At 43.5% G+C, this 288,358-nt stretch overlaps 2 protein-coding genes across 12 annotated transcripts in view; both read left to right on the forward strand.

Annotated features, from left to right (window-relative positions):
• The window catches only part of CAPS2 (calcyphosine 2), a 52,566-nt gene extending 44,963 nt beyond the window's left edge, over positions 1–7,603 (forward strand). For all 5 annotated transcript variants that reach the window (XM_075012705.1, XM_075012714.1, XM_075012731.1 and 2 more), the window contains 2 exons: positions 493–589; positions 5,356–7,603. In XM_075012705.1, the coding sequence (XP_074868806.1) occupies positions 493–589; positions 5,356–5,531 (273 nt within the window). In that variant the 3' untranslated portion in view covers positions 5,532–7,603. The remainder of the gene's footprint in view (positions 1–492; positions 590–5,355) is intronic.
• A 31,938-nt stretch (positions 7,604–39,541) lies between these two features.
• On the forward strand, positions 39,542–221,285 carry KCNC2 (potassium voltage-gated channel subfamily C member 2). 7 transcript variants are annotated; one of them, XM_074984026.1, is made up of 4 exons: positions 39,542–40,186; positions 206,318–207,245; positions 209,918–210,085; positions 221,004–221,285. In XM_074984026.1, exons 1-4 carry the CDS (start codon positions 39,542–39,544, stop codon positions 221,111–221,113), a joined length of 1,851 nt encoding a protein of 616 aa, XP_074840127.1. In that variant the 3' UTR covers positions 221,114–221,285. The 7 variants fall into 7 exon arrangements, with proteins under 7 accessions (XP_074840127.1, XP_074840130.1, XP_074840129.1 ...); XM_074984029.1 differs by lacking the exon at positions 221,004–221,285 and adding an exon at positions 219,887–219,948; XM_074984028.1 differs by lacking the exon at positions 221,004–221,285 and adding an exon at positions 219,052–219,188 and having other exon boundaries at positions 206,318–207,251; positions 209,978–210,085.
• The last annotated feature ends 67,073 nt before the right edge of the window (positions 221,286–288,358 follow it).

Below are 288,358 nucleotides of genomic sequence, written 5' to 3' on the forward strand. Positions count from 1 at the left end.
TGGCTACATCTGTGATAAGTGGTCATCTGGCTAAATAAAATCATGCTGGATTACAGATGTTGCCAGATGAGACTCTCAGACTAGAGGGGTTCAACCAGCAGTAGTGTCAATGCAGTACAGTTATGAGAGGTTTAACTAAGTTCTTTTTTTGCCTCATATCAGTGTTTGCCAATTAAGAAGTGATTGTGGAATCTTTACTATTGTTGCAAGGTACAGAAAGAACACAGCTTGATTTCAGAATTTAGATTGAAAAAAAAGTTTAAATTTTATTCAGAAGTCAGAGAATGAAGGTAACTATGGAATCTCACAATGTTTTGAGTCAGTTTTCCGAATACATTGCAGACTGAAAGTGCTCATATTAAATATGTAAATATGTCGCTTGACATCCAGATCAATTATATTGGACATAAAATATATGATGGAATTAAATGTGTTCATATAAAAATTTCTGCTAACTCTTCTGTACCACATTTTCTCTTTATCTTCATTTAGGCTTATATGAAACTTGATTTCAACAAAACTGGCCGAGTGCCTATGGTAGACATCAGGAAGTGTTATTGCGCCAAGAAACACTCTCGAGTGTTGTCAGGTAATTCAAGTAAAAAGAAATATTTTTAATTAGCTAGCTGATCTTACTTGTTAGCAGAGATGCAGTACCTGTGAATTGTTGCTGTTTTTGTAAGATGGGTTTCCTAGTGACTTGGATTTGAGGCTGTTAATTAGGATTATTTTGTTTTCTGGCCAAAACACTTAACCACACCTTTCTTAACAAGTGTTTGTCTACTACCTAATCATCCCTTCAATTCAGGGAGGTGGACTAGATAATTTATTGAGGCCCCTTTCAGTCCTGCATTTCTTCGATCCTATGGTCATCTATAATTTCTCTGTTTTATTAACTGACCAGGGAATTATAGTCTGTCAGACTGCCTTTGACTTCTGGAAAGATACTGGACCAAATCATCAATCAATTTATAAGCACCCACTGGGTAACTGAGTTATAAGAAATAGCAAGTTTGGATTTCTTAAAAAAATCATGCCAAATCAACCTAATCTTCTTCCTTGACAGGTAGCTCCTCAGCAGAGCAGGGCTGGGGCCCGAACTGTGGGACAGTGCAGGACTTCGCCTGAGCCCCTCAGCAGCGCAGAACTAGGGCTGAAGCCCAATGGCAGCCCAGGGGCTGGGGCGGGAGCTGCAGTAGCCCCCTGGCTGCACGGGGCTGGAGCCAGAGCCTGGGCTGCAGCCTCCCTGCAGAGTGGGGGCCACCGCAGCCTGGGGGTGGGGCCAGAGCCTGTTGCAGCCCCCTGGCTGCATGGGGTTGGGGATGGAGCTGAGGCTGGACCAGAGCCCCCCAACAGTGCAGGGCCAGGGTTGAGCTGGAGCCCCTGGGCAGGAAGCCAGAGCCTGAACTACCCAGGACACTAGCAACAGCAGCTGGGCAAGAAGCCCAGCTGGGCTGTGGGGGAGACAAAGTAAGGTGCCTGTAAGCAAGCGCTTGGGGGCTGGTGGCAGGGGACCTCCCCTGGTCCAGCAAATTCTCTTGTTTGGAACTGCTCAGGTCCCAACAGTGCTGGACAAAGGTGATGCAACTTGTACAAAATGGTATGGCTAAAAAGGTGCTAGTATTTGTAGTGGATCACAAATTAAATGTGAGTCAACACTGTGATGCAGTGCTAAAAAAGACTACTGTATTCTGGGGTGTCGTATTGAGTCCTGGGAGCTAATTTTCCCACTTTACTCAGTAGCATTGAGGCTTCATCTGGAGTACTGTGTCCAGTTCTGGGAGTCACGCTTCAGGAAGTGTGGGTAATGTATGATACCGCAGTAGAGAGAGAGTGCTGTGGAAGCTTTAGTGCAAGACAGCAGAGTCCACAGGGACACTTCGCACATGGCAGGCTTGTGCGGAGAATTATACATCAGCTTGCTGTATGCTGAATTGCCAAAGAGACAAGCTCTAAATGTATCCAGAATATAAACTACCTCCTGAATAAATATTTTTCTGGAGTTTGGAGTTCAGTAATCCTTTACAATCATTTGAGGTATTCTTACTGTTCGAAACCCATTTTCTTTTCAGAGCTACAAAACAGAAGTTGCAATGCTTAAATCTAATGTTGAAGTAAAAAGATTTTAAACCATAGGAGAAATCCAGTTTTGAGATCACATTTCCACATTACAGATTAGCAGTGGATTCTTTTAATCAGTAATATTTCCTAATTTCTTGACTATTCTGCACATTTTTATAAGACTAGCCTAGTCTATCCCTCTCCCGATTGTATCTAAAACTCAGAATAAACCCCCACCCTCACAAAAATCAGTGAGTTTTCTTTTTGTTTTTTGTCTATAACTGAGTTGTTTCCAAAATGCTTTAAAGCCTGGCATAGTCTCATATATTAAGGTTATTCTGTTGCCTCCTATCATAGCACTATTGGGTAGAATTGCTCAGTCCCATTTACGGAAGAGACATGAAATTTTTCCAAGGGATTACTTTGAGACTTAGGGATCTTAAGATTGATAGAATAAATTCAAGCTGCATGAAAAAAAAATCAGCATTTGAGGAACTTAGTCTATTGCTTCCAAAAGAAATGTTCAGACTTCTTTGTTCAAATTATGTCACAGATCTAAAAATTTGATGTATTAAAAAGGGGACTATCTAACAGAAGTAGAGAAGTGATCTTGCCACTGTACATATCATTGGTAGGACCACTGCTGGAAACCTCTCCATTTCAGATGTCTATAGTTCAAGAAGGATGTGAAGATACTGGAGAGAGTTCAAAAGAAGGCCATAAAAATGACCCAAAGACTGAAAAATAAGCCTTACAATGGGAGGCCTAAGGCGCTCTACTTATTTATCTTACTGAGAAAATTAGAAGTGACTTGATCACAGAGACTTGACTGTCTGATAGTGAGGGGCTTCTCAACCTTGCTAATAAAAGCATAGCAAGAACCAGTGTTTGGTAGCTGAAATTAAAAATTCAACCTTGAACTATGAGGCAGTTTCGTAGCAGTGAAGGTATTTGCCCATTGGTAAGGCTTATTTGAGTGGAAAGTTTAGGGGAGGAATTCACCATTGTTTGAAGTGCTTAAAACAAATTTAGAGATCTTTCTAAAACTTACATCTTAATCCAGCTTCTGGGACCAATTCTGTGACTGGCATATGCACAGGTTGAATGGTCATGTGGCAGTCCCTTCTGCCCTTGAAACCTGTGAATTCTTCTGTTTATCCCATTCCTTCGTGGGCTATGAGGAGAACAGATTTTCCTACGTTGACTTCATCATGCTCATAACAGTGGCAGCTCTGCACTGAGATAATGACTAATCAAATCTTATGCTTCAGATGCTTGCCTGAAGGGATTAGGAAGCAGTGCTTTTCCCTGAAGCACAATTGACCAGATTTATTCTGAGGGAGTTTTCTCCTTTCCATTGAATTGTCACAGCCTGGCCACAGTTGGAGATGGAACAGCGTTCTGAGGCGATGTAGAGAAATTTCTTTCTTAAATGCTTGTCTAGTGTGTCTCGATCGCATGCTCATGGTGGATTTGGGGATGGGAAGCTATTTCCCTGCCAATCTGACTTGTGGGGACCTTTTTTTTTTTTTGGGCCTTCCTCCACAGAAAAGGGTGTGAATTGGCTACAGGTCAACATGGCATATCTGCTTTTTATTGCAGAAGCCTTTGGTGGCTGCAGATCTGGGGATGGAAAGAAATTTTCTTCTGCAGAAGCCTGTTAGTGGTTCACTACAGGGAATTTGTCAGGAATGAATCTTCCAGAGGATTCTCTTGAATTAGAAAATGGCCTCGGGAAAAGTGAAGCATGCCATAATTTATAGTAATGGGGACAGATTCTGTGCAGTTTAGGGATCCAGGAGCCTGTAGTAAAGGGAGGGCCCTCTTTCATATCCAGCAGCCCCAGGACCGGAAAGTTGAGGGATATTCAAATATTCTGGATAATAGAGAGGTATACCTAGCAATGCATAGCTCTAAAGAAAAACAAGATTAGATCTTAAGAAACAAACAAAAATGTGTGCAGAGTACTGTATTTACCTACGGTAGTATTGTACACTGTGAACTGATACTGTATTTGCTGTATTTATTTCTGTTTACTTTCACTATACTGTACTTATGGAAAATGTAACTAAAATTTGCTTATGATTAAAATGATGGCTATATGAGAGTTCCAAATGATAGAATGTTGGATATGAAAGAGTTTACTGTACCTTTTTGTTATCACCTGGTACGGCAGACTGATATACCTAAAACTAATAGGAAACGGACCACTCTGAAGCACCTGCAGGAAGAGAAGGTGAGCTCTGTATGAGGGCTGGAGAGAGGTGGCATCTTTGAAGAGAGAGGGTTGTTATTAAGAATAATTTTGAGATGCACTTCCGTAGACTGACACTCAGTCACTCTCCTACAAAGTAATTTCTACTATTAGGTTGCATAGTAGATTATTTTTCCATTTAACATGGTTGATTGTAAGGTGGTGCTTTTGAGTATATTTTTCCTTCTTGCTCCTAAAAGGAAGTAATCCAAGAAAGCTATGGGGCAATACTGGCATTTAGAATGTATCATGATATATGTCTTAAGATTCTTGAATGTCTGAGAAATTGTGTAGTTATGGGGAATTGCTGACTGGCCTTGTGGTTAAACCATAGAGACTCGGGATGAAATTGTGGTTCCACTGAAATCAGTGGAGCCATAATTTCACTTCACTGGTGGTAACACATTCAGATTGTAGCTTTAGAGTTATAAATATGTTACTTCTTTCCTATGCTAAAAGTAATTTGAGATGTGGTCTTGATCAAGAAGACGTTGCTTTGTTATAGTCCCCAAATGTATTTAGAATGCACACATTATTTCCTAAGATGTTTCTAGAGAGCTGAATTTGTATTGCACTAAACACATTCACTTAATTACAAAGGTTAAAATTTCAGTAACTCAGAAGTGTGCTATACACTGTATCATTCTATTTTGGAGTCCTCTGAAGAAAAATAATTGAGAGCTCACTATCCATTTAAGTTTGCTTTGGACTGGTGTGTTGAGGAGGTGGTGGTGGTGGTGGTGATGATGATAAAGGGAATGAGATGTCCTATGTTACAAAAATGCGACAGTTCTGATAGCCTAAACAAAGTGAAAACAAGTCTCCACTATAGTTAATTAAATTCTGGTTAAAAATAAAGAGAGCAGCTATAAAGAGAGCAGCCATTTCTTCTAATAAAAACGTTTTAAAATAAAAGCTTTGTAGTGTGCTAAAGGAAAAAAATCTTCACAAGCACAATTTTTAGAAAAATTAATTTTTCCTTAATTGTATCAAATAATATATATTGAGAATGTGTTTAATGGCAAATCATATTTTCACAGGTGATGCCACTGAGGAAGAAATTAAATCTTCATTTCTAGAAACACTAGAGGATGCTTGTAGTAATCCCAGTGAGGTGTCATATTGTGAGTTTGAAGATTACTATGAAGGATTAAGTATTGGAATCATGGATGATGAAGATTTTATTAATATTTTAAGGAATGCTTGGGGTATTTAGAACTGAAGAATATACACAATGTGAAAAAATTATTTCAAATGAGGTCTAAATTAAGTGAGAATTTATTTTCCATATGAGTTACTTTTTGAACACATGCTTCAAATTTGTTTTAATAGTCTGAAAATACCTGAGAGTCAATTTTCAGAATATCTAAGTTATACATAAAGCTCCCTTTGAACATTTATTTTATGTAAATTTTTTGTTGTATTAAACTATAAAGTTTGTAATAGCTTTATATACTTCCATGTGGAAGTTGGATCATTTATCTCATTAAAATACTGTAGCTTATTTTATAAAGCACAATCTAGAATACAAATTTAGGTGAGAAATCACATGCAAGAAAAAATTAAAATGCAACGTAAGTACCAGTTGTATGATGTATTGTTGAGAAGTTTTAGATTTGACTATATTATATATGAATACAGTGTTTTTTTCCTCTAAAATGTATGGCTTACCAAAGAGGACATTTGTTTTATGAAATCCACAGGGACAGATTCTGCTTGTCTCTTACGTTGATGAGAAGGATGCAAGTCATTCCTCTCCACAATACTAAAAATGCATAGAAAATTAAGAAAAGTACATAACTCAGTAATGTTCTGATTTTCAGAACAACATACAGCCTGGTCTAAATATATTTATTGATCTTTATCAGACATAATAGACTGAACCACAGATTCTCCAAAGATATGAATGAGATGCTTTTGATTAGAGTTTGAATTTTTTGGGCATACTTGCTGTTAAATTGCAGTAATGCGTTCCAGGGCCTGTATTGTGCTTTTGGCCTTACAACCTTTTGCTGGATTGCTTTTTCAAACAAATAATAGATTTATATTTTTGTAAATGTGCGGCTTGCATCCATTCTGCTGCTATGATCATTATTTTTGGCTGAACCTTAACTGTAAACACCTCTGTCCAAATTGATGCTTTTTTTCTCTCTCTTTTTAACTTTCCTAAGAAAGCATCATTCTTAACTACAGAAATTAAATTTTTAATACACACTCTGTTCAAATTATCTTTACTACTGTAAATACTTTATCAGTTGTGCCTTTTAATAAAGTATATATTGTGCATCCTAATGTATTGTTTTAAGAAAGGAAAAATGTCTTGTTGATTTTGTTTTTAATTATATTATAATATTCTTGGTGAAAGATATCTTTAACAGGAGGGCCAGGTTAGAATCAGTTTATGCATGTTCATTCTTGTGCTGTTAACATGTAGTTTGCTTTGCATTTGTCTGACGGCATTTTAGTTTATGATTTGTCTTGTGTTCTATGGAAAATACTAGTTTCCTCTGTGAGACAAAACTGTTGCTCACAGGAATTTAAAGATTACCTTGAACTTTATTAGACTTCAGTCAGGCTCTTTGTCAAGCTGGTTTGTTTTACTTTTTCCTTTGCCTATTTTGAAGTCATGCCACCTTGCTTTCTGATTGCTAGTTTCTTGTAGCCCTTACTCATTTTGAATCTTTGCTCATTTTTAACATCTCTTCCTGCTGTATTACTATTTTAAGTGTACCTTTCTGATTGCGTATTCTTAATGTTCTATTTCTGATTTTTGTTCATTGTAACCATTTCCTATTTAACCATATCTCATGTAGCTTAATGTTAACCTCTTATAACTCTTATGTAATTGCCCCTCTCCTTCATTTGCTCTCTCTAATAAAGTTGTCAATTTTCCTTTTACATTACCTGTTGTCATCCTGCAAGAATTTAGTCACCATTTTGGCTCCAGGGGAGGGTTTGTTTGTGTTCTTTTGGTCTGTCATAAAGCTGTATCCATGAGTGCTATTAAAGAAAGAAAAGTTCCCCGAATGCTTGCCTTGATGTCAGATTTCCTCAGGGGGTTGATAAAATGTGTGCTTCTCCACTTCTGCTAGAATCGACCCTCCCTGCAGAGATATTGTAGACTATCTGGGATGTAATTGTTGGTGCTGGGGAGAAGAGGTGGACATGATGCCCTTGCTGATTATCATGTGTGTCTGTCCTAGAGGCACTGCGCGAAAGCACTTGTTTATTGATCTTTTAAAGAAATAATCTGTCCCATTAAACTCGTTGACTTTCATACAATTAATAGCAGAGATTTGTCAACCAACTGATCGTGCATGTGTGTCAGTGATTTAGAAATTAAATATGGTTCTACATCTTTAAAGGTAGTAAGCCCAAAATGTTGCTCTTGGTAAACAGCAAAATACTAGAAGGAAATTAATATCAGCTAGCTCCCAGAAGAAGAAATGTAATTTCTCATAGAGTGATTTTCCTGGTTACCTAATTCCACCAATTTGCTAAAACATATCAGGCCATCCTTTGCATGTGGATTATGAAATATTTGGGCAAAATTGTCTTCTCGTGTTAAAAGCATGTGGGACTATTTTGCGAGGAAATCTATGATGCTGGCTTGTCTCATTATCCTGCCCAAATGGGAAGGGAAGGTATTGCCCCAGAAAGCTGTCCCCTGCTTGGTAAGTCCCTGGCATGACAACTATCTCTACAGAAGCCATATGGCTCATGTCGCTTGCAGTTTATGTCTTTGTCTTGTTCTTGTCACTGTCTGCTCTTTGTCACATAAATCTGACACTTTAAAGATGAACGTAATTCCATAATTATTTTGTCCACATTTTTTTCTTTAGCTCCAATAGTCATCCACTAGAAATACTAAGGGCCAGATTTTTGAAAGTATTTAGGACACTTTAAGTTTTTCTTTGAGTGCTTGTTTATACCCCTTACATTGTAGGTGTTTGTGCTAACCATATGCACTACAGCTGGAAGTTTTCCCCATGTGGTATCCATAAGGGACTGGCTGTGGTGCCACTGGAGTGGCAGATTTATGGCTCACTCCACCCTTAGTTCCTTCTTATCACCAGTAACAGTGTTGCAACTTTTTACTCCAGCAAGCGTCTTGTTCTCAATCCATTTATACAGATGTTCCCTGTAGTTAGTTTATTAGTAATTTCTCTGGGTGCAGTTAGTGTATTAGGCCTGGATGGGATTTAGCTTTGGGACAAGCATTCCCTAATCCCCAGGCTTTTAACCCTTTGATCACTGTAAGAAACCAGAGCCTATCTGTGATCCTCATAGCAGCTGTCTCAAGTGTCTACGGGAGGCCCATGTCATGACAAGTGTATCAGCAAGGGTTCCAAAACTCAGACTTAAAAAAGAGGGGGATGTATGTCTCAGGGCTTGTCTTATGGAATTGGTGCTGGCACCAGCACCCGAGCCATCCACATCAGAATCTGCTCCGAACACCTTGGCATTGGTGCAGAATGCTTCACTAGTGCCATCTTTGGACCACATGGATCTCCCTCCCTGGAACTGGCCAGAAAGCAAACAAAGGCCAAGAGGGGATGATCTCGTACATCCTGTAAAGGGAAGGAGTGGGCCAGAGGGGAGAGAAGACCCGATAGGGGCAGCTCCTCAGCACCACTCAACTCAGCTTGAATGGATTAGCTGATTCCAGGCTGCACCTGGCACCCTGGACAGCAACACAGGCCTTAGGCACCTGGGCATGCTGTTGACACCAGAGGCCCTGCCAGGTGCAATTCAAGACATCCTAGTATTATCGGTTCTGCCCACAAGGGCGTTGGTGGTTCCCCACGCTCAGGGTAAACTGGCCCTGGGGCACTTTCAGTGGTCCCCATCAGTGCAGCACCTCTGCTCACTTCAGTGTGTCCCACTAGTGTTCACCCACACACAGCTATTGCGCTTCAGATATGGAAAGACCAGACAGATGGTGCCCATGTCAGTCTCTCCATACAGGGCCACCACTCGCAGAGCTAATCATGTATATTGCTGGTGACCGGGTGCAAGGATCCGGGCTGGGGATATCCACTCTAGCAGTGGCATTGCCTGTTGCATCATGGCTCCAGTGCCAGTGATCTGCCCCTTGATACCCTTACATTCCCTGGGGGCCTGACAAAGGCTCAGGTTGTTGTCGGGGGGCCTCTGATAAACTAGCAACAGTCTCCTGGCCATCTGATGTGTACACATGGAAAAAGTTAGAGGGAATGAATTTTATTATGTGCACCAAGATTGAGGTAATGTGCAGATGTGCACCATCAGTAGACACCAAAATCTAGTTCACAATATGTAGTTTACAAGATTACCCTAGGGATAATTACTCCAGCACAAGAAGTTAGGCATTTCAGAACTCCCTATGCACAGAATTCGATTTAAGCATGAGAGGACTAAAAATCATGAAATGCACAGACCAGTCAAAAAGCTAAAATAAGACATTTTGAAAGAAACAAAAATAGCAACGACACAAGTAGGGAGGTGGGAGGTTGCAAGGTGAGTGTGAAGGACAGTATGTCTGTGAGAGTGACACACAGTGTGTGAGAGTGACAGGGATTCACATTTCTCTTTAAACCTCTGAGCATGTTCAGACACAGGAGCAGCTGCCAGCAGGCTCCCTTCAACTCCTTCCCTTCCATCTCAAGCCCTGTTGTGTCCTTCATCTCTTTGAAATGGGGTGCAGGGATGGCAAGGAAGAGGGCTCCCTGACATCAGTGCTCTCCTCCTTTGCTTTCCCCATTTTTCACAGCAAGGAAGAGGCTCCCGGAGGGCAGGCCCAAGAGAGAGGGCAGGAGAAGTATAGCAGGGGAGGGTGGGGCAAGAGGCAGCTGAAGTGCTGTTACCTGTTAGCCTCCTGGCCAAACCAGTCAGGATCACCTGTCAGAGGCTCCAAGATCTATCAATAGATCCCAGCCTGATCTAGAGGAACACTCAGACTCCTTATTGTGTGTTCTGTGCTTGGCCAGGCTCCCAGGCACATAGCAGCATGTATTTACATCAGACATTAGCTCAGTTTTCAGAAACCAGAGTTTGTTAAAGTTAGATGCTACAGCAGCATTCTGACACAACCCCCTTGCTACATTTATCACCCTATCTGAAAATTATTTCAATCATCTTCCATTCAGCGTGTCTTCAGCATCAGAACAGTTCAGTACGTTTCCAAAGAAAATAAGATTATATCCAGGTTAAGTCAGCATCCTTTTCCATTCAGATGATATCTTATTATGTCATCATCATCATCATCATCATCAATAACCTTGGGCTCAGCACCTGTTGGTGTCTGATGCCTCTCTCACTATTTCCTTTTATCTTCTCCTGTCCAGTGCATAGTGGTTTAGTTTCTGTAGACTGGCTCCGCACCAATCTACTATATCATCTATCCATTCTCTGTGGGGTCTGCCTCTGCTATTCAAACTGTCCATTATGTCAAATACTAAGGTCTTGATTTTTCATTCATCGTTCATTCTGCAAATATGTCCAAATAGTTGTAGCTTCTGTTTTATACCCTTCTGCAGCAGGTTCTCTTTCGTCTGTATCTTCCTATATAATTCCTCATTGATGACCTTCTGCATCTATCCTATTCTCAGAATCTTTCTATAAGAACTCCTTTCAAACGCCAATATTCTTCTCTTCGAATCTTCCATTATCACCCATGTCTCACATCCATACAACGTGCTGCTGAATACACGTTTTCAAGATGCTCAGCTTCATTCTTAAGCTAATTGCTTTGCTTTTCCAGATCTTATCCATCACCTTCAAACTCGTTCTTGCTTTTGCTATTCTAGTTGCTATTGCCTTTTTACAGTTTAGATCATACGTTATGTTGCTCCCCAGGTATGTGAACTTCTCTACATTTTCTAGTTCAATACCATTGACACTGATCTTCCTTCTTATTTCCAAATAACTTTGTTTTTGTTTTATCAATGTTCATAATCAGTCCATACCATTTCCCTTCTTCATTTGACACCTTCACCGTTTTCACTAGCTTTTCCTCATCTTCCTCAATGATAACTATATAATCTGCAAATCTCAAGTTGTTAATTCTTTTCCCATGCACAGATATCCCTTCTACCTCTTCCTTGATCTTGTCCATTGCTCTCTCCAGCTGTGCGATGAAGATACTTGGCGATATTGGATCTCCTTGTCTCGTACCTCTACTTCTTTTAAACCAAGTTCCAACTCCCCGCATGTTCTCACCACTGCCTCCACATTGTCATTTATATCCTTCAACAACTGTATCAGTCTACTGGAGTTATCTTAGGATGTGGCGGAAAAAAATGAACATGAGAGATTACATGCTGTTTTCAAATGCTTCCAATAAGCTGTCCTCAACTAATTTTGTGAATCTCTTTCCAAGTTTAGCTAATACAACAAAACTCTTAAGAGATCTTCTTTGTGGTCACAATATGTGCATCAGGGTAGCCTGCAACTGAACACTTTTGCCATAATAAAGGAACTACTGCCATCTCAATCTGTTTTAGCACAATATTTGGTAAAATATCCAATTGCAGTGTCAAGAGACATGTCTTCTTATGGGTTAGGAGCAGTTCACACACAAGACCAGACAGAATGGACCTGCAGCTGAACTGAATTCACATCACAAAGCCTCACCGAATCCAAGCAACAGTCTGTTCTGAACAGGAAATTCTAGTAGTCACTTGGTCCCGTGAATGGCTCTCAACTGTGCATGTCTTGAATTTTAGCAGAGACCACAAACCTTTAAAGGTGTTATTTGGTTCAAAAGTACTAAATGATGTTCCACCTAGGATACAAAGAGTTTGACTGTGCAATAGTCTTTCAATTTTGAACGTATACCAGGGAAAGCCCTCATAGTCACAGACTTTCTATCTACAGTCCCATTTGAGCAGCCATGAACAGAAGAGAAAGCTTTACAGTCAGAGTCAAATCTGCATTGGCTGTTTGTGTGTGCTGGCTGATTTCAGCAACTTAGGGATGAACACTTTTGATAGGAGCTTCTGCAGGTGCTGCCTGGTGGAGGCAAAACTCCTAAAGCCTCTCTAAGCATGGCATTTCTCTGACTTTACCAGCTGTACATCCATACAGCTGTTGCTATCTTGGCACCGAAGATATTAGGATTGGCAGATAGCTCCTTTCATTACAACAGAAGTTTTACGTTGCAGGGGTTTGTGAGACTTCCTCCTCAACCTTTCCTCTCCAGTTGTCTTTACTGATTATTCACACTTCTGCAGTTGTGCTTTTGAGTTGCACTGAAATTGCTTAATTTAGGTGCAAAACTATAAACCAAAAACGTTTCCATTCTCCCATGGAAGCCTGGATTCATTCCCTGTGCCTTTTTGTTGTATTCTCTGTTTGGGAGGGAAAACATTAGCCAATCCCCCCATTCCCCTCAACCTCTCATCTCCTTTTTTGGGAGGAGAAGGGTTTTGGCCCATTGTCTTCCCCCCCCACTCTTGGGTCCCGCGGAAGTGGGTGCTGGCCTGTTCCACATGTCCTCTGCCTTTGCGAATTTTGGCTAAGAGACCAATTTTACTTAGGAAACTGAAACTTCACTGTGATAGTCCAGACTGCACCACCCATCGACTTTGGAAGCCCCAGATCATTACAGAAAACTCTGAGTTAAAACAAGTGGAAGCAAGAAAAGCTGACTGAGACATACCTAGTTGCAATATAAGCTTTTGTTACAACCTCTGCTAATTAAGTGAATTGTAATACTTTCTATATCTCTAATTTTGGGATGATATTGTTTTTCATTATGTGAATTAAATCCAGTCAAGCTGATAAAATGATTTTTGGCTTAAAAAATCATTTCCTGTGACTGTATTTGCATTGGTGATAACAATGACTGCAGTTGGCATTCATGAATTCTGCAATTATTTCTGCTTTTAGGGCCAGCTAGAAATTATTGGATCCTAACCCCTCCTCAAATATTTCAGGACCAAATGGAATAGCAACTGAGATTTGTTAGCTTTAAGCTTGAAGTGCTGACCTAGCATTGCAGGACTTCATCCAGTGTTCTCATGATAAGAGGATTTAAGGTACTTGAATGTCAAACCAATGCTTCAATTTCACTCTTTTTAAAATAGAGTTTTGGAAAGGGCTGATAAAGCAAGACAGTTTATGCCAAATTATGTTATGATACTGTGCTTTTCATGACTTCAATAGGCTTGAAGGACAGGGGTCTGTTAGCATTACATAGTTGCAAAGTGACCTTATCAGCACCTAGTGAAGATTGGGACTTTAAAAATAAAATAAAAACCACTGGACACACATCTTCCTTTGCTGGCAATGGGCAATTTCCTCCACTTACATCTCTTTTTCCCATACTGCCTATTCTTTGAGTGATGGTAGAGGGGGAGATATTGAAAAGATTGCCCCTTTGTGTACACTTCACTAGAGCCAAGGACAACCAAAGACCTTGTGTTCCAGGTTTGCTTCTTGCTTTACCTTCTAGGAGGCCAAAATATCCCCAAATGGGGGCAGAGGGGAAGTGAGGGGATAGACAGCTTTCGTCTCCTCTTCCTCAATAGCCAGCAGATCTGATGAGAAGCAGAGGTGAAAAAAGTACCCCATAAGTCACTTGAGTAGAAGTACAGCTGCTTTGGGGTTTGGCAGGGGGAATGTTCTTCAGTACAAGTCACCAGTGTCCCTCTGGAAAACTGCGTGAGTAAAAGCGTGCGCACACACATGCACGCACACACACACATCACATCTTTATTGTACTAAAGTATCTAGATGTGAAAGCAGCTGCACTATTACACACGTAACCTTTGGGGAACTTTTTCCACCTCTGATCAGGAGCAACAAAGGGAATATAGAGCAGCAATGGTGCAGCCTCCATGCTATGGCAGCACATCTATTGGCGTAGTTTCCCTCCCTAGGGTGGTGTGGCTCTGCATTGCTACACAACACAGGGCAGTTTTGAAAGTACACTGGTCAGGTTTTTAGCTGTGTGCTCCTACTTGTTTGTTTATTAGCTTTTAGCACTAGGTGAAGGAAGAATCTGTTTTTTGAAACCCCTCCAAGAAGTCCCAAGGATACCCTAATCCACTAGAACTGCAATCAAACTTATTTCATTTATAAGCAAAATGTGGGGTAGTAAATTCAAAGACATTTGTTGTTGTCAATATGTTGTACTGGATGCTAAATCCAATTTAGGATATGGTTCAGTAGACTCAATTAAAATATGAATTTTAAAATGCTTTACCAAAATATAAATTAATTTGAGAACCAGGTTCTTTTATTGGGCATTATATTTAAATGTATCTCTTTTTATGTAAAAAGTCAATTTGGCGTGATGTATTTGTTTATCAGGCCTGTTTTTCAGGCCAGTTTTCTATCAGGTGGTTTTTTTTGGTGCATTTGATGCCATATGGACTATCTCTTCTCCTTCTGTCACTGAATGATATTTCTGTGAGGTTATTGCATGATGTGGTACAAAGGCCACTAAGCCACCTCCATTTACAAGTTACCTCACTATTGTTCTAAAAGTATGGGGCATGCTATACAGTTAACCACCGAAATGCATGACTTTGGGTTGCATTAACGTGAGTTAAGCACAATTGGAAGCCACTCTGTGGCTGGCTGCCTGCCTGGCTCCCCCAGCTGGGGGAAGCAGGGCAGGTGGCCACAGTGGCATGACTTTTCCCCAGTTTCCCCCAGCTGGGAGAAGCTGCACTGCAGCTGTCTGCCCACAGTGATGTGCTGGTCAGTTTTCTGGCTCCCACCAGTCCCTGTCTCCCCTCCACTCCCTGGCATAAGTTGGTGGTCTACTGTGCTATTGCAGAATCATGTCATTCTACTAAAACAAAAATCACTGAGAAATCTGATTTGTAGTCTGCTTTCAAGATGTAGGATTTTTATTATTTCTTGCTGCTGTGTTTTTTTCCTGCTTTCACTTTAATGAGGTTTTCTGTGAGATGTAGAACTTCAAGAGTTCTTATTCAATGAGAGACAGAGAAGGAACTTGTTAGGAGATGGGGATTTTCTTCCAGTCCTCTGTTATAGTTAAATAACTGATAGTTTCCCTGCCCTGTACAATGCTTTTTCCCCACAGTAAATTAATATCCTGTAACAGTGCCTCAAATTACATAACACCTTTCATCTAGAAGGACCGGCAAACCAAGTGCTTTGCATGCTAGTAAGGTTCGTTAACTCATTAGTATTTCTTTTTGGTTTAATTCCATTTGTCTCGCCAAAAATAAAAGGAATATTAAAAAGGTAGTCTCATTTATTCCTAATAATCATGAACATGAAAGTTTTCTGCATTTCTTTTTTACTTTGAGGACAGTCTTTTGAAAACTTCTTGTACTAGCCTGCACTCTTAGATTTTACAGAATATTGGATTGAAATAGATAATAAAGACCATGCATTTATAAGTCATCCCTATGAACACCTGACACAAGGAAGTAAAAAGTTATGACTTAAAAAGAAAACCAGAATCATAACAGCATTGCAACTGTCAGTTTATTCTCGGAGTTTTAATCACAAATTCAGCCTAATTTCCACCACCACCTAGAGGTATCTAAGTATAACAGGTGAAAAATATTGGGAAAAATCTAAGCAGTAGAACAAAAATTGTCATACGAGGAAATATTAATCTAAAATCATAAAGATGCCAGTAAGGAAGGTGATAGTCTTTTGCTGTTTTAATAAATTTGTTTATTAACTCCACATTGTGAGACTGAATTAATTGCTGGCAATGGAAGACACAATTATGTTTTCCATCTAGAACGAGTTTGTCATAGTAGCATCCTTCAGTCTATGTAGACTGTGGAATGTGCCCTTCGTAGTTCCATTTGGCATCCTCATTTGCAGCATCGGCTGTGACTGTGAAGACCCACACGAGAGTGACAGTCCTTGCTGCATCTGTTGCATATGTAATGGGTGTCTGGCAGGTCCTTGCTGTGCTTTCTGTGGGCTTGCTTCTCCTTTGCTAGCTGTCTGATCCTCAACTCACCCCTCTGAAGGCCCTTGTATAGTTCCTGCCTCCATCTGCTGCAATCATCTGCCAGCTCCTCTCAGCTGTCTGGCTTGATGTTTACTTCCCTGATGTCTCTCTTGCAAACATCTTTGTAGCGCAGCTGGGGGCGTCCGGGAGGTCTTTTGTCAGAGGCTAGCTTGCCATACTGGATGTCTTTTGGGATCCTTCCATCATTCATCCTGTGGACGTGGCCAAGCCAGCGGAGCCGCCGCTGCGTGAAGCGGGTGTGCAAAGTTGGGATTCCAGCTTGCTCAAGGACAGTAGTGTTGGACACTCTGTCCTGCCACGATATTCCAAGGATGCGCCTGAGGCAGCGCAAGTGGAAGACGTTCAGCCTCTTTTCCTGGCGGGTGTACAGGGTCCAAATCTCGCTGCCGTAAAGGAGGGTGCTGAGGATGCAGGCTCTGTAGGCTTGCATTTTGGTGTGAGTGTACAGCTTGTTGTTATTCCACACTCTCTCGCTGAGTCTGGACAGAGTTGTGGCTGCTTTACTGATCCTCCTATTTAGCTCAGTCTCCAAGGACAGGGTGTCAGTGATGGTGGACCCGAGGTAAACGAACTCGTGGACGACCTCTAACGTATAGTTGTCAATGCTGATTGATGGAGAATCAGCAACGTCCTGAGCAAGTACATTTGTCTTCTTTAGGCTGATGGAGAGCCCAAAGTCCTTGCATGCTTTGGAGAACCGATTCAGCAGCTTCTGAAGCTGGTCTTCTGTGTGTGACACGACAGCAGCGTCATCTGCGAACAGCATATCTTTGATGAGGACTTCCCGCACCTTAGATTTAGCTTTCAGCCTAGCAAGATTAAACAGCTTCCCATCAGATCTTGTGTGCAAAAAGATGCCCTCTGTTGAAGATCCAAAGGCGTGTTTAAGGAGGAGTGCGAAGAAGATCCCAAACAATGTTGGAGTAAGGATGCATCCTTGTTTGACGCACTCCTGATGCTGAAAGCATCCGATAATGTGCCATCGTATTGGACGGTTCCTCTCATGTCTTCGTGGAAAGACTGGATCATCTTGAGTAACCGTGGCGGACATCCTATCTTGTGGAGCAGTTTGAACAGTCCATCCCTGCTGACCAAGTCGAAGGCCTTGGTTAGGTCGATGAAGGCTATATAGAGTGGCTTCCTCTGCTCCCTGCGTTTCTTCTGCAGCTGCCTCAGAGAGAAGACCATGTCGACGGTAGATCTCTCTGCGCGGAATCCGCGCTGTGATTCAGGATACACCCTCTCAGCAACCTTCTGGAGTCTGCCGAGGATGAAGTGAGTGAACAGTTTACCAGTGATGCTTAGGAGAGAGATCCCACGGTAATTGTTGCAGTCGCTTCTGTCTCCTTTGTTCTTATACCAGGTTATGATGTTAGCGTCGTGCATGTCCTGTGGAACCTCACCCTCTCTCCAACATAGGCACAGTAGCTCATGTAGGGGTTCCAGGAGAGTGTCTGTGGCACACTTGATTACCTCTGGTGGTATACCATCCTGGCCAGGGGCCTTTCTTACTGCTATGTTGTCGATGGCTTTCTTCAGTTCATCCACAGTTGGTTCCTGGTCCAGTCCGTCCATTACTGGTAGGAGTTTGGCGGCATCGAGAGCTGAGTCGACCACAATGTTCTTGTGTGAGTACCGCTCGGAGCAGTACTCGACCCAGCGCTCCATCTGTTTGGCTTTGTCAGTGATGACTTCACCAGATTTGGATTTCAGAGGTGCCATCTTGTTCTGGGTGGGTCCTAATGCCTTCTTGATGCTCTCGTACATTCCCCTGAGGTTACCAAAGTCAGCACTGGTCTGGATGCTGCTGCATAGCTCGAGCCAGTAGTTGTTGGCACAGCGCCTGGCTGTCTGCTGTACTGTTTTTCTGGCTGCTCTTAGCACTTGCAGGGTATTCTGGCTTGGCGAACGTTTGTACTCCAGGAGCGCAGCGTGCTTTTTTTCGATGGCTGGAATCATCTCATCAGAGTTAGCTTCGAACCAGTCATTTGTGTTTCTAGCTCTTCTTCCAAACACCGACAAGGCCGTGTTGTACATTGTATCCCTCAGATGCTGCCATCTGGATGTCACATTGGCATCCCGAGGGTTGCTGCGCAGATTCTCCTCGAGGTTCGCTCTGAACTTTTCAGCTCTCTCTGAGTTAGCCGTCTTTCTGGCATCGATGCAGGGCCTTCCAGTTGGTTTAGAGCAGTGCAGCTTCTTGGGAATCACCTTGAGTTTGGAGCAAACTAACGAGTGATCTGTGTCGCAGTCAGCAGTATGATAGCTGCGTGTCAGAAGGACGTTTTTGAGATTATCACATCTAGCGATGACCACGTCTACCTGATGCCAGTGTTTTGAGCGTGGGTGTCTCCATAACACTCTGTGCTGTGGCTTGGTTTGGAAAAATGTGTTTGTGATGCACAGCTTGTGGTACGTGCAAAGTTCGAGAAGACGCTGACCATTTTCATTCATTTTTCCCACACCAAGTGGCCTAAGCAGGAAGGCCACGAGTCACTCCAACTCTCGCATTGAAGTCACCCAGAATGTACAGTTGTTCACGAGCAGGTATTTGCGCTATGGCAGCACTAAGCACGTCATAAAACTTGTCTTTTACTGCCGGTGCGGCATACAGGGTTGGGGCATAAGCGCTGATCAGGTGGACAGGACCGGCGTGAGTTTGAAGTATGACCTGAAGGAGTCTTTCTGATCCACGCATGACTAATTCCACCTTTTGTAGAAGGGTGTTTCTGATGGCGAAGCCAACACTGTGCTCCCTGGCTTCTTCTCGGGATTTACCGTGCCAGGAAAAGGTGTAGTCCTTTTCCTTTAGAGATACCGAATCTGCGAGATGTGTCTCTTGCAGAGCAGCAATGTCAACTTGGTGCCTCTTCAGTTCCGCATTGGTGACAGCGGTCTTTTGGGTGTCGCTGATGTCCTGAAAATCTTCAGTCAGACCTGTCAGCATGGTCTGCACATTCCAGCAAGCAAGCTTAAACCTTTGATGGTTTCCTTTTCTTGTTGATTTTCATATTGGTTTGCCTGGTGCTCAGCTTTCAGGTCACTTGTCAGGTTTGGAAACCTTAAGCCTCACGCACCCAGTGAGGCAGGTGAACTGTGGTGGGATAGTACCCTATTGGCTGGGGGCTGCCCAGCTTGAGGCAGGCAGTGACTGTCCAGTGAGATGCGACGATCTCTTCCACCATCGGAGGCAACCCCTGGCGCTCGTTCTCTACGCCAGTCGAGCAAGAGCTTATAACCAGTATCTGTTACCTCCTGCTGGCAAGCGACCAGGGAACATGCGACCGGGTGCGTGCGAACAGGGTGGTTGCTAACAGGAGGGAGTTTTGAGAGGGGCTCTCCTGGGGAAGGAGGGAGCAAACTACAGCACCTTTGGGTAAGTGGTTCTCTGGAGTGTGTGGGTGCCTGGGTTTGGGGGTTCTGGGCCTGGATTTGTCTGTTTATTTGGTGTTTGGAGTGTTGAGCTGTCTGTTTGTTTGTTTGTTTGAAAGGCCATGTGCTCAGGCTGCGTGCCGATCGGCTGAGCAGTAGTCAGAGGAGGGGCTTTCTCAGGTAGGCCAGAGCTCTAAAGCCCTGCTGGCAAGCGACCAGGGAGAATGCGAACAGGGTGGTTGCTAACAGGAGGGAGTTTTGAGAGGGGAATTTAGAGGGAGCTAGTTACTTCTTCAGGTGAAAGAGGCAGCATCATCCCCAACTGCTGGCTGGAGCTGAGGGACCCGCTGCAGCATGAGGAGCGGGGTTGTGGGGGGCAAGATCGAGGGATGTCAGTGGTGGGCAAGTAGGTTGAGGGCGTCTGGTATGGCTGTGAGGATGGCAGCACCCACGGAGGCTGCTTGCGGCGTGCTGGCTCAGATTGCATGACTTCCAGGCCCAGTCCTGCGCTCCCTGCATGCACGTGCCGCACCAGATCCGTGGGGCTCCAGGGACAGCTGTAGCCAGATGAAGAGTTGGTAGCTTTGGCTGGGACCGGGGGTGCAGCTGGGCTGCGAGATTGGCACCTTCCTGGAGGATGTGGGGCTGCAGCAGCGTGTGGCCGGGTGCGGAGAGGCCAGGGGAAGGGGGACCTGGGAGCAATGAGAACTGATAGGGGCCAGTGTGGTTCAGTTAGGAGACATGGGAGTAGTTGGGGGAAAAGGGGACAGGGAGGGAGGATTTGGGGGTGATGGTAGCCGATGAGAGGCAGAGGGGTGGGGAGGAGGGTCCTGGGGAGGCGAGGAGGTTGTCACGGGGAGCTTTGGGGACATGTGTCGCCATGGAGGTGCAAGAGGTAGTGGGATCGTTACCCACATTCTCCATGCCCCACTGCCTTGTGGGTTATCCTGGGAAGGAGCAAGGCTAAGGGAGTAAACCCTGACAGAAAATCCGGAGGGGAGTCCTAAGGCAGTTCTGTGCCAACTTCTGGCATTGACCCGGCAACTCCTGCAGCTGAGCTGGTACCAGATGTAGAGGTTATCCTCTCCTTTGGACTATATCAGTAAAGCCCAGAGGGGAACACTGGCATCTGGGCAGCCCAGAGTCCCAATAATTGCCCAAGCTTGCGCCTGGAGAGGTACTCCAGCATCGCTAACAGCGTTGAACCAACACGGGAAATTTGTCATAAATGCTCAAACAAAATCCCGTGTGTATTTTAGAATGTAGTGTAGCTAGGGAAATAATGGGGTAACTAGAACTTAAGTACTGATTCTCCTAAACTATACTAAGAACCTAAATTAGTACATTTTAAAAATTATTTGATAATAAGCTTGATAAATGGTCACATTTTTTTGCAGCATTTAATGCAGTATTCCAACTAATTGTGGTACAGGATGCACGCCCTAGTTCCAGCACCCTCCTGACCTGAGTGGTGCAGGACCAGGGGAGGTCAATGTCTCTTGCTGACCTCCTGCTCCCTGGCTATCCTCCCAGCTGTGAGCTCTCAGTCCCAGCCACATCCCAGCTACAGGGCCACCAGCTCCCCTGTGGGAGCTCCCTGGCTCCTGCTGGGCCACCGGCTTCCAAGGCTGCCAGTCTCTCGGCCCGGCAGATGCTCAGTTGCTGGCTGCCTGGGCCTCTGGCTCCTCATTGAGGTCTCCCTGGCTCTTGCTGAGCCACTGGCTCCGTGTCCATGGCTGATGCCAGGCCCTCCGGCTCCCTGCAGGGGCTCCCTTTCTGACGTCAGGCTGACAGCTCCACAGTGGGGATTCTCTGGCTTCAGCTGGGCCACCAGCTCCCCAGTCCTGGAAGGGGCTCTCTACATCCCCAGCAGGGTCTTCCCAACTGGGTCCCTACCTCCCTTTGCTGGTCCCAGCTCCCTGGCCACTTCTGGTCCTCCTTTCACCAGCCTGGTGGGATTCCCAGTTAGCCCTTGATCCCAGCTGCTGGGGCTCACTGGTCCTGCAACGTCCATGGTCCTGTCAGACCACAGATGGTGCTCGACCACAGAGTACCAGATTTCAGAGGAGCAACCTGTACAGCTAAATTTTAAGTGGAAGCTTTATTTTCATTTTGGGTCAATAATTTTTTTAGCTCTTACAATAGAGAGAGTGCACATTGCAGTTTCACTTTCATATAATCCTGGTTTCATTCTGCCTCCCTCAATTTTTTTTTCTTTTAGTAACAATCCAACTACTTTTTATTTTATTGTTATAATGTCTTAATGTAGGCTCTAGTAACTTCGGTCAAGGATCAGGATCCACTTGTGCTACATTCTAATTACAGTAACAGTGGTAGTCCCTGCCTCAGAAAACTTAAAATCTCAGTATCAGAGAGGACACAACTGGTGGAAGAAATAGACAAACAGGGATTTTTGAGGATCGTTATGTCCTACAGCAAAAAGGTTAGCATAAGAAGCAGAAATCTCATCTTGCCTCTTACCTAAGTAATATCAGTCAGTGGTGAGTCCCTATGTTTTTTTAATGGGAAGAAGGATTCTTTCGAAGATGGGGTTTACTTTCGCAAAAGCCGTGTCTACACAGGTTTTCTTCTTTCGAAAGAAGCACTTTCGAAATAAGAATATACAAATGAGGTGTCAAATATGCAAGTTTGTACCTCATTTACATTTTCGATTTACCTCATTTCGAAAGAGGAATGCAAGTGTACACGGAGCCTAGGAGAAAAAAACAAGAGTGAATACTTGAGCCAGTTAAGATAAGAGTGAGAAAACCCAGGAACTCACTACACTACAAAATTAGGTCAAATGTAGTGAGGTTGACTCAGGATCTGATTTTACAAAGTCAAAGATGCATGTCCTCACTGGGCACATGGGCTGTGTCTACACTATCCCAAAACTTTGAAATGGCCCTGCAAATGGCCATTTTGAAGTTTACTAATGAAGTGCTGAAATACATATTCAGCACCTTATTAGAATGCTGGCAGCCATGGCACTTCGAAATTGACACAGCTTGCCTCTGTGTGGCTCATCCAGACGGGGCTCCTTTTGAAAGGACCCTGACAACTTCGCAATCCCCTTATTCTTAACATCAGATAGGAATAAGGGGATTACAAAGATGCCGGGGTCCTTTCGAAAAGGATCCCTGTCTGGATGAGCCATGCAGCGGTGAGCTGTGTCAATTAGCATGGCCATTGCGAAGTTTTGGGCTAGTGTAGACATAGCCATGATGTTGACAGAATGCATCCCCAATACCATGGCTACCTTCATCTCTTAATAGCAATACATTCTGGGTAGCCATCCCACTGTTCCTGCTGCCCATCTGAATTCTGGCTTAGGATCCCAATGCCTAAAAACATTGTCATGGATGGTTCTGGGTACATGTCATCAATCTCCCACAATTCACTTATCTCGTCCCTCCGTCCCTGTTTGGAAGCAACAGCAAACGTGCTTCTTGCCCATTTTTTCCTGATGATCCATGCAGTAACCATAGCAGTGGAATCATGGATCACCTTCAGCTGCACACTGCTATGGCCAGCATTGCAAATACATCACACATTATACAGTGGTTTGTCCAGACCCTAGCCAAGCGCCACCAACGTGAAGAAGAATGTGAGGAGGCCACATGAATGAATTGAGTGGAGCAATTGCCACATGCTGATGGTGGTCCTGCAGGTTGACATGGAGGAAACAAGCACAGACTGTGAATCCATGTATTTATTCAGGTATGGTGAAGTTACCAGTGGCTGCAAAACTTTTGCATGCAAAAGGCCACTTTCATGGAACTTTCCAAAATGCTTTTCCCCTCCTCTGAAGCACAGCAGTACCAGAATGAGACTCGCTATGATGGTTGAGAAGTGAGTGGCAATAGGCCTGTGGAAACTTGCTCTGTCAGACAGCTATGGGTCAGTCAAGAATCATTTCAGAGTGGGTAGATCTACAGTGGGGGGCTGCTGTGGTCCAGGTAGCCAGGAAAATCAACACCCTTCTGTTAGGGGTTGATAGCGATTCTGGGGAACGTGCAATACATAGTAGGTATCTTTGTCACAATGGGGTTCCTGAACTGTGGTTGGGTGGTGGATGGAACTCATAGCCCTATCTTGGCACCAGACCACCTTGCCAAAGAGCACATAAACTGCAAGGGATACTTCTCACTGGTATTTCAGGCACTGGTGGATCACAAGGGCCATTTCACTGACCACAGCTTGGGATGGTCAGGAAAGGTTCATGATGCACACATTTTTAGGAACTCTGGTCTCTTCAGAAAGTTGTAAGATGGAAGTTTCTTCAAAGACTGGAAAATTACCATTTGAGACATTGAAACGCCAGTAGTTATCCTTAAAGACCCAGCCTACCTCTTGCTTCCCTGGTGCATGAAGCTGTACACAGATAGCCTGGACAGCAAGAAAAAGCAGTCCAATATAGGCTTAGCAAATTCAACATAGTGGTAGATTGTGCCTTTGCCTATTTAAAGGGATATGGGCGCAATTTATTGGATCAGTTAGACTTCAGTGAAAGCAATAGTCCCACTCTTAATGCTGCTTAATATCTGTGAAACTAAATGGGAAAAGTTTCTGGCTGAGTTGGGGTGTGGTCAAGGCAAGATTGCCTTGTGGTTAATTATGAGCAGACAGACACCAGGGCAATAAGGAGAGCACATAAAAGAGAGGCTTTAAAAACCAGCTTCATGAATGACCAGACAATGATGTGATAGTTACGTATGCTGCTGTTATCAAGCTGCCCCTTGTTGTAGCTGTACTACCCTGTAGACCAAACTTTTCCTATAGCTGTCACAAAGAATAAAGACCCTGTTGTTCTGAAATAATACATTTTTATTTATTGAACACAGATATAGTAGGAAAAGTATGCTACAGACAGGTGCGTGTGTGCAAGCATGCATGGCTAGTGCTACACTCACCCCTAGTGCTGGCAGCTTGATGCAAATAAGCAGGCTCAAAAATGCAAAATGGACATTCATTTGCATATTTGAGCAGCTCATTTGTATATTTATGGAAGAAAACAAGCAGTGAAGACATGGTTCTGCTGGCCAAACCCCCTTTATTGGCCAACCCTTGTCCCTGATTTTTTTCCCAGGAGAAGGGGGTGGCAACAGTGGTTTTTGCCAGCAGAACCATACCTTCATTGCTTATTTTCTGCCATGAGTGTAAAAATGAGCCACTCAAATATATGAAATGAGCTGCCATTTTGAATTTTTGAGACTGCTTATCTGCATCAAGCTGCCAGCACTAGGGGTGAATGTAGCGCTAGCCCATGTCTTATTACAGTTCCCTTGTGCACATAAAGCTGTGGGAATGACAATCTTCTGCTCTAGAAGTCATCCTTGGGAGGTTGAGTTAAAGGCTTCCCAAGCTGCCTTTTCCCTCCTCCCCTGCACATTCTAGGATGTTTGGGAGAGGAGGTTCTGGAACTTGGTGAGGAGGGCAAGTGGTTTATAACAGGGTGCAGAAGGACTACTCTTCCTACAACTCTACCAGTCATTTCATCAGCTCTGTTTGCTGTGCCATGAGCCTCAGCATCTCATCCTACATCTTACACTCATGTTCCCTGCATGCTTTCATGTCCTCCTGTTCAGTGCAGATGATCTCTATCAGTGTTTGCCTCCATGCATTCAGCTGAGCCTTATCAACTCATTAAAATTTTTCTCTCCTGTATGTCTTTTTCTGTGATAGTCTAAATGCAGGAGAAGTAGGGGAGCAGATAACCAACTGATTCTTCCAGCTGGGTTGGGAGAAAAAAACAAAGGTATACTTTAGGGAAGATACGTTGTGAAAAACAGGTTAACTCTTTTAGAATGAATGAAGCACTGCGTCTCACGAAATACATGTTATGTACAAGGGTGAATTTTTCATTTTAAACTGAACACCTACCAGTGAGGTATAACACATGGCAAAGTACTGGGTAGCTGAACTCAGTTTGCTGGCGGGCATGGTAAGCAGCACAGTCAGCATTCTCTTTTGTTTCTGCTTTGAAAACATGTGAAAGGGGCCTTGCAAACTACAGCCCTCATTGTTTAAGCATTTGCATAGGGGAGGTGTGTCTGTGAGCCTTTCCCCCTGCCTCCACACATCATGGTTGCAAACTGCAGTCTTCCTGTACTACATTGACCTGAAGAGGGTGAGGTAGAGCAGCAGGTGTGCATGTAGGGATTCATAGTCAGCTTGTGGTCACCCCTCCCATCATGGCTGTTCTCCTGGATGATCCCTTTGAGCTAATCACAACCAGGGCAGCAAACCTGGGGTCAGTCGTGATTGGTTAAGGATGAGCAAACCCAGCTGGATTGCATCAGTGCTATCAGTTATGGAACTTCCTTTTCATGCAAGTTACCATGTGTAATACCAGTCTTCTCCAAATCAGAGAGTATTTTGGGGAGTAAATGCTAATGAATGTGGCCAGAAGCCTGGATCTTATACTACTATGAGTTGTGCTGCAGTGATGACCAATGACTTCGTGGTGGCTTGTCGTGGTACTATGGAGGATGGAATAAGGCAGCCCTCCCTATAAACCTGAGAAGGAATGAGGAGTACCCTAGTGAAAGCTTTGTAGAGATGTGCAGGGGGCACTCCTGCTCCATTTTCAAACATGTAAACAAACTTTTTCAGGGAGCAAGTAATACACAAACCTTAACGTGATTAATAGAGTGTCCTGCCAAGTTAAAGTGCTTATCACTTCGCAACAAACCTCATTGCCACCTATGTTCACATAGCTACACTAGAGACATCATCACTGGTGTTAAAACACTAACCATATCAGTCACACCACTGGGGCTCATATTCCTGCAATTCCACTGACATGATATATGCCATCATGCACCAGCAATGCCTCTCTGCCATGTACATTGGGCAAACTGGACAGTTCCTACACCAAAAGATGAATGGACACAAATTAGACAGTAGGAATTTGAATGAAAACAGCTGGTAAATGAGTACTTTAATTTGGCATGCAATCCATTAATTACTTTAATGTTTGTGTATTACTATAAAAAGATTTTAACACCAGATTATAAAGGGAGACATCTGAATTGGAATTCATTTATAAGTTTGATACCTGTCAATGGGGACTCAACAAAGTTTTCAATTATCTTATGCATTACAAGGACAATTTCGGCACCTTTTACATTTGCAGAGATGGCAGACATCCCACTTAATTAACACTTCCCAGAGGTTTCTCTCTCCCTCTCCTTCTTAACCCCCTTACTTCTTATGTTTCACTAATACCTCAGTTTTCTCATCTGTTCTGCTCCAAAAACTGAAAAAGTGGGTCTGTCCCATGGAAGCTCATTACTTAATAAATAGTAGTGTTAGTCTTTGAGGTGCTACAGGACTGCTTGCTTTGTTTTGTGACAATACAGATTAACACGGCTGTCCTGCTGAGACCATACTCAGAGAGTAGTTATCAATGGATCACAATCATGCTAGAAGAGAATAACAAGTGGTGTTCCGTATGGATCAGTTTGGGGACCAGTTCTGTTCATCAATCATTTAGATAATGGCATAGAGAATATGCTTATAAAGTTTGCAGGTGATACCAAGCTGGGAGGGGTTGCAAATGCTTTGAAGGATAGCATTATAATTCAGAATGATCTGGACAAATGGTAGAAATGGTCTGAAGTAAATGGGATGAAATTCAATAAGGACAAATGCAAAGTACTCTATTTAGAAAGGAATGATGAGTTTCACATATAGAAAATGAGAAATGACTGGCCAGGAGGAAGTACTGCAGAAAGTGATCTAGGGGTCATAGTGGACCACAAGCTAAATATGAGTCAAGAATGTGACACTGTTGCAAAAAAAGCAAACATTCTGGGACATATTAAGAGGAGTGTTGTAAGCAAAACATGAGAAGTAATACTCTCCACTAATTAGGCTGCAACTCGTGTACTCTGTCCGGTACTGGCTATTGCATTTCAGGAAAGATGTGGACAAATTGGAGAAGATCCAGAGAATATCAACAAAATAATTAAAGGTCAGAAAACATGACCTATGAGGGAAGATTGAAAGAACTATATCAGTTTAGTCTAGAAAAGAGAAGAATGAGAGTGGGGAGGGGGAGATAATAGCTGTCGAGTATCTAAAAGATTGTTACAAGGAGGAGGGAGAAAAATGATTCTCCTTAACCTCGGGTGAGAGGACAAGAAGTAATGGACTTAAATTGCCAAGGAAAGTTTAAGCTTAACATTAGGAAAAACTTCCTAACTGTCAAAGTGGTAAACATTGGAAGAAACCTATGAAGGTTACAAAATCTTCATCACTGGAGATTTTTAAGATCATATTAGACAAAAATCTATCAGGGATCATCTAGATGGTGCTTAGTCCTGCCATGAGTCCACAAGATGGGACTTGACGACCTCTTGAGGTGCCTTCCAGTTCTAGTATTCTATGATTCTATGAAATAGGGGGTAGAATTGATATTTCTGGACCCCAGAAACCTGTATAAAGTCTCTCCCAGCACTGGACAAGGTATTCTGAGTACAGCGAGTGGAAAAGCTGTCCTGAGGAAACCCAGAAAATGTCAATTTGAAATGTTTCGTCATTTCTGAAAATTGATGTTTTTCAGCCAAAACTCTTTGAAGTTGCGACTCAAATTCACAAATAGCTCCAGTGCCTCCAAAAAAAATCAATTTTCCACTAAACTTGCTGTTCACCAAAAAAGTTTCACCCAACTCTACTCACAACCCACATTCCTCATTAGCTATCCCAGTAACCACCTGTACACATTGAACAGGTGACAGCATGGACTTCTGTGACACCCTGCAGAAGTCAGAAGAACAATTGGACAGAAGACCAGTTGCCCACAATTACATGTGTGAGCTCTCTCAAAAAGGAAATGAAGTAACTCTGTTCATCACTACTAGGGTTTAAAAACATGTCAACAAAAACTTCTCAGTGGTGTCAAATGCTTCTGAAAGTTCTCAAAGAATTAGCATGGATATATTTCTGAGGACTCAAGAAACTAACTTGCCCTGCCATAGCCATCTTGGGCTATGTCTACATGGCCAAGTTCTCAAAATAACAGCAGTTATTTCAAAATAACTTTGACAATGTCTAAACAATGCACATACTATTTTGAAATAAATTTGAAATAATGGGCGTTATTTTAATTTCAGTAAACCTCATTTCCTGAGGAATAATGCCTATTTTGAAATAGGCCATAATGCGCTCCAATGGCACTATTTTGAAATGGCACTATGGACAAGAAATGCTATTTTGGTATAGCTGAGTGCTACTTTGACATGCATTTTGTGTTTGGTTGTGATATTTCAAAATATCTTATTTTGGTATAGGCCTGTCATGTAGATGTAGCCTTGGTGACCGTTCTCTGTAAGTCAAGATGGGATAACAGTCAGTATGTAGCCAGACTGTCTCTGTCAAGTGCTAGTTTTGTAACCAGTGGCCTTAGAACAAATCCTGCCCTCCTATGTGGAAACACGCAATTCCAACCAACAATAGAATCAATACTTCCCATTAACCTCCACTAATCAAGAGAGACAAGGGTCCATGTCACAGGTTATTGTAGGAAACCACCCCAGCACCTCAGTGAGGAACACTGAAGCAAAAGCAAAGACTCAATATTTGTCTTCTTGAGACCACTGCTCTGTTTCCATGGCAATAGACAGCTCAGTCAGAACTTGGGCAAGTTTGCAAGGTAATGTGAAAAATCTGAAAGAAACACTTGACTATAACTGAATGGAAGCAGCCAAAATTCATCAATCTTAAATACACTGAGAACAATTCCACAGTATAAGCATTTGCAAACCCTATAAAGAAATCATTCTTTGCTTCCTGCACTGCCATGGCAAATGATCTTAAATCTGCCAGTCTTCGTGAGGTTCTGCATGAGATTTTTGCCACATGCACTCCACATCTTCCTTTTTGTTTCATTATTGGAGATCATATTTAAGCCATCATCTTTAAGTCTGTGAGGCTGAGGGCAAAAATGGCATAAGCGTTGTCTAATTGCCTTATCTACAGTAGACAACAGATGATTATATTTACTCTTACCTAAATAGTGGTAGATTGGTCAAATCTCTCAGAAGATGCCTGGAAGATCATTGGTACAATCATTCTCTTAAGGCAAACAATTAAAACAGACCCTTTCCCCTATTAGGATAGATGTGCACAATCCACAAAGTAGTGGAGCCAAAAGATGAAAAAATCTATTGGAAGGCTGTAAAACTTCTTGAGTCACAGACAGACAAAAGAGAGGAGCCTGTCCTAATTATCTGCACCTCTTTCTATGAATTTGCACTATGAATTTGTTTGAATTTTGTGGACCATGTCAGCTATTCCATCACTTATAAATAAGCTGGTTATAAATAATGTAGAAATTAATCTTTATCCTGAAGATCCCACATCATCTGCATTGGAATATGAAATCTGTCCTTTAATCCATAAGGACTCGAGAAAGAGATACAACTCTTTTGGCCTCATTGACTACTTGTTCAACAACTGAGTGTTGGTATTTTGCAGTGGAATGGCCCTAGGGTAGTGGGTGGCCTTAGGATAGTGGCTGGCATAATAAAACTAAAGTGTAATGGTGTTCCCTTGTGCTCTTCTCTAAGGAGCAAATTGTGTCTAACTCATTTTATTCAAATAGGCATTAATCTGGTCCTGGGAAACTAAAGGCCTTTTTAAGTTTCTTTCCAGGGCTACCCATTGACACACCAAGAAGAGGATGCAGAAATTAGCTGTCTCCTTCTACAGTAGACCCTTGACTTACATGGGGGTTTGCATTCTCACAACCCTTGCATAACTCAAATTTCCTGCACAAAGCACAGGCCCTGGTCAGTTTCATGGTGCCAGGGAGTGGAAGGGAGCCAGGGACCAGGCTTATGTCTCCCTTCCACGTGGGAGTTGGGAAACTGACCAGCACAACCTGGATCCCCTTCTGAGGGCGGGAGCCAGGAAACTGACCAGCACATTGCTGGTCAGTTTCCTGGCTCCCTGTCAGTCTGGTAGCCAGATGTGGCTTCTCCCAGCTGTGGGAAGAGAAGGAGAAGCCACAGCACCACAGCTGTCTCTCTCCCTGTCTTCCTCCAGCTGGGAGAAGTAGTGTCTGGTAGGCAGCTGCAGCGTGGCTTCTCCCAGACTGGGGAAACAGGGAGACGCCGCAGCAGCGTGGCTGTCTTTCTGTCTGGCTTTCTCCAGCTGGAAGAAGCTGTGCTGGGCAGACAGCTGTGGCACAGCTTCTCCCAGCTGTGGGAAACTGGGGAGAAGCCAGGCCGCCTTCGGCTGCCCGCCCAGCTTCCCCCATCTGGGGGAGGCTGGTGGCATGGCTGTCTGTCCGCCTCTCCCCATCTGGGGGAAGATAAGTGTAACTTGACATTGCACATTTCAGGGGTTTACTGTATACTTCTTGGTAATAAAATGAGAGTAGATGACTTAGGATGTTGTTCACCCCTACTGTCCAACATAAGCAAGGCTGATCCCTGCTCTGACACACTGAGTGCAGAGGGTAGGAGCCCACAAGAGATCTTAAAATACCTTGTCTCTATAGGCTTTTGCTCAAAAGCTTCCCAAGATCACAGATTCCCTGATCATGGGAGGTAGCTGCAACCACCGAAGTGAGAAAACCCAGGAAGACATACTTGGGATGTCTCCCTGTGAGGTAACCCCAAGGTCTTTGCCCTCCCTTAGGTGAGATCTTGAAAACAGAAATTAAGCTGCAGTCTGACACAGACCCTTCTCTAGGACACAAGAATAAAATGATTTATTAATCAAGGTGATTTATTAACAACAAAAGACTTATGAGATAAAGCATACTAGGTGTTACAGAGCAACTTAAAAAAGGTAGGTTAAAGCACAGAAGTTACTCCTCTGGGATCCAGTTGAAAAGTTACAGCATACAGGGAGGTACATCAGCCATCTGAAAAAGTCCCGCACCAAAGCCAAAACAAAAAAAGTTACCTGATTACATCTGACTAAACATTTCCTTTCTATTTTCATATCTGTATGCCCAGATCTCCTTGTGGTCCAGATATTTACTGAATTCTTTAAACCTGCTCAGAATTAAACATCTCTATATCTCTCTTCTCCCACTACACAAAAGAAACTGTTCAGCAAGTAACTGCTTCAATTAAAAAATCCCCCTCTCTCTTCCCTTTGGTTCAGCTGGCTGCTTGCCAACAGAGAACTCACGCTCTCTGGGTTTAAACCTTTACAGGCATTCAGTCATGACACAGGGAAGTTCAGGAGCTAGTATTAGTATCTCTTTTGAAAGAGATCACAGTGCTAGTAACTAATAATGAACCTTCAACAATTTGGATAATTTGATCTACCCATTAGAACACACTTTCTTTTGTTGCTTAAAGGCTCATATGACATGGCTTGAACATTGTATTTATTATGGTTTGTATTACAGTAGTGCTTAGTGACCTACCTGAGATTGTCCTTACGGTGCATGCTATACAAACAAAATAAAAATGTTTATACCTCCAAAGAGCTTCAGCTGAAAGGAATGAGAATGCACATGGTGTGGAGTGTAAACACAGGCACAGAAAGAGAGCGTGTGTGCTGCTATTTGTAAATACTGTTCTTCAAATTTCCTGTCCCTTCATCATTCTTGTGTCTGGTCATGGCATCTGAACAAGATGGAGGGGCAAGTAGAGTCTACCTAGATTCAGAGCTAACTAAATGTAGATGATTGTTCATAGGTCCTCTTGCAGGACATGGCCATCTGGCCAGGCATTCCCTACTTTCCATCTCTGACCTTCAAGTTTTCTGACATGAAAGGGGAAGTCAAATGATCAGTCTGTATTAGAAGTCATGGAAGTCTGGCACACAAGTGCTGACTCCGGGTTGGAGACAATAACTGTCTGATTTTGAAATCCCTCAGGATATCTCAGTGTATATGATTAGATCTAAGGCATATTTTCTTATAATTCCTGTTGTAGAAATATGAAGAGCTGCTGCCAAGAACTGAGTCCATTAATTTTCAACAGTGCTCTTGACCTGGCCTCAAGAATGGGTACCAAGCTCAGGAAAGCAGTCCCTCACATTATAATTAATCCTGTTATAGTTGATTCAGTAAGCTATAAGGGGTTTGTATAGAGGCATGTAGCCATTCAGAACACGGGTCCAAGTCAATGCTGCTTTTCAAACATTAGCAATGATTTGGATGGGGGGGATAGGAATAAAAAATAGATGAAGGCAATCTGTCCCTGTTAAAGGACAGTTTTGTTCCAAGGAAGAACCCTTTTAAGAACAGGCATTCTGGGACTACTAGTAGTGGTTATGGTGTGGATCACAAGACCAAGCTGGAAATAGGGACTAGGTGACTGAATCACAGGACTTATTCAAGAGTACCCTTAACTTGGTCAAAAGGAACCTAGAGAGAGATCTTGACGGATGCTATTCTGTGGTTGAACCAGGATGATGTGCTAGGAGCCTGCCAGGATTCAAGCAAGAATGAGCTTGAGCCGAGGGACATAGACTAAGAAAGAGTTAAAGCAGATATTTCTAGAAAGTCCTAAAATCTGGAGTGGGACTTGGCACTTCCTACTCAAAGGGAACTGGGGAGCCAAGAGACAGCTGAAGCCCTAATCAAGGGTTAAGTGATGAGCGCTGGAAAAGGAATGGATTAAGCTTATAATGGCTAAAAACTCCATGTATGTATGTGTTGTGACAGGGTCCATGTATCTTCTGGGCTCCAGTCCCACAGCATGGGGCCCAGGGCCTGGTTGCCTCTGACAGGGGGCAGGCTTTGGTTGCAAGGCCCAAAGCAGAGCAGGTAAGGGCCCTGCCTGGTTCCAATAGGCTCAGTCTCCAGTCCCCTCAGCCTTTGGCTGAGCCTTCAGGAGCAACTGTCCACCTCTACATTCCGGGGGTGGGGGTTGTAGTGAATAGCCAACATCAACCCACTCTCAACCTCCCACCTTGTTTGTCTTAATCTCGAATACACACCCTACTGAAGGGAAGGTCTTTATAAAAGGCAGTTTCAAGTGGGACCAGCTGGCCCTAAGTGATTTAGGGCAGCCACTTCTCCAGCTGCTCTCACCCTGTCTGATTGCCAGAGCTGTTTCAAGCTGTTTTTCCTCTTGGATGTTGCTCCCCTGGCTTCACCCTGTCACAATATGTATGTATTTTGTGAAGGCTTAATAAATCAGTCCCTAAAAGGGGGAATATTTTAAATTTCTTTGGGGCCCATGAGTTAACTGGAGAACCAAGAGGGAAAACAGGACAGGGTGGTGCTTTGAGCTTGTATCCTGAAACAACTACAGTTTGCTGGGTGAAGTTCTCAAAAAAAATCATTGTGCAGTTCAGGAATGAAAGTTCAAAAATCACAGATGTTGTGCAAGTAAGTGCTGCACCCCAGAATTTATGCAAAGCAAAACTGTACACACCCTGCTGCTGAAGCTATGTCATATCTCACCCCCAATGTCCCAGCATACTTTTTCTTCTGAAAAGAAGAATTGAAATATAAAAACCTTCATTAATTTTACATACCACCATTAATTTTCAAAAAGTCAGGAAATACCAAATGTAAGGTTTAACTAATGCATGTTTTGTAGTATTTTGGATTATTAATTAGGTTAGCTTGAGTAGCGAGATGAGGACTGAGAGTATTTATGTTCATTCTTCTGTGTCGCACTACTCCAGTGATATTCAAACTTTTGTTCTTTTAATTTTCCTTCTGAAAATGTACTAAGTTTCTGGTCAAAACTCAATATATAAAAGAGGCTTTTCCAGTTTCTACATAATTCACTGAGAGAAATTTTACAAAGAATTAAAATTTTAGTGGAGGATCAGATTACATGAATTAGAGAACAATTTCACAGTCTCTTTCAAAATGTTTCATTGGTTTTACTCAGCCCTAATTAACATTGTGTCTTCATCACCCTTATAAAACCTATTTTTATCAGTGCTATGGATTAATCAAACCCATTTTGCATTTAACTCTTATATTTAAAATCCAAAAGCATATCCACATTTATTTTTCTGTAATGAAAATTCCCTAGTTTCCCTTCTGCCTTTGCACAATTTAATCACTGTATGATTCCCAGCAATGTAATTTTGCACCCCTTTGCTTAATTTTATTCTTCTTATATTTACTGTACATGAGTCACTCTAAGAACAGATTTTGGCCCTTAAACTTAGTTCAAAGTATCTTCAGATATAATGTTAATTGTTTAGAATCTCAGTTTATAGTAACAGCAATATTGATTTATGAGCTCATGAATTCAGCAATAGCTATAAGAGATCAAATATGCAATTATACATAATTGAGTGATATATACACAGAAATAATCATGAGAAACAGAGAGGGGAAGAAATACCTCAAAACTTGTTTGAAACTCAAAGATTAAACCTGGGTTTAAAATCATTAATGGTATCCACTGCATCATTGTTTAAACTGATTTAAAATTACATCTTTGATTACAGCATGGTAATTTTCAACTGTTACTACATTGTCTGTCATTTTTCCTGTTTTCTACAGCAACTGGGAAATTGGACAAAGGCTGCTTTGCATTAGAAAATGTAATAGGAATAGGACTTTGTGGCTCCATGTGAAATATTTTCCTCTTTTCCACAGATCATAATTTCAGATAAGGATACCTTTTTTCTTTTCTCCTGTTTGCCCTTTCTTGTATTGATTCACAGTTGGTAGTTCTACTGAGTCTGCATCATGATATCTTAAGTTTGCAATCAGAATCCTCTTCTGTTAAATGGAACTCTGATTTGGCTTCCAATTTCCAGAGAGCAGACTTTCAAGTACAATTTTATGACTTTGTCAACTTTTTCTGTAAGATAATGCAGAATCTGCTTTCCTTTCAAAATATCTGCCCTAAAGGGAGTTTTTAATACTTTGCTGTGATTCATTCAGTTCCTGCAAGCAATCCCGAATTTCCAGATCTTCAACTGCAGAAACACTTTTTCCAATTAATATTTAACATTAATCTATATGGCTGTTGATATGAGTGGAAATGTTTTTTCTGTTTTGGTTACATTTTTATTGTTAAGAATTACTTTGGCCCTATATCTGAAGCTATTGTATGCCTAATAGTTACACACTCCCACTTCTATGGGAATTTTAAGGGCACAAAAATGCAGGATTCAGCCTCTGTCACATTTTACAGGAGAAAGTTAAATGCAATAATTTGAGCAGAGAGTAAATCTGCTCGTCTTGCCAGTGAGGAAAAAGCTGATGATAGAATATTTCTTTATTTATTCCATTATGCCGTTACTGTTCTCTTCTTCTGGGCTTGGAAATCAAACCTCTGTTAAAATTACATTTTGTATTTTGTTGTGAAATCTACTGTAGGGTGAAAGTCCCAAGTTCCTGATGCATATTATGGTTTCTGTTAAGAACCCTCACTTTTATGCTCAAATTTCATAGTCTGGTATAAGTCCTAACTAACTCATAACATGTATCATGGTTCACAAATACATCTAGTGTGAGAAGGAACTTGAAAGCAAGGCCATAGCTTTCTCATAGTCTGGAGGAAGAGATAATAACCACAGCAACTGTGTTCCAAGGCCAAGTCCAGAGGCTTTGAGACAAGCCTGAGCTGCCAAGGATGAGATACCCTCCCCCGCACTCAGTGTTCTCTACCAGACATTTCCCTAGTTCACTAACCAGGATCCTGGATACAAGAACAATGTGTTACAAATAAGTGATGTTTGTTATGTACTCTCATTGTTTTATTTTAACTCTTTCAGATATGGACCTGTGGATCATACCCAATCGAAGAAAAGCATCATTACTCCCATAGATACATAAGAGATACTGGAATCAATGTATATGCTGTATAAACAGATGATTAAAGAAAAAAACACCTGTCTATTGTCTAAAACGTTGCATGTAAATTATGGGTGAATTCATCATGTAAACTTTTAGATTATTGGCTTATTGTTCTCATCATGTTTTGCTGCCAGCACCTATCCAGGGGCTTGGGACTTCTCACCCCATCGTTTCTCACCACCCATTGGTATCCTATATAATCACTTGTAACCTATTGCTTCACAGTGCTTCATTGAGCCTAAACTGACAAAGTGGCACTCCACAAGTGCTGTGCATAATAAACCCTCCTGCTTGATTTTACACGGTGTCCAGATTTTATTTCTAAATCTACTACTTGCTAAGAAGGAATGATACCAGAAAGAAATTAATTATAGTTAGTAACTGGTGAACTGTACAATATTTTTGACTTGACTAAAGCTTTACATTCTCATGTAGGCTGATCTTTTCCTACTCTGAAGTCCTTTCTATTTTTCTCATTTAATAAAACAAGTTAAAATATATTACCCTATGCTGTAGCAAAGCCAATGGAAATAAACTGGAGGATTAGAAACATCAGAAGTTTGGTTTGAGGGTTACTCTCCCTGGCTTCTGTCGAAGAGACGGTTGTTCTATGACTAGACCCTGCATATGAGATTGCAGGCATTCTAGTGGATCAATGGAAGCTCTGTTCTTGGTGCCCCAGCAGTTGGTCCCATCTCAGGGTTTCCCATGTGTTGGGAAGTGGCAGACCAGCAGAACTATATTACAGTTGTAGGCTGCATCCAGCAGATCAGTGTAGGCTTTCTCACCTCTATTTACCTGCTTCCATGTCAAACAAGAAAGCCTTTTTTCACTGCAGACGTGAAGTCATGTCTGTGCTTTCTAGCACATGCAGGTCTGTTTTCTTATGGTCTGTTCATGAAAGGCTGATTTTGAAAGGTCTAAACTGCAAATTTCCCTACAAAAATAACACGTTTACAACACATATGGCTGAGGTTTAAGATTGCAACAACCAGTTTTCAGTCGTGCTCCATCGGGTTTACAACCACATACAGAATACAGATTTTGGTGTTTTGGTCCTGTAATCAAATAGTTGTCTGCTTTTGGCAAGGATGGGTGTGTTCTCAGTTTACAGCACCTCCAGTAGAGCCTTCCTGGGGGTGCCCAAGTGACGCACCAGAGCCCTCTGCTGACGAGGAAGGAAACCTTCTATTGAGGAGCGTTCTCACTCCTCTCCCAGTCTTCTGCAGGGGGATGAGATTTCTCTCTTTCTTGATCGCCCACAGCGCGCTTGAAAACAAGCACCGGTGGGGAGAGAGGCAGGGCGTAGAAACCTGATGACCTCTCAGGGGTTCTGCCAGGGTTGCCAGGTGGTGTTGGTGGGCCCGATCACCTTACTGGGATGATTTCCGGGGCTTCGCTCTAAGCTCCCTGGTCCAACCCCTCCCTTTAGCGTGACAAGATGCGGCTGTGGGCACCCGACCGCCCGAAGAGGGACAGCCGCAGGTGCATGCTTGGGCTGATCTGTAGGGGCCTCCGGTGAGGAGGACGGTTCCAGCCCCTGCTGCAGCCGCTGCGCACCGCGTGCGCTCCTCCAGCCGCGCAAGGGGAGGCGCCCTGGGCCCAGCCAGGTCTCCCGCTGTGCTGGCCAGCTACTCGCTGCGGTCACCTGTAGCCAGGTGCCGCGTTCCTGGCCCCGACCCGATGGGGAACTCCTGCCAGCTCCGCTTCCTCCCTGCCGCGTCCTTAAGGGAAGAGCTCAGTGTCACTGGAGCGGAGGTGGCGGTGCCCTTCCCGGGGAAACGCGGCACTGCTCTTTCCCGCCGTCTCCCCAGCCCCGCACCCGCGGAGAGGTCGGCGCGGGAGGGAGTTTGCCGCGGAGCGGTGCTGAAGGGACAGCTCCGCGCCACCGCTTTAGGGGCGGGGCCGCGCTGGCCAGGCAAACCTGCGGTGCAGCCTCCCCGCCAAATCAGCCTCCCCCAGCAGCCGCTCGGCTCACAGCAGCGCCCACCCGCGAGGTGCTGTGCCCAGCCACCCCCCCTCGGCTTTGCTTCCCCCCCTGTGATGGCTCCTCTCCGCTGCGATGTCGCTGCGAGCGCCTGCACCCTGCAGGATGGGGGAGGCGCGAGCCGCTAGCGGGCGGCGGGGGCTGCTGTCTGAGCTTCCCCGGCTCAGCCCCAGGGAGGGCGGAATCGCCACCTGAACGAACATGGGGAGAAAAACAACAAGTAGTTCTCGCCTGCCAGATCCACACACAGATCGGCGGCGGAGCCGGCGGCAGCTGAGAAGAAAACAACGTCTGCCAGCTGAAGAGGAGCCTCTCTCGCTCGTCTCATTAAGGTAGCTGAGAAGCCGGCGGGCGGGGGGCGGGGGGAGCGGGGAATACCGTGGGAAAAATCCACGCCCGCCCGGCGGAGACGCCGTCTGGTCGTCCTCGGTATGAACGTACGGGTCAAATCCGGGGGGAGGGTCGCGACTGGAGAGTAGCAGCCGGAGCTGCCCGCCAACTGCCCCTGGCAGGGTGCGCCTCCTGGCCGGGCTCTTCCCAGCCTTGCCTTGTCTCCGGACAGACCAAAGCCCCAGTGGCACACAAGGCGGACCCGAGGGGTAGTTGAACAGCTGGCGTGTGTTCCCAGAGCTTCACCCGGCAGGAGGGACGGGGGTGGGGGAGTGACTGCTCCCTACCAAGGAGAAGCAGCGTCCTCCGGCTTCCCTCTGCGTGTACCTGGGGAAGGAAGGGGCAGGGGGAGAGTCCAGCTGACGGGGGCGGGGAGCTGCCTGAACGGGGCAGCGCGCTGGGTTCGCTAAGGGGCCAGCCACAGGACGACGAGGGCTGTTTCGGGGTCGTTTACAGCCCAACTGTCCCGTGGCTGGGAGGGAGAGAAGCGGCGGCTGCTCGTGTTGGGGTGCGGGGGGGGTAGTGGGGAAGCAAGGCGGAGACCAGGGCTGAGTGGGGAAGGCAGGGCCGAGGGCAGGGGGTGGCCCAGGCGGTGGGCAGAGGAGACCCGAGCAGGGTGAAGGGTAGGGAAGAGGCGGGCTGCAAGGGAGCAGCAGGCGGAGAGTGATCTCAGGAGCACCGGGCTCCCTCTCGCCCCCCTTCCCCTCCCCCCACACCGCGCCTGCTGACGGCTCCGTCTGTCTGTCCCTCAGTCATGTCTGACCCAGAGAGATGGGGAAGCTCGAAGACAACGAGAGGGTGATCCTCAACGTGGGGGGCGCCAGGCACGAGACCTACCGGAGCACGCTGAAGACCCTGCCGGGGACCCGGCTGGCCCTGCTCGCCTGCGAGCCCCAGAGCGAGTCCTCGGGCGGGGAAGAGCCGCCCCCGCCGCCCCCCAGCCTGCCCCCGCAGCTGCCGGGCGGCTGCCCCGAGGCCGGCAGGGGCTGCAGCCCGCGCAGCAGCGGCGGCCCCAGCGAGTTCTTCTTCGACCGGCACCCCGGGGTCTTCGCCTATGTGCTCAACTACTACCGCACGGGCAAGCTGCACTGCCCGGCCGACGTGTGCGGGCCGCTCTTCGAGGAGGAGCTGGCCTTCTGGGGCATCGACGAGACCGACGTGGAGCCCTGCTGCTGGATGACCTACCGCCAGCACCGCGACGCCGAGGAGGCGCTCGACATCTTCGAGACCCCCGACCTCCTCACCGGGGAGCCGCCGCTCGACGGCGACGACGACGACCTGGCCGCCAAGAGGCTGGGCATCGAGGACGTGGGGGCGGCGGCCGGGCCCCCTGACGGCGCGGGCGGGCGCTGGAGGCGGCTGCAGCCCCGGATGTGGGCGCTCTTCGAGGACCCCTACTCGTCCCGGGCCGCCAGGGTGAGAGACCGCCCCCGCCCACAGCCCCGGGGGGGCCGGCCTGAGGGGCGACCCCGCCTCCGCTCCTGCCCCGGGTGTGGGGGTGTGTGTGACGCCCCTCGGCTGCTGTCCCCCCACGTGTGGGGGTGCGTGTGACCCCCCTCTGCTCCTGTCCCCCCGTGTGTGGGGGTGTGTGTGACTCCCCCTGCTCCTGCCCCCCCCGTGTGTGGGTGTGTGTGTGAACCCCCCTGCTCCTGCCCCCCCGTGTGTGGGGGTGTGTGTGAACCCCCCCCTCGGGTCTTGTCCCCCCGTGTGGGGGTGTGTGTGACCCCCCTCCACTCCAGCCCCCCGTGTGTGTGGGGTGTGTGACTCCCCTCCACCCTTGTCCCCCGTGTGTGGGGGGGAGTTATTCTGCCTCAGCTCCTGCTCCCCCAGGGGAAGACCTACCGGAGCCCCTGCTCTCAAGTGTGTGGGAGGCCTGACCTCCCTCAGCCTGTAGCCCTAAAGGTGACTTGCCTTAACCTCTCCCCCATTGATGACCTGTATTAGCTCCTCCCCTGTGTGTTTGTGCAGGGGGAGTGACCCCACCTCAGCTCTTGCCTCTGGGGGTGATTGATTCAGCCTCTGATCCAACCTTTGTGCCCTCCGACCCCCTGCCTGGGTGAGCCTGCCCCAGTTCCTGGCTCCCTTGGGGTGACTGATTCAGCCCCTGATCCAGCTCCTGAGCCCTGTGTGTGTGTGTGTGTGTGTGTGAGAGAGAGAGAGAGCACGTGCTGGTGATCCTGACTCAGCCCCTGGGTGTGCATGTGGGGGTGACCCTAACTCAGTCCTCCTGGTCTCCTTGGATTTGCTTGCACCTGGAAAGAGTAATCCCGTCTGTCCTTTTGGTCCCCCTACAGGTGTGCATATGGGAGAGAGAACCCTGGTTCAGGCCCTGGTCTTCTGGGGTGGGGTGAGAATGAGTGGACCCTGACTCAGTCACTGGACTCCTGAGGGGGTTTTGTGCATGAAGATACAACCGACTCCTGGGGTGTATATCTGTGTATGTTGGAATGTATGTGACCCTAAATCTGTCCTTGTCCTCTGGAGGGTTTACCATGGGGATGAGTTGACCAAGGACTGTACACAGATCCCCACCAGAGTAGCAGGATCAGGATCCTGCTAGAGAGTGACTGACTGACTCTCCTCTATCCCACTCAGGCTTTGATTTTGGGGGTGACACTGTATTAACAGGGAAGTGGGGGTGACTTGCTCATTGTGATCTGTGAGGATGTCCTTAGTTTTCTCCTTGCTTTCGTGTCTGGATATGAGTTTAATGTGTGTGACAGAGGGTCATCCTGATTCACTGTAGCACTCAGATTAGTCCTTGATTTCTCAATAATGTGACTAAGGTGACTGAATGATGAATAAGGTGACCCTTATTCATTCTGTGATTTGAGGCATAAATCTGAGGCAGTAAGTGATTTTATTAAGTTATCCTGATTTAGACTGGAGGCTAGGGTTTTGCCACAGATTATGTTCTGGTTTTGAGGATGATCCTGATTTTAGTCCGGTTTCTCTTTTTTATTCAATGGCCATGTGGATTCATAGTCTGACCCATGGCTTTGGGTTTAATTAAATCTCTGGAGTTGCTTCTGGTATGGAAATCAGGTGAGTTTTTTGCAGAAGAAGAAATGGAGGTTTTTCCAGGTTAAATATTTTTAACCTTGCCCCTTCCACCACAACTCCCTTCATATAAATTCTTTCTTTTATGTTTGTTGTAACTACAAGTGATTTTGATTTCTACAACTGGAATGCATGTTTTGTAACATGTAACGGCATTTCTTCTGAAAGGTTCATAGTTGGGCCTCATCTTGCAAACACATATGTTAAGCTTTACTGTGGGAGTCATCCCATTGACTTCAGTAGGATTATTCAGCTGACTAAAATGTAGTATGTGAAGTTACTTGGTTAATGCCGTCTCACTCAAATGGGAATAGGATCTGGTCTGAAGTGGGAGAAGAACCTGTCCAGACAATAGGTGCATTTCTCCCAATTGCTCTGGAGCTCCCCAATCACTCTTTTTCTTCACTGAGCAGCAGTTCACTTTTTTTGTGTCACTGGCTTCAAATAATACTGAAATAAACTGTAAAAGAAGATTAATTATAATGGAATAAATACCTGCCATTGCTTACTAATGGGACATACACATTCGTAACATCTCAGCAATGTTATTTTAGAAGTAGAATGTGGTCTAAATGTCACACTAATACCAGTCTTCATTAAAATACCATGGAAAACATCTTCAGAATATTTATTACTTACATTTTTGATCATTGAATCTGGGTGGGTTTTTTTCTTTGTTTGTTTGTTTTGTTTTGGAGCTTTTCCAACATTCTTTTCCAGAAAGATGCCAATTATGAAGTAAAGATTAAATGGAAGACACCAAGAGAAACATGGAAAGGAAAATGCTGGCTGTTGTAATCTAGTAATATTAATGTTATAGAAGAGACTGCATTTACTTCTCTGTAGATTTAGAAATTAGTTTTGAAATATTGATTTCTGACTAGCTGCTTAATACTGTAGTGAATAAGCCCATGAGTTAGGTTATAACTATATTACCTTAATTCAATATTTTGCTTTTCCTCAAAGCTGCTTTTGTTTCTTCTAGGAAGGCCACTTTGTGAATTGCTATTGACATTCAGAGCAGGAAATAATTTTGTATTTAACACCCAATGAACAATTTCACATAATCACCCCACGCCCCCAGGACTTTGGGGACCACAGATAAGACACACCTCAGCCCTCTGTATTCTCTGCATTTGGCTCACAATAGTCTAGTCTCATGTGGGCTGTAGTACTTTGATCTAATTTCCAAAGCTGGATTTAGTATGTGGGTGCTGGGTGGTGTTGGTGGCCTGTGATACACAGGAGGCCAGACGAAATGATCAGTTGGTTACTTCTGGTCTTAAATGATAATTCTCTGGGTACATCTAGATTGAAAACAAAAACAACAAGATAGTCTTGTGGCAAAGAGTCTCAGAGCCTGGGTCGACTGAGGTCAAAGGACTAGTGCCAAGAGCTGAAAGTAGCAGTGTACATGGTCCCCCTTGTGCTGGAGTCTGGGCTTTGAAACTAGGCAGGAATATCTACTCTAATATTTTTAGCCAGTGTGAATCCCATGAGTTTGAGTCAGTGGATCTGGGCTGGCTGTGTAGACAAATTATAAGAGTCTAAGTGATGGCGACCTTACTATGGTACTGGAGTGCTATTGCCAATTCAGAAATAAAGATAGCTTTCTGTCTATTCTGATAAATGAAGTAATAGTTTGTGTAAACTCAAATAAATAATGTGTAAATCTATAAACATTTTGGGTGAAATCTTGGCTCCAGCGAAGGCAGCTGCAAAACTACCATTGACTTCAGTGGTGTCAGGATTTCACACTTTGCATTGTAGTGCAGTTTATTGGCTCGTGAATTACTTATCTCAGTTGATAGACATACATAATGTTAAATGTTCCTAATCACTTGTTTTTAGGATTACTGACCTGTTTAATTTGAGCGATTTCATTTTTATGAAATACAACATACAAAAATTAGCATTTTATTTATTTTGATTAACAGAGTAGCACTTTATGTTTATGATGTGTGATTTCTAACCTGTGATCTCTAAAAGTAGAAACTTATTGAAAATCAGATATAAGTTGTCATGGTAACCTGTTGTGTTTGTGTGTGTGCGTGTGTGTGTGTGTGTGTGTGTGTGTGTGTGTGTGTGTGAGAGAGAGAGAGAAAGACATTCGAGTAAGCCCATCAAATGATGTTATGTAAACAGTGGAAGTATCTAGTTTCTTGACGAAAGATGCACTTGTCTTTATTGTTGAATAAAAGATCTTCAACTTTAACTGTATTCAGCTTTCATATTCAGAGAGTAAGAGAGATTTAGTATCTATTTTACAAATATTCTGTTTAGTGGCCAAAGAATGACTTCTTTAAAAACTTATCATGTGTCCAAAATAGTGGTGTTGAAGTTTTGATTTTTTAAAAAAAAAAAACAAAGATAAGATCCAAATAACTTGTTTTGCAAGGTAGGGAATGATCACTATCATTCTAGGTACTACACAGATATAAAACGTGATATTTTTAAATGTGATTATACACAACTTTTATTGCAAAATTTCAAGATCTCACAAGTAGCATGCACAACTTTTCTTACTGTGGTTGTCTTTTTAAATGTTTTTGTTTCACTCCAGACTTAAGAAATAGATAAATCATTCATAAAACAGCAATTGTTATGTCACATAAAAAGACACTATGATATGTTACTACCATAGAAGGGCCCAGTTTTTTAACACATCCGTGCTTTAGTTTCCCCATCAGTGAGACAGATTGTATCCCCATCAAGTGTGCTACGTGGCTTAATTAATCCATATTTGTAAATCACTTTGACATCCTTAGGAGACAATTACTACACAAGTGTAAAGCATTAATTGTGGTCAAGAAGAGCAAATTTCAAAGATGAATCTGAAAAATTTAAAAGGAAATAGCTCAGTCAAAATTAAGTGCTGGGTTTGAAGGAGTTCAAGCAGAACAAGCTTTGGGACCCAGAAAGCTTTGTTATTGGACATTCTCAGCCTTAGCAGAGACCTACATATGTCAGGGCTAATTACGGATTTCATGTTTAAAATCAAATACATTTTCTAGTTCATTTTGTTTTGAAAGATACCCTTGACTATGTGATACAATTTAGCTATATCATCAGGATTTGTCACTGATTTTTTAGAAAGATTCTGTACTATTTATAATCTCCAGTATGGGCTTTCAAATCTGGTTTTAGGGTCTAAAAACAGTGGCCACATGCTCCTCATTTTTTGAGAAATCTGTGAGTTCATTCAAAGCTGTTAGGGCAGTGGCTGCAAAATGGAGTTGATGAGCAGTGTGACAATCAATATGGCTTATTTAACTAAAGATGGTACAACATGTAAGACCCTTTACATTCTAATCCTAACCGTCTGTTGTTGTGGTCAACTCAGATAACCTCCCGTGCCTTAGTTTCCTGATTTCTATAATAGATACAATAATATTTTCCTGGCTCATGGTAGGGAGGGTTATGACAGCAAATTAGGTATTGCTTATGAAGTACGTATATTCATGGGTACGTAAAAACCTGTGAGGATCTTTGCAACCTTTAAGGCCATCTGAACAACTGTCTCTTGAAGAATTTTAAAATAAACTGATGTAGCTGCCAGCACTCTTGATGAAGTGAGATGGTAGTCCTGAAAATCCCACACTGTAGTATAAAATTAGTTAGTTAAAAGCAGTGGTTTTTTTGTGCCAGTACTTGCTGGTACTTGCCAGTACTTGCTGGTACTGAGTACTGGCACCTTGGCAGCCCCAGCAGTTTGGGGTGGAGGTGGGTGAGGTGGGGGAAAGCTGGCTGAGTATCAGCTCCTTTTTTTTTTTTTGACAAAACAAACAGTAGTTAAAAGTCAAAGACTTATTTCATGAAGGCTCAAAGACACTCCAAAATCCTCAAGCATTGTGATATGAGTCCAGTAGTCAGGGATCAGCTATGTTGAGGATAATGGGAGAGGGAGACATGTATTGTTTTGTAGACTCACTTCAAAATGTTAAATGTAAGGTATTTAAGAAGCCTTTTTATTAGCATCATCACTGCAGGAATATTTTGATTCTTTGATTAACTGGCCTCACTTTTGCGTGGGGTCTAATCTATAATAGAGTAACTGAATATCCTTAGAAATTGTGCTCGTTATCCTTAGGGTTATACTGTTAATGATGTATGAAGCTTTTAAGCAATTATTTTGGAAGTAAAATTGCTGGGCTAATCTGACTGAAACATGGCAAGAGGATAAGGTAGTATAACAGAGTAAACAAGAAAATGTTCAACTAGATTATTTCATTCACAAAGTAATAAGAGGGGAGGGCTTATCTGTTTTCTTAAAAGGCAGAAATATTCTAATATCAAATTATTGATTTCTTCTACAACTGCAACAAATATACTTTCAGATGTTACTTCTGAGATCTTATGAGTCACATAGCCCCCTTCCACCTGTAAATGACTACAAAAATATTCTAAGGAAATAAAAAGTATAAAAAACTGAGAGAGGGTTTTTTTTTTTTTGGTAATTCTGGTAAGCAAAATGCTAGTTTTATTTGTTTAGTGGGAAAACAATACATTAGATTGCATAAGCTAGACATAACCATTCTGTTTGAAATATCTTGTCTGTAGGGACAGCTGTTGCTTTAAAGCAACATGAACAATTGTACTTAATGGCAACAGTGCAATATAGCAATATTACAGAAATTCACATCCAGTCAACAGTTTACTGTACCCCATGGGATGATTAAATAATATTGTGAATGACTTTTACTAGTGACTTTTTGGAATACCGCTACCACACTACGTCAATAGCGTGAATATGGTTACCAGAAGGCTTGGCTGACAAATTGTTGCTTACCTGTAGTACTTTAAAGACTAACAGAATAATTTATTAGGTGATTTATTAGAGTGTTACAGGACTGATTTTTTGTTCTGTGAAGATACAGACTGACGTGGCTACCTCTCTGTGACTGTTACCTGTTTAACAACTGCTTATTTGGCTTACCTTAAATTTGGGTGGAATTTGTTTGTTTGTACCTTCACAACACTAAGGTAAAATACAAGAGATTTCTGCTTGCTTAACTTCTGCCTTTTTTTACAGCTGTTCTGCCTGCTGCTGCTCTTGTTTCCATGGAAACAAGCCAGTTCCTGGCTTCTTGTTTCCATTGCAAACCTTTTCTCTCTGCAACTTATTTATCTTAGGGAAGCATTTTGCCATGGCTATGATATAAATGCCATACAGATGATCTGTCCTGTCATTTCAGAAACAGAAGATTTTATATCTGTGTGTGTGTGTGTGTGTGTGTGTGTGTGTGTGTGTGTAGCCAAATTCAAGTCTCAGTTACTCTGTAATAATCTGAAGAAAATCCAGTGAAATCAATGGATTTGTGAATTTATATTGGTATAAGTGAAATTGAAGTTAACTGAAAATATATGCACTTGCATGTATCACTATAGATAGTACTGTGTGAGATTCATTTTCCCTTCGCTAAACTATCAGAAAAATTGTGTCCTTTTATTTTTTTTGAAGTTACTATATAAAGGATAACTTCTTGTATTTTGACCTTGGAAAATATAACAGAATCATGGTTACTTTGAAAAAGAATGTACATTTAGATGGAATGGCTGAAGTACATTAAAACAGGAGGAAGACTTCCCCAGTTTTGGTGGTTATATTATGTGCTGGCATAGTGAGGCATCATTGTATGGTCACAGCCTGAGAAGAATGGAAACACAAAAAGAAATATATCTCACAAAGGTCTGTGCTTGTAAGCTGCCCCATAGCCAGCTAAAAAGAAGTTTGTGTGGGTATGTGTTTTTGAAGAGTGAGGAACTCAGCAGATGCACCTCCCTGGTGCTACCTTTCCCAACTGCAACCAGATGGAATATCTGTATTGATGCATAATACAGAAAGGCAAGAGCTCAGACAATTCTGAAATCCCTAATGCAGTTTCCTGCATTTAGATGATCTTAAGATATTGCCAGAGATTCTTGCATAACATTTCTCCGTCCAGGGCTGTCCATAAACTACATAACATTTTGGGGGTGATTTTTCAAAACTCACCCACCACTTGTACCTCTTTGTAAAAACGAAAACAAACACACACATTAAGGACTCACTCACTGCCTAATGTGTTATGTAATTTCTGGACAACCCAAGGTTCCCTTCCTCACCCACTAAAGAGAGGAGAGGGATCACTTGTTGTGACGTCCTCTTCCTCAAAGTCTTCCACTTACTCTTTTTCCCCAAGAAGGGGTGGAGGGAGCAAAGAGGAAGAAGGGCAGGTCTATACTTGGGGAGAAAGTGGACTTAAGATATGTAACTCCAGCTATGTGAATAGCATAGCTGGATTCCCACGTACCTTAGGCCAAATTTCTTCAGCGTCACCACAATGAGAAGTGGATAGGAGAAACTCTCCCATCGACTCCCCTTCGTCCTTGTGACCCCATGGAATACTGGGGTTGACAGGAGAATGAAAAGTGGTTGATTTAGCACATCCCTACAGGACATGCTAAATCAGTCCCTGGGAAACAATCTCCAGAATGTTGATCTCTGGTTAAATGTAGATAAGCCCTAAGAGATCTTTTAATAATATATATTCTTTTTGTAGAGCTTTATATATTTAAAGCACAGACACTTTAGAGAATAGCAACTTCTTCCTGGCCATCAAGCACTGTTGCTGCTTTCTTCATTGGTGGTGGTGGTTGGATGCCCTAGAAACTCCAGGTCTTGCTGTTCCCCACACTTCAGATTCCTCACATCAAGGAATGGAGAGGAAGAAAAACCCAGGTCATCTTTAGGTAGAAGAGGGATGTGCAAGGGACTGTTCTCTGTATTTTTAGCAGATGATGGGGAGATGCCTTTCCATGTCCTCTGTATTTAACTCCTCTTCATACCATGTGTCTGACAAGGAGATTTATATATTTGCTTATATATCCAATGCAGAATCATGTTTTCTTGGCCAATTTACTTTTTATTGGTAACAAAGACGTTACAAATAAACATGTATTTATGGTTATAACCTTTCACCTAATAGAGAACTACCATATGCAACTTAGGCGTTGGAGATTTATTATAGTAGCATAACTGCTCCACAAAACAGTGATCAAACTGGTACAAAAATGTTTTAAAAACAATATTAGTGGACTCTGATATGTGATTTTATGCTTATAGCTTACAGTTCAACATACTGTCCTCATTTCAACACCTGTTGGCTTCAGTGAGAGTTTGATTTGAGTAAGGACTGTTGCCTATAGTCCTTTCATGCTTCCAATAAAATTTTAGGTAACCAAAAATAAAGCTCTGAAATATTGTACAAACCTCTTAATATTAATGAACTTGATATAATGGATGTCAACAGACAAAACAGAAATTTCAGTGCAAAGATAACGTGGGTTATTTGCTTCATTGCCATGAAATTTAGTACAGAAGGCTATAATAACTATATGAGAATTCTGGTGGACGTAGCTCTACAGAAGGATAACATGAAGTCACTTGTGTTTCGTGCCACTTCCAGTTTCTTTCATTTAAGCATACTGCCAGTACTTGATAACCAAAAACAATTTTAAAAATAATACAATACTGCACTTTTCCCCCTTCAGTTAAAACTCTGTAACAATGAAAAGACAATGTCACTTCTTAACATAAAACCAAAGTTTCTGTTATTTGCCCTGGTTTTAGAGAAACTTTGACCCAAAAGATGATATTATGAATTATAATCAAATTGTCCAGCTATATACCATTATGATGTTTGACCATTCTGGGAAGTTGCTGTGCATCTGATCTTCAGACTGGCAGTTAATACCGTCTGGTCCTGGAGACTTGTTACTATTCAGCTTATCAATTAACTCCAAAACCTCCTCTAATGTCACTTCAATCTGAGTGAGTTCCTCAGATTTGTCACCTAAAAAGGCTGGCTCAGATTTAGGAACCTCTGTAACATCCTCAGCCGTGAAAACTGAAGCAAAGAAATCATTTAATCGCTCCGCAATGGCAATGTCTTCCTTGATCGCTCCTTTTATATCTTTATCGTCCAAGGGCCCCACTGCTTTTTTAGCGGGCTTCCTGCTTCTAATGTATTTAAAAAACATTTTACTATCGTTTTTTGAATTTTTGGCTAGCTGTTCCTCAAAATCTTTTTTGGCTTTTCTTATTACATTATGACACTTAATTTGGGAGTGTTTATGTTCCTTTCTATTTTCCTCACTAGGATTTGACTTCCACTTTTTAAAAGCTGCCCTTTTCTCTCTCACTGCCTTTTTAACATGGCTGTTTAGCCATGGTGGTTCTTTGTTAGGTCTCTTACTGTGTTTTTTTATTTGGGGTATACATTTAAGTTGGGCCTCTAGTATGGTGTCTTTAAACAGTTTCCATGCAGCTTCCAGGGATTTTAGTTTAGTTACTCTACCTTTTAGTTTCTGTTTAACTAGCTTCCTCATTTTAGTGTAATTCCCCTTTTTGAAATTAAATGCCAGAGTGTTTGACCGCTGCGGTGTTCTTCCCAACACAGGAATATTAAAAGTTATTATATTGTGGTCACTATTTCCAAGCGGTCCACTAACAGTTACCTCTTGGACCAGATCCTGCGTTCCAGTCAAGACTAGATCGAGAATTGACTCTCCCCTTGTGGGTTCCTGTACTAGCTGCTCCAAGAAGCAGTCATTTAAGGCATCAAGAAATTTAATCTCTGAATCCCGTCCTGAGGTGACATGCACCCAATCAATATGGGGATAATTGAAATCTCCTATTATTACTGTGTTTTTTATTTTGATAGCCTCTCTAATCTCCCTTAACATTTCAGCATCACTATCACTGTCCTGGTTAGGTGGTCGGTAATATATTCCTAATGCCATATTCATATTAGAGGAATGAATTGTTATCCATAATGATTCTATGGAACATTTTGATTCCTTTAGGATTTTTGCTTCATTTGATTCTATATTATCCTTCACATATAGTACCACTCCGCCACCCGCACGACCTTTTCTGTCTTTCCGATATAATTTATATCCCGGTATGATAGTGTCCCACTGATTGTCCTCATTCCACCATGTTTCTCAGATGCCTATTATGTCAACTTCCTCCTTTGATATGAGGTACTCCAGTTCACCCATCTTATTAGACAGACTCCTAGCATTTGTGTAAAAGCACGTTAAAAAACTACCACTATTTATATGTCCGCCTTTCACAGACGCGTTGGATTTTTTTATATGCGATTGTTTCACATCTGATCTTGCCCATATATTATTTCCCACGTTCCCTATCTGACTAACTTCTAGGGAATCCCTATCTATGGAGCCTCGTGTAAGAGAAGTCTCCGTCCGATCCAGGTGCTCCCCCGCACCAATCGGCTTTCCCCCACCTCTTAGTTTAAAAACTGCTCTACGACCTTTTTAATGTTTAATGCCAGCAGTCTGGATCCACCTTGATTTAGGTGGAGCCCATCGTTCCTGTATAGGCTCCCCCTACCCCAAAAGTGTCCCCAGTTCCTAATAAATCTAAACCCCTCTTCCCTACACATTGAAGTGACATTAGAGGAGGTTTTAGAGTTAATTGATAAGCTGAATAGTAACAAGTCTCCAGGACCAGACGGTATTCACCCAAGGGTTCTGAAAGAACTCAAATGTGAAATTGCGGAGTTATTAACAGTGGTTTGTAACCTATCCTTTAAATCCACTTTGGTACCAAATGACTGGAAGATGGCCAATATAACGCCAATATTTAAAAAAGGCTCTAGAGGAGACCCTGGCAATTATAGACCGATAAGTTTAACATCAGTACCAGGCAAATTAGTAGAAACACTAGTAAAGAATAAAATTGCAAGGCATGTAGAAGAGCACGAATTGTTGGGCAAAAGTCAGCATGGTTTCTGCAGAGGGAAGTCGTGTCTAACTAATCTATTAGAATTCTTTGACGGGGTTAATAAACATGCGGACAAGGGGCACCCAGTGGACATAATATACCTAGATTTCCAGAAAGCCTTTGACACGGTCCCACACCAAAGGCTTTTATGTAAATTAGGTGGTCATGGGATAGGAGGAAGGATCCTTTCATGGATCGGGAATTGGTTAAAAGACAGAAAACAAAGGGTGGGAATAAATGGTAAATTTTCACAATGGAGAAGGGTAACTAGTGGTGTTCCCCAGGGGTCAGTCCTGGGACCGATCCTGTTCAACTTGTTCATCAATGATCTAGAAAATGAGGTAAGCAGTGAGGTGGCAAAGTTTGCAGATGACACCAAGTTGTTCAGGACAGTCAAAAGCAAAAGGGATTGTGAAGAACTACAAAAAGATCTCAGCAAACTGAGTGATTGGGCAGCAAAATGGCAAATGAAATTTAATGTGGGTAAGTGTAAGGTAATGCATGTTGGAAAAAATAACCCAAATTACACGTACTACATGATGGGGTCAAATTTAGCTACGACAGATCAGGAAAGGGATCTTGGAGTTATAGTGGATAGTTCTCTGAAGACATCCACACAGTGTGCAGCGGCAGTTAGTAAGGCAAATAGGATGTTAGGAATTATTAAAAAAGGGATCGATAATAAGACAAAAGATATCATACTTCCCCTATATAAAACTGTGGTACGCCCACATCTTGAGTACTGCGTGCAGATGTGGTCTCCTCACCTCAAAAAAGATATATTGGCATTAGAAAAGGTTCAGAAAAGGGCAACTAAGATGATTAGGGGCTTGGAACGGGTCCCATATGGGGAGAGGCTAGAGAGACTGGGACTTTTCAGTTTGGAAAAGAGGCGATTGAGGGGCGATATGATAGAGGTATATAAAATCATGAATGGTGTGGAGAAAGTGAATATAGAAAAATTATTTACCTTTTCCCATAATACAAGAACTAGGGGACACCAAATGAAATTGATGGGTAGTAGGTTCAAAACTAATAAAAGGAAATTTTTCTTCACACAGCGCACAGTCAACCTGTGGAACTCCTTGCTCGAGGAGGCTGTGAAGGCCAGGACTCTATTAGGGTTTAAAAAAGAGCTTGATAAATTTTTGCAGGTTAGGTCCATAAATGGCTATTAGCCAGGGATAAAATATGGTGCCCTAGCCTTCAGAACAAGGGCAGGAGATGGATGGCAGGAGATAAATCACTTGATCATTGTTTTCTGTTCTCCTTCTCTGGGGCACCTGGCATTGGCCACCGTCAGCAGATGGGATGCTGGGCTGGATGGACCTTTGGTCTGACCCAGTATGGCCATTCTTATGTTCTTATGTTCTTATGTCTGTTCTTTTCACAGACACAGCCTTTTCCAGTCGGCCGGGATTCCAGATGACTCATACGTATACACTGCTTTGTTTCTAAGAATTAACATGGGGATTTTTCTTATTTTCTAATTTTTTTTTAGTGAAAACCTGTTCCTGGAGGTTTCTGGAGTAGAACTATATGCACATGTACACATATGTACATGTATAAAAGGATCATTTTATCACTGGCACCGTCTCATGGCCAAACATGGCAGCTCTCTTGTCACTGGAGTATCTCAGGGTATATCAGGATTTGGTCCTCCCCTGGTGTGCCCACAAGGCACCTGTTTTGCTCCCTTTTTAAACTCCTCCTTCAGCCTATGTATGACATGCAGGTGTTGCAGGGCAAAAGCGTTGGAGCTCAAAGTTGCTTCTTAACCTCTTCTTGTCCAGTGTGGGGTTTGTACACCAAACAGATGTATCTATAAGGCAAAACAATATTTTCAGATTAATGAGATTATGACATTTGCTGCTTAATTAATAAGAGGTAATCTGAGCAACCAGTGGTCAGACATTGAGATTAACAGAACTGAAACTGTTGTCATTTTAGTACATGGCTTCATTAGTACAGATTCCTCATTATTGCTCACTGTATTGTACATATTAGTATCCTGCATCTAGGTGGGTGGTTAGACTGGATGATCCTTTTGGTCCCTTTTCACCCTGTGAGTCTACGGTTCTAACTCATTGATAACGCTACCGGAAGAGTATTGTAGCCATCTGAGTAGTCACTCTTAGCATAGTCACAGAGAGGTAGCTGTGTTAGTCTGTATCTTCACAAAACAAAAAAGTAGTCCTTCAGCACTTTAAAGATTAACAAAATGATTTATTAGATGAGCTTTTGTGGGACAGACCCACTTCTTCAGATAATTTCCAGACCTAATAAATCATTTTGTTAGTCTTTAAAATGCTACAGGACTGCTTTTCTTTCAGCATAGTGAAGAATACTGTGTACTGAATGATAATGTGGTAATATTTGTTCTTAATATTGTGTACATTACATATTTCACAATAGAATTTTGCTTTAAAGAATTTAACTTCTTAGGAGCAATTCTCTGTCAGTAATGTAGTCTATAACATATTATTGATGTGTAGGATTGTTGAACAAGCTGCAGAGTATGTCCCTTACACTTTTTGCTGCTGGTTTAGTGCAGCACAAGTATAATGATGTACAGAGTACAGATAGTATAAGAAATAATTTCCTCTTTTGCTATTTAGTTCATATCCGAAGGAATTAATTGCACTTCATAAAAAAGCTGCCTTCAAACTGAAATGACTGTACTGAATAATAGTACAAGGACACACTAAGCCTGTGGATATGAATAAGGTGTGGGACTGAAAAAAAAAAGCAATGAAATATTGGGACTCAATGTACTGCTAAGAAAATTGTCCTTCAGAGATCTAGCTTTTGGAATGTATAATGTGGAAGTTAAGCATAGTGAGAAAAAAATGGCAAGAGAAACTCTATTCAGACATTTGTTAGTACAATGAAAAGAGGAATTGACAGGACTCCTAACAGTTTTGTAACACTGTCTTCATGTGTGGCCATCATTGCACTGAGACAGAATCTGCAGAATGGACAAAGAGTCGGGAGATGGAGATAGATGGAGGTGGAAGAACAGTTTCCTCTTAGCACATTTGTGTTAGCCTGCTTAATTTCTCAGAATAAAATGTGTACAAAACATATTAATCTCTTCTGGGTTGTTTGGTATAAGTTTAAGTGAAATCAAGTGTGTAATAACTAGTATTTAATATGATACCTGTTACTCACAAATTTTGCCTTTAAGGAGAGATGAACATTCTTAAAGAATGTATAAAATGTATTAAGTAAACAGGCATAGTAATATAAATTACCTCAAACTTTGCTTACTGTGCAATTACAACAGAAGTAATTTTAAGCTTCTAAGGCTACGTCTACACGTGCACCCAACTTCGAAATAGCTTATTTCGATGTTGCGACATCGAAATAGGCTATTTCGATGAATAACGTCTACACGTCCTCCAGGGCTGGCAACGTCGATGTTCAACTTCGACGTTGCTCAGCCCAACATCGAAATAGGCACAGCGAGGGAACGTCTACACGCCAAAGTAGCACACATCGAAATAAGGGAGCCAGGCACAGCTGCAGACAGGGTCACGGGGCGGACTCAACAGCAAGTCGCTCCCTTAAAGGGCCCCTCCCAGACACACTTTCATTAAACAGTGCAAGATACACAGAGCCAACAACTAGTTGCAGACCCTGTATATGCAGCACGGACCCCCAGCTGCAGCAGCAGCAGCCAGAAGCCCTGGGCTAAGGGCTGCTGCCCACGGTGACCACAGAGCCCCGCAAGGGCTGGAGAGACAGTATCTCTCAACCCCGCAGCTGATGGCCGCCATGGAGGACCCCGCTATTTCGATGTTGCGGGACGCGGATCGTCTACACGTCCCTACTTCGATGTTGAACGTCGAAGTAGGGCGCTATTCCCATCCCCTCATGGGGTTAGCGACTTCGACGTCTCGCCGCCTAACGTCGATTTCAACTTCGAAATAGCGCCCAACACGTGTAGACGTGACGGGCGCTATTTCGAAGTTACTGCCGCTACTTCGAAGTAGCGTGCACGTGTAGACGCAGCCTAAGGTTGCTATTAAAAGGCTATGAGAAGAATTCACCATTAGATATTCTGAAATAACATTAAAACACAATTATTTTTTTCCAGGGATTCTTATATTTTCTGTAGTGAGACTGAAAGAGGTTTAGAGAAAGAGGTGCTGATACACTGTGAAAAGGATGTCGGAAGACCCAGGATAGGGCAAGATAGGAAATGGTGCGGAAGTTAGTGAGAGGTCTGTGCAGTCAGGCATGAGTTGCTTATTTCAGGGTCCGTGGATTAGAACTGATATAGCTGGAGGGCCTGGGTTCCCCTATTAGTCCACCAAGGGAAGTGGAATGGAAACTTCCTAGCAAGGGATAAAGACTATTGAAACTGCCTGATGCTAGGTGTAGGGACTAGTGAGTTTGGAATCATACTGAAGGCCAAATTGATAAGATTATAAAAGTGAGACTATCAGTTTACCGTTGAAGGTGTGGGACTACAAATGACCCAGCTGGAGGGACTAGTCACAAGATGCAACAGACCACTTCCCAGCTGGAACTTCTGTCAGCTTGGGATGTAAAAGAAGTGCCTGCTACACCACGCTCAGCTGTATAGAAGTGCACCAGCTTGTGATTCACACTTCAACAGGAGAGGCAAAGGTTACTGTATGATCTTCCATTCACATTTAAGAGTTGGATTTTCACTGTGCTTTAGGTTCAAGAGAAAAGATCTCGCTTTGTTGTTTGATTTTCTGTCCAAATTTCATGGCATTACAAATTTCAAAGAGAACTTTGGGTTCAATCCTCAGCACTCTGGTTCTGGTCCAGAAAAATAGGTATACATAGGACTAGTCCCTTTGACTTTAATGGAGCTTCTTTGTGCTTGAAATTAAACATATGCTTAAGTGATTTGGTGGCTCAGGGTCTGAACGTTCAGCACCTCACATAAGTAAGACGTATAATTCCAGGTTTTTTTCGTTTTCTAAAATAGGAGTCTCAGTCCTCTCATTAGTGCTGTGCTGATCCTGCTCTACATTTCATATTGGACTTTTCAACTGAGGGGCGTGTGTGTGTGTAGATATATATATAGACTCCAAAAGCTCTCTCGAGTGAAATCTTTACTTCATTGGGGCTAGTAGATCATCTCTGGTGTTTAAATGAATATTTTATTAGGCACAAGGAAACACTGGGGGCTGACAGTCACCATGGGCTATAGCGTAAGGTGAGAGAGGGGCCTGGCTCTGCGCACTGGAATGGGCAGGGCCAAGGGCAGAAAGGGTGGGGCCTATGGCAGTTGCATCTTAGCCAACTGAGATCATGGTACAGCCTTCCCCACCAAGCCACTTGAAGTGGTGGAGCAGTGCTGCTGTGGCATTTCAAAGGGGTTCTGGGTCCTGTTGAAATGCTGGGCCCAGGGGCAACTTTCCCCTTTGCCCCCCCACCCCACCAGTGGGTCTGGAAGCAAAAGTTTAGTAGCTGATAGTATTTTATTCTAAACATTTCTGAGTGCCTATATTTCAGACAGCTTTCTCTCTAAATCAATGAGTTGGTGGAGACCAGGCTTTGGGGAAATGCAGTATATATTATAGATTTGTACTGGGCCTTCTGATAGCAGGAGAAAGAATTCCTTCATATCAACTGCTAAAACAGCCACACATCTGTCCTGCTTGCAAAAGAAGCAGTATTGTTTTCAGTTTAGGATGAAGCAAATGAAGCTAAGGTTTCAGTGACCAACAAATGTTCAACAAAGTAGGTTTGATGCATCTCCCAGGGGCTCTTTTGCACACTTGGCTTAATCTATTTCTTGACTCCCCCCACCTACCCCTCTGCTCTCTGATTTGCTCACCTTGATAATTTTTTTTCTGATTTGTCAACCTTGATTACTATTTTTGGTTCTCTATGCCTTAAATATTGAGTCTGTTCTGGTATGGCTATGGTCTGAAGAAGTGGGTCTGTCCCACAAAAGCTCACCTAATATATTATTTTGTTTGTCTTTAAAGTGCTACTTTACTGTTTTTGTGTTCTGAGAGAGATGTGTGTGCGTGTGTGTGTTGGCGGAGGGGGGCTTTATAAAAGCACCTCTTTCTATGTTGAATGAACTGATTGGATTTTGGGAAGCAGCTAATCCAGTCTACATTCTACAGATGATGAGCTGCAGCCCCCCAACATGGTCTGAGTTCTAATGCCTCATTGAAAATTGTGTTGCTTATAAATTTCCTCTTCTGAGGTACAAAATCTCAGCCACACTTCCTGAATCACCTCTCCTCTGAATATCAGCATCTGACCCAGCTGCTGAGCTGTTAAAGCCAACAGACTATATTTAATTTTTAACAATTCTGAATCACTGGTATAAAGCTTACTGAACTGTTACAGTTCAATGAGCAATAACTATTATAAATGTCTCTGTATTGTTAATGCTACCTTTTAATTTATTAGCACCGCATTAGTGACTTTTCTTTGTAAAGTCATTTAGCACACATCAGCTATTGATATGAAAGGCCAGTAAAATTTCAACAGAATTTTAAAATAAAACCATTAAAAAGTCTCAGACATTCATTAGAAGAAATGTTTGCATTAGTCTCTAGTTAAAGCACAGATTTAGTTAACTTTATATATTATGAGAACAGTGCATCTCTACAGTAGAACCCTGACAAATTCATATGAGAGAGAATCCTGCTCTTTGAAGTAACTTCTGATTTCCCTAAAATGTAAAGGGCTAACTTTTAAGCAAAGTGTGGCATAGTTTACTTATCTCCTGGTTTGTGTAGACATTGACTGTAGATGATTTACATTATGAACTGTATTTTGAATTAGTAATCATTGCAGGTCAATAGACATTGAAAGTTTTTTGCATTTACCAGTAATTTACAGTGTGACTGAGAATGTCTTGGCAATAGTGGATGGTGAAATAAAATAAGTCAGAAAAATATTTCATTGGAATACTCTTAGGCTACTTCTACACGAGAAGCATCAGTTGACAGGAGGGACTGTCAAAAGGGATGGCCTGGCAAAACTTCTTTTGACAGATTGTGTCTACACAAAAAAGCAGATCAAAACAGAGATCCACTCTGTCAACGGAGAGCAGCCAGATTATCTGGTCCTTTCTCAACAGAATGGCCGACCAGAAGCTCTGCAAACAGGGCTGGCTGGTAAACCAGAAGCCTTGTCTATCGACAGAAGGGCCCCTGAGCATCTACACAGCTGTTTTGTTGACAGGAAACTGTGGCGAAAGGTGTTACAGCTGAATAAAGAGCAGTATAATGCTGCTGGCAGATGTGCTAAGTTTTTTTTACAGTCGACAAAGCACATTTTGCATGTAGATGATCTGTGTTTTTTTCTGACAAAAGCTCAGTTGTGCCAGGAAAACGCTCTTATGTAGACATAGCCTTACTGTATTGCTAAGTAAGTTGCTAACATGAAAGAGTTTGCACAATACAAATGTATAAAATGTGACTCAGAGACAAAATGAAACTATGAGTCTCATTCAATTCCAAATGCAATTGTGTATTTATGTGTTCATATCCTCATCCATGGTACAGAAAGCTGTAAGTGAGATTTGCCCAGTTTCAGTTGTGGCTGAAGAAAGGAAATCTTTGCATGATCCACAGGTCTTCAATATGTCAGTGAAGCAGCTAGTTTTAGCCCCAGAGCTATAATAATGTAATAGTTTCCCTCACCTCCTTTTTGTACAGTCTGCACTTTGGACAGTGGGCACCCTCCCATCTCTAAACTTCTTCCATATTACTGGGAAGCACTTGTCTGTGGCACCCAGAGTGAATTTGTAACCACATCTGGGTTCTTAGCTTCCCCCACTCCTGCATATTGGAACCACGGCAGCTCTGCTGTTAAAGACTTTCATTGCTTGCAGAGGGAGGGGGAAAGATTTTATCCTTCTTATAATGAAAAAAATGCCATTAATTTAGTATAAATTTGAAAATGATACATTTGATTGCTATCTTCATTTGAGTATTCAGAAAATTTGACCCTGTGACAGGTTCCCTCATGGAGACCAGCAGAGCACATAATTACTGCCATTCTTTCTGCTAGCTTAATAACCATAATAAGGAATCCTGATTTTTTTAAAACATAATATATAAACACAAGGGCTAATATTTTCTGTCTTGGAAGCCTATGACTGGGCCCCTAAATAAATGATGCTGAACAACTTCAATTCCCTTTAAGTACAGTGGAAGCTACAGGTGTTCACCACATTGAATAAGATTATTAACAAGGCTTCTTCAATGCACTATCAGACCCCTGTGTCTATTGGAAATGTCGTTGTCTACAGGGGGTGGTCTGTATAGCCAAGGAGGTTGTAAATTGCAGAATCAGAACCTACATTAGAAAACTTGGCTCAAGATTTACTTTCTAATAAACCAGTATTAAAAGAGGATGGAAAAAGTTTACCCATTTGATAACACTCCCATAGTTACTACTGTCAGTGTCACAATGGATGCCACTCTGAGAATATTGTTATTAAACAATTCCATAACAAATTCATGCAGTGATCACCAACCAGTAGATCAGGATCTACTGATGGATTTTGGAACCTTTGATAGGTGGTCCTGACTAGTTTTGCTGGCAGGTTATCAAGTGCCTGCCCAGCAGCTACCCCTCCCCAGAATGCAGTGCTTCTCCTGTCCTATGCTTTGGAGATGCCTCTGTGAGCCTCCTGCTTGCTGTGCAGAGCAGGGGAGGCAGAGAAGAGTGACACTGATGTCAGGGAGTTCCCTCACACACTCCTGCATCCCATTTCCACAGAGAAGGGGACACGACAGAGCTCAAGATGGAGAGCGCCTGCTGGCAGCTGCTCCTATGTCTGAACATGCCAAAGGGCAGTGTGAATCTCTGTCACTCTCACACACTCTGAGTGTGTCATTCACACAGATATACTGTCTTTCACACTCACCTCTGAAACCAACACATACTTGTGTGGGGGGTGGTATTATTTTTGTATCTTTTAAAGTGTATTATTTAGGTTTTTTTATTGGTCTGTGCCTTTCATAATTTTTATTTCTCTCTTATGCTCAAATTTAATTCTTTGAGTAGTGCATTCTAAAATGCCTAACCTGTCATGGCTGGAGTAATTATCCAAATGGTAATTTAAAAATATAAATTAGGTTTGGCTTTTTACTGGTGGTGCATACGTGCACATTATCTTCATAATGGCGCACAAAACTAATTCTCTCTAATTTTCCCATCCATGTGTGGAACACTGGCCAGGATTTGGTAGAATCAGGAACAATCTCCTGGAGGCTCCTGCACCCAAATCAGGAGATCAGATGCTAACAATATGGCAGTGCAATGGGGCTAAGGCAGACTCCCCCTGCTCTGGCCCTATACAGCTCCCAGAAACAGATGACACATCCCATTGGCCAGGAACAGTGAACCACAGACAATGGGACGTGTGGAGACAGTGCCCATGGATGCAGGGCAGCTTGCTGAGCCACCTGCCGCTCCTTCCCAGCAACTGCTGCTAGACATGCCAGTCACATTTGCGAGTGGCACAGGGCTAGAGTGGGAGTGAGCCTGCCTTAGCTCAACTGCTCCAACACCTGGAAGCTGCCTGAGATAAGGGGAGCCCAGTCACAGTCTGCATCCTGAACTTGTGCCCCAACCATGAACTTCCTGCTCCCCAACCCCATGCCCTAGGCACAGCTCAGAGCCTCCTTCTATACGCTGAACCCCTGAGCCCCAGTCCAGAGCCCACATGCCCTCCTGAACCCTCACTCCCATGCCTCAGCCTTGTGGAAGTGAGTGAGGATGGGGGAAGGGAGGGAGGATGAAGTGGGCTGGGCACTACCTTGGAGAAGGGGCAGGAAGGGAGTCAGAGCAAGGGTATTTGGGTTTGAGGTAGATCTTGGATTGTACTTAAATACAATGTGTTCTTGGGCTTAAAAAGGGGGAGACCACTGAACTAGTTCTTTCTGGTAGTTACCTGGTAGAATTTATTGATCATCATCATCACCAATAACCATGTGTTCAGTGCCTGTTGGTGTCCAATGCTGCCACCACTATTTCCTGCTATCTTTTCCTGTCTAGAGTGGAGTGGCTTAGTTTCTGTAGACTACCTCTGCACCAATCTACTACACCATCTACCCATTCTCTGTATGGTCTGCCTCTCGTATTCAAGCTGTCCATTAGGGTGAATAGCAGGGTCTTGACTTTGCTTGTTATTCATTCAGCAACTATGCCTGAATAGCTGTAGCTTCCATTGTATAACCTTCTGCAGTAAGTTCTCTTTCAGCTGTATCTTCCTATATAATTCCTTATTGGTGACCTTCTGCATCCATCCTGTTCTCAGGCTCTTTCTATAACAACTCCTTTCAAATACCAGTATCCTTCTCTTTGAATCTTTCATTATCTCCCATGTCTCACATCTTTAAAACATGATGTTGAATACACATATTTTCAAGATGCTCAGCTTTGTTCCTAATCACTTTGCTTTTCTGGATCTTATCCATCACCTTCAACAGGAAAAGGTTGTGCAACAATGGACAAGATATTGCACTGATCTGGACAAAGCACAGCTGGACCCGAGTGTGCCAGAGAGACTGATGGAAGAACTGAAAGAGATATCAACACTGAGCATTGAGAGTAAGACTGATATTTGAAGGAGAAAGTAGAAAGAGCAGTGAAATGACTAAAGAACAAGAGCCCTGGAAATGATAAGATTACAGGAGAGATGATGAAATACAGTGGAGAAAGTATGATTCAGGAAATGCAGTCACTATGTAAAATAGCATGGAAAGGGAAAATAGCATGGAAAGGGAAAATAGCATGGGAAGGCGCCTAAGGAATACACAAGATCCATGCTAGGGACAATACACAAGAAAGGAAGTGTGTTGGAGTGCAAGAACAACAGAATGATTGCCCTAACAAGTCATCTCGGCAAGTGTTGATGATGATACTGATGGACAGACTGAGATCACAGATAGAAGAATATCTAGCAGATAAGCAAGCAGGATTCAGGAAAGACAGAAGTACCATACAGCAGATATTGGCTTTAAGATTGATGGCAGTGAAAGCACGACGAAAGAACAAGAACATAAATTGCTTCATTGATTTTCAGAAGGCATTTGACAGTATAGATCAGAAAGCGGGTTGGGCGGTGTTGAAGTCATATGGAGTGGATAGCAGACTGATACGGTTGTTGAAGGATATCAATGACAACATGGAGGCAGCGGTGAGAATGTGCAGAGAGTTGGGAAACTGGTTTAGAACATGGTTTCCCAAACTGGGGTGTGTGCCCCCCTTGTGGGGGGCTTGAAGAAATTCCGGGAGGAGTGCAAGGTGACCCAGCCCTCCCCCATCCTTTCCCCCACCCAAAGAAAGAGCCAGCCTTTGCTTCTGGCTCTCACCCCTGCCATTTTATGTGGGTGACCTGGTGCAGTTGGTATAAAAAGCAGGCAGCTGGTGAAGACTCACATACAAAGGTGAGTGAGTGTGGGTTGGGGGGGTGGAGGATGAGGATGGGGTTAGATGAGGGGCTGGGGGTGCCTCGCTTGGGTAAGGGGGATGTGGATGGGGATGAGGTAAGAGCTGGGCGCTGGTGGTGCCTGGCTTTGTGGGAGGACAAGGGCTCCAGTGGGCGGCTCACGGGGCTTGGGTGGCTGGCCAGCTTGCAGGATTCATGGGGCTTGGGTGGCTGGCCCCAGCACCACAGGGCTCAGGTGGCTCGGTCTGGCAGGTGGATGACTGGCCTGGGCAGTGTGAGGCTTGGGCCAGTGGCTCAGTGGCTGGCCTGCAGCTGGGGTGGGCAGCTGGTGGGTGAGCGGGTGGCTGGCTCCAGCGGTGTGGGGCTCAGGCAGGTGGCTCTGGCAGCGCAGGTCTCAGGCAGGTGGGGCAGCTGGCCCAGGACTCAGGCTGCTGGCCAGCTGGGGCTGCACCAGGCACCTGCAAGAGGCCAAGGAAAAATATTTAAAATGAAAAATAAGCACAAATAACATTTATGTCAAGGTTTTATGTTTATTGTAGATTACTAATTGAATTTTTTGTTAAAGTGGGGTTGCATGATGGTAAAAAGAGAGGCGGGGTGTAAAGGTTTCTCAGAAATCAAAAGGCGGGGCCTGACGCTGAAACATTTGGGAACCACTGGTTTAGAACAAGTAGAGGTATGAGACAAGGAGATCCAATGTTGCTGAGTATCTTCATCATGCACCTAGAGAGGGACTGCATCCACACCACACCATAATTTCAAAGGAGCTTATTTTGCAGTTCATCCTCAAAGTAACTAACTTTGGAAATGTGCATCTACACACACAAAAAAGATTGATTTCACCCTCTGCTGTATCAAAATAGGAGCCTGGCACTTCGAAAGGAAGCATCCATACACCCATGGCCCCTATTTTGAAATCAGAGGCCAGGCAATGCCACGGATGGGTCTCATGGCTGACAAGTCCTTCTGGGGCCTGCAGCCAGCCAGCTGCTTCTTTAAAGGGTCCTCCCAACATGTACACCTTGGACATGCTCAGGGCTGCCAGGGTGTACACAGCACAGCACACACTTTGCACAGAGCCGAGCCACTGTGGAGACCCTTATGGATCTTTAGCAGCTCCCAGAGGGAGATTTCCTCCAGGCTGTGGCCAGCCTGCTGGCAGTGCTGCTGGTGGCCATCCTCCAGCAGCACCACAGGGCCAGCTGCATAGGCCCCCTCCTGCAGGCCTCTGCCAGGGCAGTGGCTATGCCCCACCCCGGTGATCTGGCGATGCTGGTGCTTTCCAACCAGCAGTTACTGGTGGGACCACCTCGTGATGGGAGACTGGGATGACAACTGTTGGCTAAGCAACTTCCAGATGACCAGGCAGACCTTTGAGAAACTGCCACTTGCTCGCCCCAGCTCTCCAGCACTGGAACACCAGGATGCAGCTTGCATTCCCCCTGAGCAAGAGGGTAGCCGTTACCCTCTGGGACCTTGCCATTCCGGACAGCCACCACTCTGTTGGACATCAGTTCAGGGTGGGCAAGGCCACAACTGGGCTAATCCAGATTGAGGTAAGACAGGCTGGAGCCATGCATCCACTGGGGGGCTGGGGGGGGGTGCACCCAGCAAGGGGTGGCCTTACATGGGGCTGGGAAGGGTGGCCCTGTGCGGAGATGGGTACCACCTCGCCATGCACTCATGGACGCAGCTGTCTTGCACCCCATGGAGGCTGTCTGGGCAATCAACACCCTTCGTCTCCACCAGGTGGTCACCCAATGGGGACTGGACATCACCTTCACTGACTTTGCAGACTTGGGCTTCCCCAGCTGTTTCAGCATGCTGGACGGCATGCTCATTGCCATCTGGGCCCTGGAACACAGCACTGACACCCTTATAAACAGGAAGGGTACCATGCTGTGGTTCTACAGGTCCTTCTTGATGCCCAAGGCTGGTTCATGGACATATGTGTAGGATGATCAGGCTCGGCCCATGACGCCCAGGTGTTTTGAAACTCATGAATTGGCTGTTGAATGCAGGAGGGCACCTACCTCCCCCTGAGGGAGCTCCCAGTAGGAGACATCACCATGCCTCCCTGCATTGTGGCCAATGCTGCATACCGCCTGCACCTGTGGCTCCTGAGGCCCTGCACAGGACACACCGACCCATCCCAAGACATGTTCAATGCATGCCTGAACCAGGCCAGGAACACTGTTGAGCAGGTGTTTGGGCAGCTGAAGGGGCAGTTTAGATGACTTCTTACCAGGCTGGAGGTTAGCCTCCTGAATGTGTCTGTTGTGGTTGCAGCTTGCCATGCTCTCCACAATATTGTGGAGAGTAGAGGGGAGCCCTTCACCCAGGGCTGGGCCACCGAGCCTGCTGCCAGGTACAAGCAGCCATCCACAGCTCTGTGCCTCCAGGCGCACAGAGACAGGATGAATGTCAGGGAGTCCCTGTGGGAAGCCTTCACCCAGGGCTCACAGTAACCCTCCCACAGCCAACTCCCAACCACACCCCAGCCACACACCCTCACCTCTCAACCCCCTCACCACACAATAAGGACACAGGAGTAGGGGTAGAACTAAAATGTTAAATTTACTGTTGTAAATAAAACGTCATGTTTGTAAACCTGTAAACAAAATGAGTGCCTACAACCATGTGCAAGCAGGGAACTATATACAAGAAGGATGGGGTGGGGGCATTGGGGGAGGGAACCAATTTGGAGGAGGGAGACAGGGTGGGTGAGGACTCAGTTATCCACTGAGATGGAGGATCAGGAGCCATGGAAGCCATGGGACCCACTACCACCCCGGGTGGGGGAACCCCATTGGAGCTGGGTTGGGGCTGGGAAAATAGAAAGGTAGGGGCATTGTGGGGGTACGGCAGCCTCATGGTCAGCGGGTGCCATATGAGGGGGGATGGAGGATCCAGTGGGGAGGGAGGATGGGTGAACTGTGGGCCTGTGCAGGAGTGGCCACTGAGTGTCATGTGGGCATGTAGTCCCCAGCTGCCTGTAGCAGGGGGCAGGGTCCCCCTCCCCAGGCCCTGAGGGATACTGAATGCCCCGTACCTACCAGCTGGTACTTCCATGAACTCCAGTGATGCCCGCCTGGATGTGTCCCAGCTCAGTATCCCAGAGGGGATGGTGATGATGAGGGTCCCATTGCTGGAACCCTCATCCTCATTCGCAGCATCAGTCCCCTGGTCCCCCAGGCAGGTGCTGGTGGTGCCTGCTGGTCCTGACTCCTCCTGTGTGTCCGCCCCTGGCTCCTCCTTGGTCTCTGTGGGCAGGGGTGGGGCAGTGTCCAGGAGGTGCTCCAGGAATTGCACCTCCTTTGGCCCCAGGTGGCGGTGGAGTTCCTCATAATGAGGGCACCGCATGGGCCTTGTCTCCAGCTGGCTGGTGGTGTCCCGGGCTCTGCAGTAGGCCTGCTGCAGCTCCTTCACCTTTGTTCTTATGTGCTTCCCATTTCTGGTGGGGTGCCCCTGGCCAGCTGGTCCTGCACATCCACGTTTTGTCACCACACTCAGGTGGGGAGCAGAACCTCCTCCTGCCCCCACAGTATGAGGAGGTCCTTCACTTCCTTCTCCATCCAGGAGGGGCCCCTTTTGTGTTGGTGCTGGCTGGTCTGCTGGGACCTCTGTCTGGGCTTACCAGTGGGCTCTGTCAGGGCACAGGACTCATGGCTGGCTGGGGATGTCTGTTACGGTGATGTGGTCGGGGAGCAGTCGTACTAAAGGGATCTCATGCTCCTCCTGCTTGTAGCATGCTCTCAGCTTCCTGCCTGTGGTTGCTGAGTATCTACATCTCTACACATGGCTGGCAGTGACCATACAGCCCCATTTGGGCTGGCTGGAGTGTCTCTGGGCTCCTGCAGGCCACTGCCATGGTGGAGACGCTACTTCGAAGTAAAGGGATGTGGAGCATCCACACATGTCCTATTTCGGAGTTATATATTGAAAGAGGGCACTACTCCCATCTGTGGAATGGACTAAGGACTTCAAAGTTGGGCCCTCTTACTTTGACCGCCATTTCGAAGCAATGTATAACGTGTGTTGAAGCTCTGCACTTAATTTCAAAGTTAGCCCTAACTTTGAAATTGATTCGAAGTTCGTTGCTAGTGTAGACGCAGCCAGCGTGATGGACAAAATAAAAGAAGAGGTAGAGGGGATATTGGTGCACAGAAGATAACAACTTGAGGTTTGTGGATGATACAGCAATCACGGGAAGATGAAGAGAAGCTAGTGAGAATGGTGCAGGTGCTAAATGAGGAAGGGAAGCAGTAAGGACTGATTATAGAATCTGTTACTGAACAATATTCTGTCTATGGGTTTATAATTACATCCCTGTTGTAGAATACTATATTGTGTTTTGAAATAAAATCATAGGTTATTTTTCTGTGTAGTTTATTAAGAGCAATTTCTCTAGAATCCTTTGAAACGCTGTATCTATTTATTTTCATTTATTGTAGATACTGAAAAAGCATTTGTCCTGGGATGCAGCACACTGTGCTTCAGCAGCACGTTCAATGAGAGAAGTTCTAGTGTGAATGCCTTGCTCAGAAAGTTGAGTTAAAATAAAATGAAAACTCATGGTACATACTTATGGTGTCATAACATGTCATATCTGTTTGCAAAAAAAAAAGGAACAGCTGAAGCCTGTCATGTGCATTTGTCTTTTGTTGTGGGAATGCAGAACAGAGAAAACCAGAAAGACTTGAAAACCAGCATTTAACTTGTACACAAAAAGGGAGCGTGCAGGAATTACTTTTTGCAGTGATTTTAGCACCTACTGGCAGGGGTGTCTTGAGGCTGTGTTGGAGTGTAACAATGTCACCTATCAGAAAGCTGGAGAGGTGGAAACGATATGTTTGTGTGAAGCGACAGGATATTTTTAAAATACGCTTTCCTAGGGTAGAAATTGTATTAATTTTTTTAGGGGAAAAGTCAAAACACCTATTCTGCAGAGACTGTGTAGTTAATTTTAATTCACTGTGATTTCCTCTTCTCCTTTCACCACCCCTCAGGGTAGGCTTGTCTAGTTAGGTATGGGCAGTGAGACTGGGACAAGGTACTTGCCACAGAGGAAGAATGATCAGAGATAGGTGCTACTTAATTCCTTGTTTTATCATGGAACCCATAATGCCTTAATTCCTTATGTGTAAAATGGGGCAACTGTAATAGTGCTTCTGATAAAAAAAATTACATGATACCCACAGTAAAGAAGATTACATAAATACCTGAGATAAGGGAGCATGGGGGTTCAGTAGCAGGCTTTAGGTAGGGACATTTATCAAATGTATAGCATACAGTTTCTGCTCCAGGGGAAGTTTCAGACACTTCTCAAGGGAGATGGGGGAGTGTAATGTATTCATATGTGTTTTAAGGTTTAAGCATATAAAGATGAGATGCCTGGCAATTACATCAAAAGAACATTATTACTGTTGCAAAATCAAACACTCAAAAAGAAATTACCTACTTTGAATTCCTCATCCCATCTGTCCTCCATCTCTCCAAATATACCACCATCTTTGTCCAGCCAAGCCAAGGCTAGTTCTGTCACCACAACCTGGCTTCTTCTCAGAACTGGCTGGTTTTCCTCCTATCCATTTCCAAGAAGACTTAGGAGACACATGCTTTTTGATTTCTCAGATAGCTTTGTTGCCGAGATGTAACTATTTTTAGGGTGCCCATCCAGCCTGTATTTGGTGGGAAGGTCCCCTATTTGGGACACCAAAAAGGTGTCCCTACTTATCTGTTAAAAGGGACTAATTGTCCCATATTTGGGGCCTCCCTTGGCTGACCTTTTCTGCTGGTGCAGGCGCAGCTGCTGGCTGGAGAGCAGGTTGGTCACTTCCCCGAGCCCTGGGGAATCAGGGGGAGCATGGGCAGCTGCCGCATCCCTGCCACTTCCCTAGGGCTCCCGGAAAGTGTCGGTGGCTGCTGCCTCCTTCCCGGCTCCCCAGGGCTTGGTGGAAGTGGGAGGACCCACCCCTCCCCACCATATCTCGCTGTCCCATACTTGGGACAGCGAGATATGGTCACCCTAACTCTTTTGAAAAAGGCACAAAGCCAGCAAGGGCTATCCTAGGTGAAAAAAATAATGGCAGTAGTTGACTCTACATATCCGGAGAGTTCTGATCGATTACTGAAGGTCAGGTTGGTGATCTGACTGTACAGTTGTGTACTACTGTGTAATATGGCAACTATTTCTTTAGCAATATAGAAAAATGATTTGCATTAGCTAGCTGAGAGGAACAATTGAGTCACTGTAAAATTATATAAAAAACTTTTACAAGGAGTAAGTGGCACCTACTCAGCAGTTCTCAAATAATAAATATTTCACATAACATGCAAGTAACACTGTGAATTGCTGAGAGAGGCAAGGCACATACAACCCCTGTTAAAATGCAGTTTCTGTGCTGGAAAAATACTGAACAACATTTGGCAAATATTAGATGCTTGTGAGCTGAATAAATCACATAGCCTGGCAACAGAGTTTGTTCTAGAAGCTGGGCAATATATTTAATTAACTAAATCATCACTAGTGCTGTACAGGCAAAGGACTTCTTCACTCAGCTCATTCCTTTGGGCTCACTTGAATCCAGTTTCTGTGCCTGTAGCCTTGCCAGGGACAAATTATAGTTTTTGAGAATTCATTTTCATGCTTTTGAAGTTTGAACGTTTTAATCTTTAATATGTTTTCAGCGCTTTGCTAGAGGCAGCATATTTGATAAATTTTATACAATCCATATATGTAAAATTTCTTATTGTGTGAATGAAGCATGACAAAGTTGTTTTGTATTTGTGAGTTAGGCATCTGTAATAGTGACTATATAACCTAGATCAGCTTAAAAAATTATCACTTTTTTCTTTTCAAAGTTTTCAGACTCAGCAGCCTTACGAGTCTGACATGTCTCTTTGGAAAAACTCTAGTGTCATTCTTTCAGCACTTCTTATTTGTTATGCCATCCTCTAAATTGGTAAAGAATTTCCTAGAACGTACAAAGAATCCTGACAAAATGAACCACAGTGATGAATTGACAAACTAGCATACTAGAGATTTCTAGTGCTTTTAATAAATAGCTTTAATTAGGAAACTAAACTGAAAAATGTGGTAGGACTTGGAGGAAAGACAATGTTTGAGGGAAGAACTAATCAGGAACTGCTGAAGAAGACAGATGCCCTTGAAATGACAATTATTTAAGAAGAAAGACTAAAGGAGAGAAATGAAATGTGGACAGGTGAGAAGGGGTGGAGGAGGAGGAGGAGGAGAATAATTATGAAGACCAAAAAGTGTGAGAGAGGTTCAGAGGATTAGGGAACAGAATTGCCTTGAAATGTAGGTTGTGTTGATTATAGCTACTTCCTGATTTGTTTTACTCTGCTGCCTTGGGAAGACAAAAATACATGTTAACATTTTTGTAGGGTAAAATATTTGCATTTATTATAGACCTTGGGAATTCTTGAGCTATGAAGCATTTAGGGAGAGAAAAAAAATTAATGCCTTATTGGTCATAAGCATATGCATACAGATTACTGAACACTGAAAAAGCATTTTTCTGAAAAAAGTATTCGTTCACTGTAATATAGGCCTGATCTCAAACACACAGAAGTCAACAGAAAGACTCTCATTGATTTCAGTAAGCTTTAGATTGTCCTGTTTGTGTGCTTTTTCCCCATCCAGGCCTATTGTCAGACCCCTTCTGTGCTCATTAACTCTCAGAGTTTCTTTCCTGGGGTTTCTTTGCTAATCTTAATAGCCGGGTCCACACTGCAGAGTTCTGTCAACAAAAGAGGTCTTTTATTGACAAAACTAGGAAGCATTCACACTTCAAATGCATTCTTTCGAGCATTTGTCAACATGACATAATTTTCCCAGCAGAGTTTTGTCTTATCCTTATGAGGCATAGCACCTCTGTCACCAGATTCTGTTGACAAAAAAACAGTGTATACTCTTTGGGGGGCCTATGTTGACAGAGAGGCTTCCAGTTCCCTGGGCTGCCCTGTTCGTGGAGCTTCTGGCTGCTGTTCTGTCAACAGAGGGCTGGGCAGTCAGTCTGCTCTCTGTCAACAGAGGGCTTTGACAGGGTGAACCTGTGTTAGGTGTGGATGTGTTCTGTAGATAGAGGTTCTGTTGGGAAATATCTGTTGACAGTGACTTCTGTTGACAGAACTCTGTAGTGTAAACACAGCTACAACCTGTCTTTCCTTGGCTCTGTGTCCACACTTTAAGCCTAGCCAGTAATAGTTCTCCTCTGGCACAATAGCTCCTCATCAAACCTGGATCTCCTCCTCTTACAGCTCCTTCCTGCCACGGGTTCTCCTTTCCCCACCAGCTCAGTACTGCACCTCAGCTCCTCATTTGGTTTGAATCTTCTATGCACCGACTGGCTCACAGTCTCCCTGCGTAGCCAGTCTGAGTCTCTGTTCTGGTTATCAGTTTCATCTCACTGCAAAGTTCAGATACAGTTTCCCATTTCTGTATGCAGCTAGCGTCCAGTCCCAGGTTCCACCATGTCTTCCTCCCACCCTTCCAGTGTCCTTTTCCAAATGTACTCCCTTCCCACTCTGTACAAATCCAGCTCTTGTTGCTTTTGCTTTTGAATCAGGAAGCTTCCTTGTCCTCTATGTTCTGTGGTCCCACAAATAATAGTCACTAAGACCATGGGAGAAACGGCTTGCTTTCCGTTAAGGTGTCTGGACATAGCATGGTCTGCTGCAGTCCAGAATGGCAATGGGAAAGAGATTTTTCACTCAGCACTGGGCTGGACAATATTAAACAGAAGCTATCGTAGTTAGACATTTTAAAATCATCAACGCCAGATAACTTGCACCCAAGATTTTTAAAATAACCGGTTGAGAAGCTCGCTGGAACATTAATGCCTACTTTCAAGAAGTCTTGGAACACTGGGGAAGTTCCAGAAAACTGGAAGAAAGCTAATGTAACATTTTTCAAAAAAGGGCAACTGGGGATAATCCAGGTAATCAAAACCCTTTCAGCCTCTCATCAAGATAATGGAACGATTGATACTGGAGTTGATTATAAAGTATTGAAAGAGGATGATGTAATTAATGCAAATCCACATTTGCTCAGTGGTTTCAGCATGGCCTTGTAAACCCACGGTTGTGAGCTCCATCCCTGAAGAGGGGCAATTTAGGGTTCTGTGACAAAGAAAAAAGACCAGTGAGAGATAGCAATAGGTCCTGCTGTGAGGGCAGGGTACTGGAGTCAATGACCTCTGAAGGTCCCTTTCAGTTCTATGTGATAAGTGTATCTCTCTCTGTCTATATATATGTATATAAAACTGGTGCTGGAATCCTGTGACCTGTTGTGATGCCCAAAATTCAAGAATATTGATAACATGGAGAAGGTTCAAAGAAGACCCACAAGCATAATTAAAGGATTAGAAAATCAGCTAATTGTGATAGATTCAGAGAGTACATTGTAATTAGCTCAACAAGGGAAAGGGTAAGGGGAGATTTAATCATAGTCTGTATGTCTGTACTGCAGAGCCATTTCCTGAAATATCCTGCAGGGGGAATAGCTATTTAATAAAGGGCTCTTCAGTCTAGCTGAGACAAGTACAGCATGATCCAGTGGCTGTAGGTTAAGGCTGGACAATTCAGACTGGAAATAAGGTGTACATTTTTAACAAGAGTATCTAACCATTGGAACAATTTACCAATAGCTGTGATGGATTCTCCATCATGGGTACTTTCAGAATCAAGACTGGATGTTTTCCTAAAAGTTCTGCTCTCGCCTCTCAGCAGTATTTTGGGAACCTTCAGTGGCCAGTGTTATACAGGTGGGCATTCTGTGTAATCACAGCGGTCCCTTTTGGTCTTGGAATTTATGAATCTGTGTGCAGTGTGAACAGAATCTTCAAGGAATCTAGCTAGGAAAACTCCAGCAAGTCTCTCCTCAGCATGTGCAAACTGCAATTCGTCGAAGGCTTATAGGCTGGCCAAATTTGGACTGATTGTAACCAAAATGGCAAAAGGCACATCCGTGACTCAAAGACCACTACTTGCCAAAATTCAAATCCCTGTTCTAAAGTGTATGTGTCTGTGTGTATGTGGTGGCGGGAGGGCAAGGGTGGGGCAGAGGTGGAACAGGCATCACTAAAAAGGTCACCAGATTTTTTAACAGAAACAAAAATCCTCTTTCATGAAAACGCAGAATCTTTTTGGCTGAAATTTTCCTTAAAACAAAACCAAACCCCACCCATCCGGAAGCAGGTATCCAATGTGAAGAATTTCAGGCTAAGTGGTTAACATTTGGCAACTTTATAAGTAAATGAACATAGAGCTGTGTAACAGGAATTGTTGGGGAATTTTAACAATAGGTAGTCCTAATGATGGGTAGTAACAATACTTCTATATGGGTGGAGACTGCTTTTGGTGGGTGAGAAGCAGGGAGTAACTTCCCCCTCAAACCAGGACAACATGTTGAATAGTAACAGGGAGAAAACTGTGCTAGTCTATATATTATCAAAACAAAAAAGCAGTCAAGTGGCACTTTAAAGACTAGCAAAATAATGTATTAGGTGAGCTTTAATGGGACACACCCACTTCTTCAGACCATAGCCAGACCAGAGCAGACTAAATATTTAAGGCACGGAACCAAAAACAGTAATCAAGGTGGACAAATCAGAAAAAAATTATCAAGGTGAGCAAATCAGAGAGTAGAGGGGCAGAAGGGGAGAGGGGGGAGTCAAGAATTAGATTAAGCCAATTATGCAAACGAGCCCCTGTAGTGACCCAGAAAATTCCAGTCCCGCTTCAAGCCATGTGTTAATGTGTTGAATTTGAATATAAAAGAGAGTTCAGCAGCCTCTCTTTCAAGAGTGTTGTGAAAATTCCTCTTCAGTAACACGCAAACTCTTAAGTAATTAACAGAATGGCCCACTCCATTAAAATGACAGCTAACAGGTTTGTGGATCAGGAGTGTTTTTATGTCTGTTTTGTGCCCATTAACTCTTTGCCTAAGAAAGTTTGAAGTCTGTCCAATATACAAAGCATCTGGGCATTGTTGGCACATGATGGCATATATGATGTTATTTGAAGAACATGAGAATGTGCCCGTGATTCTGTGAATAACCTGGTTAGGCCCGTGATGGTATCTCCAGAAAAGATATGTGCGCAAAGCTGGCAGATTATGTGTCCACTGGTCACTATACTTACCTACACGCTTATAGGTGCACATAACTAGATGTTAGCCGGTGGCCGGGTAATGTGCGGTGAGGTACTCCCCTGGGTCCTAAGCAACCCAGTTTTTTACTGTTAGAGCAGGCAGCTCCTAGCACTTTCACCCATGGCCAGGCTGTAGTAACCAAACGGTTAAAGTTCTTTTTGTTGTGCCGGCTGTGTTGCAGTGACAAAAGGGTTAACAGGGTCAGGCTCAGAGCTTAACTAGTTACAAGTTTATTTAAGCTACAGTTATAAGCGTGCGGTTACAAAAGGCTATTGTTTACTTCTTATATGCTAGCAAAGTACAGGTGTTAACAAGTTACGTTACAATCCAATACAAAGATATCTGTTACCATCTAACACAATATCTTGATACAATGACATCAAGTTACAGAGCTCTAATTCTTTATCTGTGCACAAAAACGTCAGAGACCTAGCATGGGTGTATCTTACCCTCTCTGCGTCTCTCGATACCAGCGTAGCCAAGCTGGATCGGTCACTCAATTCCGCAGAAAGACGAATATGAGGTTGGGCGTCCCCAGTTGTGGACCTCAGGAGGCAATCACCTGACCCGACCAGCAGGTAGTTGGTGGAATGCACTCAAAGTTAGAGTTCTGCTGGACCCACCTTTTATACCCCTTTTGGGTTACGTATTCTCTTTCTTATCTATGGTGCCAGATCATACTGGTCTGTCTTTGTGACGCCAGTTTGTTACAAGGGCATTTCTTACTTAGTTTGCACTTGTAAGACAAGAGATAAGCAATTTAGGAGTACAGGACATTCTTTCTGTGCGGGTGGGGCACTTCCCCTTCTGGGATGGTTGTGTGTGTGTGCATCATATGGATCAATGCCAGCTGGGGTGATTTCTTGAGGGTCCCCCCCTCATGTTGACAGTCTGTCCTGTTAGCCTTCTAGCTGTACTTTCTGCTTCTCAGGGTCACGATAAGCTAGCATATCTGGGCCTCAATGAGGGCATCAAAGACTGTGCTGTCAGCAGCCATTTCCGTGCCCTGTGTGCTCCTCGGTGGGGGGGGGCAGCGAGCAAGCTGGCTTGTAAGGGGGAGACTTTGTCTGGCTACATTCCACCCCCTGATGCACCACACTACATCCCAGAACGCAAGGTGGTGGTGATGCCAGCACCTTTTGCCCTCCTTGGAGGAAGTCTAAAAGTACCCAATGATCCGATCAGTATGTGGGGAATCGCGGAACTGGCTAGGATCACTTGTCAGCTCCATGTATCGGATTTGCGTGGAGGAGATAGCCACATCAGTTAGTCTCCTAACGATGCACAGTGTTATGCAAAACACAACTACTATGATAAGAACAATCAAAATAGTGGTTACAATAGAATGCAGGAATGGAGTAAGAGAAAATTCTAATTGTTGAGCTAACCATTTTAACCATGAGATCTTTCCATTCTTAGTTACAGCATGGAAGATTTTAACTGCATCTTTGATGGCAGATACATCCTGTTTAATCTGTTCCGAGTGTTTACCTAAAAGCAGCAAGATTGGTTAATTACAGCACAAACTCCTCCTTGTTGGGCCAGGACTGCATACTTTGAGACCCACCCATCCCTTGCTGACACTTAAACAGAGAACAATTAGACAGGAAGGCAGATGGGAATTATGGTCTAATCCAGAAAGTTTAAACCAGTTACTTCTACCCACACCAGCTTGGCTGGGAGGACGGGACAGAAGGGCCCAGCCCAACCTTGGAGCTTCCTCGCACGCGATGGCTTCCACTCCGAGGAATTACAAGCAAGACACTCAGTTCCACAAAAGTTTAAACCGGTTACCTCTACCCACACCAGCTTGGCTAGGAGGATGGGACAGAAGGGCCCAGCCCAACCTTGGAGCTTCCTCGCACGCGATGGCTTCCACTCCGAGGAATTACAAGCAAGACATTCAGTTCCACCCTCCCAGCACCCGGGACGACAAGGTTGTCAGGGACTCAAATCCCAGCAAGCCTCATCCCGTTACAGGGTACAATAACAAAACCAGAACCAGAACTTCCAGATTCCTTATCCAAGTAGGAGTTCACCCTATCACAGCATGAACCCCAGGGGCTGCGGCGAAGGTAGGAGTGGACGTTGCTGTCATCAAAACAGACTGGTTCCCACCGGAAGATGTTGCTCTTGTCCCACCAATCATTCAGGTTCAGAGGGACAAACTTAATTCCCAATCTGGTAGAGGAGTTCAGCAGGGTACACATCCAGCAATCCGTGGCACCAGCGGTGGAGATGATGGACTGGATAGCATTCCTGAGGGGATGCTTAGGCGTGGCAAAGGTCAGCGAGGTTGTCAGGAAGATGACGAGGAGTTGAGGTGCCATGCTGTCATCTGGGTTGAAGGTAGCTACAACACAACTAGGCCTATAGCAATTACTAAGAGTCTATTAGTATTAATATGGCATCTAGCAGCATGCATATATTATATACATTAAAGTTCTTTGGTGTGTACTGATGTTACAGGTGGCCATTGCCTTGCTTCCTCCCAGGGAGGTGTGTATTTCAGGTGGTTCCTTCTTTTCTGGAGAGAAAACACAAGGTCAGCCGGTCTTGGATGTGATCCAAGCCTCGGTAATGGTTATTGGTTCCCTTTTAGAGTCTAAAGCAGTCTACACCCCCACCTTTGTATGAGTGCAGTACATGAGTCTGTGTTCCCAGACTAGGGTGTTTAATTACAACAGTATCTCCAGGATTAGATTTGGAGTCCTTGAGTGGCGCAGCCGAAGTTGAGGAATTTTCCCCTTTGGGGAAGAATCCTCTGCTGATTGGACTGCCCGTAGGGGTTTGCTCATTGTTTAGTCGCTGCACCACCTCATCCAGCCTGTTTTCCCAAGTGCCATCCGTGGGCTTCAAGTGGCTTTTTAACAGCCCATTCCAGTGCTCGACTATGCCGTTGGACTGGGGTCGGCAAGGGAGGTGGTAAGTCCACTCAATTCCATGCTTAGTAGCTTAGTAGCCCACTCTTGTACTACTTTGTTTTTAAAGTGTGAGCTGTTGTCAGACTGAATTTCTTGGGGTGCTGGGACAATTGCTGTTAAGCGGTTTAGTCCCATAATTGTGGACAGTCCTGTTGCCAATTGGGCAGGGTATGCAAAACCAATTCCTGAAACAACTTCCATTCCAGTCAAGAGGTACTTACACTAGAACCATCATTTACAGTCAAGCCCTTAGGTACAATCACATTTTCTCTGATCCGACTGACAGAGACCAAAAACTACAAGATCTTTACCAAATATTCATAAAGCTGAATTAACCACAGGAGAAATAAAAAAACAAACCGACAGGGCCAGACGAATACCCAGAGACCAGCTACTCCAAGATGGGCCCGAAAAAGCCAAGAACAGAACACCACTGGTCATCACCTACAGCCCCCGAACTCAAACCACTGCAACAAATTATTAAAGACCAACAACCTATCCTTAATCAGGATGCCACACTCCAGAAGGCCCTAGGTGACAGGCCTGTTCTCTCCTACAGACAACCTTCCAGCCTTATGAAGATTCTCACCAATAGCCACAGTCTATACTGCAGGAACACCAGTCCTGAAACTTTTCCTTGCAACAAAGCCCGCTACCACAGAATCATGGGCACATTCTCATGTTCCTCAACTAACATCATATATGCCATCATGTGCCAACAATGCCCAGATGCTTTGTATATTGGACAGACTTTAAACTCTCTTAGACAAAGAGTTAATGGGCACAAAACATACATAAAAACACTCCTGATCCACAAACCTGTTAGCTGTCATTTTAATGGAGTGGGCCATTCTCTTAGGCTACGTCTACACGTGCACCCAACTTCGAAATAGCTTATTTCGATGTTGCGACATCGAAATAGGCTATTTCGATGAATAACGTCTACACGTCCTCCAGGGCTGGCAACGTCGATGTTCAACTTCGACGTTGCTCAGCCCAACATCGAAATAGGCACAGCGAGGGAACGTCTACACGCCAAAGTAGCACACATCGAAATAAGGGAGCCAGGCACAGCTGCAGACAGGGTCACGGGGCGGACTCAACAGCAAGTCGCTCCCTTAAAGGGCCCCTCCCAGACACACTTTCATTAAACAGTGCAAGATACACAGAGCCAACAACTAGTTGCAGACCCTGTATATGCAGCACGGACCCCCAGCTGCAGCAGCAGCAGCCAGAAGCCCTGGGCTAAGGGCTGCTGCCCACGGTGACCACAGAGCCCCGCAAGGGCTGGAGAGAGAGTATCTCTCAACCCCCCAGCTGATGGCCGCCATGGAGGACCCCGCTATTTCGATGTTGCGGGACGCGGATCGTCTACACGTCCCTACTTCGATGTTGAACGTCGAAGTAGGGCGCTATTCCCATCCCCTCATGGGGTTAGCGACTTCGACGTCTCGCCGCCTAACGTCGATTTCAACTTCGAAATAGCGCCCAACACGTGTAGACGTGACGGGCGCTATTTCGAAGTTACTGCCGCTACTTCGAAGTAGCGTGCACGTGTAGACGCAGCCTTAATGATTTAAGAGTCTGCGTGTTAGTGAAGAGGAATTTTCACAACACTCGTGAAAGAGAGGCTGCTGAACTCTCTTTTATATTCAAATTCAACACATTAACACGTGGTTTGAACCAGGATTGGAATTTTCTGGGTCCCTATAGGGGCTCGTTTGCATACTTGGCTTAATCTAACTCTTGACTCCCTCCTCTCCCCTTCTGCCCCTCTACTCTCTGATTTGCTCACCTTGATAATTTTTTTTTCTGATTTGTCCACCTTGATTACTGTTTTTGGTTCTCTGTGCCTTAAATATTTAGTCTGTTCTGGTCTGGCTATGGTCTGAAGAAGTGGGTCTATCTCACGAGAGCTCACCTAATAAATATTTTATTAGTCTTTAAAGTGCTACTTGACCGCTTTTTTGTTTTGACAGGACAACATGTGGATGGCATGAAGGGTCTTATGCTCCTAAATGTGGGGGAAGGGCAAGAGATCAGCAGCCTGGGGTGGAGAGGGCAACCCAGGAGACTAGCAGAGGACCTGGCATTGGCAGCAGGGATCAGCCCCCTTTCTATACTCACTGACAGTAGTGGGAAGAGGAAACACCCAGCCCACTGTGCTCTTGTGGATCCCAGCTGCATCACGTGGTGGCAGGGAGCAGAGTGATGCAGCTGGGAGGTGGTGGAATGGAAAGGTCTGGGGCTGGGTCACTCTGCATCCTACTGATGCTGCCAGTGCAACCACCAACACCAGCACCAAGAGCCCCCACTGGTAACCTGGGTCATGTTGCTTGGAGGAGGGGACTTTGGGGAAGAGGTGGAGTGGTGGCAGGGTGTGGTGGGGGTGGAGCAGGGGTGGGAAGAGGCAGGGAGAGGTGGAGCAGAGGCATGGAGGGGGCAGAGCAGAGACAGTGGTTAGGGGAATGGGTTGGAGTGAAGGTGAGGCTGGAAGAGATTTGGTCTGGGGTGGAGTGGGCGTGGGAAGAGATGGGCTAGGGGTGGCACAGTAAGGAGTCACATGGGAGGCAGTCACGTGGTTGGCACTCCCCACCCCCTTGTACTCTCTCCATCAGTTGCTACTGTCCAACACAAAACTGAGACCCTCCCTTTTAGTATCTCTCAAATTAATGGACAAAGAACTTCATCAGTTCCATTTTATGTGCCTGACTTTTTTTGCTTACCCTTGTAAAGCTACAGAGCTCTAGACAGCACAGTGTGCTGATGATATCTTGCCAGTCTAAAAAATCTGGCTGAAGAGAACAGAGACTTGGAAATATCTTTAAACACAGAGGGTTTTTACCTTGCATACCAAGAGGGGCTCTTCAGCAGAGAAAAAGGTGATGCCGAGAACTGTTGGGTTGGTGATGTGTGTGCTCACCATAAGTACTTCCACCAACCTAAGAAGGGCAGTGTGTGGAGCTGAATGCTGGTGGCTCCCTACAAGGAATCTGGTGGCCTCCTGGGCTATTCTCCTACTGGCAAACAGCTGGGAGCAGAATTTAGTGCCCCCAGATGACCTGGGGAGCAGGAGCAGGTAGTTTTTTGTTGCCTGGCTTTCTTGTCAATATCATGTGACAGTGACCAGGCGGCCAAAAGCTGCAGATATCGGGGCACAGTACCTAAACAGACATTGCTTTGCTGTAATGACACTGACAGAAACTTTATTCCTTTCCTGGAGGTCTTATTGGCTACGTCTACACGTGCACCCAACTTCGAAATAGCTTATTTCGATGTTGCGACATCGAAATAGTCTATTTCGATGAATAACGTCTACACGTCCTCCAGGGCTGGCAACGTCGATGTTCAACTTCGACGTTGCTCAGCCCAACATCGAAATAGGCACAGCGAGGGAACGTCTACACGCCAAAGTAGCACACATCGAAATAAGGGAGCCAGGCACAGCTGCAGACAGGGTCACAGGGCGGACTCAACAGCAAGTCGCTCCCTTAAAGGGCCCCTCCCAGACACACTTTCATTAAACAGTGCAAGATACACAGAGCCAACAACTAGTTGCAGACCCTGTATATGCAGCACGGACCCCCAGCTGCAGCAGCAGCAGCCAGAAGCCCTGGGCTAAGGGCTGCTGCCCACGGTGACCACAGAGCCCCGCAAGGGCTGGAGAGAGAGTATCTCTCAACCCCCCAGCTGATGGCCGCCATGGAGGACCCCGCTATTTCGATGTTGCGGGATGCGGATCGTCTACACGTCCCTACTTCGATGTTGAACGTCGAAGTAGGGCGCTATTCCCATCCGCTCATGGGGTTAGCGACTTCGACGTCTCGCCGCCTAACGTCGATTTCAACTTCGAAATAGCGCCCAACACGTGTAGACGTGACGGGCGCTATTTCGAAGTTACTGCCGCTACTTCGAAGTAGCGTGCACGTGTAGACGCAGCCATTATGTCAGTGTAGTAGGGCTTTTACGTCACTGAGACCAAGCCTGTGGTGTAGTCACTGACATAATAAGGTTGACATAAGCTGCCTTATATTGACCTAAAAGTAGTGTAGATTAGCTCCAAGTTAAACACTTTTGGTTAAAAAGTAATGTATTATATTTCTGTGTACTATGATACCCAGAAAGAGCTGGGAATGTATTACTGATGACCTGGGTATGTTCAGCTGATAGGTCAGTTTAGTTTTCAGATTAATTTTTGCATAGTGCACTAACCTATCTGGACCTGAATTTGGGCTGAGTAGGTATGTCAACCGTATCATAGAGATTGAAATTTCAAAGCTGACCAGGAAATTTTGTCCCACAGCTTCCACTGAAATTAAGAAGAGTTATGAAGGGGGTCCTCTATTTGGCTTTGCAAATTTCAACCAATGTACAACCTGTCTTTGTTATTAAAGACTAAAAGGAATGTGTGCAGCAATCAGTTTGTCATTTATGCTTCTGTAGCTTAGGTCTCTGTTAGAGTGTTCCAATAAATGAAATTCTAGCTTTCTTGGGTTTGGTGCAGGACAAAGTCAAGTTAGCAAAGCCAGAGAATCCCTGATGGATACTTCCATTTTTGTCATACTTTCCTTTATTTTGGTGAGGTTCTCCGAAGTAAGTTGTGTCCCCATTCTCTTCCTGGGGCAGTAAAATATTTCAGTGGGCACTATAGTTAGTGCCAAAGGAAAGTTCCAAAGGCTATAAACGGAGGAGTTATTTTTGGAAATCTACTCAGTGTAACTAGAGCTGTAAAGAAATTGGATTTTTTACAGTGCACAGCTTAAATGGACAATAATATGAGGCTGAGAAGCCCTTCTTGCTTTAAACATCTCGTGCTGTGCTGTCGTCTCTACACTGGTGCTGGCTTCAAAGCAAGCTTTAATTGGTCTGATTCCATTCTACATCTGCAATGTGATTCCAAGGCCAGAAAGAACCACTGTAATCATTTGGACTTCCTGTATCACATAGGCCTTAGCATACAGCTAACATATGCATCTGTTTGAGTGAAGAATTTTCTGCAATTTACCAGACAGAACTGATAAAGTTGCCAATGAGTCTAAACTAAATTTATGTCAAAGCTAAACACACTCTTACTATAAAGAAACAAACTATCTCTGTCTCTTGAGACTTATGGTTCATTTTTGCTTTGTTTTCTTAAAGAGCATCTTTGAAGCTGGAAGACAGCTCTGCTTGCTTGACTGAATTTAATGGCTTCCCATTTGAGAGGAAACAATTTGTAGAGCATCAGAGCTTGATTGATTGGTTGATTAAATGTCACTGGAAATGTCATAAACATGAAAACAACTTGCTTCAAATTTCAAAGCAACAGGTCATGCCAGTGGGTATCTAACCAAGGTCATGCAGTAAAAAGGCTGTTTAATACAATTTCAATTAATTTGATTTCATACTAACATAATATTTTACATCAAAGAATGTGAGAGAGGTGGAACTTCCTGCTTTACTAGCCTGTCATTCAAGTGGGGCAAGCTACCTTATGTTAGGTTTCTTTAATAAGTTTGTTCCTAAATATATTAACATTATTGCACTTTTAATATCTGGAACTATTTAGAATTCTATTTAACAAATGAATTAATATTAATATTAATGGTTTTGGCCTTTGAGGACATACCGACATTCATGGTTTGGCTGTTGCGGAGCCTGAGTTTGATTCTGCAGCCAAAAGAATCTGCTTTGCTGAGTCTTCAGCCAGCTACCTAGAAACTCCAGCATCAAGAGGCATGAACTTCCTCATTCATCTTAATGGACCCTTATCTCTGAAATGCAGTTCTGACCATAAGGTCCATAACTGCGTCAACATCTTTAACAACTGAACTGGTGATCAAAAGTTTTATTGATCATTGTTAGATTATTGTATCGTCAGAAACCTTGAGATTCCATTCATTTGAAGGGCTTAGTAAATAAGGCTAAAATTAAATACATAAAGAGAATAGTATCGAACAGAATTCTTCTGATTAGTTAGATACCTGAGATGTTTGCTTTAAGAAAAACAGTGGTGTTTATATTGCTGCCAGCTAAACCCCAAATAATTCCTGTGTTGTATCTTAAAGGATTTCATGAGATTTCTATAAACCAGTCTCGGAACAGCAGCAAAGGCAGTTCAATTTAATATCTAATAAATAAATATTTCTGAATGACTCTCCTTGTCCCAAATAATCATAACTGTCATGAGCAGGCAAGATCATAAAATAAAAAAACTATACTCCCCTCCCCCAGTAATCCATTAAAGTCTGGACTGAGGCAATCCAGAGATTTAGGATTAGTATAACGTTATGTCTCCATGATTCTGTCCCCACAACTTAACCTCTGTGCCATCACGCCCACTTGGAATGGTGGTGACAGAGAGTTTCCATCGCAGCAGAGTTTTCTTCTTTCCCGGGGGAGGAGGTGGAAAGGGCAGCACAATACCGCCCACTCAGAACAGTATGAGCAAAATCCACTCTTCCCTCCAGGGAAGCAATAGTGGCTGCAGGAAAGACCTACAGTAGTTACCCTAGGAGTCATGTGCTGTGTCTATACTACAGAGTTTTGTCAACAGAAGGGGCCTTTGCCTCATTTGTCTCAATAGTGTTATCCCTTGAAAATATGAGGAATAATGCTGTGTCGACAGAGAGGGCTTCCGATTCACCAGGCAGCCCTGTTTGCAGAGCTTCAGGTCAGACATTCTGTCGACAGAGGGCAGGGAAGTCTGGTTGCTTTCTGCTGACAAAGTGGATTGCTCTGCCAATCTGCTTTTCTACCTCTCTGGTTTTGGGAAGAAGGGGCTTGCAAAATCTGGGGGGTCCTTTTGAAAGGACCCTGTCTGCAGTGGAGGAGTGCGTTTTCAAAGTGGCACTTTTGAGAAGTGCGCAGCCGCTATTATTCTAATGAGGTGCTGCATATGAATGGCAGTGCCTCGTTAGCATCTGCCAAAATGGCTCATTAGGAACCCCCTTTCAAAAGGAGGGGCTAGTGTAGCCACGGCCTATTAGACACTCTGGCAACAGAATTTCTGTCGACACAATTCTCTTGACAGATGTTACTGTGAACAGATACTTTTAGTATAGATGTAGTCAGGATGCCTATGATTGAGTGAGCAGGCTGTGTTTGTTGTTCTTTTCCAGTCATACAGTGTTCTGTTAAGGTGATGTTGGCAGAGCTCTTTGATTAATAGGTCTTGATTTTAATGCCCCCTGAGATATATGGGTAAATGCATGCATTTCTGACCTATTATATCTGACTCTTTGCAGACTCAGACAGACACATCTGAATTGGTTACACTTGAGTCATAGTTTAAGATTTTCTCCATGACAGACAATTGTTTCAAACTAAAACCAAAGCCAAAAAAAAACACAAAACAAAACCAACAACAAACCCACTAAACAAACATAAATAACCACCATGTTGCCACCTCTAATGATAAAATCAAGTGTCTTGTGACATGTTGTGGTTCTAGTTTCAGGAGTCATGTGAATAAGTGTGAGTCACACCTTTCATTTGCAGAGAAAAACGTGAACACTCAAGGATGAAACAAGCGGAAACAAAAGGACCTAAAATCTATTCCTCTGTAAAATCTCATTGTTTTTAAACCAATTCATGATTTCTGAGTGCTTAGATTTGCAACACAGTCACATGGAACTAGAGCTCCAGTCACAGGCCTAGATCACTTATGCCTGAATTTGTCCATGGCTCCCTGTATTAAGTAAATTATCCTGATTTTATAAATCCCCTGCAGAAATTTGCCAGTAGGTGGGAGTTCAAGTTCAAATTATAAGGGTTATTATTGTATTATTGTAGGTGAGTTAGAAATTAATGAGCCTTGCACTTATGGACCACCTGATCTGAGAACTTTTAACTTCCAAAGGATAAATGGACACAAATCAGACATCAGGAATGGTAACACACATAAAACCACGGGGGAACCTTTTAACGTCCCCGGACAGTCAAGAATAGATTTAAAAGGAGCCATTCTTCTACAAGAGAATTTTATCATCTGATTACAGAGGGAGACAGATGTACTGGAGTTCATTTACAAATTTAACACCATTAACTTAAGTGTGAACAAAGATCTTAACTGGCTAATACATTACAAGGGCAATTTTCCCGCATTTAATACTCAGATTTCTACATCACATTCTATGAATGAGACAAATCCAGCTTTAATTTGCTCCATTAATTGGTCCAACTAATAACAGGTAACTTCCTTTTCCTTTCAATTTTTTACCTGCTATCTATACCCTGGATTCTGTTGTTTCCACTCCAACCCATTTGATGAAATAGTTTTTATGTACAAAAGCTAATGATGTAATACATTTGTTAGTCTCTGAGCCTATGACTAAACTAAAGTTGCTATTTTGGGATACAAATGTATCCCGAAATAGCAACTCCATGGCTAACCACCACGCTTGAAATAGCACTGCTATTTTGAGCAGGGTATTCCAGTTCCATTATTCCTAGTCCTATGATGGTTAGCAGAAACTTCAAAATTACTGCTTATTTTGAACTTCTTTGCTGTGTGGATGGCACCAAGTTTGAAATAAGTAATTTATTTCAAGGTACACCTAGAGAGTAGTGGTAGCCAAAGGTTATGTCTACACAGCAGCCTTATTCCAAAATAAGCTATTCCAGAGCAGCTATTCCAAAATAGCATGTTTAAAAAGGCATCGTCTAAACACACAGAGCCTTTTTCAAAACAGAACCACTGGATGCAGTATGACTTATTTCAAAATAGACACTATTCCCTGTCTTAACAGCACCTATTTCGAAATAGATGTTATTCCTCACGACATGAGGTTTACCAGTTTCAAAATAAGTGAGTGCTATGATAGTTATTTTGAAATAACAGCTGTTAGTTTGAAATAACTTTGCTGTGTAGGCCTAGCCTAAAGCGCCACAGGTTGGCTTGTTGTTAAGAAAGTCAAGTTTACACCATCAGACTTCAGAACTGTTGCAATTGCTGCCATCTGCACAGCAGTGGGAAGAGGCATGGTTATTTGAGCATCGTTTTGCACAAACCGTCTCTGCAGTTATGACATTGAGTAGACGTTCCAATTATAGCTGCTAGACATTTTTTGTTTGAAATATTTTTTCAATAAAAATGTCTATCTCATGAAAACTCTTCAGTTCTGAGAATTTGTTTGTTCTTTAGTCAGACCCCAAAACCCCAAATCTTTCTAGTTATGACAAAACATCTCAACCTCTGCAGAAAAATTTTGCTCGGGAGAATAAATACGTATGTATAAAATATACGAGGAATATGGGGGCAGAGTTTCAGCCTTAACCCTCTGCCCTCAACACTGTCTGCCAAGTACTGGAGCAAAGAGCATGATCCCATTCAGCTTCTATTTAGTGTTATAAAGAGCAAACACAAAAGAATATGGAAGAAGTTTGAGGTGAAAGCCTGTTGTTGGACAAGAATGTCAGTGTACCCTCGTGCCCATCATACAGTCATTGTTTGGTATTAATGTCAGAGTCAAAGGACTGTCAAGGTTAACTGTCTTGAACAGCTGTTCTAGTAGATGTGTTAAATTCTGATGGCTGATTGTTTGAACTGACAACTGAAGTGGTGTATATTTTCCTGGCATTCAAAATGCTATGGAACACTTTCTCCATAAAGCGAACATATGACCTTGCTAAAGGGACAGAGAAATGGTGAAATACTGCAAACGCGTAACCTGGATATGTGAGGTACAAAAAGAAAGTGCCTGCATTGAAGCATCTTGTACTGAAAAAGCAAAACCATAAATAATTTGCATCTGTAAAAGGGGTTATATTCTGGTGAGCAGAGTGATCAGGTGTTGTGATTTCTTACAATATCCCAGTGTTTTGGAGATGCCAAGTTTATCCTGGCAATTTCTACTGAAAGAGGTGTTTTGGCTTCCGCGTAATCATTCAGCTGGCTAAATTCCCTCTGACTGGCCCTTCATGACCTGGCCCCAGCTCCCCCATGGCACCCTTTTTATTTTCTAAATGAATTTAGTGCTAATTTAGATCTGTGTATCACTTCCCTGTCTTATGTATAATGGAGTAGAATGTGGAAAGGACCAATTTACGACTGATTTGTCTTTCCAGTATTATTACATTCCAGAACATGCACCATCAGTATGTGCTGTGTCAGGGCAGTTGTACCCTAAGTCGCCTTGTTAGGTATGGAGAGTTATAGTCTGTCTTCAGAGGAAGGTCGGTTATGCCACTTATGGTTGGAAGAAACACAAAAGGTCAGACATTACAAAGCAAATGGTTAGTCTAGAAGTTTTGCTGGTGGTGAAAAATAATGATCAGTCACCTCTGCTCATGTGTCCTCAACATAGTCCCTTAGTATGTATAACTTTCCCTTCATTCCAGTACTGACAAGCACTTCGAACTTGCTTGCAACAAAAACTGCCAAATGCTGTCATAGCACCCAATGGCAAGCTTTCCCATGAAACCCCAACAGCTGCTGGCCTACCCCCACCAAAGTACAATGTGCTTGTTTTCTGTGTAGAAAATCTGGTCATGTACCAGTCAGTAAATGGAAAGGATAGAGCCCAAAACAGTTCAAATTATGGGCTTTATTTATATGGTAAGCACTTTGGAGTAAGGGCTGTCTCTTATTAGGTGTGCATATACTGTCTGCGTAAGGAGACTCTGTTATATAGTGTGGCCTCTAGGCACTACTTTAGCATGAACAACTATCTATGCTATGGAAATGTAAGGGAGAGGACATGCTATGGAAGTTCTCCCATCCAAAGGAAGGACTGTCAGAGTGGAAGAGTCATAAGTTGAGAGGTTGACGACAGGGTATCAGGCAGGTTATTTAATTCCCTAGAATAATTAGGCTTTTTGAAAAGGGACACCTGAGCTGGGTTTTGAACTTTCACTTCTCTGCGGACATAGGGTACATCTACATAGCAACATTATTTGGAAATAAGCTCTTTTGGAAGAATTATTTCAAAATAGCTTATTTTGGAACAATGCTACTACACACAAAATACATCTCGAAATAGCACTCAGCTATTTTGAAATACATTGTCTACACACAATACAGTCTATTTCGAACTAGAGCCATTGGAAACACAATGGCTTATTTCAGAATAGGCTCTAGTCCCTCTCTACACAGCCCCTATTTTGATATATCCCTTTCAATCCTCATGGAATGAGTTTTGCCTATTTCAAAATAAGCTAACTGCTGTTTCAAAATTGTGGTGGTGTTGTGTAGACACTAGCTGTTATTTTGAAATAATATTACAGTGTAGACGTACCCATAAGCTATGTCTACACTAGAACGTGATTTTGAAAGGTGCCCTTTCTAAAAAGACAAATCGAAAGATCACCTTTCAAAATACAGCTTCCACATATGAGCAGAGGCTGGTGCTTCAATCTGCCCTTTTGAATGGGCAATGTGCTATTTTGACAGAAAGTGTTTACACTGCCCCAAGTGCCCTTTTGAAAGAAAGGGCAAGGAAATGCCACAGATGGGGTCACAGGGCAGACAAACCTTTCTAGGCCAACAGCCAGCTGCTCCCTTAAAGGCTCCCTCCCCAACAGCCTCACCATGCACACACTGAGGCTTGCAAAGCTGCCAGGACACCCGCAGACTGTGCAGGCACCAGACACAATGACTGAGGCCAGATGGACCAGCAGCAGCAGCTGGAGCTCCTGCCTGCCCTCACCAACGACGTGCTCACCCTGCTGTCCATGGCAGTGGTGGCTGTCTCTCTCCTTGTCCTGGGGACCTCCCCCACTGCCATGGCCATGGAACTCCCGGACCTCCTGGGTGCCCCACCAACTCTGGAGCCATCACAGTAGCTCCGATTGGTGGGAACAGCTGGTGATGGGAGAATAGGATGATGCCAGGTGGCTCCAGAATTTTAGGATGGGGAGACAGACCTTCATGGAGCTCTGGCAGTGGCTAGCTCCTGCCTTGAGACACCAGAACATGTGGATGCAGCCTTCTCTCCCCCTTGAAAAGAGGGTCACAATAACCATGTGGAAGCTGGCCACCCCAGATAGCTACTGCTCCATAGGCCACCAGTTTGGGGTGGGTAAGGCCAGCATCGGGGCTGTTCTCATGGAGGTAAGCCCTGCCTGGGTCACACACCACCAGGGGATGGGTTTCTGGGAAAGGGGGATGGCCAGGGCTTGGGAAGGGCATGGGGGTGGGGGATAAGAAGGGGTATGAGGGCTGAGGGCCAGGAGGGCATAGGACATGGAGGGATGGGCACTCCCCATCATGCCCTCATGAGTGCACATGCCTTCCATCCCATGCAAGTGATTTGGGCTGTCAATGCCATGCTTCTGCAGAGGGTGATCTTTGTGGGGGGGTCTGGACACAGCCATTGCCAGCTTTGCAGTGCTCAGGTTCCGAACTGCTTCAGCACCCTGGATGGGACACATATACCAATATGCACCTTGGATCACAGTGAGGGCCAGTATACAAACAGAAAAGGGTACCACTCTGTAGTACTGCAGGTCCTGGTGGACAGCAGGGGCCAGTTCCAGGATATCTGTGTGGGCTGGGGGGACCGCATGCACAATGCACAGGTGTTCAGGAGCTCCGGCCTGTGCTAACACATGGCGGCAGGGACCTTCATCTCCCAGAGGGAGCTTCCACTTGGAAACACCACCATACCCCCTTGTGTGGTGGCTGATGCCGCCTATCCCCTCCAGCCTTGGCTCATGTGGCCCTATACAGGCCACCCCAACCCCAGACAGGAGCTCGTCAACTCCCAGCTCAACAATGCCTGAAACGTCGTGGATTGAGCTGTCAGGTGTTTGTAGGGCCGGTGGAGGTGTCTCATGGCATGCCTGGAGGTGGGAGGGCAAAACGTGCGCCTAGTGGTGGGTGCTTCCTGCACCTTGCACAGCATTATTGAGAGCAAGGGTGACGCATTTCAACAGGTGGGCGGCTGGTTCTGGCCTGGCCAATGAACTGCTGGCCATCACCCTAGCCACCAAGCCCACTGGGGTGGAGTCTGCATCTGGGAGGCCCTCCGTGAGCACTTCGCTCAGGGATCCTATTAACCACCTCCCTGGCCACCCCCAGCAGGCTCCCCATCACTGCCCCTGCATACTCCCCCACCCACTCGTCACTTCCCCGTACACTCCCACTCCCTGTCACCACCCTGAGCACATGGCACACAGTTATGTGGACTAAATAAAATATATTAGCTGCGTCTACACGTGCACGCTACTTCGAAGTAGCGGCACCAACTTCGAAATAGCGCCCGTCGCGTCTACACGCGTCGGGCACTATTTCGAAGTTAACTTCGACGTTAGGCGGCGAGACGTCGAAGTCGCTAACCTCATGAGGAGATAGGAATAGCGCCCTACTTCGACGTTCAACGTCGAAGTAGGGACCGTGTAGACGATCCGCGTCCCGCAACGTCGAAATTGCTGGGTCCTCCATGGCGGCCATCAGCTGGGGGGTTGAGAGATGCTCTCTCTCCAGCCCTGCGGGGCTCTATGGTCACCGTGGGCAGCATCCCTTAGCCCAGGGCTTCTGGCTGCTGCTGCTGCAGCTGGGGATCCATGCTGCAGGCACAGGGTCTGCAACCAGTTGTCAGCTCTGTGTATCTTGTGTTGTTTAGTGCAACTGTGTCTGGGAGGGGCCCTTTAAGGGAGCGGCTTGCTGTTGAGTCCGCCCTGTGACCCTGTCTGCAGCTGTGCCTGGCATCCCTATTTCGATGTGTGCTACTTTGACGTGTAGACGTTCCCTCGCTGCACCTATTTCGATGTTGGGCTGAGCAACGTCGAAGTTGAACATCGACGTTGCTGGCCCTGGAGGACGTGTAGACGTTATTCATCGAAATAGACTATTTCGATGTTGGCTGCATGTGTAGACGTAGCCATTATGTTTAACAACAAAGTGTAAAAATAAACAACTGGGAATAGAACTATAAACAGTGGGGAAAGGGGTGGGGCTGAACTGTTTACATTGGGGCAGGACACATGGGAGCACCTCACCCAGGGGGCCTTACTGCAAAGCAGGGGTGGAGGGTCTCAAGCCCCATCAGCCACTGGATCTCCTCTGGCCTCTGGTTTGGGGTCCCTAGTGAGACTGGGATGGGGCAGGGAGGACAGGGAGGTAGGGCCATGCAAGGGCCTCGCAGAGGGGCTTAGACTCAGCAGGGGGCTTTACTGGAGGCACAGCTGGAGGGCCTGTTGGAGAGATGGTTGCAGGGTTGGCTGGAGGGGGCAGATGGGCCAAGAGCTCCTTGAACGTGGCTGCCACATCTCAGAGGGTCCCCATTAACTCCCCCCAAGGCTGTCCACTGCCAGTTTGCCTCCACCTCTTCCAAGCGGAGGCGCTGCTCTGACACCTCCACCTGGCGATGGAAGGAGGCAGTGTGGAGGACATCCTCTATGCCCCTGGGCCCTCCCGGTGCGGGTCTGTCCTGGTGCAATTGGGGGGCTGCTGGTCACCATCCTCTGGTGGGCTGTCTGGGACCAGGGACACTGCAAGGTTCTCCTGGCCCTCTGACGTGCAGCTATTTGATTGGGAAGGAAGACAGGGACAAGCGGTGAGTACTGAGCCCCTGTCCTGTGGCCCATGCTCCCTGGCTCCACTGGGGTCAGCAGCCCCTCATCCCCTGTCTGGGGACAGGGCAGCCTTAGGGGATCAGGGAGGCTGATGGGTTCCCTAGCCTGTGCATAGCCCTGCTGCAATTCCTTCGCTTTACTCCTGGTTGGGAGTGCAGGCAGGGTGTCCCCAGGCGGCCAGTCCATCCACCAGCCAGGCAAAAGCAGCAGCGTTATGGCACTTGGTCCCCATTTCTTTGAGGAGCTCCTCCTCCCGCCAGAGGCCCAGGAAGTCCAGGATGGGTCTCACTTTTCTGGAGCCTGTCTGGTTCCCTGCGAGCCCTGGAAATGCTCAGAGATGGAATCCTAGGGGTCCTGTTGGAGCTGACTGCTGGCCATACCTGGCTGTCCTGCTTGGGGGATGTCCCCGAGGCGTGCTGAGGGAGCACATGTGATGCCTGCTCACAGCACACTCTCAGCTTCCTGCATGGGGTTTCTGGGTCCATGTGGCTTTAAGGGCTGCTGCATGCACAGACCATAGAGTCCTGCAGCCTCTGGTCAGCATGTATCCGTGTTCTTGCTGGCCAGTGCCAGGGAGGACCTGCTCTTTTGACAGAGCAGGACATGGAGCATCTACATACATTTTCTTTCAAAAGAGCTTTTCAAAACATGGGGGCTTTTCCTATTTACAGTTAGGAAGAGTGATTTTGAAAGCTCAAGCCCATTCCTTTGATTTTCTTTTGGAAAAGATGCGCTTTGTGTGTGGAAGCTCTGTGCGCTATTTCGAAAGATGGCTGAAAATTTCGAATGTAGTGGCTAGTGTAGATGTGGTTATAGACTCCTACTTATTGAGTATGAAAAGTATTCAGCCACAACATAAGATTTTTACTTGGTATGGTTTAATAACGTGTTTATATCATATTGGCCGTGTCTACACTAGCCCCAAACTTCAAAATGGCCACGCAAATGGCCATTTCAAAGTTTACTAATGAAGCGCTGAAACGCATATTCAGCGCTTCATTAGCATGCCCGCGGCCGCGGCACTTCAAAATTGACGCGCCTCGCCACCACGCGGCTTGTCCCGACGGGGCTCCTTTTCAAAAGGACCCCGCCTACCTCGCAGTCCCCCTTGTTGACATGATGGGAATAAGGGGGGACTTCAAAATAGGCGGGGTCCTTTCGAAAAGGAGCCCTGTTGGGACAAGCCGTGCGACAGCGAGGCGCGTCAATTTCGAAGTGCCGCGGCCGCCCGCATGCTAACGAAGCGCTGAATATGCATTTCAGCGCTTCATTAGTAAACTTCAAAATGGCCATTTGCATGGCCATTTCGAAGTTTGGGGCTAGTGTAGACGTAGCCATTAGTGTTTGTGTATGGGAGGAGGGGATGAAAGCAAAGAAGAAGTGAAAACGTACACTTGTTCTATATTCTCTGATTCTGTTTCTCTCAATAGCTATATCTACACTGCCCTTCATTTTTGGAAGGGGCAGGCCAATGTGGCCGATTGGAAATGCAAATGAGGTTCAGATTTAAATTAGGAAAAATTAGGAAGGGTGCTTATGAAAGCAGGGTTTCCTTTCAAATGACCCCCATCTAAATGGCTGTTTTGGCTTTCAAACAGCTCTTCTGGAAGTAAGATCCCACAGGAGTATGCAAATGAGGCATGAAATAGTTAAATCTGCACCTCATTTTCATTTCTGATTAGCCATATTTGCATGCCCTTTCCAAAAGGGAGGGGCAGCGTAGATGTAGCTTGTGTGTTTATATCTGTCTTCTTATCTATAACTTACATGTGTTTACAAAACAGTTTTGTTACCTAGGTATTCAGTTACTTTAAATACAAATTGGTGACTTCAAAGAATATAGGAATTGGCAAATGACTATTCTAATCAGGCAACAGTATTTGTTAAAGCCATCATATTTTTCTTTTGCTATAATACATTAAAGCTAGTAATCTGAATATATTCCACATAGTGTGATAACTATTATAATTATTAATGCAGTGTCAGTTACTTAAGGATGGAGTATTCAAACTGAATAGTAGTCTTTCTTTAAAAAAACAATATTCACTCCCACAGTGACAACTTCTTTTAATAACATGAAATGAAGTTATGTTATGCCTAAATGCACTTTAGAAAAAATATTGCTCACACTTTCAAATTAGCTTTTATGGCTAATTAAATATCTATCATAACAGATCAGGCATGAGGGGTGTCCAACTGGATTTTTCTGTTGTATTAATTTAGACAGAATATATGGGTCAGAGGTGTTAACATAACTCATTATCCAACAATAAACAGTGTTAAACAAGGTCTGGGGTTTGGTCTATGGAGGACCACAGCCTGTTTAGTACACTGACAAATGTGCTATCAAAAAAGATACAGAAAAGGCGGAAAATAGTAAAATCGTTTGAAATATAAAGTGTTAAATATGGCTTTCATTTTAATAATATTCCTGGTTTCCATTCCCTTTCACTGAACCTGGAAAGAGTTTAAGTGTATGTCTACACTTACCTGGTGATCGATGCACCATGATCAATCTTCTGGAGTTTGATTTTGCTGCATGTATGAAGACCTGACAAAATCAATCTCATCTGGGCTCAGCCGTTAACCCCTGGTACTCCATGCTACTCTGTGGAGTAAGGGATATCAGCACGAGCCCAAAAAGCCCTGATCTACACTAGGGCAGAAGGTTGATTCTGATACCTGTATTCTAGCTATGCCAATTCCCTAGTGTAGACCAGGCCTAAGAAGCATCTCCCTCCCCTTTTCATGACAGTGTGTTTAATCTCTTGTGGGCATTAAATATTCTTTTAGGACTGCATTGGAAATGGACATAATATACCTTTTGAAACAGCTGGGATTGGAGAGGGAATATTTTTGGGGTGATATTTTATATGGACCATTGAGTCAGTAGTGATACTGACTGTCTGTACAAACCTGTTTCTACTGAATAAAACTACCCATATATGTGACTTCCTGTATATTAGCACTAGAGGTCATCTCTTCTTGAGAAAAAGAAAACTGAAACTACATTGATAAGACTCCATCTCCCTGGTGCCAAAGTTCCATTAAATTTTATAGCTATGATTTTCAAAGGAGCTTGAACAAGTCAAGTGCCAAAATCCTATTGAATTTCCATGGGATTTAGATCCCAAATATCTCTCTTAGGCTTTTTTTGACAATCCCACCTGATAAATCTAAATGTAATTAAATGTAAGGGCTGCGGTGGGGGTTGGCACCCAAGCACGATGCCAGGAGTGGCATGTGAACTAAATTTACCTTGGTGCACGATGCTGCAGCTCAACCCCACCCCTTCTCCACCCATGCAGACAGTCCCAGGGCTGGGGTCGGACCCACATCTGCAGGACAGAGGCTTGGGGCACAGCCAGAGCACCCTCTGGCCCCTCTGCAGCATGGGAGAGGGCCAGAGGCTAAAGCCCCTGCTGTGGACCCCCACTGGAGCATGAGGTTGGGCTGGAGACCCTGCCACAGGGCCCCTGCCACAGCACAGGGCCCCCCACTGCAGCACAAGGCTAGGGCTGGAACCCCTTCAGTGGATCCTCTTCCAATAATATGGGATGCAGGGCAGAGGGGCGAGAAGGCTCAGGCACGGGGTTTGGAGGGTGTGGAGTGGGGAAACCCTCCAGCCCAGTTGCCTGAGGACCAGGGCTGTCTGGAGACCACATTGCCCAGCTCCCCTAGCCCTGGAGCTGGCTGAGGACCATAGTTGCCCAACTATTTGAGCATTGGGACTGGAGTCTGGATGTGCTATGGCCATGCAGCAGAGGGTGCTAGAAACATCCAGTGCCCCACCCCTAGCCAGGCAGTCTAATATCGCTGTGCTGAAAAGAATGAGGGATATGGATTCTGTTGGAAAAGTGGGTTTTTGCTGACAGAACCCTGTCTACATGGCTGTTTGTTTTTAGCCAAAATCTCTCCCAGCAACACCATCGCACGAGAGTATGCAAATGAAGCACAGGGTTTGTAAATCAGGGCTTCATTGGCAGTATCGGGTTCCCTCATTTGCATTCCTCTCTCGCAAGAGGAATGCTGTGTAGATGTGGCCAAAAGTTCAATGTCATTGTCACAAATTTGTGAAGGCACCTCCTAGGTCTGATTAGATTGCCAGTTTCATGATCTCGCTTCTTAACTTGACCCTTTCTTTTACAATTCTGGTGTTTGAATAAGTCATTTTTCATGTTTATTTTGGTTACATTATCTATTCTTTTTTTTATCCTGAGGAAGAGTTAAGAATTCACGCCATGTTTTATTTTATTCCCTTCACATGCTACAGTCCTATTTTTACACCAGGCCTAGTCTAAAAGCTTGAAGGTACTTCCAACTAAAGCAGAGTGAAGCCAAAGGGACTGATTTAGTTATTCATGCTAGAAGAGGAGATGAGCTGCTCAAACCGATGATACACATACTGAAAATAAATAATTTGATATATTAAGTCATTACTGCCTCCAGGAATTACTGACGAAGTCTTGCTGGCATGGCTTTTCCATTTTCATGGGCACACAGCTGAGCCATATCAGGCCTGAACTCAGCTTGAGCCCCCACTGACTTGCCTGCATCAGCTTGTTTTGTAGATAAGACCATTTTATATTTTCCCTCATGAGAACACAGAAAAGCATAACAATCTATTTGTAAAAAATATTTGGTGAAGGGTCCATTCAGCCTGGTTATTAATATTAGTTTTACATGCACTTTCAGAAACTAAAGTTCTTCTTCAAGTGGTCCCACGGGTGCTCCACAACAGGTGTTGGGCTTGCCCTGCTGCCACAGCTCGAAGATTTTCACAGTGGTACTCGGCTGGACCACACATGCGTGGCCAGCGCCTTGCTGTGTTTGCACTCTTTTGATCATGTGTGCAGTCCGGCTCAAACCAGTTCCTCTCAACCATCCATGGCTGCAGACAGAGTGAAAGCTGTCTCCTCAGGCCTCATGTTTAAAACCTTTCTTCTTTATCTTGTTCTTATTAGTTGTGCTTGTTAGTTAGTTGAGTTAGTTTTTGTTAGTTCTTGTCAGTTTTTACAGTTACTATTCTAAAAAAATAGTTTGATTAATAGTAATAATAATAATAATAAAAACAATAATAATAAATTCAACTGCGATGACCATGCCAGACTTTTCTGGTTTTAAAAAGTGTGACTTCTGCCACGAGGCCAGGCCAGTTTCAGATGGCTATTCCCAGTGTATCTAGTGTTTAGGTGAGAGGCATGTCCCACAGAAATGCCTCCATTGCTCTAGACTCACTGCCAGAGCCTGCAGGGACAGAGACATGCAGCTCTGCATGATTCTCCTTGACAAAGATCTTCAGCCCTCAGGCACTGAGCCTATGACCACTGTGGACACAGCAACCCACCAAATGCAGACAGCCTCATCTCCACGTTCATTTCCACATAAGAAAGTCAGAGTGTGGCTGACTTGATCCTTGCCATCATTATCAAGAGCAGGACGAGTGATATTGAGGACGGCAGCACTGCCACAGCTGCCTCCTCATGGGACAAATGGCAAAAATCTAAGAAGTCCTCAACTCTGGTTCTGACCTCAAAATCTTGATTGGAACTGAGAACTACTCAGGCGCCAGCAGCACTGCCTGCAAAGACCTCAGTGGCAGTGCCTAAGCCAGCCATTGCGACACCGCTGCGTAAGATCTCATCACTGCCAGTCAGATACGTGCCACCAAGTCTCTCGGAACTGGCAATCAGACCTTGTGCACCGAGCCCCTTAGCACCAACTGGAGACTCATCAGCGCCGGTGGTGCTATTGGCACGACATACTTCCGCACCAGCGGGAGCTGCTTCTCCCCCGGCACAGCACAAGGCAACCTCAAAATCCTGGTGGTACCATAGCCCTACCCTGGATTCCCCTCATCCCACATTCTCTCTGGAGCCCTCACCATCACCTCGGCAGCCTCATTGACCTACACTGCTGCCTGCTACTGAACGATCCAGATCTATTCCATCACCACTTCTAAGACCTCCTTCTTTCCTGGATCAGCCTGAGGGAGTATACCAGCACTTCCAACACATGTCAATGTGTCCTCCACCTTCCTCCAGGCTATATTACGCTTCACACTCACCACATTGATGCAGCTATAGACATTACTGGCCATCCAAATGCTCACCCCTGGACAGGTACCATTATTTTTATTCAGGCTGTTCTCATGGTTCACATTACCATCATTCACACCACTACTGTCCAAGCAGGTCTTCTGAGAGATCCACCAGTGCTAATTGGTCCCTAAGGCACTCACCTGTTCCTTTGCCCCCTGCTTCTGAACCCTGACCTTTGTCTCCTCTGCCTCACTATTCTGAACTGGAGGAAGGTCAACTATCAGAACCAGAGGACATCCCACCTCAGACCTACCCCATGGCTTTGTCCTCATCCTCACCAGATGAAGCGGTCATACCAGGGGATGCGTCTCCCACAGATGATTTAAAGCAGTTCCAGGAACTGTTTAAGAGGGTGGCAGCTAACCAAGACATCTACATTGCAGAAGTTCAGGAGAAGCAGCATAGGCTTCTTAGGAATCTGAGGCCTGCCATCTCTTCCAAAACACCATCCCTCTAGATGATGCCATAACCAAGTATGCAGATAACATCTGGCAAACTCCTGCTTTGGTCTGGGCCACTAACAAGAAGGCTGACTAGAAATATTTTGTTCACCCCAAGGTATGGAGCTCCTGTTTACTTAACCACAGCCCAATTACTTGGCAGTGAAAGTGGTGCAACACAGGTGCAAAGCACCCCAATATAAAACCACTGCCACAGACAGACAAGGACTCAAAGAGACTAGACTTGTTCAGAAGAAAAAAATATTTGTCATCTACCCTGTTGCTCAGGATGGCAAACTATGCAGCACATTTGTTCAATCATAACTTCGACAACCACACAAAACTAACATTACTAATGGAACACCTGCCAGACTCAAAAAAGCCTGTCTTTAAGGCGATCGTACAGGATGGCTACGCTGCCTTCAGGATTGCGGTCCAAATAGTGTTGGATGTCGCAGACACTGTGGCACATTCCATGGCAACAGCTATCGTCATATGGCAGGCCTCTTGGCTGCAGACATTGGGGGTCCCGAAAGAGCTACAAAACAAGGCAGAAGATTTACCTTTTGACAAGTCCAAACTCTTTGCCACTGCCACAGATGATGTCCTTCATTCCAGTAAAGGCTCCCTCACAACTCTCTGAAAGTTGGGCATGTATACACCTTCCTACCATCACAAGCGATACATCCCCTGTCAGAGAAGGCATGATTATCCGTTCTGCCGACTGTCATTCCAGCAGAGGGGTTTTGACCAAAACTACTCTAGACAGAGACCCCAGAAGCACTGGAACCAACCAGCACATAATCAACTGACACAGTCCTCTAGGGAGCAGGTTTGACTCATCAGTTGAGGACTGCCCTACCATTGCCATTGTCTCATGGCACCACCTCCAACACCTACTTTCGACCACCATCTCAGGGCATATTACAACTGCTGGTCTGAGATCACATCAGACTGATGGGTGCTGGAGATAATCTTGTTGAGATATGTCATTCCCCTCCTCTCCATCCTGCCTACCACCCCACCTACTCCATCCCTCTTCAGGGACCCCTCTCACAGGCTCGTTTTGAAACAGGAAGTCGACCACCTCCTCTCTACTGGAGATGTGGAGCAGGTAACAGACGAGTTCAGGGGAAAAGGATTTTATTCTTGATACTTCCTTACCCAGAAGAAAACTTCAGATGGAGTCCAATACTAGACCTTTGGAACCTAAATCACTACCCTCCAAAACAAAGGTTCAGGATAGTCACCCTCATCTTCATAATTCCTGCATTAGACAATGGTGATTGGTTCACAGCCCTTGACATCCAAGATGCCTACTTTCACGTCACTGTTCCTCCCTGCCACAGCCACTTTCTCCATTTTACAGTGGGCGAAGACCATTTTCAGTATTGAGTTCTACCTTTCAGACTGTTGAACGCCCCCAGGGTGTTCTCCAAGACCCTGTCAGTAATCACAGCATACCTTTGTAGCAACAGCATCATAATATTCCCTTACCTAGATGATTGCCTGCTGAAAGGCCATTCACTTATGGACTCACTCAGTATGACTTACATTACCAGATGCACCTTTCTTTCTCTCAGTCTTATAATAAATTACCAGAAATCAGTGATTGAGCCCACTCAGAGTCTTGAGTTTATCGGTGCATGGTTAGATTCTGATACTGCCAGAGTGTACCTACCAATCCAATGGTTCAAGGATTTCAAATCCCTCATCAATATCGTACAGCTCAGTCTTATGGTGCATGTCATTATGTGCTTGGATCTGAGGGACCATATGGCAGCTACCACTTACATCGTCTGATATACCAGACTTTGTTTTGGGTGCCTACAATGTTGGATAGCAACTGTTAACATGCCCACGAAGAACCATATTCACTAAATGGTGACGCCACCATGCCATTTTCTAGATTCTACGCAATGGTGGACAGTCCAAGACAATCTCCTGTCAGGCATGCCTTTCCATCAACCTCAACCTTCATCCCTCATAACTACAGATGGGCTGGGGGGCCCATATGGGAGGGGGTTTGATACAGGGCAGATGGTCCTCTCACGAAACATCCCCACATATAAATCTGCTGGAATTCAGGGCAGTATTCAATTCCTGCAGGTACTTCCAGAGTCGCATTTGCAGTACAACAGTCAGAATATTTATGGACAATATTGCCATAATGTATTACATCAATCATTGGGTGAAGCACAATCCCATTCTCTTTGTGCAGAGTCAATGAGCCTCTGGAACTGATGCATTCAGGACAACATAATGTTAGTAGCTTCAGACTTAATGGGGGTCAACACTACCACAGCAGATGTGCTAAGCAGATGCTTTGCACCGGATCATGAATGGGAGCTTTGCACTGACATCCTCCGTCATATATTTCAGTATTGAGATTTCCCTCATATAGACCTTTTCACAATCTACAAAACCCAAAAGTGTCCTTATTACTGTTCCAGTGCAGGAATGGGTCCAGGCTCCCTGGGTGACACCTTCCTCCTCAGCTGGAAGGACCCTCTGCTATACGCTTTTCCTACCACTGCTCTCATACCGAGAGTCCCGGAGAAGGCCAATATGGAGGGAGCCAGACTAATAGCTCCAGCATGGGCTCAATAACATTGGTTTCCGTTTCTACAACAGATGTCACCATGTCACCCGTATCCACTCCCCAACCTTCCAGATCTTCTAAGCTGGAACTGGGGCTCATTGCTGCATCCCCAGCCTGACATTCTCCACCTCTTGGCATGACTGATTGTTGGTTTGACAGCTCTGAACACCTTTACTCTGAACAAGTTAAATGAATACTAATGCACAGCAGATGGCAAAACAGGTGTCACACTTACCTTTTGAAGTGGAAGAGGTTCGTAGCTTGGTGCTCCTCAAGGTGCCTGTTTCTGTTTGAGGCTCCAATACACACGATTCTTGATTACTTACTATATCTAAAACAAGAGGGATTGGAATTAGCATCGCTAAAGGTGCACTGATGGCAATATCAGCCTTTAGACATTCTATTGAGGGCACATAAGTGTTTGCTTTTCCAATCACTAGACATTTTCTTAAAGGTCTAGCCAACTTCTGTCCTCCTTGCTCACCTATTTCTCTGCTTTGGAGGCTTTATCTGGTCTTGGAAACATTATCCAGACCACCATTTGAACCTCTAGCCCTCACTTCCACTGCTCACTCTAAAGACTGCTTTTCTCCTGGCTATTACGTCCACTTTCAGAGTCAGTGAGATGGTGGCCCTAATGGCAGTCCTGTCATATATAATTTTCAACAAGGAAGCAGTAGTTCTACATCTCCACCTGGCCTTTATCCCCAAAATCTCATCTGATTTCCATATCAATGAACTGATCACACTGCCCTCATTTTACCTAAAACCACATGCATTGGCTTATGAGACGAGACAAGACTTCATTCTGGACCTATGAAGGGCTCTAGCCTTCTCTACTGAAAGAACTAAACCTTTCTGCACGACGGATGGGTTAGTAGTATCTACCGCTTTCCAAGCTCATTACATCATGCATTACGACCCGCCATGCCTTAAAGCACATGCTGTTACTACTACAGCGCAGGGCTCACTCCACAAGAGCAAAGGCAGCATCAACAATGCTCTTCAGAGGTGTTCCACTTAGAGACATCTGCCATGTAGCGACATGGTCACCCTGTGACACCTTCATCAGATATTATGCCATCCATCAACAGCTAAATGGGGACACTCTGCTCTCAACAGTTGTTCTTTCAGTTGTAGACAAGCCTTAACTCTGGTACCCTCCTCCATGTTTTCAGGGTACTGCTACTCAGTCACCTGATGTGGAGCACACACGGGAACCACTTGAAGAAGAAACAGAAGTTACTTGCCTCAGTGCAGTAACAATTGTTCTTCAGGATGCGTCCCCATGGGTGCTCCACTACCCAGTCTTCCTCCCTGCGCTGGAGTTTTTCTCTTATGTTTTTCAGATTCCAGGGCAGATTCGAGGAACTGGTTTGAGCCAGACTGCACATGCGATTAAAAGAGTGCAAACAGAGTGAGATGCTGGCCACGTATGTGCGGTCCAGCTGACTACTGCTATAAAAATTTCCGAGCTGTGGCACTGGGGCAAGACTGACAGCTGATGTGGAGCACACACAGGACACATCTCAAAGAACAATCACCACTGCACCCAGGTAAGTAACTTCTCTTAAATGACAATACATATGTAGGGCTACAGTGGGCTGTAATTTTGATTATAGTGTGGGGAAGGAAGGGTTTGCTTAAGTTTCTGTTCTATTTTTCAGAGTAGAACAGCATGTAGAAAATGGCATGTCATCTTACTGCACAGCTAAGCTCTCTGTGTTCCTACAAAGTATAGCTGCTTGTTTCAGTGACAAAAATTAACATGGTACCTCACAAAGAATTTTTAGAAATACACGTTTCTTGGCAATACTACTGATGCACAATCTGGTCCTTTATTTATTAATGAGGGTCTGAACAGTTGTACACTCATGTGCTAGTGGATTTAGTTTTTGGGCCTTCTGAGACTAGCAGATGGCTCTAGTTTTCAGTCAGTGGGAGGTTATTTTTGTTCAAAGGTTTTTATTACTATTATTTTCAGGAAGGAAGAAATGCCAGCATATAAAACATCCAGATGTTTGTTTCATATTATATGGAAGAATCATATTAAACTAACTGACATCGCCAAATTGTAAAGTATCGTTTTTTTGGTTAATACGTGTGCAGCCCTCACTGATACATAAATACATTATTTCTTTCTGAAAAGTGAACATGAAATCTCTGTTCTTTGTCACAGAAGCAGACATTTGAATAAATTATTTGAATAGTAGTTCACAGTACACAGGAAACAGAAATGGAGTTTGGATAAATTAGGAATATTTGTGTGTACAGTTCCTTGAGTCCCAAGGCATTCTTCTTAACATTCAACAAATATAAACAGCATTCCAAATTGTACAAAGAGCAGGAGATCAGAATCTGGCATTGCTATATGGGAAATTTTCCTTCTTTCTTTTCCCCCAAAGCATCCCATCTCCTTTGACAGGTCATATTATTTGTAGAGCTTTCTCCATATGGCAATATTAATAAGTCATAACCACCAACATATGTCCATGTTACCCACTTACGTACATAAAGAATGCCTTCAGACAAACCTTAACTGTTGTGCTGCTATTTCAACCTCCACACCATTCAGGATACACCAGAACTTTAGTGATTAGTCCAGTGTTTCAGGATTTAACTCAGCTCCATGAATACATTCTGATTTGAAATATGATAGACAAGATCCAGGTATAGGATCATATTAATTTGGTTTAATTGATTTATTTGAATCAGTTAGTCATGAAAATGAGAAATGATGGCTTTGACACAACACTCCCCATGCACACTCCCCATGTGTGCCTGTGTCACTGCACCCCAATCCAGTGTCCTTACTCTGTCATTGGTGAGCATCACCTGAACAAACATTTTCTATTTTTCTGAAATAAATGATGGATGAAACTCATCTGAGTGTGAATATGAGAACAACAATCTGAGATTCACATGCATCACAAGCCAAATTTGTGTTTACCACAGTAAGTCAACCTGAGGTATGCAAATCCAGGTATGTGAAAAATGTGATGTTGACACCAAGTGCAGTCAATGGGAGTCACTCTCCTGTTGACTTACCTTACTCATCTGGGGTAAAGTACTGGGGTCAAATGGAGAGCATTTTGCGGTCAATTTGGCAGGTCTTCACCAGACCCACTGAAATGACCTCGGGTGCGTCAATGTCCACTCCATTGATTCTGTCTGTATTGTGCATGTAGCCTAGGTCATGGATAATAAAGGATTATAAGGGTGCTGAACCAATTTAGCCCTGGCAATTTGGCCATTGTATTTGCTTTGTTTAAATCACAATATTTATGATCTAAGATCCTCCCTGAATGCATCTAATTCAAAACCAAACTATGGAAAACAGGTCTTGCAAAATGTTTGTTGAAAAAATCAGATTGATTGGTGTCTTGAGTATTATCTTGAATGGAAAATGGGAATAAGATGTTAATGGAATTTTAAACAAACATGTTCTAATCATTCAAAGTATCTAAATTAATCTGGGAGTGTGAGGATTTATAGCGATAACTTCTACAAACAATTTACCAAAGGTCACAGTGGCTACTCCATCACTTGCAATCTTACAAAACAAAGCAGCAGAAGTGGAGCATTTTAAAGACTAACAAAATGATTTGTTTGGTCATGAGCTTTCGTGGGACAGACTCACTTCATCAGGACCTCTTTAAGGATCTGATGAAGTGGGTCTCTCCTACGAAAGCTCATCACCGAATAAATCATTTTGTTAGTCTTTAAAGTGCTACATTTCTGCCACTTTGTTTTGTTGGAGTACAGACTAGCAGAGACTAACACAGCTACCTTTCTATTACTTACAATCTTGATGTTTAAATACTATACGCTCTTCTGAAAGATAAACTTCAAAAATTATTTTGGGGCAAGTCATATGGTCTTTGTTACAGAATCATAGAATACTAGGACTGGAAGGGACCTTGAGAGGTCATCGAGTCCAGCCCCCTACCCTCATGGCAGGACCAAGTACTGTCTAGACCATCCCTGATAGATGTTTATCTAACCTGTTCTTAAATATCTCCAGAGATGGAGATTGCACAACCTCCCCAGGCAATTTATTACAGTGTTTGACCACCCTGACAGTTAGGAATTTTTTCCTAATATCCAACCTAAACCTCCCTTGCTGCAGTTTAAGTCCATTGCTTCTTGTTCTATCCTTAGAGGCCAAGAAGAACAACTTTTTTCCCTCCTCCTTATGACACCCTTTTAGACACCTGAAAACGGCTATCATGTCCCCCCTTAATCTTCTCTTTTCCAAACTAAATAAGTCCAGTCCTTTCAGCCTTTCTTCATAGGTCATGTTCTCTAGACCTTTGATCATTCTTGTTGCTCTTTTCTGGACCCTTTCCAATTTCTCCACATCTTTCTTGAAATGCGGTGCCCAGAACTGGACACAGTACTTCCAACTGAGGCCTAACCAGAGCAGAGTAGAATGGAAGAAAGACTTCTTGTGTCAACCCCTCCTAGGTTGGTATCATCTGCAAACTTAGTAAGCTTACTTTCTATGCCAATATCTAAATCATTGATGAAGATATTGAACAGAGGCCAGGCTACACAATCACAATGGTCTCTTTTGGGGCTTGGGGTCATGAGTGAATCTAATGGGTTTTGGAGACAGAGATATATGTGCGTTGAGATGACTACTGATAGTGCCCATATTTGAGTCAGATTTTGATGATAGAGTGATTACTGTCTGAGTTCAGTGTGTATGAAATTAACAGCTTTGGCTGTGGGCTGACAAAAAGTCTTCAGGCTTCTGCTGAGGAGGATGATTACAATTTTTCTTTGGGGGAGGGAAATCCACTTATTCAGCAGCCATGAATATATGATTAGATGTTACTGAGCAGAGTCTTGGCTTCCAACCAGTCCAGTTACCATGATTGACAATCACGTTTTTTAAGTGCCTGCTATTCAATTATTCTTCTCTGTCATGAACAGAGATGGAGGCAGATGGCTTTCAAGAGCAGAACTGTAAGAAGAAAATATGTCAAAAGTAGCTCAAAATGTTTACAAAATGTCCTCCTGTGGCCACTATCAATAGTCTCTGTGCATGTACATTTCAGTGTGGTGGGGTAAGGAAGAGAACCTATATTTTATAAAAAAAAATGTAATCCAAACTAAACCCTAATTGAGCACCTCTCCTGGAATAAGTTCAATTTTTTGTATGGCCGTATGTGGGGATGCTAATGGAAATAAGAATCAGGAGCTGTGGACTCCAGCAGGAGAGGAGGCCATGATTGATAGCTTGTACCATTCTGGGGGGCTTTTGTGGAAGGCCAGTGTTTCTGCTCAATAGCTTGGCTTCACTGAAGACAGACAAGTTCATGCCATTGACACTGAAGAATTGACATCCAGGATAGGAGGATAATAGTGCCAGCTTTGGATATTTGTTTCAGGGCTGTTTGATGTCTGGCAACCATAAGGTAACCATAGAAATACCATGTTTGCATGTGTGAGAATTGGGGCAGAGGGTTAAATGAATAGTAAGGGAAAGTCAGAGGGACACCAACTTCCCACAGTTCCTTAAGGAATTCCACCTGCAGAAAAATAAGTTGCAGAATGCTGATAAGAGGTTACCAAATCTCTCACTCTCTCTTTGAGATGTGCTTCCTTTATTCACTCTCCTTGTATATTATGAGACTACCTTTAATTACATGATTATATACTAATGTTTTCATAATATCTTGACTTCATTCACTGCATGAGATGGATTCACAAAAGGGGTGGAATTAAGGTTGCATGGTCAAATGAAAATATATTAATTCTAAACTTCTGAGTGCTTCATTTTACAATTTAAATAATATTCCTTTATGTATTTTATATGGACTATAGAATATTCTGTGCAAAATGTATTGGAAAGAACTGATTATATAAGGAAAATATCTCAGAATTTCTCAATTACGACAAAATGTTTCTCTCAATTTCACCTACTTGCAAAGATGATTCTGTATCTCATACTCACTCTTCGCATCCCTCTCCAAGCTGAAAACACACACACACACATCATTCTCATTTAATCTCTTCATAGAAAGTACCAAAATAATGGAAGTCTTACTGTTTAAAACTAAATGTTCTGTGTCCAAATCTGTTAGGCCTTTTCCAGATTAAACAAAGAAAACAATGCAAACAACAAACAACAACAACTTGAGAGGATTCTATCAGTTAATATAGGAAATCAGCTTGAGGTAGCTTTAAATTCTATTATTATGTGGAATATTTTTCTGAGTTTAACCGTGTGATTTGGTGGTTTTGCATCGATTTTTTTCAGCAATGAGTATTACCTTTTGAAAAACATAGCATTTACACTACACCCTGCACATACACAACATAGTTGTTCAGCCAGTTTATTCTTATCAGTTACGATACCTATACCAAAAGTCTTTTGCGGCTTTGAAAGGGATAATTCCACCAATAGTTGATCTTTTTTTGTAAATTCTTTCACATGCCTGAAACTAACTCATCAATTGAAAGTACAATCCTTTATTTAAAAACCGAGATTATCTTTTTGCCAAATATTCCTGTAGAAAGTATAGTTTTATTTTAAATAATGATCATGTAAAATGAAACTTTTCACTCAACAGAACTGTTCATGTTTAAGAGACATATCTATTCTTATTAGTGAAAATTTTTTCCCACATTTCATTCATTGCACAGCCAACACAGCTGTAAAAAGTATTTCATTTTTGTGCTCCATCACAACAGAATTGCTTACTTACATAACCCCAGTCGGAACCATTTTTTGGGGAAACTAGACAGTCATTCCCAGCAGATCCAAGGAGGCTTATGTAAACACAATCTCCTTTGCAACAGTCACCTCAGAACAAAAACTGTCCTAAAAGTCTTCTGGTTGGATCACTCATCAGGCTCTTTTGCCATAGCAAAGAAAACCCACTTCTTCAAAATGTAGCCATTGGAGGCTAGTGAGGTTCTCAGAATGCTATCTGATTTTTAATTATTTCACTCCTGGAAACTGCCAGACAATTAGAAGGCGAGATGGGACTAGAAAGAGTGGAATGCTTCTCTTGACCACCTGTCTGGATTTTCCCAGCTTCAACCTCATTATTGGGTAGCTATTCTAAGAAATCTGTAAGGGTGCTCTTCCATATACACTGACAGCTGTCCAGTTTTATGAGCTCAGGATCATCATGGATTTTTTTTTTGCACTCATAGGTGACAGCCTTACCTTGAGGAAAGCAAAAGGGGCTGGGTGGTTGGGAAAAGGCTAGTATCAAGTACTTATATGGAGGCTTATGTAAACTGAGAATTTTTGTTTTGTTTTTGTCTTTGTTATACACAGGCATGTCCATAGATATGGCTTGAGGCTATTACGCAGTTGGCATAGGGATCAATTTGAATACATTATAGTGATGAGATTACGAATCATTATATGTATTCAATAGTTTCTTCAGACAAAGAAAGTAAACCAGCTGTCTCCAACCACTTTAAGCCCAAGATCACTTTTTGAACTTAAGTGGAATGCAGGATCTACCTCAAACCCAAATACACTTGCCCCACCTTATTTCCACTCTTCTCCAAGTCTGCATCACTGCCCATAACCCATTTCTCTAAGGCTCCACCCCACTCACTCCATCTTCCCTCCCTCCCTCCCCCATACTGATTCATTGTCACCAGGCTGGGACGGGGGTGAGGGTTTTTGAAGGGGTACAGGCTCTGGACTGGGGCTGAATGGTTCAGAGTATGGGAGGGGGTCTTGTCTGAGCCTGGGGCTGAGGTTTGAGGTGGAGCTGGTGCAGGGATTCAGGATGCAGTCTCTGGTTGGACACTGCTTACCTCAGGTGGCCCACATGATGCAGGGTGCTAAGGCAGGCTCACTCATTCTCTGGCCATGGGCCACACCCAAAAGTGACTGGCATGTTCAACAACAGCTGCTGGGGAGGAAGGGGAAGGTGGTTCAACAGGCTTCCTCCCATCCAGAAGCACTGCTTCCACACTGTGCCATTGACTGTTCACTGTTCCTGGCCAGCGGGAGTTGCAAGTGTATTGTCTGCAGACAAGTGCAGTGTGTGGAGATCCTCTTCTCTGCCTCCCTCAGGGATTGCAAGGATGTGTCAGCTACATCCAGAAGCAGCATAGGGCCAGGGCAGGGTGGTGGGGGGTCTGCCTTAGCCCCAATGCACTGCTGGGTTGTTTGTGGCTGATCTCCCAGTTTGGCTCCAGGATTCTCCAGGATATCAAGGGACCAGGAGACTCTCAGCCAGTATTCCATGTGTGGATGGAAAAAATTAGAGGAAGTAAATTTTATTTTGTGCACCAATATCGAGGTAATATGCAGATATGCACCACCAGTAGTTTATAATATATATATTATATATATATTAAAATATATATATGAATCCTGAATCCTGATTAATCCTAATTTTATATTTTTATATATATAATTTAAAAAATTACCACAGGGATAATTGCCCCAGCCATGAAAGGTTAGGCATTTTAGAAGTAATTACTCAAAAATTAAATTGAAGCATGAGAAACAAATAAAAATTATGAAATGCCCAGACCAATCAAAAACCTAAAATAACACACTCTAAAGAAGGAAAAGTATTAACAACCACAACACAAGTATATGCTGGGTTGGGAGGTGAGTGTGAAAGGCAATATCTGTGTGAGTAACAGACACACGGTGTGTGAGAGTGACAGAGATTCATATTGCGCCTTTAAGGCTATATCTACTCTACAGCGTAAAGTTGATTTTAAGGCTCTTAGTTTGATTTTACAATGTGACTGTCTTCATTGCAAATACCATTGTCTATTTTAAGGAGCATGAAGGACAACAATCTTGCATCAGCCATCCAATGCAATGCAACGCCAAGTCTGACTTTAAAGGTCGAATTAATGCCACTGTGGAAACAGGATTTCTTTAAATCAATTTTATTGGCATCCAGAGGTATCCTACAATGCCCAGAATGTGTATGTTCTGTCCGCTTTCAGCTCCCCTGCTCTCCAGGTGAGCAGGAAGTAGGAAACAGGAAGCCCGGCATTTTGAATTCATTTTTTGATGATCACCGTGCTGATCACATCTAACAATGAGAGAGAGCTCCAGCATGGAGCCAACAGGAGAGCCAGAATCTCTTTTCAGCTGGCAGGCTAACCCCCCCCCACCACACATGTGGTGACTTGGCTGTGGGAACCAGACAGTAGCACATCAGACAGCAGGACAGCATGTCCTGCCCTGCACAGGGTGAAGGCTTCTGCCCTGCACATGGTGTAGCAGGAGAGGCTGAGAAACTTCTTTTCTGCGCTTCACATTTGTATGGGGCAGTCACCACCCCCAGGTGCCATGCAATTAGCGGTCTAGCCCCCACCAGACCACGTGGTTAGCCACTCTCCCCCAGGCTCCATGCAGCTGGCAAACTAGTCCCTGCCCCACCACATCATGTGGCGGCTGGGCTGTGGGGGTCATGTCCGCAGGCAGCAATATGTACTGCTCTACACAGAGTGAAGGCTTCCTCCCTGCACAGGATTTAGCAAGAGAGGCCGAGAAACTTCTGCACTTCACATTTGTACAGGGCAGGCCCCCACAGGTGCCATGTGTTTGGCAGGCTAGCCCCCACCTCATCACACCACATGGCTAGCCCCTGTCCCACCACACCATGTGCCAGCTGTGCAGTGCAGACCAGGCTACCAGACAGCAGCATGTCCTGGCCTGCATGGGGTGAAGGCTTCTGCAGTTCACATTTTCTGGGGGCTCATGAAGCACTGGTGGGCTGGTTCCCCCAGTGGCAAATATTTGCAGGGTCTGGCTGGCCCTGAGAGGCAACACATGCTGGGGGAGCTGGCTCCCCCTGTGGGAAACATTTTCGGGGGATGGCTCCAGGGGGATGGCTTGCCCCTGCAGGAATAATTTTTTGGGGCTGGGTCTAGGGAGCTAGGGGGTTGACTGTATCATGTTAACTGGTCCCTCAGCTGGCCTCTATCAGCTGAGATTTGTTGGGGGTCAGCCCCTGCCTCCTGCTCCAGTACTCTCCCTTCCCAAAGCTTTTGGCTTGGGGAGCCACATTCTGTGCAGTACCCTTCTTGCCATATTTATTTTCACTGGGGGAAACATAGCTGAGTGTCCTGTTTACATGGCATAGTCAGCTGGGTGCTCCCAGAACACATACATTGTAGTCTGCGGGATTGATAGTTCCTTGACGTGCTAGTTTCCTGATTAGGTAAAAGTCATACCTAAAGGGAAAAAAAGAGTTAACTAATGTGCACTTGATAAAATATTGCCTACTAGTTAAAATGAAGAGTGTTTTTTCAATGGGGGAAAAGTACCTGAGCTATGTGTTGATGTGTACAGTCAGCTTCTGAAGCCCACCACCTGTTTGGCTTTCTTTCCTTTGGGATTCTCTACTTTTCTTCTTTTTGAATAATATTAAGTCTTTCCCTATTCATGTGGATCCAGATTCTTCCACTGTTTGGTTTTCTTTCATTGGGTGGAAAACTAGTTCAGAAATCTTTTGACATGGTTCAGTCTCCTTCTGAATCCCAGGTGCTTGGTTTTCTTTCACTGAGGATTCCCTACTTTTCCTTCTTTCCTTCTGAAAAATGGCCTTTGCTTTCAAAGAGAGGGAATGAGGACAATGCAGTCTGGGAAGAAGACAGCGGGCGCTCTCAGGACACATTTGGTTAAAAGGTCCATAATGCAGATGACACAAACAATTTTTCCCATCAGAGAAAGAGACTTCTGAAAATGGACATTTGTTTTCTGTGGGAGGGGAATGAGGGCATTGCAGTGTGGGAAGGTGACATCACACGTCCACAACCACTTGTGGGGCATTTTTTTCCCATAACACAACAGCAAAAAAATCCAGACTTCTATGGGGCTGAGGGAACTGTGGGATAGGTTCCCACAAGGCACTGCTGCTACAGTCAAACTTTCTTGGCTCCGTGGGGATGCACTAAGTCGACTTTGTGGGAAGGTGTGGAAACTCAACTTTGACTTTATATAGCCTATTGTTACAAAGTTGACTTTGATAAACTCAACTTTATTTCATAGTGTAGCTGTTACGTAAGTGTGCTGAGCATGTCCAGGTATAGAAGCAGCTGCCAGAAGGCTCTATCCATCATAAGACTTGTTATGTCCCCCACTCTGTGGAAATGGGGTACATGGGTGAGGAGAGGGGGATTTCCTTACATCAGTGTCCCTGTCCTCTGCCTTCCCCATTCTGCACAGCAAAGCAGGAAACTCCTGGAGGGCAGCTGCAAGGCAGAGGGCAGGAGAAGAACAGCAGTGCAAGGGGCAGAGGGGCAGCTGAAGTGCGGGCACTTGGTAGCCCTCTGGCCAAAGCAGTCAGAATCACCTGTCAGAGGCTCTAAGACCCACCAGTAGATCCCAATGTTTTATTCCTAATCTACTGATTCTTGATCACTCCAGTAAATTTAGAAAAATACATTGGACTTAATCCTATACATTTTGGACAATCAAACCCCCATTGAAGAGAAGATCAAGATTTTATAATTGTAATAATGACATGAAAAGTACTGACAACTTTTTCTTCTGAATTTAGATTTCACATTGTAGGTGCTTTGCTATATGACTGTACCTTTGTTGAGGTAGTATCTCCTTAATTACGTTTTAGTCTACTCTAAAATGAATTCCGCTTTTTTGCAGTGTTGCTGTATGGACTGAAAAAGGAGAATATTCCCCAAATCCCTTTAGTCTGTTTCCATGTGAAATTATACATTTGTGAGTCTTTGGCAATGAAGCATTCAGTGAATAAAACTGTGAAATACATGAACAATCTAAAAGCAGCATATAAAAACTGAATCACTAAATATATAAAAGACACACTGTACATCATGCAGTTACACATTTAACGGTTTTCCCTGAGCAGTAAGCAGCTAGAACTGGAAAGATCATGAATATTTTATCCAGGGAGATGAAAAGTTACCACATCGCAAAAGGAGGACCTTCTGCATTTTTTATTTTGTTTATTCCCCTTTTTGTTTTTGTTTTTTTTACTTGGATGAATCAGCCTTCTATCTTCACTACACTAATTCAATGGGAATAATTTTAGATGGTAAAACTCATTGTTGAGGCCAGAGCTCATCTGCAGCAGGTTCTCCCAGTGATGAACCGAGCTAAGATGCAACTCATGACTGTCCCTAGCAGATGTTTGTTTCTTCAGTCAACAGGTGTTCTGTGAAAAAATGCCAGAAAAAGGGAGGAATGAAAATGTAGTGCTGAGTTGCAGTAATAAAATGTTGTCTAAACCATTAGTGCTCTCTTTAGGGCTGTGTCTACATGTGCCACTTCTTCCTGAAGCAGCATGGTAATGAGCTGTCTGGAAGATGCTAATGAGGCACGGATGTAAATTTCCTGCACCTCATTTTGCATATGGGCACATGATTCGGAGTCTGGAAGAAGCTCTTCTGGACTCGGAATCACATGCCCATATGCAAATGAGGTGCAGGAAATTTACATCCGTGCCTCATTAGCATCTTCTGGACTGCTCATTACCATGCCACTTCTGGAAGAAGTGGCATATGTAGACACAGCCTAGTTGTATTGATGATCTGCAGCCTTCTGAGTTGGGCAGAAATACGTGAACCAGAGAGGTCAAAATCTGACTTTTTTTTTTTAATTTTTATTATCATAAGAGCCTGAGAGCTCCAGTGATAGATGAAGACCCCATTGTTCTAGGAGCTGAGCAAAAAGATGGTCCCTGGACCAAAAATCTCATAGTATAAGTACAGGTTAAATCTCTCTAGTCTGGCACCCTTGGGATCTGAATGGTGCCAAACCAGAGAATTTGCTGAACCATGAGAGGTCAATATTATCTAACAGCATTACCAGCACTTCCACTGCTTACTGGGCTCTTCGATGTCATTTAGGGGTAAATTAGACCTAAATAACAGCACAGAATACTGACAGTCAGGACAGGTGACTGTAAACAAACTTTTTGGGACCGCAGGAAACTTGGCCACACTCAAGATAAGTGAACATCTGGCTAACTAAAATCATGACAGAGCACAGATATCGCTGGACTTGCGAGTGCCAGACTAGAGAGGTTCAACCTGTGTAAGACAAGAGACAACAGATGGATTGAGAGACATGGGGGCACATAAGGAAACAATGACACAATAGTGGTCAGCATGTTAGTGAGCTCAACCTGCCAGTAGCCTAACACTTGTCATGTCTTTTGTAGGCATTTTTAGGAACAGATTTGAAGAATAGTGCAGAGGCTTTGTAGATATTTATGGAAATACCTTCCAAGTGAGAGAGGCAATAAGGGAGAAAGCAAGGAGAGAGCTTGTTTGAACGTTTATTAAGTGGGTGTTGGAGGCCTGCATCATGGCAAGCCAGGAGTTGACCATTTAGTACTGAATGAGAAGTGATAGGTAGCATGGAGATAAGGTTTGAAAAGGAGGAAAAGTAGCTGACGTTCGATAAAAGGGGAGAAGTGGGAAGCTAGTGAAAGTGTATGAAGAAATGCCTGACTGGTCAAAGCTAAGAAAATGATCTTTGCAGCAGCATTCTGAATGGATATGAGGAAGGCAGGACTGTAAGTGTGAAGGCCAGAGAAAAGGCTTTTGTGGTAATTGAGACTCAAGATGATGAGATCCTGGATGCGAATTTTCACAATGTGAATCCGTTGGTAATTTTAGACTTAAAATGCTGAAAGACTCTGCAAGACTTGGACGCCTTTCTAAGTCCTCGCATTCGTTATGAGTTAAGGATGGCAACCAAATAATGGGTCTGAATGACAGCCAGGATAGTGGTATTGTCCACAATGATTGAGAAATTCTTTGGTAGACAAACATATTAAAGAGAAATTGGGCAGTCCCTGAAGTATGTCCTTTTTAGTAGCGTGATGGGCACATTTTTTTTTTATTCAGCAGATAGATAATGAGGCAGTGCACTCTCATAAAGTATTAGTTTGTCTGAAGAATTATTTCAATGCCGAACTGGAGCATTTTGCACAGCTCATTCAAAGACAGACATAATTCTGTTACTTCAGTTTATATTATCAAACTTAATTGAAAACAATATTTTGTGACTTTTCTTTCTGAGGGCACTTGAGGGCTTTTTTGCCCATTGCTTTTCTGTCTCTTTAAAATAAAGTTTTTATTATCTATTTTTCACTTTGTATGTCTGTTTAATTCACAGCCTCCTCTTTCTTTTTCTCTTAATTAGAGTTCTCTCTCTGCAGCTAGATGCCAGGGAAGTTAACTGAGCAAGCCAGTACAGTCCCCCGAGATATTGGTTCACATACAGAGTTGCTGCAATCAGAATAAAAAAATGATCTCTTCATGGAATAGCTGGAAGTAGTACGAAGGAAAGCACTGAGCAGGTGGCACTATTTATTATGGATGCTGATATCAGGAAATCATGTTGCAGCTGTAGTTCTAAGGAGGCCATCTGACCTTCTGGGGGTAGAACGGATGAATATATTTTTAGCGTATTGAACCATTAGTAATTAAACATGAAAAAGGTTGTATTCAGAGAAGTATTAATGCCTCAAGATTGAAGAGAATACCTAGGAATAGTCATGATTGGTATTCCTTTCTCTAGGGGGCAAATCTTCAGCTGGGGTAAATTAGGAACAGAAGAATATAACACCTTCCACACTAAGTCAGATCAATAATCTATCTATCTAAGCCGGTATCCTGTATGTGATAGTGGCCAGTACCAGCCCTTCAAGAGGGTCTACAGAACAGGGCAATTTTGGAGTGCTCCATCCCACCTTCTACTCCAGGCTTCTGTCAGTCAGCGGTAGGATTGCCTAAAGCATGGGGTTGCATCCCTGACCACCTTAGCTAATGGTCATTGACGGAACTCTCCTTCAAGAACTTAATCTAGTTTCTTTTAAGCTAGCTAAACTTTTGGTCATCACAACATCCCATAATAATGAGGAAGGAATAGATCTGAAGAGGATGTCCTCCAACATAGGTTTTCACAGCATCATTCAACAAACCCTTCACACCTTTTTCAGACTTTTACACAAACAATCCCATTTCTTTTGGTGCATAAACTTCAGAATATTGCAAATGTTCACAAGTCTTCAGGTTTTTTTTTCAACATATGTTTATGCCAATACACTATCATGGAGTATACTCCACATTATTACATTCATGCCCCCAAGCAACACTGAATTGGAAGGTAAACCAAATGGAATTTATTTGCTCATGAATTGTGCAAAATTCTAGTTCCTGCATTTGTACTGGCAAATTAGCTAATGGCTAGATGGGGGAAAGGGGGGAGGCTGTGTACTAATGTTGGACTATGATTGCTTTGATTCAGTAGTTCTGCTTTCAAGTACACCTGCTTTCCATTGTGATTTTCATCTGGAAAATCTGCCATCTGGATTGGGATCAGTTTTTTGAACCAAAAATGAATTGATATAAATTTAGGTCAGAACAATTTTCTCAGCCAAAAAAAAACAAAACATTTTTTTCCTGTGAGGAGCTTAGTAACAATAGATATGAAGAGTTTCATGTTGCATTCTAATGCACCATGGAAGCTGAAAATAAAAGATATATGAAGAGTGTTTCAGCAAATTGCTTTAACTTTTGCAGATTGCATTTGTTCAAAACACATGACTTGGCTCAATATTACTGTTTATTAACGTCCTACTTTTGTCCAACTGAATTGCTAAAGAAAGTATGATGTTACTAAGTGTAGCTGATGGAAAGAAACTATGAAAAATAAATAGAGAATTATATGCTCTAGTAGATGATAGGTCAGGGATCAGCAACCTTTCTGAGGTGGAGTGCCAAATTTGACCTTTAGACCTCTATGCACCCATGATACTTTTTAAAGTCACTAATATGCCTACTACAGCTTCATTAATAAATAAATGAAGATGCAGAGCTTTACTGTTTACATGGTGGTTGGTAGCATTAGCTGATCTTTTGTTAATTCACAGGCAGCATGGCTTTGAGAAAGCTCCTTGCTGCATGGGGGAGGAGTGGTAGGGTTGATGCTCTGCCTCCCATGCTGATGAAAATCAGCTCATGTGCCACTCTTGGCACCCATGCCAGGGGTTGCTGACACCTGTGGTAGGTCTTACCAGCTGATCATTATGTAACTTTGGTCATGCATATCTTAACTTATTTTATTATGTAACCTGGGGAAGGCCCCTTCTGACTTTTTATTTCCTTTGTGATTTGGAAAGATACGGACTCAGATTTCATTCCTCCACAACTCGGTACAGTCACAGAACAAATGCAAAATATTGTAGTAGTCTGATTTGCATAAGTTGGGATACTGTAAATAATTGGACAATACACATTATACGCGGAAGAATAATCTCTTATCTTGTTTTGTCTTCTTTTGTGAGCACAAACAATTCCTGGCTCTAAGTATGATTTATTGGAAGCAATTTGTACCATGTTTAGAACAATATGAATATCCAATATTGGGATAATGAATCATGAATCTTGCCTTCAGTAGGATTGTATGTGTGTAACTCACACTGGAATATAGTGCACAATTTAGCACTTAGCAAGTAGAGTGTGTAATAAAAATGTTTCCCTGTGTGTAAATGCTTCATTCTATTCTCTTTTCAACACTGGTCAACATTTCATGTCATACTTTTATTTTCCTGGGTGGTTTTGTTTAGAAGTTGATTGAAATGGCCTTACAGGGAACAAAGTGTCTTCAAGGGGGAGTGTGTTACTGCCAATATGGAACCATGCATTAATGATGAACCCTGCTGACAGCTGCTCACTCACATTTGTCTTCATTATGTAAAGCACCGTCTGTCAGGAATGAACACTGTCAACACCATAGAAAAGTTTTGTTGAGTGTCAGCCACTGGTCCTAAACTATGAATAAAGTGAAAAGATTATCTGGTGACAGAAACAGAACAGAAAAATTAGAAAACACTTGGGCTACGTCTACTCTACTGCAATCTTTCAAAAGACGTTCTTCTGGAAGATCCCTTCCAAAAACACTTCTTTTGAAAGAGCGTGTCCACATACACAAAAGCAAATTGAAAGATTAATCTGCTGTTTTGATACAGAGCGTCCACACAGCTTCTGATCTTTCGAAAGAACAGGCAAAGGATTGAAAAACCCAGCACCATGAGGACTTCTATTTCAAAAAAAAGGAACTGCAGAGCATCTACACATGCTTTTCTCGAAAGAACCTTTTGAAAGGAGGTGCTCTTCCTGATCTGCGAGTGGAACAGGGCTTCCAGAAGAAGAGCTGCATTCTTTTGATTTCAGATCGAAAGGGTATTTTGTGTGTGGACGCGCTGCGTGTTCTTTCAAAAAAGGGCCTGATTTTCTGAATGAACTTGCTCATATAGATGTGGCTTTGGGTTCCCCACAGATTTGAAATAGAAAAACTACCTACTGTGTTTCCTGCACTACACTGCTTTCATATGAAACAAGGTATGGCCCCAATTTAGCGAAACACATCTATTGCTTCTTTGAACTAACCACTCAAGTTTTCCCTGTACAGCAATATAGTGTGTGGCAAGCTGAGGTATAACTCCCCAGAATAGCGGCTTGTCATGCTAATGTCCCATGTGATCATTACCACAGTACAGAGAAACTCTTGCCACACTCTAGGGCTTTCACTGAGCTGTAACTGTGACCATATGGGACATGACGGCTAAGCAAGCTAGTGTACTGTAGGGTCACTCCATGTCTTACCACACACTCACCCACTGTGCAGACAAGCCCCTACATAAACATTCAACATCAAAGCACTACACTACTGATCCAAGTCAATGGGAAGATGGTGAGGCATGTTTACACAGCATTTTGGATCCTGTGGGAGTGAGTCTCCCAGTCCAAGTAGATCAACTCAGGCTAGTGGGACTTGTGCTAGTCCTCTAAAAATGGCTGTGCAGCTAGTGCTTTGATGAGTTGACTTGGACCTGAAGCCCTCTGCTTTACATAGGCTTCAGGTCCAAAGCTCCAGAATCATCTGCAATATCAAAGTGCTGTCCACACAGCCATTTTTAAGAGTCTAGCATGAGCCCCGCTAGCCCAACTTGATTAGCTTGGGCTAGGAAGCTTATTCCCACAGGAGATGCATCTCCACTAGAATGAAACGTCAAAGTAGCAAGCCCAACTTCAAAATAGCATGCACTGCGTCTACACACAGCACATGCTACTTCAAAATTGAAATCAAAGTTAAACAGTGAGACATCAAAAACGCTATTCCTATCAGAAGATGGGAATAGCACCCTACATCGACGTCTAACATCAATGTAGGACGTGTGTAGATGTTCCGCATCCTGTTACCTCAAAATACTGGGGTCCACCATGGCGGCAATCAGCTGTTAGGCAGACACATGCTGTCCAGCCCCTGCAGGGCTCTATGATCCCTGTGCCCAGTGGTTCTTAAAGCTGCACAGAATCGGAAACCCCATAGCAGGAAGCTGAGACAGTGCAGGCAGCAGCCGTGCCACGAGGTGCTGGTACACAGCCCAGAGACAATGATGGCAGCAAGCCAGCACCCCGAGCGCCCTGAGGGCTCCCACCCCGGGCCACTCCAGGGCTCCCAGGCCTCCAGCCAGTGGGACAGGAAGCGGGGCCCCTCCTGAACCGAATCTGAGCTCTGACCTGCTGGGGCTCTGGGGGGAGGAGGAAGTGCTCCACGTAATGAGAAACAAGCAGCAGAATGCGGAGGCGTTCATCTGGCTGGCCAAGGGCCTGGCCACCCGAGGTCACCCTGCCTACACTCCTGACCATGTCAGGAGTAAGGTCAAGGAGTTGCAGCAGGGTTACGCCCGGGTGCGGGACTTGGCCAGCTGGTCTGGGGCTGCCTTCACCACTTGCCCCAATTACTGGGTGCTCAGGGCTATCCTGGGCCCCCAGGACACCTCCTCCCCCCCAGCCATCCTTGACACAACCCTTGGTGTCAAGCTGGTGTTTGTAATTCTATTGAAATCAATGGAGAACTGCTGGAAAAAGTATAGCATTTCCCATTCCTTGGAAGTCATCTTTCCACTAAAGTTCATATTGACACAGAAATCCAGCATTGTCTGAGCTGTGCAATCTCTGCTTTTGCTCACCTGAGACAAAGGGTCTTTGAAAACTTGGAAATCTATGCCAAGACAAAGCTCCTTACATACCACACAGTGGTTATTCCATTGCTACTATATGCATGTGAAACCTGGACAACATACAAGTATATGTGAAGACACTTGAACTATATTATCAATGCTGCCTCAGGAGAATCCTAAATATCTCTTGGGAGGATAGGTGCATGAACATTAGCATCCTGGAAGAGTCAAAAATAGCAGCATTGAAGCCATTATCATATAGTTAGCATATTTGTAAAGCTGGGTCACATTTCATTTTTCCCCTTCCCACTTCAGCAGATACCACCAGCAGGCCTGTGCTCACTTTTAATCTTTTCCTGTCAATGCAGTGACTTGCTCCCCTCCATTCGTCTTGACAGCACACATTGCTGATGTCTTAATTTTTCCTTGGGTCTTCTGAGTCTGGCTGGTCTGCTTCATCCATCTTTTGCCTTCAGTAAAAGGACTAGCAAACTTAGTAATCTTTTGTTCTGAATGACAGAGAGCATATTTTAAGGGTTAAGTCTGTCTACATCCTTATTCATTGGCAACAGGACTCTGTTCATTTGTTGATCCTTGTGCTGGGGTTCACATTCTTCTCAACCTAGGGTGTGATATGTCTTTTAGTAGTCTACAGTGCTAGGGTGCCAGCTGATAGAAAAGAATTACAGAAGAACCTCAATTACAAACACATAGGGAATGGAGGTGTTCATAACTCTGAAATGTGTGTAACTCTGAACAAAATGTTATGGTTATTCTGTCATAAGTTTACAACTGAACATTGACTTAATACAATTTTGAATCTTTACTATGCTGAAGAAAAGTGCTTCATTCTCTTTATTTTTGTAATAGCTTACATTTAACATAATACTTTTTCTTGTCTCTGTTGCTGTTCTTTGATTGTGTACTTTTGGTTCCAAGTGAGATGTCTGGTTGACTTGTCAGTTTGCAACTGGTGTTTGTACTTCTGAAGGTCTATTGTATGTGAATTCCTAGAATTTTGGAATTTCTAGTACCTTTCCTTTCTTGGTGAGTTCTCCAGGTCCTTGATGAGGTGCATCTAGGCTTACTTTTTTTCTTATGCAGTCTGAGTAAAGAACCAGAGAATGATACCTTTTCTACTTGAAGAATGGGAAGCAGAACCCATTTTGAGATAATATATTTAGCTGGGCAATGTGCTGTCAACAATTTTGGTAGCCACATGGTAAATTGTATCCTGGAGTACCCTGGAAACCAAAAAAAGGAATAAGATGATTCAAGTGAGTGAAAGCGCTAATCATACAGCATTCAGTGTTTCTAGCCCTTTCAAAGTCATCAGTTACTGGCCAAAGAGGATTTAGAATACAAAAGTAGAAGAACAGGATGGATGAGGCAGAAATGTGAGTCATTTGTGAACTACCATTATTGCTGGTCGCCTTCATTTAAGGAATGTGCAGAATATCCATCTCCCTTTATGGCAAGTGATTCTATCACATGAATAGTTCCTAAGAAGCTATTCTAGCAACACTTCTCTATTATGCAAGATAGGCTATTACGCCATTTGTTCTCTTACAATTCTTCTACAATTTGAAGTTTTTTCTTCATAATGATTATGCATTTTTCACATTTCTATTCACTTGCCTTTGCTTAACTGAATGTCTTCTGACAGTTTTCATCACCAGATGCAGGTACGTGGAATGAGGCCCTGTGACATGGGGGCAAACGAGGTAGTTGCCTTGGGCCCAGGGTTTCAATGGCTGTGTGTGGCTGTGAGGGACTGGAGGGGGCCAGTTCTGTGTCCTGGGCAGTGCTAAGGGATGATCCACCCCTTCTGCTCTTGGCCCAACCCCTTCCAGCTCACAAAGCCAGGCCCCCATCCTGCCTTGCCTCAGGGCCCCAAATGGCTGCCAGTGCTGCTGCTTAGAATTAGCTTAGTGTATTGACATGGATGAGCCATGGCATTCAGGGCACAAATCCTTTGGGCACATAGCTATTTCCCATGTTGCTTTTTCTGCTAAGTTAAAATAAGCAAGAAAAAAAATGGGAGAACTGCTCTGCAGAAATGAACTCTGCTGTAACTTTGAAGTAGTGCCACTACAGTTAGGGTGACCATCTGTCCTTTTTCTCGCAGGACAGCCCTGTATCTTGGGCATCAGGATGGCATTCCAATTTATTTTCAAAATGGGGCTAATCACCTTGCATTTGCAGGGGAGCGGCTGCCGTCCAGTTTCCACCACAATCCAAGGTGGCTGCTTCCCGGTTCTCAGCTCCGTGTGGCTCGGAAGAGCTGGGAGCTGCTTCCCGGTTGTCAGCTTCCATGGCTTGGGGATCTGGGAGCCCACCTGTGCAGCTGCCACCCAGTTCCTAGCTCCTTGTGCCTAGGGGTCGGTGGGAGGAGCATCAGCTGCTGCCACCTCCTTCCTGGCTCCCTGAAGCTCGGAGAAGCTGGGAGGAGCGCCAGCAGTTACTGCTTTCTTCTTGGTTCCCCGAGGCCTGGGGAGGCTGGGAGGGGACCGGTGCCTGCTGCCTCTTTCCTGGCTCCCCAAGGCGCAGGGAGCTGGCAACCCACTCGCGTGGCTGCTGCCTGGTTCACAGCTCCCCGTGCCTCGGTGGAGCCAGGAATAGTCTCCCCCCACATAGCTCCCTGTCCAATATTTGGAATAGGGAGATAGGGTCACCCTAATTATAATTAAAGCTCAGACAGGCATTGCATTCACATCTCTGCTTTCTGATTGTTCATACTTTCTTAGAAATTCTTTTTGGGGCTGCAGTTTCTTGTATTTGAACTCACCTGACAGGTAAATGTTTTGGAGAAATTTTGAATCGAATCAGGAAGTGGGAAAACACAAGTTTCTATGTAGACTTTCTGCATGTTTATTTTTGCATTCAGCTGACTGAAAAATACTGTTGAACACAAAATGTCAAATGTTGGCTCACATACCACTTACGTTACTCATTTGAGTTGCCCCATTCAAGTGGGTCAAACTTCACCCTGGAATTGCATAATTTTAAGGTTTCAAAGTCAAGCATGATGAAGTTCTTTTAACGTAGTTTTTTTTTGGTGGGGAGGGTGTTTTAATATAAAATACTGGTGTCTGTTAAAAGAGTTCCATGCTCCTTATTTCATCTCTTGCTGGTGTGATGTGAGACTGTTGTTTACCAGACTGTTACTATTCCCAGTGGTGGCTGCATTTCACTGGGGAAGGTTATGCTCTATACAGCAAAGAAAAATTGGGCCCAAAAGTCTACAAAACAGTGAAACAACTCTGCAGCCTGAGTCACATGAGCTTGAGTCAGATGGCATGGACCAGACACAGATTTTAATTTGGTGTGGAGATATAACAGGGCAGGCCTTGATCGGGAAATGATCTCTGTGCCAATAGATCCCTGAACCCATACAACGACCTATTGATCTCAACTGAAGTCAACATGGCTCTGCCTGGGAACATTGAACTTGTTGCAGATTCAAGTGCTTAAAATGAATTACACAAGTAAGTCTATGAACAATGACATCATTAGTGTGCCTGACAAGTTTTAGAATCCTTTGCAGCAAAATACTATATAAAATAAAGACATTATTCTGAGAAGGGGAAAATAACAAATATTGTATCCATTGTTTTTAAAGGTGTAAAATCTAAAATGCAAGAAAATCCATGTGGGGAAAAATCTTTCCCAAGTTTTCTGAAACCATGAATAGCATTATACAATGATCCTTTGCCTTTGCCAATTCTTAGTTAGAACATTGCATAGTAACTAAAGTAGCGTTCTTAGGTTTTTTGTTTATTTTTAAGCAACATAGAACCACCAAGTAACAGCTCTAACAAGGCAGAGAGAAAGAGCTCTCAAGAGCAGAGAAAAAATTGTTAACAGATCAACAAAATTTTTAATGAGATAATGAGAAGTTGCAGCTTGAACAAAGAATAGGTTTGGGTTGTAACTAGAAACAGCGTTCATATGCTGATGTAGAGATAGAGGAATGGTGAACTTTACTCACCCCTTATTTCTTCTCCATATACCTACTTTCATTACATATTTTAAATGTTTTCTTTTGTTAAATATTTTATTTGGCTCCTTTTCTTTTCAAATCATTATTTTTAGATTAAAATCAACAGGAAATATGCAGAGACCGTTAGAAACCTTAAACAACTCAAAATAGCAATTAAGAATACATTTTATTAACAAGTCTGTTTCTTACTTATGCTTTAGATACACATCTTAAGAATATTTTCATCAACTCATCTCCAAGAAAATTCTTCTCCTTGTGAGTGCTGTGTGTGGCGGTGTGGGGTGGTGATTTGTTTTTGTCGTCCAACTGAAATGCCACTGCTAAACAGTTTGGTTTGAGGGGAAGGTCTTCTCTTACTTATCCCACAGATCTGTTCCAGCATCTAGATGTGAAACATTGATATAGAGTAACTTGGTTGTTATAAAAATGTCAGCATTTGAAAATGGATGCCACATTTATTTCATATGCTCTGCCAAGAGAAACATTAGGGTTTCAGATACTACCGTGTCAATCTCTCCATACACAAGGCGCAGATGGGCTATGCCAGTATTGGAGGTGTGATTCCCTGTTTACTTCAACATATCTGCCTGAGCTGTGCTCAAACTACCATGCTAAGAATAGGAGTTGTAGATGTGGTAGCACAGCGTTGGTAAATGGTAGCATGGACTGGCTGCCTCCAGGACATACCTGTATCTCCAGGTGGGTTTGTACTTGGGGCAGCCCAGACCATTGCTTGCCTGCTGTGATACTGCAGCTATGCTACTATTTTTAGCCTACTGGCTCAAGCTGCAAAGGGACCCACTAAGCCAAGGGCTCTGTCTCAACAAGCATGAAAGTTTGATGGTGCAGAGGGAATTAAGAAGTTGTATACCATTTGTTTTCAAGTAGCTATTTAGTTAAATTTTGTGTGTTTTATTGTTTCTCATTCTGTGAGCCATCTGTTTTGTCCCACCTGTTGTGTTCTGTTTATTATGCAAGCAGTGAGCTCTCTGGAGCAACGACTGCCTTCTTTGTTGCATGCTAGTTTACTTCTGCACAGAATAGCGCCATTGTTATTGGACGGCTTTCTCGGGCTGTGTCTACACGGACACAAATCTTCGAAATAGCCGTATTTCGAAGATTACTAATGAGGCGCTGAACTGAATATTCAGCACCTCATTAGCATTAGGATGCTTCCAGCTGCAGTGCTTTGAAAGTGCCGCTTTCAAAAGTGCGTGGCTCGGCGCAGCTACACGGGCTCCTTTTAGGAATAAGGGGATTTCGAAAGGTGCAGGGTCCTTTCAAAAAAGACCCTTGTGTAGCTGTGCCGAGCCATGCGCTTTCGAAAGCGGCGCTCTCGAAGCGCCGTGGCTGGAAGCGTCCTAATGCTAATGAGGCGCTGAATATTCAGTTCAGTGCCTCATTAGTAATCTTCGAAATACGGCTGTTTCGAAGATTTGTGCCCGTGTAGGCACAGCCTAGGTGTTAAGGTAACAGGTGAAAGGGAGACTATAGACAGTCATTACTTCATCTTCCGACACATTAAAATTATTTTAAAATAAGGATTTTGTTTCCATAAAATACTTATTTACAAATAGACGGTTAAATTATGGTGAGTCTAGCATAGTGGCACAGGGGCATGGGCCAGCTGCCTGAGTACAGACAGCAGTGTGGCAATCAGTAGTCTGAACCAGCACCTGGGTCAGTATTTAACCAGTTAGAGTTCCCCCTCCCCAGGAAAGCCTGCTTAGGGAGTGGAGTTCCTCATTACAGAACAGATTGGGGCTGGGAAGGCAAGGAGTAAATAAGAAAGAGTATAGGCAGAAAGTGAAAGGTGGGGAAAGAGAGCAGGCAGGGCTTGACAAAAGGGAAATCATCTCCCCCAGGGTGCCCAGATGTTCCTGTTATATTGGGACAGTGCTGATATATAGGAGTCTATTTGTCTTATATAGGAGCCTATTCCTTATCTTCACAAACAGAAGACGTAAGAAAATTCTTCCTGACCCCACAGTGGTACATGGAGACAGGTCACACCCAAGACACAAAGAAAACCTTGGAAGTGGGGGAAGAGCTGGCTTTAGGGAATTTGAGGACAATAAAGGTGTCATTTGAAAGGGTGGGAGGCCCCTGATGATCAGACTTCAATAGAACTTGAACATAGAATATAATGTGCATTAGGAGGCCTACTTAAAACCCCTGGGAATTAATTCTGCAAAGTCAGATTAATGGATAATGTGAGCAAAACCCTTCAAGGTCTATTCATCTCTCATTGCCCCCACCCAAATGCAGAATGTTGACTTATGCCTGTCCCCATGAAATCAAATAGACCCAAATGACTGGCTTACAATGAATACTCAGAGTAGCTGCAGCAGGTGAATTTCCTGTGAACCATTTTACAGTGAAGCAAAAAAAGCAGCAAAGGGGAAATAAATTGTAATGGATTTATATGATCTAAACAGTATTATAATGTCTGAATGCATTTTAGGCAGAAGTGGCAGGTGGAATTTGAGAGATTTGCATAAGTACTAGCTTGCCTCCAGTCTTAGCTACAGCTGACTGAGCAATTAGTATGGAAATACTGTGATGTCAGATCTATGGCCACAAACTGTATGAAAAGGATGACATATGAGTTCATGAACTTTTCTTTTTGCCCACATTCTGAGCCTGCTTTTTTCACCCAATCCTCCTTGTCTCTGCATTGTTTTGCATTGATGGGACCATTGCACTTTGAGGCTGGATTCTTTAAATACAATCTTTCAGTCTGGAATCACTTCTGAAACAGAATAACTTTGATGTTAGCAGTGAATGAGAAGTAGGGTAAAACATGCAGGTTTTACACAGTCTAGAGGGAAGCTGTGTCCTCTTTGCATGACTGTATACATGACGATGTGTCTGAAAGCCTGTTTTAAAGGAAAGAAATGGCTGAGTATTAAAGCAAAGAAATGGGAGTCAGATCCACCCTTACTCCCAGGTGTGTGACAAGCCTCAAGCTCAGGCTTAACCTGTTTGTATCTCTTTCCACATCTGCAAAAATGGGATGTGAACACCACACAGTGCTGTTGTGAGACTGAATTCCTTCTTGTGTATGAAAGGCTCAGAGAATGTTGGAAAGTATTTGCTGGACATAACCTGAAATGTAGTGCAGTAATAGGCTACCCTATTAGAACTAGAGTGTCTGTCTAGCAAGATATAGCCACTGAAGTTTTTCTAACAGCACTAAGTATGCCAGAATAATAGTCTTGAGCAGCGTGCCCTCTAATTTTTCCATCCATGGGCAGAATGAATTTCATTATACGCACCAAAGCATGTGCAGCTGTGCATCACCAGTAGAAACACATGCTGCTCACTCTGGGCTGCTGTGCATGCTCTGCCACTGTTGCCAAGGGCACGTGGTGACCAGTAGGAATGGTGCCCCAGCAAACGCAGTGCCTTCTGGGCCAATCAGAATGTGTTGAGGTGTCTCTGGAGGCCCTGCGTCAGGTGACTGGGGCAGCCAGTGAGCTTCCAGCTGAGTAAGGCAGCCAGTCTGGTCCTTACAGTGTGCTGGCACCTGGGACTCCCTTACCCCATGTGCCCCTCCCCCTTTTGGGCACCCTTGAATCCCCTGCATGCCCTCCTGGGGTCCTCTCCCTGCACGTCCCCCAGCCCCGCATCCTCTTCTGTGTTCCTCCGTCAGGGTGGGGGTGGGGGCCCTGCTAATTTCAGGGATGAAAAGTGTGGTCTGACATAAAAAGTTTGCTCACCCCTGCCTTAGTGGAAAAGAAGGATGGAAAGCTGTTACATTATCCTGGGGATTGTGTGTGAAATCTACCTTGTAGAAGAACAAATACAGAGGAGAAATCTGAATGTATGTGTGTTTCTACACCCAGGAAGGGATTTTCAAAAAACAGTCAGCATTAGTCTACATTGCACACTGTGAATTCAATGGTAAAGCTCCTTTATTCTCCAGTCGAAGGTGCAATTAACTCAGTGCTTTGTTTTTTCAAAATTACTGTCCCGAGAATATGGCTTATTTGAGGTGTTTGTTAACATTGTTGTACCCCCAAAATTGGAAATGCAGGGTGGGTGTAAGGTAGATATTCTGAGTGGGGAGGCAGATGCTGAACATTTTTAATTATGCAAGTGCATGAGGAGTTTGATATGTGTGCTTGATGGTTCTACACATCAAAATACAAAGAGGGATAAATAACCTCCTGAGGTTCAGGCTTTTTTAATGCAATATAATTTTAATGATTTCTGTGTGAGCTGGGATCCACGTTTATTATAATCAGCTGCTATAAAAAGCCCTGTGTGTATATGGTAGTTGTAAGAGGTATGGAATGAATTCCTACAGATAACTGACTCAGCCTCACGTTGGTAAGCATAGTAGGCTGTGCCAATCATTCTATTCTTTAGGGATTAAATGAAGACATGATTTCAGATGTCATGCTTTGGGTGTATAACCAATGTTCCTATTATCAGTCATCAGCATATTATATTCAAATACGCATTATTATGTCTCTGAATATTATCTCCAAGTTGTTGGAGGATATATAATCTGAAAACATGCCAAATGTTTCTGGGACATTTTCCTAAACACATTTTATAATAAAATATGTTATGTTGCTTGTTGATTCATATGGCTGATGTTCTAGATTTTAAAGAGCATTTCAGTAGATTGACCACACATTGTAAAACAACCGTAAAAAGGATTTTTTTAAAACTGCCATAGTAGAAGCCTAAAGTTTAAGAGCTGAGTAGAACTGTAACAAAAACAGTCTTTTGAAGATTCACAGGGTAATTAGTAGTCTGAAAATGGGTGCTTGTACAGCTACCTGGCTTCATAAATGTGCAAGAGATAAACACAACTTCCAGAACCTTGGCCCGTTGCTTTGGTTGTGAGAAGGGATATATACTAATTGGGTTGCAGGACTGGCCCTCCTCATTTTAGCTCTCTAATCTTAAGTGTGCAAAAGAGGGAAGTTATCTTAGGAAAAGCTCAGCTTGTATTTTAACATAAAAGCTAAAGATGAGAGAATTATTTTTGCCAGAATTTAGAATCAACTTGAACATTATGGTTAGAACGACCATATTTCCCTATGCCAAATAGAGGACAACCTGAAGGATGTGGGGTAGCTCACTAACTGCAGCTGCCAAGCAAATGCAGCTCCCTGGCTGCCTCATGCCATGGGGAACTCCCTGGTTGTAAGGGCAGTTGCCCTGTGGAAGTTGCGGAGGGGGCGGGAGTTTTGCCAGCTGCCCCATGCCACCAGCCTCCAGGAACGCTGCAGGGATGCTCCCTTCTTCAGTGGTGCTGTCCTGTGGGGGCTGCTACCCTGCAAGAGGGGAGAGGGACAATCCCTAGCTACTGGGGGTGGCTGCAGCTCCTGGCTGCCCCATGGTTCCAGGGGCCAGGAATGGGGCTGCTTCCTCTCAAGGGGGGATCCCTGGCTGTCCCACACCTTTGGGACCTGGGAATGGGGCTACCACCCCACTGGGGACTTCCCTGGCTGCTCCATGACTTGGGGCACCAGGAACAGGGCTGCTGCCCTGAAGGGGTATTGTCCCAACTGACCCACACCTTGGGTGGCTGGCAATAGGGCTACCACCCCACGGGAGAGCTCCCCAGCTGCAGAGGCAGCTACCCCACAGGGGTGAGACTGTGTGTGTGTGTGTGTGGCAGCTACATGGGAGGCTATCCAGTAGTGGGTATTCAGCTACCTCCCTGCAGTGGTCTCCGCAGCTGCCCCACAGAGGGGCTGCCCAGCACTGCTAGGCACCAGGTACCTAAAATCTTATTGGGGGGGGGTACAAAACACTCTCCCCTGCTCTCCAATATATCCTGCTTAACCCCTGTGGTAGGGCCCCTGGCTTCCTCTCCCATATTGGCCAGTCAGTACGTGTAGTCGGGCCAGCTCCTGATTGATTTTACCTGCAGCTGAGCTGACTTGGGAAGAGGACGGCTCAGCAGGGGGAGTGAATATATGGGATAATTAGCTTTTTTGTTTAATTTTGTTTTGTTTTTAAAAAGGCAGGACTCCTGCCTCAAAGATGGGACTGTCCCAATGAAAAGGGGACAAATAGTCACCCCCATTATGGCCTCTAAATTCATATCATACATTAAAATGGCTGAGGCTTACACAGATTCTGACTAGATGGGAGTCTGAAGCTCCCGTATGGAATTTTAAGTTGCATGCACCTGCGGGTTTTGGATGTGGAACAAGCATTTTTATTTTTGAACATGATAGACGTCTACTAGTTAGAGCTACATGCTTTCCTATTTTGATTTGCTTCTAAGCCACAATGGGGACAATATTTCACAAAAAAAATTTCCAGAAAAATCACCAACTAACAATGAAGGTCTAAAGATTACATAAAATCTCACTGGCTTTCCTTTTCCTTGTTTAGAACAGTGGATCAGCTTCCTAAAAAATGAAGGTTAGAAATATCAAAAGTATCTGCCAGGAGCACAACAGGACCACAGGTGCATGGGAGTATAAGCTGAAAGACAGTTTTAAATGAGCTGAACTCATAAATAATTGCCTAGAGTAAGAGAACCTTAGAAAACATGGAGACAGTGCAAGGAATCCAATAGTACTGAAAGATATGGTAGTAGATACTGATTTTCAGCTTTCATACAAATTGAAAAAGGTACTTCACTAGTATAAGACAGAAAAAGAGTAGGCAAAGTCAGCCTAACAGCAAAATATTTGAAAAACAGTGCAAGAAATCTCTATGGATGTCTTTTTCCAGCCCTACAAAACATTTTTTCTGTTAACCCCATGACTTACTTTTCCTCACCCAGAAACAAAATACCTAATGCCTACCATCTGAATAAGGAAAACTCTTTTTTTCCCCCACCATGTTTATACCTCCCTGAGCAGTAATGTGAATGAACAGCACAGTCTCTATGGCTATAAATAAATAAGCGGAGTAACCAAGTCAACCTGAGAACCAGGAATGTCCCTGTTTTTATGGCAAACCCCTGCTCAAAGGTTCAGAGGAACATTTCTGATTTTTTGAATAACAAATCAACTAGCAGACTGTTGTACTTCAGGCTTTTTTGACAGTTAATGTTTCTACTTTAATCACAAACCTTGAGAGCTATGCCTGACTCACTGAGCCTTCAAATAGTTCTTGAACAGTTTACATTTCATGCAGTTTTATTCTTCAGGAGCTAGATATATGCAAGAAAACATGCAGCAATTATGTGCTTTGTGGATTAATCTGAACTACTGTTTCCAAATAAGGTATCTTAATACAATTAAAGTTTCTTAATAGTGATGAAGATAGAGTCAATAACACCGCAGGATTCTTTTGCTCCATTGTCAGTTCCAAATGATGAAAGTCAAAATGATTAACATTCCTTTCCACATTAATCAGAGTTAGTATTTTTGGCTGGGCCTGTGAAACATATTTTGGTCCTTCCCCCCCATTTGGCTGAACCTTTGAAACATATTTGGTCCTTTTCTTCCCAATTATAAAGAACTCCTTTTTTTATCACAAAAGCATTGCGAAGAGCAGGTGTTGGTGAGTTAGCAAGATGATTTTTTGGCATTCACCCAAATTTAACTGGCTTTCCATAACTCTGCTGCTTGTTATCAACCTGCTTATCTTTTCTTTTATTGTCCTCTGTGCAATCAGTTATACCAGCAATTTTTCCAAAAGAAGGAAACTATGGCTGTTTTTCTTAAGTCCCATTCTGATAGATAATGAAGGAATTATGGACAATGTGAAATGTTTCCTTTTTTAAGTACTGATCAGTTTTTATGCATCTCTACATTTCCAAGGTACTCAAAGAAAAAGGTTAGAAACTTTTTTAAACAATGAAAACTGAAATTATTCTTTGTTTTTAGATTCCTGAAGTTTATTTGTGGGACTACAAAGACTTGCTCTGTAGAACAGTAAGGTCTGTATGACAGGTGAATGAAAGAAGAGAGTTGGAAACAAGATGATTACGTTGGGTGACAGGTATAAGTGATGATTGCAGTGTACAATATTAGGTGGCTGGACACATCAAAGAATTTGAAGATAGAATCTAGTGCTAATTAACTTACTAATGACTTGATTTCCACTTCCATGTACCAGGAGCGTGACTTCTTGTTATGTTATGACTTGTTCACATTGCTCTGCTGTTGCAAAGGGGTCATGATTCAAACTGCTGGTCCCCTGCTAACAAAAGATGACCCCACCTTGTGCAGTGCCATCATACTGGCTCTATTTGCTCCCTGAAGGCATTTGTGATTTTAACGGAGTGTGCTGACAAAGGAATTGCAATGTGGCTATTCCCATCTTCTGGAATTGCTCCCTCAGACCCTATGTACCAAGATGTAACATAACAGCAGCCAAGCTCAAGTTGCCAGCGCTCCCAGACTGGATGCCATTTGCAGCAATGCCCACTCTGCTGAAACTAGTAGTTCCTATGAACTCTTTCCAAGCATGGCCCCCATGGGTTCCAGGTAGGATCTGGATGATTCAGCCGGCAATACTGGTCTGCTATGGAAATAAACAGCATCCTACCGCCCAGTAAGGCAACTCCACTGATTGGTCTCATGCTGTGGCATTGGTTTATGCTGAATATTTTTCTTGGTAACAATAAAAGCTAGAAACACATTTTAAAAACGAATGCTTAGATTCTGCAGAAGTTGAAGACAGTGGTTGAGGCAAGTTGGAGTTTGTCTGGCTGAATAATTATAATTGTGTGTAAGACTTTTCTGTTGTTGTAAATCACTCTAAGAAGCTGGGCTGGTATCTCAGTGTGTCTAAAATGTGCACACAGTGAAAGAATTCCTCACTTAAAATAATATCAGACAAGTAAAATAATGTATTTTACTGCTGCTTCTACCAGGGACACAAAGTTTTTGTCAGTCTTTAGTTCTGCATTTATAATATTTAATCAGGTTCTGGTAGCTGTGTTGCTGTCACTTGAGAGATGAGGCAACAGAGTGATCTCTTAGCAGATTCTCTGAAGCAAACGCTCATTGTCCACAGTTGATAAGGATAACTTGTCCTATAGGGTAGTAGATGCTTGTGACTGCTGTTGTAATAAACCTAAGATAACACAGAACACAAGGAAGGTAACCCTTGGGTGAAGTTATGCTCAACGTGAATAAATACCTATAAATGGTTAACCCTTAGAGGCATCGCTGTGGGAGACATCCAAATAAGCCAATGGGCAATTCTTTTGAATTGGGAACAACTGCAGGCTAATGGGTATTTGTCAGGGTTCTGCAACTGGAGCAGGGAGAGACCAAAAATGCTGATGAATCCAGTAAATATCCTGGCCATGCCGTAATCAGAGCATGGAGATGTAAGCAGAAAAGAAATATTTAGTTGGATGTGATAAGGTTATTTTTTATGCTGGACTTGGTGTGGAACTTTTCAGGCTGGCTAATGATCTTTCTTTCCCCTATACTCTGTAACTTTTAAGCTGATTCCTAGGGAAGTAATTCTCTGTGCTCTAATATTAATAATCTTTACTTTCTTTAATTACATCTAGCAACCAAGTATGCTTATTTATTCTCTTGGTATTTTTCCATCTTTTGTGAAACAATTACTTCTTTAAGGTAATCATTTTGTCTTCTGTGTCCTAGAGCTTGTCTGAGTGAATACCTGCCTAAATCAAGGTCAGCTATCTCCCAAGAAAAGGGTGAAGCATGGGGTTTACCCCACAGGAAGATATCCAAGTGTGTCTTTCTGGGTTTTAAGGGAGGCTTTTCTCACTTGGTGGCAGCAAGCTATTTTTAAAGTTTTTGTGGGCCCTCGCTTCCTGCACTCAGAGTGGGGAGGCAGCCCTGATAGCATTTGAAAATCTGAGCGTAAGGCAAAAACACATGAAGTAATGGTTATGGGTTTCAGCTAAGAAGAAAATGTTTTGATGACTAAACAAGGATTGTTCGGATAGTTCTATTTACATCAGGTATTCTTCACTGATGCTCAGACTTGGAGACAATCGTGCAAGTTGTGACTTTCACTCTCTCTTCCATGGAGTTTAAAATCCTAAAGTTAGATGACCCTTACAGTTGTTTCTAGTCTAACTGCCTGTTCATCACACAGTATTTGTTGCATCCAGACCTTCCAAGACAGATGGCTATCTAGCCACTTTTGAAATTTTCCAGTGAAGAAGCTACTACAGACTTCCTAGGCAGTCTGTAGCATTGTCCTACTGTTAGGAAGCTGTTCCTTGAGATTTAATTGAAACCTGCTATACTGTAGTTTGACCCCATTGTCTCTTACCCTGCTTTCTGTGGCAACAGATTTTTTTTCTCATTTTTTATGGCAGCCTTTCAAGTATCTGATAACCCCTATCTTTTTTTTCCTCTCTTAATCTCCTCTTTTCCAAACTTCACATACCCAATTCCTTAGCCTTTGCTCACATTGGCTTGCATTTCATCCCTATGATCATCTTGCTTGCTTGCTCTGGCTCCTTTCCAGTTTTTGTACACTCTTCTGTATATTGCAACCAGAACTGGATAAAGTACTCTGGCTGAGGCCTAAACAGCATTGAGTAAATGGGTACTATTGCACCCGTAACTTGCTTTCTATGCCTCTGTTAACAGAACCTAAAAGTGCATTTGCTCTCTTTTTTTTTGGCAACAGCATCATGTTGATGACTCATATTTAGGTTGTGATCCACCTCAACTCCCAGATCCTTTTCAGCAGTGCTGCTGCCAAACTACTATTTGTATTTGTGCTTTAGGTTTTATTTCCTTGTGTAGCATTTTACATTTGTCTTTGTTGAATTTCAGCTTGTTTATAGCCCAGTTCTTGAATTTATCAAGAACCACCTGAATTTTAGTTCTATCTTCCAAGGTATTTGCAATCCCCTCCCCACCAGCTTCATATCATATGCAGACTAGATCAATATGTTCTCTGTGCTAACATCCAGGCCATCTTAGGTGTTAAACAACATTGGACAAAGGATAGCTCTCTGTTGAACCCCAACAAGACCTCCATCCAATTCAATATCATCCCATTAATAATTACCTATTATTTGTGGTTGCTTACCGATTATGTATTCACTTAAGGTAGTTGAGTCCACATTTCTCCAGCTTGCTTTTCAGAATGCATGTGGGTCTTGTCAAAAGCCTTGAAGAAGTGCAGGTATATAATGTCTGTTGCATTCCCCCTCTGCAGCAAAGTTACCTGTTCAAAGAAGTAAATCTAGCTGATTTGCCATGGTTTGTTCTTGGTCAATCCATGCTGGTTGCTTGGGATTACCCCTTCAGCCTCCACGTATTTGCAAATTGAATATTTTTTATGCAATGCTCTAGTAGCTTCCCAGGCCTCAAAGTCAGGTTGACTCTTACTAAACTAGAAATGTTTTAGGTGAATATATAGTTTCCAGTTCTTAATTTAAAATGTGTGATACCAAGAGTTTAGTTCACCATAAGGTAATCTGATAGACTCGTTAAAATCCATGGCATAGGTTTTGTGTTTAAAAACCATTGATGTATTTCTGTGGCATTTGAAGGACCTGGTTATAATCTGGGTCAACCTTTATAATTACTTTGGTTCTGTAACCCAAGAAGATGACTTTAGGCTCAATTTGTATTACTAAGATTTATTATCATTCTGTGATTGATTAATATCTGGATCTGTACAAAGCTCATATTCAGAATCTTCCAAGAAGCCTGATAATGGATTTTGAGTGGAAGGCTAAAAGCGAGACAAATGCTGATATGCAATGCATAACTATGAGATAATGCATAACTATACACAGCCAACATCAGAGAATACATGACGGTGTAATTAATAGGTCAGATTCTTAGAGTTAAGCTTACCAATGTTTTTGGTAAAAAGTGTTAATGTTTGTAGCATAGGATTTCTGTATGTCAAAAGTGTGTGACTACTTATAGGTCAGAAGTAAAGATGAATCATGAACAGAAAAGAAATGTGGTCTGACTAATTCTGAAATATTCTAATTCTTGTTGAGTTTTAGTGGGAGTGTCTCCTAACATTAGACAAAATACCATCTGTTTGGCACAACGATGCTAGTAAGAAAGTAGGCAGAAAGAGACACTTTCTAATTCTGAACAGGCATCAAAAGTGGTTTTAGTTAACGTGAGCAATACCATCTCTGAATCCCAGTTGATTTGCCAACTTCAAGCTAATTCCAGGCACCCAGCTATTTGTCAAGCATGATACTATCTGCTCTATGTGTTAACAATGGAGTGTGTGTGACCACTAATTCTCTTTCACCCTGATCTCTTTAAGGCTGTGTCTAGACTTCAGGCTTCTGTCAACAGAACTTCAGTTTTGTCGACAGAGCGTGCATCCAGACTGATGATCTGCAAGCAGAGATCCGCCGGTTGGGAGCATTCTGTCAATGTCCCTGTACACCTTGTTCCACAAGAAAGAAGGGATGTCTTGACAGAGGGTTTTTTTTTTCCCAACATTTGGTCCCATGTGGACAGGCCAAATGTTGGACAATCCTCTCCTGATGGTAAAAGATATGCAAATGTGTTGCACAATTTGCATATCTTTTGCCAACAGTTCTCAGCAATCTAGATATAGCCTAAGATGTACCCAAGGGTCAACCCTGCTCTTTTTCCCCTTATGCATCATCATGAGACAAAAAAGCAAAATCTGATCTTCATTTATTCACAGAACAGTAGCTGAGGAAAATAAACTCTGAATTTGCACCGCAAATTACTAATATTGAATTGCAACATCTGATGTCTTAGTCATATTGAATGAAGTTAAAAGTTTAATAAAATCAGCATATTTTTGAAAATTTCATTAAATTGCTGAAGTACTGATTAGAGAGGTTTTCAAATAAATTAATAGAGCTAAACATATGGTTGGCTTTGCAGAAGTTCAGATTTAGAGCTGGACCTTGCAATGAGTGTATCACTAATTAAAATGTTTTCAAAGATGCAGAAATTACATTCTCTTTCCATAGAAAAGTTGTTAATTGAGTGTAAAAGTTGCACAAGTGCATTTCCAGTGAGTACAATCCATACAAATGAGGAAATCGGGTAGTTAACACTAATATTAATTTTCAGAGCAACTTCACTTCACGTGTCTAATCATGCAAATACCTTTATGGTGATATATGCAGTCTTCCCCTTCACAGCAGACTTGTTTTTATTTTCCATGATCCAAGACAGCCAGTATTCTCAGTCACATTCAAAAAACACAAGATTAACTGGATGTTTTCCCTAAAGTAGTAATGTAACAGTACATGCTTTTACAAAGGAAAATGGCTCTTGGTAAAGCACCTTAAGCTCCCCAAGGCTGCAGGACAGCTTGTGCAATTGCATGTGTATAGAGGAACTGAATGCATAAGTGCCATGTGGCTGGTTTCTAATTTGCCAACCTTGAGATCAATTTTTGGACCTCTGTGCTTTATATATTGAGTCTATTCTGGTATGGCTATGATCTGAAGACGTGGGTCTGTCCCATGAAAGCTCACCACCTAATAAATTATTTTGCTAGTTTTTTCAAGTGCTACATAACTGCTTTTTTTGTTTTTGTTTTTGTTTTGTTTTAATCCTAAAGTTTATACTGCTTGTGCCCAGATTGTGCTTCTCTTATTCTGGAATTACAAACTGGCTTTGTCAGCCCAATCTGACTGCTACCCTGCATTCTCATTTTTCCTTCCCACTATTTCTTGGTGGTTTGCTGCTGAACTGTGCTAACAAACTGAGCTTGAACCTCCCCTGTGCCTCTCACTGGCCGCGTCTACACGTGCACGCTACTTCGAAGTAGCGGCGCCAACTTCAAAATAGCGCCCGTCACGGCTACATGTGTTGGGTGCTACTTTGAAGTTGAAATCGACGTTAGGCGGCGAGATGTAGAAGTTGCTAACCCCATGAGGGGATGGGAATAGCGCCCTACTTCGAAGTTGAACGTCGAAGTAGGGCACGTGTAGACGATCCGCATCCCGCAACATCGAAATAGCAGGGTCCGCCATGGCGGCCATCAGCTGAGGGGTTGAGAGACGCTCTCTCTCCAGCCCCTGCAGGGCTCTATGGTCACCGTGTGCAGCAGCCGTTAGCCCAGGGCTTCTGGCTGCTGCTGCTGCAGCTGGGGATCCATGCTGCATGCACAGGGTCTGCAACCAGTTGTCGGCTCTGTGGATCTTGTGTTGTTTAGTGCAAGTGTGTCTGGGAGGGGCCCTTTAAGGGAGCGGCTTGCTGTTGAGTCCGCCCTGTGACCCTGTCTGCAGCTGTTCCTGGCACCCTTATTTCGATGTGTGCTACTTTGGCACGTAGACGTTCCCTTGCAGCGCCTATTTCGATGTCGTGCTGCCCAACGTCGAAGTTGAACGTCGATGTTGCCAGCCCTGGAGGACGTGTAGACGTTATTCATCGAAATAGATTATTTCGATGTTGCTACATCGAAATAAGCTATTTCGATGTAGCGTGCACGTGTAGACGTAGCCACTGTGTGGCTCTGACAAATCTCCTGTTCTTCACTGTGAAGAACAGCTGCTACAGTAGGCTGTAGAGAGAGGAACGTTGCAGCACACTTGCCCTTGCTGTCAGAAGTAAGAAAGAGCTAAAGCGGTTCTGTCAGGTGGAGACAGCAGGGCAGCGCCGGTGTTCTGTGATGCCACCACCTTTTTCATGTGCATGTTCCCAATGTTTTCCTATAGCCCAGTTCACACACTGCTTCTCTCAGCATATTCAGTCCCTCTCAGGATGTCTTCTGCCTTCGCGCTACCTACCCTGTCCTCATATTCTATCGCAGTCTCTTACCTCCATTTCTTCCCCTTCTCCTGGTCAAAGGCACTGTTTTGTTCAGGAGTATATAATTAACAAAATGTCTTACCTCTCCTGGCTTCTTTCAGAAAAAGTCAGTTTAAAGTTATGACAAGTTGAAGCAATCATTTTTAAATTACAGTAATTTTTTTGTTTGAGATTGTAAATATGAGATGACGTGAAATTTAAAGACTTAAAGTATAAATATTTCAAAGAAGGGTTAGGAAAAACTAATGAAAATTCCCAAAAGAGAACATTTCAAAGATTTTTCTGCTAAACCTTTATTATAAAAATAGTATCAAGCTTAATTGTAGCTTTCTGCCAAATTTGGAGATTAATAGTAAAAAAAAATCTCTCTTGTATTTTAATTATGCTTCATATTGAAATTGCAGTACCACTTTAACTTTGGAATAACTACCAATACTTGCAGTACTAGTCATGATTTTTATTAATGACTTACAGAATTTGAAAATGGCACTAAGCTGGAAGGAGTTGCAAGCACTTTGGAAGAAAGGATTAGAATTCAAAACTGCCTTGAGAAATTGGAGAATGGGTCTGATTTCATTTTACTGATGAAATTTAGTAAATGGAGAACAAAGTGCATCACTGAAGAAGTAAAAATCAAGTGCACAAGAAGGCTGGGAATAACAGGCTAAGTGTCTGTACTGGTGAAATGTATCTGCATATTATAATGGATCACAAATTAAATATGAGCCAAGAATGTGGTGAAATTATGAAAAAGGCTAATATCATTTTAGTCAGGTGATTAAGAAATAAATTATTTTATGAATTCAAATTAGATTTAAATATTTGGGGGCTAGGATCATGTCACTTTAGTGTCTGTAAAATGCTGTCACAATACTTCTGAAGCATTTTAATGCTACTGCTATCTAATAACAGTGGATGAATGAATCCAGTAGCATCAAATTAAATTCACCTAGTTGATCTAATTTGAGTAGTTTATTAAACATTTTAATATCCTAGGATATAAAGTAGTATTAATTTATCAATTTTCGCATCACTGTCATGAAAACCTGATACTTTCTCCTCTCTGGTGCAGTATTTATATAATGTAATCGCACATTACTAAAACTAGTTTGTTTGTATAGTCCTGTGCTTTATAAGAATCTTCCAAAAGCTCAAGATTCATGAGTCAATATATTTGTGAGAAAATGATATTTCTACATCAATTGTTTTTATTCACAACTGCCTTTCTCTTTCAGTATTTAAAATATGGTACACTAAGGCTACGTCTACACGTGCACCCAACTTCGAAATAGCTTATTTCGATGTTGCGACATCGAAATAGTCTATTTCGATGAATAACGTCTACACGTCCTCCAGGGCTGGCAACGTCGATGTTCAACTTCGACGTTGCTCAGCCCAACATCGAAATAGGCACAGCGAGGGAACGTCTACACGCCAAAGTAGCACACATCGAAATAAGGGAGCCAGGCACAGCTGCAGACAGGGTCACGGGGCGGACTCAACAGCAAGTCGCTCCCTTAAAGGGCCCCTCCCAGACACACTTTCATTAAACAGTGCAAGATACACAGAGCCAACAACTAGTTGCAGACCCTGTATATGCAGCACGGACCCCCAGCTGCAGCAGCAGCAGCCAGAAGCCCTGGGCTAAGGGCTGCTGCCCACGGTGACCACAGAGCCCCGCAAGGGCTGGAGAGAGAGTATCTCTCAACCCCCCAGCTGATGGCCGCCATGGAGGACCCCGCTATTTCGATGTTGCGGGACGCGGATCGTCAACACGTCCCTACTTCGATGTTGAACGTCGAAGTAGGGCGCTATTCCCATCCCCTCATGGGGTTAGCGACTTCGACGTCTCGCCGCCTAACGTCGATTTCAACTTCGAAATAGCGCCCGACGCGTGTAGACGTGACGGGCGCTATTTCGAAGTTAGTGCCGCTACTTCGAAGTAGCGTGCACGTGTAGACGCAGCTTAGGTATGCAAAAAAAAGAGTAAAATGAATAGAATAGCATAGAAATTATTTAAACCAAAATCTTGTTGTATATGCCTTTGTACTTAAATGCTAGCAGTACTGAGAGAGAGAGCTAAATGATAGATTCAGGAACTGTAATTTTGATCAAAGGTAATATTTACTTTTTAAGGAACTGAAGACTGCAATATTTGAGTCCTTGTCTTGTTACCTCCTGCGTTCTTAGCAACAAATCAAGACAGAGTAGACATCATTCCCAGGTTCCGCTTAAAACGCTGCAGAAAGGGTGAAATGATTTATTCCATATAATGAATGCTGTACAATATCTGGTAGTCGGTATTTTAGTTGTTTCCTTGAGGGCGGGAGTGATTTCCATCATGGTACATGGGCCTGTTTCTGAACACATCTTGGTCGTCTGGAGTTTATCTGTGCACCAGAAGGTTGTATGAATCTACTTTACATCAGGCTTATGCTGACTCAGGGAGGATGATCAGGTGGAACTGCATGAGCAGTGGATATCGTAGGCAGGGGAAGGCAATACCTTCCAAAAATGTCTCACCTGCTGCCATGCATGCTGCAGCAGAAGCTCCAGGTTCCCTCCCCCAGCCTGCTTTTATGGTGGTAGAGGATGGGGCCTGCACCATGCCACCTCACCTCCTAGCATTGGGACTGGTGGCTTGGCTGGGGAAAGTGGACCAGAGCTCCAGGGCTGGGAGAGGTTATAGCCAAACTGCCCACTGGCTGCCCACAGTTCTGGTGCTAGGGGAGGCTGTAGTCATGCTCCAGTGGCTCCCCAGAGCTCTGGTGTGTGCTATTCCAGGCTGGGGGTTAGTGGGCCTCATTGTGTGTGTGTTTGGGGGAGAAGGAGTTGGGCTGAGGCCAGTGGCAACTGTGGGGGAGGCTGGGCCTTGGGTGGAAGAGATGGGGCTTCAGGTGCTTGTCTCCCTAAATTGTGGGGTCACCCACCACCCATGTGGAACTGCACTTGGCCAGGTGCTTAAGGAGGGTTGGATATTGTTGGGCTACCTAGGAGTCAGAAAGCTCATAAAAATGAAGTTCCTACCAGACTAAGCAGCACGCTTGAAAAATCTATAGCACGCCTTTTTTCATCCTCTTTGCACAAAAGAGGATCTCTAGGGCCAACTGTCTCCCGATTTTTTTCCCCCTTTGGTGGTCTGTAACTAAAAGTAAAATTGAGCTCCTAATGTATAACTTTCTGGTTTTTTCCTGGCTCTCATAAAATGGGAGGAGAATCACAGATACCGTAAAATCTCGCACGCAACCTTGTGTCTGCAAAATCTTGATTAAAAATAATTGGTCAGTTGTTTATGTTGTGTCCCCATCTTTATGCAATTGACTGATATATAAGCACATTGTGATATTTTTTTCTTCAGGTTCCAGGTGTGCTGTGTATTTGGCACAAGCTACCCAAACATTCCAATGGGCCCACATCAGCAGAATATCAGGCCACGTCCATAAGATCGTACCTCTGTTTTTCAGGAGAATGCAAGGAAGCTAAAAATTCTTCTGGGATTCCCACTATCCCTCCTGCCCACATTAATCTGTTTAACAGCAAAGGTAACAGAATGCTTTATGACTCAGAGTGCTTTTTGTGGAGTAGCATAGAATGATGCTCCAATTATTGCTGCTGGCACAAAGCTATCACTGCCTAATGACACTGTCAACGACACTGTTAAAGTAATATTAGAATCACCTTTGCCATTTGGGCAGAGTTTGGATATGTCTGAGATCAGGTTCTGGAAAAGATTTTTCATTTAAAGTATTCATGAAGAGACATCTCTTATGAAGAGCTTTGTTTATACTGAAACATTCTTGGCAAAGTTTGCCTGGAGGCATTCTTTTACTCTGCTTTTTCTTATTGGCTGCAAAATAGTGGGGGGCAAGGAGAACCCTCCTGCTTGTGGTCAGTGGGTGAAGCTGCCACTTGGGAGATGTGGTCTCCAGCCTGGCACCCTGTCCGTACATCACCTATGCTCTGTCCCAGACATTATTACCTCCACTCTGCCCAGGCCTCACCTCCATCCCACTGTTTCCCTCTCTTCTTTCCTCTCTCTCCCTGCTCACCCCTTCCAGTCGAATCCCTGAACCCAACCTTAGCAAATGACATTTTTGAAAGAACAACAAAAACAGCATTCTTCTACAATTTCTTTCTAAAGAAAATGGAGCACGTTTTTCATTGAGCGCCAGATTGAGAAGACTGGAGAGGCAGAAGGTACCTAATTAAAAGCACTAAATTTGGGAATAAAAAAAAAGTCAGTCATAGGTTTGTTGCTATACCCTGAAGTTTGTCAGAGATTTATTTGCAAAAAAATTTTTAGTAAGGGCAGGTCAGCTGTCCTACTGAATACAGCTTTCTGTATTATTTATAATTTTCAACAACAAACTAATGAAATATTTAAAGCAAATTTTAAACTAATATCTGGTAGGCATATTACAGCAACGTATCACTGTTTTTTGTCAGTAAATTTAGAAACTGATAGTATATACCTCTGGGTTGACAAATGCCTGGTAAATGGCTTCTTCACCACATCATAGCTCTTCTACCAGTTTTAAAGTTATGCTAATAGGTCTGGCAACTTCGGAGGCTTTTCACTGTAAGTTTTAGATCCATTCTGGAGGAAGACTCACAAGACTGCAGGAGGTTGCAGAAAAGGCAGAAAGATAGGCCCTAAAACCAGGGGGAAGCAATACTGTATCTTGCCTCTTTTCCCCATCACCCATGCTGCTGCTTCTTTTATGATGATGTTTCACTTTTGGCCCTTGCTGGCAGTTAGCCACAATAGGCGTCCTTGCAGGTTGTTTCCATTAGGAGGATAAACTGATGGTACCAGTTAGGTTTCTTTTAGGTGCAATACTGTTTATAAAGGATGTACACACAGCCCTGTTTCCATAAACATACAATAGTACACAGATTCCTTGCTGAGAACCCACCTTTCAAGCACATTCTGAGTCCAAAGAGCTCTGGCTCTTAGGAAAGTCACATGGGACTTCTACTCTCAATCTACGTCTAGACTGCAGGGTTTTGTTGGCAGAAGTTTGCATCAAAAGGTATCTTGTGAGAAAACTCCTATTGACAGATCACGTCCACACAACAAGGCACATCAAAGGAATGATCTGCTACATCAACAGAGTGGCCAGACAGCCCTGCGCCTCTATCAGCAAAACAGTCACCTGGAAGCATGTCAGCCAGGGTTTTAGTTCACCCGTTCCTTCTGTGAGCCGGTGACGGAGCCAGAGCCCTGCAAAGAGGCGCGCTCCAAGGGACTCCTTCAGACAGCTGTTTTCTGCCCCTTCTGTGGGCTCATTTGCCCCAAGAGGGACAGCAGAGCTCTCACAGTGCCTGCTGTGCTTTCCCTGCATTTGCGGGTGCCACAGCTGGTCCCTGGAAGCCATGCTGCTGGTGCTGCCCCTGGTCTTGCAATGACCCCATGTAAACATGCTGCATCTGGGTTTGAACTTTCTGGCAGCTGCCATCCTGCTCCTCAGTGAGGTTGACACCAAGATCACCTTTGAGGCCATTGCCCTGGTCACGTGCCTGGGACATCTTGACCAGGTAGTGGCTGGATTTGCTGCCCGGGGGTTCCTGAACTGTGTTGGAGCTATCAGGGGGACCCACATCCTGATTTGTGTCCCCGAGCATTGTACGGCCAAGTTTATCAATAAGAAGGGCTACTTCTCCATGGTGCTGCAGACCCTGGTTGACCACCATGGACAGTTCAGGAACATTTAAGTCAGGTGGTCAGGCAGGGTACGTGGTGCCCATGTGTTCCACAATTCCAGCCTGTGCCAGAAGCTGGAGGCAGGCACATTCATCCCCCACCATGAACTGGTGATTGGGGACGCACAGAGGCCAGTCTGCATCGTGGAAGATTCAGCCTACCCCCTCATGCAATGGCTGATGAAGCCATCTATTGGACAGCTGGGTCCCAGCATGGAATAATTCGATGAGTGCCTGAACCATGCCAGTATGCAGGTGGCATGTACATTCAGCCACCTCAAAGTACAGTTCAGGTGTCTGCTGACCCACCTTGATGTGGGAGAGCACAACATCCTCCAGGTGATGGGGGCTTGTTGTATCCAGCACAACAGGGAGGGGAAAGGGAGACCCAGCGGTTGAGGTGTTACTCCTCCCCATGATGCAGTGGCGCTTGGTGCAGTAAGGGCAGGATGGGGATTCTGCCCGAGTGTTCCGCTGCATCCCAGGCCCTTATGTATCCCTGCCACAGCTCTTTGTATTTTGTTCCTCACTTGTCCTATGGTGCAGCGGGGGAGTGATCCTGTGGGGCAAGGGTGTCAGCCATCTAGCTGTACATGTTTGCATTCCTGCGGGGAGCCTTCAGGTCTTGCAGTGTCTCCTCCTTGGCCCAGAGATCCAGGAGGTCGTGGATCTCTGCCCCACTCTGAGAGGGCATGCTTTTTTGGACCCCTTGGGTAGATCCTGGGATCCCCAGGCTGCTTTCTTGAGGGTCCAGGGGAGATCTTAGGCTGCCTGCTACTCAGACATCTTGAAGATTTGAGGACAGGTGCAGCTGTGAGGTCATGAGGGACTGCATTGTGTAGCTCAGCTGCTCCCATGCTCTCAGCTTCCTGCCAGGAGGTTCTCTGGCCTCCCTGCAGCTTAAAAAGGACCAGAGGCAGGAACCACACAGTGCTGATGGCTGTGGACAGGGTGTCCATGGGGGCATCTGTGTGGTGTACTGGGGGCCTTTTCTGTTGATGGAAGGCCCCTGGGAACATGCAGACCCCCTTTTTATTGGCAGATCTCTTTCAACAGAGGCATTCTTCCTTGTGGGGAGTGGCTGTTGACAAAAATGCTGCGTTCTGTTGACTTACTGTTGACAGAATGCAATTCACAATTCGGGTGCTCTCTGAGTTTTGTTAACAGTTTAGACTGACTCCTGGCTTTCTGCTGTGGCATACAACTATAGCTGGGTAAACCAATATCTAGTCCTGTGTTTATAATCAGGTAATCATTTGGTCCACATGCTTAGCTCTTGATAGGCCTTCAAATGCAGCCTTTTTAACTTTATAAAAAAGGCTTAATTGCTCCTTGCATTTGGCCTGAAAGAAGAGTGTTGATTACACTCATCAGCTTTAACTAGATCTATGACTGTAGAGCAAGGACCTGCTTGTGTGCAGCTCTTAACACCTTCCAGTATAACAATACCATTACATTTTAATATCTGCCCCATCTTCATGAAAAGAGAATGTAAGCTGATCATCTGCGGGAATCAGGAAGGAATCCTGTTCTTCCCTTCCCCAATGTATGTATGCTATTCTTGGGCTTTTAAAAAACTTCCTCTGAAATATCATGAGTTGACCTCTGCTACAGAGTTTAGAACTCAACTAATGCACTGACCTTGTATTTTTTTTCTGAGATCCTGCTAGTTTCCCAAGGCATGTAGCCACTTCTCACACTAGCAGAAGGGAACTCAGTAACAGTAAATTGCTTTCTAGTTCATATTTGTCACCAGCATCTTTCCCTTCTTTTCTTCTGATGGAAGTAAGACTGCATCTACACTACAAGATAAATTCAAATTTAAGGCAGTTAGCTTGATATTACCACATGACTGTCTTCACTGTAAATACCATTAGCTTGATTTAGGGAGCACTAATAACAATATTGTGATATCGATGGTACCAGCTGGGTCTAGCGTCAAGCTCAAATTCAAAAGTTTGATTAAAGACCAGTGTGGAAGCGCCACATCTTAAGATCAAATTTATTAACCTCCAAGGGTGTCCTGTATGTAACCCACAATGCCCCTCACTACTCTGCTCTGGCCGCTGTTCTGCAAGTGTTCAGGGATTAGGTAACAGAAGACCATGAACTGGGACGAGGAAGCTTGTGGCTGTGGGGTCATGTTTGTATGAGAGCCTGAGAAATGCAGGTGTTTCTTTGCTATTAGTGCTGTTAGTGCATCTACTCATTACAAATACCAGCACAGAGGTCATGGTTTGGTCTCTACACTTACTATTCTTTTCTGTGCTGCCTGCCGTCAGTCACTGCTCTGCCGCACCACATGGCAGCAAGGCTCTTGTTGGGGTCATGCTTGCATAAGAAAGTTCGTCTCCGTGGTTTACATTTGTACATGAACCCCCATTCCCTCCCACACAGGTGCCACGCACTCAGGGTCTTTCCCGCACTCAGCCATATCACGGGGTTAGCCCCTGACCCACTAAAATGACATGCCTTGGTTAGGGCTCCAAGGACAGGAAAGATCTGGGGGGGCTTGCATTTTGTTAGCTTTTAAGGTGCCACATGCCTGCTGCTTTGTTTTGTTGGAGTACAGACTAACATGGCTGTTACTACACATGACTATACGCTTAGTAAAGTTTTGGGCTGTACAGTAAACTTTCATATCCAGCAGCCCTGGGGCTGGGAAGTTGCAGGATATTCAAATATTCTGGGCAATAGAGAGGTATACCTAGAAATGCGTAACACTGAAGAAAAACAAGATTAGATTTTAAGGAATGAACAAAAAACTTATTTAACAGCAACTGTAGTACTGTAAGCTATGAACTTATACTGTATTTGCTGTATTTAGCTGTATTCATCTTTACTATACTGTACTTAAGGAAAATGTAACTAAAATTTACTTACGGTTAAAATGCCAGTTATTTGAGAGTTCCGGATGATAGAAAGCCAGATATGAAAGAGTTTACTGTAATACCCTGGGCTGTCCATCCTTAGGCGTACACTGCTGTGTAGGGCACCTCTAACTTTGGGGCATCATTCTCATGCCCAATTTAGTGGTTCCCTATGCTGTGCATGTCTAGGAATGGGATGTTAAGCAGCCATGGGCAGCACCAGGGCCAGTGGCCCCATTCTCACTCAGCCCAGCCTGCTGTAGGCTCAGTGCCAGGCTTCTGTTCCCTGGCCAACCTCTCACAGGCTCAGCACCAGGGTTCTGGAAGGCCCCAGCCCTCAGCTGTCCCCGTCCTGCCTGTGAGCTCAGCAAAAAGACCCTAGGCGCCTCCAACCTCATTCTCCCACCCCACAGTGGGCTGTGCCCAGCTCCTGTTCACCAGATGGTGGAGTGTGACATAAGAAAGCAGGCCGGAGGAGTCAGATGAAGAAGGGTAGCCATACAGCCAGTAGATGGAGAGAAGTAGATGTTTCTTCTTCAAACTGTGGCTTCTCTCTGGCCTGCTGCTTCTCCTGCGTCCTCCAGCATATGCTTTTGCCACCTACTGCTGCCTGTGTCTCCCACCTGTTGCCCTGAGGCTGCAGGCAAGCCTCCCTTCCTGCCCTGCTCCAGGGTTGCTAACTGTCCTGGGCCAGATAGACCAGACACCATTGAGGAAAATGGCATTCAGTCCAGGAGAGTTGGCAGCTCTAACTTCTGCCCCCACACCCACCTTTGCAGAGCAGCTGCTCTCCCAGCAGGGTGCATGCTGTTGTGGGGCTGCATATAGAACTAGCACTGGTAGGAATGGCCCTGGTAATACCTTTTGGAAAGATTCCAATTAGTCTACAATCCAGCAAGGCATCTGCTACAAGCAAGTTTGGCAGGTGGAGCCACATAGGATAGTGCTACGTGTGGTCTCTTATGATATTTAATCTTAGAGACTTTCAGAGAGTGGAATGTGATGTACCCTGTGGACTTAATCTCCATGACGGCCACATTCAGGGATGATGGGGATGTCCATGACAAGAGTTACTTGTGTGGAAGCTGGAGTCAGGACTGTCTCAGTGTCTAGCCTTTGGCTATGTAACCCATTACTTTAAGATATTAGAATGACCTCTGATCTTCCAGCTGTCAAGTTGAAATTCAATACCAATCACCTAACCTTTTACTTTCCAGTAATAACAATAAATCACTAGTAACCAGTCCAAACCCTTGCTATGCCTTTTTTTTTCTTTGAGAAAGGCTTCTTTTCTTGTATGGCACTCAAATATAGTGATGAGTGCAGTATAAATATGTAGGCAGGCATAAATATGAGCCAAATCCCCAGCTTTGTGATGAAAATCATATTCATAACAAATATATTTAGGACACTCCTTATGGAAAAGTCTTAAAAGAATTTAATAGCAGCCCATAGAATTTAGTTTAAAATCATATCAGTTTCCAGTGAAAGTGTCTGGTAATTTTTGCTGTCCAGCATGAGTGTTGTGCTTCCAGAGCCCCCATACATTGTAGCTAGTTCAGGTTATAAAATGGTGTTCACGTTAGCTGTTATACAGTATGTTTTATGTCAAAGGAGAGAATGGAGAGCCAAAGAGAATTCCAGTTTATGTCCATGGTGCAGTCGTTGAAGTTCTTGACAGAGTTGGATCCAGGAATAATGGGCAGATTCTTTTGATCACAAATAGCCAGCTGAAGGATATACCAGCACTTCATCCTCACTTGAATTCAATTGTGATATTTAGCTCAAAATATTTTAATTTTGCCATTTTAGCAATTTGAAATTTGTCACAAAAGTACTTTCAAAGTAGCAGCCATCTTTCACGTCTTGGGCTTGTGGACAGACAATTCCAGTCTTTACAAAAGTGTGTGTGTGTGTGTGTGTGTGTGTGTTAAATTTCCCAAAGAGGTACGTGTTAAGTCACCCGCCCTCCATCTTTTCATGAATATTAATTGTGGATAGTTGCAATATGTATAAAATGCTCTCCAGTATTAAATGAGCCTAATGTCAATGCAATGGTAAAATAGTTAATATTATCTGTGCCATTTGTTTTAATCCCTAAGATTGGGACAAGGAATTTTACCTCTAAAGCCTTTTTTTAAGAAATAAATATGAATATATAGCTGGCTTTCAAACGTAATTATATTTCTATTGTGTGTGCACACAAACACACATATATAAAACAATTCAGTAAGACGATGGGAGGAAATGTTGATATAATATCATAAATCAATAGCAGTGTTCCTTTTATAGTTTGAAAGACCTCCTGAATGTCCTTGGATTTGATTTAAAAAAGATCACACATCAAATCCATTTGGAAGGGAAAAAAGAAATTAGTGCACTGCAGCAAAGAGGGCAGTGTTCAGCTGATGAATTTTGAGAGTGACTGTTCTTGCTCTTTGCCTTTTTAACATCTATGAATCTAGACAATTTCATATTGATATTAACAGATCAAAAGTCTAGACCATTATAACAGATTGGTACAACTGTATGCCAGATTCCTTATCTAGAATATGACAAAGTCTGTCATTCAGTCTTACTTTGAACTAGTAAAGCATGTTTCAAATCAAATCACTGAACATATTTGCTGCCTAAATATTTGGCTTTTGTGAGTTTTAATGTGAGATGTGGGGTGCTGAGAATGTTGAAACATCAGCCCCCACAAAATTTTTCAATAATACCCATTGGAGAAAAAGTCCCTTATTCTGTTTAATGTATTTTTGAATATCTAGGAAAGAGGTAAGGGACAGGTGGGGTGTAAGCTCTGGTTGTGTTTTCAGCAGAAAATGTGGCAATTCCCATTGATGAAGCCAGACAGTGACACACAGGGAGCAAGCACGGTATACAAATAAATCATTCCTGACATTTCCCTTGGGCACTTGGCTTCCTTGTGTTATTCAGTGCATTGGGATGTGCTATTATTACTTCTCTTGTGATGATGTGTGTGCATATGCTGTCACTTTACATTGCTGGAATAAGCCATTTGAGCTGAATTATTTGTGCTTAAATATTGCTTCTTTTCTTCCGAAATTAAAATGTATTCTTACACAATTTCAGGACTTACTGAATTTGCTCAGTGAATGAAAACACAATTCTCCCATCTCTCTCTCTATCTGCGCCTCTGAAATTAAGAAGATCCAATAAGAAGAGCTCTTTCTAACATGTATTTAACATTGGTAGTTAAGTATTAACTAAAGTGGAGAAGATGGATCTCAGCCTTTCAGTCCCGTTAATTTCCAAATGTAGGGTCTGCCCCTGAAAATACTGAATGTGGTCAACCACCACTGATGTCTACAACAATTCTGGGTATATATCCTCTGTCTTGATCAGACCCAAAGAAAGGTAAGCAATCTTTCCGAGGTGGAGTGCCAAAATTTGACCTTTTGACTGCCATATACAGTCTGAGTGGGAGTGATGCTTTTTAAAGCCACCTATCGTGCTACTTAAAACTGCTTCATTAATAAACTTAAGATGTAGAGCTTTACCACTTAGGTGATGGTGGATAGCATTAGCTGATCTTTTGTTAATTCACAGGTGCATGGCTTTGAGCAAGTTTCCAGCTGCATGGGGGAGGAGAGGTGGGGCTGAGCTCCTTCCACATATGCCGATGAAAATCAGCTCACATGCCACTCTTGGCACTTGTGCAGGCGGGTAGCTAACCCCTGCCATAGTACATGAGGCAGCCCCAGAAAACATATTTTTGTTTTAAAGTAATTATGTGGCAATTTTCCCTGTGTTTTCAAGGACTTTTGGGGCGGGTCTACATGGAGCTCTGCTCAGCGCTGCTGCCAGCAGAGCTATGGAAAGTGAGCTTCTCGGGATTGCAAATGGCTGCTTATTTGCATACTCCCATACTTCATTACCATAGCCACACGAGTTTGGCGCTGGCGGAAGTGGGTGCCGGCACTGCAGAGGCCGTGTGGACGTGCCTCTGCCAGCTAAACACCCCTCTGTTGCCAGTCTCTTATGCCGGAAATGTCCACAAGACCTCTTCAGTGCAGGCATCCCCTTCTGCTGGCACTGAACTCTTCTGTGGCTGTGGTAATGAGCTTTGGGATTATGCAGATAAGAAGCAATTTGCAATGCTGAGAAGCTCACTTTGCATAACTCTGCCCGCAGCAGTGCTGAGCAGAGCTCCGTGTAGACCCAGCCTTTATGTGTGGTACACTTTCCTTTTACCTATTCATGAACTTAATAGTGTAATGCTGTTTGTCCCAGTATTAAATTGGGACTAAGACCTCTAACTCCTGTGTCTCAGCTGACTGGTCCTAAAAGGAAGAACGGCTCTTGTGCTTTCTGCCCTCCACCCCCATATTCTTCTTGGCACTGCAATTACTCTGTACTGACTGTTTTTAAAAGGTAGGAGTGGAAGCAGATGCACATTGTTTAGCATCCCTGTCAGTGTTAAAAATGTAATCACATGCTGAACTGTCGAAAACAAATAACAAAAGTAATCATTAGAGTTGGAAGGGAAACTCTCTTTCTATCCCATGAAAATGTCCAAGGTTCTGAAATAATTTCTGCCTCTGATTTAGGCTGAAATGGCAAGCTCTTAAGGCATTATTTGAAGAATAAAAAACCAGTCGTGTAGCACTTTTAAGACTACCAATACAATTTATTGGGTGATGAGATTTCATGGGACAGACCCACTTCTTTAGATCTAGAAAGTCCTGATAACTGAGATGAAGAGAATTTAACAGAAAGCTAGAAGAAAAATGAAATAAAAAATGTTGAATCAGCTAGATTGGACATAAGGGAGAGCAGAAAGGAGCAAGAAAAATAGTTACTGCAAGTGCCTACGTTGAGTGGGCTTCCTGGGATCACTGCAAATATCAAAGGTGGGGAAACTAGCCTTGTATTGTATAAGGTAATTGGTATCTTTGAGCCTGAGGTGAAAAGGTGTCAAACTTGATAATGAACTCCAATTCAGTTGTCCCCCCTTTTTAATTTGGTGTTAGTTTCTTTGGTTTAGAATGCAGACTCTTAAGTCTTGAATGTTATGACCTGCTAGATTGAAATGCTCACTGAAAGGTTTATGTGCATTCAGATTCGTAATGTCTGATTTGCGTCCATTCACTCTTTGGTGAGGTTTGTGTTCAGTTAGTCCAACATACATAGCAGAGGGCACTGCTGGCACATGATGGCATATATAACATTGGTGGAAGTGAAGACTAACAGGCCACCTCTCTGAAACTGTATGAAGAATGTGTAAGAGACAGTGAAAGAGAGTCTGATCAACAGCCAGGTGCCTAGGGCACTCAGCTGGGATGTAGAAGACCCCAGATGAACCCCATCATCCTAAGATTTGGAATTCATAGTTCCTCCCCTCCCCACCTCATCTTTTGTTTTTCTGATGAATGCAACTTAAAGCCAAGGATCAGATTAGTGACCACTGTCTTTTGATTTAGAGGAGGTGGAGCACTTAGGAAAGTCTCTCAGTAAAGCTTTTTGTCTGTGCCTGAGAATGCTGCTCTCATGGCTGCATCTACACTAGCAAGGTCGTTAAGAAAATCAGACCCTTTTTTTTTTCTGAAAGAACACATGGTGCATCCAGACACAAAATGCACTCTTTTGATCCAAATGGAAAGAAAGTGGGTCTTCTTCCAGAAGCCCCCCTCCACTCCTAGATCAGGAAGAGCGCCTCCCTTTCAACAGCTTCTTTCGAAGAAAATCATGTGTAGATACTCTGCGGGCCCTTTGTTCAAAAGAGAAGTCCTCATGGCAATGGATTTTTTGTTCTCTGGCCAGCTCTTTTGAAAGAGCAGGGGCTGTGTGGACACTCTCTATCAAAAGAGTGTATCAATCTTTCAATCCACGTTTTTGTGTGTGGACGTGCTCTTTCAAAAGGAAATCTTCCAGAAGACCATCTTTCAAAAGATTGCTGTAGCGTAGATGCAGCCATAATGTTCCCAACTCTGAGCATTATTTTAATCAAGTTTATTTAAAATGTCCTTGACTTTGACAAGTTGCAAATGCATATTTGGCCATCAGTCACTGGGATATAATCACTGGTCCAAGACCCAAGAAGCTTATTGTACTGTTTTATTATCAGATTAATTGCATTTAGGACTTTGTGACTTTAGTGACTTTGAGCCACAGTCCAAGGTTGGCAGATTGTCAGTAGACATCTCCCTAGCAGGTACAGAATGCCTTAGAGCCAGAGAATGCAGCTCTTCCTATGTCCTTTGAAAGGATTGTGGAGCAGGAATTCTTATGCTTTATGTATTATTACTATTTGCCTGATGCCTTCAATTTCTATCCCCCAAAAGAAAATCAGTTTTAACTGATTACATTAACATTGTCTTGTCCTACCACTGATGAAGAAAGTGATTACTTGTACGAGTAGCAGATGGTACATAACAGAACCAATGAGTTACAAGGGGAGAGCATAACTCCATTCAAACCAATGGCAAAGCTCCCAATGATCTCAGCTGGCCCTGGGTTTAATGCAGTTTTCCTTGCCTCCTCCTTTAAACGTGGACTGTGCCCTGGGGGATCTGAAGGAGGAAGTTGTCTGATGCACAGAAAGAGGAAACTTATCCAGGCTTAGTGATGACCTTATGTCAGCAGCACTGGCTATAATTTCATCATATTTGAATGCTTCATATGATACTTGCAGGCACGTGAATGCATTAAACAGCCATGTTTTATATTAAAACAAGTAAGCTGATATTTCAAAATCTAAGCTTTCCACTACAGAGCTTTCTACATAGAAAGGTCTTTTTTAAACTTCAGCTGTACGCCTTGAGTCATTGTAGTCTACATGACTTGTCTGACCGAGACCGTTAAATGAGGCCATTGTAGCATTACGTGAAGTGACAATTAGAGCACCAAATATAAAATACATTATTGACAGTTGTCTCTGTGCTGCTGCTTTTGTTTCTAGTTGTGTTGTAAATACAGCAACAATTAAATAAGCTGTGTATCTATAAAACAATGAAGCATGATTGGTTATAATTAAGAGACTCTCCCTAGATGGAACTTCATATGTAACCTGTCTAGTCAAAGTCAGAAAAAATTTCATATAGCTTTGAGGCATAAAATATGGAATTCTGCCATTGGCCAGCTGTATGTCAAATACTCAGCTCAAAGACTCATACATACAGCTGTCCTCCAGAGTAATTTGTACAGGATCTTACTGTGAAAGAGCATCACAATGAAAAATATAAGTGTGCATATCGTTACTCATTACTACTGTTGTATTGCACAATGCTGGTTTTTTTAAAGTAACCACCCTTTCAGTAGGTGATATAAAAATAAAATATCAGCTCGGCTAATTAAAAATAAATTATGCTATTATATGTAACTGAGAAAATGTCACATAAGGACATGCTATTGTTCTCTTTAATATCAGTGTCCCAAATAAGGACAGGTACCCCCTACTGGCTACCCCACAGACGAGTGAGGGGACCCCAAGCCTATGGATCCTTATGACTGTGTAGGGGACTCCAAAGTAACTGCACAACTTGGGAGTAAGGGCACTTCAAAGTTGCATGGGTAGTTTGAAGTGTCCGCGTCTACACGGCTTGCCGGAGCTTCAAAGTTGCTAACTTTGACATTGCTGTGGCTAGAATTAGCCTAATGAGGTACTGTATATACATTGCAGTACCTCATTGCTATTTCCTACTTGGTCTGATTACCATGCCGCCTTCGAAGAAGGGGGCTAAGGTAGACACAACCTAGGTGTGTCAAGCCTCTGGGGTCTGAGGAGAGTCCAGTTACTGTGTCAGTCTTGGTGTCTGTCTCAAGGTCCACTCTTGGGCTACGTCTACACGTGCACCCAACTTCGAAATAGTTTATTTCGATGTTGCGACATCGAAATAGGCTATTTCGATGAATAACGTCTACACGTCCTCCAGGGCTGGCAACGTCGATGTTCAACTTCGACGTTGCTCAGCCCAACATCGAAATAGGCACAGCGAGGGAACGTCTACACGGCAAAGTAGCACACATCGAAATAAGGGAGCCAGGCACAGCTGCAGACAGGGTCACGGGGCGGACTCAACAGCAAGCCGCTCCCTTAAAGGGCCCCTCCCAGACACACTTTCATTAAACAGTGCAAGATACACAGAGCCAACAACTAGTTGCAGACCCTGTATATGCAGCACGGACCCCCAGCTGCAGCAGCAGCAGCCAGAAGCCCTGGGCTAAGGGCTGCTGCCCACGGTGACCACAGAGCCCCGCAAGGGCTGGAGAGAGAGTATCTCTCAACCCCCCAGCTGATGGCCGCCATGGAGGACCCCGCTATTTCGATGTTGCGGGACGCGGATCGTCTACACGTCCCTACTTCGATGTTGAACGTCGAAGTAGGGCGCTATTCCCATCCGCTCATGGGGTTAGCGACTTCGACGTCTCGCCGCCTAACGTCGATTTCAACTTCGAAATAGCGCCCAACACGTGTAGACGTGACGGGCGCTATTTCGAAGTTACTGCTGCTACTTCGAAGTAGCGTGCACGTGTAGACGCAGCCTTGGTGTTTGGATTTGCTAAATAGCATCCCATTGTGAGAACTGGAACTTGTGGCAATGATTACCCTTCAGCCTAGTTCTTAACATACCCTGTCCTTGGAGTCCACTCAAAGGGATGAGCTTTCGAGTTAATACACTCTCTCTGTCCTTCTCACTCCAGGAAGCTCACGGTAATTGTGAAGCAGATAATACATACACAGACTGCAAAGAATTTAATACCTGAAAATAAAGCACAGGAGATTACACATTTACAAAACAACAAGCATCCTAGCTGCAAACCCGCTTGCTAGCTCACCCATCCCTTGGGAAATCTTTGGGGCTCAGAAAACCTCACGGAGGGCCCTACATGCTGGGTTGTTGCTCTACTTTTGAGCTAGATACAAGATGCCCCCAATTCTTAATTAAATCTGCTCCGTCCTCTTTATGGCTTTTAACCCCCTTGCCAGCTTCTCTTCACCTGCACTAACCCCTGCCATGTGACTTCATTGCCAAGGCAACCTCTCCTTTGCTAAATCATTTTTGATGCTAGTAAGCCAGTCTGCTGTGCCAAACTGTCATATTGCAATGGCAAAGCATTTTTAAACCAATAGACGTGTCTCATTATTCTCTTGCCACCAACTTCTGGAATTTCAGTGCAACAAGATAGCAAACATTTAACCAAAGAGGTTGAAAGGCAGCCCATTCAAAATGGAGCTTGCAGCATGGCACAGATATATAGCGTTCATAATGTTATAAATTATATAGACAGATTCCCAAAACATCACAATGACATGTTGTTCCTCTTATTTTCAGATTCAGATTATTAGCCAGATATGTATCTGGAGAAATGTTTGCAATTTTTAACAGTCCATATGCTTCACAGCCCCATTAGTTGCATTTTAGAAGTCTTCCAATGATAATTTCAGATACAGCGTTGATCTTTCCTTACAAAAAGAATTCACAGAGAGAGAATATAGGCTGATGGTCTAGAATACTTGAAAAACAACTACATACAAATTAAAAACTCAACTAGCCACCTCATGTGATAGATACACTTTACAATCAGCAGTGAACATACTTGTAATTCAATAGTGGGATTTTTGGTCCTCCTCCACCTAGTCCCAGTTTTATCTCTTTAACTACCTAACCTTAAGCTCCCTGCTCATGATGGTCTCCTCTCTTGTCCTGTCCTTCCCCTGCCTTTTTAATTTCCCTTTTCCTTTGTGATAGTTCCTTCTCACTGCAATGAGTCCTTCCTCTCCTCCACATTAACCTAAAGTGTGTCACCAAAAATAACCTCAAACAAAGTTGTTGGAACACAAATGAAAGAAATTGAGAGAGATTTTTAGAACTAATGTGATCTATGTTTTGCCATCACCTACTTGTGTGTCATAAACTTTTTCTCCTGCTGCTTACCTGTGGCATTTTTTTGTTGTCTTTAACAACTTCCTTTGGGCAAAGAACAGTTTAGTGTTTTTAAGAGCTCCTCTCTTTTACTCACATGCCCAAAACCAGTAGATAATCTTATAGAAAAATAACCATCACTAGGGTCAGACCAACTGGTTTGGTTAAAACAGAAATTCACTTGTGCCTTTTTGTATCTATGGGCTTGTCTACCCTAGAAGCTGCAGCAATCAAGCTAACAGCAGTTGATTTCTCGTGTCTATTTTAAATGTGATAAATCAACCTCTGAGCACCTCCTGTTAAATCCAGTACTCCACAAAGATGAGAAAGAAAAACAGAGTCAATGGGAGAGCAGTCCCTGCTGGCCTTGCCATATGGAAGACACCCGGGTTAGTACTCCAGGGGTAGTTTTAGATGTGGATTAATATTGAAACCCAAATAATCACAGGGGTTCAAAACAAGCTGAATTTTCCCTCTACTGATTTTTTTTAATTCATGCACCTATGTTTGTACTCCTTCCAGTTGTGATCTACTACAGGGCTTTGCAAATAAAGAGAAAGCAACAACCTTTTTCCAGCTAACATTTTAAATGGAACTGCCAGAAACGCAATAATACACAATTTTCAAGTACATATTTTCATTAATGATTCTGCACACAGCTGTGTTCAAAAACAATACATTGGCAAGACAGTTACTTGGATTTCAAACATATTCACAATTAGGACACAATCTGAAGAAGCCAGTGGAACCTATACGTTATTTGACACAAGGAGATTAATTACCACTCCTCTAAGACCCAAATTAAAAACATCTTAACAATGCCAGTCCAAATAAAATCAGATGAAATAACAATTTTATTTGGTCTAGAAAGAGGTAAATAGATGATGAAGGTTCTCTGAAAGCAGGGTGGGAAACAAAGGAAAAGTTAAAAACACTAGAGGTAAGATTAATTAAGAGAAATTAAATCCTATCAGAGACTTTTCACTGCTGCATAGTTTCAAAAAATTATTTTCCCTAATGTTTCACAGCCTTCAATGCTATCTCACAGTGTGTGTTGTAGATACTTTTCTTGTGGCCTTTTCATATACTTTTGGATGCCACTTGATAAGAGGACAGCTGTCTTTCAAACCAATTAACGTCTATTACAGCTCTTAAACCCTACAGCACTGCAGCTGATCATATACCATTCCCATTATACAATATTAACATATGTGCCATTTGGAAGTCCTCAGCAAATTTTAGTGCTGTCTAAACCAAAATTGTCATTTGGAACTATGATAGAAAATCTTCTGCACAGCATTACAAAATGGCATATGCTCTTTGCCTTTCTTGTAGTGTACTTCTGGGGCTACACAGGTGAGTAAGGATTATGGGGTAATACATAGCATGATTGACTATATACTAAGGTATTGAAGAAATTCTAAAGTGTATTCCAGGTCGTAGATAAAGCATATGTATAAGCTAGCAGAAGTAAGGTTGAGTGGAAAAGCTTAACTTCTGGAATCATCTCACTGTTTAGTATTTTTATTAGGGTCAGATTGCAACTTGCCCTGTTCAATTATAGGTAAAGATGTAAGGTATCCCTCACGTTTCTGCCCTCACAGACCTTCTTTTCACTCTGTACGCTTCCACTCCACTCCTTTTTCTGCACCCTCCTTGTACACTCACTACTGTCCATACTTACCTCTAACACTGCTTTTCATACACAGTATTTTCCTCTGCATTCTTTCTCGGTCACTTCTACCCAGCCCAGGGAAAGGCAACATGGTAAAATACTAAATAGTGGCCTTGGAATCTTTTTTTATTTTTTTCTCCTCACCTTGGATTTGAGAGGAAATGTGTCTGAGGCTGACGATTGTTAGAGAGGCATTAGTGGCAGGCAGCAATGAGCCCTTTAACTTGCCAGGCTCTGCAGCATTTGTACCATGGCCCCCTTGTTGGTGGGCCTGATCTTCCCCTTCTCCTCAGGGGGCAAAGGAAAGCATAGGTTCAGTATGGCCTCTCTTCTGAGTCCTATGTTGCTACGTGGTGAAATGTAGTGACCCTTCTGCTCCTCTGAACTGTTGTGAGCTGTCTGGAAAGGTGACAGTCGAAATTCCATATGGTTTGTGAGAGAGGTATTTGCTGCCAGAAATATTCCTTTCCTTTTTGAAACCTTCGGCCAACATGTGGTTAATCAAAGGTGCCACAGTCAAGGACACAGGTCCCATGAAAGACTAGACCGGAAAATTGAGGCTTGTTGATGAATATGTTAGCAGTTATGGTCAATTCCAGGGTTAACAAACAAAATTTCCTCAAGCTAGAAAGAGGCATAGGTAGCATGACCCAAGGACCTATCTCTAGCAGCACCTATGGCAAGGAGCAGTAGAGGGCTTCATCTTTCCTCTTCTGGAGGAGGGGTAGGTATAAATCTCCTAATCCTGTATCTTGGGGAGTTAAATTCTTCAGTAGTTGGGACCTATTTATGCTGTAGCAGTGGTCCTCAAACTTTACTGATTCAACTCCCATCTTCTTCACAAAATGATGTTGAATGAGGCTGGACAAATTTCTTTTGTGAACATTTTTATTTTAGGCCTTAAGAAGAAATATTTAAGATAACTCTAAGTGTGTGTGTGTAAAACTGGGCCTGGCTAGTGAACAAGAATTTTCCTTCACAAAAGTTTTTGAAGTTCTGCCATTTTGTTTTTGTTCTAATATATAATGAAACTGAGAGGTAGATCTTAATTTAGACAATAGCACTCAAAATACAGGATATTTGATAATAATTCAACTCCTTGGTCTGAAAGTATGTGAGCATTACGTGGCTGCTTCTTGAGTAGGTCTCTTGCTCCACAGCCATGCAAGCCCACTCCCAGGAGGTCCCCTTGATACTGGCAATGCTGGGCAAGCCACATGGGTGCTTTCTTTGCTGTGCATAGGTTCAAATCACAACCAACAAGCTGCTTGGTATCAGCAGAGTAAGGCAGCTCTCCTTAGCCCTGTCACTAGACATTTTCTGTTGCACATGATCATCAACCTCCCTCCCCTAACTTCCTTGTGGAAGCAGAAGGAAATTACCAAAGTGCCCTCTGCCTTGCAGCCCAGCAGGGCTGAATTTACAGAGGGAGTTCCTGCTCTGCAGCAGCATTTTGTGTGCATTTGGGCTCCCTTTGGCAGCAGGTTTGGCAGGAGAATGTACCAAACCACTGTTATTCGTGTGGTCTTCTGCCAGCTCTTTCAATTAGTCTTCTTAATCCCAGGTAGTCACCCTGAAAAATGCAGACTGCTAATCCCCATTAGCCATGAGCAATCCCAGGGGAAAAAACCTGTTGCATCTTCGAAACATCTGTTCAAGTAACCCTCCTAAAAACCTGCCTGTTACAACTTTCAAGCTGCTTTCAACCTTATTATATGGAGTTTGGATATGAAAGACAAGAAAAGTGAAGTAACAAAGTGCGGTAAGAATGCTGAGATTTCCCAAGGCAGTGTATCATAACTCGGACATCTTTTCCCCTTGGGAGGTGCCCTGATGGATTGAAATAAGAAAACAAAGTGTTCTCTTCAGTGGGGAATCTCTTACTTTTGAAATGATCAGTAAAGCAGTCCATCCATTGCTGAATTTTGCTTTGGCTTTGTTTTCTCAAGGCATGAGAGGTTTTTTTGCTTTGTGTTTTTTTTTTGTCCTGCTGTCTGCTTGATAGTCAATGGAAAGGTTCAGGGAAAACTGTAAATTAGGAAGAAACCAGCTGAGAGACTTTTCAACTGCACATCTATAGTAGTTTACCTAGTAAATCCTTGAAGAAGGAAGTTGCCTAGTATCTTTAAAGACTCCGTCTAAAATGTATACTTTTTAGTAGGTCTGTTATGTGAACAGTGCTATGGTTGTCCTAAATTACTTACAATTTATGTGATGTTTTACATTTTCAAACCACAATAAACACCCTAAGCATTTTTAAAAAGTTCATCATTATTAATAAGCATTTTCATTCATGCCAAAACAAACGGAAAAAAGTCTGAATTATGCAAGACTCAAATGAAAAGCAGGAAATGTTGGGGCATGTATGCTTTTAACCTATATGTGTAACTAAAATAATCATTAATTCAGTAAGTCATGAGAGAGGCATTAATCTTCAAGTGGGACTAAAACCTCCACATTATAGCATATATTTCTCTGTTATTCCTTACATAAAACTTGTTTTCTCCCAGTAACACAATAATCAATCAGCTTGTTGGTGTACATTGAGGAGGTAGAGCTTTTCTATTAATAGAATTTCTTTGTTTCTATGAGTGCTATATAAAGACCCACTTAAATGCAAACGAGAGGGTTTGTGGACTCTCTTGGCCTATGATACAGTAAACCCTTGAGATATGTGCAATCAGCTTGTGTGCGTCTCAGCTTAATGTGACTGCCATCCCTGACAGGAGCAGGGAAACTGCTGTTAGGGATGGCAGTTTGACTCATGGCTATGCCCCGATAGGAGCAGTTTCCTGGTCCCTGGAGTGGTGGGGGGCTGGGAACCAGGCAACCACCTGGCTCCTCTTTGCCTGCAGAGCCAGGAGACTGACTAGGGCTGATTCCTAACCAAGGAGTGGAGGGAGCCAGGCTGCCCCTGGTTTGGGCATCCCCTCCACTGGCTGAAGCCAGGAAACTGACAAAGGCTGTTGCATTCCTGCAACTCCAGCATAACTCAGATTTCCTTGTAAGTCAAGGGGAGATGTGAACCTGGCTGCAACTTGGTTCTCGGCTCCCCATGGACTTGCAGGAGCCAGGACACTGACCAAGGCTGACCAGTTTCCTGGCTCCCAGAGTGCAGGGAGCTGGGAACCAGGGGCAGCCTGGTCCCCAGCTCCCTGCTGCTTGTGGGACCTAGGAAGCTGATCAGTTTCCCAGGTCCCCTAAGCAGTGGGAAGCTGGGAAGCAAGCAGCAGCCTGGCTCCCATCTCCCCTCGAATTGCACAAAAATTTGAATTATGTGGGGCTTGCAGAAATGCAACCCACGTGTAACTTGAGAGTTTGCTGTACAGAACTTCATAGACATCATCGATGACAGCATCTCTGGGAAATATGATTATTAAGATACAATTATAAAATATTAGTAAGAGAAATGTGAATGCACTGCCACAAAGTATGTCCATGAGTGGTAGCTATTTATCGGTATTCTGTGGCCCCAGGTCAGGAAACCACACAAGCATGTGCTTAATTTTATGCATTGATTTCAATGGGATGTAGACAGTTGCTAAAGTACTTTGCTGAATTGGTGCTCCATTAAAAACCTGGGTTTAAATATAATACTTAGAACCTACACAGCACTTTTTGTTTTTGAAGCACTGTACAGTCATTAAGGATACAATGGAAGGGATGCTCATATATTAAAAATCTAAAGATGGCAAGTGCTGTAATTCTGTATTTATCTCTGACTTCAGTGAGGTTATTCTTGGGTTCAGGCTGCAGTATTGGGCCTCATTTTAAAAGTGACACAGCCATTGAAAACTTAGTCAAATCCTGAATTAATGTAAGTAAATTGGTTTTAGGTTATCTAGACGGCTTGATGTCACAACCAGGCCTTTAGCTGAGCTCTTAAGGAAAATAAAATAAATGACAAGCTGAGATACACATGCTGATTACATGTTTATGCAAGGAAAAGCCACACAGCCATCAAAAGCACTGTGGTCATCCATAAAACTTCTATAACAGTGAAGTTGTGTATTAGGAGATTTCATGGATGTTTTTACACATTTGGAGGAAAGTTGCTGTGATTCCTTTCCAAGTGCAAGATAACTGCTTTAATTTGCATTTTGTTGGTTGTCTTCATTCATGGATAGAGAGAAAGCTAGATCCATGCTCAGAGTTTAATGGACTTACCCATTTCTACACTGAACTTCAATAGGTCGACAATCTCTTGGAAAACAGGGAACTAGTTGCATCCTAACCCAGAGTTTAAAATATAATGGGGACTGTAAGTCAAATATGGCATTTTAAAAAGGTTGTGTGGAATTTTCAGAAGAATCTAATCACAAGTTAGGATCACGAGTTAGGATCACAAGTTCCATTAATGTTTATTCCTAAATTATGTATGTTCTTTTGATGATCCAAACCACAGTGATTTTCCAGTGTGCCTCAGTTTGTAACATTTCTCAGGTTTGAGAGGGAAGGTTTTCCAGCAATTCTGAAAATTGAGGATCCTTTACAATGTCTCAAGTTAGTCACTCAAAATTAGGGTAACTGTACTTCCCTGTGCTGAAGATGAGATACCTGGTAAAACTGTATGTATTCAAGTGAGTTCAGTGGCAACCAATCATAACTATGCACAAACATTCAAATTAACATAAAGTTAACTGAGCCACTGTGAAAAAGTAGTATTGTGCCATTGGATTCTTTTTATTTATCTCTGCACTGTGCTGGAAATGGGAAACACCATAGGGGGATCTGGAGGAGCAGTGGGAATGTGGATGACAAGGGGGCAAAACAGGCCAGTGGGGGGGAAGGACATAAGAGGCTGATGGGTAAGTAGCTGAGGTGACATCAAATTAACTGCTGCCTGCAGTTTGTCTGCACTCACTAGTCACAGCACGCACATTCACAGCAGGCAGTCAGTGATGTCTGGAAACGAGACAGGAGCCAGATTTCTGCTGGCCAAGAGCCAGGACTCAGTGGGAGTTGGACTGAGAGACCAGCAGGGGGAGCGGGTGGCCCTGTGTGCTCCATCTTTTGCCCAGCCACCAGCCTTGTGCACTCAGCCTCGTTGTTAACCACTGGACCTCCCCCAACTCGCTGGTAGGCAGGTGGCTGGCAAGCATGGATCTAGCCAGCAGCAAGACCTACCAGTCCTGAACTAGAGGAAACAGACAATATGGGACAATTTGCCCATTCCTAAGGAAAAGCTGAGACACCTGCACAAGGGCTAAAATTCGGGACTGCCTCTTTAAAAATGAGTCATCTGGTCATCCTACACAAAGTCATTATCTCCTTTTGAAACTTAGGCTTTAACTCTTTGGCTATGGCTACACGAGCCCAAAACTTTGAAATGGCCATTCCTATCTGCTGTGAGGGATAAGGGGATTTCGAAGTTGCTGGGGTCCTTTCAAAAAGGACCCGTATCTGGACGAGCTGCATGGCAGCAAGCCATGTCAATTTCAAAGTGCTGCGGCTGCTGGCACTCTAATGAGGCGCTGAATATGTATTTCAGCATTTCATTAGTCAACATTGTGGGCTAGTGTAGACACGGACTTTCTGTATGTGAGACTGAACAGGACCATACATACCCAAGTAAGCTTTTTTTCTGTCAATGTGTCTTGATGCAATGGGAAATACTGTTTGTCCTTGAAATTTAAAGCACATTTGAAATCAAATTATATACAAACTATTTGTGTGAAACCACACCAGAGGGGGATATGGTATCGTGAAACCTTGTCTCTAAATGTTTGTCTATAAACCAGCACATTTCATATATAATATGAAGGTTAGGAATGGTTGGTCACTAGTATGTTAATTATTACTATACTGTAGATGTTTCACTTTGCAATATTATTTCCCATTACATCAAGACACGCAGGTTTTGTTCTACGAGAGTGGTCATCCTGATCAATCAAAGATAACATATTTAAAGGTGAGACAACTACAGTACCTAATAAAAATGCATTGTTATTCTTTTGACTAAAGCTTTGTTATGATCTGAATTATAGTCTATTGAAGAATAAATTCTGCAGAAGTCTGCCCTTATTTTACAATTCCCTTTACTGCCTCAGTTAGTGGAACTGCAACTTTTGCTCATTAAAGGCATAATTCTTCTCCTCTCCCCCCCCACCCCACCTTATCCCCACTATTCCACAGCAGTGTAGGATCCACTGTGCCCTACTGTGGTAGGGGGAGTAAGGAATATGTTTCTGTAGCCCTCGGAACAATTCATATTTTTAGTGGGCCATGAAGCCCACATGGAATTAAAAGGGTAGAAGGGAATTTCAACAAGCAAGTAAATACAGACATTTTAAACAAATCTTTGCCGTTTTTGAAACTGTCAGGACCAGAAAGTGTGTAAGAGGCACAGTACGTGTGCTGGACTACAGGGAGAGTAAACTGAAGTGTTAAGGGCTACGTCTACACTAGAGAGATTTGCCAATTCAGAGCATCTACACAAAATGTGTTTTGTCGACAAAACACAATAGCATTCTGTCTCTCCCTGTTGAGGAATAATGCCTTTGTCAAGAGTTTCTGTTGACAAAAAAGCTGTGTAGACTCTCCAGGGGCCCTTTTTGTTGTCAGACAGGGCTTCTGGTTCACCAGGCAGCTCTGTTTGCTGAGCTTCCGATTGGCCATTCGGTCAAGAGAATGGCTGAGCAGTCTGTGCATTCTCTGTCAACAGAGCAGATTACTCTTTTGATCCACTTTTGTGTGTGGACATGATCTGTGAGAAATTTTGCTGAAAGATCTTGTCCGACAGTAACATTTTTCAGCAGGTTGCTGTTGTGTAGACGTATCCAGAATGAATACTGTCAGGACAGTATTGTAAGGACAGTGTAATAACTACTAATCTAAAAAAGGACATGGTGACATTCATTGAACATTATTTGGCTTTTTAGTTTATCGTTCTATTGCTTAGTTAAAGAGGAGCCAGTCTTTCATTTTAAACGCAATTATATTTAATGTGCTTTGAGGGGCAGGGTTATGGTTTTATATTCCAAATCACCCTTATGATATTTTTATAAAGGGTTTTTGTTTTATGGGTTTGTTATTAAAAATATGAATCTGAGGTGTACAGTTTAAATACTTAGGAGAGGTCTTTTTTAAAAAAGACAAAGACAAAGCTATGATTTGTATCTCTGTGTTTCAGTTGGAAAATGCTTTTGGACAAAAATGAAATGCTTCATGGGAACATTACTTTCATCAACATTTTTAATGAAATCAGTATAAAATAATTCATTTCCATAAGGTCTAAATATTTTATTTGACTTTTGTAATCTATAATTAGTCACTATTTTAACTATTATGATATATCATGTGTCCATCAAACCATTTTGTCTGCTATATCTAGAGCTCTTTTAGGAGGTTTATTTTCATTTTGGGATGTTATTTTTAATAATTTTGTTATGTAGATGCCCCTTAAAATCCATTTTTGGACATCTGTCAATATTGTGGTGAATAATATATATTATATACATCACAGTAGTATGTTCTGTTACGGATGATCTTTGTAATGTTCCTGAGCGCACTCTAACGTAGGACTATTTCTTAAAGTGCACAAGGGAGCAATGAGTGCACATCAACTGGGTCTAAACAAACCAATTAACACTTAACATGGGATCTTTGAAGCTCACTAACATCTTGGTGGCAGTCCACATTACCACCCCATGTAGACAAATCTACAGTTTAGATATGAGCAGCTATTTCTGGTATCTTCCTGGTGATTTGTCAAATAAATACAGATTTAATTTTTATGGGCAAGTTTTATTGGTTAAAACCAAAAATGAGAAGCCCTAAGTTCATCATAAAAAGTAAATCAGTCAATTACATTTAGACTTTTTTCAGAAGTGAAACATTTTTTGATATTGAAAACCAAATCTTAGAATTCACAGGCTGCAGAAATTTCCATTTCAATTAACCCTCCCTCCAGTTTTGGAAATATCCAGAATTACTGTCCCATGGATCTTACCAGTTCTTTACCCTATGGCTACGTCTACATGTGAAGCCTACATCGAAATAGGCTATTTCGATGAATAACATCTACACGTCCTCCAGGGCCGGCAACGTCGATGTTCAACTTCGACGTTGCTCAGCCCAACGTCGAAATAGGCGCAGCGAGGGAACATCTACACGTCAAAGTAGCACACATCGAAATAGGGATGCCAGGCACAGCTGCAGACAGGGTCAACGGGCGGACTAGCGCTTCCGGGGCAACAGCTAGCCGCTCCCTTAAAGGGCCCCTCCCACATACACTTAGCCTGCACAGCACGCGGTCTGAGGAGCCATAGGCACACAGACCCCGGGCGCCGCAGTCATGGACCCCCAGCAGCAGCAGCAGCAGCAGCAGCAGCAGCAGCTAGAGGTCCACCCAGCCCTCCCAGCAGGAGCAGGGCTTGCCCTGGCCCATGCCATGTGGGAGGCAGCTGAGTACCTCCTTGCCCCAGGGGAGGAGATGCCCCCAGGGCAGCAGGGCTCAACCCCTACCCCTGCAGCACCCCGCTCCACCCCCCGCCTCACACGCCGGCGGCTGTGGAGCAACCCCACCAGCACCGACTGGTGGGAGCGGCTGGTGCTTGGGGAGTGGGACGACGACCACTGGCTCAGGAACTTCAGGATGACCCGGCAGACATTCCTGGAGCTGTGCCTGTGGCTCACCCCCGCACTCAGGCACCGGGACACTGCCATGCGGCGTGCCCTCCCTATGGAGAAACGGGTCAGCATCGCTGTCTGGAAGCTGGCCACTCCGGACAGCTACCGATCCGTGGGGCAGCAGTTTGGTGTCGGAAAGGCCACCGTCGGGGCTGTCTTCATGGAGGTAAGAGAACCCACAGGGGGAGGCCAGGGCAGGGCAGGGGGGCCAGAGCAGGGCAGGGGGGCCAGGGCAGAGCAGGGGGGCCAGAGCAGGGCAGGGGGGCCAGGGCAGAGCAGGGGGGCCAGGGCAGGGCAGGCCAGGGCAGGGGGGCCAGGGCAGGGCAGGGCCATGCACACCCTGCTCACCCCTCATTGGGGCTGTCCCATGTGCTTTCTCTGCAGGTCGTGCGTGCCATCAACGCCATGCTCCTGCACAGGCTCGTGAGGCTGGGGGACCCACATGCCACTGTCTCCGCCTTTGCCACCCTGGGCTTCCCCAACTGCTTCGGGGCTCTGGATGGGACTCACATCCCCATCCGCGCCCCGCACCACAGTGGAGGACGATACCTCAATCGGAAGGGCTACCATTCTGTCGTCCTGCAGGCCTTGGTGGACAGCCGGGGACGTTTCCAGGACATTTACGTGGGCTGGCCTGGCAGCACCCACGACGCCCGGGTTTTTCGGAACTCGGGCCTGTGCCGTCGGCTGGAGGCGGGGACCTACATCCCCCAGCGGGAGATCCCTCTGGGGGACACCACCATGCCCTTCTGCGTCATCGCAGATGCGGCCTACCCCCTCCGGCTGTGGCTCATGCACCCCTACACGGGCCATCTCTCCGCTAGCCAGGAGCACTTCAACGAGCGCCTGAACCGTGCGCGCCAGGTGGTGGAGCGCTCATTTGGCTGCCTCAAGGGACGCTGGCGATGTCTCCTGACCCGCCTGGATGTGGGCCCCAACAACATCCCCCAGATTGTGGGTACCTGCTGCGCCCTGCACAACCTTGTGGAGAGCAAGGGGGAGACCTTTCTGCAGGGCTGGGCCGCGGAGGCCGGCAGGGCACACATGCAGCCACCTGCTGCCCCCAGTCGGCAGGTGGACCCAGAGGGGACCCGGGTCCGGGAGGCCTTGCGGGCCCACTTCGACCAACAGGCCGCGGGGTGAACTCTGCCCAGGCCCCCTACTGCCCGCCCCTTCCTCCCCCACACTCCTGCCCCAACGCCCACACCATGGAGCACCCCACCGCCGCCCCCTCCCACTTGTCCTGGACAAATGACAGCACGAACTTGTGGCTGAACGTAAACTTATTTTTTGTCTTTCAGAAACTTTTTTTTTTTTGGGTCAATAAGTATATGTCAAACACAAACCAAAAAGTAGGGACAAACGTTCCACAAAAGCAATATGTGCACAAATAAAACAATACAACAAAGCAAACAACTGTGCGCTATCAAAAAAGAAAACCAGGGAGGAGAACGGGGAGAACTATTTACATGGGGGGGACGGGGCAAACGGGGGCACCAAAACAAAAGAGTCCAACTATATACAACAAGGGGGGGGCCACGTCCCAGGCCCCTCGCCCCTATAGCCCAGGACTGGGCGTGCCCAGCCGGGAGCCCCGCCGTGCCTGCAGTCTGGTCCGCGGCTGGGTGGGAGCGGGCTGGACCGGAAGGTATCGGTGCCGGCGAGTCTCAGGTGGCTCCAGGGGTCCCTCGGCGCTCTGGCCCTCGCGGGTGGGTAGTGGGGCGACGGCGGACGGCCCGGCGACGGCTGGAGCAGCTGGTGGTGGGGCTGCAGGAGCAGGCAGGGCGGGCGATGGCTCGGCCGGCGCGGCATGGGGGGCCAGGTAGTCGACAAGCCGGTTAAATGTCTGCATATAGGCCCCCCATGCCTCCTGGCGCCAGGCCAGCGCCCGCTCCTGCAGCTGGAGGTGCTGCTCCGAGACCTCCAGCTGCCGGCGGAGGATGGCCAGCAGCTGGGGGTCCATCGCCGTCGCCGGTAGTAGGCGCGGGGTCCGCCGTCTAGCCCTCCGCGGGGCCGGTTGTTCCTCGGCCGAGGGGCTGCCCTGGAGCGATGGTCCCGGAGGGCTCTCCGGGACAACTGAGGCCTCGCCGGCGCTCTCTTCCGGTCCTTCGGATGGTGCAGGTGCAGGTGCAGGACACAGGAGAGGAGGGGGGAAAGAAGAATGGAGACAGGCGTTAGTGTGGGCCCCGAGCCGCGGCCTCTGTCCCCCCCGCCCTGTGCTGCAGGTTCCCCATCCCCGTCCCCAGGAGATGCTGCTGTGATGGATGGGGTTCAGGGGTCCCCCTGCTCTGCACCCCGTCCCCTGGTAGGAGCGATTCTCACTTCACCCCGCAGGGTCTGAGAGCAGGAGAGCTTTCTTAGGCCACAGATGGCCAGTTTCTGGCAGGAGTGACAGCACCAGCTGTCGGAAGAGACAGTCCTTCCAACCCGTTGTGGGGAGAAGACCCCAAGGGGGGCCCCTCTGGGATGCAGCTTTCCCCCTCCTCTGGCTGGCTGCCTACCAGCTCTCCCTTCCCCTAGCCTCTACCTGTGGCCCCCGCCCTCGCCCCCCAATTCCAAGCCAGCTTGGCTCCTCCCTCCTGTTTGTTCAGGGCAGAGGTGTCACCTGCCAGCTGTAGTGCCAGGATCCTCCTTTGGCCCTGGGAGCTCTTCGGCTCTTGTGGCTCATATGTAGCCTGAGTCTCCCTTTGGCACTCCCCCCACTCCATCACATGCTGCTGCTGCTGCGGGGTGTCCCACCCCCTCCACCCGGGGGCCCCTCGAGGTTCCGCTCCCCCCTGGCCCGGGGATGGGGCATGGCACTGTCATGCAGGGTGGGGGGGGGCAGGGGCTGATGGCTGCAGTGCTGTGAGGGCCATGGCCCTGGTGTCCTTGGGGCCATAGCCATGTGAGCGTGTGGGGGGCCCTGGACACATCTCTGTTACCCCCCGCCCCTCAAGCCCAGAGGTGTCCACCAGAGAGGGGTACCTACCTGTGGGTCCGCTCCCACGGTCCGGAGATCCCCGGGGGTCGGAGGCCCTGCTGCTGCTCCGGGATGGCAGGAGGAGGATCTGCAGGCTGGATTCTGCGGAGGAGGAGCCCCCCTCCTCCTCCTCCTCCTCCTCCTGCCGCGATGTCCCGGGGATGGCCTCCGGGGGGGGCCCCCGGGGTGTGGGGCTTGCCTCCAGGTCGGACTCCGGCTGCAGGGCCTGCTGGGGCTCATCAGCCGAGGCGTCAAGGGTGGCCGGAGGGGAGGAGGTGTGCCGGGAGCCCAGGATGTCCCTGAGCTCCCTGTAAAAGGGGCAAGTGACGGGGGCGGCCCCAGATTGGCTGGCCGCATCCCGGGCCCGGGCGTAACCCTGCCGCAACTCCTTGACCTTACTCCTCACATGATCAGGAGTGCGGGCAGGGTGACCCCGGGCAGCCAGGCCATCGGCCAGCCGAGCGAACGCATCCGCGTTCCGCCTCTTGCTCCCCATTACCTGGAGCACCTCCTCCTCGCTCCAGAGCCCCAGCAGGTCCCGCAGCTCGGCCTCTGTCCAGGAGGGGCCCTGCTGCCGCTTTCCAGACTGGCTGCCCTGGCTCCCCTTGGGGGGTTCCCCTGGGGGCGCTGGGGGGGCTCCTGGCTAGCCATCGCCGCTGGATGGGTGGCTGATGGCTGTGCAGGCTCGCCGCGTGTGCAGGCTGCAGCCTGCACGTTGCCTCAGCTTCCTGCAGAGTCAGGGCGGGGGAGGGGACCTTTAAGGGGCCGCTCCACGCAGCCACCAGTGAGCTGAGGGGCTGGAGAGAGCATATCTCAACCCCCCAGCTGATGGCCGCCATGGAGGACCCGGCAATTTCGACATTGCGGGACGCGGATCGTCTACACTGTCCCTACTTCGACGTTGAACGTCGAAGTAGGGCGCTATTCCTATCTCCTCATGGGGTTAGCGACTTCGACGTCTCACCGCCTAACGTCGAAGTTAACTTCGAAATAGCGCCCGACGCGTTTAGCCGCGACGGGTGCTATTTCGAAGTTAGTGCTGCTACTTCGAAGTAGCGTGCACGTGTAGACGCGGCCTATGTTATCACTCCCAGGGCATGTCCCTCATCTCACAATACTTTCTGCACGAATCTCTCATGCTCTTCCTCTACTCTGTGACAGGTTTTCACTGCCTCTCTAATTTGAGGACTTTGGAAGTTTCTCCCAAGTTGCTTCTTGGAGCTTCCTTGCTCTCTTCTTCCATATTCAGGTGCCCTCTTTTAAATCAAATTGTGTCCAGCTGACCAGGAATCGGTGCTTTGGCTCTGCTCCTTCTTAAAAGGGCAGTGTTACCTACTGATGCTTCCCCCATACAACTTTTTTTAATCAAATTCCATACTGCATAACTATTTGGAAACACTTCCCAATCAGAAAAAAATTGTGTGTGCCTGGTGTTTACATTGACAGTAAATTGTCCTAGCACTGTGTGTGATGTTTCAGCTGCCCTGACCCACCTCCTTGCTAACGTACATCAGGATGTTTGTTTTAAATCCAGCCAAAGCCTCATCCTGCATATGGAACATAATTATGTTACTCTTTCAAGACACAGTGGGTACATGTAGTGATGGGTCACAGGGTCATATTTCATATTCTTCTAAAAGGGTAGTAACAGTGCTGCAGTTTTACTTGGTGAATGTCCTGAGTGCAATGACATTACCTCATTATTCAGCATAAAATGTTTATGCGGTGATTGACTGTTGATTAAATCCATTCTATGTGGTGCACAACAGCTGAATTATATAGACACTTTCTTTCCCAGCAGAATATTAAAAGAGGGAATATTTCACTGTGGTGCCTACAATTCCTTTCAAGGACATAGTGACTTGAATATTAAAATCTGGTTTGCAGGTTATGGTTACATTCCAGTTTGGTGCAATTTTTGTTCACATTTTAACGCTTTTTGTCCATTATGAGCTCAACTCTGAGAGATGCAAACACCCTGAGTAGATGCCTCTCAACAACTGCATAGAAACATCTCAGCTTAGTGTGGGGAAACTTGTTTTTAGTGACCAGTCTGATGTCCAGTTGCCTATGGTGTTGCTCTATTTTATTTAAAAAATGGCTAAGTAAACAAGTTTACCAATGAAAGAAGAGTCTATAATTGGGCCTTTGCTCAAGGTCAACTGGACATTAAGTGAAAAGTCATACACAGCAAATCGGTCCAGTGATGAATGGCATAATCATCTGCAGAATGCAATCAGGAAGTTGAAATGGCAAATTGCTAGAAGTGTGAATGCATGAGGGTCCATAGAAACACCAGAAGAGATTTAATAACAGTTTAGCAGAAAGATATTCAGTCAAATTCTACTCTTGGCTACACTAGTATAAATCTAAAATAAGCCACAGCCAGATACCTGGCTTCCCACTTTATCCATTTGCTCCACAGAGAACTGCTGTAACAAGACAGGTGGAAACTCTTATTTGATCGGGAATCTCTGAAAGATATGAAGCCAGTATAATTTGCTGTGCTCTATGTTCCTGGCCTGAAAGGTTAGGAATATCCCTTATGGGTGCTCCTCACCCTGGAAGAAAGAAAGGGATTGTAGCCAGAAAACCTTGAGTTTGATTCTGGGCTGGCAGAATAGCTCTTGAGGATCATTTCAGCTGGTGGAAGTTAGAGCAAACCTGAAAAAATGGATCAGTGTCTTCAGTGGAGTTACTTTTAAACTGATCCAGTTAGGAGCATATGTGTTTCATTAGCTACAATAGCAGGACTCAGGTCATTCTGATAAGAAAGAAACAAGATATAAACATTTATGATGCAAGTTTATTTACCTTTTGTATAGGAAAGCTAAGAAATTAAATATGGTATTATAGAAGATCCTGAAAAAACAATGTATAAAGTGTTATGGTAATAGCTAAGGTGTCTATGAAGGTATTCCCAAACCATCCTAAACTGAAGAACTGGTGTCACCCTTGGATGGATAAATAGTGTGCTATAGCTGTGATTGTTGATATTTGTGTAAACAGCAGCTCTTTATCTCCTTTTGTTTGCTCTTTTTTTGGAAGTAGTAGCACTGACGGGGTGAGCAGCTCACTAATTTTGTGTTTTTCCAGTGGTATTAGGTAGCAACATGTCTGATTGCAGAATCCTGTCATGTATTTTCAATATTTCAGTTATCCAGAACATCACCTGTGGGTGTATTTTATACAGTCTGAAAAGCTTCTGACACAGTGGCTACATCTACACAAGGAAGTTTTCTGACAAAACGGGTTTTGGTGGGGGGAAAAAATATCCTTAGAGCATCTGCCCACAAAATGCACTTTGCGGACAGACTGTTGACAAAACCTGGCACATCTGTTGGCAGCTTTGTGCCTCTCTGCATTGAGGAATGGCACCTTTGTCGACAGTTTCCTGTTGACAAAAAACCCTCGTAGATGCTGAGGGGGACCTTTTGTCAACAGGCAGGGCTTCCAGTTTGCTGGGTGTTCCTGTTTGTGGAGCTTTTGGTGGGTCACTCTGCTGAGAGAGGGCAGGGCAGTCTGGCCACTCTGTCGACAGAGAGAATTGCTCTTTCGATCCGCTATTATGTGTAGATGTGATCTGTTGACAGAAGTTTTGCTGGAAGATCCCTTCCAACAGTAACATCTGTAGACAGATTGCTGTGGAGTAGACATAGCCAGCACATGTATAGAGAGCATCATCTGACTTAGCTGCATATATTAGGCCAATTCCTCAGTTTGGAGCCTTCTGAGCAAGGAGCAGGGTGGGTGGTGGTGATGGGTTATTGTTTGATCCTTGCTCTATATGGAATGCTAAGGCAGTTTGACGGATGCATTAACTAGGGATTGCTGAACACTTTAGTGCTCTGTCCAAGTCCCCTAGCTTCCTGGGAGTGAGGAGGTAGCATAAGACCCATTCCATTCTCTATTTCCAGGCAAATCCCAGGTAAGCAATTACCTCCAAAATCTGGGACTGTGGAAGTGGCCCAGTCTCTCTTACACCCAGTGGTCTTATACTGAATACAGCTCAGTTTGACTTGAAAGTGTGAGCTATAGAATCCAGTCTGTTGATGTTTTCAGGTAATTGGACTACTTGTTCAAATTAATCTAAACGGCCACATCTACATGGACAGCTTCTGTCTACAAAACTGGGCTTTTGTCAACAAAACTTGCTGAGCTTCTAAACAGTTAAAATGCTGTCAAGAGTTTGTCAGCAAAACTCGGCTGTTCAGCCGGCATCATTATACTTCTCCCCGATCCAGGTATAATGCCTCTGTTGACAGCATTTTGTTGACAGAGTGCCCGTGTCGACAGTTCTGTCAACAGAGAGAGCTTCCATTTCCCCGGGCAGCCCTGTCTTCAGAGCTTTCGGTCAGCCGTTCCGTTGAGAGAGGGCAGGGCAGTCTGGCTGCTCTCTGTCAACAGAGCGGCTTGCTCTTTTGATCTGCTTCTGTGTGTAGACACTATCTGTCGACAGATGTTTTGCTGGGGTTTCTCTGTCAACAGTGACCTCTGTTGACAGAAGGTGTCTGTGTAGATGTAGCCCAAGAGAAAATGGCCATAACAAAATATATGCTTCAAATATGGGTCTCTAAGTATTTCCAGCACTGGAAGTTCTGTCAAATACTTGCAGATTGTTCAACTAGACTGAAGCAGCTTTAATTGGAGCACTGTACCTACAGACCTGTTTAAACATTTAGAATCCTGGGGCTGGAAGAAACCTCGGGAGGTCATCAAGTCCAGCTCCCCACCCAAAACAGGGTCACCCCTAAGTAAATCATCCCAGCCAGGAAATGAACTGAACATTATATTTCTAATGAAGTGACAATCTGTGGGCATCCAAAAGTGCAAAACCTCCTTGATCAAACCTGCAGTGAAAGGACGGGTAAACTGGCTTTGAGCAATCCATTTTTCAGTGTTTTGAAGGTGGGTGAGTGCTTCCATCACATACACCATGCTAACCATGGGGATTCCTCCCGCCTTCTTGCTCTGATTTACTCAGTACACATACTTCATGGAGCTGTCACAAGCTTTTGTTCTTGAATACAGCCAGAGGCTCTGCGTAAACTTTAGCCAAAAATCAAACTGTGCAGTCTAATGAAATGGATGCTCCTTGTACACAAGCATCAGTACTGTCTGTTAATCAATTTGGTTAATTCCAGGATCCAAAGAACACCAAAAGATTGAAAATGAATACAATTTACTTTTTCTTTTCCTGTTGCATTTAGCTACATCTTTGACCTCGTTGTTGCTATTTCTAGAATTTCAGTAATCCTATTAGAGAACAAGGTATTTTTCCTGTAAAATGAGGAAGGCGTTTTATGAAATATATTCTTATGAACTATAGGTTGGAAGTGGAATGTGATTTGCAGTCTTCAATAGAACATTCCAAAACAAATGACCATGTAAAGGTTGAGTTGGAAATGCTTTCAATTTGTGAGACAGATGGCAGAATTCTGTTATAAATGATTTCCTAAATTAGCCAAGGGACTTATCAAGTTAGCCACATGGAACTAGCAACTTGACCCAGATAACACCTGAATGAGTGCAGTTTGGTGTCTGAAGCAATAGTACTTTTTTCATGTTGTTACAATTTGGAGTGAAGATTTTCCTCAAATATGGTGTGACTCACATATCTTTGTTTCAACCCATCTTTAGGCTAAGTCAATGTTGGGGTGTCCTGGGATGGCCCAGAAATAGCAATGTGCTGTGGGCCTGTATATCTGACAAGTGTTTGTTTGATTTTATTTTAACCAACCGGAAGCCTGTTTGTTTATTGTGGAAGAAGAGAAGTCAAAGAGCTTTGCTCCTTTGTTGAGATTGACAAGTTCTTAGACAACAACAAGCAGTCTTGTGGCACCTTATAGACTAATAGAGTTTTTGGAGCATAAGCTTTTGTGGGCAAAGACCCACTTCATCAGTGCATCTGATGAAGCGGGTCTCTGCCCACAAAAGCTTATGCTCCAAAATATCTGTTAGTCTATAAGGTGCCACAAGACTTCTTGTTGTTTCTGAAGCTACGGACTAACACGGCTACCTCTCTGATACTGTCACCGTGCAAGTTCTTAGACCACATCTATAATATGTGAACCTTTCCAGATTCATTTGTAAACAAAGCAAGGTATTCAAGGCTTTGTACAAGTCATATCTTTTAGCATATAACAATACAATTTGGGTGTGTTTGTTTTATTTGATTTTTTTAGTTTTAAAAAACCTGGCGTCCGGTAGCTGCAGCCAACCACTGAGAAATGTATCAGCAACAGCATGTGTACTCATTTGTGTTTTGTACCTGCAGACCTGCTACCCAGATTCAGAGTCACATTATCAAAATCAAATTCTTTGTCCCTGACTTAGCACAGTACTTGAGCATGGGAACTGTATGCATGGGACTGGTCCCATTGACTCTAAGGAGCATACTCAAAATTGCACACCAGTAAACCTGGACAAAGCAATTTTGTAATACAAAGTTTGAGGCTGCTTTTCTTGGTTGTTCCCCTGATTTTTTTTCAGGTTAACGCCTCTACTTCTGGATTTCTATTGCACATGGATTTCCAGGGAGCTAGTCTGGCATTGCAAAGCGTAACTGTGATCAGATTGGATCATCTACAGCTCTCCTCTGTTGCTGAACAAACACTGTCTCACCCTGCTTAGATTTTGGTGGGGTGTCTTTGATACATATTTATTTCCAGTGTCCTTTGCTTCAGATTGTTGCCTGCCTCATTGCCCTTGATTTTTCTTTATAGATCAAATTTTCAAGTGGGCATCCGCTTGTGAGGCTCTGTAGATGCAAACAATTTGCATCCAAACCTTGCACAAATCCTGTTTATGTAATACTACTGCTCCACCCTTTTACATTTAATTTGTTTGCTTTACTCTCATAAATGAGAGGTTTTTGTCCATACAGTACATTCTTTCATTTGTGAGCCCAAGAGTTGCATGGGCACATGAATGAGCTGCAAAGCTTTAAGTGAACAAATAGATGCAATGCTCTGAAAATTTGGCCTACAAATTGCTTTGAGTATTCCAGGGTGCCCTAGAACCCAGGAAACAAATACAATCAGAATCTGAATATTTCACTGTTTGCACGCAGTGCGGCTGACCATCTAAATGCGGGTCTCCTTTAGCTCAAGTAGTACAGGCATCTGGTTTTCAAGCCAAAGATCCTGGTTTTTGTCTCCATTGTCATACATGTGGTGTCTTTTTGATGGTTACAATATAAGAATATCTACAGCCATGATTTTAATTTTCCATACAGTAAAATAACATTAGCAGATTCCTACATCCATATTCTTTCTACTGAGATCCTCAGCAAACAGAATTCATTTAACATTTAATTCTGTAACGTGCTTAGCACTTGTTGCTGCTTATCAAATATCCCTGTTACCATGTCAGGAGGAGCTCAACACTTCAGAGGGCTGACCCCTAAAATGATAAATAGCAGGCTCTGACTGGTGTCAATTTTTCTAAACTGAAAAATATGCCCCAGCCTCATTTTATGCTTGATTTCTTTGGGAGATGAAATCCTCATGCTCATATTATACATAGCCACTTAATTTGTCTTAGGACCAGGTTTTGTGCAAGCTTGGCTCCTGAGTACTTGCTAAGCTTTCCCACTTCCTATCAGGGCAGCTGAACCTGCAAGGGAAAAACCACTCACAATCTGAAAAGCACATCAGAACAATACTGTCTGCTCCTTTCTTGACACCTTAATTAATTACATGACATTCTATTTTGTGTGAATTTTGGATGGTTTTGATGCCATTATTTAAGTGTGGCTCCCAGCAGAGTTTGAAAAGGCTGATACACTGACTGCCTGTCTGTCAGTTTAGCTGATGTTTGATAAAAGAAGAAGAAAGAGAGAAAGCACACAAAGGAGATTCTGCCATTCGAAGTTTTAAATTGGAACCATGCAAAATAATTCTCTGTGTTATGGAGCCTGAGAAATTTGAGTTGGAAACAACAGAAGTAGATAATTAGTTACATGACAACTAAATAATAGTCTGTGTCACAGGAGCTCAATTAGTTATGATCAACTGTATATCCTGTTTGGCAGTGGTAAGGGTATAATGTGTTGAAGCAATGCAACCAAGAATGTTGGTTTAACTTTGCTTTAACATTGAAACCATGGGTATACGTAGAGGGGATGGGAGAAAGGTAATTCACTTTCACTGAAGATATTGATATTTTGATGTTTGTCTGATTTATAAATCAAAACCACAATTTTAAAAATTCTTCGTGAAAAGGTATTGAGCCCAGTCCTGGGACTATCCATCTTAGGCTGTCATGGTGCCTGCTCCCCAGAAGCCTAGAAGTTGAGCTGGCAAAGATACTTTGCTGAAGCTGAATTGTTGCTGCAAACAGTTCAGATTTTGATGAGTCAGTGAATTCCAATGGAAAAAAAAATATGTGGAATGTCTGTGACCAGCTCTAAATATAAGTCCTTGTAAGATCTGTGACTTAGTTGGTTACAGATGGGGTCTGAAAGTAAGACTGGTATTTGGTTACTGTTGTTTTGCTATTTTCACTTGAAATTGGATAATTTCCATAAGAAATCTCTAAAGATAAACCTGTTGTAAAAGAAGAGTGAAGGAATAAAATGGAATATATTCACAGTCAAAGAAATATTATCAACTCTCCTACATATCTTATTTAAATGTAATCTGTTATTTATGAAAGTTTCGTTTTCTGGATTAACAATACAAAATTTAAAGCTCTCTCAGTGACCATGCAAATTTCTCCACACTACACAGGACAGCTCAGACTCCATTCCCAGTCAGCTTTTAGACTGTCTTCTGTGACAGGGAACTATATGCCATTTTTTCAAAAGTTAATTTCACAGATGTAGTCACTTGTCCACCTAGTTGAGTGGCCAGGATGCTGCCAAATGTGACAGCCCTTTCTGTGACTCCCATGCCATACTTACCCTGCAATACTCAACTCCCTTAGCCCTTTTACTCCCAGGAAGCCTTATGAAAGTGAAATCCCCTATTAGCCTTGCACAGAGATTGGCTGGCTGTCTTCAGACAGAGGCCTCACAGACAGAAGTCACAGACATAGTGGTACCTTTCCCCACCTTTGATATTTGCTGGAATGGCACCTATCCCACTTAGACTACATCTACACTACAAGAGAAAATGAAATTTAAAGCAGTTAGTTTGATATTGCCAAGTGACTGTCTTCACTGTAAATACCATTAGTTCAATTTAGGGAGCGCTAATATAGATGTCTTAATATCATTAGAACTGGCTGAGCACAGTGTTAAGTTTGAATAAAGGCCAGTGTGGAAGCACTGTGTCTTGAAATCAAATTTATTAGCCTCCAGAGGTGCTCACATGCAACCCACAGTGCCCCTCAGTGCTCTGCTCTGGTTGCAGTTCTCGAGGGCTACTTCTACACTAGCCCCTAGAGAGTTGGGAAGATGCTACTGAGGGGCTACCATGAATATGCAGTGCCTCATTTGCATAATGGCAGCTGCACGTGATTCAAAAGCACTGCTTTCCAATTGTGCACTACCGGTGTAGATGGCGGCCTTTCGAAAGGATCCCATCGGACTTTGAAAGCCCCTTCTTTCTAAAACCAAATAGGAAGAAGGGGCTTCTGAAGTCCGGGGGGTCCTTTCGAAAGGCCCCCATCTACATGGGTGGTGTGCAATTTAAAATGTGGCTCTTTTGAATCGTGTATGGCCACCATTATGCTAATGAGGTGCTGCATATTCATGGCAGTGCCTCATTAGCATGTTCCCAACTTGCTCGTTTATCATGCTGGGGCTAGTGTAGACATAGCCTAGGTGTGCAGGAATTAGGAAATGGGAAGACTGCGAATTTCAAATTGGGGCCAGGAAGCCTGTGGCAGTGGGGTCATGTTTGTATGAGAGGCTGAGAAGCATCTTTCTTTCTTTGCTATTAGCGCTGTTAGTGCATCTACCCATTTCAAATAGCCCCAGCATGAAGTCTGTGGTTCTGTCTCTACACTTGATATTTTTTTTCTGCACTGCCTGGTGCCAGCCACTGCCCTGCTGCACCACATGGCAACAAGACTGTTGTGGGGGTCATGCTTGTATAAGAAGCCAAGAAATTTCTTCTCATTTGTTCATGCCCCCGCCACAAGCACCACCCAGCTGGGTCTTTCCTACACTCCACCACATCACGAGGTTAGCCCCCTGCCCAAAAAGGACATGCCTGCTGTTTGGTGCTGACCATGCTGCCAGGCAGCACCATGTCCTGGCTTGCATGTGGTTAGGGCTCCAAGGAGGGCCAGTTGAGAATACAGATTGTGCACAGAGGGTGTGTAATGGACTGGGAAGCTGAAAACCCTCCCCTCAGTAACTCTCTTTTCCCCCAGAACTTTACTATCTACTCTTCCTTCATGCTTTTCATTGTCCCTGTATTATTTTCAGGGATCAGATGTAATTAGTGAAGGGGGGACCATTGGTGGAGGGCCAGTTGAGAAGATATGCACTTGGTGATTTTTAGAAAATCTTTGATAATTCAGTTACAGCTACAGTTTTAAAAAGCAATTCAGTAATAAAAGAAAGAGATTCTATTAATTTGACGACCTTTGTTGATGCCTTACTTTTCCTTCCTTCTGTCTGGAAAACTGGATGTTTGCTTACCACTGGAGGGGACTGAGGGCAATACAATGTGGGAAGATGTCACATACCAGTGAAAATATCCCAAATGCAATGGGGATGAAGGAACTGTGGGATAGGCTGCCACAAGCCCTGCTGCAACAGTCAATGTTTGCCGATTGTGAGGCAGCAATAAATTGACTTTGTGAGGAGTAAGTGGGGAGGTGTGGCTAGTCAAATTTGAATTTATAAAATCCAGTGTTTACAAAATCAATATTAATAAATCTGAATTTATCTCATAGATGGAGACTTAATTTACTTCTTCTACAGGTCCTATCAATGACAGGTGACACCCCCCTCTCTTTTCCTCTTCTTTTTCCTCCTCCCTATCTTATAAACACACAGTCCCTTCTTATTTTTGTTCCATATCTGATTGTGGGTCTTACCCATGAAAGCTCTCTACCTAATAAATAAAATTGTGAGTCTTTAAGGTGCCACAGGACTGCTTGGTTTTTTTTTTTGTTTTTTTTTGCGAAGCTACAGGCTAACATGATTACCCCACTGAGGCTAGTCTACACTATCCCAATACTTCAAAATGGCCATGCAAATAGCCATGTCAAAGATTACTAATGAAGCACTGAAATGCATTTTCAGTGCCTAATTAGAATGCCAATGGCTGTGGCACTTCGAAATTATCGTGGCTTACCACCGCACAGCTTGTCCAGACAGGGGTCCTTTTCAAAAGGACCCCTCCAACTTCAAAATCCCCTTAATTCCTATCTGCTGAAGTCTGCTGATAGGAATAAGGGGATTTCGAAGCTTGTGAGGTCCTTTCGAAAAGGACACCCCTCTGGACGAACCGCGGTAATTTTGAAATGCTGCAGCCACCAGCATTCTAATGAGGCACAGAATATGTATTTCAGCGCTTCATTAGTAATCTTCAAAATGGCCATTTGCATGGCCATTTCAAAGTTTTGGGATAGTGTAGATGGAGCCTGAGACATTAGTACTTGAAATTGTAAAGCTGGATATGGCCAGTTGAAGAGTGCATTCTAGACCCCCTTCGTAAATTAAGTTTTTTGGGTCTCTCTGTGGCCAGTATGGAGATCACACAACATCTCTGTTGAAACAAAGCTGAGAATCTTCAGTTCAAATGTAAAGTCCATCCTGCTGTATGCCTGTGAATCATGGCGCACCACAAAATCCTCAACGCGCAAACTGCAGACGTTTTTGAATAGATGCCTGAGGTACATATTACAAATAAGATGGCAAGACAAAGTCACGAATGAACATCTGTGGACACAAACAGGCCAAGAGCCAGTGGGGATCCAAATAAAAAGGAGAAAATGGGGATGGCTGGGACATATTTTGAGGAAATCCCCATCCAGCATTGTTCGACATGCTCTAAAATGGAATCCTCAGGGGAAATGCAACTGAGGAAGACCCCGAATAACATGGAGGAGATCTACAGTCATGGAAGCACAAGAACTGGGATATTCATGGGGCCAGATTGAAGCCATTGCCCAAGATAGAACCAGGTGGAGGAGCTTTGTGGAGGACCTATGCCCCACTTGGGGTTCACGGGTTTAACTAACGTGCTATGGCTGGACAAAGGTAGCTGTCAAAGGCTACGGCTACCCTGCCTTAGCTTGAAATAAGTTATGAAATCTTATATTAAACCCCGTGCAGGCTACATGACACCAGAGTTTGAAATAAGTGCTTGTTTTGAGCTTTCCAGTAATTCTTTCATTGGTTTGGCCATGCAGTTTCTATTTCGGGATACAAGTGTATCCCAAAATAGAAACAATAGTGTAGCCTTAGCCTAAGTGTATGTCTATGCTAAGATATTCCAGAATAACTATGTATTCCAGAGTTTGTTATTCAAGATAAACTATTCTGAAATAAAACATCCACAGTACAGGGAAACCCCCAAATAAGTAAAACTTGTTCCAAAATAGTGTATTTATACACAATGGAACCTATTTTGAATTAGAGCTCCTGGCAGCAATCTAATCCGAAATAGGCTATGTCTTCTCAGCAGCATTATTTCAGAATAAACTATTTAGTTTATTTTGAAATAGCCCCTGTTCCCTGTCTATGCAGCCCCTATTCCAAAATATCTATTTCAAAATCGGTGCTATTCCTTGTATAATGCGGTTTAGAGAATTTGAAATAAGATGCCCACTATTTTGGAATTGTTTTGAAATAGCAGTTTTTCTATGTAGACACTCACAGTGTTATTTTGGAATAGCAGCTATTATTCGTAATTAGCTATGTAGACACACCACAGTTGAAATCTAAATTTTCAGTATGCCACTCTTTTGTACACAGAGAGGAAAAGGACATTTACACTAACACAGTGAACAAAGAAAAGGAGTGGTGACAGTGTTGGAAGCATGGCACTGTTCATTCTCCCTGTTGTCAGGTAATCTAACTGGGACAGGAATCTACTGAAATTTGTTTCTTTTTGCCCTAATTATCCCATTTTTCAGGGATCACCTAATCTCAGAGTAAGTCGCTGCTGTAGTTTAGCAAATAAATTCGATAGAAATACTGCTTTCTCCCTGTTCCATTTATTTAGACATCAGTCCTTAAATACTTCTCTGAGCCTCGCATCCTGAAGGAACAGGTGTTTAGTGTGAGGAGGCAGCAGAGTAGGCATTCCGTAGGGAATTCATTAGGTAATTCGTATAGATTGTACTTCCCACAAGTTCCTCGGCATATTTCTACTCATAGCTCTCACCCTGTAGGTGGCAGGAATCTGCACCTCCCTAAATAGCACATCACAGAACAGCAGCACCACATTTTAGACTGCCATGTTTTTTCCCTGTCTTCTTGTAGCCTAATCCTGAAGATGCCCATGATCTGGACAACATTAGCCTCGTATGGACCTCATTTCCACTCCAGGGAGTGTCTGCCATTGGACTATTTTATGCATTTTGATTGCAATCATTTTGGTCTGATATTGATGTTGCTAGTGCAGCTATTGCGGTTGTACCACATTTTAGTTGTTAAGTAAAGTTATTTTTTCCAGCATGTAGCTCTCTCTAAAGACGTTAGAACACTGGAAGCTGTTACACTGTCAATGATATATAAGCAAAAGGAACGTATTCAAATAATGAAGCACTAATGAAATCTAGAATTCCCCAGACACAGTTCACCATTCTATAACTGCTGTCAGTTTCTGTCCTCTATTGTTATGCTACATGCATATTTCAGAAATGACAATGCTCTTGAGTTTACAAGTAGATTAGTCTTTATCTAATTATATATAGGTCTGCATAATCATTCTGGAAAATAACATTCACCGCCAGGAATTATAGCATGAAGACATCAATTCCAAAGTGGAAACAACAAACTGTGGTTTGTACAGTCCTCTGCTCAGCTTACATAATGCTCATTTTGCAAAGTAAGTACGTGAAGTGAACTGTAACATGCATAGCATGCCTGGTATGGGCAGGAGCAGCAGTATCATTCTCCATAAGTTCTCTGGGGCCGTATCTACACTAGCTGGCTATTCCAAAGTAGCTCTAGCAGTAGCAATATTCTCCTTGGGCAAAAAAAGATTCAGTAAGATGATGTCTTGTGCATACCAGCACTGATATCAGTCATTACGCTAATTAGTCCAATCCTGAGTATAAGGATTAGTGTCAGACCCTTGGGCAAACTGGTGATAAAGCCTTAAGACAAGGGCTAAGCTAAACCATGTTTTGCAATTCATAAGCTTTTAAATAATGGGGGAATATATTTAAAGCGATACTTTACATGGCTTCCTGCCTAACACTTGTAATGGTGTTAGCATAGAACATAGTTTATACAGCAAATACAATGTGTAAATTGAATTTTGAACTTTAGAATATCGAGTTGTTTGCCTTTCTCTGTGTAATTACACTGACAGTTCAGCACCAACAAGACTATTTTATCTGAGGAAAGAGTGAGGATGAGTGGACAGGAGCTATATTAGGATTTGGAAGTGGCTTCTTATAGTTTTTAACCTTCTCCTTAAAGGAAAGCATAAGAACAGCTGTACTGGGTCCGACCAATTGTCCATCTAGCCCATTATCCTGTCTTCTGACAATAGTCAATGTCATGTGTTTTGGCACCACTCTGAACATCTGGTCACTCAAGGAGCATTATAAAGTAAATATTACACCCGGGGCTGGACTTATCAACCTCATGGCCCTAGGCAAAACCTGTCTGGGTCTGTCCCCCATGTCCTGTGCCATTGGTTTCCTGGCTGGCTCCCTTTGGTGGGCTTTCACCTCAGCTCCCTGTACTGGTAGCAGGACTAGGGGATGGCACCTGGGGTGAGCAGAGCTGAAGGAACAGGCTGTTGATCTATGCAATAGTACAGTGAATTTGGGCAAGACTCGCACAAAGCTTGTGTGACAGTTTTAAAATACAAACAAAAAAACCCAAAAAACCAACAACCAAATAAAAAGCCTTCTAGCTTGAAACTGCTATTTCAGTGCAATTACTCCAGCACTCCGTTAGAGCTGCCAGAAGAAGCTACCAGTTCATCAGTTTAGATTTTTACATTTACACGCTTGCCTTGAAGGACTTTTGAGCTGTTCTTGTGGATTCATTGAAGAATTCCACAGGTTGTGTCTTGTCCACCATTGGAAATAAGCTCAAGCTGCGGGAAAAAAACCCCAAACAAACAAAAAAACCCCAACCTATTTTCATTTTAAAGAACCCCCTGTTGATTTCTCATAGGAAGAGTTAAATCTTCAGCTGAAAAGATGCTATTTTGATTTTATTAGACAGTAGATTTGCTGGTTAAGTATTGCATTCCCTTCTTGTCTTTTCCCCACTGAACCAGATTCTGTACATTGGAATAAATCTGAATCTTTTATGGGGGTGTTAATGCTTTATAGAACAGCAGAGAAGGCAGTGTGCTTCTGGGTCCTGTGGATGCCCCCTAAGTGGAATGTGTCCAACCTCTGTTGCATGACAGGTTTACATGAATATTTGACAGATATGTATTGTAATGTCACATTACATCAATGCTGGTCTGAATTACTATGGAGTGGGGACTGGACCTCTGCCTCATTCAGTGTGCAGGATGGATCTGCTCTGGGAATAAATTAGGACTGTGTAGAGGAGACTGTTGTGTGTGGTGCTCATGCCTGATTTGTTGCAGAAGTTGGAAGATGTCTAGTAAATGAGGCAGTGGATATCAAAGAAGAATGAATGGGCTCATGACTGAGGCATTTGAATGCTACCCTGGAGAAAAGCTTTTTATCCTTGATACAGGTTTCCTATGTGATTCTAAGCAAATCACTTAAACAAAACTTTTCACAGAAGTATACCGCGGCTTGGTTTGTGCTTGGAAGGTAAATCTACTGCAGATATACAATTCGAGCTATGGGGATTGTGTAGTTAGAATTGACTAATCTGCAATCAATTAACCTGGCTGTCCATACAGTGAGAGGTCAACTCTCCCATCAACCTCTCTTATTCCTCACAATAGCAAGGAGTCCAGGAGTCGACTGTCGACTCCATTTAGGTTCTCAAGCCAAATACCTACAGGGGGAGGCAAACACAGTTAGGGTTTTTCTATGCTACGGGGAAGAGCAACCAGTTTGGGGTTGATCTTCCAGAATTTGATTTTGCATGTCTGGTAGAGACATGAAAAATTGACCTAAGTCTGTGCTCAGGACTCATGGCAGCAAATTAAGTTAACATGAACTCTGCTTTGAACAAGTAAAACATTAACAGGAATTTGGAAAATATGCTTCTAGCTATCTCAGATTGGGATGGGAGAGTAATGAGATATGGATGAGCAACCAATTATCTTCACAAATTTTTGAAACAGTCTAAGAAACACTAGATAACTAACCCCATTGTAACAGAGAGGAAGCCGTGCTAGTCTATACACTATCAAAACAAAAAGCAGTCAAGTAGCACTTTAAAGACTAGCAAAATAGTTTTAAAGACTAGCAAAAACTTGACTTAATCTAATTCTTGACCCCCCCCCACCCTTCCACTCTCTGATTTGCTCACCTTGATTATCTTTCTCTGATTTGTCCTCCTTGCTTACTGTTTTTGGTTCTCTGTGCCTTAAATATTGAGTCTGTTCTGGTCTGACTATGGTCTGAAGAAGTGGGTCTGTCCCACGATAGCTCACCTAATAAACTATTTTGCTAGTCTTTAAAGTGCTACTTGACTGCTTTTTGTTTCAACCCCATTGTGTTATCATTACATGAGGTTAACAGAGAGAGAAGAAAGAGAGGTAGTTATGTGAGTTTGTACTCTAACAAAACAAAGCAGCGGAAATGCAGCACTTTAAAGACTAACAAAATGATGAGCTTTTGTGGGACAAACCCTGACGAAGTGGGTCTGTCCTGTGAAAGCTCATCACCAAATAAATCATTTTGTTAGTCTTTAAAGTGCTACATTTCTACTGCTTTGTATTTTTGAAAGAGAAAAGAGTTTCCATTTAAACCTGAGATGGCGCCACTAAAATTCTCATCTGGTAGAAAATGCCAAGTCCAAGCACCACAGAGCAAAACATATTGAAGGGTACTGGGATGCTAGTGCAGTGTTTTGCTGGCAGGCAGGGGTGGGATGGGTTGGCATGGGGGAGAGGGGAACCACCAACAAACGTATATATTCATACTTTCTGCCAGTCAGATCCTTTCCTTATGTAGGGAACAGCAGGTACAGTAATAACTGTGGAGTGTTCTGTTACTACTTTGTCTCACGAGATATGATGTCAGCCCCTCTACTATGTACCCCATGGACTTTTCCTGTGAGCAAGGTGTCTACTTATCACTGCAATGCAGGGTCAAATCATTTGCCTACATGCACAACTGAGGTAAAGTTCTAATTATATACTATGTTCAGTAATACACTAACACATACAGAGCTATGGAGCACTTTTGGCATTGATAGCTACTGTTGACATGATTAAAATGCAACATTATTGAACTTTATTTTCCTGCTCGTATTTATTCCCCAGTTTTCATAAATCAATGGGCCTTAGATTAATAGGATCAACGACCTTTCTGGTATAACCTGGCAGCAGTCCATTGACGTAACTGACACTGAAGTTCTGGCTCATTGTATTACACAGGGCAAGGGCTAAGTTATTTGGTGGTCTGCATTCTAGAGCTGGAATTCCACATAAGGGAGAGGAAGTTTAAAACTTTTTGCAAATGTTCCTCAGCTGATGTTGAGCTCAGATTGGCTTGTGAGATTGAAACATATATGGCCAATTGAAGAGACCATATTTTAGAGAGAGGGAGTTCCCTGTGTTTCAAAAAAAATAGCAGCTGCACTGTAACTGAGTGGACAGCTATTTTTGCAGCACTGTTAAGTTCTAGCGTGCTATACTGCTGTGTACCCTCTTTCACAGATCTCAGGTAGAATACAATTAACAGAAAAATGTATCATGATTTTCTTTTAATATGTGTCTGTGCAGAGTGATAACAGCAAGATATGTTGAGTGCTAAATTGTGTTGATTTGAGAGAGAGAGAGAGACTCCTACCAAGTATTGCTAAAAGGAAGCCATTACTCACATTAAGAAAAATAAGAAGTATGGCAAGAACTCTACATCCTCTGGTTGACATGAGTCTTGGAGCTGTAATTCAGTGCAACTGGGAAGGGGGTTTGACTTGGTTCATGGGGTGAGGGGGAATCATGAAGCAGCACCTTTGAGTTTCCTCCTCTCTTGCGGTTTAGGAGAGAGGGAAAAATGACTTGAGTTGGTTGACAGTCCAGTGGCAGGGAGTGCAGCTCACATAACCTACTGGTTCTTGTGCGCCAGGAAAGGGTCCCTTCAGCTGTCCTTGCAGTCTGAGCCTCCCTTTATGCCCAAATTTTCCAATCAGGAGGCCTAAAGTTAGGTAGCCAATTTTACATGATGGTACATAAACAAAAGTGGTCTGATTTCTGCCCCCCCAAGCCCCATCAGTGGGACCTGCAGTGGGAGATATGTAAAAACCATGCCACTTTTTCTTTGCATGCCCAAGCATCTGTTTAGGATCCTAGCTTTAGGCACCTGGGTTGAAATATTTTTTTAGCCAATTTGTCTAATTTCAATTATTTCTCAAAGAAAAGATTTGTGTGAGTAAAGCCTTGATTGCAGAAAGCAAATACAACAGGTGGTATGACCAGGGCTGGAAAAAGTAATTTATAAATTAGCGAATACTTGAAAAAATATTATTTTGAAATATTTGCACAGCTGCACTGCTTACTGTACCTGGTGAGGTTTCAATTCTAAATGGGACAGAGTGCTCTTAGAAGGGTATGTAGTGACAAATTCTCTCCAGTCTCAGTGACCTAAGGAACAACCAGCAGTTTGTAGGAATGCCGGAGGGTTGGATTATAAGTATGAAATTCTGTTTGTGTAAGACAAAAATAAACCTTAATGAGTGTTTTCTTTAAGACACTCTTTTCCCACCCCCTAATTTTTAATGTAAGGTTAAGAAATTCTGGGAAGGAAAATTATTCTTGTTCAAAAACTATTTTCAGTGTAGATGCTCAGTTTTACTGCTAGATTTTATGTATAATTTCAAATTTTGTGTAAGTAATACATTTCTTTGGAAAGAGACTATTTGTTTTCTTTTAAGTCAGCATTGAGCTTGCACTAGAGAATATTAAATGTTGTATTCCTAGGGCTTATTAAATGTTCAACACCTAGGGCTTCTTCTAGTCAGTGCATCAAAAGTTAATCTTGTAAGGCCCGCAATAGAGTTAGAATGAACTAAATGAACCTTAAAAACATCCATTTAATCCTCTTGTTAGAAAGCATCCATTACATAAGGTGGGCGGTTGAAAGAGGGAAGTGATCGACTTCAACCTCAGCCTAACTTATACTTGGGCAAAATGGAGGATCTTTTTGGGAGGATACAGAGAATTTGGCAAAGATTTTACCCAGAAATAAACAGTCAAATAGGAAACCTGACCAGTGTTAACGATAATTTAGGGTATCATCCTGTACTCATAGAACTGGCTTGGTCCAACTCATCTTTAAAAACAAGAATCTGAAGAGGTTACAAAGTTTCAATGAAATACAGAGGAAAAAACATGTCATGTGAGTAGAGCATGGATCTAAGAATCGGGAGTTTGCTGTTCAATTTCCAGTTCTGTTACTGACTTACTGTGTGACATTGGCCAAATCACATGGGCCCAATTTTTTTAAATAGTGGACTCTAAATTTAAGTATCCAAATGAGGCACTTAGGACCCTTTCACTTGAAGTCAATGGGAACCTATAATCACTTTAAATTGAAAAAAATTTTTTTCTCATGAATATATATATTTTTTCCCCAGGAAGTTTTACCCATGAGATTTTTCAGATCCAGGACAAGGTCCCAAAATGTAAAAAATTAAAAAATGGAATGCTGATTTACAAGATCTCAGCTGCATAGACGCTCCTGAAACGTACTGCTTCCCTACCGTCATGATGGAGCAATAATTCAACAATAACATAGATAAAACGTGAGGTCTCCCACTTTCTGCGTCACACATGCACTATTTGAGTTTTGACCAGCCCCATATTTCTTTAGAGTTGTTAGCTATGTTAACAATGAAAATCACAGTTGAAGTATAATTTCTTTGAAGACTGCAGTAGAGGTTAACTTGGTGATCTCATCAACTATAGAAAAAATGGACTAGAAACCTATGCTAACTTCATCTGAAATCTGATACTTAAAAGGTATATTTTATTTTAGAGGTTCACTGACTTCAGCATGCAAGCAATGGAAATAGAAGAGTAATATCACAGCTGATAAGTAATGGGAGAGAGTGAGAGAAGAGAGTGCGAAAATATCCTATATGTTCGAAACCAATCCTTTCTATTACAAAATGTCTGGAAAAGGTTGATTGCTTCAATTTCAGTATGTAGCCTCAGTCTGCCTAGTACATGGCTGAGGAAAGACGTTAAATACTGAGGAAGTTTTCAGTGGGAATATGTTCTTAAATGCTAAGAATATTTTTTCTTTCTTTCTAAGTGGCTACTGGAAGATTTTCATTATTATTACAATAGCCTCAATAACAGCTACAGATTTTAATTAGAATTGGGGCACCATTGAGCTAGGAACAACACAAACACAGAGTAAATTATTCTCTACATCCAAAAGCTTATCATTTAATTAAGACAAGACACCAAAAATGGGCCTAGCAAACAATCACAAGTGGGGGAGGTGGCAGAGTAATAAAATCAAGTTCTCTTTTGTCCACTGACATGGAGAATAGCATGTGTAACTCCTACATTTACATTAATCTAAAGGGAGCTTGCAAGGTTTTTCTATGAACCTGTCACTAACATTAGAGACCTATTATGGCTAAAATCAGTGGTTTTCAAAGCATAGATCACAATCCAGTGCTAGGACCAGAAGGTCAGGCAGAGGCTACTTGTGACCTTGTGACCAGCAGGGCTACTAAAGCTGGCTTCCCACCTGTCTTGGCAGTGCAGAATGTGCTGTGCCCTAGAAGCAGCTAATCTGGCACCTCAGTGGGATGGGGTGAGGGGATATGGGACTCTGCACTTTGTCCCCTCCTCAAGCACTGGCTTTGCACTCCCATTGGCCAGTTGGTGGCCAATAGACATTGACTATGGTGGTGCCTGCAAGTGAGAGCAATGTGCAGAGCTACTTGAATGGTTCTGACTAGGAAGTGGACCTGCTGCTAACTGCACCAGTGCCCCATGGGGCTGACCATTTCTGCAGGCTCCCAGGTGAGGTGGGCCTATCTCTGCACCCCCAGAAGGGGCAGGGCCTCAGACAGAATGTGTTGGGCCAGGGCAGCCAGCTTCAGCACTGCCTGGACCATGGCACCGGGCCCCTGCAGCCCTCACAGCTGCCCCGAGTGTAGTGTGTACCACCCCTGCAATCAGAGCTGACTGCCTGGAACAGCATTACAGTAGTAGTTTAGAGGGCCTGGGGCCCCAGCTGCTGCAGTGGCAGCCAGGAGCCCAGGACTCTTTGAATGGCTAGGCCACAAGGCAGTTGTCTTGTTTGTTTCCCCTGTGGGCAGCACTAGCCTTGACCCAACCCCCTGCCCCAGCCCTGAGACTTCAACCCAGAGCCTCCATCGGCAGGCAAAACCCACATCTCCAGCCCCATCCAGAGCCAACACTGTAGACAAAAGACACGATGATGTTGAATTGTGGGAATCCACAATTTTCTTCAACTGAGTTGTGAGAGAAAAAGTTTGAAAACACCAGCTCTAAGTGATGCTCACATCATGCATAGCAGAACTGCATACTCAGCCTTTTCCAAAGGTGAACTGAACTCTGCCTCTTCCATTTCCTGCTGTGGGACACTACACCTTCCTTGTGAAAACTGAAGGTACTATCTGACTGGCCCTCCCAGTCTCTAGACAATGTCAGCACACACATACTGAGTGACATATATCATAGCTCAATGACCTCCATGTATCCCTGGATGTAGATTAGGTGGTGTCTCTGGCATCTAATGGCATTTCTAAAGGCTTGTTAATGAAGAATAGTCTTAGAGGGAAACATGAACCAGAGGTCCTGTAGCACCTCAAAGGCTAGCGATTTGATTTATTATGTAAAGAGCTTTTATGGCTACAACCCACTTGTTCAGATTTTCCTGATGTGCTACAGGACCGCTTGTTTTTTTTTGTGAAGCTACAGATAAACACAGCTGTCTCTCTGAGACTATGAACCAGAGGTGTTCATGCTTCTTAAAAATAGGGAGGCTGTGGAAAAATTTCAAGCTCTTTCAGTATTTTGACTGTGACAATCCCACTGGGGGCTTACAGTGTGAACATAACACAAATTATTATAATAAATGGCATGCAATACAGTCTTGTCTGTTATTAACCCTCTGCTTTCTGACAGATCATATATATTTTACATATTAATTACAATTATATATAAAGGTTACAAATAATCCTCTTATGAATTGAAGAAGAAACTCTTACTGAAACTGGGCACCTTAGTAAGTGCTAATTATTTGGTAATTGATTACTAGTGAATGCTGATCACTGTTGAATGCTAATTTGATTTTTGTTTTGTCATTGGGATTCTGTAAATTCTCACTGTAAGTGCTCACTTGGGGCTAGGCTGGAAATAACTTAAAAGAACTGTAAGAGAAAAAATTGCACACTTGCCATGTAAATAACAAACAGAAGTAGATTACTTAAAATAGGGATTGTCAAATTTTGGAGGCCCATACCACAGAGTAGCCTAAAGATTAGGATAGCCAAGGGGAGAGTTGCAGAAATCAGTGGACCAAATTTTTGGCCAGTTACTTAATTAACAATAGAATCCATGTCAGCATGACAGAGAAGACGTAGCAGCTGTTGAGGTGAATTCACTTAAAGGTGATCTGTTTCTCCTGTCATTCTGGATACTTCATGTTACTAGCATATCACACTTGAGGAAGTGGGGTTTGTGTGTGGATGGGGATTGATTTAATAAGACAATTGAGCTATAATTTTGTAACTTGTGAAGTGGTAACTTACAAAGTGGTAACTTTGTAAGTTAAGTCAAGGACAGACACCCTTCCTGAGGCCTGGCCTACACTAGGGATACAAATCAATCCCAGATACACAATTCTAGCCATGCCATCAGTGTAGCTAGCATCAATGGATCAGGATCGACTTTGTTCCTTGGTGTAGATCAGGGCTTTTCAGACTTGTGCCAATGTCCCTTACTCCACATGGCAGTGTGGAGTACCCCGGTTGATGGCTGAGCACAGAGAGATCGATTTTGCCATGTCTTCACTGACGAGGCAAAATCAAATTCTGGCAGATTGACCACGGTGCGTCAAACTCACAGTAAGTATAGACATACCCTGAGAAGAACCAGAGAGGCTGTATAGATGTATAGTGTCTTAGCTTTCAGTTAGAATTCAAAATAGTTGATCAGAATACATGTTGTTTTATTAAGGTAAAGTCTTGTTATAGTTTTCAGTTTCAGAGTGCTTGGTAGTTGAAGGGTTTGGTATAATGTTGCAACTTAATTGATTGCGGAAAGGCACACAATTAAAAATAAGTTGCAAGCTTTTCGTATTAGTCAATACAGTGAATCATAAAATTGTCAGATCACATTACAAAATTGAACTACTTTTCTAGAGTACTACTGATTTTTCCCTATTATTCATGCATGACATTTTGTCAACATAAAAAAAGGCACTTTTCGTATTAGTGAAGAAGGAGCATGTATTGCACCCGTGCAAAAGAGATCTTATTGTGCCTAGAGAGCAATTTGAAAATAGCAATTGATCTATTACATCCACAAAACTGTGTTCCAATCAGGTTAAGACCTTTCTTAAAGTAACGTAAACAAAGAGATTCCAAAATACTGCCATTCCCCTTGACTTAATACCATTTCACTTGCATTTTTCACAGCATTTCTAATAATTTGTGATATCATATAATGTCATAATTTCACTTGTCTGTGCCACTGGGACTCAGGATCGAATTTTCTTTTCCCGTTGGCTAGTAACAAGGAACAATTATTCTGTTCCTTTACAAGACATGAAACACTTTTTGTACCTACTGGACTTTTTTCCACACTTTGGCTGCATCTACACCACATTCCACTTTCAGAAGAGGAATACAAATTGAGTGAGATTGGAAATGTAGATGAGGTGCAGAGTTATGTATCTTGCACCTCATTTGCACATTCTTGCCTGATCACACTTCCAGAAAAGCCTTTTCCGGAAGCGAAAACAGCTGTGTAGATGGGGTTCCTTTGAAAACAAACCCCATTTTTTGAAGGAACCTTGTCTGCACGGCTGTTTTTGCTTCCAGAAAGGCTCTTCTGGAAGCGCAACTGTGAGAGAATATGTAAATAAGGCATGATATATGTAAATCCATGCCTCATCTGCATTTCCAGTCTCACTCATTTGTATTCTGCTTCCAAAAGCAGAATGCAGTATAGTCACGGCCTTCATTAGGTGCTCAACTCTTTGAGAGAATCAACTTCTGGTGGCAGATCAATAGGCTAAACAAGCAATATCTTGTGTGATATGTAACATATCTTATGTGGTATTTAAGCAATAAAACAAAGTTTATTTACTAAAGCTACTTATGGAAATGAAGAATGGAGATTTAAAACAAGTTTTGAAGTTCAGATAAAACCTCTCATTACTAGGTAAGAAATGAGTGTTTATTTCTAGACAGAAAATTTAAAAATCAAAAAAGAGTGTGAAGAATCATGTTGATGTAGTCATTTTGTCACACATCTTCCTGAGCACCATATGATCTCTAATCACAAAGGAGGCACCATATGATCTCTAATCCAAGGTGTTTATACACCTACAGTGGCAGAGAAGTGCCTAATGAGATTTTCAAATGAAATTTTGAAAGTCTAGACTGTGGGGAAATGTTGGCAAAAGATATGCAAATGGCACACTTCAATTTGCTTATCCACATGGGGCCAAATGTTGGAAAAAACCCTTCTGTTGAGACATCTTTTTGGCCTCGTGGCACAAGATTTAAAAGGATGTTGACAGAATGCTCCTGAAGCGGTAGACCTCTTCTGAGAGATCTGCAGTTTTGTCAACAGAAGCATGCACTCTGGACATAGCCATAGGCTATGGTTACACTGACCCAAACTGCCAGCAGCAGTATGCAAATAGGAGGTCTCGAAAATGCAAACGGCTGCTGGCACAAAAAAGGGTGTGTAAATATGGTTCTGCCAGTGAACCCCTACCTTTTTGGCAGCCTGTAAAAAAAAATCAGGCATAAGAGGCTGCCAACAAACTGGGGGCAGGGGGCGTCCTCTGGCAGATCCATGTTTACAGAGCTTTTTTTGTGCTGGTGGTAGCATCTATTGTTGAGTGAATATGCAAGTGAGTGTCCATTTGCATTTTTGAGACTGCTTATTTGCATACTGCTGCTGGTGGCTTGGGTCAGTGTAACCATAGCCATAGTGTTTTGATGCTCTTGAAAATGCTTCTAGGTACCTGAAATTCTGGTCCCAAGACTTCAGAAGCCAAAAGGTCTTCTCCAGCTTCCAAACATCTGCCCTGAACTGTTCACTTTGGAAGAAATCCAGACTTTCATCGAGTGTATGCATCCAAGTCTAAAATAAATTACCACCATGGCTGAGGCCCCAGTTCAGAAATGCACCTACACACATTCCCTATTCAGTGCACTGTGAAATCATTTTTGAAGTGCTAATATACCACTGAAAGCTTAAAATTGAAAGAAACCCCAGCTACTTTCAACCACAGTCCTTTACACTGGGTATAAGGGTGACCCATTTGCCTCTCCCTTTAGCTGCTTATCTCGATTAGTGTTCATGGGCTTCCACCCAGCTAAGCTCTACTGTTTAATATGGTGCTTAAATATAATAGTGGGAGAGTATCATAGATCAAGAAGCATGTTTCAATTAAGTCTTTGTTAATTCCAGGTAAGCATCACGGAATCATAAAAAGCCTCTGTCTCCAGCAGTTTGTTAGTATTTTGATTTCCATGTGAGGCATTTGTCCTGGATTTGTAATTTTGGAAAGAAAGTATGACTGCTAAAAATGGGAGCCCTTCTGGTAAGAGGGGGTTTGTGTAGTGGCTGAAAGAGCATTGTGGATTTTATACTGATGATTATTACTCTATGTCCTTTGTAAGAACAGCAAGGTCATTAGAAGTCTGCAATCTGAAATATTGAAATGTCAAAAATGCGTCTAATGCAAAAGGAAACATTGTTATTATTTTAAGGGGTTGTAAACTACAGCATTTTCTTGTAGTTTACCTATGTCTGTAGCACCTGGGTGCCTCCCAAGTATTTACACAGAAATAACAACAGCTTCTTCCTTCTCAATTTGTAAGATAAATACCCTTTGCTAAAGTTTATAGGTATACTGTTAGGGCAATGATTTGTTACTAAACTGGTTGGATGATGCATTTTGTACAAGTTGGAGCTTTTTCAGGGCATCTGTCTTCTTTCTTAGCTAGGATAAGCTGCAATAATTAAGCCCAGAGATCAAAATGGATGGATCCCCATGACTAGCTGGAATGGGAAAAAGTTTAGTTGTCTGGCCATTCATAATTGGAAATGTGTGTCTTTGGCTGCAATGGCTATTTGCTGTCCATTAACAATAAGGAGATCAAAAGACCCCAAGACCCCTAGAAACAGACTGAGGTGCCAAGTACTTCAAAGAATTTTCTTTGCCCACCAGCATCATCTCAGTTGAAGGATATCAATGACAATGTGGAGGCAGTGGTGAGAACATGCAGTTGGGAAGTTGGTTTAAAACAAGTAGAGGTATGAGACAAGAGCTACGTCTACACGTGAACGCTACATCGAAGTAGCTTATTTTGATGTAGAGACATCGAAATAGGCTATTTCGATGAATAATGTCTACATATCGTACAGGGCTGGTGCCATCAACGTTCAACATCGACGTTGCATGGCACCACATCGAAATAGGCACTGCGAGGGAACGTCTACACACTAAAGTAGCACACATCGAAATAAGGGTGCCAGGAACAGCTGCAGACAGGGTCACAGGGCGGACTAGTGCTTCCAGGGCAACAGCTAGCCGCTCCCTTAAAGGGCCCCTCCCAGACATACGCAGCCTGCACAGCACGTGGTCTGCAGAGCCATAGGCATGCCCACCTTGAGCGACGCAGTCATGGACCCCCAGCAGCAGCAGCAGTAGCCGCCAGAGGTCCACACAGCCGCCCCTGTAGGAGCAGTGCTCGCCCTGCTCCATGCCATGCAGGAGGCAGCTGAACACCTCCTTGCCACAGAGGAGGAGCTGCCCACAGGGGAGGAGGACTCAACCCCCAACCCTGCAGCCCCCCGCCCCCCCGCCCCCGCCGCCGGCTGTGGAACTGCCCCACCAGCACCGACTGGTGGGAGCGGCTGGTGCTCGGAGAGTGGGACGACGACCGCTGGCTCCAGAACTTTCGGATGAGCCGGCAGACATTTCTGGAGCTATGCCAGTGGCTCACCCCCGCACTCAGGCACCAGGACACCGCCATGCAGCGTGCCCTCAGCGTCAAGAAATGGGTCGGCATCGCTGTCTGGAAGCTGGCCACTCCAGACAGCTACCGATCCGTGGGCCAGCATTTTGGCGTTGGCAAGGCCACCGTCGGGGCTGTCCTCATGGAGGTAAGAGGACCCAGTGGGGGAGGGGGAGGCAGCCCTGGCAGGGGAGGGGGGCCCTGGCAGGGGAGGGCCACACACACCCTGCACACCCGTCATTGGTGCTCTCCCATGTGCTTCTCCTGCAGGTCGTCCGCGCCATCAACGCCCTGCTCCTCCACAGGCTCATGAGGCTGGGGGACCTGGATGCCGCCATCGCGGGCTTTGCCACCCTGGGCTTCCCCAATTGCTTCGGGGCTCTGGATGGGACCCACACCCCCATCCGCGCCCCGGAACACAGTGGAGGATGCTACATAAATAGGAAGGGCTACCACTCAGTGGTCCTCCAGGCCTTGGTGGACAGCCGGGGCCATTTCCAGGACATTTATGTGGGCTGGCCTGGCAGCACCCATGACGCCCGGGTATTCCTGAACTCGGGCCTGTGCCGCTGGCTGGAGGCGGGGACCTACATCCCCCAGCGGGAGATCCCTGTGGGGGACACCACCATGCCCCTCTGCGTCGTCGCAGATGCGGCAAACCCCCTCCGGCCCTGGCTCATGCTCCCGTACACGAGCCATTTGTCAGCCAGCCAGAAGCGCTTCAACATGCGCCTGAACCACGCGCGCCAGGTGGTGGAGTGCACATTTGGCTGCCTCAAAGGGCGCTGGAGGTGTCTCCTCACCCGCCTTGATGTGGGCCCCACCAACATCCTCCAGATTGTGGGTGCGTGCAGCACCCTACACAACCTGGTGGAGAGCAAGGGGGAGGCCTTCTTTCACGGCTGGGCTGTGGAGGCCAGCAGGGCCGATGTGCAGCCACCCACTGCCCCCAGTCGCCAGGTGGACCCCGAAGGGACCCGGGTCTGGGAGGCCCTGCAGGCCCAGTTTGATGAGGCCGCGGGGTGAACGCTGGCAGGCTCCCCACTGCACACCCCCATCCTCCACAACACTCCGTGCCCCTATGCCCACACCACAGAGCACCCAAGAGTACACCCCCCCAACTTTTCTTGTAAAAATAAAAGCAGACAGTTGTTTGTCAAATCAAACATTTTTGAACTCTTATTATTACTATCTCAATGACTAACTATGTACAGGGAAATTCTAACTTATATGTATATACTATAAAAACAGGGATAACATGAAAGGGGAAGACAAGAAAGGGGAGAACTATTTACATGGGGGGGTAAGGATCAGCATTGTAAAACAGGGGTCACAAATACAAACTATTTAAGTTAGTTTTTTGCTGTAAAACTGGGGGGAATATATACAAAGTGGGGGGGCGCCACATCCTGGGCCCCACACCCCTACAGTCCAGTGCTGGGGGTGAGTGGCCGGGATCCCCACCTCGGCCGCAGCCCTGGCCGGGGCTGGCTGGGGGCTGGGTGGACCGGGAGATACGGCCGTCGAGTGTCAGCTGGCCCCAGGTCCCCCTTGGTGGAATGGCCCTTGGTGGCGGTGCGACGGCAGCCTGCACAGTGGCTGGAGCAGCGGGTGGAGCAGCGGGTGGAGCAGGCAGGGCAGGCACTGCGGTGGCCGGCGCGGCCTGAGGGGCCAGGGAGTCCGTGATGCGGTTGAGGGTCCGCATATAGGCTCCCCATGCCTCCTGGCGCCAGGCCAGCGCCCGATCCTGGAGGTGGAGGCGGCATTCCTCTACCTGCAGCCGCTGCTCGGCAACCTCCAGCTGCCGACGGTGCAGTGCCAGCAGCTGGGGGTCCATCACCAGCGGCTGGTGGTGCTGCGTCCGCCGTCTTCCCCGCCGTGGGGCCGGTCGTTGCTCCGCTGAGGGGCTGGCCTGGAGTGATGGCCCCGAAGGGCTTTCCGGAACCACTGATGCCTGACTGACGCTCTCCAGTCCTTCTGATGGTGCAGCTGCGGAACACAGGAGGGGGGGAAGAAGAGTGGAGACAGCCGGTAGCGTGGGCCCCGAGCCGTGGCCCTTGTCCCCCCACCCCTCTGCTGCAGGTTCCCCATCCCCGTCCCCGGGAGATGCTGCTGTGATGGGGTTCAGGGGTCCCCCTGCACTGCACCCCGTCTGCTGGCAGGAGTGACTCTCAACTCAGCAGGTACGACAGGAGGTTTATTAGGCAACAGATGCCCAGTTTCTCCCAGAAGCGACAGTACAGCAGTCAGAGACGGTCCTTCCAACCCATCCTGGGGAGAAGACCCCGAGGGCTGCCCCTCTGGGGTGTAGCTTTCCCCCTCCTCAGGCTGGGTGCCTTCCAGCTCTCCCTTCCCCTAGCCTCTAACTGCCGCCCCCGATTCAAACCCAGCTCGGCTCCTCCCTCCTCTTTGTTCAGGGCAGAGGTGTAACCTGCCAGTTGTAGCCCTAGGATCATCCTTATCCACTGGGAGCTATTCAGCTTGTTTCTCATATCCAGCCTGAGTCTCGCATTTGCACCCCCCCTGACTCCATCACATGCTGCTGCTGCTGCTGCTGCTGCTGGGTGTCCCACCCCCTCCCGCTGGGGGACCCTAGAGGTTCCACTTCTCCCAGCCCCGGGGATGGGGCATGGCACTGTCGTGCTGGGGGGCAGGGGCTGATGCACTCCTTTGAGGGACATGCCACTGCTGTCCTTGGGGCCATGGTCATCTGGGCATGTGGAGGGACCTGGCCATATCTATTACCCCCCACCCCTCAACCCCAGGGGTGTGCACTGGGGGGGTACATACCTGACGGTCCACTCCCGTGGTCGGGGGACACCCGGGGGGCGGATGCCCAGCTGGAGCTCCAGGACGGCATCATTATCTGGAGGCCGGTGTCGCTGGAGGAGGAGTCCCTCTCCTCCTCCTCCTCCTCCGGTGCCCTGTGGGTGGGCTCCTGGGGGGCCCCCCAGGGTGCGGGGCTTGCCTCCGGGGTGGACTCCGCCTCTGGGGCCTGCTGGGGCTCCTCGGCCAAGGTATCAAGAGTGGCTGGAGGGGAGGAGGTGTGCCGGGGGCCCAGGATGGCCCTGAGCTCCCTGTAAAAGGGGCAAGTGACAGGGGCAGCCCTAGATCAGCCAGCCGCATCCCGGGCCCGGGCATAACCCTGCCGCAGCTCCTTCACTTTACTGCATACATGATCCGGAGTGCGGGCAGGGTGACCCCAAGCGGCCAGGCCCTCGGCCAGCCAAGCGAACGCATCCGCGTTCCGCCTCTTGCCCCCCATTGCCTGGAGCACCTCCTCCTCGCTCCAGAGCCCCAGCAGGTCCCGAAGCTCAGCCTCCATCCAGGAGGGGCCCCGCTGCCGCTTCCCTGCCTGGCTGCTGGGCTGTGAGCCCTGGCTCCCCTTGGGGGAGGTCCCCTGGGGGCGCTGGTGGGGCTGCCGGGCGGCCATCGCGTCGGGTGGGGGTGTGGGTGGCTGAGGAGGAGCGTGCAGGCTAGCTGCATGTTACTGCTGCTGCCTGCATGCTCTCTCAGCTTCCTGCACAGGAAGGGAGGGGGAAGGGACCTTTAAGGGGCCGCTCCACGTGGCCACCATCGAGCTCAGGGGCTGGAGAGAGTGTCTCTCAATCCCTCAGCTGATGGCCGCCATGGAGGACCCCGCAATTTCGATGTTGCGGGACGTGCAATGACTACATGTTCCCTACTTCGACGTTGAACGTTGAAGTAGGGTGCTATTCCCATCCCCGCATGGGGTTAGCGGCTTTGACGTCTCGCCGCCTAACATCGATGTTAGCTTCAAAATAGCACCCAACACGTGTAGCCGTGACGGGCGCTATTTCGAAGTTGGTGCCGCTACTTCGAAGTAGCGTGCACGTGTAGACGCGGCTAAGGAGATCCAATATGGCCAAGTATCTTCATTGCACATCTGGGGAGAGTGATGGACAAGATCAAGGAAGAGGTAGAAGGGATGTCTGTGCACGGGAAAAGAATTAACAACTTGAGGTTCGTGGATGATACAGTTATCACTGAAGAAGATGAGGAGAAGATAGTGAAAAGGGTGCAGGTGTTAAACGAAGAAGGGAAGCGGTACGGACTGATAATGAACATTGATAAAACAAAAACAATGGTATTTGGAGATAAGGAAATAGGAAGGAAGATCAATGTCGATGGTATTGAACTAGAAAATATAGAGAAGTTCACATATCTGGGGAGCAACATAACGTATGATCTAGACTGTATGAAGGAAATAGCGGCTACAATAGCAAAAGCAAGAGTGAGTTGGAAGGTGATGGATAAGATCTGGAAAAGCAAAGCAATTAGCTTAAGAAAGAAGCTGAGCATCTTGAAAATGTGTGTATTCAGCAGCATGTTGTATGGATGCGATACATGGGTGATAACGAAAGATTCAAAAAGAAGAATATTGTCCTTTGAAAGGAGGTGTTATAGAAAGATTCTGAGAATAGGATGGATGCAGAAGGTCACCAATGAGGAATTATATAGAAAGATACAGCCAAAAGAGAACTTGCTGCAGAAGGTTATAAAATGGAAGCTACAACTATTTGGGCATATTTGCAGAATGAACGACGAACGAAAAATCAAGACCCTGGTATTCAGCATAATGGACTGTTTGAATAGGGGAGGCAGACCCCACAGAGAATGTATAGATTATATAGTAGACTGGTGCAGAGCTAGCCTGCAGAAGCGAAGCCACTCCACACTGGACAGGGAAAGATGGAAGGAAATAGTGAGAGAGGCATCAAACACCAACAGGTGCTGGGCCCACAGTTATTGATGATGATGATGATCATCATCATCTCAGTTTTGCCTTGGTTCATCCTTGGCCAGTTTTCATTCTGGTTACATTTCATATAAAAGGAATCACAGGGTTGGAAGAGACGTCAGGAGGTCATTAAGTTCAACCAACTACTGAAAGCAGGACCAATGCCAACTAAATCATCCCAGCCAGGGCTTTGAAAATAGTTCTGGTGGGATTTGAAGCCACAACCTTTGAATAGCTGGCCTTGCTCACACTAAAAAGCCCAACACACTTTCTATTGCTAACACAGGAGTTCTGTGGCGCAATAAACAAAAAGGATTTTGAACCCCAACCTCCCACCTGCTATGCACACACCCAACCAGTCAGTTATACAGTGCTGTTTAAAAAAAAAAAGAAATAACATAGGCCAGTGGGTGAAAGCAAAGCAAGGGAGGCCAGAAACTCCCCCGGCAAACTCCCAGAGACGAACAACTGAGTGTCAACCATGGAGAAGAATAGCTGTGTGTCAGCCATGCCTTGCTACCCTTCAGTCTGTGTTATCTCACCAGCTGTCTCATGGGTTTCACCTGAAACTGAAAAATATGGAGAAGATTGTGCCTGTGGGCCTCCACAGATGAGGGCTTTGGAGATTGCTCATACGGTTCCTCTGATTTCAATCTGAGAAGGAGGACTCAAGCTAATTCTTTTTCTCAGCCTACTGTGTTTATCTGTATGGCTGTGTCTACACGTGCCCCAAACTTCGAAATGGCCATGCAAATGGCCATTTCGAAGTTTACTAATGAAGCGCTGAAATGCATATTCAGTGCTTCATTAGCATGCGGGCGGCAGCCGCGCTTCGAAATTGACGCTCCTTGCCGCCGCGCGGCGCGTCCAGACGGGGCTCCTTTTCGAAAGGACGCCGCCTACTTCGAAGTCCCCTTATTCCCATGAGCTCATGGGGGTGGATTGTGGGCTGGGGCTCATGGGATTGTGGGATTGTGGGCTCATGAGCTCATGGGAATAAGGGGACTTCGAAGTAGGCGGCGTCCTTTCGAAAAGGAGCCCCGTCTGGACGCGCTGCGCGGCGGCAAGGAGCGTCAATTTCGAAGCGCGGCTGCCGCCCGCATGCTAATGAAGCACTGAATATGCGTTTCAGCGCTTCATTAGTAAACTTCGAAATGGCCATTTGCATGGCCATTTCGAAGTTTGGGGCACGTGTAGACACAGCCTATGTGTGATATGTCTGTTCTTTGCTACAGTTCTAACTAATTTGCCTAGTATTGAAGTTAGGAGTTGCCAGGATCTCTTCTGGAGCCTTTCACAAAAAAGCTATCCTCCAGTCTTCTATGACAGAGTCTGATTTAAGTGATGGGTGACATACCACAGTTAATAGTTCTGCAATTTCATGTGTGCATTCCTTCAGAACTCTTCAGTGAATGCCACCTAGTTCTCATGAACATGGGCACTGGCCATGGCCCACAATCCACCCCCAGCCCTTTTCTGCTTCTTGCTGGTGCTCTGCCCCTGTGGCCAAGGCCCAGGCTGGGGCTTGTGGTGGACAGGGGCTCTGAACAACTAGAGCTTACACCACCCATCCACCCTGCGCTCCAAGGCTTCGGCAAATCATGTCACCTGCTCACCAACCTGATGCATGGACTGGAGGTGCTTGGATGGCCTGAGGTGAGGCCCAGGGACTTTGACAGAGGAAGGGACAGGGCATTAGGCAGAAGGAGCAAGTTGGGTCAGGGGCTAGCCTGTGGTTCACCCGCTACCCATGCTGATGACCATTTAATTTGTCCGTTTATTCCAATACCTCTTGTACAGATACCTGAATTTGAGATTGTTCTTCAGATTTATCACATAAAAAGCATGGCTCAGATAAGGGACTCCCCTTCCATCCTCTGCAGTGAAGACTGATGCAAAGAATTCAATTAGCTTCTCCACAATGGCTTTGTGTTCCCTGAGTGTTCCTTTAGATTTTGATCACCCAGTAACCCCACTGATCTGGTTGGCAGGCTTTCTGCATCTGATGCACTTAAAAATGTTTTGCTGTCAGTTTTTGTATCTTGAGGTAGTTGCTCTTCAAGTTCTTTCTTGGTCTGCCTAATTAAACTTGTATTTTTGACTTCCTAGAGCTTATCCTCCTTTCCGTTTTACTCAATGTATTCAACTCCAAATACTTTAAAAATGTATTTTTGCCTCCAACTGCCTCTTTTACTCAGTTGTTTAGCCATGCTGGCATTTTTTGTTTTTCTTAATGTTTTTTTTTAAATTTAGAATATACATTTAGTTTGAGCTTCTATGTTGTTTTAAATTATTCTCCATGAAGTTTACAGGTCTTTAATCCTTGTGACAATAAGATATAAATACAAATGTAGGTATGCTTCAGAACAAAATGCAAGCTGATGTTTTCTTCAGATGAATATAAACTATTATAAGAGCTTGATCACCATCTATTCATCCCTCTTTTTGTTTTCAAGTGGATAGCAAGCATAATTTCTTTTTGAGGATACTAATTTATCCTGGGCATTTGAAATTAACAGAAATGTACACATTTAAAAGTGGAACCTGAAACAAAATGCACAGCCCCCACACACTTTAAAATAATGTTAAGGTAAAGTCAAACACTGTCAGTTTGCGCCCCCCCCCAACACCTTGTCAATATGTATTGCAATGCCATTTTTAATTACATGACCACATAATATTTTTTCCACAGGACCACTTTCCCTAACTCCACTGGCTCGTAATTTGAGCTGAGTCTCTTCCATAGTCCCCATTTTCATGCCTCAACTTCCCTTCCCAGTTTTTCCACCCTGCTCCCAGTCTTAAACTGCTTGCCCAGTCAATCCCAGTGTCCCCCACACTTCACTTCCCCTTCCAATTTTCTTGTTCCAAACTACTCCCTCAGTTCCCTTTCCCCTATTACTCCCTTGGATTCACCTCATGGCTTGGGAACCAAAAGAGGGGGATTTTGAAAGTACAGGAGAAAAAGCTTCTGTGATCTTGGCTTCTGGTGCCTGGAGCCAGAGTAGCCCACAAAAGCCAGGAGGAGCAACTACAGGAACAACCCTGCTCAAGCACTGCAAACTGAGGCTGGAGCATACTCAGCACACGTGGAACGTTTGGAAAATTTAGCTGCCAAATACTAACAAATCTTACTGAACCTGTGAGAACTGGGATTGGACCTGCTATCTTCTGTTTGTCTGGCTGACTCTCTGACATCCTAGTACTCTCAGGCCTGACCTCAGGGCCTATAGCCTAGTACTTGCCTGGCTTGAGCAACCTTTGCTTACCCATTCTTTCCCCAGCAATGCTCTGTCCATGGCACCCAGCTCTAGCAGGTAGCTAGGTCCCTCTCCCTCCAGGGCTGGAGCAAGTGTCTTCAGTCTGGTCAGCTATCTCCTTTATACAACTCTCCTGGGCTCTGATTGGCTGCCACAATCCTTGCCCCTGATTGGCTGCCAAAACAGCCCTTTCCCAAGGTTGTTCTTCAACCTTCCAAATCAGTGCGGGGCAACTGCCCCATCACAGACTTATTCAGAGGATATAGCCAATATACTTACCAACATGTATGAATTTTTTGAACCACAGTCTCACATCCGAATAGGATCAGCTCAGCCTCTCATACTTCTTTCAGAGATTGAGAACTGTGGAGAGAAGTTATCTTTTATAGTATACCCCAAAAACTGGAATCATGCCTGCTGAGTTGGACATTAAAAATCCAATATCACTTTTTGTATGAATTATGGTTACCCTGATGCCTTGGTGAACGGTTTTCCCACCACCATATTTTTGTTCATCATGCAGTGCAAGGGTTATGTGCCATTCTTCATATCAGGGATTGTTTCTGTTTAATATTTTATGTGTATTAGTCTGTGAATCAGTTTGGGAACCTTTGTGATTAATTTTGCTATACAGCGTAAAATGTATGACTGATGATGATTATTAATGGAAAGTACTTTATGTCTCTGATTTCCTTTTTCTTTCTTTTTCTTGGCAGTTCATTGCATTTGCCTCCTTATTCTTCATCTTAGTTTCAATCACAACCTTTTGCTTGGAAACCCATGAGGCTTTCAATACTATTATAAACAAAACTGAACATGTCATCAATGGAACAGAGACAGTTCTACAGTATGAAATTGAGACAGATCCTGCTCTGACATATGTGGAAGGAGTCTGCGTGGTGTGGTTTACATTTGAATTTTTAGTCCGTGTTATTTTTTCACCCAATAAACTTGAATTCATCAAAAACCTCTTGAATATCATTGACTTTGTGGCCATCCTACCCTTCTACCTAGAGGTGGGCCTTAGTGGGCTGTCCTCCAAAGCTGCTAAGGATGTGCTTGGTTTCCTCAGGGTGGTGAGATTTGTGAGAATCCTGCGCATCTTCAAGCTCACCCGGCACTTTGTAGGCCTCAGAGTACTGGGCCACACGCTCCGGGCTAGCACCAATGAGTTTTTGCTGCTGATAATATTCCTGGCACTAGGCGTTTTGATATTTGCCACCATGATCTACTATGCTGAACGAGTAGGGGCCCAGCCCAATGACCCATCTGCTAGTGAGCACACACAGTTCAAAAATATCCCCATTGGTTTCTGGTGGGCTGTGGTCACCATGACTACCCTTGGGTATGGGGACATGTGTCCTCGGACTTGGTCAGGCATGTTAGTGGGTGCTCTGTGTGCTCTTGCTGGTGTTCTGACCATAGCCATGCCCGTGCCTGTCATAGTTAACAATTTTGGAATGTACTACTCCTTGGCAATGGCAAAGCAGAAACTTCCAAGAAAGAGGAAGAAGCACATCCCTCCTGCTCCTCAGGCGAGCTCCCCTACCTTTTGCAAGACAGATCTGAATATTGGCTGCAATAGCACACAGGGGGATGTCTGCCTGGGTAAAGACAACCGGCTGATGGAACACAACAGATCAGGTAGGACAGAATATCAAATGCATGTCTTCTAAATACTTTATAGACCAGTATGTTTGGTAGGTGTCAGAAAGCATTAAATCTTTCTACAACGAGAAGATGTAGTTCCTTCCCCTCTCCCATCACTCCAGTGTTTTCCGTGTGTCAGCCTGGTAGAGGGCAAAATAGTTACAATGACATTCCCAGGTCTGTGCATTGCTGGTCTATACAGTTTGCTTGTTGTGTTGTGAATGCGTTTCTGCTGATTTCATCGACCATTTATTTTGCCTGTTGTTTGTTTCATTGTATTGATGTTCTTTTGTTTTCCTGCATGATTGTGATTAGTGACAACTACTGTGTTCCACACCATTGAACTCCGTGCTGTTCTGCGTGGTGTTTGTCTCTTGTGTCAGCTTTGCCTATGGTGTGTTATGTAAAATGGCACTAAGTGGCATATTATGTAAGATGCAATAAATGAGGGAGTTATTCAAAAGAAACAGGTGCTTTACCTTGTAAAGGCCAGCACTCAGCAGGAGAAATAATAAAGAAACCTTGCCTCTAGATTTCAGATATCTTTCCATCCAGTAATCCAGTTCCTTGGCTTGAAGTACTTCCCACATCTGTGTTTTATGGGACATTACATTTCCCATCCCTGTTACTCTGACAATGGGAGAGAAAAAATTGAAAATAGCAATCATTTAGCACCACTCTAGATATCATTTCCCAGCACATGCTGAATATCTCTTTGAGTTAATTAGCCTTTACTTAAATTACAATGGATTTGCAATCATAAGTAGGACTGGTCAGAAAGCAAGAGTTTCATTTGACATACAATTTTCAGCCCTAACCACCATTTTCAACCCTAACCACTGGGAAAAAGAGAGAGAGGGAGCAATTGACTTTGTAGCCTGGTGGTCAATGCACTCAAATGGCATGTGGGAGACTTAGCTTAAAGTTTCTGATCCAAAATAGACAGAGCAGGGACTTGAACCCCGATTGACTGTTCCCTATTTGAGGGGAGTAACTACATGGCTATTGCATATTGTGGAGTTGGGCTCTTTCCAGAAATTTTGTCATGGACATTAGACACCTTCCATATGAAAATTTGGTTGAAACAAAGTTTCTGAAAAAAATTATTTTTCAATGAATCCACATTTTCTGGAAGAAAAAATAAAATGATCAGAGAACTCCTGAAAAATTCTAGTCACAAGACATTGATCTATTAACTTTTATGCTGAACACAATTGTATTGCAAAGCTTAAGTATAAATTGTTAGGCATCTTTTTTTTGAAGTCAGTAACAATAATAATGAAAAAACATGCCTTTGAGTGCTACTGTAGCTGAACTTCGCTCTTCAGAGGGAAGAAGCTGAGAATTGTGACTGTGAGAAATATCTTAATTCTGTTCTGACACTGTACCACTGCTTAGTCTTACGTTAAAAGAAGATCAGTTAAAGAGAGAGCTCTCTCTCCTTGAGAGAGCACTCAGGGAGAGCTTTCAAGCAAAGGTAACTTGTTTTTGAAAAAATCTAAAGCTATTAAAAAAGGGAGAAAAATTTTGGATGATTGTGGGCTGTGGGTGGAATACAGCTAGTTTTGCAGTGCTTGACTGATACACATTCTCAGACAGCATCTTCAAAGTGTTAATGACAACAGCTTTTCTATGTCATCAAGTCCTGTTAAAGGCATTCCGTAAAGGAGGAGGCTCTGTGTGACAGAGCAAATAGATAGTTCTAGTGAGTCTGCAGATTTATTTATTTATAAGGTGTTATAATCCTTGAGACTAAAGGAAAAAAAAGTACTTGAAATCTTAAGGTGATCTCCTTCTGTTTTTCTTTCTCTGATAGTGCCACCATTTGTGCTCCTTATTCTAACTTCATTTCTTATGTAGTTATTGCGTTCATTGTGTATAACTTCCAGGTAAAATAATACCACTTGTGGCCCCAATTCAGGAAAGCATTTAAATAACTGGTTACATGCTTTCCTTACTAGGAATGGCTTCTTGAACTGGGTCCTGAAATACTATATACTCATTGCTTATCAAAAGGGTCTTTTGGGAAAATGAAAGCAGGCGATGTAGAAATTCCATTTGCATGATGAATTTTAACTACACTGACTGGACTGTATTTGCCCTCAGGTATATATGATTAAATTTTACTCTAATTGAAATTAATGTTAATTGTGCATTTCAGGGTAGGCTTTGGCTTTAAACATTTATCATTTAATTCCTATGTTAAAAGTTCTTTTAAAAAAAACTAATTTAGAGAAAAAGGATCAACATGACTTAATTTCTAATAAAGAAGTTAACCCAAGGAGAGAAACACAATATTAAAACAATTGAGCCAGACTACTGTTGGAAAGATTAGAGTCTGTAAAGGCATGTAATTCAGTAGAATGGCCTTTTATCTGATGGCATTTTATTTTATATTAACCTGGCCAAACATCAAGCGATATCTCAAATATGACTGGGATATTCAAAAGATAATTTGTTCTTGAATAAAACATTTACTTTTGCCCTTTTGTTGCATTTGTAGTGACTAATGATGAATTGCATTCTTTTTCTTTATTCTTATCATGACATTATTACTGTCTTTTGTATTTGAGTGATGGGACTATTTGGCATTCGACATAAGCTCTTTGTGATGTCTCATTTCCTCATTCATTATTGTCTGTAAATGGGCATGGTGCTTTAACCAGTGTTATCAGGTGAAGACAGTGCAGGAACTGAGCAGCCACACTCCCCTGGGGAAAGGCACCCACCAATCAGACGTTCTAGTACCAGAGACAAAAACAGAAGAGGGGGAACATGTTTCCTACTGACAACAGGTGATTACACGTGTGCTACTGATGGAGGGATCAGGAAAGGTATGGACTTCTTTCATTAGATCCTAAAAGGTCACTCAGCAATGTACTTGTGAAAAGCAAGCTTCAAGTTAAATAAGATGTGAACAACTGCTCTTTTAGGGAAGAGCGTATTCAGTTCAATGAGCTTTTTTCTTCTTTTTCTTGGTTTATCCTTTTATTTTCTGGCCCTTCCGTCTAGAAAAGATTCTTTATTTTCCTTCTTCCTCTCCTCAAATGCACTTTGTGCTATATCTGACAGTCATTCTTCTTGTGTTTTCATTTGTCTTTACCCTACAAAAAAGACTACAATCAACTAAACCCTCCTAAAATGCAAATTAATTTTCCAGTAACAATAGTTTGCATTTAACGCTTTCTTTTTAAAAAGTCTACATTAACGATATCAATTGGCAGATTGAACAAGCCCAAACATTTTTCTACTGAGCACAGTAAAACCTGTTAAATAGCATTCTACCCAGCCATTTTGTATGGTATTTGAATTGAAAGCCAAGTTTACGATGTCCCAAGGCAGTTTATCAGTACAGCAACATCACAAAATGCTGGCAAGTCATTTAGAAATTGAATGGTCTCCACCAGCCAGAATGATGGTGCAGTGCCGTTAGGGTCTGATACTGCAAGGTGCTAATCATCTCCCTAGAAGAAACTGAACATGCTCAAGTCTGATTGTTCTGCATTTTACAGGCTCATGGCAGGAACTTTCAAAAGTGTTCAGCATTGGCCTAGCTCTCCTTCCATTTAATTCAGAAGGAGTGGACTTAAGCCAACATTGATCATTGCTGAAAATCTTACCCTTAGACCATGCTACAATTCTCACAGAAGTCAATTTGATTCTTTGAAGCATCAGAGGGCCATGTTAGTTTGCATCCGCAAAAACACTCACATGTCCTGTGTCACCTTATAGACTAACAGATATAGGCTGTCTCTACACTTGCCCCCAACTTCGAAGGGGGCATGTTAATCAGGGCCATGGGAGATTATTAGTTACATGCTGCGGTGAATATGCAGCACTTCTTGAGGCTAATTTTCTCCTGCGGCAACTTCGAAGCTTTAAACTTCGAAGTGCTGGAATGCATGTAGCTGGGGCACTTCGAAGCGCCTGTGCTACTTTGAAGTCCTCTTACTCCTCAAAATTACTTTGAAGCACTTCATTAGTAATCTTCTGTGGCCCTGATAACCATGCCCCCTTTGAAGTTGGGGGCAACTGTAGACACAGTCATATTGGCACATAAGCTGACAAAGTGGGTCTTTGCCCACTAAAGCTCAAGCTCCAACATATCTATTAGTCTATAAGGTAACACAGGACTTCTCGTTGTTGATTCTTTCTATACGCTTCAGTAGAAACTGGTTTTGGCCCTTATTGAATTGCAGCTATGTGATGGTTTTCAATAACTAAATAGGATGCAGATCTGTATATTTTCTGTAACTTAGGCATGTTTTTGTGGCAAGTTTTCCACCATCTCTTTCCCCAATAAACATCTCTGTCCCAACTTCTTGTTTTATACAACCACCTGAAAATAAGAGTTTAGTTGTAACCAGGCCTGGCCCAAGAGTTTTTGCTATCCTAGGTGAACTGTGATTTTAGTGCCATCCTACCACATTCAATATAGAGAAGAATGAGAAGTCTAAAATGAAATTTTACCTTTATTTACTAAGCTTTCAAAATGAAGAATGTGTATAATACACTTTAATTAATCCTAGCACAATTACACTGCATAGGGTAAACTGCCAACTAGCTGACACTAAAATTTTAACCATTTGCATTGTACACTATGTTTCTGGTCAGGGCCGTAACCAGTACTTGCGATTATCTTTTTACAATCTTGTTAAAACCCCCTACCAAATTTTTCAAGTCCAACACAATACAAATTCTTCATGGGCCTGGCATCTTTGGCATCGCAGCTTGTAAAGTGGCAGAACAGCTGTTGTGAGTCCCTGATCATTAAGCGGCAAACATTGACTCAACTGTATGACTGGGCGAAGTGCCAAACCCCACCCTCAGGGAGCAGACTCCATCCCCAGGCAGCAAATCCTGGCGATGCTCTTTTGAAGACTTGCCATGACATGTTAAATATATTTCCATGCAGAGCCATGCTCTACAACGTTAAATAAATTACTCCGTTTAGGGCATGGCAATGATGCACTGTTTTATAAGTACAATATTTGACACTTGGTTTATAAGAGATAGCAAATTAATATTTTTAAATTGAGAAAAAAAGTTACATTGGTGCCCTTAAAGTCTAGCACCCTAGGCATCCTCCTAGTTGACCCAGATGATTGGGCCAGCCCTGGTTCTAATTTCTGTTTCTCATTCTACTAGCTGCAGTGGTTCACTTTTATAAAAAAAAAATGTAAGATCTGTATGCAGAAATGTCAATGTGCACAGCTACATTTCTGTGCATAACTACTGTAACTGGAGAAGAATATGACTATCAATAAATGCATGGTTGTAACACGACTATTGCAATAATATCATAGGTGAGTGTAGGTGATCAAGTATATAAATAGTTTTTACTCACAGATTCTAGGTCCTTACCCATTGAGTGGTAGAATCTGTAATGTGAACTAGGTATTTATAATTCTGAAAGAAATTTCAATTTAGGGCCCATTCTAGTGAGGTACTGAGGAACTCTTGCAAAGAGCTCATTACCCTTAACTCCTAATTATTCTGCTTCTAGCAAAATTAGGTGTATGATTTCAATTAGACATTTCAGTGTAGCAACATGACGCTGGTTATTGTTTACTTGGTGAAAACAGGAACTAGAACAGATCAGAAAAAAATTCCCTGAAATAAAAGACTAATGAAAATTCTTTAATCATAATTTTTCATCTGAAAAAATTGGGGTTTTCTGTTTCAAGCTGATGCCAACAAAAATTGCTTTGATACAGCATAAAATATTTGATTGTAATTTTTGAAACAAAAACCTGAAAGAAACCTTTTAAATTAAAAGTTGATATAAAATGTTTTAAAATTTCCCCAAGAAATCTGAATTATGTTATTGAAATTGACATTTTCCCATTGAAATTATTTGGTTCCAATGAAATTATGTTCTTTGGTGGCAATATTCTGTCTGAAAATGTTTGACTCTCTAGCCACAAGCAAAACACTTTGACCATTGGCAATAAAGTTGAGTACAGATTGTTACTTCATAATCTGCAAGTACCTGCACAATGTCATCAAGACAATTTGAATATCTTAAATTTGATTCACACATCAAATGCCATAGTTTTGTATTTTTTTGAGTCTGAATGCTCTTCCTTTCATTTCAGATGCTCATTGACTTACTTAGGTTTTGGATTGAACTTTTATTCCCTGCTTTCATGCATCCTGTGTATTTTTCCCCAATCTTCAGACCTCATTCTTTTGATTTTGGCATCTTTGACTTTCCCTACGTGTCAGCTCTCCTTTCTTTTGCCATTAAAAAGGGAAAAGAAAACATAATAGGAAAAGAAAACATAATAGAATATTATCTTTCTAAGTCAGGTACAAGACATCACCGAATTTCTTTTCAATGTCTCACATTGCCATGTGGTCATGAGCGTGTTTCCAAGTGATTTGGACAAATATGAATACTTTTTTTGAACTCAAGTTTAGATTTTTGTAATCTGTAATCTGTACAAATACCAGTAGAAGCTCTGAAAATGAACTTGAAATGAGCTTGAAATTTTAGATTATAACCTTGCTTTTAGCAAATGTTCTCAGAGCAGCAATCATGAAAATTTGAGAATGGGAGAAATATTATTTATTAATTTATTATATATTATTTGTGTCCAATGTGGTTGAAAATGTGCTAGGCCCTGTACAAACACAAAAGAGAAACAATTTCTACCCTATCAAAACAGAAAGCAGTCAAGTAGCACTTTAAAGACTAGCAAAGTAGTTTATTAGGTGAGCTTTCGTGGGACAGACCCACTTCTTCAGACCATTGCCAGACATTTCTACCTTGCATTTTGGACAGTCCTAGCATGTAACAAAAAATCTTCCTAAAACTGCATCACTTTCCTAAATGTGATATAAATGTAAATGACCAGATGACAGAGAGTCACCAAAATTATATTATCTCTAAAATAAACAAAACAAAAAACTAGTCAAGTAGCACTTTAAAGACTAACAAAATAGTTTATTAGGCGATGAGATTTTGTGGGACAGACCCACTTCTTCAGATCGATAGCCTTGCCAGAACAGGCTCAATATATAAAGCACAGCTGGGGGTGAGGGGCGTGGAAGTAAGTGCTAGGTCAAACATCAAAGTATGTAAAAGAGTCCTCCTAATGGGTCAGGTAATTGCTGTCCCTGTTCAAACCATGTGTTAATGTGTCACATTTGAATGTGAATGTTGGTTTTGAACATTTACTCTGTAGATGGTTGTTAGTCTCTTTACTGGAGAACACAAATGTTTAGCTCTATAACAGAATGGCCCACTCCATTAAAGAGCTGGCAGACAGGTGTGTGTATTTGGAGATTTTTGCGTGCTCTATGTTAATTCATTCTTTGGCAAAGAGTGTTTGCAGTCTGCCCTATATACAAAGTGGGGGCTTTGTTGGCACATGATGGCATATGACGTTACTTGAGGAACAGGGGAATGTGTCCATGATTCTGTAATTATTGTGGTTAGGTCCAGTGATTGTATTTCCGGAATAGATATGTGGACAAAGTTGGCAATGGGGCTTGTTGCGAGGAAAAGTCTCAGGATTAGTGTTATTGTGATCTAGCCTGTGGTTGCTAGTGAGAACCCTTATACGATTAGGAGGTTGTCTATAGGAGAAAACAGGCCTGTCATCTAGGGCCTTCTGGAGTGTGGCATCGTGATGTAAGGTTTTAGGTCTTTAATAATGCGTTGCAGTGGTTTAAGTTGGGGGCTGTGGGTAGTAAGGAGTGGTGTTCTATTATTGGTTTTTGTGGGCCTATCTTGGAGTAGTTGGTTTTTGGGTATTCATCTGGCCCTGTCTATTTTTTTTTTTTCACTTCCGGTGGTAATTAAGGTTTATGAATGTTTAGCAGAGATCTTGTAGTTTTCGGTCTTTGTCCGTAGGATTGGAGCAGATGTGATTTTGTCTCAGGCTTGATTGTAAATGATGGATTGTGTGGTGTGTGCAGAATGGAATTCAGAAGCATGTAGGTCAGTGAAGTGGTCAGTAGGTTTCTGCTAGAGACTGGTATTGATCTGTCAATCAGTGATTTGTACTGGTGTGTCCAGAAAATGGATCTCTCATGTGAAGTGGTCAAGGCTGAAGTTGATAGTGGGGTGCAGATTGTTAAAGTCTCAGTGGAATTCTTCTAGAGTCTCCTTACCATGGGTTTAAATGATAAAAATGTCATCTATTTATCATAAGTAAAGAAGGGGCAATAGAGGATGAGAGCTGAGAAATAGTTGTTTCAAGTCAGCAATAAACATATTAGCATATTGTGGGGCCATGTGGGTGCCCATGTCAGTACCACTAATCTGGGGGTATAAATTGTCCCCAAATCAGAAATAATTGTGGGTGAGAACACCAAACTGGCTGTAATAACATCAGGGATGGTAATCCATCTTCATGTGGAATATTAGTGTAGAGAGCCTTTACATCGATGGTGGCAAGGATGGTATTGTCAGGAAGTTTTCTGATGTTTTGTAATGTCCTCAGGTAGTCAGGGGTGTCTCAGAGACAGCTGGGGGTGTTGGTGTCATAGGGTTTGAGGAGGGAGTGGACATAGCTGGATTGTCTGGTAGGAAGGGTGCGAATACCCAAGGTTTCCAAGTTTGTGGATTTTAGGAACTAATTGAATAATCCAGGTTGGGGCTCAGATGGTGTGTCTAAGTGAATAAGATCCTGAGTAAAAACAGGTAGCTCCTTAATTAGATGGTGTAGTTTCTTTTGGAACTCTTAAGTGGGATCAGAGGAGAGAGGTTTGTAAAATGTGGTGTTGGAGAGCTGTCTGACTGCCTCCTGTTCATAGTCTGACTTATTCATGATGACAACAGCACGCCCTTTATCAGCTGATTTGATTATAATGTCTGGGTTATTTTTGAGACTCTGGACCGCATAGCATTCAGCATAGGTGAGATTGTGTCTCATTTCATGTTTGCGTGTAATGTCAGTCTGTGCACAGTTGCGGAAGCACTGAATATATAAATCCAGACTGTTGCGATAACTGTTGTGTGGAGGGGGGTCCACATAGAGTTCTTCTTTTGGTGGTGGTGCCGGGGCAGGGCAGGAGGCGGGTTTGGGTGAGTCAGACTGATGTTCATAGGTGTGTTGGAAGAATTGCTTTAGATGAAGGTAGTGAAAGAAGGCTTCGAGGTCACCACAAAATTGTATTAAATTTGTGGAGGAAGTGGGGCAAAAACAAAGACCCCGGGAAAAGAGAGACTCTTCTGCTGGGTTGAGTTTGTAGCTGGAAAGGTTAACAATATTGTCTGGTGAGATGTGGTTGTTGTAGTTGTTGTATCCTGAGGTATAAAGTAATTTAGATAGTTTATTTCCCTTTTTTTTGTAGGGAGTGGAAGTGTGTTTTATAGATTTCTTGTCTAGTATAGGTAAAATATCGTTCTGTAGGATCTTGTGTGGGTGCCTGAATATTGATGAGAGTTTAAAGTTCAGAGAGTTCATTCTTAATCTTCTCTTGTTTATTGTAAATGATTGTGATCAAGTGGTTCCTCAGTTTCTTAGAGAGTGTGTGGCATAGATTCTCACTGTAGTCAGTGTAGTACGTCGATTGCAATGGGTTTTTCACTGTTCGTCCCTTGGGTATTATGTCCATCTTCTTGCATTTTTTTGCATGTTTGCATTCTTTGCATCAAACCACTGCAATGCATCGTTAAAGACCTACAGTCTATCCTAAATCATGATGCCACACTCCAGAAGGCCCTAGGTGATGGGCCTGTTCTCTCCTATAGACAACCTCCTAACCATATGAGGATTCTCAGTAGCAACCATAGGCTAGACCACAACAGTACTAATCCTGGAATTTTTCCTTGCAACAAGCCCTGTTGCTAACTTTGTCCACATATCTATTCTGGAGATACGATCACTAGATCTAACCACATGGATTACAGAATCATGGGCACATTCCCCTGTTCCTCAGGTAATGTCATATGCCATCATGTACCAACAAAACCCGAACACTTTGTATATAGGGTAGACTGCAAACGCTCTTTGACATAGAACAGACATCAAAAATCTCCAAATATACAAACCTGTCAGTCAACACTTAAATGGAGTGGGCTATTTTCTTAAAGACCTGAGAGTTTGTGTTCTGCAGACAAGAAACTTTAACAACTGTCTACAGAGTGAAGGTTCAGAACTAACATTCATATTCAAATTTGACACATTAACGTGTGGCTTGAACAGGGACAGCAATTACCTGACCCATTATAAGGACTTTTTTACATACATTGATGTTTGACCTAACACTTACTTCCACACCCCTCACCCCCGGCTCTCTGCTCTTCTAGCTGATTTGCCAACAATGATAACAATTTTTCTGATTTGTCAACCTTGATAACAATTTTTGGACCTCTGTGATTTTGATATCGAGTCTGTTCTGGTAAGGCTATAGATCTGAAGAAGTGGGTCTGTCTCACGAAAGCGCATCACTTAATAAGTTATTTTGTTAGTCTTTAAAGTGCTACTGGACTGCTTTTTTGTTTTGATAGAATATAGACTAACACAACTGTCTGTCTGTTACTATATGAAAGGAAAAAGTCATCTGTATTTTCTTCTTCACATTCAATGTTCTTCAGCAAGAATCTCATGATTGCATTCCATAAATCTTCCATGTAACTGACCCAGTTTTGCAAACCTGTTAGATATCTGCTTAGCGTGTAGTCAGTAGTATCTCTCAGGGAGGACTATTTGAGCTTATTGTTACCTTGCTCATAAGTATCTGCAGGTTTAGGGCTTTCATGCTTTCGTATAAAGCAAGAAATTAAAGTAGAATGTGGGAGGAAAGCTCCTGAAGCATTTGCACTTTGTGATAACATCCAAGAGGTGATCTCTGAGTGCTTCTCATAACTCATTGCTTCATGGGTAGAATCATTCAGGTTTTATTGTGTAATGTTAGTAATGTGGACTCCCTCACTCTGAGTTCTAAGACAGTGAGACATTAAAGCAATGCTTTTTCAGTACTTTAAGAACCTCAACTAAATTCAGACAAATCTATACGTAGCATAAAGTGGGTAGATTGAACTGACAGGACACATGAACAGAAAAGTTTGCAAGTTTCCATCAAAATTGTGAGAGTTTTTAGATATGACTATCCCATTTCATAATTAACTCCTTTATCACTTTAGGTTTATGAGAAACTGTATTGTGTGCTTCATTATAATCCATTAAATAAGGACTTTAAACTTTGTGATTTAGGTTTGCAAATGAGAAATTGTAAACATGCTAACACAGCTATCTTGTTGTACATTTATATTAGATGCAAAGTCTGAGCCTTAACATTTCTGGAGATAGTGTCTTTACAATTATGTCATTTATTCTCTAGATAAATAACTATCAAATTACTTTATATAACTACATAATTTTCTGTATTTTAAGGAAAATCTGTTCATATCAGGAATTGGGAGTAACACAGATTATAGCTTTCTAACACTTTTCTCAATCTGTTGTTCTTTTAATGACCCAAGTATATTACCCAGATGATTCAATCTTCAGCAATCGGTTAACAATACCCTATGAATGACCAAATGATTACTTGTTCTCCACTCATTTGAACCCTACTAAAATCAATGGAGTTGTACTGAAAAGTATGTAGTTCCTATTATTTGTGATGGCTTTGTTTAATCTCATTGGACAGGACAGCTATGTTAAGATCCCTTTTTTCTTTTTTGGTTTTCTCTTGTGTGTCAGCATTGAGCTCTTTGCAGGCAAAGTTCCTTTGAACCCAGAATTGCACATTTGATTACATTGCATTGTACTGTTTGTCTTTGTCTTTTTTTTTTTTTTTGGCTGAATTCAACTGATGTCTGTGCATTTTCTCATAAAAGGATACGAAAAATCCCGAAGCTTAAACAACATAGCTGGCTTGGCAGGCAATGCTCTGAGACTCTCTCCAGTAACATCACCCTACAGCTCACCTTGTCCTCTGAGACGTTCTCGATCTCCCATCCCATCTATCTTGTAAAGCAGATGACATCAATCGGCTACATAGCATTAATTCAAATACTGTTTACCACATAATGGAAATAAATGTAGCATTAACTGTAGGATCCATAAATACAGTATAAATTCTGCATGGTACAAATGTCAATAGTAAGAAATGTCACTTGGGTAGCTGAAGATTCTCATCTTGGCTTTTAAGATTGTCTAAAATAGCGCTTCTCCTCTAATCTACTATATTGTCCTACTTTACCATGGCAATAAAAGGACAGCTAGTAGACTCCATTGGCCAGTATATTAAATACATAAGTGTATTTTCAGGGAGATATATTTAAAACAGTGTGCTTCCAAAAGATAATCACTCCATTGGACCTTCATTATTTGTGACTCTTACCCATCCTGAAGATGTCTGGAATCTTGTCTTTGTTAAACACAATGTGATATGGGTCTGATCATTTGCATGGACCATCCTGTCTCCATCACCTGACAACAGCGTTGCCGATTACTGGGACCACAGATGGCGTAGGATGTGTGTTCTTGCATTGTACCATCCTGCTGAAATGGAAGCACTGATGAAATGGTCTGTATGTTGGATTGTTTTTTGTTTAACCATTTTAATTTAAAAAAATACTTGTTTTTAAATGGTTTTATTTCTTGATTAACTTACTTTGGTACTAGATTGATGTATCAGAGTTCTGAATATCTCCGGTTGTTTGCACACAGATAACTGCAAAGAGGTTGTCATTACTGGTTACACGCAAGCTGAGGCCAGATCTCTTTCTTAATGGCTTGGGGAAGGCACAAAACATGAAAGAAAGGTAAAGACCATCCAGGCTTGCAATTTTAAGCTAGCAAGTGCTGCTTGGTACTGTAGTCATTTTTCCACACCAGGGTTCTTCAACATTTTCAGAGGCAGAGTGCTATGTAAAAGCAAGAAGATGATTGCTTTTATCTGTACAAATACAGGAGGGTAGTAGTTCGCAAAAGGGGTTTGACCAGTCTGAATTATGCTTCATGAGCTTCATACATGTCTTCAGTCAGTGTTTTTTTGAGGAGCTTTGTCCTATATGTTGTTTTGTCTGTCTGTTTTGCTACATGTCTGCCGTATTCTTCATCTGTCTCCATAAAGCACAGAGGAACCTTCAAAATACCCCCATCTTTTAAGATTTAACTGTTGAGTACATTTTCTTCTTTTCCCATTTTTGGTACAGACTGTATAGTTCAAGTGTAAGTTAATATTCTTTAACTTAACTATGTGGGAACTTTGAAGATCTTTGAAACATGGGATGTAGCAATGAATTTGCCATTCTAACTGTGGGGTCTACTGCATCTGCATCAATCCCACCACCTAGCAACTGACATTCATTATTGTATTCAAAGTGTACCCCCCTCCAGTGACTTTTTCTTTCAATTTAAAATGTGAGTACCTGTTTATGCAATAGCCCAAATGCAATATACTAGCAGATTTGATATTTTGGGCTGGTGAGGATAAAACACCCAACAACATAGTCTTAGGGGACAAAACAGCTCAACCAAGTTTTAAGAGATCCTTAAGATTGTTGAATAATCCCTGACTCTCATATTTTTTTTGGTTAGGAAGAGAAATAACTTTTATCGTTGACCATGTAACATGTCCTTCTGTATATAGTCTAGCCCTAAAGCATGATCTGCATGTCAGACTTCTTGTACAATAATGTATTTATCAAAGTATACATTTCTGATATTTAGAGATGTACATTGATTTAGTTTTGGTAAAACATTGCCAATAGAAATAATTGCAAATAGCTTTTTAGCAATGGAATTAATATAATATCTGGTGCTGCTGTTATATTGACTACAGTGTTGTACAGAATTTATCATGGATTTTTGACTGCTGAAAAAGGGACAATGGAATTTAGCCATACCAAGGACTGTACTGGAAAGAGACTACTGCTGCTGAATGGGCCATGATAAACAACTTGTGCATTGACCAAGGCCTTGAGCCACCACATGGGAAGTAAAGATTGTGATGAAGATGAAAGACTGCTTTCTAGTGCTGCTGCCAGTCACTGTTGATGAGTCAACTGTAAATACAATGTGTGTCCATGGAATATCAACTTTTGCCATCAGTGTCACAAGAAGTTGAATTCAAAGTCACCGGATCTCAGATTCCATGCAAAGTCCCACATCACTCTCTCTCTGTATATTCTTCCTGGTTCCTGCAGTATGGTCATGCTGTGGTTCATGCAAAGGCATGCACTTATAATGATAGTGATGTAAGCTACACCTGTCTTCACTTTCCTCATAACAGAGGTTTTTGGTTTTTTTTTGCAAAGGTCATAACCATGGACAGAGTGGGTTTTGCTAGCATTCCTTGCTTTCCCAGTTTGCCATAGCTATATTTTAATGAATTCTAATGCCCATGCTAATTTTTCACTTTGATAAGAGAAATGTGACTACAGACAAACATCACAGACTTGGTTCACAGTACACAGTCTTTTTCATTGTTACCTCAGACTATAAGTATTATCAGAAATACAATTCTGGCAGCAAGAGTATTTGGGGTTTTTTATTCAAATGGTCACAGAAGCACCATCAGTAAAATATAAAATATGTATTAAAATTATATCCTAAAGTGTATATTTTGCATAAGAGAGAGATTCTTTGATCAATTATTTTTTGTGAGTTTTGTGGTAAATTGATCTAGTCTATTCTATGTCTATGATGCATTGTAGTTGGTACCATCTGTTAATTATGTTCTCCCCATCCTATATAATGAGAATTTCTCCAGAATCTGTTTGCCACCCTGGTATCCTGAATGTAGGGACTATCCTAGTTGTGAAACTCTGTATTGTGGAACTTTGTGAACATGTCAAGGTGCATGCACAATCCTGGTGGAAACTGATAGAAATGTAACTAACTGAAATGGAGAATAAAAGGCAGATGATATGGGGAGGAGCTTGGAATGTGGCTCATGTGCTTTCTTTAGGTTAATGGCCTTTGGCCATTCTTACAATACACATCATTCCCCCAGACCAGTCTCGTGGAGCACAAACAAGAAGCTCATTCAACAGACTTGTGAGGACTGGGTTTGAATCAGTCTAGAAATCTTCCTCTGGGAATCTTGTTTTCTTCGTATTATTTCCTGATCCCACGACTTTTGTGGAAATAGTCACTAGGCTAGTTAAATAATAAACCATTGTGTGTCCTGGAACGCAGTGACGCTGAAAGAATTTAGGGATCTTGGAACGTACCCTGCTGAACCTCAGCTTCTGGTGCCATGCTGTAGCTATGAGAGCAAATGTGATCTTTGGACATAAAATCAGGGGAAAGTCAAGTAGGAGCAGAGAGCTGGTACTAACCCTCTGTGCTGTACCGGAGTGTCCTGTCCTGGAATATTTTGCTCAGATCTGGTATGCAACGTGAAAGAGATGTTGAAAAAAATAGAACGGTTTTTGGGAGGATCTGCAAGATTGATTCAATGTCTAGAAATTTGTCGTATGGTAGGAGATTTAAGAAGCTCAATCTATGTCGTTTTTCCAAAGGCTAAGAGGTAACTTGGTCTTAATCAAAGAGTACCCACACAGAGATTTTTTTGATAGCAGTGGTCTGGTCATATGAGCAGAAAAAGGCATAGCTGGAGGCTGAAGCTAGTCAAATTCAGCAAAACAAAGTGCAAGATTTTAAGGGAAAACATAATTAATCATCAAAACAATTTACTTGGGGATGTGGGTTCTTCATTGCTTCAAGTCTTGGAAGAATGGATGTCTTTTTAAAAGCTGTAGCTCAAACAGAAATGGCTGGGTGAAGTTCTGTGATGTGTTATGCAGGGAGTCGGAGTGAATGACCATAACCATGCATTTGGACCGTAAAAGTTGTGCCAGTGATTTCCAGTCTTTTTACCCCGATCACCCCTCTCCAACCACTCATAGACCCCCCATCAAAACCCATTCTAGCTTCTATGTATACTTCATTAAATGAAAAAGGAAACCACAACATAGGTTTTCAGACAGCAATTAATACAATTTTGGAAGATATTTAATCTAAAAATAATTGATTGCAACTTTGCAATTTATTTGAAGCTTATTTTACATGATAATTTTTATTTATCTTTTTTTTTTTCATGGACACGCTGTAATACTCTCATGGACCCCAGGTTGTGAACCACTGATCTATGCTATTCTGAGTACCTTTCTCTGTATTTTGATAAGGTTAGCTCAGCATCAGGATAACTGTCTAACTTTAACTAATAATGATATTGCAATTGAAATATTGTGGTACCACAAGTACAATATGCAAGTTGTGATTCAAATTCTTAAGGATCACACAGTAAAAAACTTAATAGAACGCAGTATGCAATGGAGGTTTTTCTGTATGTGAAAAGGATTATTGCTTGAAAAGGTGGTATTAAGACCTTCAGGAGGAGAAATGGTGTAAATGAGTAGGGACTGCAGTGTTGGCACCATGGAAAATGGCTACTTAAAAAGAAAAGTAGAGAAGGGGAATCAATTTGACATGAACATAATCAGCACCATATTTTAATATAAAGATATGAATTAAAAAGTCATGAATGAATTAAACTATCTGAAAAGGAGAGCCATTCATTTTTCATTGAAGTAAATCATGCAGAAAGTCAGATACAGGAAATGAGAATGAAAAACTATACTAGAAAGAGAAAATGAATATATTAATAATCCTTATTATCAGTCAGTGATATGAATGAATCCATAATAGATATCTTGAAGACTAACAGAGCTAGAAGAAATTCTGAAATAGGAGAGGTTACTATTAAGTGAAAGTTATCAAAATGTTAGCATTATTCTGCAATCCCTTCTTTTGACTTTCTAATCATTTTTAAAAACTTTCAATCTGGGAACAGACTAGTTATTTGAAACTCAGCAGCAGCAGCAGCAACCATGGGCTCAGCGCCCGTGTGTGTCCGATGCCCCCCTTGCTATTTCCTTCCATCTTTCCCTGTGCAGTGCGGAGTGGCTTAGTTTGGTGCTGAGCTAATCTACAGAATCTATTATATCATCTACCCATTCCCCGTGGGCTTTGCCTCTCCTATTCAAACCATTGATTATGCCGAATACCAGGCTCTTGACTTTTCATTTGTCGTTCATTCTGCAGATATCCCCCAAGAGCTGTAATTTAGCTATTTTCTTTTAAATCAGAGATAACATATGACTGAATAATACTGAAAACTTAGCGTATGCTTTTCTGCTTTGCATTTGTGTTCATTATATTTTGATGAATATTTCCTTCTTTGTTAACGTTCCAAGCATTTTTCTTTTCAGTGATTAAAAGTTTAAAACAGTGGTGTCCTTTTGCTCATGGAAATAGCAGTAAATAATTCCAGTTAGGCATTAAAGCCATCGATTTGTTGGCTCATGCAAGTGAAGAACTGAGATTTTTGGAAAGGGGCTACTTTGTTTCACTTTTTGGTAATAAGCGCTTGCATGCAGAATTGACAAATGCATAGCTGACAGATTCACAAATGAGGAGATTCCAGTATTTAAAATATGGACAATACTTTTTGAAAATTTGGTACTTAACTGCAACAACTTATCCTCCCATTTAATTGCACCCAAAGTAGTTCTTGCTGATGCAAGAAGAGTGAATGAATTCAAAATCTGGGCCCTAAATGGGTTACATCTAATTTTACAGAGCCTGTAAACGCTACAATATGTCACTGTGGCTATGTCTATGGCTATGTGGGAGCAATTTTGGGATACAGCAAGGGCTATGTGCAGCTCGACCTGCTGCTCACAAACAGGGAAGAACTCGTAGAAGAAATAGAAGTGGGTGGCAACCTGGGCTGCAGCGATCATGAGATGGCAGATTTCAGGATCCTGACAAAAGGAAGAAAGGTGAGCAGTAAAATATAGACCCTTGATTTCAGAAGAGCAGACTTTGACTCCCCAAGAGAACTGAGGGGCAGGATTCCCTGGGAAGCTAATCTGAAGGGGAAAGGAGCTCAGGAGAACTGGCAGTATTTTAAAGAAGTCTTATTGAAGGCACAGGAACAAACCATCCTTATGCACAGTAAGAAAAGCAAATATGGTAGGCAACCAGCTTGGCTTACCAGGAAAATCCTTGGTGAGCTTAAACTAAAAAAGGACGCATATGAGAAGTGGAAACTTGGATGGCTGACTAACAAGGAGTATAAATATTGCTGGAGAATACGAGGGGGTAATCAAGAAAGCGAACGCTCAATAGGAATTGCAGCTAGCAAGGAATGTGAAGAGCAACAAGAAGGGTTTCCACAGGCATGTTAATAAGAGGGTTAAAAAAAATTTGTCAGGGATGGTGATAGGTCCTGCTGAGAGGTCAGGGGGCTGCACTCAATGATCTCTGAAGGTCCCTTCCAGTTCTATGACATAGGTATATCTCCATGGCTAAACCTTTAAAATTAAGGGTGTGGGGCCATTACTGGATGAGGGAGGTAACCTGGTGACGGATGATATGGGAAAGGCTGAAGTACTCAATGCTTTTTTTGCCTCTGTCTTCACAGACAAGGTCAGTTCCCAGAATATGGCACTAGGCAATGCAATATGGGAAGGAGGTGGGCAGCCCTCAGTGGGGAAAGAACAAATTAAGAGCTATTTAGAAAAGCTACACTCACCCACAATCCATGGGTCCAGATTTAATGCATCCAAGGGTACTGTGGGAATTGGCAGATGTCATTGCAGAGCCTTTGGCTATTAACTTTGAAAACTTGTGGTGAACAGGAGAGGTCCTGGATGATTGGAAAAGTGCCCATCTTTAAAAAAGGAACAAGAACAAGCCAGGGAACTATAGACAGGTCAGTCTTACATAGTCCCCGGAAAAATCATGGAGGGAATCCATTTTGAAGCACTTGTAAGAAGGGAAAGTGATCAAGAATAGTCAACATGGATTCACCAAGGGCAAGTCATGCCTGACAAATCTGATTAGCTTCTGTGATGAGGTGACAGGCTCTGTGGACATTGGGAAGTCAATGAATGTGATATACCTTGACTTTAGCAAAGCTTTTGGTGTGGTCTCCCACAACATTCTTGCCCATAAGTTAAGTATGGATTGGATACATGGACTGTAAGATGGTCAGGTCCAATGCGTGGTTGGCGGTCAGTTTCACGTGGGGTGCCCCAAGGATTGGTTCTAGGGCCTGTATCATTCAAAATCTTTATTAATGAGTGGGATGAGGGAATGGATTGCACCCTCAGCAAATTTGCAGATGATACTAAGACAGAGGACAGGTAGCTCTGTTGGAGGGTAGGGACAGGGTCCGGAGTGACCTAAACAAATTGGAGGATTGGGCCCAAAGAAATCTGGTGAGGTTCAACAATGACAAGTGCAGAGTCCTGCACTTGGGATGGAAGAATCCCAAGCATTTTTACAGGCTGGGTGCTGACTGGTTAAGCAGCAGAGCAGCAGAAAAGGACCTGGGGATTACAGTGGATGAGAGGCTGGGTATGAGTCAACAGTGTGCCCTTGTAGCCAAGAAGGCTAACAGCATATTGGGGTGCATTAGGAGAAGCATTTCCAGCCAATCTAGAGAAGTTATTATTCCCCCTCTATTTTGCCCTTGTGAGGCCTCATCTGGAGTATTGCATCCGGTTCTTGGCCCCCCAGTATAGAAAGGATGTGGATGCATTGGAGCAGGTCCAGCATAGGGCAACAAAAATGATTAGGGGGCTGGAGCACAAGACCTATAAGGAGAGGCTGAGGGACTTGGGGATATTTAGTTTGCAGAAGAGAAGAGTGAGAGGCAATTAGATAACAGCCTTCAACTTCCTGAAGGGGGGCTCTACAGAGGATGGAGAGAGACTGTTCACAGTAGTGACAACAGATAGCAGAACAAGGAGCAATGGTCTGAAGTTACAGAGGGAGAGAAGTAGGTTGGATACTAGGAAAAGCTATTTCACCAGAGGCTTGTCTACACTACCTCTCTACTTCTAAGGGAGGAGGGTAAGTCAGGTGTTGGAATTTATTAATGAAGTGCTGTGGTGCATATGCAGCACTTCATTAAGCAAATCCACCCCTGCAGTGACTGTGAAGTGTTAAGCTTTGAAGTGCCAGCTTGTGTCTAGCTGCAGCTCACCTGCCGGTACTTTGAAGTGCCCCGGGTACTTTGAAGTCCCTTTATTCCTCAAAATTTTGCCCAGGCAATTCAAAGTACTGGTGGGTCAGCTCTGGCTACACGCAAGCTGTTGCTTCGAAGTTTGCTGCTTTGAAGTTGCCGCGGGGGAGAATTAGCTTAATCAGGTGCTGCATATACACTGCAGCACTTCATTAGTATCTCCTGGCACCCTACTTAACATTCTCCCTGCGAAGCTGGGAGCTAGTGTATACACAGCCCTAGAGAGGTGGTGGAATCTGCATCCTCGAGGTTTTTAAATCCCAGCTTGACAAAGTCCTGGCTGGTATGATTGTTAGGATTGATCCTGCTTTAGGCAGGGGGCAGGAGGCTGGACTAGATGACCTCCTAAGACCTCTTCCAGCCCTAGGATTCTATGATTTTGTGTGACACGCCCATCATTTCAAAATATTTTTTGAAATAACAGGCGTGCTATTTTGACATCTCTGTATACCTCATCACAGGTGGAAAAAGGGATGTTTCTAAATCATGCTTTATGTTGACATGTGGTGCTTTTCAGACAGTGCCACATGCTGAAATAGCCTATTTCAAACTTGACTCAAATTGTATAGTTTATTTGAAGGACAGGCTGTCATGTAGGTATAACATATCCCAACCTGATTATAACCTAGGTGAAATGTTTTAAATGTTCCCAAGGCCTCAGTCTTCTCTCAAACTTAAATCCTCTAAATTTCTAGCGCAGTTTGAGCAAAAATTTCTCATTGCCTGGGAATTGTTTTAAGTAGAACCTGGTAAAACCTACCTTTGTACTGGAGAATGGTATAGGCACCCTGAGAAAATAAGAAGTGGAACGTTTCCTGCCAGCCTGTTCAGGGCTGCGTGAGGCCTGCAGATTTCAGGGGCTGTTAAAGCAGTAAAGTGGAAATTGTTTCTTGCCTTTAGACTGTTTATTTGCAAAACCAGCAAATTTTGATTTTTGATATTTTGATTGAGAAGTTTCTTCTTTAAAATGAAACAATGCAAAGTTCCATCTGTCTAAATAATAATAGACATGTCATATACCCTATTGGGAGGCTACTAGCTATAAATGTTTCTTATAAAGATTTTCTTTCCTTACAAAAAATACAGCCCCAAGACTGTATGGAGATTTTTGTTTTCATGGATGTACATGGCTTTGGGATAATGTTAATGCAGTAAGTGGCATTTTGAAGGTGAACATAAACTCGTGAACTGGCAACTAGCATTTTTCCATATTCTGCTTGCATGAACAGAGACCAGGAAGGGCTGCTCATGAACTGAATCATTAATAGGAGGTGGAGCAGATGGGTAGGATGGGAAATCATAGCTCTCTAACTCTTGGAAAATCTGCTGTTAGCTTATTAATAAACTCTTGAGCTGTGGATCATCCAGTTGCGTAGAAAATATAATCATCTGAAAAGCACTCCTGTGATTCCAAGGGTGGACAGGTTAAATTGTACATGTTTTCTTCAAGCAATACATTTTCATTATCTCACTCTGTTTTGTTTAGAAACTGCCCTGTACAATTTTGATTAGCATTCACAGTTATCATCAGAAATGTAGTAAGTACTCTTTTGAACTGCTACTTAATTGGAAATTTTGCTTTTGATTTGTGGTGACTGGAGAGATACTGATACTCACAATCTTAAATCCCAACTCAACAAAGCACTTAAATATGTGCTTTAACTTTAGGAATATGGATTATCTGCAGTAGTATGTTACCGGATCAGGCTGTTACAGAATGATGGTCCCAGGATGAAACTGTGGCCCTGTTCAAGTCACAGGCATAACTCTGTTTACTTCAGTAAAAGAGAGGAATTCACACACATCATCCACCTCCCAGTATTGGAAACCAGCTTATGTTTACCTCAGGCTTTTCTAAAACATTTAATCGGGCTCCCAAATAGTCAAACAAATGCAAAGTGAAATTAAACAGAATCAGGCCTGATCTCAGACACTAAAATTGGAGAGAAGCTGGCTTTACACAAAAACTAGAAGAGAAACATTGTTTTTACTACTTTAAAGATTTAAGGTAATAGAGCTTGGAGAATTGTTAACACATAAATAGTGACTGTGGGCAATATCATTACCTGACATGTAAAACAGTATGTAACTCTAAATTTCGCAGAAACACATCGCAATCTTAACTGTATTTATCATGTGTATAAATGTTGTCTGTGATACAATATTTTTCCTGTTAGAAAAAGAGGAAGCATTGTATTAAATAATAACTGATTTAGGGATGTTGACAGAGCTGTTTTGTATAATATGAAATGGAAAAGGAAGAAATAGTACTACAAAAATTAGGCATTTCCTGTGGGGAGAACTTTCAATACTGAAGCCTTTATATCAGCTGCTATGAAATAGCTGGCTAGTCGGTGTGAACAGAATATTTTTGCAAATGATCAGCTGTTAAGATCTTTTCTGAATTAGATTTTTATTTTTTTACCAGAACAGTGCATTGTTTTAGAGTGGTCCCCAAGCCCCCTTAGTTTTCATAGGGCAAACTGCAATGCACACACAAAAGAACAGTACCTTTAGAGTATCTTTGGGAGAAGACTTTTTAGAGTGAAGCGAACATGAATATATGAACCTATACTGCTATAACATATTATGAGTAAAAATAAAACTCATTATTACCATTTTTGTGTGTTTCAATAAGTAATTCTTGTTTCCTAAGTTTTAATTTTACTGGTTTCTAGTCTCTCTTCCCATGGACATGCCAAATGCATCACTTAAAGTTTCCACTGAATTCTTAAATGAAAAAGGGCTTTTTCCAGTCCTACGGGAAAGAGAAGACCATGCCCTCTAAAGTCCTTCAGATGCGCTAAGATGCCTCTGATGGCAGGGGGGGGTGTTGCCCTGTGTCGTGGCATTTCCCCTTTGAAGTGCCACAGTTGTCCGTGTGTCTCAAAGGAGGGAACTAGGGCTGCAATCCCAGTGGCACTAAGAGCTGACTGCCCTAGGCCCCACCCCTTCTGCCCTTGGCCCCACACCTTCTGGGCATACAGACAGGTCCTGTGCTCCGAGGCCCACAGTGGCTGTCGACCCCACGGTCCATTGGAAGGATAAAGCCATTTACTAAAAAGCATATTTCAGTACTTGCTCCTTGGCCTCCTAAGGTTTCCCTGGCATCCCTGTCAGGGTACCACTAATGAAGCCAGACTGCTAGGGTTTCCCAGGTGATGGCTGCTTCTGAAAAACTTGTTGGTATGGCTTTATTCATGCTGTAAATCTTAAGCACTCTGCCTTTCTTTGCCTTCCTCTCTGCCCATATCGACACTGCAATAGGAGGTGTGACAGCAATGCACATAAACGTAGCCAACGTAGCTTTGTTCTAGCTTAGATGTGTCTACACACACACAAGATGATTTCACAGAACACATTTTTCATGAAGCCTCTCCACAGCAATCAGTCCATGACAACTTCATGACTCCTTGGCTCCTGAGGTAAGCCAGTACACATTTGTTACACCAAACATGTCCTGCCTGTGTCCATCAATGTGCCCACTATTCCTGCTTTCTCCCAGAGTACCTATGGTGAAAGCCATGCAGAATATATGAATTCTGAGTTTTATTTCCAAAAATGGTAGTGTGCAAGGCTACATTTTGTGGGAATGAGTTCCCTAAGGTGATGTATTTGCACAGCAGATGACCTGCATATATAAATATTTTTGACTCTATGCAATTTTTTCAAGATTTGAGGCTTCATTTTGAGACATGAATTACTAAAGCACTGGAGGTTACAAAAGTCCAGAGCACTCTGGCCCATCTGTGTCCAATAGCAAGGGGTACTGTTTATTTGTTTTAAATATATACATCAAATATATAAATATACATATGTAATATATTTGATATTTAAATATATAAATCTTCTTTTTCACATGGATCTATTCTTCAGCCTTACTGTGGGTCAGATTACAATCGCACTATTTTAATGACCACAGAAATTAGGAACATTAAACAAGTGTTCATTTAATTTTTGTAATAAAATGATAAAAGTTAAGAGTGGCAGAGGTGTGACTGGAGGAGTGATTGGAAGTTGCTATCATGATAGGAGAAATCTAGCAGAAGCATAGGGGAACATTCAAAAAGCCCCAAAAGGTAATTACTTGGGAATTTAATTCAGAATTAAATTCCTAAAACATAGATGTGGATCAATTAATATATCATATATAATGATACTGTGTAGAGATGTTTGAACCTCAAAGTACTGTAGTGTGACACAAGGAATGGAAAACAAGGGCATATGGTTTTGCCTGTTTTATTTTTGACTGGATTTCAACACTGAGCTAATTTTGTAATCCTAAAATAAACACAACAAATTAGGTATGAAAGCATTAACTGATTGTCAAGGGAAAACCATTCCCTCTGTGTAATCATAAAATGTAATTTTAAGGAGCATTCTGAGATGTGGGTTTTAAACAGAAGTAGTTTATTAAATTATGTTTGGGTCACTGTTACTTGCAGGAGGTAATGCGGGCTACTGAAATAAATATATGTTAACATTGACGTTAGGCGGCGAGACATCGAAGCCGCTAGCCCCATGAGGGGATGGGAATAGCAAAGTGTAGTCGTTGCGCATCCCGCAACTTTGAAATTGCGGGGTCCGCCATGGCGGCCATCAGCTGAGGGGTTGAGAGACGCTCTCTCTCCAGCCCCTGCGGGGCTCTATGGTCACCATGTGCAGCAGCCCTTAGCCCAGGGCTTCTGGCTGCTGCTGCTGCAGCTGGGAATCCATGCTGCATGCACAGGGTCTGCAACCAGTTGTCGGCTCTGTGGATCTTGTGTTGTTTAGTGCAAGTGTGTCTGGGAGGGGCCCTTTAAGGGAGCGGCTTGCTGTTGAGTCTGCCCTGTGACCCTGTCTGCCGCTGTGCCTGGCACCCTTATTTCGGTGTGTGCTACTTTGGTGTGTGGACGTTCCCTCGCAGCTCCTATTTCGATGTGGTGCTGCCCAACGTCGAAGTTGAACGTCGACATTGCCAGCCCTGGAGGACATGTAGACGTTATTCATCGAAATAGCCTATTTCGAAGTCGCTACCTTGAAATAAGCAACTTTGATGTAGGCTTCACGTGTAGACGTAGCTTCTGAGGCCCAGAGCCGGTGGGCATGACCAGTGTGACAGCACTCACAACTGGGTGTTGTTTATTGTGGTACCCAAAAACGGTTTCAGGAGAGGAGAAGCGAGTGCACAAAAAGCACACTGAGGACTTGCCAGACACCCAGTACATCTGCAAGAGATGCAGCAAGGACTGTCACTCTCGTGTGGGTCTTCATAGTCACAATAGATGCTGTAAATGAAGTCCTCAATTGAAACTTTAAAGGGCGCGATCCATGGTCTATGCAGACTGAAGGATGCCTACCTACCTAAACCAGGTGGATCTCTCTAAAGACTCTTTTGTCCTATCAGAGTTAGCGATATATTTCCTTCATAGGAATTATTTGTTTTCTCATTCAAATTAAATTAAGAACGATGCATGTCATTTTGCTGCTGTGCAATGAATTGTACTTATATTCTTACTTTTATGTAAACAGAGCATTTTGTTTCATGTATTAACATTCTCTCTCCCTACCGCCTCACATAATAAGTTGTCTCCTCCCTGAAGTACTCAGAATTATACTGTCTCACTTCTTTTGCAAGGTCAAGTACATTGAATACCAAAAACTGTAGGCTGTGCAGGACACCACAAAGTGTGTGTGTGTGTGTGCGCGCGCACGTACGTGAGAGTCACATATACATGTCATTGACGTGTGGGAGGGGGTTGCAACTTTAAGAAAACAGTTAGAGGCTGGGCCCTTGATGACACCACATACTACAGCCAGCCTGACTTGAGGAATGGAACATATTTACAGCAGGCAACAAACAAATGCCTAATGAGTCCTACATTCACCTGTGGTTGCTGCCTGCTGCCCACAACTGAAGAACCAGTGAGGTGGAGAAGAGGACAGAAAGAACCAAGAGCAGCTTAGCAGAGGTAAATCTACATTTTTTTAAACGTTTTACCCTTCATCCGTCCAGGCTTTGGAGAAGGAAGGAAACTCTGGGCAAAAAAGGAGCTCTGGTGTGCAAAGGATTCCATGACAGAAGTAATAGTCTGAATGGGAGCGTTTGGATTACAAATTTGGCTTTAAAGGAGAAAGGGGATACTTAGAGATGGGCACAAGAAGGAGCCCCTGGAGTGAAAGGGGACTGTGAAAGAAGTTGGGCTGGGCTCAAAGAAGAGGAAAACATCACAGGAGAGTGGGGAGAAGGAAGATGAATTCATCATGGCTACGGAGGCGGAAAGAATCTTAGAGTTAGGGTCATGTGGGTCAGGACTCTAGCTCTCAGGCTGGAGAGGTTATTGTATAATGTTTCCATGTAAGAGAAAATATTTGGAAGGGTCTTAGCATTTCTTTGGTGGGATAGAACCATCATTTTAGTGTTTCTGATCTTTGGTCAGCATTAAGGCTCTCCTGTCACCAACATAGTTCAGTGATGCAAAAGCCCATCACCTCCATTACATATATAAGCTTCTACAGTATCATAAAAATGGGCAAGCCCTATTTTTCCATGCACAATTTTGTTAATGTTGATTTCATTTTGTCTTAAAGTGAAAAAGGCAAGAGTCAAAATAATGATTCCCCCCTCAAAAAATTGGCAAGGGATAAAATATGAATAATAAAGAAATTCTAAAAAATTCCATAAAATAAAGATTCTGGGTCAGGTTCCGATGCCATCCATCCCACCGAGTTGCACATTACTCCATGTGTCACCCCTTTTGACTTCACTGAGAGCAAGGGAATCTGAATCTGCCCTTGAGTAAATGGGAAAGAAAGGCCAGGGTTAAAATACCAAAGAAGAGACACTAGAATTAATGACCACTTAAACTGAGGGTGGCAGTGGGTCTAGGGGAATTAATACAGCTTATCATACAAAAATGTATTTTACTATATAAAAGTGCAACGAACAAGATATATGGTGTATCAGTTTGGGTTTGATTCTGTCTCCAACTCCCTTGGATTTCAGAATCACATCCTTTGCTTGTGTGTGTCATAGCTTTTACCCCTCTTTGCATCTGTCTAGGGCTTGATTGTACCAATGAGGCACAGCTTACACTAAGGGAGAATAGGGAACTGAACCACCACTGCTGAAAGCTGGAGGAGGCATTCAGCTACTGTTTGGAATTCCTGGCTGTGGAAAAACTGCATGCCCCTTACTCCAGCCCATGCAGCTGATCTCCTCCTTGCCCTCTTTGGGGCACCATTTACCCCCCAGGGAGTAAATACAGGGAAATCCCTGCAGTCCTCAGTGTGCAGAGGATGCAGTTCTGGCCCTCGTGCACTCTTCTCATCCTGCCTCATCCATTGCACACTTGAGTAACAGCAAGCCAGAAAGGCCCTTTCAATACATCTATGCTGAAGCCAAAGTGGTGATTTGCTGCTTTTAATGTAGCTGTGTGAGCTTTAATGTAGCTGGCTTGCTTAAAGAGCAGAGAAGATGCACAAATATGGGCTTTGGCATGGACTGCACTGGTCTGCCTGCCTTTCCGCAGGGGGTCCATGCTCCTCTGTGAAGTCTGCACTGTTTTGTCTTCACTGCTCTTTGTGGCAAGCTAGCCAGTTTACAGACAGCACAAGTAAAGCCACACAAGCTGCAAGTCACACCACCAGGTGCCCTGTTGACATACACTTCAGAGCACATACTACCACTCTGTGTACAGCACCTAGCACATTTTGACACTGTTTTATAACTATGCAATGGGCAGTAGATTTATATTCAGTAAATATCCAAGCTAGATGGTGTGTCAAGATCCTGAAGATTAGATTAGATTGCACATGTGCCAAAAAGCAGCCCCTGGAGTTTTGATGTTACCATAGAATGAATGCATGTGTCCAGGAACCACTCTTGGGGAAAAATATATATTTCAAATGATAACAACCCCTCCCTCCTTCTGCCCCATTCCTTTCTATTCAGTCAAGTTTATCAGCTTCATTCAATTTCTACATACAGTTGTTTTCTTTCAAGATCAACTTCTGCCCAAGCCTCAGCTTTTTCAAAGAGACATCAAAAGGTGCAGTAGCTAAGTCTAAGGTGTGTCTACACTAGCAAGTTCTTTTGAAAGATTTTTCAGAAGAAGGGGGCTCTTTCAAAAGATCCCATGGAGTGTCTACATGTAAAGTATTCTTTTGAAAGTAAATTGAAAGAATGTGGTGCTCCTTTCAAAATTGCTCTTCCTTCCCCATTTCAGGAAGAGCGCCTTCTTTTGAAAGAAAATGTGTGTAGACGTTCCACAGAGCCTTTCTTTCAAAAGAGCTGTCCTCATTTTCAATTCCTGGCCCATTCTTTCAAAAGATCAGGGGCTGTGTTGATGCTGTCTTTTGAAAGAGCAGATCACTCTTATGATCTGCTTTTTTGCACGTGGACACACTCTTTTGAAAGAAGCTCTTTTGGAAGAGATCTCTTCGAAAGGCTTCTTTTCGAAAGACCTCTGTAGTGTAGACATAACCTAAGCAGCTAAGCCTAGCTGGTGCATCTTGGCTTGAGAATTACCCAATTCTTCAAGTTCATTTTATATGATTTCAAATGCATATACATTTTGGTTAAAACCTAGGCCATTTTAAATAGCACATCAGTATCTCCCCTAGTCAAAATGAAAACAACTGAGCACTAAATTTCACGATCACACCCATGCTGTGGATCTCAGGTAATGGGATTCCCTGACAAAGGTAGGTAGTTGGGTTGTTTTGTTACACATTTAAGTAGCAATCCATAGGATTGCCTCTTCCTCCAAACAGTATTTGAGGCTGACTCAACATTTCTTCTGTTTCAGCAATAGATCTACAGAGCAGGATGTGATTTGGCAAAAGCAAGACATTTTCAGTGTTAGTCACTATTAGTCGATTCTGCCATGATGCTGGCTTAAATGAAAGGCTCATTCAGATGAAAATGTTAACCCATCCTTCAGGGAGCATAAAGAAGAAGCATGGCCTAGTGAATAAAAGTGCATACCTCAAAGATAGAACCCCTGGGTTTTATTCCAGCCTCTGCTACTGCGGTGTGTGACTTTATGGAAGTCATTTCTCTGGGCCTCAGTTTTACCATCTGTAAAAAGGGAATAATGTGACTTTTGTGTTTGAAAAGCATTTTGTGTGAAATTCACTTCTGCAATGATGTTCCCACCCCGTAGTGCACTACTTAAACCTTCAGAGCAGGATTAAGTGATGCCTAGATCTTCAACTGGGCTTATAAATAGGACCAAATTTCACCCCTCAAGGTTTGTGTCTGAAAAGTACTCTAGATGAGTCACGTATGAGTACTACAACAGATGTGCAACACCTTCAGCAGCAGATTCCACAGGAAGGTGGATTACTAGATCCACGGTATTTTTGACACATAAAGCTGCTGAATGAAAAGGTGTCACTGGAAACATTAACACTTGATTATCTGTGGTAAGACTCACGAATGGCTATTAACTGAGAAGGATTTTAGTCTGATAAATATGTTGAGAACTTAATCCTTCTCCTCAAGTAGGCCATGCATTTTGAGAGGAAATTATATCCACTTCCTTCAGGCCAGCATATATTGACATTTCAGTACAAAGAAAGTACTTTCCAGCATGAATGAGCTGAGGAATAAATACGGAGTTTAACTTGATGTTTCAGGTTTCTGTATTGAAAAAGGTGCAGTTTTCCTCTGTTTTTCAGCAAAATGTATGTGAGAGGGAGCACAGAAATTGTTTATTCACAACAAGGAGGAATTTGTGTTACATATAGAGCTGCATTAAAATGACAAGAATCTCACAAACACAATTTTTACCTGTAATAAACAAATGAGGCTACACCATTCCACAAATGAGTAAAGGTGTAGGAGATGTTATCCCACTTATTTTTGGAAAATAGGTATGTATGTTCTGTCAACTCAATGGCATATATGTCATCAAATATTGCTGTTGCTCTTTTTTTTGGAAACAAGCAATATGGGAGAGTCACAATTCCCCAACACCTGATCAAAACCATCCTGAGGGTCATGATATCTAAGCTGAGAGCCACTTAGCTAGTATTAATTAATATTCTGCAAGTGTACCAACATTTACTTGTTATGTTATGAAAGCGTCCGTAGGTCACAGTGAGAATTGGGCCTCTGTTGTTCTGGGTGCTGTACAAACTTTTCTTTAAGAAAAATAACTAAAATGCAGCCACCTCCTCTTGCATGTCACACTCCTTTGTTGCTCTTTTGTAGAGGAGAACATCAAAAGGAGACCTGCCATCTTATTATTTTCAAATCAGAGTATCACGTTGACATTTTCCACTGAAATTGAGGGGACACGAAGAATACAAAAGCAAGACATGGCATGCAGTTTTTGATTATAATGAAAAGATTGGAGCTAAATATTAGGGGAAAATAGTTCTTTTGGCCTGCAGGACAAAATTTAAGGGAATAAAACAGCTCTTTTCAGAACAGGTGAAACCATCAATTAGAATTAAAGCATTTCTAATGTAGACAGCTTCCAGCTTTAGACATTTTTTTTTTTGCAGAACCGGAGGGAGGAGGAAATCGCAAGAGATGCTGGAGAAAAATGCTGAGATTCAGATTTTTAAAATGTATCATGCAACTTTGAAATGAAGTGATTATCAGAATGTCAGAAGAATTATTCATGTTGGTCTCAGCAGTTCTGACTGATTAGTCATTTAAAGTCTGACTCTGAGAAGACAAAAGATAAATGGTTTCCTTGAATTTATTTTTTCAGAAGTCAACACAATTTGCTGCAAGTTTAAAAAAAATCCAGAGTTTAATCAGGATTGGCTCATCACAAGTATTTGATATGCATTTTGAGCTGTATGTGTACTCCCACTGTCTTTAACTCTTCATGGTGTCAGGCACAGAGCCACAAGGGAATTTAGGCTCTGAACTTCCTTGAAATCAAAGTGTCCAACTACCCTTGTGGATCTATACTTAAGGTGCTCTTTAGCATAACACATTGATACCTGGACCTATTCTGATGACTACATTGGTGAGCCTCCCTGAGTGAAATGGAAGACAATTGGTACTAGATGAGTTCCTTGATTACTTGAAACTGATCCAACAAGTCCATGGCTTTGTGGTTGTTCCCTGATGAGATAAGTGCACAGGCACTTCTGGAGTAAATACTGCCTCATTTGAAATTCCATCTCTGCCAAGGCATGCTCAGGCAACTTTGAAATGTTTTTGGGTGAAATCCACCACTTTAGACAGCCACTACAACATTCCTCCATCACCTAAGTCCCATCTGAGCCCTATTTTGATGAATCAAAAGTGGTGCATAGGCCATCTGTCAGTGCTCTGTAAATGCCACCCAAATTAAACTGAGGTGCCTCGAAACACCATCACACAAGTATTTACCAAAAGTAAAACACAAGAAGGGCATGAACACAGCTGGAATGCATGTAAGTAAAAACAAGCGATTACTCATTTATTGTGTATAGCTTACACCCAGCTCTAGTGAGCAGACTTGTTTGTTATAAAATGGATCTAATGGAGAACCATTTTGTTAAACCAAACTCACCTTTTTGAAAAGAAAAGAGACAAGTATCTGAGTGTTCAGGTGGACCCCCTCAACCCTGACCTCCCCATGCAGGGATGGGATCTGTAATAACATTGCTGCACAAGTGTCACAGAGGCTCTGTTTGGAATGTAATTAATTCCCAATGGAGTTCCGTGAGAATCTTTACACTGACTTGACTGGGAATTGGATTGTGTCTTGGTTACACAGGGGACCTCCAGTTGTTATTAAACACAGTGTGGCTGTGTGCTTAGACCCCTCATCGTGATACTTCATTGAGTGACATTGTCCATCAATCAGTGCTCAAGGGCTAGGCACTGTGATATCACTTCTGGAAGCATTAAGAGGAACAGCCTGTAAGTGACTGAAATCATTCAATGTTGGTGCTGTAACACAGGAATACAGGAGACTGGATGCCCTGTTATCAGAATTTTGCCTGGAACTGTCCATTATTAGGACTAACCCTGCTTGCTTCACCGACATAAGTAGCCCCATTGAAGTTAGCCTTTAGTCTCTCTCTCTTTCTCTGTATATGTGGGTATATAATACTTTCTCCATTGTCTGTAAACACATACTTACCACATTGCCAGGGGGTGCTATTTCAAAGTCTATACATGTTTTAAAATTCCATACCACTAATACAATTACATGCAATTTTATTTCTGATCGTCTTTGTTGATCGTTCCTCATAATATTAAACTAGATCTTACACATAATATACTGAAATGATCTATGGGAACAGAAACAAGAATAAAAACACTTGTACAGCTTCACACTCTTTAGTTACTTTTAGGGCTTTTCCACACTAGCCCCTTCCTTTGAAGGGGGAATGTAAATGAGCCTGAGTGGTGAATACCAATGAGGTGCTGTGCTGCATACGCAGCACCTTATTAGGCTAATTCTCACTGAGCGAAGTTCAAAGTTGCAAACTTTGAAGCACCGGCAAGACATGTAGCCGCTGGCGCTTCAAAGTACCCAGACAACTTTGAAGTGCCTTTACTCCCAAACTCCCAAGCATCACTGATAAAAAAAGAACAAAAAAGGTGGGGGGTTTCAGGGGACAGTGGGAAGATCTGCAAAAACATAAAAATTGAAAACCACTAAAAATTTCTCATGATCAAGCGAGAAAACTAAATTTTCATTTCGGGGGCCATACTATTTTTCAGCCAGCTCTCCTTTAATGCTAACCATGTCACAGAAAAAAATTCTTAAATGGATGTATAACTAACTGAACTGATAGCTGCCTTTATGCAGTACATTTCACAGCCAGACAATCCTAGTCATGATCAATGGCATCCTTCAAAAGGCTAACAGAGCTCTGCTATCTAGATAATAAATCATATGATAAGACTTGATTCAGAAAACTGCCTCTATTCAGTAAGCATATGAGCACAAGCTCAAGTCCCATTGACTTTAAATGGGCATAAGCACTGCTGTGACCACTGTACTGACAAAATATACCCCTCATGTAAACTCAGCTGTGAGACGTGAGACTTATCATGTGACAATAATGCCTAAAATTTGCTCCTGTGGAAATCATTCAAGAAAAAGACATTAAGTGGCTTCCAATAAATGAATTTTAAAAAACATGTGCAAGAGAATCTGTGAAAGAAGCTGGATTAGTCCAAAGTAAAAGCAACCACTGATATGATTTAAGGACTTTGAAATTATGCTTGGAAAAAACAAACATGGAACCAAAACTAACACCAGAACTAGTGTGATGGATACTAGACCTAAGCAGTGCAGAGTGTAAAGAGTGTTGCCCACTTTTTGGATTTCTTAAAATGGTCACTTTTTGAAAAAAAAATTTTTTTTGCTCTCCCTGCATCCCAGGTAATCTTGTCTCTTTCTCATTTTCCCCGATCCTGGACAGAAAGACCAAACCAGACTGAAAGATTTACTTCCAGGCGGATGTCATACCAGCCTTGCTCTTCTTCAAAGACCCCTTTTTTGCGAGCTCTGGAAATTTTCATGGCATCTATTCCTCAGCCCTTCAGTGGGAGACCTAATTACTGATATCACCAAGACATATAAGATCCTTCACTATTGTGTTACTTTCTGCACCTCCAATTCTTTCCTCCTATCCTCTCTCTCTCTCTCTCTCTCTCTCTCTTGTCATCAGACTATGAAATCAACTGGATTATATCATTATAGCAAGACGTGATTTCAACAATCTTGCCTTGTCAAAGGAAAAAAAGAGAGCCAGCCAAATGACATCCCTGACTGGAAAGTGAACTAAGGTTCAAACAACAGAACTGTGTCTATGCGAGCTCCTTCTTTCAGAAGGGGCATGGTAATGAGCGAGGTTGGAAGATGCTAATGAGGGGCTGCCATGAATATGCAGCACCTTAGTAGCATAATGGTGGCTGTGGCGATTCGAAAGTGCCGCTTTCGAATTGCGCACCACCCGTGTAAATGGTGGCCTTTCAAAAGGACCCCCCAGTCTTTGAAAGCCCCTTATTCCTATCTGGTGTTAGGAAGAAGGGGTTTTTGAAGACTGCAGGGTCCTTTCCAAAGCCCCCCATCTACAAGGGCAGCAAGCAATTCAAAAGCGGCACTTCCAAATCGCTGCAGCTGCCATTATGCTAATGAGGCACTACATATTCATGGAAGCCCCTCATTAACATCTTCCAACCTCGCTCATTACCATGACCCTTCTGAAAGGAAGGGGCTACTGTAGACACAGCTCTGGTGTGTGGTCAACCTATCTGCCAAAGCCTCTATTAGTGATTGGGTAGCTGGCTGGCGTTCCAAAGCCAGCATCAACAGCCATATTTCCCCCAGTTTTCCTACGTGATCTCTCCTCCACCTTGTTTCAGCTGCTTGTTAGACACACAAGAAGTAAATACTTTTTATGCATCAGGACTGAAAGTAAAATTAACTCTCTCTCTTTCATTAAATAAAGTTTATTTTTATTTATTTTGCCTTCAAAAAGAGACTTTTAAAGTTTTGATTTTTTTGCATAATCACATAATTACAATGTTAATGCTATTTTAATGTTTTGTTCTTTCCAGTGTTTGATCAATATATTTTTAATTTTAGATGAAATACTTTTGGGTGGTTGCCAAGAAATCAAATAAGTTGATGTTTTACTAGAAAAATCCCCCCAGGTGATCACTGTTTTTATGTTGAATAAACAAAGAATTTATAGCACCTTTGACACTTGATATTAATATAGTAGCACTTAACACTTATGTTCTTTATGGAAGTGGGACTATAATCTGCCCTACATTGCCACAAAGTAATACATTTCAAAGAGGTAAAGATTTTGCAACTTCTTTTTAAAACTTCAAAATGTTGTTTCACACTCTCTTCCTCTCCTGTTCACATGCTTAGCGTTAGCTTTGTCATCGATTCACCAGGCTGACGTCTAGCTTCTGGAAACATTTTTCATGAAGGACAGAATAGTTCTGGTTCCATCTCCATTTGAGTCTAATTTGCAAGTCTGACTGCAATTCATCAGTTATAAAATCACAGGGAGACTACTATGTCATGCCCAGCCACAAGGATGCATGGCCACGGTGCAGTCCCACGTTACACTCCCTGACCTATACTTATTGCTATCAACTACTACTACCTCCCTGGTCCCAGCCCCAGCCTCAACTCTGGGGTAGCCACAGGGGCGCCAGGCCTGGGCCCAGCCCCAGCTGCATCTCCTGGGTGGGGGCAGAGAGGCTGGAGCCAGGCCACAGTGCTGGACCTGGTCATGGCCTGAGCTCCTGGTGGGCATAGAGATGTCAGGGCTCAGCTGTGGCTTGAGCTTGGGGGCTGGGGTGGGCATAGAGGATGCAGGCCACCACTGCAGCTCTTTCCCCCAATCCTGGCGAGATCAGCAGGGGGCAGGAGGCCGTGGCTGGGGTTGTTGCACCCAATCCAGGAAGAGCATCAGGGTCTAGTACTGTGGTGTTTGTCCCAGCCCCAGTGTGAGCTTAACTGGGAGGAGCAGGATTTCCTCGACACAGCAATTGATCAGGGGTTCACAGAACCATAGGATCACAGAGCTGGAAGAGACCTCAAGAGGTCATCGAGTCCAGTCCCTTGCCTCAAGCAGGATCAACCCCAACTAAGTCATCTCAGCCAGGACTATGTCAAGCCAGGACTTAAGAACCTCAAGGGATGGAGAATCCACCACCTCTCTAGGCAACGCATTCCAATGCTTCACCACCCGCCTGGTGAAGTAGTTTTTCCTAATATCCAACCTACTCCTCTCCTTCTGTAACTTCAGACCACTGCTCCTTGTTTTGCCTTCTGACACTACTGAGAACAGTTTCTCTCCATCCTCTTTAGAGCTCCCCTTCTGGAAGTTGAAGGCTGCTATTAAATTGTGGGGGGAGCAGCAGGGCTCCCCCTGTAGGATGCTAGGGGGCACTTACCCTCCATAGGCAGGCAAGGTCAGGTGCTCCATCTCCACATGGCCACTGCTTTCTTGCTGTGGCTGCCCCCACTGGCCACTCTGCAGAACTGTTCTTCCCTGCACTTGCTGCCTGCAGTGGTGAGTCTGGAGTATGTTGTCCCTCCTGTTGGTGCCCCTCCCTTTCCAACTTCTTGGAATTACTGAGATTCAGGAATTATAGTTTAAGAGGAGCTCTTGAACAAATGTAGCGCCAAGAGGCAGACAGGTGATATGTGTACATGTTAGAAATCTGAAAACAGCATCAGTTAAAAACGAAATGTTCTGGAGACTGTATATCATTTGGTTATCCAATAGGCTAATTACATTTAGCCTGCTCTATCCAGTAACCTTTTCCCTTAGGAGATCTCAAACCTCTATGTGTCTTAATTGCAAAATCTGTCAAAACTGACATATTGCCACACTTGAACATTATTCTCTGTCAAAATTAGTTTATGAAAAGCTGGATCTTGGACGTACCTTTCTGAAGTGTCCAATAAATCAATTTTGTCGTGTATTCATGTAGTTGAACGTTTTCTTTCTGAAAATGGACAGAGGAGACTTGGGACTGACTGGGCCCGGGGGGAAGCCACAGCTAGTAATACTTTGGCCCTTAGTGCTTTCCTAATATCCATCTAGTACTGGACAATGGTAGAAGAAGGCTACTAGAATTGATGAACCGCTGCTCTAATCCAGTATGGAAACTCCTAGGTTCCTAAGGTAAAAAGACCAACACAGTACTCAGACCTCTTCTATTCAAACTAAAATATATTAATACTATATCAAGCAGGCACGTATTATATATGGAGGTACCTATTTAAATATTTCCCAAGGGCAATCTTATTTGTAAGCCCTAGAGAAATGATAATAGTTTTATAGGAATTAGGAGAACAATTTCTCCTTTCAGTTATGTGGAACAAGAGTTCTGCTGATTGGGAGGCTCAGAAAAATAACGGTGAACGCTCCTTTTAAAAACTGTATTCCCCTGTGTCATGCAAAGGTGCTTAAGCTGCTTTTCATGTGTGCTGAGTTTGGGATTACAAACCAAAATTCATAGGGAATATGTCAGTTGACTTTAAGGATGGCATGACCTGGAAAAATGAGTGCATACTAGTTCAGACAGCAATCTCTGGAAAAGCATAGCCAAAGAAACCAGTTTTGAAGAAATAGACCGAGTTTAAAGTGATTTGAGGGTCTGATCCGGTGTGTGGACAGGACTTTCTTGGGAAGGAATGGAAGGACTTGACGTATGCTTGGGCAGGCTTGTTCTGAGGTAACAACCCCTATGAACTTTTCACCAAGAACTCCTTCCAACCTTGGTGAGGTTTAAGACTGTTCACCTGCTGAAGCAAGTGTGTAGGATATTATTATTTTAATATGTTTTCTCAGTAATGCTTTCAGTGTAAAAACATGTGCTTGCTTAGACACAGACACGTTGTAATATGACGGGGTTTCTGGGCGCAGCTAAATAAATCAATACAGGGTATCTTTACTCCACTTACAGCCCCCCAGACTGGGATTCCTTCTCACTAAGGCAAAACCAATCAGCCACACATGTTCCTCTGCCAGCTGCACTGGCTAGCCAGAAGCCACACAAGCAAACCCAGACTTCCTAGATGCTATACCAGCCCAGACCAACAACCCCACACTTAGGTGAGAGGTTTTAAAATCTATTTCACCAACTCCACACAGATTCTCATGGGGCCCAAAGGTTCCAGCCACAGTCCCTGGCCAATATACACTTGGCTGTAACCCAAATCACCGTGCAAAAGCCCAAATCCTTCAGACCTAAACACCTAAAGGTTTATTTACAAAGCAAGAAAAAACAGGGTTTGAGAGACAAATTTTTAAAGCGATACATTACATACATCAATTACAGTTATTGATGCAGGGCAGCAATGTTTGATGCTGATTCTTGAAACTCTCTGAAAGTACACCCCATAAGGGGTATGATTCCAGGTTACATAGTTTTAGTTACTGGAGACTTGAAGCTCTGGTGACTTGAAGCCAGTATTCTGGAACTTGGAACCTTGGAACAGGTACAAGAACAAATACAGGAAAAAAAAGATGAAGACTTTACCAAAGATGGGCACTGCTAAGCCCCTTTTATAGTTTTCTCTTGTGGAGGGAAAAAGCCCTTTCTTCTTCCCATCAGGCACTGTAGAGACTGGATTCCCTGATTCAAGGAGGCTGTTGTGGCAAACTGCCATTGGACGAATCCCAGGAGACAGTCCCAAACCCCTGATGTGTGTATTGGCCATCTAGGTCTTTGTTTAAAGTTCATTCATCCTGGCTTAGCAATGAAACATTTCTAATATAGCTACATAGCTAAGACCTACAGGTCTAGCAAACATGGCCTGCGCAGGAAGAATGAAAGAACTGGAATTCTTTAGTTTGGAGGGGGAAAAAAGATGGTCAGGGCACGATAACAGTTTTCAAGTATATAAAGCATGTTACAAGTAGAAAGGCAAATTGCTCTCATTAGCCCCCTGAGTATAGTACGAGAAGCGATAGGCGTAAGTTGCAGCAATGATGATTAAGGTTGGATATTAGCAAAAACTTCTTGGTAGGTTAGACTACAGAAGAGATCCTGGTAAATACAGGTCAGACAGTTGAAATTATAGAGACTAAAGAACAGACTTATCACATGCACATAGCTAAACGCATTGGCTGCATCTACATTACAGAGTTTTGTAGACAAAACTGAGGTTATTTTTGACAAAACTCATTGAGTGTCTACACACAAAATGCCTATTGTCAACAGAAACTGTTGACTAAAAAGCTGTGTAGACACTCCAGGGGGTGGGGTGGGCCCTTTTGTCAGGGGGATCAAGAGATAGATCCGCTTTCATGTGTAGATGCAATCTGTCAAGAGAAGTTTTGTCAGAACATTTCTTCTCACAGTAATTTCTTTAGGCAGATGCCTTTACTGTAGATGTAGCCACAATGCTGGGAAAGAGTTAATGTGGTGTTTTTAAGAAGGGAAATGATGAAACATGAATCTATTAAAATCCTTTGATGCAGTCAAGAAGCACATGAGCACAGTTAACCTAGAGCATGTAATACACCTATGCTGTCAGAAAATCTTTTGGCAATTCTCACACCAAATACTCTTAAATGGGATCATGGATCACTAATTGGTTAAAAGGTAGGAAAGAAAGGCTAAGAATAAATGGTCAATTTTCACAGATGAGATGGGTAAATAGCAGGGTCTGCCAAAGATCTGTACAAAAATGTGCTGCTCAGCGATACATAAATGAAAAGGGGATAAACAGTGAAGTGGCAAATGATAAAATTTGGCACATTTGCAAATGATAAAAATTACTCCATATTATTAAATCCAAATTTGACTGCTATGATTTATGAAGAGACCTTGCTCAGATGGGTCACCAGACAACAAAATGGCAGATAAATTTCAATGTTCAAAGTAACACACACCGGAAAAAAATCCCAACTATACATACAAAATAATGGGTTCTAAATTAGCTATTAACAACTCAAAAAGGGTCTTCGATCCATTATGGATATTTCTTTGAAAAGCTGTGCTCAATATGCAGTGTCAGCCTAAAAGCTAACAATGTTAGGAACTATTAGGAAAGGGAAAAATAACAAGACAGAAAAAATATCATTATGCAGCTATATAAATTCATGGTATGCCCACATCTTCCATAACACATGCAGTTCTGGTCGTCCCTATTTAAAAATAGATTAAAAATGGAAAATATACAAACAAGGGCAACAAAATTGCTTAGGGCTAAGGAAAGCTTCATGTGAGATGAGATTAATAGACTAGAACTGTTCAGCTTAGAAAAGAAATGACTAAAGCTGTGTCTACACTGCAGAATTGTGTTAACAGAAGTCATTGTGGACAGATATTTCCCAGCAGAACCTCTGTCTACAGAACACATCCACACCTAATACAGGCTCACCCTGTCAAAGCCCTCTGTTGACAGAGAGTGGCCAGACTGTCCAGCCCTCTGTCGACAGAACAGCGAACCAGAAGCTTTGCAAACAGGGCAGCCCAGTGAACTGGAAGCTCTCTCTGTTGACAGAGGGCCCATTGGAGCATCCACGCTATTTTTTTTTTTCAACAGAATCTGTCAAGAGGTGCTGTGCCTCGTAAGGTCAAGACAGAACTCTGCCGGGAAAACTGCTGTATTCTGTTGCCAGATTCTCGACAAAACACATTTGTAGTATGGACGGTCCCGAGTTTTGTTGACAGAAGGCCTCGTGTGTTGACAAAACTCTGTAGTGTAGACAGAGCTTAAGGAGGAATATGACAGAAGTTTATAAAATCATTAATGGTGTGAAGGAAGTGAATAAGGAAATGTTATTTACTCTTTCAGTTAACACAAGAACTACAGTTCAGCCAATGACATTAATAAGAAACAAGTTTAAAACAAAATAAAGTATTTTTAATGAACGGTCAATGGCTACTTCTACAGCACAGTGATCTGTCAACAGAAGTTACTGTCAGAAGATATCTTCCGACAAAACATCTGTCGATGGATTGTGGCCAGACAGCAAAGTGGATTGCTCTGTTGATCTGCTCTGTTGAAAGAGAGTGGCCAGACTTCCCGGCCACTCTCTCAACAGAACGGTCCTCAAAACACTGTTAGACAGGGTTGCATGGCTGGCAAGCCCTGCTGGGAGCCCTGGGGAAGCATGCCTTTAAAGCAACCCCACCACATCCATTCCCTGCCCATGCTGAGGCTTGCCTACCTTGTTGAGGGACAGCATAGATACTGCAGGGCTTACACATGTCCTGAGAGAGATTTGCTCTTTCTAGCTAGCCATGATGCCAGAGCAGTCCTCAGTCTTGTGCCGCCCACTGCACACACAGGTGCTTCAGCTTCTGCTGAACCTCCTCACAGCTGTCCTCCTCCTGCTCCCCAGGGAGGATGACCCAGACACCACCACTGAGGAGCGGTCTCTTGCTGCTGGATGGGCCCACCTATGCTCACCCCATCCCCTGGGTGATCAGGCAGGTCTGGAGGTGCAGCACTAGTGCTGACTGGTGGGATCAGCTCATCATGGGTCAGTGGGATGGCCAGCAGTGGTTCTAGAACTTCTGAATGTGGACGGACCCCTTTCTGGAGCTCTGCACCTGGCTCACCCCCACCCTCCAGAGACAGGCACCTGGTTGTGGCCTTCCATGCCTGTGGAGAAGTGGGTCACCATCGCCCTATGAAAGCTCACCACCCCCCAACAGCTACCACTCCATCAGGAACCAGTTTGCCATGGGGAAGTCAACCATCGGGGCTGTCCTCTTGCAGGTAAGGCACTCACAGGCTGCAGGCCATACACGGTGGGGGTGGTTGTCCTGCCCAAGAGGGACCCTCAGGAAGTGCGGATGCGTGTACTAGTGATAGATTCACCACACAGGGATTCCCCAACTGCTTCAGGACAATCAACAGACCCCACAGTCCAATCTGTGTCCCAGACCACAGCGCAGCCAAGTATATCAACAGAAAAGGATACTACTCTGTCATGCTCTAGACCCTGGCTCACCACTGCAGACAGTTCTTCGACATGTATGTAGGGTGGTTGGGCTGAATACATGATGCTGGGTGTTCTGCAGCTCTGGCCTGTGCCAGAGGATGGAGGTGGGCACCCATGCCACCTGCTAGGAACTGGCAATGAGGGATCTGACCATGCCACTGTGCATGGTGGGGGAAGCTGCCTAGTCTCTCATGCCCTGGGTTATGAAACCCTACACTGGGCAGATAGACCCCAGCCAAGTACTCTTTTTGCCTGGCTCAACAGAGCATGGATGTAGGCCAAGTATACCATCAAACACCTCAAGGCACACTTTAGGTGTCTCATCACCTGCCTGGATGTGGGGGAGCAGAACATCCCACACGTTGTGGTGGCATGCTGTGCACTCCACAACATTGTGGAGGGAAAGGGTGAGACCTACCTCCCAGGGACAGGGTGGGGGTGGGGGTGGGACATGTGCCAGCCTTGACTTTGAGCAGCTGGGTGCAGCTCCCATCCTCCAAGCCCAGAGGGCTGAGTTGTGGATCTGGGAGGCTGTAAGGGAGACCTTCTCCCAAGTACACCAATGACCCTATCCAGGACATCCCTGGAGGGGTCCCTGGGCCCACATCCCTGTCCCATGCCCTCCACAACCCTTCCCTTCACTGTCTCATACCTCCCTGACCTCTACCCAATAAAGAGGAACATGTGGGGTGGTGAACAAATAACTCTTAAACAAAGATAAATGTTTGTCAGGTAAACCTCATAATTAAAAACTATTTACTAAGTGAATGAAATATAGGGTGACTATATACAGTGGAAGGCATGGGACAGGGATTGAGAGATGTCAAACCAGGAAGGGGGTGGGGGGCCACAACCCCATGGGCAAGTGGGATCCTGAGCAGCATTGAGCTTGGGATCCTCTCCAGCTTTGGGTTCAGGGTCCCCAGTGCGGTAAGGTTGGGGCTGTAGGCAAAGGGTAATAGAGTGGCAGTGGGGCTGTGGTGGGGTCTGTGTCATCAGGGGGAGTAGGGGGACCTGGAGTGCGGGGGAGCAGGCATGGCAGGGGGCCTGGAGAGCAGGGTGGGTGAGGTGCAGGGGGCAGCCTGGGCCATCATTCACTGTAGCAGGTCTAGGATATCCTGTGGGATGTCCTGAGGGATGGCCTGTGTGGACAGGGTGATGAGAGGTGTGGGGGCAGCAGGGTGAATGGGTCAGCAGTTGTGGGTAGCTGGATTAACAGGTCTTGCCAGACACTGGTAGCATCATCAAAGCAGGACAGCACTTGGTCCCAGGCTCATTACTGCCCTTCCTGGTCCCACACCCAGCACCCTTAGTCGTCCTGCAGTCACCACTCCATGAGTTCCATTGCCCTCTGAAGGGTGGCAATGTGGGCCTGTTTGATCTCCTGTTCCACCCAGTGATGGCCTCTCTGGCTGTGGGCCTGCCCTCTTGCTGGTGTGTGTGTGTGTGTGTGTGTGTTTGGTGGGGGTGCCAGCTCACTCCAGTCCTGCCGCAGGGTTGGCTGGCCCTGATGGTGGGGTCAGGCTGGCTTGGACCTCACTTGGAGTGGGTCCACTTGTAGGAAAAAAAAGAGAAGAGATGGTAAGTCATTCACGCAATGAAACCCTCCAGAACCCGCACGCCACCAATAGAAGCAACAAACACCGCCCAGACTATGGGCTGGGGATGTCCCAGGAGCACAGGCATGTGTGCCCTTCACAGTGAGCCCTGCTCCCCAGGGACTGTGTGGTGCCCCTGGCCTGTGCTGACTGTTGCACCCCCAACCCCTGCTCAATGGCCTCATAGCAAAGTGGGTGTCTGGCCACAGAGGGGTCCCTGCATGGGTGGCAGATGATGTGGATGCAGTCTGGCCCTCCCCAGGGCCCCCACACATATGTTTGGCTTGTGGCACTGCCTGTGGAAGCAGGCACTGGCCCTCCCCTACGGGCAATGCCTGCATGCTGGGAGTTCCATTCCTTAATGTGTGAGGTCAGGCAGGCACCTAAGTGGCTAGCTCACTTTCCACCATGGTAGGGACTGTCAGGCTCTCCTTCTCCCAGGGCCTGGGGCTCACCCAGCCACCCAGGAGACTGGCAGTAGGCTGGTGCCCATGCCTGGGGGTTGTCTGCTGGGTCTGGGTGGGACATGCTGCCTTGCACATGGTTCCACATGCCGAGCCCACAGCATGAGGCCCTGTCCAAGCCGGCCTGGCAAGGCTCACAGCATTACCCATCTGTGCTTGCCCCTCATGCCCTGAGGTGAGTGATGCATGGGGTACTTACCAGAGAGTTCCATGAACAGGTCTGTGGATGTCCTGGAAGTGGCTTGGCTGGAAGGGCCCAAGTCCAGGGCAATCACTGGGGTGCTGCCCCTGGCCTCAAACCCTACTTCCACCTCTGGCAGTGGTTGGTCCCAGGGTGCTGCTCCTCTTCCTCAGCCTCCAGCTCTGGGGGAACTCCTCAGCCATGTCCATGGCGGCAGTCAGGGGAGGTGTCATTGCCCCCCAGGAGCTTGTGAACCACTGTATAACCAGGGCAGGTCCTGCCCCTGACCTGCACCATGTGTCATGGGCCTGGGTGTTCCCCGGCACAGCTCCTTCACCTTCTCCTGCACATGCTCCATGGTGTGGGTTGGGTTGTCCCATGTCACTAGGGCAGTGGCTAGCCAGGTGTATGCTGGGGGGTTCCTCCTCTTGGCCAAGGAATCCAGGAGGGTGTGTTCCTCACCTCATATGGTCAGGAGATCCTGTATCTCTGGCTGGTCCCTGGGGGAGTCATGTTGTGACTGGTTCTCTGCCTTCACAGCAGGAGAAGCTGACAGGAGTGGCTCTGCAGCATGGTGAAGAGCAGCATGATTCTGGGCTGCTTCCCCACTGTCAGCTTCCTGCCACGGGGTTGCTGGGGCTCCCTGTATGTTTAAGACTGGGCGGAAGCAGGGAACATAGAGCTGGGATTTCTGTGGACACAGTGTGCACTGGGCCAGCTGGCTGGTGCCATGGAGGACTTCTCTGTTGACTGAAGGCCCATTGGAGCATCCGCACAGGCTTTCTATTGACAGATTCTGTAGACAGAGGCATGGAGGAGCAGCAGAACTCTGTCGACAGAAGTGCCGTGTTCTGTTGATTTACTTTTGACAGAATGCCTTGGGAATGCAGACACTGAGAAAACTCTCCAGTGTAGATGTAGCCAACCTGTGGAACTCATTACCTGGGGATGTTGCGAAGGCTAAACATATTACTATTTTCAGAAAAGAATTAGGTAAGTTCATGGAGGATTGCTATAAGACCCCTTCTCTGTCTCCTTAGTTCAGTCCCACTACTCTGTCAATTCAGAGTTCTGTTGCTTCCATGGTGTGTCACTTGGAGGATTTCAGGGTTGAGGTCATAAGAAAGTGAAGCTCCCGGTCTCCAAACTTTTTCTGGGGGGCAGTAGCTCCCTGTCTGCAATCTTTTTCACCAGTAGATGATGGCAGAATGCTTATTCCCCTAGGGTAGCAGTTCTCAAACTTTCCCAATCCAAGGATACCTATTTGTATTTAAAATTTTCCAAGGCCCCACATATGCTCCACACCTTTGCTGCTGAGGCCAACAAATGGGAACTGTGGAGCTGGCATTTGGTTGTGCAGTGTGCAGATTCTTCCTGGCCACCCCTGCACCTAGGGCCACAGGGACCTGGTGACCATGTCTGGGAGTCACATGGAACCAGGGCAGGTAGGAAGTGTGCTTTACCCTTGGGCTCCAGGGCCCAGGAGGCACTGGGAAGGAATGGGAGTAGTTGATCTGAGAGGACCATGGATCCCCTGGAGTTCACTGACGGCAGACCCCAGGTTGAGAAACACTGCCCTATGGGGCATTAGTTTGCACTTCCCCCTGTTCACTAACAAAAGGCAACAGTGACCTCCCTAGCCTCTAGAACATGAGGGCATATGGTTTAAATACACCCATCTAACTGTATTCTTAGCACTGTAGATTATCTCTATTCTTCCCATTATTCTGGACTTATTTATTTCTACATTTTCCATTTTCCTCTCCCTCTTTACTCTAGTTTTTCTCTCTCTCTAATTAGTCCTTAAGTGTATCTCACTGTACAGCCATAAATACCACAGAATGGCACTTTTCTAAATGGAGCCTTAGTTGTTTTGGGGGGTGGCCGAAAAGTAGCTGACTTGCACCAGGAGTAAGAGAATTCCTGTTCATGCTATACCATTTGTATCATGGTCTGTGAGGAGCTACAGTCATGGCCCATGTTCCTCGGAGGAACCGTTACTGATGGTGCATCAATGGAACAAGGAATGCAGGGAGGGAGGCTGGAATCAAGTCAATCAGCTGGACAGAGCACTGCACAAAATGTAGTAGTCCCACTTGTTCAATTTAACCTGCATACAGCGTCACTCTTTGCCAATGAAGTATTATTGGTGAATAGGATATTCTCCTTCCAGAAAGTTCTTTTAAGGAGTGAAGGAGGCAGCACTGTAGATGAGATTCCCCTCCTATTAACCCCAGGGGAAAACAGTCGCTTTATGACCAGATCCTCAAAATTATTGAAATTGGAGCATTCCAGCAGAGACTGACAACCCAAAAAATAAAGATCAGTCATGCTGCAAAACATGCAAATAATTTTGCTTTTAGATTTGTTGACTTCTTTCACTCAAACCATTAGATCAGTTTAAGGACATTTTACCAGCACAAGCTGAAATTTTGACCTATAGCGTGGCCCATCAAGAATTACAATCTTTAACATGTTGGAAGTACAAACCAGTAGCTGTCTTTTTTAGGACTTTCGTCCTTGTTTCAAACTGTACCCTCCAATTCCTTTCTTCAGAAATAGAAAGTTGTTGGCTACCTCTGAGACTGATTTACAACACTTCTGTACATTGATGACATCTTTATGATTTGGACCCATGGTACAGAGGTTCTAGAAGAATTCCACAGAGACTTTAACAATCTACACCCCACCATCAACTTGTGCCTCGATTACAACATGCAAGAGATACATTTCCTGGACACTACAGTACTAATCAAGGATGGCCTGATCAGTACCACACTGTACTGAAAACCTACTGATCGCTCTACTTATCTACACCCTTCTAGTTTCCATCCTGCACACGTGACTAGATCCCTTGTTTACAGTCAAGCTCTTAGGTACAATCGCATTTGCTCTGATCCAACTGACAGAGACCAAAAACTACAAGAACTTTACCAAATATTCATAAACCTGAATTACCCACCAGGAGAAGTAAAAAAACAAATCGACAGGACCAGGCGAATACCCAGAGACCAGCTACTCCAAGATCGGCCCAAAGAAGCCAAGAACAGAACACCACTGGTCATCACCTACAGCCCCCAACTCAGACCACTGCAACGAATTATTAAAGACCTACAACCTATCCTTAATCAGGATGCTACACTCCAGAAGGCCCTGGGTGACATGCCTGTTCTTTCCTACAGACAACCTCTCAACCTCATGAGGATCCTCACTAACAGCCACAGTCTATACCCCAGGAATACCAGTCCTGGAACCTTTCCCTGCAACAAAGCCCGCTGCCAGCTTTGTCCACATATGTTCTCTGGAAATACCATCACTGGACCTAACCAGGTTACTCACAGAATCACGGGCACTTTCTCATGCTCCTCTACTATCATGATATATGCCATCATGTGCCAACAATGCCCAGATGCTTTGTATGTTGGACAGACTTCTAACTCCCTTAGACAAAGGGTCAATGGGCACAACACAGACATCAAAACACTCCAGATCCACAAACCAGTTAGTCAACATTTTAATGGAATGGGGCATTCTGTCAATGACCTAAAGGTATGTGTGTTACCGAAGAAGAATTATTACACCGTTCTGGAAAGGGAAGCAGCCGAGCTGGCTTTTATATTCAAATTCGGCACATTAACACATGGTTTACATCGTGATGGGAACTTTCTGAGTCACTATAGGGGCTCGTCTGCATACTTGGCTCAGTCTAATTCTTGACCTTCCCCCCCGACCCCTCCACTCTCTGATTTGCTCACCTGGATTATCTTTTTCTGATTTGTCCTGCTTGCTTACTGTTTTTGGTTCTCTATGCCTTAAATATTGAATCTGTTCTGGTCTGGCTATGGTCTGAAGAAGTGGGTCTGTCCCACGAAAGCTCACCTAATAAACTATTTTTCTCATCTTTAAAGTGCTACTTGACTGCTTTTTGTTTTGATAGTGTATAGACTAGCACGAATTCCTCTGTGTTAAACTTTGTTTTACAGCTGGGTTAGCAGCTGTGTCACCCAATGGAAAGACTCTGGCTGCTTTGTCTAGTGGCTGGAATCCATGGCTGGTGGTAGGGTAATATGGGTCCTCCTTGCTCCATTGGGTTCCAACCCACGACCTAAAGACATAACAGTTCAACATGTATAGCAAAGAGGGTGGCTACTGCTGTGCTTGGTCTCTGGACCACCTGTCAACCTTCAATCTCTCTTGGGGTCCCCTTGAGAGTGCTTGTCATCCTTGGCCCCTCACAACTGAACGGCCTATGGCTGCTTGACTGCAAGACCCGGCCTTGGCCACTTGGTGCCTTGGAAGCTTCTCTGCAAGAGGCTGCAAGACCCAGCTACACTCTGGTGTTCCCCTAGACTGAGCTGAACTGCTCTACCTCCACTGTGAGCATGTCCAGCCCAGACGGTAGGGGAGATCTCCCACGTCCTTAACTTTCTCTTCATCAATGTGGGGTTTGTAAACCACATCACACTTACTAGGAAGCCTGACTCTCCTGCTGGAGATTCCTTACCTTTAAAGGTGAATTGTAGTTAGCTTCTGAAACAGTGTGTGTCCTCTTAACAAAGCAGGCTGTCATTAGGATGACCTAGATATTGCATGCTTTTCTTATCTGTGATTATCTGACAAACTTAAGAATGACAGTCTTATTTCCATTAGGTGGTTTAGGCATCTGGGATTTGTGTGTCTTTTAACTGTCTACATTAATAGTGTCTGGTCATTTAATGAACATAGTGTGGATCATAATTTGGACATGACAAGAATCTGATGGATTTGTGAAAAGGCTAATATCATTCTGGGGTACATTAACAGGACTGCCTTATGTAAGATGTGGGAGGTAACTGTCCTTTTCTGCTCAACACTGGTAATGTCACACAGCTGGAATACTGTGCCCAGGTCTGGATGTCACACTTCAGAAGAGATTAAATTGGAGAGAGTCTAATGGAGAAGAACAGAAATGATAAATGGTTGCTGACCCATAAGTCAGAAGAAAGCTTGAAGAATGGTTGAAGAAGGGTTAAGCAATATGGACATGGTTATTCTTGAAAAAAAGAACCTGACAACAGTCCTGAAAGCTGCTGAGGGCTACTATAAAGGAAACATTAGCCAGTTGTTCCATGTGTCCACTGAGAGTAGTATAAGAAATAATGGGCTTAGTCTAGAGCAAGGGAGATTTAGGTTAGATATCAGGAACAACTTTCTAACTATAAGGCCAGATACGCTCTGGAACTGGCTTCTGAAGAACCTCCCCACCACTGGAGGTTTAAAAGAAAAACAAAACAGGTTGGACAAATACCCATCAGAGATGGTCTGGCTTAGGGGTCAGCAAACTTTCTGAGGTGGAGTGCCAGAATTTAATCTTTTGACCTCTGCGTATGGTCTGAGTGCTGATGAAACTTTTTAAAGTCTCTAATAGTTCTACTTACAATTGGAAGAGTAGCCTTCTTGTGACCCCAGCACATAAAATTTCATGTACTATGTCACAGGTCTTGTGCTAGTAGTGCAGTCTAACCGTTAAAACCCCCCAAGCATTAACATTTGAGAAACTCCTGCACATTAAGAGGTTGGATGGTCTAGTGCAGGGCTCAGAAATCTTTCAGAGACAGAGTGCCCACGTTTGACCTTTTGACCTCTATGTATGGTCCGAGTGCCAGTGATACTTTTTAAAGTCACTAATAGTCCTATTTACAACAGCTTTATTAATAAATAAATGAAGATGCAGAGCTTTACCATTTAGGTCGTGGTTGGTAGCATTCACTGGTGTTTTATCAATCCATGTGGAGCATGGATTTGAGCAAGCTCTAGGCTGCATGGAGGAGGAAGGTTAGGGCTGAGCTCCTGTCTCTCCTGCCGCTGAAAATCTGCTCATGTGCTACTCTTGGTTGCTGACCCCTGTTCTAGCTTTCCTTTGTTTTGATGACTTCTTGACATCTCTTGCAGTCCTTCATTTCTAAGATTCTATTACCTGGAATAGACCTGCTTGAATAATTCATTTTTTTGGTTCATTGACTAGTTTGAAATATTGAAGAAAAAATGGCCGAGCTGTTACATTCATGGACAATTTATGAATAGTTTTGCCTGACCCTTAACTGCAATTTTGATTAATAAATTGTTATCTAGTACCTTTTATTCAGCTGCTATCTGGATTCTATCTTCTTCTTCCCTTCCACTCATGAAGGACATTGTAGCAGAATGACCTACACCTAAAGGATGACTGTGATGTTGGATGTACCCTCCAACATATTTTTCACCAGGAATAGTTTTTGTTCTTAGAGGTGCATATTGTGCTTGGGGTTTCCCCAGTCTCTCATAATCTGAGTGAGTCTCCTAACCAGTAGGCTACTGGTCATAAAACCACAACCACTTTTCATGAAGCGCTTCTCAGTGTTAGATACCTAACTTCCTTAGAGGGGCAGGGATTAGGCTCCACTCCTATTCTATTGCCTAACTTAGCTCCCGGTACATCTTAGTGGCCGTATCAGCTGATAGGAATAAGGGGATTTCAATATTTGCAGGGTCCTTTTGAAAAGGACACCTGTATAGATGAGCTGCATGTGAGCAAAACAAGTGCCACGGCTGGCGGCATGGTAATGAGGTGCTGAATATTCATTTCAGCACCTCATTAGTATTCTTTGATTTGGCCATTAGCATGGCAATTTCAAATTTTTTTCTAAGTGTAGAGGTAGCCAGTGTCTGCAAATCCCATTCTTAGCTGCCCAGCTCTCCTCAAATATAATACAGAGAGTTTGGGCCCCTAACTCAGGACCTTAGGTAGGTGGCCAGGCACTTAAACATTAGGCATTTCAGTGCTTAAACTGCTTTGTGGATCTGGCCCACCGAATGCAAGCTTATATAAGTGAAAATGTGATACTGAATTCACTGGGCTTGCTCACCCAAGGCGTGGTTGCAGGAGTGTGTCTACAGAATCTAACCTGCTGTATTGTCCATCCATTTCTATAACGCAAATCAATGTAGACTATGGTATAGGAACTACCATAAGAGATTAGACTAGTGGTCCATTTAGTCCACTATCCAGTCTCTAATAGGGACCAGCAGCAAATGCTTCAGATGAAGGTACAAGATGTTCGTTTCCACTGCCTCCCCAGTACTGCCAAAAATAAATACCTGTTCATCATGGCACTGCACATAGATACTTCAGTATATCCTTTAAACTGTTAATCCCAAATTAGAATGACAATGAAAAAAACACTGCCAGATGTACATAAGATTTCTCTCTGTTTCTCTTGGTGAGAGTACAGATAGTGGAAGTTGAGAATATCTTAATACTACTACTAACTTTAAAACATCTTGCTTTACTTTGTTACAATATCAACCATATTCAAGCATTGGGTTACTTGGTACCTAGTAGACTACTACAGAAGTTATCTAATATTTTAATAAAAATGAAAGAAAACAAAGAGTAGATGCTTAATCAAGAGTAACAATCCACTAGACAAAGATGACAGCTAAAACACTTTTAATGAAGTTTTGATTGAAAACCAACATTAATACAAAGTTAGTGCTTAATATGCTCATGTGGCAGTTAAATGCAACTAATTGCAACTATTTTGAGGAGAGCTTTCCATATTGGGATGCACTTCACAGAATCAAAGAATCATAGGGCTGGAAGGGACCTCAGGAGGTCATCTAGTCCGGCCCCCTGCTTCAAGCAGGATCAACCCCTACTAAGCCATCCCAGCCAGGACCTTGTCCAGCTGGGACTTAAAAACCTCCAGGGATGGAGAATCTACCACCTCTCTAGGCAACACATTCCAATGCTTCACCACCCACCTGGTGAAGAAGTTTTTCCTGATATCTAACCTACACCTTTCCTTCCTCATCTTCGGACCATTACTTCTTGTTATGCCATCTGACACCACTGAGAACAGTTTCTCACCCTCCTCTTTAGAGCTCCCCTTCAGGAAGTTGAAGGCTGATATTAAATCACCTCTCAGTTTTCTCTTCTGTAAACTAAACAAGCCCAAATCCCTCAGCCTATCCTCATAGGTCTTGCGCTCCAGACCCTTAATCTTTTTTGTTGCCCTTTGCTGAACCTGCTCTAGCAAATCCACATCCTCTTTATACTGGGGGGCCCAAAACTGGACACAATATTCCAGATGTGGCCTCACCAGTGCCAAATAAAGAGGAATAACTACTTCTCTAGATCTGCTCGAAATGCTCCTCCTAATGCACCCCAGTATGCCATAAGCTTTCTTGGCTATAAGGGCACACTGTTTACTCATATCCAGCCTTCCATCCACCATAACCCCAAGGTCCCTTTCCATCGTACTGCTGCTGAGCCAGTCGGTCCACAGCCTGTAACAATGTTTGGGATTCTTCCGCCCCAGGTGCAGGACTCTACACTTCTCCTTATTGAACCGCATCAGATTTCTTTTGGCCCAGTCCTCCAATTTATCCAGGTCCCTCTGGATTCTCTCCCTACCCTCCAACATATCTACCTTTCCCTCTAGTTTTGTGTCATCCGCAAACTTGCTGAGGGTGCAACCCAGTCCCTCATCCAGGTCATTAATAAAGATGTTAAATAACACCGGCCCCAGAACCGAGCCTTGTGGCACTCTGCTTGAAACAGACCGCCATCTAGATATTGAGCCATTGACCACTACCCGTTAGGCCTGACCATCAAGCCAGCTGTCTATCCATCTCATAGTCCAAGGATCCAATCCATATTTCCTTAACTTATGGACAAGAATGTTATGGGAGACCGTATCAAAAGCCTTGCTGAAGTCAAGGTATATCACATCCACTGATTTCCTCATGTCCACAGAGCTTGTTACCTTGTCATAGAAGCTGATCAGATTGGTGAGGCAGGACTTGCCCCTGGTGAATCCATGTTGGCTACTTTTGATCACTTTCCCCTCTTCCAAGTGCTTCAAAATGGATTCCTTGAGGAGTCCCTCCATTATTTTTCCAGGGATTGAGGTAAGGCTGACAGGTCTATAGTTCCCTGGATTGTCCTTCTTTCCTTATTTAAAGATGGGCACTACATTTGCCTTCTTCCAGTCATCCGGTATATCCCCCGATCTCCAAGAGTCTTCAAGGATAATGGCCAAAGGTTCAGCAATGACCTCTGCCAATTCCCTCAGTACCCTGGGGTGAATTAAATCCAGACCCATGGACTTGTGCATATCTAGTTTTTCTAGATAGCTTAGAACTTGTTCCTTCCCCACAGATGGCTGCCCTTCACCTTCCCATACTGCATCATCTAGGACCATAATGTGGAAGTTGACTTTGTCGGTGAAGACTGAGGCAAAAAAAGCATTGAGTGCTTCAGCTTTTCCTGCATCATCTGTCACTAAGTTACCTCCCTTATCCAGTAATGGCCCCACACCTTCTCTGATAACCCGTTTGTTGTTCACATGCCTGTAGAAACCCTTCTTGTTACTCTTCACATCCCTTGCCAGCTGCAGTTCCAATTGTTCTTTTGCTTTCCTGATTACTGCCCGGCATTCTCCAGCCATATGTTTATACTCCTCCTTAGTCAACTGTCCTCATTTCCATTTCTTGTACGCATCCTTTTTGAATTTAAGCTAAGGATTTCCCTGTTAAGCCAAGCTGGTTGCCCACCATGCTTGCATTTCTTACTATGCAGCGGGATTGTTTGTTCCTGTGCCTTCAGTAAGACTTCTTTTAAATACTATCAGTTCTCTTCAACTCTTTTCCCCTCCATCTTTGTTTCCCAAGGGATCCTGCTCATCCGGTCTCTTAGGGAGTCAAAGTCTGCTCTTCTGAAATCAAGTGTCTGTATGTTACTGCTCACCCTTCTTCCTTTCGTCCAGATCCTGAAATCTACGATCTCATGGTCGCTGCAGCCCAGGTTCCCTCCCACTTCTATTTCTTCTGCTAGTTCTTCCCTGTTTGTGAGCAACAGGTCAAGCTGCGCACAGCCCCTGGTCAGTTCCTTCAGCTGTTGTACCAAGAAGTTATCCCCAGTAGTCTCCAAAAACTTCCTGGATTGTCTGTGTGCTGCTGTATTGGTCTCCCAACAAATGTCTGGATGATTAAAGTCTCCCATGAGAACCAGGGCCTGTGATTTGGAAGCTTCACTAAGGTGCCTGAAGAAAGCCTCATCTATCTCCTCTCCCTGATCTGGCGGCCTATAACAGACACCAACTACAACATCACCTCTGTTACTTCCACCTCTAAGCTTAACCCAAAGACACTCAACTGGATTTTCTCCTTCCTCATATTGGAGCTCTGAGCAATCATACTGCTCCCTTACACAGAGCACAACTCCTCCTCTTTTTCTCCCCTGTCTGTCCTTCCTAAACAATTTATAACCTTCCATGACCGTGCTCCAGTTATGCAAATCATCCCACCAAGTCTCCATCACTTCTGAGCTCCTTAAATCATACCACATCAACATTTTCTGTTATAGTATTGTTATTCAAAACTATTGCTACATTAGGACTTTTTTTTTCAATCTCATCACATTTGTATAGAAAAAGTAGAATTCTGTATTGCAGAATGGATGGCCGTACTATGCTTTGTTCAGTGAATGGAGAGTGAGAAGTGAATAAAGGCAGCAGAATCAGCCCCTATGTGATTAAAACAAAGACTGAGGTTGAGAAGCTTTTACATGCATATTTTGAATCACAGAAATTCAGTCTACTTTGGAAATGGAAGACTTAATAGATCATCCAGGTCATTCTCCTACAAATGCCGTATAATCCCTCTTATGTTTTCTAGGGTGTGTCTACACTAGCCAGCTACTTCGAAGTAGCTGGCATAACATTGAAATAGCACGTGTTGCATCTACACACGCCATGTGCTATTTCGACATTGAAATCCATGTTAGGCGGTGAGACGTCGAAATCTCTATTCTCATCCAAAGATGGGAAGAGTGCCCTACTTCGACGTTCAACGTCGAAGTAGGGTGGGTGTAGATGATCCGCATCCTGCTACTTTGAAATAGTGGGGGCCTCCATGGTGGCCATCAGCTGAAGGGTTGAAAGATGCTCTGTCCAGCCCCTGCGGGGCTCTATGGTCACCGCATGCAGCAGCCCTTAGGGCTTCTGACTGCTGCTGCTGCAGCTGGGGGTCCATGCTGCATGCAGAGGGTCTGCAACCTGTTGTTGGCTCTGTGGATCTCGTGCTGTGCAGGGCAAGTGTGTCTGGGAGGGGCCCTTTAAGGGAGTGGCTTGGGGCTTTGCTGGCCCCTTATTTCAACAGGGAGTGCTTGTGTGTGTGGATGCTCCACATTTCCTTCCAGGGCAACTCCTTTTGATGTTCCCTGTCGCTACTTCGATGTTGAACGTTGATGGCACCAGCCCTGGAGGACATGTAGATGATACGCGTTGAAGTAGCCTATTTTGATGTCCTTACTTCGAAACAGGCTACTTCGATGTAGTGTGCTAGTGTAGACTTAGCCCTAGTGTGCTTTTTTTTTTTTTGAGGAATGAAGTAACCTGAATTATTCAGTGGGAAGGAATGATACTATCTAGAAATATAGGAAAAGACTGGACATCCTCAACAATGGCCAGTTTCAGGGACGATAACGTACCGTTTAACTGGAAAACAAAATTCAAGGAATAAGACATAGCCTAAATAAAATAGCTGAGCGGAAAAATTGACACATTTGCTGAAGAATAAATTTGTGGAAAATTTAAATGTTTAAATTAAATTAATTCATTTAAATTAATTATAATAATAAATAAATAAATTAAATAGAATTTAAATTAAAATTTAAATGAAGAATGAGAATGGGAAATAAATAAGACATAAGCAATACAAAATAAAGGCTAGAGATGGGTTTCAAACCTGCAACAGTTGAAGCTTGCTAAAATTCCCTTTGATTTTAATGGGAGCAGGGCCTGGCCCACACAGAAATGTATCTGAAACACACCTGATGAAAAGAGCACTCAAGCCACAACAAAGACAGTGCACAGCATCAAGAGCCGAAGAGAAAATTAAAAAAATCAAAACCCAATCAGGCAAAAGCACATCAAGGCAACATGTGTGGTAGCATCAATTTCCTGTCTAGAGCCGTTCCAGCCTAATAAGTGAAAGCAACTGGGGGGTCCTGTGGCACCTTATAGACTAACAGAAATGTATGAGCATAAGCTTTCGTGGGCAAAGACCCATTTCATCAGGACCCCTCATTGCTTTTGCAGATCCAGACTAACACGGCTACCCCTCTCTGATACTTGATACCTAATAAGTGGTGGCCTGCATTTTTAAAACGTGGGAAAATTTGTTATGAATTATATGAAGCAGTTGACATTATACAAGATAACCTGGACTCACAGCTCACAATTAATTTAAATTACTTTTGAGGACAAACAATTATACAACTTTATTTTCACCTCTGAAAAATAATCATAAATGTGCGTTTTGATCAAAGGCTTATGGTCAGTTTGTGGAAAGAATAAATATTTAAGCAGCTAAGCAGCTAAATTCAGGTCTGAAGTTATACTTGAATTTAATCCAAAGATTGAAATTTAAACTCTAATAATTGACGCAAACATGCCTTCCCCTTAATGTCTTATTCACACTTAAAACATATATATCATCCTGATTGCCATTTCCTTTTAGCAGCAAAACTGGAGCTAATATTTAGAAAGCTGACCTTTTGTTTTACCGTTTCTTTCAGCCAACTGATTTCATGACCTTTTCATTCCCCATGGAAAGAAGGAAAAAAAAAAAGAATGTACAAGAAAGTCGTGAAGAATTGTTTGTTGGTAGTACATTAATACTAGGAAAACCCACTGGAATAAAATACCTTATTCTGTAATATTTCTAAAACAGTGCAGTATGGGAGAGAGTTGGGGGAGAAATTATTTACTGTATAATAGAACATTATTGTAGATTCATTGATACCCATTGTATGTATAAAGGGGTCAGCAACCCACTTTTGGCATGTGAGTTGATTTTCATTAGCATGTGAGGTGGGAGCTCAGCATCACCCCTCCAACCCCAAGCAGCCAGGAGGTTGCTCAAAGCGATGCCACCTGTGAATTAACAGGAGCCCACCTAAGGTAGAGCTCTGCATCTTCATTTATTTATTAATGAAGCTGTTGTAAGTAGGACTATTAGTGATTTTTAAGTGTATCCCCAGCACTTGGACTGTACACAGAGGTCAAAAGGTCAGATTTTGTCACTCTGCCTTGGAAAGGTTACTGACCTGTGGTATAAGCACCCCACTCTGATCTACACCAGAAAAATGAATGTCTGATCTTTGGTCTTTTGTTATAGCGTTCTAAATTTACATAGCATGAACAATCTATAAGCTTTAGTGCTGCAGGTTAGCTCATTAAATGCAATCTTCATGTCCTTCCTTCACTGGACATCAAATGTTTAGCCGTAATTGAAAGATGACCTGTCCAGAAGAGGGTTGTGATTATTTGATATGAATGTTATGCATTAAGTCAGGAGGAATCTTTAAATAAAAGAGGAATATATATTGTCTTATTCTATGACTCATCTCTGCACCAAGAACTATCTATGGAATTTGTTAATCTACATAGAGTCTTCATCATCTACTGAATTAACTAGTTATTTACAGTAGTTTGTCATCAAGTTTGCTACTGATTCTCTGGGACCAGCTGATGTCTTCCCAGGTGGCAATTGATTTCTTCTACCTGAAAGTGTTGTTAGCTTGTTAAAACATCCTCTCAGCATAGCTATTGGTGCCAGTAACATTTTTGGTGTCTGGATTCCTCACTACAGTTACTATGCGTGGGGAAAAAATCCAATAAGCAGAGCAGACATCTAGGCAAAATCTTTAGCTAACTCACCTAACAGGATTTAAAGGACAAGATAAATACTCATAAATGGGCATTTATATGGCTTTGTGATTTAATCAATACACATTTTCTTTCTTCCTAAACTAACTAAAGAGGTAGTTTTGAGGAAGATGTACAGCATGCAAAAAGAGTCACAAATAAAGATCTGTTATTCAGCCCAGCCATGGCAGCCGTTCCTAAAACCTCAGTTCTAGAAATGAGGCCAGCCAGGTCAAATCCCTTGCCAGGTCTGTCTCTCAGTGACTGCAGCAGAATTCTACGTTAAGTCAGGGATCAGTCTGCACAGAGTTGCTTTCAGTAGTGGGGCCCATGCAATCCAAAGAGAAGGAAAAGAGACCACAATATTTTCAGACAGACACACACACAGGCTATGTACTTCCAAAACACAGAGCATCACTTTGCTTTTTTTGCCCTAATATTTGTTTACATGATTTCAATAAAATCAAATTAAAATTGCACGCTATGAGTTTAAAAATCATCAGAAAGATAATACTTTAAACAAATGAATTTCATATTTATTCAAAACATCAGCATAGCACATGGTAAAGATAAATATTAAAGTTAATAAAATAATTTGAAGGACACAACAAACTAAGACAATTTAAGTAGCATCATGGGTTGTGTTATCATTCGTCAATGTCATCAGTGGGAACATGGAATTATGTCCTTAGATCAGAGGGTCCTGTGCACTTTTGCATTTGTACATATTATGGGTGCATCTACACTAGCCGGCTACTTTGAAGTAGCTGGAACAACGTTGAAATAGTATGTGTCGTGTCTACACATGCTGTGAGCTATTTCGATGTTGAAATCGATGTTAGGCGGTGAGACGCCAAAATCACTATTCCTATCCAAAGATGGGAATAGCTCCCTGCTTCAGCGTTGAATGTCGAAGTAGGGCATGTGTAGATGATCCGCATCCCGCTACATCAAAATAGCGGGGTCCTCCATGGCGGCCATCAGCTAAGGGATAGAGAAACGCTCTGTCCAGCCCCTGCAGGGCTCTATGGTCATCGCGCGTGGCAGCTCTTAGCCCAGGGCTTCTGGCTGCTGCTGCTGCTGCTGCAGCTGGGGGTCCATGCTGCATGCATGGGGTCTGCAATCGCTTGTCGGCTCTGTGGATCTCGTGCTGTGCAGGCCAAGTGTGTCTGGGAGGGGCCCTTTAAGGGAGCAGCTTGGGGCTTTGCTGGCCCCTTATTTTGACGGGGAGTGCTTGTGTGTGTGGGAGCTCTGTATTTCTTTCTGGGGCAGCTCCTTTCGACGTTCTCCATCACTACTTCGACGATGAACGTCGATGGCTCCAGCCCTGGAGGACGTGTAGACGATACATGTTGAAGTAGCCTATTTCGATGTTCTTACATCGAAATAGGCTACTTCGACGTAGTGTACTAGTGTAGATGTAGCCAACAGGAAATATTTTTCTTACCAGAAAGAAAGGGCCATGCCAAAAATTACACCAAGCAGCCAATACCAGCAGAATATATTTAACATTACTTTGCTCTAAAAAGTAAATGAGCAAGACTTGGACCCACTTTGTTTATTTTTATTAGAGCAGACTCAAACACTGAGTGGTGTGAAGAAAGAGAGGAAAATCCCTCTTTTGGGCTAAAAATGGAAAGTGGGTGATTATCTAGAGTTAGTGAAGAGATGCCAGTTAACTTCCACATCTGAGCTTTCCCTGACATTTTCATCTTCTTCAGCATACTGAATTCTTACTGAAATAAAATGCTTTGATTTGAGATGATGCTAATAAATCTTGTCACTTTACCGAGTCTGTAAAATATAAAGTGCAAAACTAATCTATAAATTTCAGCATAATAGATTTGAAAAGATTCGTATTACCAATTAAAATTTCATTGCCTGCAATTCTGTTTTGCTTGGTGTATTTTAAGTAGCGTGAAATAGTGAAACTCATTAAAAATGTTGTGTCTGGTCCAAGCTGATTTTATTAAAATTCTCAGGAGCTATATTTTTAGTTAAAGACATGAGGAGGGCTCCAATTAAGCCAACAAAGACAAATATAAAAATGAAGAGTTGGTAAGAGTGGCTTTTAGTCCAATAATGTATAAAAACTAGTTGATAATCAGTCGCAAGTACTGAATTGTACCTTTTATTTATTTATTTATTTATTTATTATTATTATTGACAGGCTTGGGGACCTCAGTCATCCACCTAAGCCCCACTGTGCTAGGTGCTGTACAGACACAGAAAATCAGATAGTCCCTGCTCCATAGACCTTGCAATCTAAGTATATGGCAAGGGACAAGAGACAGATTAAAAACTGACCCACAGAGGAGTACGAATTGTGGATTTGCAGGGACTGTTCCAATGCCCATTTATGAGAGTGTTTGGATGAGGCTGCTAGTTCCATGTTGCACATCAGATTGTACATTTCAAGATATGAGCAACTGATTTTTATATTGCCCACTTTTTTCAAATGAATGCAGTAGTTAGAATGAAAATCAGAATTTGAAAGGCAGCTCAGTATAATATTGCATGCTCATATGCATTGCTGGTCTTTCCATAGGGAAAGGAACGTCACCATCTCATGAGCAGTTTGATAACTGTACAAAGACCTGAAAAACTAAGTTGAGTGACTATGACTCTGGCCTCTCTTGGTGATTGAAGCACTTCCCTCCCCCAGGAGGAGGAATGGAACAGGTTAAATAAATATACGTTGATGCTTGAGGTTCTAGACATAACATAGACATTATGCTTATTTTTTTCTTTATACAGGAATTGAAACAGCAGCCCCATGGGAACCAAATGTTCTGCAGCTGTTGTCTGTCTCTGCTAAAAGTACCAGTTTCTCCCCTTCCCCATTTCAAGCCACCTTATAACTCTACATCCTGGTCACAGCAATTATCCCCCTGTCCCCATCCTTGCTCATCTCCTCCTCCCTCCCCCGTTCTGTTCCCCTCTACACAAGCCACCGACTCTTTTAACTCTGATCACATCAAGCGGGAAGGAAAAGGAAATTTTCTAATTCTCCAGAGTACTGCACTGAGGCTGTGCTGCACCAGAAGGCTAGAATAGATAATGAATTGTTGAGTCAATGGGCATTGTTTGAATGAGGAGTTGTCATTCTAGGAAATAATTGTCAGTAATGTTTCTGGTACTATCACTCAGATCAAGGATGGGCAATAAGCTGGAAGTGATTCACGAGGTTTAGCCCGGCAGGCTGCTTGTGTGTTATGCACCTGTGTGTCCACAGGTATGGCTGCTTGCAGCTCCCATTGGCTGGGGATCATAATACCTGGTCCCTGGAAGTTGCAGAAAGTGGTGTGGACTGGGACACTGCTTCCTGCATCTCCCATTGGCTGGAAATGGTGACCTGCAGCCAATGGGAGCTGCGAGTTGCTGTACCTGTGCATGCACAGATAAATAAAGCGTAAGCAGCCTGCCAGGGTCTAACCCTGATGAATTGTGTCTGGCCTGCAGGCCGTTTATTAACCACCCCAACTGAGACGGCGAGGTGAAGGGAGTATGGTGCTGTGTTTTGTTTTATACAATAGCAGCTTTCTATGGTCAGAGTTAAGTTGACACATTCTGTGGAGAGGTGGCAAGAGGAAGAATATGCAGAGTATGTGGCAGATGTGCATGAGGTAACCCAAAGAAGGCAAAAACATCAATAGCTGGTACCTAAACATTCAGCTAGCGATACCAGATGAGGACCATGTTTGACTACACAGCTCCTCTGTACAATGAAACTCTTCACCGCAGGAGTAAACCTCATCTATGCAGGTGCTCAAACTCACTGGGCCCCTGTCCAAGCTGAGGGAATGGCCCCTACAATATCTCAGAACCACAAAAAATGTCAACATCTTTCATTCCTCCATTTTGAGTTTGGCTTAGCAAATGTAACTTAAAAAAATGATGGCGCATATATTTGATTTTAATGGTTTCCCAGGAAGGAATGAAGGAAAAGAAAAGAAAAAGAAAAGCCACACATCACATATACTAGTCTTATTACCGAATGCACTTCTGAAAGGTTCTCTGTTCACCATCGCCATGGTGATGAGGGTAAGACTTGAACTTAACTAGAATGGAATAGAAATCATAGTCTAGGGCTGGCTGAAGGCTTAGCAAACGATTGACTCTTTTTTGTGTGTATATATTGATGGTAAATTCATTTATGCAATTCTGACTTTTTGCTAAGTTTTGTTGGAGGTAATGTAACACTGAGCATTATTTACCTTGAGACCTATTCAAAGATATATATATTCTCCTCCCTCTTCCAAGAGCAGAGTACTGTTTCCCTAGAATTGCTCACCCACAGCTGCAATACTTTCTGACATTGGGGCATGTTAAATCAAGGTGATTAAATCACTGATTTAAATCAAATCGAGGATTTGTAAAAGTACTTTGAAAATTTGTGCTATTGCACCTTTAGATGAAGTTAACTAAATTATAAATCTCTCTCTCTGTATATATGTCAAACATTTTTCTCCCAGGAGACAGAATGGTATCGTCATATCAGTCTGCCACCTGGGTGGAGGTAGGAAGAGCAAGGGCTGAGAGAGGGGTGGCCTCAGGAAGGCCAGGACTGGCTGTGCGGCTCCCTAACCCACCCAGGAATGCTGCCCTCCTGGCCACTCACCTGCTTCTGCCCCCCAGCCCTGGCCCCTCTCCTGCCTCCACCCACCATGCATGGCATGACAGGCATTAGGCCATACGTTGCAATTCGTTATTCAAGTGTAGTGTGGATTCCCAGTGCATTAATTTCACAGGAAAGGGAAAGTGGCTTGGAAAGGGACTCAGAAAGTGGTGTTTTAAAGGAATGAATGGTGGTAGTGGGTGTGGTCTCCTCTGATTGGAGGAGCCACCCCCCCATTCTAATAGCCAACCTTAACCTTCCTAGGAGGGAGGTAAATGCTAAGTTCAGCTATGGATTTTCTGGAGGGACCGGGGGACAAAAAGGAGGAGGTGGTGGAAGCCCTTCTCCCTGGGTAAGGTCCCAGCAATGGATTTGCTTGAGGGACAGGGATGGAAAAAGAGGGGGAGATGGTAAAAGCCACCTGGGGAAAGTGCTATTGTCTTCAAAAAAAAAGAGGAACTTGTATGGCTCCTTGCCTCCCAGTACCTGATGGTTGCTGTAGCTGGGGCTGCCAGAGGGCCTGCGGTGGGGGAGCTCCACCTACTGGCCCTTGCTGATACAGGACAGTGGGGACTCTGTCTCCTGGCCTCCACTGCTGTGGGGCACTGGGGGCTCTGGCTTCTGACCCCATGGCAGCCTCCCAGCCCCTGCACTGCTGAGTGCCCAACAGGTGGCCATGGCAGACCTGCGGCTGGGAGCTGGCTGTGGCACTGAGCCCCACCAGCAGCTCCAGCCACAGGAACCCTGGCTAGGAGGTGTCAGTACACAGTACTGGCATGTACTGCCACAACAAAAGGCCTGCTGGGGGTAGTTATGGGGTTATGTGCAGTGTGAGCTGTTGTATAGCTCCAGATGTCAAATAATAAAGTTGTCCACTGACTAACCTCGTGTTAAAGGTCACCTTTGCTTCTTTTGGCATAGTCAGGCAAAATATACACTTCAGAAAATTAAGACAAGAAACAAGAAAAAGTGAAAAATAAGCAGCAGATTAATAACAGGTCTGATTTAGATTTTAAAATGTTTTAAATTAAAAATACTCAAAATGGAATTATGTAATTAACATATTTATCCACCCTGCTTCTGCATGCAGAGCCCTATTTCACTTGTAGATTCTGTGAGCACAGCCTGGATAGGCCCCTTAATTCCTGCCTCCTGCTCATCCCCCATATACTCCTTTTCCTTCCACGTTGCCAGTCTTCATCTGTTTTATTGGTTGCCATCACCTGCTGTCTCCTCTAATGCCATTATGAAATACTGATGATGGTAATGGTGCTGGAACTTGAGGTGCTGCTAACTCCTTTGCTTGAAGTGGTTCCCATCATATACAGGGTTTACAGTTTGGCTCAATAGCTCTCAGCTCCACCACTGTAGAAGTAGTTCCAATATCTCTGTATAATGGGAATTTTTCCCAGAAATCTGTGTAATTTTAATTTAAAACTAGCAGGGCCTTCTCCTTTGTGGTGGCTACAGCTGAAGAACTTACTTGCACAGATAGAATTGGTTATTTCTAATATGTAAGCCCATGTATATCCTGTTGTTTTTTCAATCACATTTCATTTTTTCCCATATGCAAACACTACATCAGTCTTTCCTACAAGTACTCATTACATCTGCATCACTTCTGTATATGCCACATTTCAGGTAGGCAGATTGTTAGACGTAACTTGTGCATTCCATCTTGGTGTCCTATGGAAAGGTTGCTGATCTGCATCTAGCTTGAGGTTTCCAGGGTCCATGTGCTTTCTTGCAGCTCGTGTCTGCTGGTGGTCCTCAATATTTCTTTGGCGTACCTCCTTTCTTGCTTTCTCTGTCAGTTTGGAACATGCCTGTTGACAGACCTCAGTATCTCTTTGGATTACCTACTCTCTAACTTGTGAAAAGCAGCATCGTGCCTGTTGCTGGGTCGCAGTATTCCTCCAGCGTATCTGTCTCCTTGGTGCAGGTGGGAGATTTGCTCACTTTCTCTCCTTTTTCTCTCAGTACCACATTCCCTCTCTACACATTGAGACTGAGGAGACCTTGATGCTCTCCATTGCTGTTTTCTTGATGCTGCTGAGCTCATACCACTTCCACTACTCAACTCACCTGTATCCATTACTGCCTGGGTTAATGATCACAATTACACTAACTCAGGTTTTTCACTGTGTTATATTGGGGTGGGGGCTTCTGGGCACAGTTGTGGGAACCAGTCCTGGGCAAATTGCTTAAAACTGGGCCACTTACAGCCCAGGCTGGAGGTTTCCTTCTCAGTGAGGCAAACCAAGACTGCCACAAGTATACCTCAGCTAGTACCACTGACCGGCCAGAAGCTACACAAGCAAGCCCACAGATTTTCCAGCTGCCGCTAATGCCCAAACCAGTAATCCCCCTACTCAGGTGAGAGGCTATGAAAGCCTATTTCACCAAATCCACACCGATTCTTCCAGTCCCCAAAGGGACCAGCAACATTCCCAGGTCAAAGTATACTCAGATCTTACCCAAAACAGCACACTGTGCCAATCCTCTAAAATCTAAATGTTTATTAACAAAGAAAGAGAGAACAGGGTGTGAAAGAAAAATTGTCAAAGGGGTACATTACATACATCAGTTAAAGCTAGTGATGCAGGATGCAGCTGATGGTATATGCTGCTTTCTTAAGAGTCTCTGAAAATACATCCTTTTGAAGGATGGGCCCCTCTGCCCAGGTAGGCTTAGTTCATGAAGACTGAAAGAGCAAAGACAGTCATTGCCAGGGCCATCTTATAGCTTGCTATCTGGAGGGGAAAAAATTCCTTTCTTCTTCCATAGGCACTGGAGTATCACTTGAACAGGTGGGCTGTTGTGGCACTTTGCCAATGGTTGCTGCCAGCAAGCCAGCAAGTCTCAGCCCATTTACATAGAATGTGGAATTGACGTCTGGGCATCTTATCCCTGTCCCTTTTTTCAGCTCAGGTCACCTGACTGGGGAGGTGATCACATCTCCTATTCTGAATTTCAGCACTAAAACATCTCTAGTTCAGGTATAAAGCCAATATCTATAATTTTACATACAAACATGGCACTGATATACAAGTGATGTAAACAGTGTCAGGGTACTACCAGCTTTCATTAGATTCCTCACTTGGCCCATTTGGGACAAGATATGGTGCCCACTTAATACAATGGTCAATGGTTAACAGAAATGGCTTCATAATTCTCATAAAAATCCAGTAATGTCACACACTGACACTTCACTTCACTTCGTCTCTCTGTGATGTTCAAACTGCAGCTGCATGCTCACTCTGCAGTGGACGGCCTTTATATACTCTCTCCTATAGCTTCTCCCCTCATCTACTAAATCCTAGAATATTCAGAAACATTAGGAAACTTTCAATACACTGGATTATAGACCATTCCTAAACCATTATGCAACATTCTAGGAAGAATTCTCTCATATTTCCCACCTATTGCAGAACATTCTACAACATTCTATCATATTGTAGAACTTTCCACAATATTCCTCGTAGAAGAATCCACACATTTCCACTGCATTCTAAACTATTGCTTAACATTCTAGCTTCTCTGTGTTTTTCACCTGTCCTGGGCTTGACAGATGGCTTGTGGCCAGGCGAGGAAGGGGGAAGAGGCCTCTGGCACTGCAGCTGTGGGCTGGCGAAAGGAGCTGCTGGAGGCCTGTTCCTACCTGTCAGTGAGGAGCACAGTGCAGCTTCCAGCAGGTGGGCATGAGTGGAAATGGGCTGTCAGCGAGCTGGGGGAGGGCTGTAGTGGGTGGGGGAGGCAGTGGGAGGAGCTGGGGCTGGAGGAGGGAGCACAGAGGTGTAGCAGGAAGAGGGGAAAGGAGGAGGGGAAAGGAGGCCATGGTCAGGGGTGGCTTGGGGAGGGGAAGAACCTGCAGGTCTGCAGTCAGGAGATGGGTTTGCATGAAGACAGGCTGGTGACAAGCCTAGTGTGGCTGCAATCTGGGGGTGGGGGCAGGGGGAGGGACTAGGGACAGGGGGAGGGAGCACAGAGGTGTAGCAGAAAGAGGGGGAATGGGGAGGATCTGTGGGAGCTGCAGTCAGAGTGGGGGGACCCAGGAATGTTCATAACTACAGTGGGACAGACTGAGGCCTCACCTTTTATTGTAATTTTGCATTCAAACAGTTATGTAGGCGAGAACTTTGCATATACTGAATCTGTAAGACATTTTTGTTCAAATAGCAATCTCAGTAGCAAATTATTCTCCAAGCAAATGTCCTGTTGGAAGCAAAAATTTTGTGTCTCAAACTACAGCCCCAAACAAATGCTTTTTCATGACTCAAACCGCTGGCACCATTAGCCCTAATTGAAATGTACATCTAAACTGACACTTAAAGCTAATATTTAGAGCCTTACATAGGGCTATAGGCATTACTGTCTTAGCTGGATAGCACCTTGCTGTCCAAGGCTTCAAAAGTACTTTATTTATGTAATATCTGGTTTGTTTAGAAAGACTCACATTTTGCCCACCACTGAACTACAGTTGCCTCTGGCATCAACTATATCCAGTAGTTGTTTACTAACCTAAACAAATACTACAGAACAAAAAATAAAGACTGCAGCATCTAACTGAAACTACAAAGTGGATTAAGTACTTCTTTAATTAGACCAACCAAAACAATCAACCAACCATACACAGATACACATTTATTCCTCATAATTGTGCAGTCTTCATGACATGCATTCAGTGCACAGCAGTAGAGAGATCCCCGTCTGGCTCCCTTATTTTGGCCCTTTGACCCCCACACCCGTTCTTGTTCTTTCTTTAGTTGTCCCCCTGGATTATTTGGGAACTGTGTCCTTTTAATGGATCTTAAGGGGGACCTTTTAGTTGTGGGCAGGCTGTGCCCAATCACGCCCTTGGTTATCCCAATAGGAGCAGTAAAGAGATGAGATTGTTTGGATAAATTCAACACAGGGTGACCCCTTTTTCTTTTGAAAGGTGATATGGAATTTTTTTTAAATGCTCAGGCAGAATGAAGAAGGCTATAGGCCAAGATTTTGAATGATATTAGCTAGCTTTGGTGCTGAATCTGAGACCTCCTTAAGGGGTCTGGTTTTGAAGTGACCATCCTCAGCAGTTTCTGAAAATCAAGATCTTTTATGAGGTCCCAGGCTGGGCACCCAAACTCATTACTCTGTTTGGAAAATCTTACCTAGAGGAACAAGGGCACAAAGTTAATTACAGGATTGGAAGTGCATAAGCCAGTAGCACTAAAACATACCAAATTTGCTTTCTTTTTTCCTTTCCTTTTGAAATTAGATTGATTAGTGTCATTGCTGGCTCTGCAGGGTCTGTTTTAAAACAGCACCAGCGGAAACATCAAAGCTACATGCAATGGTGAAGGTGCAGCACATCAGGGAACTGTCAATCCCACATACTACAATATGGCTGCGTCTACACGTGCACACTACTTCGAAGTAGCGGCAGTAACTTCGAAATAGCGCCCGTCACGTCTACACGTGTTGGGCGCTATTTCGAAGTTGAAATCGACGTTAGGCGGCGAGACGTCGAAGTCGCTAACCCCATGAGCGGATGGGAATAGCGCCCTACTTCGACGTTCAACATCGAAGTAGGGACGTGTAGACGATCCGCGTCCCGCAACATCGAAATAGCGGGGTCCTCCATGGCGGCCATCAGCTGGGGGGTTGAGAGATACTCTCTCTCCAGCCCTTGCGGGGCTCTGTGGTCACCGTGGGCAGCAGCCCTTAGCCCAGGGCTTCTGGCTGCTGCTGCTGCAGCTGGGGGTCCGTGCTGCATATACAGGGTCTGCAACTAGTTGTTGGCTCTGTGTATCTTTCACTGTTTAATGAAAGTGTGTCTGGGAGGGGCCCTTTAAGGGAGCGGCTTGCTGTTGAGTCCGCCCCGTGACCCTGTCTGCAGCTGTGCCTGGCTCCCTTATTTCGATGTGTGCTACTTTGCCGTGTAGACGTTCCCTCGTTGTGCCTATTTCGATGTTGGGCTGAGCAACGTCGAAGTTGAACATCGACGTTGCCAGCCCTGGAGGACGTGTAGACGTTATTCATCGAAATAGCCTATTTCGATGTCGCAACATCGAAATAAGCTATTTCGAAGTTGGGTGCACGTGTAGACGTAGCCTATATGTGCTCTGGGAGCACCCAGCCATGTCAACGGGTCACTCAACTAGTTTCCTCAGGGTGAGAACAAATACAGCACAGGCCAGGACATGCTGCTGTCTGGCAGCATGGTCCTCACTGCACAGCTGGCATGTGGTGGGGGTTGGAGTTTAGCTAGGTGGTGTTGTGAGGCAGGGGCTAGCCCACCAGCCGCATGGTGCCTGTGGGGAAGGGTGCTGCCCCATGCAAATGTGAAACATGGAAAAGAAGTTTCTCATCCTCGTCTGCTAAGTCCTGCGCAAGGAGGAAACCTTCACTCCGTGCAGGGAAGGACATGACGCTGTCTGTAAGCACAACCCCCGCAGCCCTGCTCCCATGTGGTGTGGTAGCTTGGGGGCTGGCCCATCAGCCTCACAGAGCCTGGATGTGGTGTTGCCTAGCCACGTGGTCCAGTGGAAGCTAGCCCACTGACTGCATGGTGCCTGGGTGCGGGGGCTGCCCCATACAAATGTGAAGCACAGAAAAGAAGGTTGTTGGCCTCTCCTGCTACATCCCATGTGGGGAAGAAGCCTTCACCCTGTGCAGAGCGGGACATGCTGCTCTGCTGTCTGATATGCCACTGCCTGGTCCCCACAGCCAAGTCACCATGTAGAGTGGTGATGGTGGGGGGCGGGTGCTAGCCAGTCGTCTGGAATGAGGTCCTGGCTCTCCTGATGGCTTCATTGCCGGGCTCTCTTTCATGGCTAGATGCAATTGCCAACTGATCACAAAAAAATCAATTCAAAATGCTGGGCTTCCTGTTTCTTGCTTCCTGCACAACAGGAGAGCAGGGCAGATGAAAGTGGACAGAAGGTACACATTCTGGGCATTGTGGGATATCTCTGGAGGCTAATAAATCAATTTAACGCTATTTCCATGCTAACATTAATTCGACCTTTTAATTTCAAACTTGACATTACGCTACATTGGAGGGTTGAGCAAGAATGTCAGCCTTAGTGCTCCTTAAAATCAACCTAATGGTATTCACAGTGAAGCTCCAGTCACATCGTAAAATCAAGCTAAGTGCCTTAAAATCAACTTTATATTGTAGTGCAGGCATAGCCTTAGTGTGTAAGGAACATATCATACTAATACTGAAAAATAGCACTCCAGTGAAGTATGGAAGATGACAGTTAGAAAAAGTATGAGTTAAACCTGTGAAGATAACTAACACTCTTGGGAAAAGGTGAGTTACCAAATGTGTCCAGGATAGCAATAAAAAAAATGTACTGCCCCCATGAACCTGCCAAAATTTTAATTGCTAAATAGGGCCCCCCCACATCCTCCTCCCCTCCCATCTGGGGGCTTTCCCTGCATCTCCTTTGTCAGTAGTCCCTGCCAGAAGCATTGTTAAACAAATAGGATGAATGTCAATTCAAAGAAAATAAGGCCAACAGCAGCAGTTTAGAGAATGATAATGTACAACAATAGTAACAGAGAGGAAGCCGTGCTAGTCTAAACACTATCAAAACAAAAAGCAGTCAAGTAGCACTTTAAAGACTAGCAAAATAATTTATTAGGTGAGCTTTCGTGGGACAGACCCACTTAATCAGTCTATTCTGGTCTGGCTATGGTCTGAAGAAGTGGGTCTGTCCCACGAAAGCTCACCTAATAAACTATTTTGCTAGTCTTTAAAGTGCTACTTGACTGCTTTTTGTTTTGAATGTACAACAATGTTCACTAAAAACAAGCAGTCCTGTAGCATCTTAAAGATATACATGGTTACCCCTCTGAGACAATTAACAATGTTCATTGATAGAAAAACTTTGGATTATTTCATAACTTTACTTCTTGGTTATTAAAGGTTGTTAAGGATGACATTGGAACATGTGCGTAAGGAAAGAATGCCTCCACCGTCTATTTTAGACCTTCTTTAGTAGGATGTATTTTTCACAGTTCTGTGTTTTCATGAACATATTTCAATGTCTATTAAATATGCATGTCTATCTGAATATATGTCAAGTACTTTCCATCGGCTTTTATAGTAGCAGGGAGCAGCTAAACATGTCAGTCTGTCTCTCTTGAAATTAAACTTAGATGTACCAAAGGCTAGTGTTTGAACAGTTGATACATTTTTAAGTTAGCACATTTTTAATTTTAAGATTATGCTAGTACCTTGATCTAGACCCTCTAATCTGGCCATACAGCACAAGCCCTGAGTAGGGATGGTGCCATGGTGTGAAGATGCTTGTTTGCGGGATCAGGATCACTTGAGTACAAGATAGTCCAGCCATGTCTTTGCTGACTCAGTTTAACATGGGTGACCCTTGTAGAAGTTACTCTGCAGCATCTTGTCTGTGTTTTCCCACACTTTCAGAACTCACTGTTCACCCTTATTTCAAACAAATCTCTTCTGGGGGTCCATTTTGAGGTCTACCTTTTTTTCCCTTTAGCTCTCAAGCCTACTTCTGTCCCAATTAACTCAAACTAACGTACGACACAAACACACTTAGTCTTTGACCTAGCTAGCCTTTATATTCTCTGCCCTCCTGAGAGTGGACATCCATCAGACCAGGCCTGCAAATGGTGGAGAAAGAGAGGGACCAACTGCCCCAGGACCTGGTAGTTCTAAAGGACCTGGGGTTCCTGGCCACTGCCCCAGTGGCAGTGGCTAGAGCACCAGCCATTTAAATTGCTGAGCAAGCGGGGAGGATTGTGGCTCTGCTCCCCTTGAAGGGATGGGACCTTGGGTGGAAGGTTCAGGGCCAGAACCAGCTTCTCCCAGGCAATTTCTGTACCTCCTGGAGCCCACAACTTAGGCTGCCTGGGAGAAGCTAGTTCTAGCCCCTCCCCCTGCCCCTCAATACACACCTTGCCCAGCAAGTCTGCTGGCTCCACTGCCCAGGTCTCCTTTCCTCCCACTGCTGTGGCTTGATTTTTCCCTGGCTGACTAACTCCCTGAGACTTTTTGCTCCCTTCAATATCTACAAATACAGCCCCAATCACCTGTGCTTCCCAGCCCCTCCTCCTCCTCTTCTTCTTCATCATCATCATCATCATCATCATCTGGAAGCAGCCTCATCTACATCTACACGCCCTACAGCTATAATCATCATTTGGTATTTCCTCAGGTGTGCATGACACTCCCCTCTCTTCCCCTGACCTGTGTTGATAAAAATGTAGCAGAGCTATTTAATATTGCTCCACTTTACTGGTACTCTCACTAAACCTCTTGTAATATATTTTGTCACTTTAAAGCATATAAAATTCTTCATAAAGCGTCTTTCTTTCCTGGGTGCATTTCCAGCATTCCCATATCAGATGATCAATTGTTTCTTTTGCCTTACATGCGTTATTTCACCCACCTTGTGCCTATTCAGTAGGTATAAATTATCATTCCATCCATAGTAAATATAAACTATCATTCCATCCACTGTGACAGTCAACAGTCTAAATATAAAGTGTCCATTTGACCATTTCATAGTCCAGAAAAGTGCAATATCCTCTCTTTTGGATATTGTGTGCTCAGTTTCCTCTTTTCTCCTTGGTCTATAATTCTTGACATTCCTTTTAAAAACTAAACTTTTAAGTTCCTCCTTTCTCAAAAGAATTTCTTTGTCAATTTCTCAGTTGTTAAAAAGCATTTTTACTTCCTTATCCACCATTTCATTGTCAGATATCTCAGGACGCTGGAATTCAGACAAACCATACTTATGCTGTTGTTTAAAACAGTATTTCATTTATTATCTCACTTCTCCTTTCTGAAGGATCTGTGTTATTTACAAGCATGCTTGATAATGAACCAAAAAGATAACAGCTGCAGTATGCTGTACATACTTTATCCAGTTTAATGCTAACATTATTCACATTAATTCAGCTGTCATACAGAATTAGATATTCTTTCATTTTTAACTCTAAGATCAGGTATGCAAAAAGTCTGCTCCCACTCCCACCTGTTTTTTCATCTTTAAAATCTCTCAGCCTGTATTTGGCTCTGGTGTCTCTCTTTTCCCAATATAAACACATACATTTTGTCTGAGCTCTAGGATGACTCTTTCTTTCCCTTTATTTTATTCCATCACTCTAAATGCACATCAGGAGAGAGAATTTTCCAGGTAAATAATTATGGAGTTTGATCTGTTCTGTTCCTTCCTTTTCACTTAACACTCTAACCCACATTTTATTTCTAGAAGCATGAGGGAATTTTTATGTCATTTGCTTAATTCCCAACAATCCTTGTATATTTGACTAGCACAGTAATCCCTCGAGTTACATGAGGGACTGTGACCCACGTGCCCTCACATGCCTCGAATTTCATGTAAATCGTATCTAACTTTTTCATCCTTACATCAATAGGCATTCATCCAGTAGCTACCTGCATTTTACACAGCAGGGGTGTAAGAAAAGCCCCACTGGCAATACAGAGCATTTGAGCTTGAATGGACTGTGATTTTTAACCCACATTTACTGCAGTTTCTGGATTTTTTTTTTTTGGCAAGGGCAGGGCGGGTGGGCATGAATCACTTGATTCATTATAGGTGTGTCTTCTCCTGTTACCAGGACTGGCTTAGTCCTAAGTTTTCCAGCCCACGGGGCAAGCAACTCTGTAACCTTGCACTAAAAGTTCCCTAGTGCACTTCTCTATTTCAGCATATGGCAGGGAACTAGGGTCCACATGGACAGTTAGTGTGCTGCATACTAACTGTTCATCCAGTCACACCCTTAATATCTGTCTTTTCTGGAGCCTTTCTCAGATGACCCAAATAGGAGGGATCATTATAGTTCATAGGCGGTTGAGGTGTCCTTAGCAGTATTAAAACGTTTGTGAATATGTTTATGTAAATGTGACACGTATTTGCCCAAGGTCAAAAAGCTATCTGGTTATAATAGGTCCTTAATATTCCTATAGGGCTTCTTCTGCAGCTATTATCCTCCGTGCTCTACCATTTTATTGAACAGCAGATTTCTGCTTAGATCTAGTTTCAACAGCATTTTTGGCCTTTGTCATAATCAACATCTTCTCTATGTACACTATAGCTAAATTATGCTCAATAGTGGGATTCTTACGTAATGCTATATATACTCTTTACTGTCCAAATGGAAGAACATTTATTTTACATTGACAGCCTTGAACTACACTTGCACTGGTTGTTTTCTATCCTTCTCATTCTAAGTCCACCACGTATGAAAGAAATCCTCCCATGGACTATTTCCTGTTCCTCAGCCTGAAAATCCTGCTGCTTTCTTCTCAAAATTTTTAATTTAATTTAAATTACCAGAAAAGGCGCTATGGACAGTGAGATGTCCCCTGATATTCATCTGAAGGTACGGGATTAAGAGACTTACATCAAATTTAGAACATTGTATAGGATCTCATCCTAGCAATGGGGCATACTGAGTGTCTTGCAAAAATATCACAGCCATATTTATACTCTAAACATTCTAGTACCAAGGAAGACAGTTTTCAAAGTTCTGGATTCATCCATCTATCGGTGGCTGTATTTCAAGTGTTAACAAATGAAAACTAATTTGCACTCTGTAACCAACCAGGCTTGGGTTCCCCAGAGACGAGGCTGGACCCAGAAGGCGAGTCCTATATTTGGTTTATTGAAAGCATGTGACACTCGTGACGGGAGCCCCGGAGATGCCGCAGTCACCACTGGGGGAAAACCCGACGCATCGGAGCTTTGCTCGGGGAGAGGCTCTGTAACAGGCCTCCTAACACTAGCTGATAAAGCTGAACTCATTAACATAAGATTGCCTAAAATTGCCTATGCATTCCTTATCACTATCTCTTGTGGCCTACTGCCAGCGTAGCCTTGTGGTCTTGGCAAGTGCACCTTGTTCTGCAGTAGCTCCCATGGCAGTTATTTTGCAGCTTTTCACCTTGCACAGACTGGTGTGTTTAGATTCTCCTGAGGATTCACAGAGGGGTCGGACTGCACACTTGACCGTTACAATGTCTTCTCACACCCTACACATGCATATTTTAAAATAAATTGAAAATAGGCCATTACATAGGAACCAGCCTGATCATTTGTTCAAAAGAGAAATCAAACCAAAGCCAAACCTTTCTTGAGCTAAGCTTTTGGTGAGTTTTTTCTTTTAATTTTGTTAGGCCTTTTCAATCCCTCTTTTGGGCTAGGATCAATAATAGGTGTACTGAACTACCTAAGGGAAGGTGGCTCTCACTTTATTTCTAGCCATACTCAGACAGAAGGTACCAGAAGAAAAACCCAGCTGAATGCCATAAAAAGTAAGCTTTCCTCAATCTGCATGGAGCAATATATTACGGGGGGTAATGGGAAGTTTGACGCACTGGCTGTTATTCTTGCAGGTTTCAATTAATGTGCCTAGTGGGGACACACTGAATTAAACTGTCATGGTACTGCTGTCAACCCCAGTACTCCTAGCAGTCACCAGGAGTAAGTCAATGGGACAGTTTCTCCCATCAATCTCTCGCTGTATGAATAATGTCAAAATTCAATTTTAGATAAATCAACTCCAGCCATGCTACTCTCTTAGCTGGATTTGGTTATCTAAAATAGATTTTACCTCCTAATGTAGGCCTGGTGTATGTGTATCCTTGCCAGTTGGCATCTGGAAGGAGCCACGAGTGGAAAAATGTAAGGAGCAAATATTATTTTGAAACATATTGCCCCTCTATTCTACTCACAACCAGGGCTGTCAACCCTCCATGATTGGCCCAGAGGCTCCAGGAACTAAAGCTTATTCTTTATTTAGAGACTATGTCATGTGATTTAAAGCTCCAGGAATATGCCCAACAAAAATTGGCAACCCTAATCTCAGCTGTAATGTTTTTTGTCTGCAACCCTAATTAGAGGCATCTGTTCAAAGGTACATGCATTCATTAGCAACCCTACTATTTAAAGTGGTGCCTGTTTTTGCTCTATTTAATGCATTTCATATATTATGCTAATTTGTTGAAAACAAAGAGAAATTTTGGTAATTTAATACAGCTGTTTCAGTGGAAAAAAGTGTCAACAATGCTCGAGCCTTTTTATTTTTATCCTGTCAGCCAACAAAATGTCCATCCTACCAAATAAATTAACATGCCCTGAAAGAATGAATGTTCATGATAGGCATGGGCAACATTGTTGGATATTTTTTTTTTATTTTATCAGGTTATTCACTTACCTATTAATTCTGAAGACTTTCTAACTTCTTTAAAAGTTATTCATACAATTTAATTAATCAATCTGTGTTAAAGTTTGCTGCAGATGCACCCTTGAAGTACATAATTTTGCACAGGAATCAGTAATAACACACAAAGCTCAGGCAACTCTGTTGGTAGTTAATAGTACAAATGGCCTTCATGTGGATGAATGCATGTGAGGTGACACAACATGTACCGCATGAAAATTTGACTCTTTTACTACAGCTACAGAGAAATGATTATGTCTTTATGAAGACACCGGCATATTAACTGATATCAGCCTTTCATATCCACTCAACACCTCCAAGAGTATTTGTGGAGGGTCAGCACTTTTGAAAATCAGCTAGTTAATTTCTTATTTTTGTAAATCCTTTTGTTTAAATATCTACAAGTCAGTGTGTTCTATGTATGGGTCATAGGGTTCTGACTCGGTGTTCCATGTAAGCTGAGTGGTTGGGCAGCCAGCCAGGAGAGATTCAGGTGCCGCCCATCTCATTAGCAGAGTGCCCACATCTATCCACAGCAGGCAGCTTATATTTTTACTGGTAGCATACATCTGCAGATGCCTTGGTGCATATAATAAAACCTTTTCTGCCCATGGATGGAAAAATAACAGAGGAAATGCTGTTCTGGATCCCCTCCCTAACTTTTCCCACTCTTTTAAGAATAACATTTTTGTGGTTATTCCACCCACACAATGTGTATGGCAACACTCTTAAGGCTTGAATGGCTCTGACTCCTTATGGCCTGTAGACATGGCAGTTTGAATAGCAAAGTGACATAGAAATGCGAATGTCTCTAATGTACATCAAATTTAACTTTCACATCATTTTGTGTTTCTAGTGTATATTTCATTTTAAGTGTCTCTCATTTGCATATTTAAAATCTTTAGAAGAAAATTCTTGGCTCATGACTGTTTGAAAATAGTCATGTGATGATTCTGTGAATTCCCGTCTCTTCAGATGTCAGCAATACTGAGGTCTGAAACAATGCAAATCATACATGCAATTTAGCAAAGCCTAATTGTAAGCTTGCAGCAGGTAAATAATTATTTTACTGGAATGCTAATCTAGTTTTCTCTTGCTAATATTATTCCAAATGAAAGAAACTGATAATTTGTGAAGTTAAATAGAATTTTGACCTTACTATGTGTGAATAGGCCAAACACCAAAATCTTATTTAACTGTAGTTTCTCCGTGAAAATCCCTTGATTAAGACCTCAATGTCCAGCAAATCTTGGTATTGACCTCTCCCTAATAATCTGTAAATTAAACACATGGCATGCTTAGGAAAAAATAAAAGAGAAGATTTGCTTTAGTAAAAGTTATAATAAATTAGATAGGATAGAATAATTTAAGGATGAAATGATTTAAAAATGAAACTCTACTGCTTATAGGTTTAATAGAATTTTACAGGCTCTGCTACAGTTTTGTGCCCAGAATAAAATGTAATCCTAGCTGCAAGAATTGTGCACTTTCCATTCTGCTCTAACCGGAGCAATCACTTAGCCAATCAGTCATTCTAATTTGATACTGTAGCACTGAAACTGGTACTCCTTCTTCTTAACCTGTTGTACTCTGAGTGGAGCATACATCTACCAGTCTCCTTCACTTCTCTCCATCCTGGGAAAAGACTTCTAGCTGACTCCAGGAGTACCCTAGCTGTTGTCCTTCAGTCTCAGCAGATCATCTCCACATTGTCCAAGGTCTTCCTCTTTTGCATTTTTCTTGTGGGTTCTATTTGAGAGCTTGATATCCTATGCTGGATAATGTTTTTCTGAGAGTGTGCCTTAGTTATCCCCACTTTCTTCTCTTGATTTGAGCATCACGTGGTTCTTGTCCTTCTCTGTTCCAAAGCTTCTCATTTGTGACAAAGTGTTGCCATTTGATGCAAAGATGTATCTGTTGTCCGGCTCATAATCCAGTCCATTGTGATCAAGAACATACACCCTTGTCACACTCCTGGGAGTAAGCTGAAGGATTCTGTGAAGACACCATTTTGAATAACTTGCATGTCAAGGCTTTGAACATTGACTGGAGCAGGTTAATAATTTTGGATGGGATGTCATAGTGCTGCAGCATTTTCCACAAAGTGCCTCTATCAATGCTGTTGAAGGCTTTTTCCAGGTCTGTAAAGGTTATGTGCAGGGGTAGTTCCACTCAAGCAACAGTCCTATGATCAGTCTGAGAGTTGCTATTTGGTCAATACAAGATCTCTAGCTTTGACCTGTTCTTCCCTGAGCTATCAATTTCTGTCTTTATTCTTTCCAAGAGAATTCTGTTGAGCACTTTTCCTGTAATAGACAGTAATGTGATGATCCTCTAGTTCTTGCATTCCTTCAGGTTGCCTTTCTTTGGAAACTTGGTAAATTATCCGTTTCCAGTCTTGTGGGATTATCTCAGTGTCCCAAAATTTCCCAAATAGATCACACATCATGTTGACTGATGTCTCACTACCTGTGAGGATGTTGTCTGGACCAGGTGCTTTTCCGCTCTTGAGATGGTCAATGGCTTTTCTGATTTCTTCTTTTGTAGATCTATTGCTGTTAATTTGCCCAGGTGTATTTACAGGTGGTAACTCCAGAGGTTCCATGTGGGCAGGGTAGTTCAGTAGCTTTTCAATGCATTCTTTCCATCTACTGAGCTGCTCACTGGGGTTTGTTAGCACAAGCCCCTCCTTATCCTGTACTGGCTGATCCACTGTATGCTGTAACCCAGCTAGGTTCCATGTGATGTCATACAGCTCTTTCAAGTTTCTTGGTCCTGCAGCTTGTTGTGCAATGTGGTCCACAAAGTTCTTTTTGTTCAATTTTACAGCCTTTTTAACTTCTTTGTTGGCCTCTGAATATAGTCTCTGTGCTTCCTCCGTGGCTGCTTTTGTTTTGCTGTTGTTGACTGCTGCTTTTCTGTCCTTTCATTCTTTCACTTTTCTCAGGATTTTTGCTGCGTTCCATTCTTTGTGATGACTTGTCCTCTTTCCCAATATTTTTTGCAGGTCTCTTTCCAGGATGTTTTGGTGTGTTCCCAAATTTGTTCCATTGTAGAATTTTCCAGGATGCAGTTTGACAGAAGTGCATATCTGTTGGACAGCTGCACTTGGAAACTGTCTCTTGTCTCTACATCCTTCAGCTGCTCTGCATTGAATCTTGCTCTTGGTTTTGTCACTTTTGTGGTGTACCCCTTGAGCTTGAACTTGAGTTTTATTGTGACCAAATCGGTCTGAATCTACATCTGCTCCTTTTCTAGTGCAGACATCCTGCATCAATCTTCTGAAAGAACTACTGATACAGATGTGATCAATTTGGTTTTCTGTCTGGTGGTCCCGTGAAACCTGAGTGATTTTATGAAGCCTTTTCTGTGTTAAAAACTCTACCACCTATCATCAATCCATCGAAGAAACCAAAGTTACTGAAACGCTCTCTATTTGCATTCATATTGCTGAGGCCTTCTTTTCCCATGGTCTGTTCTCCTCCTGTATTTATGCTTCCAATTTTTGCATTGAAGTCGCCCATCAAAATCAAAATATCCTTTTTCACCTTCAGGTTCCCTACATTTGTAGTTTCTCATAGAAGTCTGTTTTACCTTCCCCAGATGCTTCATTGGCTGGTGCATAACATTGGACAATCAGTACGTTCCACGCTTTGGTGTAGAATCTGGCTGTGATGATACTGCTGTCCACTCCCTTAAAGCACCAGATGCCTCTCTTGATAACATTAAGCCCACCCCTTTTGTGTGTGGTGCACCCTTTTCTTTATGTCCTGAGTAGATGAGGTTTTCACCTGTTGCCAGGTGTAGCTGCCCAGATTGTGTCTATCTTGTCCCACACAAGCCAAAACTGCAAGCTAGTACTGTTTAATTTCTGCTGCAGTATGTGCTGTCTTCCCCACTTGATACATGGTCCAAACATTCCATGTACCCAACTGACTGGCTGTCCTGGGTGAGAGAAGGGTCATCTGGTGGGCAGCTTTCTTTTAGCTTTCCCGACCACGCTTCATGCTCAAGCTGTGTGGATTGCCAACTCTTCTCAAGACTTGTGTAGTTGTAAACTTCTTTGTAGACATTACTGTAACTTTTGTTTTTCACAGATAGGGATGTTAACCCTAAGCCAACCCCTTTTACCTGTATCCCATAGTAAGGCATAGGCAAGAACTGTCGCGACTATTAAAAGAGCAAAAAAATCTCCACTAGGAATTGCCAATGATGCTGAACAGCATATATCTTTCCTTTGGTAATCCCCTTTGTGTTGAGGAATTATTTTTTCTGCAGTGTGCAGTGATTTATACTGAATTATATTTCAGGAATGTGTTTAGTTTGTTGTTGAAATATTTTAAGCACAATGATTATGAGCAAAATGTTTGCACGAAATTACCTCCTTCAGGTGAAAACATGCTCGCTGAATTACAGTGCTTCAGATGCAATGTACAATCTTTGTGCTTAGTAAATCACAAGATGGCTACATCTGTTCCTTCAGTCAGAACGTAGAGAGATGGGGATAAAGGCTGGCATCGGTTTGACAGGGCTGGAAAAAAGACATTTACAAAGAGCCGTGTGCAGCTTAGTGAGACTATTTTGCAGGTTCTGGTACATTAGCACTGTACACAACCATTCCTGAAGGTTTAGTGAGGCAGAAGTTCTTGAAATATGGCTACTTTTTAATGGATTAACCCTTGTTTTATGAAAACAGAAATTAAATACATTAATATTATTCTTTTATACCTCTAATAAGTTTCTGTCTATCTTCTTAAAGACCTGACAATCTATTGCCATTATTCTTAACTTTACACCCACATCCATATAATTAAGGTTCTCACTCGAGTTACTAGCTTTTTCAGTCATAAAAAGCTAGAGGGAATTCCCCTTAGAGCTTGTCAGTGCTACCTTTAAATTAGCTAAATGTGATGCAAGCTTCTGCCTGCACTGCATTCCTAGCCCCAAGAGTCTGAGATGTGTGAGACCAGAGCACTAATCCTGAAAAGGATTATGTACGTGCTTACTTAAAATTCAGAAAATTTCAGCCAGCTCCATTTCTAATGATGTTCAGTTTGACAGATCAAAAAATCCAATAGCTTTAGAAAAGTTGGAAAGATGTTTACTCTACTTAGAAGAACAATGAAGCACTATAATTATGATATGTTATCTTTCTGATACCCAAACTTCTTTGTACAGGTTTAGATATCCTCTATATGTAGAATCTAACAAACTGTGAATATAATCAGTGCTGTGACTGGAAACATTCTGATCCTAAAATACTTTAATGGTATACTATTTATCCAAAACTGAACTGGCGATATTGCTGTCTCCTAAAGCTCCTGGCTTGTAAAGGATCCCTACTTGGATAACTGTTTGGAAATTCAAAGTGATCTGGATGCTTTTAGATAATTTTCCAGTTGCTAAGGGTGTGGCTAAAAGATCTCACTTAGCGATCTCTAGTAAATTAGATCTCTAATTTGTGTTTAGGGCCAAACCCATGCTGGTCAACAAAGAATTCAGCTGTTACAAGTTTTTTTCCTCACTAAAATTGTTAAAAATTGTCTGAATGGCACTATTTGAATTAAGCACCATTCTAGCCTATAATGTGTTCAGCGCAGCTGTTTGTACTGCACATGTTAGTTACTCAGACTTGCCTTTATGCCACTAACAAAGGGTATCCTTTCTTTTCTTTTCTGCTGATGGCAGCAGACCACTTAGCTCCCAGCTCTCCTTATCATTTCATTAGCTCTGAATTTACATCATTATCACCATGTCCTTCACTGCCCCCCTTCCTCAAGACTCCACAGAATCTGACCCCCAGCCATTCACTTTATTTTCTATTGCAAAACCACATGCCTGTCTTCAAATGTGTCTGTGTGGGGCTCAATCTATGCAATCAATGGAGGTGCT

Source organism: Carettochelys insculpta, chromosome 1 (genome assembly GCF_033958435.1).
Source record: "Carettochelys insculpta isolate YL-2023 chromosome 1, ASM3395843v1, whole genome shotgun sequence".
Lineage (NCBI taxonomy): Eukaryota > Metazoa > Chordata > Testudines > Carettochelyidae > Carettochelys > Carettochelys insculpta.

Coding starts and splice junctions, on each gene's coding strand:
- KCNC2 (XM_074984025.1), top strand. CDS start 39,542: ATGGGGAAGCTCGAAGACAACGAGAGGGTGATCCTCAACGTGGGGGGC. Junction 40,187..206,317: donor ACTCGTCCCGGGCCGCCAGG/GTGAGAGACCGC, acceptor TTTTCTTGGCAG/TTCATTGCATTTGCCTCCTT. Junction 210,086..219,051: donor TGATGGAGGGATCAGGAAAG/GTATGGACTTCT, acceptor TTCTCATAAAAG/GATACGAAAAATCCCGAAGC.